This window comes from Rhea pennata, chromosome 1 (assembly GCF_028389875.1).
Source record: "Rhea pennata isolate bPtePen1 chromosome 1, bPtePen1.pri, whole genome shotgun sequence".
Taxonomy (NCBI): Eukaryota; Metazoa; Chordata; class Aves; order Rheiformes; family Rheidae; genus Rhea; species Rhea pennata.
In genome coordinates, this window is record NC_084663.1 from 16,932,474 (window position 1) to 17,144,957 (window position 212,484).

The window sequence follows — 212,484 nt, forward strand, 5'->3', positions numbered from 1 at the left end:
GTCATCCTCTCCCCATATGAGAGATGCTCTATTCATCTTTAAGGGTCTCTGCTGAACTCACTCCAGCAAAGACTGCTGGTCTCTCTTGTACTGGGTGGCCCAGAGCTGGAGACAGCGCTCCAGATGAGGCCTTACCAGTGCCGAGCAGAGGGGAAGGATCACCTCCCCTGGCCTGCTAAGTAACATTCTGCCTAAGGCCAACAGCCTCCAGGGCTGCCTCCTCTGCTGCAAGGGCACGTTGCTCTCTCATGTTCATCTTGTCCACAAGGACTCCCGAGGTCGTTCTCTGCAAAGCTGCTCTCTGGCTGGTCGTCCCTCAGGCTGTACTGGTGTATGGGGTTATTTCTGCCCGGGTGCAGGACACGGCACTTCCCTTTGTTGAATTTTGTGAGATTCCCATCCACCCGTTTCTGCAGCCTATTGAGGTGCCTCTGAATGACAGCACAACCATTTGGTGTATCAGCTACCTCTCCTGACTCCCTGAGAGTGCACTCTGTCCCATCATCCAGCCTTTTGAGTCTGAGCATGGCAGCCAAGCCAGTTTGTGTAAGTGCTATCCATTTATCTAGTCTGTACTTCGTCAGTCGGTGAATGAGGATATTATGGCAGATAGTGTGAAAAGCCTTATGAAAGAATAAAACAGCCGCTGCTCTCGCTTCGTCTGCTGAGCCAGTCCTTTCATCACAGAAGGCTATCAAGTTCGTCAGACATGATTTCCCCTTCATAAATGTGTGCTGATGACTTCCAGCCATTTTCTTGTCACTAATATGTTTGCAAATGATTTCCAGGATTAGTTGCCAGATCTGTTGCCAGAGATGCATTTGTCCTGCTCAGTCAGGTGGATGCCATCCCTTTGTAGCAGTCTTCAAGGTCTCGTAGTCATAAAAGCTGAATCCCTGTTGTCAGCATTACAACATCCTGGATCCAAGCTCCTGGCAAGCTTCACTAGACAGTAGGTCAGCTCAGCACATGGGGGCCTCCATCACCACAGCACAGATCTCCCACTATGACCACTCACCACTTGTTTCTGGTGCTGCTACCTGGCCCCAGCTGAGCTGGTGCGGGAGTTTCATTGGAGAGAGCTCCCAACTCCTCATTTGCTAGCACGCCACTGGCCTATTCTGCATCTGGAGGACTGCAGGAGAAACAGGAGCCGTCCTCCTCCTCTGTCATCAGCTTCCAGCCTTTATCATTAAGAGGTGAACACCTTTGCTCCATCTCTCCTACCTGATAGGCACAGACTCTGCTTGCCACTCCTTCACTACAGCGCTGGGTATGGGCTCTTGCAGCTGCGGGGTCTTGGAGAAAACTTGGTCAAGCCCTTCCTCATAAATCCCCGTTCCTAAAAGGCTAAATTCTTCCAATGCATTATTCTTGGGAAGGCTTAGCTGCTAGATTTCTGCAGTTCTAGGTCTACCTCAGGTCTAGGTAACACAGGAGGCCAGCTTGCCTAAGGCATGTCAGATGCAGAAGTTGTACGTGCATGATTGTAATCATGGCTTCAGTTCTCCTGGCAAAGAGATCCCAAGTTCACTCAGAGATGCTAAACCAGTGGCTCATACTAGGGAAGTTTAGCCAATGCTCCTTGTAGTTAGCTGGCACAATCAGTGTTTGCTATAGCTACAGTAGGAGAGAGGCTCTTGAACTAATTCTCTACGTCCCTATTTTTCTTTACATATTCTTAAAATGGGATACAGCAGCAATCCAGGTTGGCTGTTGTGGAAAATCTGTAAATTAATGTGTTGCTTGTATGCAGAAAATTCTCTAGCAATTCAATTTTGAGGCCCAGGGACTTGAAATTTATTGTCAGTGATGCACCATGGCTGAAGATCATGCCGATACTGAAGAAATGGACCTGACAAGCAGGTGAGTAGAAGAATGGGGAGTTCTTCTCAGCTTCAATGCAATGAGCATCTTCAATGATAGTGAACTGAGAGCTTCAACATGGTAAAGCAACTGCTGATATTGTTCGCTGTGAATCACACAGTACTGCTGAGAGCTAGGAATTGGTAGACATTTGTGAAATTAATATCCTGAATAGTTTTTTCCACAGGGTGTTTTAGAACAAATTGCATGTTTGTAGCAATGTGAGTGTGCATGTTAGAAGATAGCATTTCCAAATAGCTTGCACTTGTGCTGTTTAGAAATGGATGACGTGCTTCTCTTTCCATCCCACACATTTCTCCCAGGTAAGTATGTAGTAGCTCTGAACGACGGTGTTAGGCTCCTTGCTCCTCTTGCACATAGGGTCTCTGGCAGAGGGAATTTTATTCTGTTCGGTACAAGGACACAACTTGTAAGCAGAGTCTCCAGCAGATTACGCTAGAGAGGCATGTCCCTAAGTTATAGCAGAGGACGTTAAATCTGCTCCTTACCATTAGGGTATTGTATAAAAGGTGAGCAACACCATCATCGCTTCTGACTGTCCCTGAAGATACCAGTGGTTTTGTCAATACTTTGCGTGGAGCCCGTTCGGGCCAACGTGCCGGGCATTCGCCGGTGAGCTCTGAGAGCAGCTGCCTTCAGATGCGAGCTCCATCCCGCTCAGAGCTACGTCTCTCCCAGCTCTGCAGCCCAGCCAAGGCGGCTGTGAAAATGCAGAGAGGCACAGCTGTAATGTCTTGGAAACCTTAAGTGGAAGAGTGAGCTGACGGTGGCGTTCAGTGCCTCGGGTTAGGCAGCCAAGCTCCCGCTGAATGGGGCGTCTGTGGGGCTGGCAGTGTCTGTCAGTAACTCTATCGCTCACAGGAACGCTTTGTCGAGACTGGAATTTGGCCAAGATTTCACTTGAATTTGATAAGAGCAGGCTGATTGGCATGTGAATTTTCTTTCTTTCTTTCTTTTTCTTTTCTTTTTTTTTTTAACTACCAAAGTCCAAAAGCAGATTAGCATCTAAATGCTTTTCAAATTTGATTGGCTTTTCACTATTCATCACTTTTTCCTTCCACTTTGGGCAACAAATAGCAAGCAAGTGATTTCATTTTCAAGTTGTCATTAAGCTTTTTAAGTCTTGAAATATTTGGCTTCAAAGACTCTAATAAATAACTTTTATTTATTTATTTTTTTTAAAAAAGGCCCTTTCCCCCTCCAGAGTAGAGGACATGATAACAAGTTCTGGGTTACCTAACTGAAAAATCATGGCTTATTTCAGCTAAAAGCTGGAAACAAGCTGAACTCTCTTGAGTATCTCTAGTGTGAATATGTTTAAAATCTGTGTTACTGACTGTGTCTGAAAGGCTGTGCTCCAAGTGCAGGCTTATTTCTAAAGTGTTTGGGTAAAACCTGCCTAATTGCTCTCCTAGTTTTGATCCGTCTCGACTTAACCAAGGAACAGGCTGGTGGCATTCCCGACTGGGGCTGGTCCTGTAGGGCTGGAGGACAGAGCTGTTCCTTCATGCAGTGTGAGCAGGATTATCTTCTTTTTTTCACCTAAATAGCCTCTTTTGAATGGTGAGGCACTGTGCAGGTGTTGTGAAGGGCTGAATTCATACTGCAGAAGCTCTGTATTCGTGGCCCGGCAGTAAAAGCATCTGTAAAAGCAGGATGTGGCAAGCAAGCAGCACGGCTGTGATTGCTTTGCAGTGATGCCTTCTCCGTGCTGGATCTCTTTCAAAGGCTGGAGCAAAGCGGAGTGTGAGAGCACAGGGAAAGGCGACTGGAGATGCCCTGGCTGCTCTGCAGGAGCACGTGCCCTCCTCAGCAGTCCCGCTTACGGTGCTGCCCAAAAAGAAAGGCTGGGCTTGCACCGCAGCTGTAAGCCAGTCTCAGGGTGAACTGCGATGAAAAAGTGAAGCTTCTCAGTTTCCTGCTTACTTGTCCTGATCCTAATGAGCATTTAGTTGGCTCCTCTGGAGGGCTGGTGGGCTAGGACCCAGAGAAAAGCTTCAGAAAGCATGAGGGAGTTCAGGGGAGTGAGCAAGAGGGAAAAGCTGTTACGGACTGAGGCGATGGTCTGTGAGCTGGGGAGGTTTGGAGCCAACTCCTAAATCTGTCAGTAAATATGAGCACAGAAAGTGAGGTTGAAACTGCAGATTTCTCTGCATGTCTGTAGATACTATTTTCTTGAAGTAATTCCAGAGTGTTCAATTTCTCAAAGCAAAGCAAAAGAAAACAGGCAACCTGGGATGCTCCCAAGACCATAAAACAGCTATGCAAATGAAACAGGGTTGTTTCTCATGGGAAAAATGAAGTTTGCAAGGAGAAAAGTGAACGGGGGATAGTTACTGTCTTTCTGGCTGGGAAAATACAGGTATTTGGAGCACAGTAGTAACAGGCAAGGTTAGGAGATGATACAGATGATGTCCTGCTGGCTGGGAAGCATCCTTGCCCTCATACCCATTTCATGATCATTTTAAAGTCAGATTAGGATTTTAAATGTGTATATGTTTTATTTTTATATGCCTGATGCTTATTCTGTACTTACATGCTTTAATGAACTAAACACAGTGAAATCGTGCATAAATATCCCAACTACACAAAAGTGGTGCACTTTAATGGCAAGGCAAAGGAGGAAATAAGGTGGCCTGGTGGCCTGTCATTTCGAGCTTCAGCACCAGATGGCACCGGGATATCACATTTAGCCGTTTGAGCTGCGCAGGACTCGCCGTTCAGAAGCGATGGGTGCAGGAGTTTACGTGCCCGTGATGGTGAAGCTCTTCCTTTTGGCTGATTTTGCTGCCCCAGCACGGAGGAAGAAATGTGACTCCGTGTTTGCTTAAGGTCCTGATAACGCTGATACTATAATTTCCCTGTAAATATGAGCTGGCAGCACGAGTCAGGACAAAACTGCCCCAAGAGCAAGGCAAACAAGTGCTGGTACGAAAAATGCAGTTCCTGCCTGTTCTCACCCCCTGAGCCATGCTGCGTTGGGCAAAAAAGCTTTCACAGGCATCTCGGACGTCACCTAACACTTGAATGGCTGGTTGTAGAAGGGAGATTTTGTAAATGAGTCCCAGTTTCTTCACCCTTTTGGGGTGCGAGTGGTCTGATGAACTCTAATGTCTGGGTTTGGCTTACTGAATTTCCAGGACTTTTTTTTTTCCTCTTTCTGTTCTCAAAATCTTAAGTTTTACTAAGCATGAATTAGAGAAACTTGAAATGGGAAATGTTAATGGACTCTTCATTCTATGTAATTTTACAGCATATAGAGTAATTTCTTCAATACCAAAAAACTTCAAACTTGCTTTGAAAATTTAAGATCTAGCCTAGAAACTGAAAGACCTGGAGAGATTCCCATGGATCTTGCCGTGGATGGTAGGACTTAATTGCAACACTCCAAGAAGATGTCAGCATGAGAGACTGAGGAGTTAGAGCCAGCAATGTAAATTTTTTTTCTCGTTTGAAAGATTTCAGATAAATTAGAATCTAAAATAATGAGTAGTAACAAACATCTCTTTGGGAAACTATAAATATCAAACGATGGGTCAACAGTCCAGTTGCAGCTCCTGACTAATGGCAAACCAAACTCAACTAGTTTGGCATGGTTTCATTACCTGGGATGATAACTTGTGTAAAATTAGAGATGTGAAAGAATAAAAATGACTACTGTACAGCAACATGCCATCAATGGATCTGATGGATTTAATTTTCAGCGCTGGTTAAAGGCAGTTTTTATTGTAATCAAGGTACTTAACGTGGGAGTATTTCTACTGTTCACACAGTTTTATGTATTACTTCTGCTCCAAGAGTGTGTGAAGGACTCTACAAGCTGTATCATGACAATTTGCTCCGAGGAAGAGAAAACCTGTTAGTAAATTTGCTATGTGAAGTAAAACTGAAATAATTTTATTTAAAGTTGGAAAGGTCTCAGACATGGCTTTTAGTCTGAAATCACTCATGTGCTATTGTTATTGCAGATAACCGCAGAAACAAAGCAGAATAGCCTGCGCAGATTTTAAATGTCAGACCAGGTGTCTTTACGGTTTAAGATTTTCACGGGAACTAGTTTTACACCTCATTTTTAAAGTGAAGAACGAGATAACGGGAAAAAGGAAAAACCTCTGTGAACTGATTATTAACCAGGTGTTGAACTACATTTCTGTAACCTGGCCGTTTCATGGAGTCGAGACCATCTTTACTTGGCGAGTCTTGTCCACACTGTGGTGTAACACCGGTGCTGGAATCGCAGAGAAACCAAGAGAAATTGCTCCTTACCGGTGAGGGTTTGAGACTGAGGACTTTTAAGGTGGCTCCATGCAAATTAGCTGGTTGTTGAACCCAGAGGGTAAGTGTGAATCACAGAGTAGGAGGGAAGTATAAATACTTTCTAAACACAAAAGACTGATCCCGGGAATTGGAGCAAGCACCTCCATTTGCAGACTTTCAACAGCGATGGGCTCCAAAGGTTCATACTGCTTGCTGGACTCAGCAGCTGTCATTAACATGTAGCCACTCAGAGGCAAGATTTACCTCCGGTAAGGTTAGAGACAGAAAAGATGTGACACAGATGGCACATACTCATAGCACATCCTGTAGGAAGAGTTGTATGCATCTGTGCCCCTCGTGCTGGCAAATTGAGCACTTTCTGTTCTCTGCTGCTGGTCTCAGAAGCGATGCTGCCTGCCTTCGCCAAGGGAGGGAAATGACAGCAACAGGAAACTCTTCTTGCTCATCTGAACGTGCATGACTGGCGTTGCTGAAGTGTCTGCACTGAGGCCAAAAGCTCGAAGTGCAGCCGGCTACCGAGCGAGCATAGGGAGCTGCGTGTCCGTCATGTCACTTGACTGAGGTAGGAAAAAAACATGAGTCCGGTTTGCATAGGGTGCTGGAGATGAGCCCAGCGGGAAGAGGTCTCCTCCCCAGCACCCCGATGGATGAACCACGCGAGGCCGGCTTTGGCAGTGTGGTGGTTTTGCTCCTCCTTCCTCCCACAGTTTCACATCAGTGATGGCTTTTCATTGCCATTCTGCAGGGCTTTTTCCCGAGCCTTTGCGTTCCAGAAATGTGCTAATTTGTGCAACTGGAAATGTAGGAGTTAACCATTCCAGTGGTTCTTATTTGTTTTATCCACTCAATTGAAATATGTAATAAAATACAGTGATTTTTTTCTCAAAGCCAACTTGCATTTTTCAGGGGCGATTTACTGCTTCACCTGGAAACTTATTCCCTTCACTTGCTCTCCAGCACATCTGCTGCTATTTTGTACTGGATTCAGTCAGATGTTCTGAACCTGAAGGGCCTGGTGGAAGGGACCCAAGGGAAAAGGATATTTATTTCCCTTGAAACCAGCTCTGCTTTATCCACTCAAAATACGCTGTCCTTCTGGGAGCTGCTTTTATAACTAATGAAATTACTGTTGTAGGTTCTTTCTTTTTTTTCTTTAATCTGGTGAGCCTGTACCAGAAATGCAGCTGTTTTGATTGAAGAGCGCTCTTATCTCCTTGTACCTCCGGGGTACTTGCTCCGTCGGAATTATTTTATCATCGGTGGCTTAGCCTGTGCCACACACATTTTTCCCCTTTCTGAGTAATCGTGTCATCGCGGAACACGTCTGTTTGACTTTCTCCTGCAAACCTGCCGGCTGGATTTACAGGTTGCTCATTAGCGCTGGAAGATTTGCTGCTGCCGAGTGATTTGGCCGCAGCACGGAGGAGCTCGGCGGCGGGAGCCGTGGGTGTCCCGGCTCGCTTGGGACCGTGGCGTCCATGGGAACTTCCTGCAGAAGTCGCTGGGCGACCGCGATGCTGCTTCTCCGGCTGGTTCCGGCTAACGCGGCGGTGCATCGTGCGAACCTCGGCTGGTCTGATCCCCCCGCCTTTAACTTTTCCCCACGTCCGTAGGCATGGGTAGGGCGGCCCTCGGCCCGCTGCGGCAGAGCGGGAAGGGGGGTGGACGGAGGGGCAGCAGCCCCTTCCCCACCACGGCACCGCCACGGGTCTGCACCACATGGATTTCGGTTTTGCACCACGTGGATTTCGGTTTCACCCTTGGGAGGCCATGTGCGGTTGCCCACCTTGCTGATGTCTCCACAAAGTCCTGCTGGTGGGGTCCTGGAGGGCTCGAGGGGGGGTCTCTGTAAAAAGTACTTATAAAAACACCTTTCCCTGAGCTTTTTTGGCGCAGTAATTGGTCGGAGAGCAGCGCTTGGACCCCCTCCGCTAGACGTAGTGCTTGTTCCGAGGGCGCTGAGCTGTGGCTGCCGCCTCTCTCGGAGCAGCGCGGGACGCTCGACGAAGGGCCCCTCTGTGGCGCTGAGCCTTTCCGCGCTGTCTCTCCCCCTCCGAGGCCGGGCTGTCACAGCCGCCCGCAGCCCACGCTGAACGGGGGGAGCCGCACACGACGGGCGGACTGCGGGGAGCAAAGGCCTTCGGCGTCTCCCCGGGCCGCTGCCGAGTCCCTGGGGGAAGCGCCGCCGCTCGGCGTTCCTCGCCTCGGGACAGCTTTGCCGTGTCAACTTGCTCCTGCTTTGCCACTTCTTTCAGAAGAGGAAAACGTGGGAGCAGGTGAATTGGGGGAGCTCACTGCAGACGAGAGGTTTTTTGCACCGCTTGGGTGTGTAAATAGGGGTGAACCAGGTCCCCTCTGCACTGCCTGCGAGATGGAGCCCGGGGCTGGTGCTGGAGTCGACCGCTGCTCATAAGCGTTTCACCGTACTCGAAGAAACCCCATCAGCAGGGCCCCACTGCTGAAACTGCCCTGTTTATATGTGCACGGAGCTTCACATGCTCATTATTTTCTCGAGTGCATTAATAACCAGTAAAAATATTTTAAAAACCTACAGTCTTGCTTGCAAAATGGGATAGTGGTTAAATGCTAACAGGCTCGTTAAATACAGCCTTCCAAGGAGCGACTGTCAAATGGCCAAAGACGAGAGGTTTTCCTACATGTTAGCCAAAGATGTTGCTATTTCTACAAGCTATTACATTTGCAGCGGGGAAAAAAAAACTCATGAGAAGCGAACCATGGAAGGAGCCCAGCTGGACAGGTTGCAAGGAGATTGCCAGGGCTTTAACGAAAGACAGCGGCAGCGCTGGGAAGGGGTGTGCTGTGAGGACACTGCTCTTTCCCGAGTGGGTTTGATTTAAATCCTCAGCTGCGGCGAGGTCAGGCCAGGCTGCCGAAGCCCCGCGGTATTTTCACTTGAAGGAGTAGATGTCCTACTCCTGGTCATCTCTGAGAGCTCTGGGTGGAGGACAGTGCAGGCTCTTGGTCCCACCAGAGGAATTGCAAAACTGGGCAGACAACAGCCCAGCCCAGAGCCCTGGAAAGAGTCTTGAGAGAACCCTGAAATGTTTAGAAGATAATGAAGAGTTCACACAGTCTCTTTGCCATACACCAGACTAATCTAATTTTATTCCTTGATAAGATACCTGGCAGGGTGGATAAAAGAGCAGCAAAGGGTGGGGCACGTGGTCAGCACATCTTTCGACACCGTGCAAAGCTACATTCTCATAAACAGAATATGGTAGGTGCAGTCTGATAGGAATTGGTATGAGGTAGGTGTAAAACTCATTGAAAAAGCTCTCTCAGCATGAAGGGAAGTTTTACAAGATCTCTCATGGGATTATTTTTATATGATATTTTCACCCAATATTTGAATGATTAAAAATGAAATTAAAGTAGGCTGGTAAAAGCTGCAGGTGTGACCAAAGGACTCCAGGCATCCCGAAGGACAGGACTAAAAGTCAAAATGAGTCTGAGAAGCTGGAGAGCAAATCTGAAATCAGCAGGCAGAAATGGACAAGGAAACAGGTGCAGATTGCTGCTTTTAGGGAGGAAAAGTGAATTGCATAGAGGCAAAATGGAGCGCAGTGGTGAGATGGACACTCTGCTGAAGAGGCTGCGGGGACTGAGTGGCCTGACACGGACAGGACCTGACTGAAAAGCAAAGTTTTAACCAAGCTGCTGGAGAAATTCTTTTCTTTCTTTCCTTTTCTTTTCCTTTTCTTTTTTCTCTTCTCTTCTCTTCTCTTCTCTTCTCTTCTCTTCTCTTCTCTTCTCTTCTCTTCTCTTCTCTTCTCTTCTCTTCTCTTCTCTTTTTTTTTTTTTTTTTTTTTTTTTCTGATGGTAGGCCTGTATCTTGCATTTTGTGGGAGGCTCTAGTCTCTTTTCAACCATCTCCAGAAACATATGTGTTGTTAGACATGGGAGTGGAGAAGGACAGAAAGGAATATTACAAGTACAAAATATTGTGCAAGGACCTGTCACAGACATTTGAAGTTTGGAGGTGGAAAGAGAAAACTGAGGAGGTCCAGGGTGAGGCCTGGCTTCCCCTTTGGCCTAAATGGCCTGGGAAAAGTAACTGTGAGATGGTGTTCACTGCATCTTGCAACGCAGCCAGCAAGGGCACCCAGCCGATGGCGGTGGCAGGTGCCAGCTGAGAAACTGAACTAACGTAAGAAAGAGCCTTTTCTTGCTATTTGTAACCAAATCAGGCAACTCATTGCATACCAGAAGTTTACATGAGTTTGAAAAGCAAAAGGACAAACTAGTAGAGGAAAAAAATCCATCTCCAACAAGAGATGAACACAGCATATCCTGCTAGGGAGGTCCTGAGCTGCGGCTCGTGGGAGGCTGGGGGTGCACTGGGGCAGGCTCACGGTATAACGTGTCTGTGCTAATCCTCCTTTCCTAAATATCTGCTGTTGGCCATTATTGGAGGCAGGCCTGTGGGCTGGTCCGTTCTGTAACAACCCTGCCTATCTAGGAATTTGTGTCTTGTTTGTGTTTTTCCACAGTAAAGTGGACTTTGTATAAATGAGAACAAGACTCAAGCACTGAACTTGTACAATAAACTGAAAAGAACATTTCCCTTTGGGCTAAATGTTTGAGTTTGTTTAGTGGTGAGTTTTGGCAGAGTATTTTTGCAAATTGAGGATTGCCGCCTTTAATTTTTTCCCCTAAATCATTTTAATAACTGGGCTCTGTCTCCCTGACCTCCCGCCCTGCCATTATTTCCTGATATTTAGAAGAATTTATGGAAGAGCTGGCAAGATATTGAGAAATACTTTAATTCCACAATGTTGGCAGGCACTTGCAGATCGTTGCTATGCCTCATAAGACACGTGAAGGAGAAAAACTTGCACAACATCCTAGTAAACACAAAATGGACAAGATATGGCTTAGTGTTAATGGGCTTAAGGGTCAGAAATGTCCTTTCCCATTGCAGGCCTCCATGGTCATTTGCTCCCTTGCACTGACTATGCTCTGAGTCAGCAATAGTATGGTGTATTTGAAAGTAGATGCTGTCCTTCCTGGGAAAAGACTGAAAAGTTTGACTTGAATGGACATCAACTCCAAAGCACTTCATCTGGGCAAATCCTCCATTAACTAGGAATATGCTTTTTCACTCAGTTTGGATTGTTTATTCACATTTAGGCTAAAAATGTTTGGTGACCAAACCCTCAACTCTTTTCCCTTACATGGTTGCTTGGGTCGAAGTCCTCTTGGAACCGATGACCCCAGAGATCAGCCAAGCAAGGACAGGAAGAGCCAGAGTTATGTAACCATGTATATAACCGTACTTGGCTGCTGTATGATGCAGAATGGGTTGTCCAACACCGGAAGAGACTTGTGTGTCCTGGAAGTCCCAGGAATGTGCTCTTGGTGCTGAGACCCTCATCCTTCCTGCCACTGCCCTGTTATTTATTCCCCACACTGCCATGAGATAAGGAGTTGGGCTCCTCATCCCTATTAAGTTGCAAGTTCCTCTGTCACCAGACTGCAGCATGGCAGAAGCACGGATGGTGGGGAAGAGCTAGTGCTAAGAGTCCTGCCTCTGTGGCATCCTGCCTACAGGCAGGCACATGCCTTCCTGTACCCTCTGCTTCTGCGTGGTTTGTAAAGCCTAACTCCGAATGAATGTCTACGGTATCACAACTGGTACACTTTTCAAAATAGCTCGGCTCATGGCTCAAATTTCAAATTTCCAGGGTTTTTTCTTTGAAAGATTTTAATGAAGCTAAAATCCCCTTCCCTCTCCCTGCCCAGGTTTCTCCTAGTTCATATTAGTACTGACTTAAAAAAAAAAAAAAAAAAAAAAAACTCTAAAAAGGAAAATAAGCCCCAAACCCACCCCATCCTTCCTAGCTAACTTGGTCTTGTGGTAAAATTAAAGCTTCTGTAAAACATGAATAGGAGGCTTTTTTCCAGAACTGAAGGTGTTTGCCTGCTGTCTGAACCAGCGAATTTTCCAGTGCTGCAGGAAGCATGGTCCCAGCCTCTGCACCTCCTGGCCCGAGGTGAGCCCAGGTGAGAAGCCCGATGGCTAAGATAGCCCCTGAGGAGCTTGGTAAACACAGGCTGGTCTCAGGTGCATGAGGTGGGCTTTAGCTTCTGCTTCAGTGCTTTTCCAAGCCCATTTTCAAAACCCAGGGCTTCTTCTAGCACTTGGTTCAATCCAGTTTCCTGGAGTTGGGAGAGGGCTTATTCCACAGACAATTTCCTGTGGCTGAGAAACGCTGTGGGTTTGGACCAAAACGCAATGCAGAGTTTTCACAGTGATCAGCAACCAGTCTGGGTCTTCATCCACATTGCTGTAGCTGGCCGAAGAGCATGACAAAACTCTTGCCAGCTCCGCCGCGGTGGCCAGCCTGGCTGCAAGGGCCACGAGCCAGAGCGGTTTCACCACCGCTGAGCCGAAGGGGCCGGCGGGGCCGGCGAGCTCCCAGGGCGCGACGTGAGCTGGGCTTTCTCCTGCCAGCGAAACGCCCTCCACGATTTCCTAAGAGCTCAGCTGGTTCCCCCCAGCCAGTGGTCACGTGTCGTGTGTCCAAAAAGTAGGCGGTTGCAGGGACGTGCCCGTGTGTGCGCGTGTGCGCGTGTGCGTGTGTGTGTGTGTGTGTGTGCACGCCCACGCACATGTACATCAGCGTCTTACCACTTCCTTGTTTTATGATCTGGCATATTGCCCCTACCAGCAGCATCCAGAACCCTGGGAAAGGAGCTCCGGGCCACCCGCAACCTCAGCACCAGCACTCCACTGGAAATAAACTGCCAGAGCAGGGATACAAATTCAAAAATCTTAATTTATTGTAAATTCTCCTTTCATCTGTGCTGCAATTCCAGTGTTCTGCACATTAATAAATATACATTTGTTAAAAAAAAAAACCTCCAGTGTCTAATCTGCCATAAAGCTTTTAAAAAGTCATAAAAAATAGGTTTTAATTTCTTGTCATTAATACAACTGACCCTTATTTACTGCGACAATTCTGATCAAAATAAAAACTACCTACATCTCACTGGGACAAAATATACAAACACAGATGTAAAAACAGCTACCATGGTTATACACAATGCCTGAGCACACAGCCAAGTGTCAGACACTTAAACATTCAAAACTTTTTTTTTTCAGTCAGGCAATTTCACACACTATGTTGCAAGTTTTTAAATGAATGCTATCATTCTTCCTCCCTCCCCTTCCAAAGGCCTCCTAAATACATTTAAAAATGCATAGGAATATAACAAAGGCCAAGATTACTGTACACTTTATTTAATTTTTTGCTAAACTCCTGCATTTTATTTAGCCTGATTTTCTGTTTGTTCCCTTTCACATACACATTCATACAAAGAAAAGGTAGTATTTTTTCCAAAAGAGCTGCTATGAAGAATGCCTAGCCTGGAAAACCCTTAGCGGCACCAATACGGGCACCAACAGCGCCCTGAGGACTCACTTTGATCTGTATATTCACACTGAATGGAACCACTAGTAGAAGCTCTGCCCCACACATTCATCACGGAGGCAAATGTTTTTCATTTCTGTTTTTCCATTTTTTGTAAACACTGTGGAAAGATGAAGTTGGTGGAATGGACAGACTTCATTTTCCTATGCTTGTGAAGCCAGTGTGTTTGGTGGGAACCATGACGTTGCCTCCCTTTTGTGTGCCCAAAACCAGGATGGGCAGGGCTTTGCCAAAGAGCTCGGGAAATGAAACCCCAACATCTCAAAGACACACATTTCTGCTTTGATGAGTGAGATGCTGACTCCAGCAGGAAAGAAATTAAAAGTAAAGCAGTGAAAAAGTAAAACTGAGCCCCACGTAGAGCTTGTCAAATAGGAGAGGGGGAGGAGGACCTCTTCTTGGGACACACCATGGGCTGGTTTGCTGCTTAGTCAGGCCAACAAAGTCAAGGAGACCTACTATACAATTATACCACTTGTTTTGTTGTTTTTGGTAAGGGAAATATTGATTTGGCTTCTTCTGTACAAGGATTGTGTTGAAATCTTAGATTAAGATATGACTTCTTATTTTTAGTTCTGAAGTTCTGTTTCTGAACATGTCAGTGCACTTGAGAGAAAAGGCCAGAACATCACAAAATGAAGAAACAGAACACTTTTGTTGGTTTTAGAAGAGGTTATGAAAAAACATACTGTGTCCTTAAAGTGTTTCAAAATCTGGCAACAAAACTTTAAAATTATATTCATGGATTTAGATGTAATCTTCACTGTATTACTTTGAAAACTGCATTGCATCTTAAGGTGGCTTCCATGCAAACTTCAGTTACTTTATCAAATGCCAAATTCAAGTAAAATTGTGCAATGTTCATATAAAAAATATCAAAAGCTCTTTTAATCATTTTCCTATTATCAAATTAAGAAGATCGGTATAAATGTAAAATATACAAAGGAACTTTTTCTTTAGCATCACCATACAAAATATATAAAAGTATCTACACTTTTTATATATATATAAGGACTTTTTTTTAAGACGACGTGTCCATAAAAGGATGGATAGAGATGCTGGCATAGAAACTAAAGGACACTTGTTGGGATATTTCTCCCTGGAGTCCAGCAAGCTGAATGGTTCACACTGTAGCGGGACAAGACTTCACAAGAGACATCTCCTGGTGCTTGTCTTAAGGCTGATGAATTGACTTAACCTAGTTCCACTGCGATAATGTGTTTTCCCACATTTCTCCCTTGTGGAGAAGCAACCCCTGCAGCGTTGTTCTTGTCCGCACCGCAAACAGTTATTTTTCCCTCACGGTGCTGCCCTGCTACCATTTCCACGTGTTTTGGCACAGGTTCACATCCCTCTGAGCGCATCACGGAGTAGTTTTATCACACACATCGGGGCACGGTGTCTCTGTTTCAAGCAGTCAGGAGTCTCCCATAACATGAAACCACGCAGGAGTCAATCCCACCCTCGTCCTCCTCACTACGCAGCAACTCCTACGAATCCGAGGTACCCGGCAAGTGACACCACGGCAAGTAGTCCAGAACGCAATCGCGATCACAGTTTCCTGATGGTTCAAATTGAAGTTTCATTACTGCCTCTGTTCGTGAGAAGAAGTAATCATGCAGGCTTAGGGTTAAACAGACACAGGCAAACAACTTCACCCCAAACTACCTAGTACTTTTTAGTAAGGTCTCATGCTCCAGGAGGTTAGCATGTCTTGCTAATCAAATGCTTGCAATGAAGATGCTGCCCTTGTGAGCACGATCAGCTGGGAGAAGTACTCACAGGTAGCACAAAAGAGAGGCACTATTAAGAGGAAATCTGTGGCGTGTTTGTAATTAGCTAGAACTTAGGTGAAGACGTGAAGCTCACCAAAAAGTTGTACAAGCTGTTAGAAACCTGGTATTTCAGACAGATTCATGCATTCTGCTGTCGAACAGCAAAGTTTTGCTATACATGAAAGGTGCAGAGAATAAAGCAGTTTAGTACAGCGAGGTGGCTAGTTGTTCTCTAGTAATGAATATATTACCTAGTAGCAGCAAGTAGTTATTGCTTGTTAAAGACATCTATGTTTTCTTGCTAACCAGAAAATATTTCAACAAAAAATATTTCCAACAACCCAAAGATGAATTTTACAGGGATTTGGGTGCACCCATGGACAAAAGGGGTGTCTAAAATACGATGGGATGTCAGAATTAAGAGTCAAATGAGAACTTTTCTATTGGGTTGGAGAAAGAATTATTTGTGTTAATAAAAGGAAGGCTATAAAAATATTTAGGCAGATTTTACATAAAGACTTTTGACGCCATTTTCCTCTTTTTGAATGTAAGTATCATAAAGAGTAATGAGGTTTCTGAGAATATCCTTTGCCTGAAAGTTTGCTCAGCTTTTTGTTAATGTTTACTTGAGTTTATAATGGTAAATATGCACACTGATTGCAATGCAGTAGGTGGGAATTGTTCTGCTGGTAATTTTAGGGTCAGGAGTTGACATGGCACTTTTCTTATTGGCATCTCCTGCCCTGGCAACACTCTTCCTCTGCCTGGCTGGATGCCCACCTCACGCTTTCCTGGCCAGCTGCTTTGCCCCACAGTACCCCAGGCTGCTTCAGAGGAGCCTGTACATTCTTCTGGCTAAGGAAATCAGAGATTGGACAAGTATCAAGATGTACTGCTATGTATTTGCCCTGTTCTTATCCTCCTTTTCGGGTGACTGCTGTACCTAGTTGTACTCCATTAGTGATGGATCCCTAACAGCCTGAAACACTCTCACTGCTGCAAAAGATGAGAATGAGATCGAGGGAAAAACAAACATTCCTGAGGTCCAAAGGGGTGAAAGTCAATGGGTTGGGAGCTAAGAGTAAGGACTAGAGGGGGACCCAGAGCAGGGCTCCCTGAGGGCACACATGGCCCCCTAGTCTGGTGGGCCCTGCTAGGAGGTCATGGGCGACCAGCAGCAGGAGGAGGCAGAAAAACCTTGATGTGTGTTGCAATGGTGGGCTGGGGAGGCTGATGGCAAAGTCGTTGACTTGGTGGGGCCTTGGGTAGGGAGGGCATGGGTGAAAATGGGATTGGACCTCAGCAGGAGGGAGGGTTGCAGAGGGTGATCAGCGTCACTGTGGGAACCGTTCCTCAGTCTCTTCACTGCAGCACAAGCCCTGGTTGCCGTTACCAGTGTCACCAGGCCAAGCACTGCCATGCAAAGGGGACAAGGCAGAGTCTCTCCTGCACCGTTACTGGTGGGGGCTCTTGGCCACACAAGTGGATGGTGATGTGGGAATTCGTGTCAAAATCAAAAGAGCATGTGTTGCTCTTGTCCATGGCATGCCTTTAACACTCATTTTGCCAATTCAGAGCATGCCAGGCTGACCAGTGACATGTGCACCTTGCCTGTGATAACTGATTTTGGCCTTCTAATCTGCGCAATACTGTGGCTGGGGACACTCTATGGAAAAGCAGATCAGCACAGTCACTGGTGAGGGGCTCTAATCCAGTCACCAGCTCAAATCTTTGCATATGTGGGAGTTTGAGGCTGGAAAGTAAAGGGAGAAGCCAGAACTATGGCTCTAATCCAGTCACCAGCTTAAATCCTTGCATATGTGGGAGTTTGGGGTTGGAAAGTAAAGGGAGAAGCCAGAACTATGGGACGTCTGTCAGGGAATCCCTATGTGGCACTTACTCTGAGTCTGAGGTCTCAGCATGTCCTGTTCCCACATGGACGTTCATGGCCATGCCATTGAGCTGATCTCGAGACTGCTCCCTCCGAGGATTTTTTACTGTCACCCCTGAGTCTGAGGGAGAGCGGACCCCATCATTTGTCCCCAGGGAAGTAGTCCTGGAGGATAGTGTCGTCTGATTGTAATCTGATAGCTTTTCCCGTAGTCGATTCTTCATATTCTTATCCATCAGTGGTGGAGGGTATGTAACTCTATTTTTTAAGATGCCTGTTTCAGAAAAGGGAGGAATAATGAGAACTTTGACATATACTAGTAATTTCATTTATCAGACTTAACACATCTAAAAAGTGGTATTTTTTGTTTCTTGATCAGACTTCTGGTTAGTCACCTTAATTTAATGGATTAGACTTTGTCAGCCCCAGTACCTACTAGCTTCCTATGGGTTTATGTGGTTGCACAGGCTGGAGTCCATTTGGAGAGTGCTCTTCCCTGGCAGAGCTACTATATGCTCATTTAAAATCCTTAGTCTCTCAGTTTGGCTGTGAATTGGCTGAGAAGCAATTAGATTCAGGGCAACACAGCAAACTGCCCCCATTCTGCTTTGGGGGAGTGGGTGCTGCACTCACTGAAACGATGCCCATGCCACCACGGGAGCCCAGTGCAGAGCTGGGTCTCAAATACACTACATAATCCATCTCTAGCGGGGCCCAAGAGTTGAAGAACCCCAGTACATGTACAGGTGCTATGGAAACACTCCCAAAGCAACCACTGAACAACTTTCAGCTGGCCTCTCTCTGTCCCCAACTCATGTATTTCTCCCAAGTGCGACGGGCTGGCTGCATTACCTTTCCTCTGCTCTGGCTGCTGGTTATTCTGGTGGGGCAGAGGCCTGTTCTCCTTCTGCTGCCCTTCGTTCTCTTTGTCTTGAGGCACTTCATTGCTGTGGTTCAATTGGTTTTCTCTGTGAAGCTCTACGTTGACCTTGGTCTCAACTTTGAGTTTCTGTTTCCCGCCGGGGTCCTCCCCATCGCTGGCCGTCATGCACTCTGTGGGCCAATAGGGTTTCACATGATTGGCAAGGGTATCAACTGCAACGCAAAAAAACACTAGCTCGAAAAGTACTGTTCGATAGGTTTCCTCAGCCGCTGCCCGGCTGGTCTGATCCTCTGCAGCTGCGGGACGGGTGTGTGGGGTGCACTGCTCTAGGGCTGTGACAACAGCCAAAAAATACGGCTGGCAGGATGGCAGGTCCCTGCTCAAAGCAGGTTTGCTGGTACCATTACTGAGCAGTGTGAGTTGAAACTGCTCTCACAGGTGTCCAGGGCTGGTGATCCCACAGGCTCCCTGGGGACAGTGCATCTGAGGGGTGATGGTGCCCAAGGGAAAGGATGCACCTGGTGCTGTGTTTGTGCAGAGCACCAGCATGCAGCCTAGATGCTGCCAGCACAAGACTACCAGAAACCACTGAGGCCACAAATGGTGGTCCTGTTTCAGACATACCAACCTGAACCAAAGGGTCCCAAGGTGGCAGAAATACTGAAATAGTAACGCTTGCCACAGCAAGTTGGGGTTTGAAGGCTTGCTGGTAGAACCATCACTTTTCACTTGCCCAGAGACCCCAGCAGCTGTGCTAAAGAATGGACCTGTTGAAACCGTTTAAAGTTCAGGCTGGTCAGACAAAAGTCAGTGGAAACTGAGGTGCAAGTAATGGTAGGCTGGCTGAAGCTTGAACTGCCTCACACCAAAATTACAGAAGGTGAAGGAGGAGGTGGCCACCAGGAGCCCTCAAGAGCTAAACACACTGACTGGATTAGTCGCTCAGGGAGGGAGGGTAGATCCATGTCTCCATTCTTCAGACATGCATATTTTGCTAAGCTGACCTACCTTCAGGATAAGATGAACTGTGCCTAGAAGAGCCTGTGCCCTGCAGCACAGTGTGATATTGGTTGCCCATGATCTCAAACCCTATAGGCCATGACTTTTCCTAACCCCACTAAACCTCCATGTCTGTATTGCATATGAGGAGAGGTACGTGTTTCTTCCTCCTGTCCTCAAACAATCCTGCTCCTTCCTCCTCTTCCTCTCCTCTCTTGTGCTGGCTGAGCAGTGCCATTTCTGAGTGCTGCAGGGACCCCTCAGCAAAGCACCCTGACTACTGCCTGCCTCAGCACAGTAAGTTGCTGTTATAGATTTTCTTATGAATTCTTTGTTCTTACAATCATTCACCCTGGGGAAAAGCCCTTCGGAAGAAGAAAGGTCCTCTGAGCTTGAGAGAGAGCAAAGCTGGAACAAAGATCTCTTCACAGTAGCTAGGTACAGCAGTAGGGATGCAAAGCTGTCATTGTTGTATGGTAGTCTGGTAAATTTTCCATCACCTCTAAAGTCATTTTATAGAAGGGAATAAATTCAGTGCTATTAAATCTGATGCTTTCACCAGGAATACCTTTGGGAGTGCTGTGGAGAGGGCCACGTTCATTATTTTTGGAAGTGGTTGTGTTCCACTTTTTCTCCGTCTCAATCCCATCTTCCTCACTGTCTGATGAATGGGAGGAGGCGTAAGAGCTGCTGTGTTCATCGAGCGACAGCTCGCTGTCGGAGTCCGAATCGTGCTCTATACATGTGGGAGGTGGAAATACTGAGATGAGAGCGTGGAAAGGAGTCAGACAAATCTATCTGATGAGTGCACACGGAAAAGGAAAAGGCAGGTCTCTGGTTCAGGAAATACCAAGCATTTACACCCATAAGTGTACATAAGATTAGCTCACAAGGACTGGGGCATCCACCTAAGTGATTTTAGGAAGCAGATCTGCTTAGGTAACAGACAGCACCTTTAATCTACCTGGGGGTCCAGAACAGAATAGGGACTTTTTTCACTATTCAATACATAGAACAGTAACTCCATAGGATCTCAATCAACACACCACACATGCAAACCAAGGCACCTAGAGATAACAATCATCTCTTAGTTACACTTAGAAACACTCTTAGAAACTGCTAGAAGGCAACAAAATTTAACATCAAGACCCCAAATGAAAGGAAATCAGCCAAGAGACACTTCTCATTTTCTTGTACAAAATACATAGCAGTAAAAGAAGATATTGCCTCAAGGTCTCAAACATTAAAAGATCTCCAATTAAAAACCAAGAGAAACAGCATAATCTGTGAGAAAGAACACGGACGCCAGAAACTGCCAACAGCTGTGACAGCTGTCAAATTAAAATTGAACCATCACAAGAAGCAGATACATGATATTTTCAATCCATAGTTCCCTAGTAAGGCAACTACCGTGTATCTCATTATGCCAAAAGCATTATTTAAATTGAGAATGAGGTACAATAAGACAGACTATTCCTACTATTACAGAAGCCTTTGAAAAAAAAGTGCCAAAAGGTGCACAAGTGGGTCAAAGCATTTTAAAAAAAATCTTACCATTGGATTTTGATGGATCCCTATGAAAAATGGAGGAGTCTGCTTCAGTCTGACCAGCCCTTGCTTGACTTGAGGATCCACTGAGCTTATGAGCAGCCTCATCCCTAAGGGAATAAAAGCAAGGACTTTTTTGTTCAATATATTGTTCTTAACAAGGTAGACACACAGATAGGATTTATCCGGTCAAATGCATACAGCTACAGTGTAAGGTAGCCAGCCTGTGCTTCCTTCATCATCAGTGTAGTCACTTTTACAGCAAGACACAGCTTACCCTCATGTAGCTGTCTACCTTTGATCACACAAATCACGCTCCGAAACAGCCTAAATTTATGAGCTAAATTCCATCCCTTGAGACACTGCTGAATGTAACATTTTAGCAGGCAAGCAGCGTGGTCCAAATAATTAACTTAATAGTTACGTTAACCACTGCACTGTTTGGACAGCGCAGTGACGCAGGCATGCAAAGCTGTCATAGCTGCATGCACCATAGAAAATGACAGTCACATGAAACAGAACTGTTAAGACATAAACCACGCAGCATTTGAACCAAAGCATTTGTTTTGGTTTTTCTTTTCACGAGAGCAATTAAAAGGGAAAGGCAAGCACCTGAAAGCCATGCACCTGCCACCTGATTACCTGAGAATATAAGCAAGGTAGCTATTGTGGCTCTTGGCTGACCTGACGGTGCTTTCTAGGGAGACAGTGGATTCCCCAATAGCTGTGCGATACATATTTGGCTCCTCTATATATGTGTTGTTACAGTTCAGAGATCGCTGAGGGAGAAAAAGAGCAATAGTGAATGATAAGAGGCACTGTTTTAAGCAACTTGACATGCAGTTGGATTGCTGATCTGCCCAAATAAAGCCCTCTCCATTTGGCAGAATTTTATTTGCACAGAGGACAGATATCCCATCGGACAAAACCTGCCTCCCAGGACTGCAGGGAAAACTATGATGAACAATCTTATTTGGTAGGTTTAAGAATAGGAAACTTGTTACATAATATCCTAAAACAAATCTTTACATCAGCCCTAGATGGGGGATGTCTGAGACCTTTTATTTATATAATTATGAAATCTGGGAATGTTTTTGTTTGTGAGCTTATGTATTTGAGTGATTATCTCTCTCTATATATATACGCACACACAGACAATATTTTATATATATATATATATGTACACATATGCACACACACACACACTTTTCTCTATTAAAAAATAGATTTAGGCCATGTCTATTTTGGTAATGGGCAAGGGCCTAGTCTCTGCCCTAAGAGTAAAAGGGAATGGATGGCAAAGCTCAAGTCCATATGGCTGAACTCTCTTTCCTCCCCAAATAGAGTGGTTTTATCCAAGCTGCCTATCTGTGAACAGTCCTAGGCGCTTGCCATTCCTTCCCTTCCTCCAGCCATGCCCATACATGGACTGGGAAACTGCTAGGTGGCACAGCTAAAACCAGTTAAATACTACGCATGAGTGTGGGTCAGGACATAAGTCTATGATTTAGTCCATTTTAGTTTATTAGTGCAAATGCAATCACATAGATTGCAATATATCTGGAGGGGTAACCAGCTGTATCTACTTACAAGTTTCAACCTGCCAATTATGTAAGCCTTAATCAGAAAACTGCAGGTAACTAAGTAGTTTAGAACACTACACACACACTTTTGTGTAGCTTTCTTTGAAGTCTGCAAGAATAAAAAATAATGAGCCCCTACTAAAAGTCCACATCATTACTCATGAATGTATGAAGTCTTGAATGAATCAATGGTTTTGATGCTGAAGGAAAAAATTTAATTAGAACAGTAATCAAACTTTTGAGAGACACCATCAGTAACCTTTGTACAAGATACTGTAATCAATCAGAAAATGCATTTAATAATGGACAAGCCACCTATAAGCATATTTTAGATACCTTTTTTCTAATACAGGAAGATTTTTTTCATTTTTTTCCCTCACCGTTAATAATGTAGCTCTTGTTGCAGTAGAATCATCTGGAAGAGGTTTCTTTCCAGTTAAAGTATTCTTCAAGTGCTTCCTGACTTCTTTGTTAAATACACAGTGGAAGAAGAAAATGAACAGCCCCTGGATGATTTCAGAGAGAAGAAGGATAAATCAAAATGGTTCACTACTACCAAATTGGAAATACAGTCAGATCTTAGAGAACAGCCTTTCTAAAGTAACCAATCTCTGAATTCCAGTTCGCAGTCCATAATTTCACTAGCGATTATGACCACAGCAGCAATAACTTTTTTCTATCTTTGACTGAATTGGCATTGATTCATCACCCAGGACTTCTTCATAATTTATTTCCAAGTTTTAAGTGCATAAAAAAGACTTTAGAATATACATATATATAATGCTGTTTTCTTCCAGGATTTAGATAGCAAAGCTCAGAGTAGATGTCAGCCTCCCTAGCAGCTGGGGAAGGAATGTTCTTCCCAAAATACACAAAGGGGACTTCAATGCCCCACTGGAAGATATTTCAGAGAATTTCAGGTTTGTAATTGTATTAATATTTTAGAGTTTACACACTGACGATTAAACAAAATCATGAGGAGCACATCAAAGACATCATAGCCTTTAGTGAAAACCTCTAAAAGTGGGAAACTTCTGTAGTAGGTATCCTTAATAACTACTGCTGAGTTGAATTTAGAAAGCCGTGTGAGACATGATCGGTAGGGACACTTCCACATAATCACAGCATGGTTGAGGTTGGAAGAGACCTCTGGAGATCATCTAGTCCAACCCTCCTGCTCAAACATGGTTACCCAGAGCATGTTGCCTACTCAGGATTGTGTCAAACAGCTTTTGAATATCTCCAAGGAAGGAGACTTTTATAACCTTTTTGGGCAACCTGTTCCAGGGCTCAGTCACCTTTGCAGTAAAGAATTCTTTCCACAGGTTCAGATGGAATTTCCCATGTTTCAGTTTGTGCCTGTTGCCTCTCATCCTATCACTGAGCACCACTGTGAAGAGTCTGGCCCCATCATCTTTACATCCTCCCTTCAGATACTTATATAAGTATGATAAGATCCTCTCTCAGTCCTCTCTTCTCCAGGCTAAACAAGCCCAGCTCTCAGCCTTTCGTCATATGAGAGATGCTCCACTCTCTTCACCATCTTAGTAGCCCTCTGGTGGACTCACTCCAGGAGCTTTGTGTCTCTCTCATACTGGGGAGCCCAGAACTGGACACAGTACTCGAGATGAGGCCTCACCAGGGTTGAGTAGAGGGTGAGAATCACCTCCCTCGACCTGCTGGCAACACTTCCTAATGCACCTCAGGATACCACTGGCCTTCCTGACCACAAGGGCACGTTGCTGGCTCATAGTCAACTTGTTGTCCACCAGGACTCCAAGGTTCTTCTCCACAGAGCTGCTTTCCAGCAGGTCACCCCCTAGCCTGTATTGTTGCAAAAAAGCAAAGATATCCCAGCTTTTGCCCCATATGTTCCTTGATTCAGCAAAATCTCCTGGTGGGAACACTGAAATCCATCCAGCTAGGCAGTTACTGGCCTGCCAAGAACAAGTGTTCATAGCTTTCTTGGGGCTGTGTGTGTGACATAGGATGCACACATATGCATTCAGATGTGTCTGCTCTGATGGAATACACGCAGCTGCCAAACTGCTATCAATTTTGGTTGCAGATACAGCATATAGAAGTCAATCACTCATGAAGTTGCAGCTGTACCAACATCATAAGATGCTTGCATTTCATGATTTCAGCCACAGCAATTGACTTAGATAACTTTAAACTTCAAGCTCACTTTATAAACATTGAAACAAATGTAATTTTAGCTGGCATTAGCTGTCTGGAATTATGCATTAATAAAATTCACATAAATATCTCTTCAAAAATACAAGTTCAAAGAAGGCAATGACATGAAACACCACATACCACTGTGCCTCTCTGGGCAAGTTTGGAGAATTCCCACTGCAGACTTTCCTCCCTCTCTTCACATTTATGTTTAATTTAACTTTATTAGAGATTTGTAGAAGCCCAGATTTACAGTCTGAGTGGATGCATTTACTTCACAGCAGACTAGTTGCAGTGGCAAAATAACCTTGCCCCAGGTCGGCCTATTTGATGTACTTCCAAAGCATGCTGGGGAACCATCTCTGGAGGAGAACAAGTAAGCTTCTTTTCCTCTTTTACTGCAATTTGTGGTTGCTCTGCTGTGACTGACAGGACTGTTTTGCTGGTTGCCATTGTTTTAATATTATGGGCATCTGCCATGATGGTTTCTGCCATTCTAGGTCACATTTAATTAGTGAACAACATCAACCTTCATGACTTCCTTGCCACATCTCCCAGAAGTAACTGTACTCTGCATCATTAATTAGCAAGCATGCACACTAGGACAGTCAGTCCAGTAAGACTCCCTAGAGCAAACAAACCTATTTGAGAAATATGTTTGGCTTATTTCCTTAAACAGTAAATTGTTTTGTGAAAGCCCGAACTCTCCACTCTTGGTGAAATGAAATGCTGTTTCTTATTTTGTGGTAGCATAAGAACAACTATTAACACTGAGCATGTAGAAGACAGCAACAAAGACTCTGCCTCTAGAAAGGCAGTGGTATAACTGCCTACTGTTACTTACCTGTCACAGGTCACAGTGTTCAAGCATCTATCTTAAAATGAGAGACCCATTTACTCAAGGTTATGAAGAAAACTGGGTTTTTCTTTTTTTTTTCTTTTTTGGGTGAAAACAACCCTCTCCTTGAGAAAAGTGAGTGAAAACTGCACTTAGCACCTCTGCCCTTCTCAAGGTAGCCCCGTTCGGGCAGGCAGGAGGTTTAGGCTCAGCGCTGCATTTGCTGAGGGTGGCCTTTGCTCGGCTGTCTGCGTGCTGCAGATCTGCAGCGGCAGCGTGGCAATGCGGTCTAACGTACCTGCAGGCAGCTGAAAATGGCAAAGAGATAGTGAAATGTCATCACATCACTGTTCACCGCCATCAGCCCCAGCAGCCACGTGGCACTGATGAGCAGCAGCAGGATGAAGGCCGTTCGCAGCACAGACCTGTGAAGCAAATACATACACTCACTGGTATCACGACAGAAGAATAAATAAAATAGCACGGCTTCCCAACACCGGAGGTGCCAAGAAACGTTTCGAGCTCCCTTTCCTCCTCGAGCGTACGCGAACGGCACAGCACGCAGACCCGGCTGGGGGAGTGCCTAGCGATTAGGCAACTGCAAAGGCCCTTAGGGAAAATAAAGGCAGCGTTTGGCTGGGAGAGTGCCTAACGCCTAGGCACCTGGCAAGGCTCTTCGGGAAAATTAACGCAGCACTCACTAGTCCCCAGTTCCCATCTCTCCCATTACACTGCTCAACGCCTCTGAACATTCAGGTTAAAAAAAAAAAAAAAAAGATGTTTTTTCTCAAGTCTGTTTCTAAGATTTTTTCAAACAAACACGGCTGGTAGCCAAGCTCTACTGTTCGGTGTCGTTGACTCTGAGGAAGAGATCTGGGGAGTAAAGGGTCAAGTCTGCCTCGCTGCTGTTTGTTAAGTCCACTTTTGCAACACTGCGACCGGGGTCTTGGATGGAGAGCGCTCAGGGGAATGCCTGTTTGCTTAAAAAACGTTACTTCCACAGACACTTCAAAAAGATGGTCACAGAAGCAGTTCCACTGGCAAACGGTTATTTCTACAAAATGTAGATTATGAGTAAAATTGCTGCCATTAAGTAGCAATTATACTGCATTTGTTTAGCGAAGTTTAAAAAAGAAACTTAGAAAAGTAACCTGACAGCCAGTATTGAGTAATTAGCTAGAGGAAATCTTTTGAAATCTCATATAGCTACCTATTTTTTAAAAAAGGCCCGTCTTGCCACTAGCTAATCACATTTTAGTTCACAGGTAAATTATAAGCTTTGGGCAAAATACAAGCTAATGGGAACAGGCTGCCATAATAGCTAGGGAATATGGCAAGTTGCAGCTTGTGGGGCTTTCTGCTCATCCCATGTGGAGCAGAATGGGGTCAGAGGCTGGTCTTCAGAACAGCAAACACAGAAAGTCATTGTCAAAACAAATCCCGTAATTTCTGAATTTGTGAGGGGACACCTTTCTGTGCCAAGGGCTACCACAACAAGAGCATCTCCCAGAATTACATCTACCTTGAAATGGCCATGGCTATTTTGTAGTAGAGAATACTATAAAAGATCTGGAAGGACTGCAATGATCATATACAGAATGATCTGTCCTTTAACTCTTTTTTGTCTTCTCCTGTCTCAACCCCAGTATCAAGCACCATGCTGGACATTTATCAGAGCCTCCAAGAGGACCTTAGGAATAGATGATGGTAAAATGCCTCCCATTTCCTCTACCAGTATGGACTATCTCCTTCTCCAAATACCTTATTTGTTCCCAACCCTAACAGCTGCCTTAGGGCAATCTGTCCCTTTATTATTCCTGGGCAGAATTCTTCTACAGGTTTTTGAATCCTGGCTCCAAACTTACATGACTCCGTTTTTCTCAAATGAACGTTGCCTTCGTCTGCATGATGCTTTCATTGCTAGTATAAAGATGACAGTGTTTATCTGAAAGAGAAATTGAAGTAATTGCATGGATTTTTTTTCCCTACAAATTTGCTAGAGCTCAGTTTACATTGACAATGGAATTCTTATCCTAAAAAAGACTGCAGTGCCAAGAATATTTTTCCTTCGATTTACATGTCTCTTCAAGTTCTAAAATTCACCTTGTTTCAAGCCAATATTAGTTAAGAACGCCCTGGGACTCTATCCTGCTGAAACCCAGTAAGACTGCCCTATGACAGGAGGCTTGAGTGAAACGTAACTCAAGAATGGTTGTCCTTGACCACAGCAGATTCCACTTAGCCCAGCATCTTTTTTCGGCTGTGACTAAACAGGAATACAATATAAGAACAGAGAAAGCATATAGCCGTAATTCTTCTGGATGCTCCTCCGGCCTCCACTGATTCCCAGATCTGGCATACACTGGGTGTGTTTGTACTTATTCATCTATGGTGAATACTTATGCTGTGAGCTGGTCCAGACACTTCTTGAAACTATGTAGAGCTTTACCACTGCCTCTATCCTGCTTCAGGGAATTGCAGAACTGAACTCCATGCTTAATGATGAGGTAGTTTCTGTTTGTTTTGAACCTGCAACCTCCTTCCATTACTTGAGTTGGAAAAGACTGAACAGTTAGGACATCAGTGGGGGCTGTTCTGTGTCTCTGGTAACTCCTGTGACACCTCTCTACACCTTCTCCCGGTCTGCTTCATGCTTTTGGAGATGAGGGGACCAGAACTGCACTTGACGTTCAAGAAATGGTCACTCTATAGACATCCATCTTCTGGTCTTCTGTTACCAAGGGAAGTTTTAAGTGAGAAGTTAAATAACAGCCAATTCTTTAGAATTCCTGAAATTAGAATTATTCCTTCAGATCTTCTGAATGAATGAAGTCTGGCCCTAGTGACTTGTCATGGCTCATTTTGTTGATGTAAAGAATACAGTTGCTTCAAATTGTGCCTGCTGACTGACAAAACAAAAAAGAAAGGTAGCAGTAAGGCAGAGGTAGAGCAGGATGCCAACTCTACCATACTTACAACTACAACAATTACGATGGGCCCAGCAAAACTCCAGATGAGAGTGTCATGAACAGATAACCAGCAGAAATCAGGGTTCCCATAGCCTTGTGGGTCCAGACCAACAGCAAGTCCTGAGTCACAAAATGGAGAAAAAGGACATCAGAAAAGTGCTGGCAAGACCTTCTATATAATCAGGCATAGTAATAATGTTTGAAATCGCTGTTTGACAAACAAAAATGATAATGGTAAAATGTCATCAATAGGACAGTATAGAAAATAAAAATCAAAGCAAATATTGAAATAAAATTTTGGTAAATCAAAACATTCACTTTGGTCATTCCATATTAAATGGCACTATGAGTTTTGCCTACATTTGTCTACAAAAAACTATAATAAATCCATGTACCAAGTTAGTTGTGCTTCAACACAATTTTATAGTCAGATTCAGAGAGACTGATCAAGCCTTTAGGGTGAGTTACATGCTGAGGAATTTCAATAAGCTTATGCAGCAGAATGACATGAATCATAGCTGAAGAGATGTCTACACTACAAAAAAGGTGCATTCTTAACTGCTGTGAGCTTACTGTCATTAAAATAACAACAGAGACATAGGAACCTGGGAACTAATGTAAGTTAACTCCTTGAGTTCAAGTACAGCTGAAAGCTTGAGATTCAGTTCAAGCTTCTAACCCAGGGAAGTGCTTACCTCACCTTGCTTTCAATACCATTTTAGGTGAAGTGTGCTAATGTTCCCAAGGCAATTGAGTTAAGAACATGCCTTCTATTGTTTTAATTTTTGAAGTTCAGACATTAACACAGGAGTCTCTGAACATCTACTGGAATGCTGATTTTATGACCTAAACCTTTTTCATATGGAAATGGACTGGGATTGCTGCCTTGGTTCTGCAAAATACTGCAGAGTTCTTCCTTCTTGAAGACGCAGAATATGATCCTATAATGCCTGTGGCCAATGACATATGGTAAATGGCTGCAGAACGTTGTTTAGGTGTCAGAAGACACCTATGGCAGTGAATGCAAGTTCTGACTCAAGTAAACAGCCAAATTCATGGCAGTGCTTTTCTCCTCCATGAGAATTCATGTGTATTAATAAACACCTTCTTGAATTGAAGCCTGTGTGGTTTGATGAAAAGACACTGAAAAAAAGGAGAGGTAGCTAGCTACATTTCACTCTGTTTGTATGAAGTTTGGCCCACAGCCAATATTCACATCTGGTATAGGCCTACACTCCATGAAAACTAAACTGGCTCTTTGGCAAAGCAGTGGATATTGGATCTGCTTTCTCCGAAGTGTGGAATGAGATAGGATTGCTCTCTCTCTCTGTGCTCCTATTGGCCTTTTCATGACTGCCTTTAGCAGTTACCATCCAGAAAGAATTAGCCATAAATGATTAAGGGACCATAAAGTATTTTATACAGATGTAATTCTATAGACACAGTCTGTTTCCCAGGACTTGATTTCCCTATTAGTAGGACTTAAACTACAGTTTGACCAAACATCTGGCTCTAAATTTAACTGGCAGACAGCAACATTTTTTCACTCTCAAAATCCTACCCTAAAATTCTCTATTAAACCAATGGAGCAAATTGCAGTCTTTAGGTATGTGGCTCAAATTTTACTGCAGACAACAAGATGTGAACTGGCACGTTACCCAAAGGCAGAATTGAGTCAGTGCAATTTAATATAAAGAATTGTTTTGGCACATCAGTCAACTGCTGCACCCTCATCATCCTGGGCAGCGCGAGCTGAGTGCTGCCACGAGACGCATGCTCAGTGCACTGATGTTTCCAGGAATGGGCTGATGTGGCGGCCGAGCCGAGCGGCCGGTGGGGACCAGCATCCACCCGAGGAGCGTGCCAAGCACGGTTCACCCCTCCGAGCTCCCGCAGGTTCTGAAGCCGCGCGTGACTCGGGGCTGCTCCCCGGCCTCGTCGCTCCTCTGACTCATCCGCAAATCTGCAGATTCAGAAAGCGCCATTGTCCGGGGGCTATTGATTTTAGAGGAAAGAGTGGGCTAAGTAAGAACCTGTTTTAACAGGAGCACTGCTGTCTCCATGGCAAAGCAATCCCTGCATACATACAGCAACCGGGTAGCGTGTTTTCACAAAGACGCTCCGAACGGGAGGGGTCCTGTTGGGTGCCAAATCCAGCCTGTTGCTCCTGAGGCAAGGAAGTCTAAAATCCCCTTCCTAGATGGATCAGACTCCATCTTAAAATGAGCCAGCTTAAAGCAAATTTAAATTTCTCCACTATTGCTCCCCATGGGGAATATCCCACACCCTCACTCTTTGCATGGGTATAACCCTTCTCCCAACTTCCATCCTCCATTTCATCAGGGCAACTTGCTTTCGCACTGTGTGATTAAATGTGCTTCCTCTTGGAGTGTTCCCCACGTAAACATTTTGTTAAGGCTTTTTCCCCCTCTGAAGCTCAAGCCTTCCTTTAGCAAGTAGTCTGGTGTCACCCCCCTAACGATCACTATGCCCTAGGTTGAAATGAATGCGGTTTTGAGCATAGAAAATAACAAAGAATGAAATACAGTTGGGTAAATCCACTGCTGCTGTAGCTTCACTTCTCCAGGATAGCTATAACAGAGATGAATTGGTCTGGATATTCATCCTTTAAATTAGAAAAATGTCCTTTGGATGTCCAAGACTAAAATCCTTTCCCACACCTAGACTTTTCTATGATTCAAAAACATACACAATGCATCTATCATAAATGTAAAAGAAGCTGTATTTAAGATGCATGCTCTGAGGTTGGAACCTTCTTACTCTTTCAATATTAAAGTTTAAAACTTGTAAAAGAAGCTTACTTAAAATGCACAAAATAACAAAGTGATCCAGAGGCAAAAAATCCCATACTCTGCTATTTTCCTTATGACGAAATAATTTTCTCTTCAGATGATTTCTAAAATTGAGAGGGCAAACTAATAGCATATTTCACTTCTTTTAGCAAAATCCTCTGACTTCCTCAATAATAGGGACCTGAATTTTTTATTTAAGTGAACTGTAAATTTAGTAGATTCAGATCTTAAATGACAACAGACAGCCTGGAACCGTAATTCATAATATATGCATAATTGTAACAGGTAAAATAGTTCCATAATACAGAGACAATATCTATTCAGAAAATGAAAAAATGGTGTAACATATAACATTTAGATTGCATAACACTACTTTTGAGAAAGTTCAGGAGAAAAACACTTTAAACATGAAACAGAAACTCTGACAAAATTCTTCTGAGGAGTTATGTGCTCTGAAATAAAAATTGTTTATAGTTTACTGCTATTTAACAATTATTCTTCATTTCTAACAGAAATGATGATATCAATTCCCTGATGGTGCTTAAATGTTCTGGAACGTATTGCAGTAGATTTGTGTGTACTGATAAAAGCTACACAGAAATATTCTGAACAGTCTGAAATATTCTAGAAGTTCAAAGATAATTTCTATTTAAAATATCAGGAATATATCCAGAGTGGTGAGCCTTCCAGGCTGTACCTGCCTCCGTATAAATTGTAAGAAGCAGAAATTACTATTCACAAGATGAAATGGAAAAAATTACCAGTTCTCCAGAAATGATACCTGTATTATCCTCATGCTGCGCTTGTGTATTATACTTTTTAAGTCACATGGGAAAAACCCAGCATGTATTTGTAAGTATAATTTGTTCTGTAATATTTTTCCAAGAGTACATGGAGTGATAGCAATTTGATCTGACAGAGAGCTAAAGTTCTGTCACTACTAACAGTATTTTGTTATCTGCAAAAATATAAAAGTAATTGTGCAAAAGTTAACTGTCTGACTATGATTTGATTTCCCATATGCCAAGATGCATCCTGAAATAGCTGAACCGAAAAAGCCCACTCTAACTGTTCTGTGAAGTGCACTTCCCAAGGAGCTGTCTGCCTGAATTAATGCAGCACCATGCGCTTAAGGTAGCATCTGAAATGTCTGGCTGCAAAAATAGGCATGATGAAGGCAGAGGTAGGTGTGCTCCTGTGTGTCACACCGGAAGAGTTTAAAAGATCACTGCCTTCAGCTTTTCATTATTTTCCCTAGACTGGAAGTTATTGCCATTGTAATGAAGTAAAAGGCTGCTCAAATATTCCCAGTCTGCTTTCATGCCAAGAAAAGCAGAATTGCTGAAATCCCCTTCAGGGACCAGTTACTGCTGGCAGAGGGTGAGCAGTGGGAACGTCCAGCGAAAGGCAGGAATGCCCAGTGCGAAATGTCGCTTCTGAAGCTGCTGCTGCACCCACCCCCCCATGAGACAGCACGTCTACGTCCTGCAGCTACCAGCACAGGGGAGAAAAATTTCTGAGGGCTGAAAGCAAAGTCATTACCATAAAAATGTTATTCCCAAGCAACGTTAACAAGTCCTGTTTTAATCTGCATTCAATTATGTTTATGTTACTGTAAAACCCTCAGTATCACTTTAACTGGGACAATGGATATTTGGTGCACACAATTGCCAAATTCAGGCTGACTTCTGGTATTCATTATTTGGGGTTGCGCTCATTCAGGAAAGCATTTCAGTGCCAGCAGCACTTAAACACAGGCACAGCTTGTCTCTTGGACAAGGTAACTTTCCTGAATCTGGCCAGCAAAGATGGCAGGGAAAGCAAACAAAGCTGTTCTGGGGTTGGTGAAAGGTCTCCGTTGACTTTTGGTACCTGTTATAATAGCGGGAATGCCCCAGCCAACGACGTAGTAGAACCGCATGTGCCCAAAGTTGATGTTCCTCACTTCAGTCAGCATCCGGTAGATGTGGAGCTGCTCCACAAACATCCACGCAAAGGTGCTCATGTAGAAATAATGCAGGAGAATGGCAATCACCGTACATACAAACTGCGGAAGGAAAGGGCACTGAAATTAGAGGTGCTGTGCTGAATCACGCAACTTGGTGAGTCACTGGCTCCTGAGCACAGCTGAAGGAAAATTATAATAGAAAGGTTTGGCAGAAAGACTACATTGCCATTAATTTACATTTCTGACAGTTTTCAGAGTTTCAGAAAAGCTGTTCACATTGTAAAAACTACTTTTTTTTTTATCATTTGACGTATGTCAAGCCCAGTTGAGTTTTACACTATCAGTCCAAGGTGCTTTTAGTCAGTGTCCTGCAAGTTCTCTGGTTAATTCATGAGTATGTTTGCTTGGAGAGATGACAAGTTCAGTTTTTCTGACCTCCAACTCCTTCTGTGCACAAGACTGGCGGGATGGGCAGAGCTGGTATTCTCGCAGGACAGCTCGGAGCTGTGGCTGTTTTTCTCGGGGTGGAGAAGGGGAGTAGAAAGCTATAATGCTCCTGTAGATGCTGCAGACCCTCTACTCATGCGTGGGCCACATTCATGCATCGGCAGACCTGTGAACTCAGCAATGATGAGTCCAGCTGCCCCATGACAACTGCCTGAGGCAAACTGAACTCACTGTGCAGCCAACAGATGGCTCCTGAGACTGCCACCTTCATCCCTCTGCTAGTCCAGTGTCTCCCATTACCAAACTAAGCGTTGTCCTGTGGGGTTATCTTCACTCTCTCCTGAGAGAGCTGTCTCCTTGAGGAAGGCTCCATCCATACAATTTTGTTTTGTTTTACGCAGACACTGTTTTGTGCTCAGTATTAATAAATAGGAAGCACAAGGGAACTCCCCTTATGTTTGGCAGAGGGGAGGTGAAGTGTAAGATGGACCTTCAGCCTTCTGTTTAGGACCTAAGAAAATCCTCCTTCCTGCCCTGACAAACTTCACTTTGGGGACAGAAATCTGTGCAGCTTCAGTCTAGGAAGAGTGAACTTGCTGCACATAAGCAACAGATGATCTGTAGATTCAAAGAAATCCAGCCTTCCCTAGAGGTATTTTCTTGTCAGTTAAATGAAAGTTATGTTTCACAAACAGGGAAAATTTCATGTGAACTTATGATCTAGTGTAAGATTAGTGGACCATTTTGTGCCTATGTGACTGTATCATAAAGATCTTTGACGTTCAGGCTAGAATTCAGGTGCAGTAACAACCTGGAGTGAAGCACCTGAGAGTTCAGCTCCTGCAGAGCAGGCAAGTCTTACACGAGACAGTAACTTATGAGTGAGTGTTGACAGAAATGGTATGGAAAGGAGACAGTGAAGTTGCATTAATAGGAATAGAAACAGCTACGGATAAGACTGTTTGGCCATGCTACAATTTTGTTCAAAACTGAAAAAAGAAAAGAAAGGTTTTCTTTATTTAGAAAGCAATAATGAGGGAACGATCCACTCCATCTGCAACTCCTTTTCTGGGATTCTTTAAGACGAATCAAGGAGCAAATCATGGATATTTCCACGGGGAAAGGTGGTGAGTGTATCCTCCATCCTTGTGTCTCTGCCCTTCAATGATTAACCTTGCAGACCTTTGGACAGCTGTATCTCAACAAGGTACTGAGGACACCTTGCCATTATCATTGGACTAAAATGATACAGCCTGAAGTAGATTGCTGCTCACTCACTAGATAAATCCAAAAAATGGAACTAACATTTCGCTTGATATTAAAATCAGAATATTTGACTAAGACGTGGGAGAGCAGGTTCTAGGCCCCGCCCAGCCTGTGCAAGGAGGAGAAAATAAGGAGACAAGAAAGTGGGTATGGTTGGCCAGATGCTGGCCTGGTAGTTCATGCCTTCAGTTAGGAACAGCCTGAGACCAGTGTAAACAAAAGACCCGCTGAAACCAAAGAGACCACAACCGTAGTATGACTCAGAGAAACACCTATAGTGAATAAAAAATGGGGCTCAAAGCATCCCTGTGACCAAATGGATACCTTGAATCACGTGATCTTCACAGAGTTGCGTTTCTGTAATATTATTTGCTAACCAACTTTTGCTCCCACTGTCTGATACATGAAAATAGAAATGACCGTCAGTATCCAACAGCCGCATTAAGACCTAAAAATTAACCTTCTCCCCTCAGAAGGATTCTGGATTCCGGCAAAGTGTTCTGGCTAGAATCTGCTGGTAAGTTTGAACTAAGATCACTTTGTGTAAGCATTCAGTTTTTGTTTCAAGATGTTTTACATTGTGTTTTTGATCCTTTGTTACTGTGTAGCACTGTCCAAGCTTTCTGATCTTGGCATGACTTTTTAGTGTTTTTCCATGCTACAATGCTCAGAGCCATAAGCCATATTTCCTTGTTTAACTTGACGAAGTGCAAGAATCATATAAAAACCACCAGCTTTCTGGATTCACTTACTGCATCAGCTTTATTACAACACCAAACATTACTGAAAATGTAGCTCACCAAATAAAAGACCCTTCCTTCCTCTGTGTATACAGGGCTCTTTTTGTTCCTATCAGCACGAGTATATGTGTAGATTGCTGCCCTGAATATTACCTTTTTCAGGTAAGGAAAAAAAGAGAAAATAAATCACTTTCTATCAATAGTATGTGGAAAGATTAAAACCTCACCCAGAAATGTGACTGTTAATTTACAGAAACCCATAAAAGCCAGGCTCAGTGCCAAGCACTGCAGCATTATTTGTGCTCCAACATTCTTTTCCTCTTTATGTTCATCAGTGCATGACTCGTTAGACAACTCTCATTCCCCACAGACAGATGAATAATTGTCTCAAGCAGACAGAGCTTATAGCCCTCCTAACTTCTCAGACTCACTGGTTGGGCTGTAAGGAGCAGCCTTCTGTTGTACAAAATAAATTCTGTAACTTAAAGTTCCTAAGTAGGTTAAGAGTTTGGGATGTTTCATGGAGTCCAAGTAACTGAACTGTATAGGACATTATCACATCACGAACCCAAGAGTATGAAAAGAGAACAGTCTCATGAAGTATAACCACTGGTGCTTGTGGTACTGCTGAAGCGAGCTGTTTTAGTAGCTTGATATTTCATGATATTACAAAAGGAATTTGGAAATGAAGAATCTTTAGAATTTTTAGAAAGGTGTTTTTAGAAAGATCCTGCAGGGATCTGGGCTTGGCTCCTCAGTTTTCATGTCAGAGATCTGAAAAAGTATAAATTTCTGGCTAGTGGAATGTAGTGAAAAATGAGTGGTGTACTCCAGAAGGCACGGGAAAGGTCAACTGCACAGAGTTCTGGGGATCAATTGGTAAGGTGAATTCATCTGAGCAATAGTTATTTTAATACACAAACTCATAATATTATGAAACAAAGACCGCAGGTCACACAAGATGCGAGACCATATCCCATAGGGCAGGTCACTGCAAAAGACAGGAACAGCAGATAAGAGGCAGGAGGTCCTGGTGCGAAGGAATATCAGAATATAGGATAGGAAGTTGTACTACCTGCTGGAATGCTTTATCCAGTTTACCATTCAAAAATTTCCAAAAGATGAGAGGAAAAATCCCAGAAAAAAAAGTCAATAGAGTGATCTGAATCTTAGAAAGTGAAAATATTAAGTTCTACTTTGTTTTGTTTTCCAAAAGAAGTACTCTTGAATAGAGGCTTCTTGGGAAGAAAGATCTGATAATAAGTGTCTCTCAAATTTATTAGGAAAAAGTCTTAACAGGATCTACTGATTGGAAATTGAATTTAGACAAAATCTGACTGGAAACATAGCATGTTCAACTGAGATAAGACACTGTGACACCTTATTAATAGAGCTAAGGGACTCTGTCATCATATCAAATATCTAAATCAAGGTCAGATACTTTCTAAAATGCATGTTATAGCTCAGGCAGGAATTACAATCCAGGGTGAAACTTCTAGGCTTGTGTTATAGAGTAGTAGGTTAGGACAGATGGTAAGGCATAATGGTGTCATTACCATAATGGTGTCTTAATCCATTAAATATAGGCATTTTCTTCCATTTCTGTCTCTTGGACAGTGCTGAATCAGTGTGGTTCATTCATCTCAAGACTGCCTTTCTCTCACAAGATTAAAATTGAAACATGAACAAGTAAGGATTTTTAAAAGACATATTTTCTTTAGCATCTTCAGACAGACTAACATTGAATGTTCTTAATTCCTTTATGGACATATTTGTATGATATTATATGCTTTTTATTGCATATTCCTATATGCTTGCTGACTTGCAAAGGAGACTCCGAAGCTTTGCAGCGATGGAACAAGAGTTTGCTTGTTTTTCTTCTACCTGTTTTCACAGCAACCAGATTTTTTGAGATGGGTACTAGTAAGAATTAACAGAAACACTATGTATAATGCTACACAGTTAAGATAGCAATGACGTCCTGGGCACAGAAGATAGACACACATGCTGCATATTTCATGTTCAATTTCATTCATAGCTTGTGTTTCTTGACATGCACAATGCTGGAGGTGCCTGCACTAAGCTTGAGCAATAGATGTGATAGGCTGCAGCCAAAAATCACTGCAGCTGGAAAGCACAAAGCAGAGCGACAGGTTTCCTCTTGATTTTTGCATGTAGCAAGCTACCCTATGTCCAGCAAGCGGCTTCTCCAGAATGGCCTCGGTATGTGTGCCACAGGCATATTAGCACCTGCACAGCATCACAGTTGACAACCTACCAGACAACACCAGGAGCTGTTTGGGCTCGTAAGGTACCTGCTGCAGGAGAAGCAGGAGAGCCCTACTGAACAGACAAAGACAGAACACCTACTGATGGACAGAAAGGAAGAAATCAGTATTTGGAGTTCAGTTCCTGAGAGAAGCCCTCAACATGCTGCTGTGATTTGGTCTCCGAAAACAACATACAGTTGGATAGTCCCCTTTTCTGGCATTTCTGTTTATCACATAAAACACAAAAGAATAATAAAAGTTTGATGCTTTTCAAATGACTGTTTAAGCCAAACAGAGGTAAAAAGGAGAGAAAATGAAACAGATGGATGCAAGTAAAAGTTGCAATGTGAACCCAGTTTAAAGCTTGGTAACAACTTTAACAATCACCCAGAAAGTGGTATACCACAACCATCAAGTCTTACCGGGTTTTCAGTCTGGTTGATTCCAATAAGAAAGACAAGCTCAGAGAAGAAAAGGGCAGCCACCAGGTTTTTGTGGATACTGTGCAAGTTGGAACGCAGCGTACGGATGAGAACCAGCAACATGAAGGTGATCAGCAAAGCCACCAGCGAAATGGACACAGTTGTGTAAGTGACAATCTTCAGAGGAAGCACCTCCCCGTTCTGCAGAATGACAGATTGACAAGGCTTTAGAGTTTTTCCTTCCTTTCCCTACAACCAAAGCTACTACTTGCAAAGTCAGTGTTTTCATTACTGCTGAGCCAACATACAGACTTTCTTTAGGACCAGTGGGAGTGGGGACAATGGGAATGCCATCTCCTGAGTCACTCAATCTTTTGAGCATGTAGAGAAATACCCAAAAGGTGTTTCCTTCCCAAAGGGACAGATAGTTAAGCAAGAGTCCCAGATAACTAGAGGTCAGTCTGCCCTGTCGATGCTATTATTAAAGACTGAAAGACCTCTGGCATTTCTGTGTTTGCTCCTGCCTACTGTGATTCTTAATACCGTAATATCAAGTGATGCCATTTTTATCAGATGTCAATGGCATCATGATAACTGTAATCCTTCTCATTCCCTTCTCTGCATGGCCCGCTGCAGGGTAGCCTAGGAGGTTATGCATTGCTGGCTACACCATGTTTTGACTAGGTAAAAGGCTCCTTTTGGACAGAGAAGGCAGATGCAACATCGGGCACCGTCAGGTACAGGGCAACGCACTCCTGACACACTGCAAGAGACTGATCCACTGACGATGCTCTGAACCAAATTCAGCCCCCTCGAAAAATCACACTGATGTACCAGCTGGGGATCACCCACCTCTCGTTTCGAAATGTCCATTAGGACAGCAAAGCTGGTCAGATGATTGCACTGGCAGGAGATATGGCTCTGGTTTCTGGAAAACAGCTCACATCCTTTAGAGGACCAGGCACCTGTTCCACCAGCCCTGTGGGAAAAAAGGGCCATTTCTGAATGCTGTTCTGTGATTGCTCTCTTGCTTCCCACTGCTATTACTCTTTCAGGCAGCTCTGGCTTGGAAGCCAGAAAGGTAATTTAGTACCAACATAGAAAGAAATGTTCATAGCTGTCATCTGCCTTAAAGAGTATCATCAACTTGAAAGAAATCTTGAACTAGAAGTAGTGTCTGATACGACACTTGACTTTTACTGCTAAATTTTGTGGTTTTATAGAAATCTCCTTTGATTTAAAAAAATTAATCATCTTGTGTTTTGGTCCCTGACCATACTGGCAAGAAGGCAAAGCGATTACACAGTGCAGGCTGTGGAACTGGTCATAGCAAAGTGCTGTCCACTACGCAAGCTAAAAACACCAGAAGCAGAGACAGATAAATATTTTTCAGTCATCCTTATTACAGTCAATCTAGACAGTGTTTTTAACACTCTTGTGAAATATGTTTCAGCAGAAATATGATCTCTGTCATACAGTTCTGTTAAAAAGTAGACAAGAAAATGTTAAAAATAGTTAACAGTATTTTATATCAGCAGATCTCCTGTATTAACATTGTGGAGGAACTGCTCCCTTAAAAATTCTTCTCAGTTCACCTTGTTTAACTCCATGAACTTTAGAAATGATTTTTTTTTACCAACAGTAACTATTTTATTCTGAAGTGAATGAGTAATAAAAATCCTCTTGTAGTTACTGAGAGAGATTTTAATTAGACATTACGGTGATCTTTTTCATTCAACAATAAAACGTTTGTTAAAATGCTTTAATATCACTTTTATAATATTCTCATTTTTTAGAAACTCTTTTGTTACATGCTTTCTAACTGTGGTTAAAGGAAAACACCAATGCTAATGCACTTGCTAAACTGATGAATCAATTTAGAGCTAATGAATTATTCAAGCCTGTACTATGCTTAAAAATTTATGATAAAAGCACCTGCCATTCCCTCATGTTTGGTACAGACATCTGTACATAGAAGCAAAAAGAGTGTTATGAAATTGCTTATCTAACCTTTGTGTTGTTATCATCTCTGACTGCTTTACAAGCAGGCAAATGGAGTAGTTTATCATTGCTAACAGACTGCTGATAGATTTTTGTTGCCTCACTGATACTTCCAATGTTATAATCTCAGTAAGTCTTTCCGACCAGGAGGCAAACATTTGCTCTTCTATTTCCAGCACAGGCTATTCCCTTTTAATGGATTTTTCCATAGGTTTACTAGAGGCTTTGGGTCATTAGTGAAAGCAGTAATAGCTACCCCTCTTTTACCCTGGGCTGACAATATCATCCTCTCAGTATACATCTGGTTTTATGGTTGAAATTTGCATACATAATAGTTATAATATTGTGAAAATGTAACCTGCTGAGCATGTAGTTACCTCTCGGTAAATTTGCTTTTGCTTTGGCTGGATTCTTGAAATGCACAAAATGGGATTGTTGCGTTTTCACAATGCCATAAACTCAACAAAACCCTTATGAGGATATACAGTTTTTTGAAGCTCTTTTACAGTTCTTTAACTTCTCCAAATACGAAAGACCTAAATGAGCTATTTTCAGAATATTTCACCAACTCACTCACAGCTCCTCACACTTTGAGAGTCAAGCACTCTCTGCTTACGTTTGCCGCCTGTATTGGGAATGCTTCCTACCAACAATAACGGAGACGCTAAAGGTCCCAAAGAAGGTGTATTCTTCCCCTTCAATTTTTTACTAAAACAAATAAAAACAAATATACAGCAGCTGATGGAAAGAAAGTTGCTTTGTACAAGCAAAACTGTCTTTGGGTTGACTTGGGATTCCACAATGATCTTTGAGGTATAAAATCTCCAGTCTTACCATTTTATTTGCAAAATCTCAATCTTCCTTTTTACCAATATGAAGACTAGTTTTTGCATTTTTTTGCACTGGCTCTGGCTGAGGCATCTAGGTTAGCTGCCTGCCTGCCTGTCTATAGTTCTGTCTATAGTCACTGGAGTGTGACAGAAGATGTAGCCTCTATAAGATCGAATTACCCTTTGGAGATGACCTTCTAAAAAGAGCAAGAGGCAATGAGATTCCTGACTTAAGGACCTCAGGTGAGTGATAAACCCAGGCATTTAAGCTGGACTGTGCAAAGGGCAGTTGTGGGCAAAGAGCATGACCAAAACAAGGAGAATGTGAGATTTATTATTACTGGGTGAAAATAAACCATGTCAGAAGACAAGATGGCACTGCATGAATTTGCTAGAAAGCACACAGCTTGTCCTTCATTTGAGGAGTTACGATGATTTTATTTCCCTTGCTGATGGGAAGTGATTACATGGCTCCATTCCACCAGGAATTCCTTGTGTGTTGAATGAACTAAAGCAGAAGAGATCATGTTCTCCTCCTGAATCATCTTCCTAGCCTAGACTTCTCCGATAGAGACAGATCTCACAGACAGCCCTAGAAGAAACCAGGAGACATACGAGATGGAGTGATTCCAGAACACGCAGACGGGTTTTGTTCGCTCCTCCGTTTCCAGCATGGCATACTCCAAGATGATGGGTTTTTCTATCAGGTTGGGTGGAAGATCCCCATCACTGTGAATTGCTGTGCTCACTACGGGTGTGTTAATAATTGGGCGATTTGGCAATCTGCAAAAGGAGAAAAATTGCAAAATGATCTAAACATGGAAACGTAAAACACTGATTTGGTAAGAGCTGCAAATAAAAGATTTTGAGTTGCTTCCATTGGGAAACTGAAGCAGATGCGCTGTCAGATGTCCACACAGCTAGATTTCTAAAAGCAATTGGCACTACTGAAGTGGTTATTCTCCTACAATGTGCTGCAGGAGAACGGGAGGCAGGACTGCAGTGACAAGTGCATCACGCATGACATTTGATCGACACGAATGCAGCTCTGCCTCTGCCATGCACACAGAGAAAGCAGAAGCGCTTCTGCACAATTTACAAACAGTTCCCAAGTTTACCTCAGGCTCCTTCGGTCAGGATCATAGTTCTCAGGTAAAAGCTGTCCTAGCGATCGGTATATAATGACCATGGCAACAGAATATTGGGTTGAGTCATCTGGGTGTCGCTTCCGTCTCTTTGTAAATGCACTCTCAGGGCTTAGCCCATCACCATTCACCTTAGAGGATAATCTCTGATTTGAAGGCTTCATTGTAGGTACTGCTATGAAATTAATAGAAATATTAAATTTTTCCACATGGCATCAGAGCTACCATTTAATCTGGCATTTTTGCTTAGCAAAGAAACAGAAATGTTTCTGTTGTTATAACTCTAGGTTTGCAGGACTGGGCACACTCTTAATGTAATATTTTATATTCTTAGAAAAATTTTAACACATTCTACAGTTATACAACTGATAGTCTAATAATCATAGAAACATTTTTATTCTAGCTAGAACATAAGCCACTTCTAAGGTAGCAGATTCAAAAATATATAAGTAATCTGTGCAGGTTTTAAGAGGAATATGAAAACTATATGCATATTACTACTTTGCACATATCTTCATATATGGTAAAGCTAGTAAGAATTATAAACATGACAGTTGTTAACATGGGGTTTCTCAATGCAATGAGCTTTCATTTTTGGCGGTGTCTCCTAAAATTCACATTCTCTTTTTCCTTATAGAAAAAATATAGGTTGTATAAACAGATACACTATTTCTGAGAAAAAAGTCATGAAGATGTATTAGCTTATTTATTATTGTGTGTTATTTCCACAAGTTACTGTTTCCCCTATATGGAGGATATTCATCCATGATATTTGTATAATTATTCCATTTTGGATACTTCAGAGACACTGCAAAGTAGATAATTTTCTATGTATTCTCAAACACATCACCTATCTCCCTGCATGAATCAGACTTTTTATTTGCTTTTTCTCTCTGATAACGTGGCTCTGTACCCAAATTTTAACTCTCCACCTCCCACATCACGCTCTTGTTGCTTGCCTTACACAACTTAGAGCTTCACATCTGCTCACATTCCTGCTGTGCCTCCAGAAAGGAGCCTTGCTGCACCTGACTCCCTCTGTTTTCTATATACTGGATTGATTTCCTAAGAGGCTAAAGATATATATTTTGGGTATCTTCTGGGGTGGATAAAAAACTATGCCACAGAGTAGGTAACTCAATAGCAGCATTATTAGCAGTGAGGCCAGGAAGAATCCCAGTTATGAAGTTATGCCTTATCTTCCGTTGGGAATTCACTTAAAGCACGCGAGGACTTTGGGAGGTGGGAATGGCCGAGGCCTTCCGTGGTGGGAACCGAGGCAGAACACTTCTCTCGCACTGGCGCGGCAGTTGGGGGGCTGCGAGCGAGACCTGATAGACAGGTACAGCCAGTTACGCAGCCCCTCGTGCTCCTGTCCGTGGCCGGCAGGCAAAATGCCTTAGAAGTATGCACAGCTGCTCCATCCCTACATAGTGTTCGCTTGTCTGTACTCTCACCCTAGCACCACTCCACTCCACAGGGTCAATCACAGCTCTTCGCAGCCAGCCAAATCTGCCCTCCTAACATCAGCAGACGGGTTTTACCTTTCCTGTCTGAAGGTCTGAACAAGGTATCAGGGAAGAGAACAGATGATTCCAGATCTTTTGGATAATCTTCTTTAATCTCATGAAATCTTGGTATTTTAGCTCCCGTAAAATTAGATTTGTCAAAGATGTCAACTGCAATAACTACAAAAAAAGAATTCCCCATAAAATTAACTTCAATTCTTTTGAATACGATAGCAAAATGAAACGTAACTGAAAGGTTAAAATATCTGCAGAATACAGAGAAGTAATTTGAACCAAAAAATACAAAGTCTAATCTGATTTTTCTCAATATTTTAAATGACAACTAAAAGCTTATGTTCCAGTATTATGTTACATTTATAAAATTACAAATATATATACATTGCATAGGCAATAGAAAGGAATTCACAAGACAGTATTTCCTACTAAGATAACAGTAGTGCAAACACCAGAAATATAAAGATGGCATGTTCCAGTTCCAGACTTGCCCCTTGTATGCAAGGTGAGATTTGCTGTTTCAGAAATAGACTTTTTCTACATCTGTTAAATTGCAAAATCACCTAAGTAAAGAAAATAATCTGGATTTTACCTGGGAATATTTCTCAGTCCTTCTACAGTTCTCCTTCTTCTATACTAACAGTTACTTTCTGGCTCACCTCATCAACTCTGCCTGTTGCGTAACTGCCAAAATATTTAAAAGCAGCTGAGATGGCCTTAATTTGGCCATTTAAGAAAAAACACTGAGTGCCAATTTGTATGTTATAATAGAAGCAAGAAGCTGGAAGTCCTGAGGGTAACCCTACACTGAAAGCTGTGATCCACAGCAAGTTTCTATATGAAGAAATATCCAAGTTAAGATCTGCAAATTCTTATTCTTTCCCTAGTCTCTATAATAACTCCCAGATGAGCCATTAGGAAACTCCATTAACACCATGTTCACCTGGAAAAATAGTTCAAAAGCAAACAGAACCCATTCAGTGCAGAATTGCCTCATCCCTCTCAAGCTAGTTCCTTTTTACTTAGGAAAAGCTGGCTGAAAAATAAGGATTTACAACCTGCAAGAAATATAAGGGTTTGTTTTCATCTTAGTTCAGTTCAGTCAGGTTTTTCTCAACGTGAAGACGAAAACGTTTTGATTCTGATAGCCCTAAATCAAAAGCAAACACTTTGTTTTGGTTTACTAAACAGAATTTAAGTATTTCAGTTTGGCTCGTTTCAACAATAATAATTCCCCTCTGGAGTTGATGTAGGACTTTATAAACTTTGTAGTTTGAATGGCTCATGTGTTTTCTTTTGTCCAGAAACTAGGATATACTAATTTCCCACACTAAATTCTGTCCGCATGACTGTGATATGAAGCACTTTCAGGATAAGGTTTGTAGGGTTAAGGTTTGTAATTTCACTTATTATACCAACTAATGTAGCTGCGAACACTATTTAGATACCTTTGAAAGAGAGAAAAAAAAAAGAATTTTGAGAATCATAGAAGTGTTGGCTGGGAGAGTCCTCTGTAGGTCACCCAGTCCCACTTCCTGCTTGAAGCAGGATGATCACTAACTCTGGATCAGGTCAAATAATTGGTAATTGGTGAGAAAATGAAATAAGAGAGTGGGAGAAAAAGAGGAGAGAGGCAGAGTAGGCTGTCACGAGAGCTCGGCCCACAGGGAAACAAACGAGACACCAGAGTGCCGTCGTCACTGTGAGATACAGATCAACGCTCAGCTGACTTGAGATAAAAGTGCTGATTAGGTTGGAAAATATAAATATTTTGCTTTTCAATGGATGCTATTAAAAACAATATTTAGCACCTACCTACCACATTTTTAAAGCTCTTCTAATACAAAACAGCGGTTTTCAACACAGATACTCACTCATGTTGGAAGTAACGATGACAAAAGGTCTCATGTAGGTTTTCCTCATGTTCTGGGCCACGTTATTGAAATATTCCTCATAATGCCGTAGAAGGTGAGCTGTGCCACCCTCCATTCGCTGAATTTGTTCCCAGTGCTCCTTGTTACTGGGATCCAATAGAGCACTACCCACTTTGACAATATTCTGAGAAAAAAGTACAAGCTTTAATTATGTGGCAAACAAAGCCTAGGCAGTCAAGAGAAGCATTGGATTTCAAGTGAGGAACATTGCAAAGGGTTGGCATTACTGCCTCCGGTGAGCATGTAATGACATATTTTAATCCAGGCATGTTCTATTGCAGCCTTATGAAAATATGCACACCAGTTACTCACCCCGAGGTTGTTTTACATTAAGGAAATCCCTTCAAACCTTTTATAAGCAAAGTAAGCCAAAATTGGAGGCCATAAAGGAAAAAAGTAGAAAGTTCTCTTAAGACAGGAAACCTAACAATCACGGAAATGCAGAAGGAAAACCTAACCATATTTTCTTTATCCCAGAGAGATGAGAAACAGGAAAAGCAAAGTGCTTGCTGTGTACACTAAAGAACACACCTTGCTAAATCAAAACAATATGATATGTTAAAACCAAAAGAAATCCATTAACAGAAATACTACTTTCTGTCCTATTTTGATTTTTGTTTTATTTTGCTGATTCTTGGCTATTCCTGGAAACTTATATGCTGAAGAACGAAAAAAGCAAATATTAACTTGCATATGCAAACTTGGAGACTCATAAGAAATTATATTTTTTCCCCCCATTTTTATGTTGCTCACAAATACTGTTAAAAAAGAGGATCTAGATGAGGACCTAAGCCCCTTCCACTCTTTTCTACAAGATCAAACAGGGCATGCAACAGAACCCTTAGCCAAAATGGAAAAAGAAGACCCTCAATAAGAGCAGTAAATGGCTTAAATGAGAATGATGAAGATGCTGAGAAGTTTTAATCTTGGTGTACCTATGCACTAAATTGTTATGCCAAAATGAAATTCCTAACTGTGGTCAAATCTGAATAAATTATGGTAGGTCTTTCTTTGATAGTAACTGGGCCTTTCATGAATGCTCAGACTAGCAGAAACCCTCTGACCTGTATTTCCACGTATTTGTATGTGCATGAATCACTTTGAATTCTGTACAGTGTGGAATCGCTTTTGGTGCACCAGCTTTCTAACAGATGTGACTCAAATGTTTCAAAGTGCAATTGTAAAAAATCTTTGAGTCAGTAACTAGCTAAATACAATTTTGTTTGTTTTAAAACTGAAGATAGTTAGGGTTTCTAATTTCATGCATGTTTACTATAAGGAAATACTTAAGCTGCAAATTATAGGCCAGGTATGATACAGATACAAGGACTTACTAATTTTTCACATTTCCCACAAAGAATTTTGAAAGAGGTTGCAGGAAATCCAATGTGAAATCAAATAGAATAAACCATTCTCAGAGTTAGTTCACTATACACTCAAATGAGAGTGATCAAATTAGTCAGGTTTTCGAACACAAATGGAATATGGTAGATAAAGCTTTTTCATTCAGGAACAGCATGTCAATTTTACTTTTGGGTATGAGTATAATGATATTTATTATGACCATGCTTTCCATGATGTAGGTACTCTACACACTCACGTGCGCATACGCACATGTGCGCGTGAACCCACACATGCAGACATAACCAACTTCCCGTTCTAAATTGAGAAGACTGACTCATTTGTGAACAACATCAAGCAACCATGTCAAATTTACTCCATCTAGTTCAAAGACAAATTTAATTATCAATTCCCATATCAACATCTAAGCAGTACTGTAAAGCTTAACACAAGCTCAAGACAGACAGTTTCTCTCTTACTTCATTGAATTCCACGTCCCTGGTGGCAGACAGGTCAAACCCTTGCTGCCGGCTCTCATACTGCAGGACCCTGATCATCATCTGGTAAGCTGTCCTCACATCATTCCCGTACAGGCTGCTTGTGTATTTGGTGGCATTCTGCAGCACTTTCACAATCCGTACAGTTTTGTCTCCATCCAGTTTGGTCTCATTGTGATATAGCTTTTCATTCTGAAGTGGAGACAAGAACGAAGAAAAAACCCAGGGGTCTTACACACAGAAATAATGTATTTTTTTCCATTGTGGTTACAAAGCCATTCTTCATCATCCAGGGAATTCTGGCACAAAGAAGTCATTTGATACAGCGTAGTTTGTCTTGAAAAAGGGTGGATATGACAATGCAATGCAAAAACATAACTGAAAGCCAGGAAAGCACAGGATTGTGATGGTAAATGTAGTATTCAAAGATTTGATCAAGAGATGGAGTGCGGGGACATCAAACTACAGAATGAACTCATTATCATTTATAAACTGAAGTGAAAAGCTGTACAAGATGTTATGCAGATAAATATTAACATCATGTGCTTTAGTAGTGCTGAACCAAATTAAGCACTAGATGAACAATTAGTGATGGAGTAACATAAAAAAACAATAAGTTCTTTCTTAAAACCAAGGGAAAATTACAGTGAATCACCAGGAAAGAGCACTGTGCTACATTATCATCTATATAAATCAAACACCAGGAAAGAGCACTGTGCTAGATTATCATCTATATAAATCAACATGGTCTATATGAAGTCAATGAAAACATGACAAATCATACCAAATGCAGATTTGGAGTAAAGTGTCTGGACACTACAGCGCATACTTCAAAATCCGGTCACTGGATAAGCAGCTATAACTATATCCCTACCAGACTTCACTAGATCTGAGAAATTATACGTCTGTGGATTTTGCTGTTTCAAAGTGTCCATTCTATGCAAATAATAGTGGGTCCTGACAGGTTAATGAGACTCTAGGGTACTAAATACAAGAAAATAGAGCCTACCATAATTTTTAGATCCACAAAAGTGGTGGTGGTACAGTTAAAAAGGTCGGGAGGCAGCCAGCCCTTCTCATTGTTACAGTGTCGAACTGCATTCCCTGCAGGAAACAAAGCGTTAACAAAAAACACTCTCCCGAACTGTTCTGAACAAATTTGCACAGACTTTTACTTTCAAACTCCTTAGAGAACTGCACATATCTCACTTTCCAAACTGTTACTCCTGTCTGAGGAAACTTAGAGCTTACTGATACTCCTGAGTCATTTTCTCCAGGCTCTAGAGAAAAGGAGACAAGCTTTAGACCTGCCTGACCTCTTCTAGCCTCGCTGCCCTCACACCCTCTAATGAACCTGGCAATTTATTTATCCCAAATACGAGAAAGACTATGTACTTCCTAAATATTTATGAAAACATACCCTGGTCAGATTTGGGTATACTGTAAGAGGTTATGTAGGAAGACCTCCAGGATATACACTATCTTCATGTCAAAACCTTTACACACTTTAAGCACATCTTAGCACACAGCACGCTGCAATCAACATATAGAACGGCCTTTTGCTAATTGTGAATGAGTTGTAAGCAGCTGATTATTTAATTGAATCTATTACTTTGTACTATTGTCAAATCATTTTTATAAATGATTCTTGGCTGTGGATCCTTCACAGTGAATTATAAATAACAAATTCTAAGTTTGCACTAAGTTTAACTTCGATTGGACACATTACACATGTCTAAGCAATTTAATTACTAATATCTAAATAACTGAATTATAATTAATAGAATAATATCTAATTATATTATTTCTCTTCCCTGGCAATTAAGCCTCGAGTTCCTAGTTTGAATATTCATTATTATAAGCTTACTTTGAAAGCTTCAAGTGTGCAATTTCTGTAAGCATCTTTGCCTTCTAGGCTATTTGCTAGAAAAGATACTGGGATCAATCACAAAAACAGTGCAAATTTAGTGAGAAAAGTTACATTGATTCAACTTAACACCGTTCAACAAGGTAAATGTTCGTTTATTGAAAAAAAAAATCAATTCAACTCCCTAAAATCTTTAGAACTGGAGCTTGTTTGACTATGAACCTTCTGCACACCTACCGTCAGTGACATACCCCCTGGTAATATTTGCAAAAGTTGCATAATCAGTTATAATTCATTGAACCTGAACAGTGCTAACAGCAGACAAAAGTTACCAGGCCTAGAACTGAGACAGACGTTTCACTTCCCACAGCACAGTCTTTACAAAAGATTGTAAACACTGTTTGCAAATCTGCTTTGGTATTCTGTGAGATAAACATTATCAGACACACACAAAAAACTAGATTGGCATTCGCTCGCAGTACAAAATGACTCGCATGCTTGATAAAATATGTTTTCCAGCAGTCTGAATGATGGTGTAGAGAAAAAATGTTTGATGGAAAAATATGAGTTCTGTTGTAACTCTTAGCTTTATTAGCTGGTAATGCTAGTAAAGTAATCATCACATAAATGGTTTTCTTCATTTTATCTTTGCCCAGAGGAGTTATAGTGCCAAAGACCATGCATAGTCCATTAGAAACAAAAAGTTACATGTACAAGAATTGCTTGATGAACAGAAAAATTGACTATAAAAATATAGATTCAGACTTTCTGTTCTTTATGTGTTTATGTATATGCTGCTCTTTTGTATTTACTTTTTGCTACTATTCCAAATGTGTTTTAACAGTTCTTGAGTTTCACTAAGTAAACTTTCATCTTGTGACTCGCAAAAGCTATGCTGTAATCTCCAGACTTAATGAATTCATGCCTTAACCTAAGTACACAATTTTGTTGTTTCTTTTTTTTCCCTCCTCATAGGCATGTAGATAGAATTGTTAATGTTTTACCCAGGGAACTTACCCACTGATCCCTTAGGACATGGCACAGCAGCTGGCTGACCAAACTTGGTCTGTGGCCACCAAATACCAGCCTCGAAAGCTTTGGGACACCCATTATAAATTACTGAAAGCAGAAAAAGAAATGATGCAATTTTTCTGACGAGATAAAATCACAGAGCAACAAGGAAATATTTACACTTGCCAAAAGGACCTTCCAGTAGTTCCTAAGCCAACTCAGGACATTTGCTCTCTGCAAACTGCAGCCCATCAGCTTCTTCTTTTCAACTGCGCCATCAGACAGGTACAGGCAAAGGAAAGCTCGGGATGATTAAGGGACTCTGGATTTTATATCTGCTTATCTCTGTGTACTCCTTTACTGTGGGAAAGGGTTGCTCCTTCATGTCACCCACACACAGCTGGGAGATGCCTGCTGCTGAAGCTTTGTGCTTCTCAGAGGAGAAGGGTGATGGGAAGAAAGGCAGAACTGGTTTGTGGTGACTGGTGGCAGGACTGGCAGAGGACACTCAGCATTTGGCACGGCCTCCACGGGCAGAAGGCACCAGGGCTGTTACCAGTCCCTTCAGTAACGTGATACAGATGAACTCACGTTTCTAGCATAATCAGGATTAGTGCATTTTGCCCTCCGCCCAAATCCTTAGCTAACAGTATATCCATTTGATGGAAATTACATGAAATATTATCTCTTTAATCCCTGTGAGTCGTATTGGCACAAATTTAGGAAGAAGGGAGTAGGTTAAGGCTACTGCAGCTCCCATCAGAGCCACCCTGCCTGGCTCACATGTACCCCACGACGCATTTGCAAACCCATCGCGCTCCCCTGTCTCTGCATGGGCAACGGCTCCGGTCCCATAACTACACCCTGCTGAACAGCAGCAGTGCCGGACGGGTGGTACCTTCACAGCCCTTGGTGGTAACCTCAGCGAAAGGGTTGTCACAGCGGTTGCACTGCCGCCCTATCACTCCAGGTTTGCAAGGACACTGTCCTGTCTCCATGTCGCAGGTGCGCGTGTGGGAGCCAGAGGGGAAGCAGTCACACGGATAGCAGGTGTCACTGCTCTGGGGCTTGTAGTAATTTGCCTAGAAAAACAGAAAGGATAGGTACAAGGTAATTTGCTTCTGTTCCAGGTTTCCTGTGTTTCTGAAGTCCTACTTCAGCAGCATGTGCATCAGAAAAGATTTTCCAGTTACACAGATAGTATGCTGCTGGCTCCTTTAGCAGAGCAGAGCACCGGATAGTAATTACACTACTATTAAGAAAACTATCATTACTATTAAGAAACATAATGGTTATGAGAAGTGCGTTCTGCTACTTTGACTTGCAACAGCCCAGGCGATCAGGCAATGCAGAGGCAGGGACTGCACTGCTGCCCTGTGCCGTGGGCACCAGGGATTGAGACTGCCGTTCGCAGGTTGGCCGAGAGCCTGGCCCAGGTTATCCATCCTGTGCTCACCGCCGGTGCCCTGCAAAGGCATTCTTGGAGTATTTGTGGTTTTCTCTGCCTTGCAATTCTACTCTTCCAGGGCATGAACAAACTAATAAGAAAACTTCCTGCACTGTCCATTTACGCTTTATGTACAGGGTGGAGAAAAAAACAGTAATAATCACGTATTGAAATCATATCTTTAAATGCTTTTGATCGGAGGCCTTGTGTGATTCCACAAGACACAGGTGTTTGCACCCCTCTGAGTCAATGTTATGTAGCTGTTGCGTGTGTCCTGTTGTCATTTAGGAAAGGAGTACTGGGCCACATTCACTGCCACCAGTTTAAACAGGCACATTAGTCTATCATTCAAATCTATGGCAAAATCTATTTTAAAAACTCCATTGTAAAACTTAGAGGAGGAAGCCATCTCCTATCCTGGGCCTACCTTCTGTCCCTGCAAATGTCCCCTACATGTCTCCTGCAAATTCCTCTTAAACTCGACAGAGCTGACTCCGAGGAAAGCATTTTACCTCTCAGTCTCCTAAGCAGTTAGGTCTTCTGCTGGCTCCCAGTGGGACTGAGCCATTTCACTGTGATTACTCACTTGTGATATAACAAAATAATCACCAGCATTCCTCTGCTTGCAGGGCTGATCTCCCCCGATAAACTGGGCTGTACTTCAGAGAGATCAGATTCCAGGCTTTCTCAGTGTGTCAGTTTTCTCAATTTCACTTTTCAAACGCAAGTAAGATAAGAGCTGCACAGTATGATTTTGTGAAGGGTAGTGCCAGCAAAATGTTTTAGGTAAAGATTAACGATATCACAAACATACACGTTGCAAAGCACAACTGTATATACTTTGTTTCAGATATATTCAGTTGTAGAATTTATTAGTGATATAGTTATATTTTAATCTAAAGAAATTTTGACTTGACAGGTCTCTTTCTTGCTTACCTTGCAATGGCATTCTCCATTAGTCTTATTGCAATCAGGATCAAACCCCTTACTAGTCTCACAATTACAGGGACCACAGATGGGATTTCCCCACCAGCCTCTGGGACAAGGCAAGTCAATCCTATAAAATAAAACCACATCGAAATCACATTTTAAGATTATTCTTAAAAGATGGGGAAAAAACAGCTTAGGGCCAGATCTGAATCCCAGACCAATACCTGGGCATTGCCAGCACAGACTGCAGAGCCCATGCGGGAGCACGCTAGCAGTTAAACAGTACGGACAACTGCAGGTGCTGAGCTGTGCCTTGGGTCTGTTTACTTACTGTCATAGACATAACTGAGGGGAACGATTCCACAACATCTTATACCTAAAAGACAACTGCTGCAGCACTGCCGTCCCCCTCCCCACAGGTCCGCACGGTCCTGTCCTACCCCTGCCGTTGGCACAGGTGCTTGTCCAGCCTCAGGGTACACTAGCTTAGGGTGCGAAATTGGCTGCAAGCCGACACACCGAAGAAAAGTCACTATTTTTAGCCAGTCTGGCTCTCTGAACCAGTTCACCACAGGGTCAGAAAAGCATTGTCGCAAGGGAGGGGGAAGAAATGTGTAGCTGGAGATACGGAGGAGAAAACTGGCAGCTTTGATTCAGAGTAGTTGAAAATGTCACATGCCTCTGTAGGATGCAAAAAATACTCAGTGGGGCACAAGCTGGTACTGCCACTGAAAGCAGCAGTCTTACCTGCCTCCTGCCCTTGGCTGCTGTTCCTGCCCCTTGTAGCAGCAGCACAACTATTCATAAGCTGTGCATCAACCAAAAAGCCAATCCTAGTTTTTGCTGGGTTCTTTTTCTTCTGGGTGAGTTTCTGAGCAGGTTCAGCTCAGAGCTGCCCCAGACCCTGTGCTGGCAATGACAGCTCTGGAGAGAAGCCAAATTACACAGGCCTCTCTAGCTGGAAGTGTTCACCAAGCAAACGCCTGAAAGATGGCACTCCCAAGCCTGTGATTAGCAATAATGCGCAAAGAAACCCCTTCCCTGCTTAAGGAAACAAAGGCTGCTTGCTGTCCATCTCAAAGGTCACGAGGAATTCTGCTTATCGTAACTGCATGGTTTGTACTTCTATCCTTCATAATACAGAATATTGCTAATTCAGAGGAATGAAAGATGAATCTGGCAACATCAGGGCCAATATTTGTAGTCCAATACAACAAAAGGCAGAGAGAGAGGCTTGCGGTTTGCAACAGGAAAGAAACACCACACAAGCTATTCCTAAATGGACAGACAAATGTGCTTTATTTGCACATCATAAATGGCCAATATTTCAGTAAATCAAAACGCTGTCTCAGGAATACGAGGAGGCTGAATGCTGAGATTAGGAAGCTTGTGATGAGGAATCAGCAGGCTTCCACCATACAACAGGACTTAGACCTCCTAGGGTGCCCAGAACAGACTTTTTTTTTGCCAGCCCTGGAAGCGGACCCAACCTGCAAAGCCATTTTATCTCAGCAGGTGACCTAAATTGGTGCATTGCTCTGTGTGTGTGCTGGGGGAACTGAAAGAGCGGAGCAAAGTGAGCTCAGGCCAGGTCTGCCAAAATGCATGGATCAGATGCAATGCTATGTAAACAGAGCCTTGCTGGCTTAATCCCTGAACTACTGATGAGCATACAGAGTATACTGATATTCACCACTCCTGGTCTACAGTAAGAGTGCTCAGGAGTGCCCGAGGGCAGGAGGCCTGCAAATATCAACTATTATGAACACTCAAATAATACCAGGGAAGACAGAGCAGGAAAAGAAAGAGATGGGACTACTGCCTTCAGAGAAGAAGTACCTGGAAGGATCAAGAAACCAAAGAATAAAAAATATTCCCTTACTTGCTTTCACAGTACTGTCCGTAATAGCTTTGTCCACACTCACAGGTGTACCCATGGGATGAGCTAGGTTTGTGCACGCACGTGGAGACATGCTCACATGGGTTCAGGTTACACACATCAACACAGTCTCTCCCAAAGTACCCTAGGGAGACAAGGTCGTGAAATTACAGAAACCACTTTAATTTATGATTTGCATTTCTCCAAAAGACCATCTATTTTAAGCTTATGCACTAATAACACATCTTCAGTAATCAAGTAGACTTCCCTTGAGACACTGTCAAAAAGAAGGTACTCATTTTTCTCTCAGCAAAACGATAGTGAGCTGTTCTTTTTGACAGTCTGTTAACATGCTCGGGGCACCCTTGGGTCATTGGTTCCCAGTTTTATATTCAGGGCATGTGTTACAGAGAGTTTTGTATTCTTTCCCTGTGTGTACAGGAGGTGACTATACTGGGTGCTGACAGCATGTGCTGGGTACATGTGCTGAAACAGAGAAAACATTCAAAGCATCTCTAACAGAATGCAGGGTGTGAGACAGAAATTGAACAGCAGGAAAGACTGGGAAAAAAAGGAAAAAGAAAACAGGAAAAAAGACAGGGTAGTGTATAAAAAAAGTTCTTTGGAATAGAGACTGTTTTTCATTTTGAATGTTAAGTTGCCTAGAACCAATTTTTAGTCTACAATTGGGTGCTGCAGTGAGAGAGAAAGAAAACACCAACTGGCAGAGGAAGAAGAAGGATCAGAAGTGCAGCAGTCACATGCTTTGTAAAGTAATGCCAAGGAGATGCGATTCCAGCTCCTGGATTAAAGCATGTGGCGGTCACTGTGTTACCTGGGTCGCAGACACAGGAATAGCTGTCCCAGTCGTCACTGCAGTAGCTGTGCTGAGGACATGGGTTGGAGTCACAAGGATTATCCACTTCACAGCCCTCCTTTACATTGATCTTGATAGCCTGCTTCATGTTGAGTGTAGCTACGTTTGTAGATGTCTCTCCCATTCTTACACCCTGGTCACAAAAGACAATCTTTTTTTTTAATTTAGAGTATTATTGTATCTTTTAGGATACAGTATTACATCTCTCACTAACTCCATTAATCTATGAGGTCACACTTAAAGATATGAGCCAAAATCAGATTTTTTTCAAATGCCAATTTTGAGCAAACCAGAGAAACAGTAGAAAAAAGCTGCTACCCTGCAAGATTAGATTTGTACTTGGGAAAGCGCACAAACTTCACTATTTAGATTCTCAGAAATTTTGATAGAGGAAAAAAGAACTGTTTGGGAATGCATAAAAAGGGAAAAAACCCACATGTCTTCATATGGGTATTTTCTTGTAAGTTCAGAGTCAGCTACTACAGTTCTCACTTCATACCTGCATACAGCCATAAAATCCCTGCTGAACTGAGACCTGGTCTCCAGAGACACCTCCCACAATGATGCTTTTCATTTTCAGTCCTGGCAGTTGATTGCCTATCTGCACAGTGCTCTGTGGAAGAAAGGGACAGGAGGTAAGGGGCACGATCACCCTCTGCAACACACACAGCAACCTTCTGCAGTGATGGAGTCAAGCAGTAGCTGACAGTAGACTAAAGAAAAATGATCAAAGCTGTCAGGAGATAGATATCTCTTCAGAGGATGTCACCTTTTACAGACTTGTTCAGAAGATATTTTTCCATTGCACTTTATAAAATAATGGGGCTTCATTAGGCACAAGTCATGGTAGAACATGCCTCACAATATTTTTCCACAATTCTTTAATCTACTTTCTCCTGAAAATATTTCTGCAGTGCTAAATGGCAAAATTATGATGCTGCCTCACCTGATACATCCCGTAGTCCAAGGACATGACAGCTAGGTACTTGATGTCTTTACCATCTTTAGCACTCTTGAGCTCTATTAATAAATGATGCCATTCCCCGTCACTGACTCGCGACTGGGTCATCTTCAAACTAGCAACCTGGTTCAGGCCACTGTACACTTCAAATTGCACATAGTTGTTCAGTATCTGTTGAAAAAAAAAACACGTCTATTTGTTACTGCATATTTGTTTAGAGCCCTTCCCAAACTTAGCACTTCCCAAACAAATCTCTAAAGAAAAAAAAGACAATAAAAAGACAGTTTTCTCATCTATAGCAATGCATACTCATACCTTTGTTTAAAAAAATCACCTCACATCAGAACATCTGAATTTCAGAATGATCAAAAGTCAGATTCTGAAGAAATCATTTGTATGTATTGATACATGTTTTGCTGGGTGGACTAATCAGATATGTAGTTTGTATGGTCAAAGCCACTGATAGGTGGATCACACTGGTATGGTGTCGGGGAGGAGAGAGAATTTCTTTTCTAAACAAAGAAGGCCACATTTTTTACCTGAATGTTGATCTTCGATCCAGTTCCAGCGTTAGCTTGCATTAACATGCCATTGACTTTCCGGGTCCTAAACATAAGCCCAATGTACCATGGCACAGAGATGGTTATATCGAGGTCACTCCAAATGATGATGCTTTCCCCACTGAACCGCTGAGGGGAAGGCATCACTGTAAATCAAAAGACAAGACAGAAACACTTTATATCCCTTGAGGCCAAGGTTAAGAGTGGGAACTACGCTGCATTGGTGCATTAGCTACTTTTGCAGGATGCAAAGTAACTAATCCCTCTTCCACTGAGCTGTTTTTCATTTACTATAGGGTAAGACCTGGCCTAGGGGAGTTACTGGGAAGCAGCTGAAAATGCTATAAATTCACAATCTACCTTGGTTTGTGGTAGCTTGTCTCTGTGCTCACCTTCACTCTAAGGCAACCCTTCCACGGTGCTGCTGTATTACCCAAATGAGAGATGTTCCTAAAAAGCTAAATTCATTATCTCTACTGATACAATTTTGATGACGAGTGGGTGGACAGAGCAGGAAGAATGACGGTAATACTTGCTACAGACATTTTCAACATATCCTTGATTACCTGGTTCTAATTAACAGATTTAAAAGAGGAAATGGATCTGAGTCTACAGGAAATATTATTTAATTTCAAATACTCCAGGGCCAGGTTGTTCAGCTGCACGAGCTACACAGTCTTTTCACAGGGAGCAAGCTCTTGTGGGATTACCAAAATTCTCTCCGTTAAGCATCTAGAGCTGAGTGCTGCAATGGTGCTCTCGTCTCTCATCTTGCCTGAATTTGAACTCAATTTTCCCTTCTCTAAGGCTGCAGCCAGTCGATTCTGTTAACTGAAGCAAAATCAGCCACCAGCTTCCACATCATCGCACTGTCCCCCTTTTCTTCCCAAGCTCACCAGTAAGACTCCCTTCCTACATCCCCTCCTGGCCGCATCCTTCCCCAGGGACCAGGGGGGACCTTACGCTACGGGGGAAGCCGAAATTGCCCCCCAGCCCTCCCTGCCCTCTGCCTGCCCTTCCCATCGCCTGCCGGGAGCATTTAGTCATTACTGGCTTCACAGCAATGCCCAGAGCCTCCTCCCTCAAAGATGGGGACTATTATTGCAGAAGGTACTCTTTAAATGCATAGCATAAAATAAGCATAGTTTCTGAAGAGCTGGCAATCAAAAAAGTTGACTTCTTAACCCACCAAAGCCAGTGCTCTCTGAGAAACCGAAGTAGGTCCAGCACTGCTAAAGCAGTTTAAGAAATGCATTGGCCACTCACCCCTACACAATAATGCAAATATTTTAGCTACAACTTTTTCAAAATAGCTGCCTAATGATAGCTAATACTATTAGGGTCATTGGACACATCTCAGCACTCAAATGAATAGGCTGAATGTCAGGAGAACTGTGTGTCAGTGATCCCTCCTGACTTTAACTTCAGGCTTTTGAAATCTTTGGTTACATTTCAGAAAAAATCCTTAGTTTTTCAGGGCTTGTGATTTTTTCTTGGGGACAATTGGCCCACAAATATAATCAAAGAAACAAGTGGACTGCTGGCCACAAATCCTAAAAAAAGATCTTAATATACTGAGATCTTAGTAAGAATAAGTATTTACATAATAACAAAGAAAATGCTCAAGTCTCACTGCACTTAGGATATAGGAGAACTCTGAAGCTGGAGGACAGTAATGCTGTGATTGGTGTGAACTGTATTGCTCTAACCAAATTGAGCATCAAATGCTGCCTAAAAGACATTCCTGAAGTGACTTTTTAAATCCCCAAATGGATACTTTGGCACTTCAAAACTAAGAGAAAGATTAGGAAATAATATTCTTTATACATGACGTCACTACTCCCCATTTACCCCAGCACAGTTCTGGCATCCTGTCAGCATGGGCTTTGCCCAGTGAGGCCAACAGAGAGGTGCTACACAACTCATGAAGAAAACATAAGAACTTCATTGACAAAGATATTTGACATGAGGCACATGGAAAAAAGATTTTCACACAAACCTGGAGAGCTCAAAATACTTGAGGAATTGCTGCAGAAATCAGGTACCTTGCTAGTGGTAGTAATAGCAGCTCTGAGCTTTGTGAGAGGTGGAACACAGGAGGAGGCCTCCATCATCCTTTCTCCCTCAGCCTCCTACTACAGGCCATTATTTCCTAAATCAGAAACCTAACTGTGTGTTCTAGCTGTATCCCTCTCTTCTTAAGCTGCTTCTACAAAGGCAAGGTGGGAGCAATTGCTGCAACCTAAATCTCTCCCAGGCAGAGGCATACCATACTGAAGTGGTTTGCATACCAGCTATGGTATGTGCACCATGGTTTGGAAGCCTCAAGATTAGGACTGCCTTTCCAGGGTCCATATCCTGCTGAGGTAGTCAAGAATGTCTGGTTTGGGGGTAGAAATATCAAAAGAACAAAATCTTTGCTCATATTGCAAACTATTGTGGGCTAAGTGTCATGAAAGGATAATGGAAATGAAGACACACCACATCTGCATCAGAACAAGTGAGGCCAGAACTTGGACTTCTGCATCTTGGAAAGCTACATCTAGTTTAAGCAGGGTGTCCTTCTGGGAAACTTCCAGCAAAATGTGACTACAAATGAGCAACCCACAAGCAGACATGGTGAAGCCACCTTATGGTGGGCACTGGCAGCTGCAGCAGCACTGAACCCATGGATTTCCCCAATGCACACTCTTCCTTGCTTTCTTGGAAAGGAGCTAACTACAGGTCTTTCATTCCCTATAAGACACACCTGCTGCTCCTTCCTCATCCTTCATTAATGAGGTTTTACACATGTATGCACATTGTATTCAATCAAAGAAAAAACCAATAAAATTGAAAGTGCTCTTACTCAGCAGAGACTGCCTTCTTGCCAAGAAAAGTGGTGATTAAAAATGCACATTCATCCCCAGTTTGAGTCAAAGCCCAATAAAGTCAGCAGGATTCTTTCCACTGTTTTAAAGGGGCTTAGGACCAGGCATTTTTACTATAAACAAATTACTAAATACTGCCAAGCTCTGTAGAACAACTTCGCTAATGCAAGTAAATCAAAAAAGCTGTTACTATTAATCATAGTAAGTCAGATACCATATTTACTATATAGGTGATCTCACAATTACTTCAAATATATATGGGTGACTTCTAGTCTTAGTTGCAATCTTCCATTATCTATCCCCTAAGCATCAGAGTTTGGCATATATGTTAATGATTACAAATGATTACTAATGAAATGTGCACACATGACTACGCATGAAGAGGTTTGTGTATCCTACCTTGCTCACAGTTTTTCCCTCCGTACCGTATGGGACACTCACAGATGTAAGTATTCCACTTATTCACACATGTGCCTCCATTCTGGCACCAGTTAATTTCACAATAGTTCCTTTGCGCTGCACAGCCTAGAAGTCAGAAAAATAAATCAGAAAAACAGTTACTTGAAACCACTCGATACTTCTGCAGGTGAGCACAGCAGCTGCATCACACCATGGCACCCCAGACTATCGCATGGCTTTAACAAAAAAAAGGGCTCTGAATGACTATATCTGAGTTTCTGTCAAGACACAATACTTAATCATTATAGTTTTTTTTAATACCCTTGAAGCTGATCAAGTAAAAAGTGGATGGCAAGTTTCCATGAGCTCAGCAAATGTCAAATTCATAAAGAAAAATCTATCAAAGGCTATTGAACAGAGTCACTAGGCTGTAAATCTCTGGAGATTAAGAGAAAATTTGGGGGAAATACCCATGCTTGTCCTGTTTTCATACTCTTTCCTGGCTGGCCACAGCTGGCCACAGCAGGAGACAGCCATATGGACCAGTGCTGTGACTCAGGACTACTGTTCTTAAGTTAATGACATGTAACCAAGACACTGCCTAGGGAAAGCCAATAACATAGTGTCACAGACTAGTGTAACACTATAAGCTGTGGTGTGTCATGTTAAAACATATAGAATACCCTTCCAAATGAGGGAAAAAATCCATCCTGAAGAAAATGCTTCTTTTGCCATGCTTTTTGTGCTACCTATTTTCATAAAGTAAAACCTCGTGTTTAACTAATATTAGAGACACAACTGTTAATTATAAGCCTCAAGACAAAAGAGTATTTTGAAGTTAGTGTTGCAACTCCCTTCTTAATCCATGATCAATAGAACATATCTAAAAGAGCTGCAATTTAGGCATTACAGAAGGAAGGGACTTGCCATTCCTCCATTAAGTGCCAGTTTTATGATGATGAGAGCATTTTGTACATCAGAGCTAATCACGGTCAGGGATCCAGGCACTAGAAACCAGACTAGAAGCTCCTACAGGCTGCTTCATGAAGCAAGTTTCAGATTCAAACGACCGCAGAATTTGATTTAAAGGATAAATATAATTGATGGAAAGTCATTAAAATCATTTCCTTTCTCATAAACTAATCCTATCAGTTCTCAAAGCAAAGTGACATTTAACAGGTATTTTTTTTTCAAGAAGACAAAAAGCTTCTTTAGGGGTAAATTGTGCAAATTCCTGGGTGAAATCCGCAGGAAGGCAGAAGGTCTGAACGTGCCCTGAAGTGCCACTTTACGCTGTACGCGGCGCACCGGTCCTTGGCACCGGCACCGATCACACCTCGCTCAAATAAGCGAGGGGCGCGCAGCCGTCCCGTCCCCCCCGCCGTGTGGCCCGGAGCGAGCACCTCGCACCAAGGGGGCCACCGGGAGATGCCGGGGCCCTTTCAGACCACCTGGTCCCGCGGGGTTCCCCACCATGCCTTCCCCTCGCACACGCTCGTACGTGGCCGAGAGCTTTTTCTTGCCGACTTTTGAAGGCGTAGCAGCTCCCACCTGGCAGAGTGCCGTTGTTGGCTATGAAACTGGCCATGTCGATCGGCTTGCTGTCAACAGAGAGGTTCCTCATACAGCCTATAAACTGTCTGTTGTGCACAGGGAAATCTTCAGGCAGGTTCGGCACACCGCCGAGGAGGAGAGGGCCAGTCAGGTCCAAAGATCTAAAGAAACAAAGAAACGGTCACAGTTCTGGGGGTATAGTTTGTTTTGGTTTTTTTTCTTTTTACCTTGCGGTATCCCAGACGTACATTTGAGATGTCTGATTTACTGATACTGCCACACACCTCTTTACTACTAGATCTGCTTTTCAGGACTTTCCAGTAAAACAACTAATCTCAGTGACATTACCAAAAGATCATAACCTGTAACTTAGGAGTAGTCGTATACATACGGGAATTCAATGATCTGTCTCTGACAGTGATCAGTGTGAGAGAAAGAAAATGAAAATTATGAGACAATGTGCAGCTGTGGGACACTTCTGATTCCAGTTCCCAGGGGTTAGTCTACACTCTGCACCAGACGGGTTAAGATGCCATAGATTTTGATTTTGGTATAATGACCTTGTTATTATAAAATGTCCAACCTTTTTTTTAATGCTCTGAAGATCTTAGTCTTAATAATATTTGGTCAGCTTGAATTAGCCCTAATTTTTATGATGTCCCCCTTGTGATTTTAGAGCAGTATGTTCATCTCGACGGCCCTTCTGTCATCAGTCATTATTTTATCTGTACTGTGTTGCTTGCAATCCATCTCCTCTTTAAACGAAGTAGTACTAAACTTTCAGCCCTTCCTCACAGGAAAATCTTTTTCCCTAGGTAATGATTTTCACTCCATTATTTCTATGTCCTTTTAAGCAAGGAGTATTAATTCAAATGATGGCAGTAACAAGCTGTTCAGACATCCCCTCAATAAAGTCTAACATTTTATTTGCTCTTTTCCCTACATTTTCGTATTAAGTAGATAGTTTTTTGGAACCATCTACACTGATCTTCAGAACTTTTTCTTGCACTTTGCAAGTAATTTAGGCACATGTCTGTATAGAAGATCAATGCATTCCTCCCACTGTGCTAACTCTTGCAGTTGCCTCCACCAAATTTCATCTGCTAAATTAAAACTTGTCATTTTTTCTTGGTAAATTGTATCTCTTTTGCTAACGTAATCTGCCTAATGGTTAATCACATACTGTTGATTCTCCCCCGAAATAAGAGAATGAGTGGAAAAAGCACACAGGAAGTCCTTACTTTTTCGAGCCGGTCTGAGTCCCTTGGGCAGCGCACGTGTAGTTGCCAATAAGACTCCCGAAGCGCACAGCCACCGCCGTGTCACAGTCATCCACGGTTACAACGGCCACCTTCTCCCCCGAAGGTCCGTGGGGAATTCCTAATCGCCCAATGTTGGGCTTCAAGAAATAAATGACACATCGTGTAATGCTATATGCACACACTATTTGAATGCTGCTCCAGCCAGCTCAGCAACATCACCCCTGGAAAGGGACTAAAACAGGATGCGCAAACACGAAAGCATTAAGAAAGCATTAAGATAGTTACCAAATGGGTGACTGTAAAGGGTGTTCACACCCAATGCAATACATGGCATGGCCAGAAGCAACTGATGGTTCATTTCCACTGTTGAACCATTTTGGCCCAAATCACTTCAAACACGTGTTTTCCTATTTCTGCACAGTGAACTCTAATAAATTTTGTTCATCTTGTGACTCTTCATCTCAAGTGAGTGAACTTGCTTGAATTTTAACACTGTTTTTGTCCAAAGGCAAGAAAATGTAAAAATATGTAATGCCACAGCTGAGGCTAAAGGCCTAAATACAAGTTTTCCCTGAACAGGGTACTCTGTCCGAGCTCTGCTGCCATCCCTCTGAGGGCACAGGGATGCCTCACGGGAGAGAAGGGGCTGGGCTCTGACCCAGACACACAGCATAATTTCTTATGTACAAAGCTGTATCAAACCAGGAGACACTTTTACGATTCATCGATCAACAACAGTTGTAGCCATATGAAGAGGGAAGAAGACCGGGCGTTACACCGAAGTTTGCTGTATGCTCACTTTGAAACACGTATTGCTCAACTGCAAACTGCAATTCGTATGTGTAGAGCAAACAAGGAGGCAGCGTGGGGAAAAAGGCCTAGTCTCGCTGCTTCAGCTGTACACACAGAAATACGCAAAAATGCTTAAAGTTGGTTTCATCATCTGTACAGAGATACAGATTTATTCATCTAGGTAATTATCTCAATGTATAAAAAACAATTTAAAAAAGATGTTTCCTGGTGTCAGTTCCAGTTGGAAAGTACTTTCCATTTCCTCTACCAAAAACTAATGTGACCATATGCTTTGGCAGTTATGTAGTACAAGGTTTTGACCTCTGCTAAGTGATATTAATGAAGATTTTATTTTTCCTATGCTCCCTCGACTTTACAACTGCCTAGCTTGGAAAAGGCAGGAAAAATACGTAATTGCTATGCTGAAAATGGTGTTGTATGCAATGCCGAAAATGTTAGTAAGCAGCTTTTCAAAGTCCATAGAAAATCAATCAGCCAAGAGGCAGACCTTCCCTTCTAAAATTCAAATGTTTATATTGCAGGTGCTACTTCTATTCATTTGGGGGAGTGATTTGATTAACGTTTATGTTCTCTTGCTTCACTGAAATAACCTATTGTTTACTGCCTGGGACCGGTGACAAAGGAAGGGTATTTATCCTCTTAGCAGGGGGTATCTGCCCTGTGTTAGTCGAGCTTGCAGCCTGATGAGATTCATCAGTTTGCAGCTGCTCCTTCACAGTCAACTAACTGCAGAAGCAAAAGCTTCTCCTCCCTTCCATCCCTTTCTATTTAGCATAGAAATTGCAAAGTTTTCCTCTAGATATTGACTGGCCATTGCAACCCAGACCTCTGGCAGCTCTGTAGTTTAGGTGACCAGTTAGGATTCTCATAAGTGGATAAAGAAGAAATGAGATATTTATATGCATTAAAATATACCAGTTCAAACTACATTCAGTACAAACACATGATTTTCTGATAGTATCAGCAGGCTCATTTTGTATAACAGGCTTTTTCCCAAAATGGAAGGGTATGTCACTGGGAAAGGATAGGGCGATTCTCTGAGTTCATGTGACAAGCACCTTTTTTTTCTCTTATATGTGGCAAGTACTACTTCACTCATCTTCTCAGCACCCAGCTTAGGGAATATTTTATAACTGAAGTAATCTGAATAAAAATAAAAAATTGGAATGGAGGGAGCTTAAGTTAAGAGTTCCTTCAGAACTCAATAATGAAACTGATTTATTTAATATTTTCATTAATACTAAATACCATTTGCTTGTAAAACAGAGGGTATTTAGAGTATCATGCACCAAAAAGAAAAGAATCACTTTAGGTATGTGAGTCTCAGAAAGAGAATTAATTATATGTCATGAAACTTGCAGTGCAATGACAAAAACTTCTATTGCAGGTCATCAGCTATAAATGATGCAAAAGCAGGAAGAATTAACTGGATTAATTGACTACAAGAGAATTATGAACCATGGTGTGATTAAAGTACAAGAAAAGCAATACAACAGTATACAATAGTGGGTTTTGGGGAAGATGGGTATGAGCAAATTTTTATGTATTAAATAGGATATTGGCATTTGAAGTATTGTGGACAATTTTGATTTCATTTATTAAAGATGAATTCCAATTACAGGAGACGCACAGAACTGCAGCCAGGGCAATGGAAAGCTCACCTGATCAAACACACAAAAAGGACTTGGTATATTTAGCCAGTCAAAGTAAAGGCTGAAGAAAAGTCTGCAAATGAGAGGATGCTATCATTGCAATGGACACCTTAGTATCAGAACAAAGGGGTATAAAATTCCTTGGCTTCTGTGGAATAACACTGGAGCAAGACTGATCTGTAACAGAAGGAACGGCTAATACACAACAGCATTAATTCACACCATTATTTTCTGGAAATATGTTCAAGAAGTTAGAGCCAGACTTTCAGCTGGGTACTTAGCAATCCTTTCTGCCTGTCAGACTCATCTCCTGACACACCATGCTACCTGAAAGCCAAGTTTTGTTAGCTGTGCCAGTTCTGCATTCACAAGTAAAAGTTCAATGTGGTGTACAGGAATTTACCAGCATGACCCCCATTAATGGCAGTGCGAGTCACGTAACTGAGTTCCTGCTCATGGAGCTGAAAATTTACCTTGCCTGCCCAGTCCTAAAGACTGCCTTTTTACTTAGTGCCCGTCCAGAAAAAGGTTGAGATTCAAACTTAAAGACCACATGCTGTAAAAGTGAGTAATAAGAAGAGGTACAAACAGGGCAAGAAAGAGAGCTTGGTCTTCCTTAAGCAAACTAGGAATAAAGTGTCTTCATTCTGGACTCAAGAAAAAAAAATGAGTCATGCAGAGTATTGCCACCATCATACAATGTTTTCTTCAAATATTTTCTTTATCCTATATCCAAGTAGCTTGCATGGACATTTATGTTTGCTTGCTGTAGTTGACTACAGACTTGCCCGGAAAAGAAAAAGAATGTGACTTGCGAACTGTATGTTAAATAGCAGAAGCCAGAGCAATGGCATTTCTTGTTCCCTTTGCACATTGACACATCCTGTTTCGTGGGGCATAGCACTCCCTTTCGCCTACCTTTCTCCCCATCTGTAATATGAGATGAACCATATTTATGTTCCTCAAATAATGGCAATTAGTACATGCATCTGTACAGAACGTCACAGAACTTGACTTTGTCTCTCCAAGCTTTCATGGAGGAGAGTAGTGATTCTGTTTTATGAGTGGGCAGTCTCAAATTTTGTGTCTAAACCTTGGCACTCCCCACTGCACAGACAGAAGCACAGGCAGGTGAAAGGTGATTACAGGAATGACAGTCTCCCAGGATGTCTTTTGAAAACTGCATCTTTCTTCCAGATCACAGCCAAATTGACAGTGAGATGTCCCACACTCATCCAGTGTTCTCAGCTGTGACCTGGAAGAACTACCTTTTCAAGCTGTAAAGGTGAATTTACCTTCTTTTGCTGCTGACATGGTTACAGGCCACCTATCGTGATTTTCTCTGGTTGCAGTTGATACTGGAGTGAAAGAACAGCACCAGAAAGGTGCTTCCCTGCACACGCCCAATCTGATTCTATGAAACGAAAGTATGGAGCAATGAACTGTTCTGATCTCTTCTCACAATTTCAACAGAAATGAACACACATATATTCTCACAGGTGCCTATAAAATGCTAAGAAGTTCATCTGTTAACATGCATTTTATAAATGGAGACCAGACAGAGGACAGAAGGTCATCAAAACACATCTGTTTATAGTTTGCAATCTAACATGCAAATCTACTGTTTGCAGATCAACTGTTCCTATTCCACTTAAAACATCAGAAACAGCTATTCGGAGGCTTCTCAGCTTCATTTGGATCCTCTGTTTTCTTACAGCAAACATTTAAACTGCTGGTGCCCACATAGTTAGTTATTAAAGATACAGATGGTCTAATGATGCATCGTGAAAGGAAAAGACATACAGATGAGTGGATAAGTTTTCTCTAATATACTTAACGTGTCTTTGTGTCTTTTGAAGCAGCTGACCATATGGGAGATGACGTAGCAGCAAACTGTAAATAAGGCCAACAGTTGAGAACGCAAAATGGGAACCCTTGAAAATGAGACATAACAGATCAAGTTATGCTTGGCGTGAGGTGACCTGGTTTTTCCAGGGGACAGATAACGTTGCCTACTATAAACACAGTCCGTGCTTAGCTCACCACACACATTAAAAAATTCTATTTTAGAAAGTTGGTCTTTCATCAAAATGCTTTGTGTGGCACGGATTAACATGCACAGCTTGGCTTGTTTGTCTTCAAAAGTGCAACTCTGTAAAAAGAAAAGCCATCCTGAACCCAGCGCCAGCCTTTTTCAACCTTTCCAAGAGTTTGCTTACCGGACAATAAGTTGCCCTTCTGTTTTTGTTAATCAGTAGCTAATGATTTATTGACTGTTACGTGTGGTTAAAGGTTAAAAAGAATCTGTTTCCTAGTTATTTTTAAAGCGAAACAGCATTCTTCTGCATTCGTTGGCTCAACCCCCCAAAGTCAGGGCGGCCGGTGCAAAACGCAGCGTGTTCGAGTCCTCCCGGACTCGCGGCTTCCCAACGCTCGCAGCTCCAGCACGAGGAGGGCCGAAGGGAGCGAGGGGCGACGCGGCGCGCCCCGCCGGGGTGCCGTGGGGTGCCGCGGGTGCCCCCCGCGCGCCCGCGCGGCCTCCCCTCATTAGGCAGCCCGCCAGCCTTCTGGGCTTCCTTCGTTAACCCGCTGGCCTCGGCGCAACTAGCTAACGCACAGAAAGGGAAGAAAAGCCTCTGATTCCCAGGCAATACTTCACTGCTTCAGTGGTCAAAAAAACCTCATTAACTCCCAGCCGGGGCCGCCCGCTCGTCGGACGCGGCAGCCGGAGCCCGAGCCTGGCGGGGGAAGCAAATAAATAAGCAGGAAGCAACAAGGGCGGCCGGGAGAAAGCGCGGCGCTTGCAATCCAGGGGGAAGAAATTAGTAAATGCCAGGGAAGCTTAATGCCGTGATACGAATTTGTAGACTGTTTTGATCAATCGGGAAGCTGGAAATTGGGTCAGATTAAGACAACCATTACAGTTGATCTCTGCTTTGTAAAACTTTCCCCTCCCTATTTCCAGAACACCTTTAAAATAATATAGAGTGAAGAACGGAGACTCCTTCCACCGGATCCCTGACGATTAGTCAGCGGGAAAGCAGGACAGATATTTCGCATGAAATCCTCAGCCCTTCGATGTAGGTACCCCCTCTACTCCCCGAATACGCTAACGACATTTCTTTACACAAACTTGGCTGGAGTCACCAAGAAGCACGAGAGCCTGTGACAGCGAAAAGGAAAACGAAAAGCTTCCCACCACTGAGTCAAAAACGCAAATCCAGAAAAGCCATCGGACCCGCTCCTTTTCCTGGACAAACTCGTTGAAATGCGGATAGTCTCAGGCTCATCAGCCAGACACCAGGCTGGGCCAGGACGCTGAGCAGGTTCTACCAGATGGATTTGTTATCTCCTTCACAGCAGCATCTGGAGGCTGAACTCTGATATTCAAGGCGGGAGGCCTGGGCACAGCGGGGCGACAGGGCGGCGTGGATGCCGCCAGGTCCACCCCACGGCGTTGCGGCCAGCCCTGAGCACCCACGCATGGCACCCAGGAGCGCACCTTCCTCCCGCACTGCCTAGCCAGGTGTCTTCACAGCTATCACGCAGCTCCTGCAAAGGGCATATGCTTGGATTTGACTAATGGGGCAAAGCCAGCCACAGTACTGACAGGAAGAACGGGATTTTCTTGCCTGCAATGGAAATTGTACTCTCGGGTTTGTATTACCAGGTGCCTCTCTGCTCTTTGCTGATGAGTCAGCGACACAGCCCGAAGCGCCCGTTTTTGCTAGGAGACCATGCCCACTCCTCTTGGAGAACGTGCAGCTTTCTGTGTCCGAGACACCAAGCACCACACGTGCTTTTCTGCTGCAGGTTTCCTCGTCTGCCTTCCCCAGCTCCTTCCCTGCCCGCTGGACTGCTCTGCAGCTGGCCCTCCTGCTGCTGCCCCTCTCCCGCTCGCTGGCCCTGCTCTTCTGCCCCTGTGCTGCCTCCCTTCCCTCCTCCTCCTCCTCCTCCATGCACTCTCCTCGCATAGTTCAGCAATACCTTCTCCCTTCACCTTTTTTTCCCTAGGTACCCGCCAAAAATACCGCTCCCAAATACTTTCAGCCTTCTATAAATAGCATATGTTTTACAGCTTAATTTTGCACACAGAAATTGAACATTATTGCTATCAGAGTCCATGTAATAGCCAGAAAAGTGTAGAATGAGACACACTTGTCCACACCAAGCGGCTCCCTCCCCTTCGACTAGTGCTGTTTTCTTCTCTGGTGACACCTTGGCAAGTGACCTGCTGCCCAGTGTGACTGAAGGGAGACAACGGCGGGGTCTCTAAAAGCCAGGGAAACCTCCCTTCCTCCGCTCCATGGGCTGCTCCTCAGGCTGTGGCTGAGTCTTTGCTCAGGTCTCCCCATCACACAAATATTCCTGCGAGATCAGGTGCAGCTGAGGTAGCTGCAAAGTGCTGCTTCTCCTCACTCCACGGACAGATGTAAAATACCTGAAAAGCTCCCTGTGAATCGGTGAGTTACTGTAGATTTACTGGGTGATTAAATTGAGATAACAGTGCACTTCAAAGTGCTTGTACCGAATTCCTGAGGTGCCATTTCAATGACTCTGCTAGAAACAGCATGCCACGCTCAATCAGTGTTTCACCCCGTCTAAAATAGAATAGAGAGGGGAAATATTCTCTTGCAACCAAGAAAAGGACAAGGGCATTTTTTTGGAAAAAGAACATACCTTCTCCAAAACAAAGGCACACAAAAATAGTGAGAGTCAAATGTGAGAAATGGTTGTTATTATAGATATAGCTCTGTAGCAACAGAGACCCAAATCTGTAGCTACTTAGACCTTTCTCATGTTTATAAGAACAAATGTTCACCTGCCATTAATGTGGGGAAAAGAACAGTGTCAAGAATCACAGCAAGAAAATAATGCAATGCCATAGCCTCAGTGAAACCAGAACTGAGCATATGTCACTAACTGCCAATGCCACCGGATGTCACTTGTTACCTATTGCCCCATGTCCTCCATCTACCCAAGCGCTGTCTTTGCAAGCCACCACGTCACCCTATACCGGGCACCACCTTGAAGCACGATCTTCAAGGCCTCGCTATGACAAAATGACCGTTCAGGCTCTGCCAACTCTGTTGTAACTCCCTTGAATCTTTTTAGCCTTCAAAGACAGAAGAACCGATAAACACCACTTTGGGAACAGCCATGATGCTCCACTAAACTTCAGAGGAATTTTGTAGTGTGAAGGTGCTAAACAGCTGGAGTCAACCTGGGCTCAGGGGGCATCACCTTGTGCCAGCTCCCCTGAGAGCTGTAGCAGCGGCCATCTGCAGACCAGGAAACCAAAAGCTGCAAGCTGCCAACACGGCTTGAAATGCCAATGGTGTAAGAGAGAAGCACAGGAACACAAGCTAAATATTTAAATTCTGGCCCATTTCCTGAAATGACAACAGTGAGTGCTGAGTACCTTTTACAACGATGAGGTTTCCAGCCCTCTCCTGAAGAGAAGAGTAGGAGCCCAGCTTGGTTTTAACTTCAAACCATGGTCCGTAACACCATTTGCTAAGAGAAAACCCTGGGAATTATTTCTGAATTATTGTTATTGTTCTCATTTGCATATGAAATGAACATCCTAACATTAATCATTTTCAGATGTTGTTTGCAAATTCTGCAACAGTAATACTACAAAAAGCACACAGAGGAGAGAAAGATATTAAACCATTCTCTACCTTCTTGGCCAACTTCTTCCCTAGCAGTGTAACAGATTTCTTAAAGCTGTTAAAGGTAGCTGAGCAATTCAGGGCTTTGGAGCAGGATACACTTTGCATTTCAATGACCTCTAAATGACTTTCACTGCTTTACACTTTCATTTCCTGACACACAGATTTAGAGGCGAGTTATTTGTTATTCTGTGTCAAGCCAATGGAATGTCACTCTACAGCCAGATCCTGATTTCCTTTCTCTGATATCAATCACTTTTCACTTACCCCTTACCAGAAAAAAAAACCAAAACAAAACAATCAACCAACCTACTAATTGAAATCTGCACGAATAAATATTGGTGAAATTGGAGGGAACTGTGTTTTTAAGTCCAGGTTTGTATGTGCCTGTTCTGCAAGGAAAGACCAGCTGCCTCCACTGCACCCATTAAATCCTGCAGGTCTCTATAACCATGTCAGAGCAGGACCCAATAAATAAATAAATAAATATTAGCCAGCCTCCCCTCAGAGGGTTTTCAGTTCTTAGGAGTGCAGGGATGGATGTCACAGGCCAGACCAAAGACCCCCCCAAGGGAGCAATAGTTGTGTAGTGTGAAAGGACAAGGCAGACATAGAGCAGTACTGCCTCCTGTCCTCCTTGCTCCCGGCCTTCCTTCTTGTTACGGTGCAGGCTGCAGCTCTATATGGGTTTTCACAAGATACTTTTTGCTGCCCATTATGGCTGAAAGGGACTGATACTATCACTTAGCCAGCCTTTTGCCTTATACAATCACAGGACTTCACCCTGGAGGCCTCAAGACCATGGCTTCCTGCTGAGCCTTTAAGAAAGGAAATACAGACTTGGTTTTAAGACTTCAAAGAATGGTGAAACCACCAGAACCTTGTGCAAATTATCCTGCTGATTATATACCATCACTGTTAATAATATTGCATGCTATTTCTAAACAGAATTTGTCAAGCTTCGGTTTCCATATACCAAATCCATGATCTTATCTAGAAAAGAAATTTCAGTGATGAGCCTAAGGATTTGAGTGCAAGAGGATGAATTGGGCCTGACTAAGGACTGGAATCTCTGAATCTTGGGCTGGAACACCAGGAAATGACTCATAAACCAAACTAGTTTTGCACAGATTGACTTTTATGATGGCAATTTAAAAATTTAGTTTTGAGCTTGTAGGAAATGACATGTTTTGCATTCAGACACAAGGAACATTTTATGTGTTTGACTAGAACAACATTTTGAACTTTAAATGTAAAGTCCTGGCATCCATTCAGCAGTGGAAAATCTAATTTCTTTCCCTTCCTTTAGATGCTTGTAATTTTAATTGCTACATTTTTTAAAAAGGCCATGCCCACTACCACCGCAAAATACACAGTACAGATAGATAAACAATATCAAATGCATAGATAAAACTTTCTCTGATTCAAGGTCATGCACATATATTGTAGATGTGCCTCAAGAACTAGCTACCGTCATGCTTAATACACACATGAGTCTGTTCACCAAAAAACACAATAGTCTGTAGACACAGTGACACAGTAACTTTGTTCTTTTAAGAAAGCTATCAAAAACTATCATAACTTTATCTGGCTAACAATATTGGCAACCCAGTAAAAACTTGACCTCTTCAGTTGGAGGGTAAGTTAAATATGCATGCCCCCAGGACAGTGGTCATATTTTGGTCATGATTAGAAAATAAAATGAAGTTTTAACTGTATCATTTAAATTGCTTTTCTTCTTCTGGTAACTGAAGAGTTCCCTGCAATTTTCTCTGTGAAAAGGGGGCCTCACATTTCTGCAGATTTACAGAACTAAAATTAAAGATTTGACCGCCGTCACACTCTGTTTTTGATGTCTTGTGATTTTTTTCATGTTCAAGCTATGACAAAATTTTTGATCCCATGAAAATTCGGCAGAAGAAAAGGCATCCAGTACAAATTGATGATCTTGCAAAGAATAAAGTCAGTGCTCAGCTGGAAGTTAGTATTGTCTACTGCCTGACTGTTTGCTGTGTCACCACTGACTGAAACAACCTTTCAGTTATTAAATACTAAATATTTGCCATAGTGTGAGTGATAAGGAAGTGATAAAATTAGAAATACAGCCAAATCTTAAGTAAGAATATCTGATTTGCTTTAAAATGAAGCACTACATTTTGATATGCTTTCTGTCTTGCACACTTGAGAGAACATATAAAAGCTTTATTGGCATTTCTTAATACATTATGAATTTAAGTTTGGAAATGTGAATTCACAAAAGCAGGGATTTTTTAATGTTTTCTTTATTTTTTTTTAATTGGAAAAATATGCCACGTAGAAGTATATTGTTCCTAAAGGAATGATATTTCCCATCTTTACAGCGCTGCTTCTCCCTCGGTACTTTGCTTAACATTGCTATTAATGTCCTGCATGTTTATGGCACGAGTTCTTCACCACACAATGCCCAGCAACGCCAGAGCAGGTCTGTGTTGATTACAGATGCTGTAAACACAGCAAGCCTGAATGTGATCTCATTCTGAGCCAATAAAATTCATACTGTAGTGGGGCCCGCATCTGACCAACAGTGGCATTATCATAATCTTCAACAACTGCATTGTTTGTTTAGAAAATCCCTCTCAATCCTTTAATAAATTAGTTTGGAAGCCACTGGGAGGATTAATTTCAGGAATTCTCTCTCAGACTGCAACTATGTCTGTTCTGATGTCACAAGTGATAGACATTTATGTAAGTCATATCAAATCTTTATTATGTTTCCAGTGAGTTGACTTCTATTAGGCTTTGTCTTTTCCAACGGAGCTCTAAAAATTAACATTCGAAACAGTTACTTAGAAACGAAATCTCTCCCCTGGATGGGAGGTGTTCCCAGGTACAGATAGCTTTATCTATTACCTGAAACTGGAATTGTCAATCACTTTTTCTGACTCTTCAGACTGAGAAGTAAGTGATATTGGATGGTATACTGGATATGCAGGACAAAATCTTTCACCTTGGATCCAATGACTAGAAGTTATGCCTAGCTGGTGGCAGCTATGTGGCTTTTGTCCAAGGAACAAATCTCTATTCAGCTGCAGGCAAGTGCCTGCATCATAAATCACCAGCACCACTGGCAGCCTTGTTGGCAGGCTCAGCAAGGAACCAAGGGGCTGAGCAGATCCACGGAGCAAACAAGTCTTTCACCGCGAAATGGGAACCTCGCGCCCAAAGGATGAGGGCAATGCTGGGGTGGCATGGGGAACCCACAATGAACCTCTGTGCAATGCTCCTGCTTGCCTGTCAGTCCTGGGGGAACATACAGCACTTCTAACCCAGCACTACTAGTCAGAGTTAATCTCCCTTTACAAGACAGCAAACAGTAACCAACATCATCAGTGTCTTTTGATGCAGTTGTCACAATCTGAGTTTCACTCAAATGTTATTTGATATCTGGCTTTGTTTTTCTTCCAAAGGCAGCAGGGGAACAGCAAGCGGTGAGACTGATTATCAGTCCTAAATAAAGAATAATTTTTTTTCCATAACAGGTGAATTTGCTGTCATCAGAGAGGGTCTGTATTTTCAGCAGGAAATGAGATAACCTATCTGCCAGCTCCACAGGCACCCAGCACCAGAGCATGTGTGCTGTAGTCAACAGGGCTTGCGCTTGTCTCTCTCTGCAGCAGGGTGCCAGAGGTTGCTATATTTTATTCCACCCTGTTCAAAACAAAGTGCTACATTAATCTCCCTGATGCAGATTAGTATGGCTCTCAGTGTCTGTGACTGCCCATGCTGCTTGCCTTATTACGATGTGGTCAGATTAAGTGGGAGATCCTACCTGCCTGAGCTGGGGAATGAAAGTGGCGCTGAGCTTTCAGGTGTCCAAGGGTGCACCTGCACAGAGGCCAACAGTACTTGAATTTTAGAGCACAGCTATGACACAGCCCCAGTGACTGGTGGCTGGATGAAACTGGGATCTAGCCAAATCTAATGTTTGGGAACAGAGGTGGACCTGAGTTTTTAAGAGGGAACCTTTGCATATGCTTCCTCGAGTCCTTTGGCAGTATCCTGTCTCTGGCTGTTGCTATGTAGTAGCACAACATACGGTCCAAGAGCCAATATAGAGGCTCTGGTATGACAAAAGCAGCAATGAACATTAGAGATTTGCTATAAAGATAATCCTAAAGATAATCCTGCTAATGAGATGCAGTCATAACATTTGCAGCAGTATGAGAAAATGAAGGGTTGTTCAGAATAGAAACCAAGAGCTTCTGCTTGCCATGCTGTCTGCGCAGGTAACTCACAAAGACACTCCACATCAGCAAGGCATGCTCCAGCAAGGCTCACCGCATCTCTAAGGCAAACCCATGTCATCTCTTTGCTGCACGGTGCAACTGTCTCTTACACCTCTGCTGCTGGTCCTTGCTGGCCACTACGTTCTCACCACTCCCAGCACCTTCGCAGCTGCAGTCCAAGGTTGCTGCTTCTCCTTTCACATCTCCCTTGGCAGTTCATCAGACATTCTGGTCAAGTCCGTATTATACATCCTCTTCCTTTTGCTAGACCAGAAACCTGCCATAGGAATGGACATCTGGGATTCATCTGTGCAAGGGACCCTTTTAAGCAACTGGCTTGATTTTTCTGCTCCATTTTGAAAATGAGAAAAGCAACTCCCATTGTATCTCCAAGACAGCCAGGTAAAGGTTGCCTATTTTATCTCAAGGTTGTTGCTCCTGTCCACTGTGAAAACTTTTTTACCTTGAAGATGCTAAACATCAGGGCTGTTGAAAAGTGCATCATATTTATTACATAGACATGATAAAAATTACATATGAAGATGGAGAGTGTGCGTGGATTGAAGGTTGGTAGACTGCAACAGACCTACAAATGCTTTTAATTTTATTTTAACTGTAATGACATTTAAAGATGTTATCTCTCAACAGGTAAACCTTTAAATTATGCCTCTTTAGACATCTCTGAATAATGGGCAAATAAATGACTGTTGTGGAATGGCCAACTCTAGCAAGCAGGAAGAAAAGCTGGGGTTGCCAGAAAACACAAAAGGCCTTCAGCGAATTGTGCTGATGAGAAGCTACTTGAATCCTTCTATAAGACTACAGTAAAATGCATGCCAAAATAAACAATCTGGGGTAAATGGTAGAGCATCTCAAGATATACTTATTTTTTCCTGCAACTGTAATGGCCTCTGATATGTTCTAGACTATGCCAAAATAAGTTGTTCTTCTGCTTCCCTCCCACCCCTTGGGATGCTGATATTTACAGTTTTGAGGACCACTTCCTTGAACAATGGAATGCTAGAGGCAATGGCAGGGAGAGCAGACTCTTTTGCAGGTAACCAGAACCACTGGTGCCCAGTCGGGTCCTTCATTCCCAACTGCCTGCAAGTTTGTTTGGTGACACTGTCTTTTACAATGAATCTCCATTGAAGGTTCTCATTTTTTCACCCTACTTGAGCCCATTTTGAATTCTCCTTGTGGACTGATGGAAGCTGAGGCTGATGAAGCCAGTAGTGATGGATACAGCATGTGAGGTGTGCAGAAACAGAAGGTGGTGGCAAGCAGCACAAGCCAATAGCTTCCCCAAGACAGTAGACATTGTGATTGCTGTAGTCTGCTCTCTGTGCTCAGGCAAAGGAGGGATCAGGATTGCACCAGGGAATGGTGATGTTGAGGGAAACAGCGATGGCGCAGACCTGCTCCTTGGTGTTGAGGGTGAAGGGAAATGCAGGCTTTCCCACATGCAGCTGCCAGCCCCAGTCCCACAGAGCTCCTTTATGACCCTGCTTCTCTTGACCAATATGTCATTTTCCCATGTGACAGGACAAGAGGAAATGGGTAAAAACTGAACCACAGGAAATTCCACCTGAATGTGAGGGGGAATTTCTTCCCTGTGAGAGTGACGGAGCACTGGCACAGGTTGCCCAGAGAGGTTGTGGAGTCTCCTTCTCTGGAGACCTTCAAGGCCTGCGTGTATGCAACCCTGTCTAACATGCTCTAGGTGACCCTGCTTGAGCAGGGGCATTGGACTAGATGATCTCCAGAGGTCCCTTCCAACCTTACCAATTCTATGATTCTATGATTTCCTGAACAGTGAGAGGAACTGAGCAAATGAAGCCCTTAGCTGGCTTGGGGATGCTTTTTTCTTCCTGCCTTTTTCTTTCTGACCCTGTTGCTTCTTTCACTTCGTCCCTAGAGTTTCAAGCAAGCACAATAGGGATCTGTTGCTCTGCTGTGAGGCACTTCATCCCAAGACTACTGGGGCTGGTAGCAGTCTCAACACCACCTCTTCCTCATTATCTTCTGCTCTCAGTTGCCCTCGGTTTTGCTCTGGAGTTTTGAGGCCATGCGGCACAGACCAGTTCTGTACAGCAGCTCTGGAGAGCTGTCAGTCAAACCGTGTGAGCAAATGGGGTTTGCCGGGCTCTCCCTAGATGCTGAGTTGGGTTTCTTTGACAAGAGGCATGCCAACTTCCAGCCAGTTCATAGTTGGGCACTATGAACAATATGGATGGTTTGTGGAGGCAGACTCAAAATCATCACTGTATCACAACTATATAACCAGAGTTAAATAACCATCTGGGATCAGCTTCAGCTGAGGAACTTGCATGCTAGGGCAAATGCTCCCTTCCCTGCCCACTCACAATCTGGCTGATCAAGTACAACAGGAGAGCTGCAACACGTACCTGAAGTATGGAAAATCAATTACAGCATCAGTCTTGGCACTGAAATGGGGGTATTTTGGCACACAGAAACAGCTGTCAGTCTGTAGGTGAGGGATAGACACAAGCTCTCCAGGAAGGAAAGGTTCTGGCAAATGCTAGTGCTCAAGTGGGCTGAGAGTTAAATCTGTACAGCATTAGCTCTGAGTTCAGTGATAGTCATGCTCCAACTTGCCCCAGATGAAGGCCAGTTAGCTCAAGAGAAACCATCACTTACCACAGGCAGGAGATTTTTGAAAGCATAGGTGAGTCTGATTTAGAGCAAGTCACGTACTGCATTTTGAATTTGCAATGCGCTGAGGATCAGCCCTAAGCAGCAGTTGTTTAATTGAAGAGTGTGCCTGTTTAGTTTGGAGTCTCTCTTCCAGCTAACCACAGATAACCACAGCTCTGCCTGATGGGAACAGGGATCAAAAGCAGCACATCTCCTGCTAACTCTAACTGCTGTGAAAGGATGAAGGAGCTGTACAGAAAATGTCTTTCACATGGGCTACCATCAAGACGGTCAAGCAATTGAAATAAGAACAAAGTACATTTTTAGGAGCCTAAAGAAATGACATGGTAGAGTAAAAGAATACCAACTTACTGTCAAATATGACAAGACACCTTAGCCCAGTTCTGAAAAAAGTCTAATGTTTGTCTTAGGTATCTCCTTCTTAGGAGCCTCGAGGCTCCAGTGACCAAGGCAGCCCAGATGATTTCTGAACCACCCGTTGTTTTTGCACCTTTTGACCTGTGGAAGAGGATCTCAAGCACACACAATGCTCGATCTTACAGTCCTTACTTCTGTGAGTCATTCGATGAGTCATTTAGGGATTTGTTCATCCCAGCCTCCAGTGAATTACTGTAATATACATCAGACACTCATATCATGTTTCTCTCTGCTCTTTTCAGGTTTTCTGTCCTTTTAGGTAAAATCACCTTCCCTTAAACAGATGTAGGAGGAAGTTCTGTCTTTAGCATGTAATGCCCTCAAGCAAATTTATTTCATATCTGTATAAGTAACATATGAGGTACACAGTACAGAAATACACATGTATGTGCCCTCTACAATTAAAGGAACATGTCCATATGTAAAACACTTTTATCTTATGCCAAATGACGCATTCTACCTTGAGGTAAAGAGTCAGGTAAAACATTAACATAAACTTGACGATATATCTTAAACTCTGAACAAAATTGAATCTCTACCAGAAGTTTGAGAGAATGAAATTTTCACTTAAGAAAAGCAGGCTCTCTAAAATGTCCCCAACCAAGCATGGCCTGCAAACATGTATGATCCTGTATATGCAACGAATGCCAGATACTTTATGTGACATTATTGGTACTGAGCATTGTGACCATCAAATGGCCTGGTGGTTTTGGTCTCATTCCAAACAGACAAATATTAGCGTGACTAAATCTGTTCACTCTTACCAAGGTTGCCAGGCTCAGCAGAGCCAGAGGACTGAACGAGGACCAAACTCCTGCCACGGGCCGACTGTGCCCTCATCACAGGGAAGGAAGCACAGCAGTACGGCGAGGAAGGCAGCTCACACCACTGCTGCCCCTCACTCCAGCTCCTCCGTGAATCAGCAGCAGGCTGCTACTTTTACCTTATATCAATGTTCGGTTTGCCAGGCTGAAATTCTCCTTCTCTCAGCCTTCCTTTCAAAAAACTCCACCTCAAAATGTGTCTTATAAATATATATACATCTTCAGAAAGCAGGTCACGCAGGTTGCCTTTAATTTAATAGCTCTCATTGATTTTAATGGCTGTGGGATCAGGATCCCAGAAGATAACATGTTTTAGCTAACAGCAGAAGCAGTGAACAGCTTTCCTCCCATCCTTTCCCCAGCTGTCAGCAAACATCTGTAACTGCAAGAAACTCTGCTAACAGGTAAACTGATACCTTGCTACTGTGTAGCTGACAAGACTTTTAATACGTAACTGACACTAGAGAATGGCTATAAAATACCCCTAGTTCACTTTTGCTTTCTTACAGCTGCTACTTCTTTCCCCTTGGTGTTCTTCCTTCAAGGAACCCCATACAGAGCCAACAAGGCCTTGCTAAGACATCTATTTGCTTCCCTGCTGAAACCCTGCTGAAACCAAGTGTGTCAACTGGTAGCAGGAGGGGAAGCATCCATTTTCATCGGTACATGTTCAATGAAACAACATTGCTTCCTTTCCTCTTCTGGTGCAGCCTGCTTTGTTGTGGCAGTGTTTCACAGTGCCTGTCCATGATAGCATTTATAAGAAAGCACCAAATATTTTACCCAGTAGAGAACTGCTTTGCTGCTCCTCTGCAAATGTCAAGGTAAATGGCTGGTGTTGGAAGAGGAATTGCAGTGTGCATGGCTTAGGAGATAGAGGAGTCAATAAATATCACAGTGATATCTGAGCACAGCTCATCTCTTGTACCTACACAGGGTTGGGCGAAGGGATGTCAACTCCATCTGCAGTGTCCCTCTGCCACTGGAGGGGAGCGCACCTGATAGACACCGGCACCCAGTCCCAAATCACAAGCTGACATGCCAGATGATGGGAAGCTTAGCTAGGGCTGGGTAAGACCATCGCAGATCGCAGAGCTGGCTTGGCACACGGAGGCGACCGTGTCGTTCAGAGCTGTGCCCGTGCGAGCACAACACAGAATGCTGGCTGGGGACTGACCTCCTGCTAATGACCTTAAATGCTTCTTAGCTTTAAATGCTGCTAAGGGCAGCTAATCTGATGAGGAGTTAATTACAAAACAACATTCTTTTGACAATAATTAAAGGTACTTGCACTCTGCACAACTTCTGAGCTGAATATTGAATATAGTCTTCAGGAGTCACTTCTGCACTTACTTCATATTTATAATTATTATTCTCAAAATGACTTTGCAGCAACCTACTCTAAGGAGCCAAGCTCCAAGGTTAGCAGCATCTCTAGCATTTCTCCAAACAGCCTGGTGTTAAGGAATTAGCTGCTGTCGATGTTTCCTAACAGAGACCCTACACATCCATGTCAGATACTCTTTAGTGCAAATGTCAGCGATGCTTAGCAAGATGCCATCTACAAAGCTGCAGATGCCAAAAACTGCTCAAACTCTGCCATATCTAACTATTATCAATTCGGATTTCATGTGCAGCTTACAAAAGTGTGAAAACTCATCTATAAAAATTCGCTTTGGACAGAAGTCAATTTGATTATGTATCAAAGTCTGTCAGTCTTTCTCAAAAACTAAAGAGGAAAAATTAATCTCAACCGTGATGAAATCTAATATTACTTATTTGAATTATAGCAGTATCCAAAAGCTCCAAAGAGAACTAACCTCCTTGTTTTGCTTCATGCTGTACAAATACAGAAAGGGAGAAATAACCCAAATAGCTTCCAATTTAGTTTTAAAAATAACAGGGACAAAAAACAAAAAGGGACAAAATCTAGGAGTTCTCCAGACAAATACTTGAACTGAAGCAAAGAGGCGATCACAGTGGCAGAGTAACCAGGAAAAGGGCATTTTGGCAAAATGTGAGAGCAAGGAGTGGCTGAGGGGTGAGAGGGGGATGCTGTGAAGAGGGTTGAACCTGGGGATTGGGTGCGTGGGCCTGGGGAGGGAAGAGGGAGACGGGAAGTGGTGGGAGGGGGAACATGTCCAGAAGGAGGGTTGGGGCAGCCACCTGAGCGGCAATGGTGCCAAGGGCTTGGCGAGGCTGTGCACACGTGCCACGGTGGAGACAGGAGGCAGAAGCAGTGATGAGATGAGATGAGAACCTGGAGTTGTGTGGCAGGATTTTGCAAACAGTAGTAGGATGAAGTACATGCAAACTCACGCAAGTGCACGACATGGTGTTACCCCTGTCCTGCCCCGCCAACCTTAAGCAAAAAATCATGAGTTTTGGGTACTCTGTTATTCAAATGTCTTAGTTACATCAAGTTTAGACATAACATCCCATTTAGCTTGGCACAACTCTTGGCACAACCCAAATCCCTGAATTATCTCTGTATTCACAACCCCTTCACAAGGATTTTTCTTCCAACTTTGCTAAAACACAAACTAGCCAAGGAACCGCTCTGCAAGCAGACGTCAGCAGAAGCGAATCCCTAAGCCTGCTGCCAGGCACGGAGAGCGGTGCGCGGCGGGCAGGCGCTGCACGGCTCCCTTCGGATGCCCCTGCCTGCAGCTGTCCCTGCCCCGAGAGCCGCTGCAACACACACGCTTGGCCGACATGAGAGCTTTCTAAGTACGTACGTACTAGTATTTACTGCTCGTGTTATTTACTGAATATTTCCACGTGCTTCCAACCAGACAGCGGTGTGTGAGCTCCCTTCTGCCAGCCCAAATCTAACCTTTCTGGAATAAATAAACAATAAAAAAAGAAATGTGGTGACGTCAGTCTCTAACACACGCAGAAAAGGGCAAAGCGTTGCTTTCCACGCAGTGACCATACTCTGCTCCTTGCTTTGCTGTTCCACACAAGTGCAAAGGCATTCAATCAGCGGAGTTTTCTGGCATAAAACTGGCCCGAGAGGCAGAAAGCCTCTCCGCTCCCTCTTTCTTCTGCCAGTTTCCTCCAGCCTGCAGGGACTGGCTCCTTCTCCTCCAGAGAAGAAAATGATGGCAGGGCTGATGCTTCAATGGTAGGAGAACATCACTCACTAACGCAGATCACCTATCAATCCATTTAAACAGCCGCAAACCCTGAAAATGAGACAGCAGTTTATTTTTAACTCGTGTGTCCGAGCTCTTTGCCTTTTAAAGAGTGTCCTGGCGCTGCCTCAAGTCCTTATCTGCCTGGCGGCACCTCCACGGGCTGCGCCGGTGGCCAGTCCCTGCTGCCTGCCCGGACCTCTTCGCCCACCAAGCAGTGCCGCTCAGCACGAGCGATGCCAAGAGTCTCTCGGTCATCCCATCTCAGCAACGGCCACTGATTCTAAAAAAGCAATTCACTGAAAAGCTACGTAGAACATGGAAAAAATACCTTTTTACAGTACATAAGGAAGACCCTTATTGCGTCCACAGATGCACACAGAGATACACCAAGTTTTACTTTTCTTTGTGCTTCACATAAAAGAGAGCTAAAAGTAGAGTCAGTAGAAGTATGAAAATAAGAAAGGTTTTTTATTTCCTCAATATAGTATCCTTAGGTGAGGAGACCCAGCCGAGGAGTCCGATGAAACTGTTAATCCACTCATTCAAACCAACACACAAACTGTGATGAAAAGATGTAGCACCAGGGAAAAAAAGAACTTGCTGATCATATTAATCCTTCGTCTTCCATTCAGCTTCCTACATTAGTATCCTCTTTCCTTTTTACAGCCAACAATACTCCTCTATTTCCTTATTTAATCCTTCATAATGCTACTATGCCAGACTTAAAAGCAACGCTTCTCAGTAACCAGATGAATTCTTTAATTTCTGTTATAAATAGAAGAGCTCTGAAATCTATCTGTGAACAGTGACACTGTACACCCTAAAAGCGTTTTGTTTCTGCACGGAAACGGCTGCTTGACACAAAGCCCTCTCCTAGCCAAACGGGACTTACTCTGGGAGCCCACTGGGAGCACAGCCGGGCGACAGGGGATCCCACAGTGGCAACAACTGAGCATAAAGATTTTTGCATTTCCCTTTTATATCTTTTTGCATAGCAGACAATTACTAATAGGATAGCCTGTGATGTCCGAGAAGTGTCAAAAATGTTATAAACTAATTTTCCAACCCAGAGAAGCTTGCACTAACTATATTGTTTGATCATTTTACAGAAGAAAAGGCAGTTAAATAGAAAAATTTTGTTTCGGTAAAACCTCTATTGGTGGTTTGTCGTTACTACGCTGAAAGCTACCACGTTGCACGATTCTTCAAAAAGATCCAAATCAGCAAATCGGCAGCCTTAGATACCCTGACGCTTGAGACACCTCGAAGAACTAAAATCTGAAAGCATATCTGGCCACCTCTGTGGTGGTATTTTCAGAAATACCGCTGTTTCTGAAAAGTACATACTAGGTCTGGTTTTGCGTTCTTGAGACAAAAGTCAAAAGCCTTCAGTGGGATTTCTTGACCCAGCAAGACTAGTGCCATTTGTGCAGAGCTGTAGCTGTGTGCCTGGGTAAATAAATAAAATTCAGGTCCCCTGCACACACCGGGTCACAGCTAGATGACCCATCGACTCTGTTGCTTTACAAACAATACAAGCAGCACCAACATGGTTAGTCTTACCTTATTGTAGTACTGCACCTGGACGGAGTGCCACTGCCCGTCGCTGACCCCCCCCGGAACGAACGGTGCCACCGTAGTCGTCGTCTCCCCTGGAAGGGCAGCGAGAGCCACAGAGGGGAAAATCACGCTCTGCTTTGCACAAAACCGAACCGCGGAGAGACCCGCTTCGGGCGCGGGGTGCCGCTGCACCCCTTCGCCCAGGAGGAACGGGGATCGAGTGTCCTCAATTTCACTGAGTTGCTTTGGAGCACGGATACAAAAACGGCCTCTGGCACGTTCCAGTGAACTAGGTTATTTCCTACTACGCTTCTGCAGAGAGCAGTAGCAGGTGTATTTGGCAGGCACAGCCACTGCTGAAGCGGTCAGCTGAGGGAAACGAGTACAGGAATTTTGCTGCTTCTCTGTCAAAAGCTGCACTTTGAGGATTTTTTTGCTCTGAAGAGTATGATGTGGGGGTATTTGGTTAGGGAAAGGAAGCCTATTTCTGCTCAAAGGAGAGAAACTGAAACGGGACAGCACTCCTGGTTAGACTGCTCTAAGTAAAGAGCGATGGACGGTAACACTTTTCTCAGCAAATTCTTACCTGTGATTAACAAAATTATTGGCAGCCTTTCAGTACTTCAATTTTAAAGAGGGTTCTTTAAACTGCAGTTTTAAAGTAGAAGCTTTTAAATTAACCTGAGTCAGCAGCTAGGCATAACTGTTCTGATGTATCAAGAAAATCAATATTTGGTCAACAGTACATAAAGGCCTGGCACAGAGAACAGATTGCTAGGTTTTGCCTTTTTTTCCTTTCTCTCTCTCTCTTTTTTTTTAATACTGGGCAAAAGTTCCTGTTACTGAGGAAGAAGAGGAGAAATGGTTGGAAAATTCTATGATTCTACGATTCTATATTTGGATGAAAATTCTACACAATAAACCACAGGAAAAATAACGTCCTCCCATAAGCTAACAAAGTTCACATTATTGTTGAACTTAAAATGTACATTCTCCTCCTTATTTGCAACTAGCATTTTACCCTGCATCCTTCACTCTTCTTTAACTTCCTATATACTTCTGTTATTTAAATAATACAGATTTTAGTTTAGATTTTAGTTTAGTACATGATTGACATCTTGTTTTGAAATGGGCCTCATTTGCTGATAAAAGGAATGTGGTAAAAATTATTTTTTTTATTCAGCTAGGAAGCTTCTGCAGAAGTAAGATCATTGGCCTCCAATCATTTTGCTTTGCTTGCTGCAAAAAAATTGTTGTGACAGGTAAAACAATCAGATCAAATGTCCAAAACTTATTATTCCTTACATGCTACTTAAAACCATAAAACATAAACCATTCTTCTTCCAAATGAAATACTATTTGCAACATACAGGACCAGACCTGCTCTCAGGTGCAGTAGTGCAAATCTAAATTTAGTTTCATGTATTTTAAAGGAGTTTCTCCACATTTAAATGCACGTAAGTGCAAGTGGAATTTATTCTCATTCATCCTCAGGGTGCCTTCCTAGCAATTTGATTCAAGTTTAGACAGGCGGAGGACAAACACAGAATAAAAGCAAATCTCTCCAACTGTAGCATGTTATTTTATTGTACTAATCCAGTCAAAAGCCTGCCTTAAAATCTGTTTTGGACATCTTTTAGGTACTACAGAAGTGAAATGGGAGTATCTTTAAGGGACCAGACGTGCACTTCAGCCCACGGGGTAAATCCGTGGGGTCACTTAGGATTCACAGTGAGGTCTCACTGCCATGACTGCCACTGGTGGAGAGTGGGCAATCCCGGAGTGGGCTAGGCCTCCACATCTACTCTTTAACCATTTGCAGTGTCTCACTTCCAAGAGAAATCATTTGGAATTGCTCAGGGCTTGCAGGTCCACCTTGAGTTTGGAAGACAGTAAGTAACGATGTTATTATACTGAGTTACATGCCCACTGGAGAGGTCTCACCTAACCTAAGCAAAAGTCTGGCCATCGATGCCTGCTGCTGAAGGTCTCGAGCATGCTGTGAAGCTACGTGCTGAGAGCTTCACGTAGGAAATTAGTACGCGTGAGAAAGTGCTGGCAGCGTTCTCATACAGAATGAAAGCAAGAGTGGAAGCCCCCGTGCCTTGTTGCCTGGCCCACCTCTGCAAAGAACGGTCAGTACGGGTCTCCTAAATTCTTTGTGGTTCACTGCTTCTTCCAGTAGGAGATGCTTTAATATGCAGCCACAGACTCCAGGTGATGGTACTGTTTATCAAAAATGAATAGAGTGGCAGGCAGTTTTTGTTTGCTTGATACTTTTTCCTTTGGCTCATGTATGATTTTTGGATAAGATTTATGTACCTAGTTTTCCTGATGGTGTAGTGTAAAAAAGAATAAATACACAAAATGAATCACAGCATGATTAAAGGAAGTCCCTTTTAAGCAAACATTGGCTAGGAGGCAAACTTTCAGACTAGTGCCAATCTTGTAGAGTAGTCATAAACTCTCGGTTTTATGACTGATGTGTTGAAAAGCTCTGCCTACAACAGTGACTGTTACCACTACTAACTGCTACAGTCTGGAGTATTTTGCAACTCTCTGCACCAGTTGCTAACTGTACAATGTCAATCAGTTACTCAATAGCTATATAAAATCATTAAAGTATATTTCCAAATGCACTGAGCAGATCTAGTCACTGAAAGTAAAAACGCTTGACTTGGGCAACATCTCACCTGCAGAGAATGTTAGCTGTATCTGCTCTTCAATGATCTCCAGTGCAATAAAGTCATGCTTCTCGTTAAAGCGCCCGTTGTAGAGAAGGAGAGCGTTCCTCTCTCGGGTTGCAAACCTAGAACATGGAAACGAGGAATCATTTCATTTTTAAGGGCTTACAGAGTTCAGACTGACAGCTGTGTCACATTGAAGAAAGACAGCATTACAACTGCCAGAAAAGCAAGCCTTACATCTTTAGGCATAAAATTATAAAATAAAGTAAGTAGCAGGATAAATACATTAGCTCACAAGCTAAGGAGACAAGCAAGATAGAAACTACAGAAACCTCTCTGCATATTTGTAGAGTTCTGCTGTGGATACTGACCCTAAAAAAAGATAAAATTATGCACATACATGCTCCAGAGAAAGTACCTGAGATTATTCAAACAGTAGCAGCTACTACACTTTGCAAACAATCCAAAAGCTAGTGTGTATTTCACATCAAAGGGGCAGGACTTGCTGCCTGCTTACTGTCTGAATGCTATATGCTACAGAGAGAGTCATAAACAGATTAGAAAGAGCTGTTGGGGAGGGAAGGGGAAAAGAAAAGATAAGAGTTACTTTAATAATGTTGTGCAGATAATCAGGGTTCATCAATCAACAGTTAAGGCAACTGGAGGAAGGAAAATAAACACTTTAATGATTCCACTATATCAGCTCCAGTGGGTATTTTTTGGTTTTATTTTTCTTGTGCTTCTAATATGGGAGGCATCACACCTTTCCACTCCTAGAAAAGCCTGCTTTTTGTCTGCACTGAACTTCTTTTGAAGATTCCTGCACGTTCGGTGTATTTTAGAAGGTTTAATTAGGTTAATATCTTTGGGGATTTACATGCACTTCTTCTCTGCTTAGTAATGCAAAACTTTAACACACTTTACATAAACATTTTTACAAAAATTAATATTACATAAAAGAGGGAAGAAGAGCAAAACCATGGGAATCTCTTACGTTTCCAAATGGTAGTGTAGCTTGATTTTGCATCTTGAACTTCAGGAATTAGCCTTATTTAAGTTAACCCACTTCTACAAATCACTCAAAAGCTGAATGCAGCTAATGTAAAACTCCCTGCCGTGAGTGAAAAAATGATTCTTGTGTGTCTCAAGTCACATCTACTAGCAAGGCCCTATGCAGTGTAACAAAAACATCCAGGTCTGGTATTTGAAATAAAAAATTCAACGCCAAAGAATATTTTTTAAAAAAAGTTGATTATCAGACTCATGTATGCTGTGAATCACACATAGTAGAGACCCTTTAGAACCAGAGGCCTGAATTTGAGCTATACAGATATGAGAACTTCTGTTCCATAAAAATGCTATTATTTTTGAAGGAGGAGAATAAATTATTCTGGTTCAAGATACAAAAGTCAAAATTTTGAAATTTCTCATAAAGAAAATACCAAAAGATATCCATTACAGTCAATCAAAATGATATATTACCATTTTGATTACTTCAAATTAGATTTTGAAACATACCTTTATTTCCAAATATATTTAAACATAATATAAAATTATATTTAAAGAAGTAAATGTCAAATCAAATTAAGACACTACAGTTGAAATATTTCAGTTATATTCATATATTCAATAATATTCAGAACATAGTTCAACTATAAAAATATTAATTTATTTTCAATTTTCACTGTCAAAATTTCATCTACAGCAATAAAGTTCCTATAAAACATTTTGGAAAACTGCATTTTTCTGTGAGCTACTACATCATCAAAACTTTTTTGATCAAATCTGTCCAGAACATATATGACAGAAAGAAATGAGAAATATATGAATAATGTGCATTTTTAGTGGAAAGAAACTCTTAGTTTGAGCAGCAGCAACAGGAACATTAATTCTGTTTGAAAATATTTTTCTGACACAGTTCAGTTACAATCCTCCACCATGATTTTAATTAAAAAAAAGCAAAGTATTTTTTCTATTTTTTACACCAGTTTACTCTGTGTGCGTTCAGTTTCATTCTTTGCCACTAGCCAAATGCATCTTTTGTATCATATTATCAGTTCAGAATAATTGCTTTTGGACTTGCTTGGTTATCACTGGTGGTGGTGGGGAAAAACTTCTGTTTTTAATAAAAGGAGCCTTTTTAAATTTAGGATATAGAAAATAAAAGGCATACTTTCTTTGAGGCTGGAAATTTTGAATGAATAACTAGAAAACATTTCCACTGACAGTGTCTTTTGGAGTGAAGACTGAAGAGCAATTGCTGGGAAGAAGTCAGGAAACCATAAAAATACATAAAGTTGGGAGCAGAAATCAGTAAGCTGAATAATAAGAGTATGGTGTAGCACACAGCAGAAATGTTGGGCAGCAATATACAGTATCTATATGCCCCAAACCATTTTGGTATGGAAATATTCATAGTTTTCAAAACTCATAATGAACATACGGACTACTTTTTAAGTCTCATTTTAGTTTTGAGAATGGACTATACAAAAATCCTGTGCTTTGTCACACAAGGGGAATTATAGGCTAACAGGATCTAGACACCCTGGGATTTTAGGAATGCTTCTGAATCACAAAATATGTAATGGCAAATCCTCTGTTCAGTCAAACTGTTAGCTCTTGCTCACCTCCACATGATGTTTTCTACCTATGCTGAAACAAAAAGCTAAACACAGCCATTTTGGGATGAGTCCCATGATGACCTAGACCTTTTACAATCACACTGAAGGAATGCAATAAATAGGCCATCTAGGTTATGAAGATTGTGAAGAAATCATGGTATAAGCACCATGGCACGATATTTTGCCAATTCTCAGGAATGCCTACCAGGAGAATTTGAGTCATTTTAACTTGAAGTACCCTACACATCAAAGATCTCTTCCTGAAAGCCTGAAAAATGATACCACGTGGCTGCTGGGACAATCCAAGGGCAGTATTGGTAATTTATGCTGGCAGGAAGCCTAGAACACTCCTTTGTTTGCACTTAATGCAGATCTGACAAGTCCAACAGAGCCTTTTGCTTCTCAGCTTTTCTGTGTATTTAGATCTGATGCTCTAAAACAGTCTTTGCAGGCACAACTGTTCTCTACCTCGGCTCACTTGCAAATTGTATCTGCATTTTCTGATTTAACCAAAATTTCAAGATGCCTTGAATTTTGGTCTCAGGATTAAGGCAGATGAAGAATAAAATGGAAAGAATTTGCCTGGCCCCAGGGAGATGTAAAACACAAAGTAACAGCTGAGTGCTGGCGAGGTAGGAAACGTGGCTGGTTTTGTCAGTCCTGCCTTTCTCCAGAAATACACACACGTGTCTATTGTCGCTACTGTGCTTTTACCTGTCCGTAAATCCTGATCTGCACTCAAAGATTATTTGTGTGTGCATCTAGAGTGCTTTTTCTACTGCAGATAAGCACTACATTAAGCGGTAGGACCGACAGAAGTCTTCTCCAGAGAAGAGATTTTCACTACAGGGCCCAATGTGGCTGTCATCTCTGTGCCATCGCTCCCCATCCTGACTTCCCTAAGAGCCCCACGTAAAAGGTGAGGGCCAGGGTGGAAGCAGACTGGCCGGTGCCAGGCAGAGGGTCTGCTGAGGCAGGCCAGGAACATCGCCAGTAGTGGGATGGCACCCAGACCAGGAGCTAGGTGCGAAGGCCAGGAGGAGTGGAGGTGAGGAGCAGGGCAGTGGGGCTGTACCAGCCCCACGCTGGGATGTGAAGCATGTCCAGGAGCCCAACTGGAAGCACCTGCCGAGCACAGGGTGTGAATGGCCAAGGCCGTACACAGTCAGGTCCTCTCACAAGCTGGGACACAGAAGAAGGGAAGGGTGTGCTCAAATCACAGAATCAGTAAGGTTGGAAGGGACCTCTGGAGATCTTCTAGTCCAACCCCCCTGCTCACCAGGGTCACCTAGAGCATGTTAGACAGGGTTGCATACACGCAGGCCTTGAAGGTCTCCAGAGAAGGAGACTCCACAACCTCTCTGGGCAACCTGTGCCAGTGCTCTGTCACTCTCCCAGGGAAGAAATTCCCCCTCACGTTCAGGCGGAACTTCCTGTGCTTTAATTTCTGCCCATCGCCTCTTGTCCTGTCACATGGGACAACTGAAAAGAGTTTGTCCCCATCCCCCTGACACCCTCCCTTCAGGTACTTGTACACATTGATCAGATCACCCCCCTCAGTCTTCTCTTCCCCAGGCTGAAGCCCAGCTCTCGCAGCCGTTCCTCATAGGGCAGGTGCTCCAGCCCTCTGATCATCTTTGTAGCCCTGCGCTGGACTCTCTCCAGTAGCTCCATGTCTCTCTTGTAGTGAGAAGTCCAGGACTGGACCCAGGACTCAAGATGAGGCCTCCCCAGGGCTGAGTAGAGGAGCAGGATCACCTCCCTCGACCTGCTGGCAACACTCTTCCTAATGCACCCCAGGACCATTGGCCTTCTTGGCCACAAGGGCACATTGCTGGCTCATGGTCAATCTGTCATCCACCAGCACTCCCAGGTCCTTCTCTGCAGAGTTGCTCTCCAGAAGGAAAGGCACCCTACTGGTGCCTAGGGTTATTTTTCCCTAGGTGTAAGACCCTGCACTCGCCCTTGTTGAACCTCAGAAGGTTCCTCCCTGCCCAACTCTCCAGCCTGTCCAGGTCTCTCTGAATGGCAGCACAGCCCTCAGGTGTGTCAGCCACTCCTCCCAGCTTGGTATCATCAGCAAACTTGCTGAGGATGCACTAAGCAGCAAGAACTGGCTTGCTCTGAAGCTACTCTGAAAGTCAGGACACCACAAATACAACCAGAAAAAAGCCTTACATACTTGAGAGGTGGGCAAACCTGTTTGGGTAAGCCCATCCAACTGTCCCTCAAGCCTGTCTGGTGACTGCTGCTGAGATTTGGCCAGCAGTCATAGTCAGACACCACTTTGCTGCCTGGGAAGGCCCAGATGGGAAACCTCTGCCCAGCACAAAAAATTGGCCCTCAAGCTAATGCAGCTCCCACTGACTTTTATGCATGGCCCCGTCTCTCTGCTCCTTTTCCTTGTGTTGCACAACCCCGGCTGCAGGCACGCTGGAGCAGAGAAAGGTGTCAAGGGCACGGGCAGCCCGGCCTCGCCAGCTCCCCTGCCTCGAGGGCAGCGTAGTGGCAGAAACGGGCAGCATTCCCTGGCCAGACCTGGGAGCGGACCCTCGGTGGGACGCGCTGCTCCAGCCGGGGCAGCTCCGAGCACCTTCCTTTGGCAAACGGCTGTTTCCTGGATGCTCCTAGCACCTCTGCTCCCTCCTACGTGCGAAGGTTGCAATGAGCCTCCTCTTCTACCTGCCAACAGGATCGCACAACTCCTCGCTGAGAAAGGACTCCTGGTACCAAGACACTGATCTCCACAGCAGAGCAGGTGAATAAACTGCTTGTCAAAAAGTGACTTTTTTAGTAAATAAAAAAAAAAAGGTTTTAGTAAAAGCTTCCAGGAAAAGAAACACAGCCAGCACTTCAACAGCCTCAGCAGCTAGGCAGAAGCTAAGTGCTTTCAAACAACACGATCCTTCCCCGCTCTCACAGGAGCCGATGGCAGAACCTCCCCAGCAGCTACCTCCACACCGTTAATTCGGTGGGTTATGGTATTTAACAAACACACTCCGAAACCCAAACGGAGAAGCAATCAGACACAGACCTGAGCTCGGATCCTTCCACGCCGGGATAAACAAGGAAAAGGAGGGACTTACATGAGGGAGACTGTGAAGTGGAAGCGCTGCCGTAGCCCCTTGAAGGTGATGAACGACTGCGGGGGGAAGCTCCTGGTGGTCATCTCGCAGTAGGGCCTTTCGTATTCTCCGGGAGGACACTCGCATTTGAATCCCCCTATCAGCAGGTTAATGCAGGTTCCTCCGTTCTTACACACCCCGGGAGCGCAGCGGCCGGAGCGGGCGTTCACCTCGCAGGACTCTCCTAGAAGGGGAGACGCAAACACCGAGTAATGAGATATTTCACCCAGAGCAGCCGGCTGCCGGAGATGGCGTGGGCTAGAGAACCGTCTCTGCTCGACGGCAAGCTGTTTCTGCCCCCGATTCCTCCCGTACTTGAAGGACAGATCTGTAACTGGAAGGGAATAAGGACACTGCGTTGTCGTTCAAGTCTCAATTCTCAGGCCTTTCAGGGCTCAATACTATTTGCTGAGTGAGCCTCCTCCAAATATTTGACCATGTTGGCTCCAGTGCTGGGATCTCTTGGCTGCTCCCAGAACTGCTGATAAACATGCAGCTGGAGAGATCTGCACGGGAGGAGGTAACACCACCATTTAAAAACTTGTACGCTCCCTGTCAACCAAAACATGCGTAAATAGCTCCAATATTGCACTCTGGGTTGGAAACTGGGTAAACAGGTAAGTGTTTGCACTTCACCTTAAGCAGAATTTGGCTTTATTGCCCATGTCACCCAGGCAGGGCACGCTCAAGCTTCGAATGCAACACTCTGAGAGCTTTTAAAGAATGAATGAGCAGAAGGCAGATGATATATACATTGCTTCGGCTTTTCCTCTGCATCCTGCAGGTGACAGCCATTCAGTGAATCCTTCAGAGATGGGCACAGTGACACAGTAACTTCATTCACTAGTTAAGGATTTCGTGTATCGCTTACTGAAGTTTTCTCTATGTGCTTCATCTTTATCCTGCTCAGAAGCCTGTATTAAGGTACTCACTAAATATAAATACTGAAAAATTAGGTGTCTTTTCCTTGTGCATTTGCCATAATACTCCCCATGTTTTCCTAGATTTTGACAGTGGATCATAGTTTTAAAAAAATAATCTGTGATTTTGTGGTTTGTGCAGAGGCTACTCACTTAAAAAAAAAATCTGCTGTGGCTGGGACAAAAGCAATTGCTGAATTAATCATTACACAGAAACGTGACCCTCTGTGTGAGCTAATTAGTTAACATTTATGTTTTGGAATGTGTCTTTCTAAGGTAACTGTAATTGTGAGACTTTACTGGATCTTCAGATCCTGCACATTAAACTGCTCACAGAAGTCAAAGGTGGCTTATATAGCTGAATTTTACCCCGTAGCATCTGACAACCAAATGTAAAGTAAAACTGCCCAATGTAAGCAAGTGAAGGAACGCATTTCCAACCATCCAGTATTTGCATGATTACTTGCTACAAGATTATACAATTACATTAATTCAAACACAGTTAAATCGTGCAAATGCATTCCTAAAGGACAGTAAAAGCAGCAGGAACTGTGGGCAGTGACTCACAAACGAAGGCAAATGAAAACGGAAAGCTCTGCTCTGCCAGCCGCCCCCGCGGCCCCGCTCCCACAGGTTCCCACGCCGAAGCCGGGACGGCTGAGCAGAGCGGAAGCCAACGGTGGATGCAAAATGCTAAAGTAATAAACCATAGAGCTGATAGTCTGACTTCAAGTCCATGCTTAGAGCTTTTTTGATTTAGTACTGACATTCCTAGATTCTCATTTTATCATATTAAGATAAAATTCTGTGAAAACCACTTGATAAGTAAGTACCTTCCTTTTTCCCCTTATTGAATGTATCAGGTTAGGCAAGACTATGTAAATACACCATCCTTAATACTTTGTAGAGGAATTCAGGTAGATTAAAATGCTCTTCGATGTGTTTCTTCTGCAAGAAATCTTATAAATCACCAAGACAGAAAAATTTCTCAATGTATTGACTATGTTAAGGAAAAGCACATACACACATCAAATGCATTAGAGAATCGATGGTCCACTGCATAACCAGAGTCAATCCCCCTCAACCCAGTAATTGCACAAAGCTTGTGCACCAGAACTCTCCAAAAACTGAAAAAATACAGTTGATACATAAGAGACTAAACACAGGTTTGTTCCATTTAAAAAAAGTACTGCAATATTCTGAGAAATAAATCTCCAACTCACAGTGGAATGTAATCTTCAAGGCTTTCTGAAAGCAGAACGATATATTTGGCAAAAGCAAACAAAGCACAAACCTGAATACACAGGGGAAAAAAGACAAGACCCAAGCTAAATGGAGAGATTCTTGTCATTCTAACGCGCTGTGCAAATGCCATGGCAATACAGAGGCATAATATAAAAGCCTAAGCTTGAAGTCATTTATGATTTTGTATTAATTCTATGATACGGTAAGAATTTATAGACCCTTTGTTTACAGATATAAAACTATTTAAGAGAAAATTTATTGAAAGTATAGGTATATTGAAAAGCATTGAAAGTATATTGAAAATGCATTGAAAGTATACTGGATTTTTTTTATTACTGTTTTTCATTAAAGCAGCTTTAAAAAGTAGTTTTAAAAAACTGTGATTCAATCCTATGATCCTTTGTCCTATATTCATTCAATGGTAGCATAACTAATGTCCCAGTTACTAAAATTATTCTGAACTCTCATTATGCATGTAAATGAGAACTGAAATTGAAGTATATCCTTTGATGTTCAATTTTCATATTTTATGTATGTTGACCAAAATATATTAAAATATCTTTTTTGAAATCTCTGCAAGAACTCCAAGTCGTCATTATGCTTCAAGGCACAAAGCTCTACGAAGAAACTTGAAAAATCCTTATTTACCATTTTTCTGAAAGGAAAAACCGTATCTGGAATTATTTGCAAACACCTCATTGTTGGCTTTATTAAGTAGCCACCTGAGCAAATATTCCAAGCACAGTTCTGCTCGGAGCACCTCCTCCACTCAGGCAACGCAATCAGCCTTCGTGTGGCTCTTCAGTTGGTCATCTCCCAGGGTGGCCACCTCCTCCTGGACGCAGTCGTCTCACAGCACTGCCTGACGTGAGCGGGCAGTCACAGCCTGGAAAGTGCTATCAAACGCTGAATTTAAGCCCACATGCACTAGCACTGGAAGAGCTGGGTGCTGGCCGACAGACCGAGGCTCAAGTCGGAAGCCCCTAAGGGAACAGCTATTTTGGGAACTGGAAAGGAAGGGCATCGCCAAGAGCCACAACACCAGCAGTCAGGATGAAAACCGAAGGGGCCATGTGTCTGCTTGCAGCTGAAGGTCAGGGGGCTGAGATGGCAGAGGAATTTGCACTGCTGCAGGGGACGTGCCCCAGTGCAGCCAGAAAAAAACAGTACAACCCCGCGGGCGAGCTCTTCTGGACTCCGGGTCCGAAACGGGCTTGGCGAGAAGAGCCGCGCGAGAACTGCAGCCCACGGCCGGGACAGTGCCCACGGCTCATCCCTGCAGCACGGCCCCTGGGGACCCGTCACACTCCTCTCTGCCCATCGCTGCACCTTCTTTGTGAACATAATTTCATCTTGTACACTGGCCAGTATTTTGGGAATAACTTTAAACACTCCCTTTATATCACAATTCTGTGAAATCTAAGCAGGAAATGTAAAGCTTCATCCCTCTGGCTGCTAAATCTAAAGCATGCACTGTCAGATAACACCACGCTGCGTCTGCCTGTTATCTGCTGGGCAGACTCTTGCGCTTTGAAAAGCTGCTGGACCAAGCCAGTAAATGGTTTACAGTTACAGGATGGCAGCTAATCTTGTAGTCTCACAATTAATATTAATGACTCTTACAGCCATAAAAGGCTGTAGCGTTTCTACAGCCCTTTACGTGGTGTTTCCTGGTTTTAAAACCCTTGAGATCATAATGTGATACTTGCTTTTGACCCTCCTTCCTACTTGAATTGACTATATCCCTTCTACAGTTTTAAGATTAGCTTTACAAAGGTGTTAATCATAAAATTTCTAGTATTAATTTTATGAAAGGCATGATATCAAGCACGACACTACAAGAACAGGCAAAGAAAAAATTGGCTAGAAAATAGTTTAATTTGGTTTTCCTTTGACGCATTCCAAAGGAAGCAGTAAAAGAGTTTAAACAAAGAATAATCGATGATAAAAAGCGAAAAGAGTTAAAAAAGGAAGAAGTTATTTTAAAAGTGAAAGAATAATCCCCTAATTGCAAATATGTTGCGAGTGGATCATCATCTGAGTATCAAACAGCACACCCACTTGCATCAATGAGCCCCTCTCTGCAGAAGTACTGCCGTGGGTTGGCTGGCGAGCTGCCTGACCTTACTACGATAGACAACGTACAATATTGGAAAGCTTGCTAGAAACAACGTGGCACTGAAATAAATACAGAACTGCTCTGTACCTCAGTTTACTGTAGTATGTTTTTGCAACATTCCCATTCAAGGATTAGTCCTCAAAAACTTGTACTATTCTCTGATAAATTTCAACTGAAACACCACATTAAATATACATTAACATGAAGCAGCAGATCTGCACTGATGTTCTTGCTTCTTTCCTTCCAGTTTCCCTGGACACACATTAATTTTTCACTCAGTGTCTGTAATTGTTTAATTTGAATTGATTCTTCTCTCCTTTCCTCCCCCCGTCATTTGCTCTAGATACATATTAATCCCGTTCTCCATGTTTGTAGCTGCTTCACAAGAATGGAAACTTTGGGAAGCTGATTTAAGCAGCCAGCCTAAAACGAGGTACTTCAAAGTGGAAAACAGGGACAGCAAGAAATAGGGCAACTAAATTCTTGAAGAATCCCCATTGCTCTAAAAAAGAACTAACTATCATTACAAATTTGTTTGATGTGTTACCCATCACGGGAAAATCAACCCTCCTCTTCCTCTGGTAACTAGAAAGTGAATAACCGGGAATGACGATTAGTACTGAAGCCATCAACGCAGTAAGCAACAGTAAGGTTGTTAATGCCATCAAATGGAAAAAGGGGGGAAAAATCCTCCCCCCAAGTCTGGTAGATATCTGGTGTTAAAATCTCCTGCACCAGCGTGCAGGCCACCCACCCCATGACAGACGTATCGGGTGGCAGAGACCCAAAGTGACAGGCACCCTCGGAGGGGAGATAACCCCGCCGCAGCACTGCTCCCGCCAGAGCCGAGGCTTTCGGTGCCTAAAACCGGCTAAAAAAAGACGCGGATTCCCCGAAGGCTCCGCACGCCTCCGAGCCGCACGCCGAGAGCCTGCGCGAAGAGCGCGTCGGCTGCGCCACGCGCCCCGCTCCCGCTCCCGCTCCCCTCATCCGGCCGGTACCCGCTCAGCACCGACCGCGAGCTTTGGCAGGGAAGCCTAAGACCACGTCCCGCAAAACGAACGGAGAAGGCGGGAGGCAGCGGGAGCTCGTCCGCCTCGTCCCGCTCCGCGGGGCTCCGATTTCTGCTCCCACGGCACGGGCGAGTTAGCTGCAGGTTCGCTCCTGCACGAGTCCCGGGAGAATTTAGCCTTATTTCCCTTTACAAGTGAAACATTAAAAAAAAAGAAAAAAAAAACCTTCTGCTTATTTTAATAGAGAAGTCAGAGAGCTGAGAAAAAATAATCAGCCATTTTTAACGAAGAAATCAGATCAAACAGGCTATAGACGTCATCAGCGTACTGAAGACCGCGACACAGCGAAGGGAGGAGTATGTTCATGTATCATTATACAGGCAACTGAGAAGGTGCTACTTGAGGAACAGAGGTAAAATCTCGGTCCCCTAGAAACCAACAGCCAAAGTCCTACTGACATTCGGAGAGGCCACAGCAGACACAGTCGTCAGACTTAACACCGACATCGGCGTTCTTCACTTCGGGAGGGATCTGAACCTCCACTGTCCTGATACCTCACATGCAAATTAGAAAATACCATTTGATTTTTCCTTTAACTTATTAATTTATGTATTAGGAAAATACATTCTAGGAAATGCAGAATTTCCTAGAAAATTCTAGGAAAATTAAAATCAGCTGCAACCTTCTTACATTCAGCTTTATGTCCAATTTGGGGTCTCTTCTTCCCCTTGATTTCTGCTCTCCTTGCTGTTTCCTGCTCTTAAAGGTGGATTTTGAGAAAAACGGTAACCAAAATAATACCTAGAGGCATACAGACACACAAACACACACACCACACGCCCTCCCCACCCCGCCAACTCCCACTCTTTAGGACTAAATCCCAGTGCCTCTTAGTGACAGCTGTGTGATTTAAGTAGCTAACTGTTCCAGATTTTACAAGATATTGTTAAATATCTTGTTATTCAGTAACATAATTTAAAACACTAAGCAAAATAACAACAAAAACAGTTCCATATAATTCCTCTCACACTATGAGTGTATACATATATATATATATATATATATATGTATACACACATGCACACGCACACACACACATACATATAGATATGTATTTTCACCAGTCAAGCAGCTCTCTGAGGGGATAGACAGCAAACGATCCTATATAAAGATACTCAACAAATCATTGCTTTACCTCTAGATCTGATTTAATTTTTCTTGTGGGCATTAAACCCTGAGGTGGTGGGAAGAGACAGTGCAAAACTGCTGATGTTCTTACAGCTATGTATCATTACTTTCCTTTACCATCACCCGGCTGCCACCTCTGTGCTGTTTTTTGTGAAGTTCCTCTGGGCATTTCTGATAACTCACAAATCAGATTTCCAAAAATCATGGGAGAGGATGAAGGTCATGAGATCTTTAATCATGAGATGCTCCAAAATAATGAACATTATAGGAAGCTTTTTATTTTATTAGTTTCTCAAGCTGTGGGTAGCATCTGCTGGCCTCAAGGCATGTGAGAGCTTTTGATGGTCAAATTCCAGTCCAAAATGCCCAACTCAAACTGACTGCTCAGAAGGAGCTCCTGTTCCCAATCCTTCCCCAGTGAGAAGGTGCTGGTGACTCCTTCCCTGCTCTTCTTCCCAGTGGGGTCCTCAGTGACGGTATCTGCTCCCCAACTGCCCTGGGGGCCATGGCTGCCAGGATCTCCAGAGGAAGACGACTGCTTTCCTTCATTCCTCACCTCACCTCCTTCCCTGATCTCACAAAACAAAACAGGACACCCTGCAGGGCTGGATGATTTAGGATTTGGGTAATTTTTTTTCTTTTTCACATTTAAATGAGAAGGAATAATAGAAAAAAGAAACAATGCAGAGGAGGATTAGTGATATTTGGGGCACATCTGTTGGAGAATTGAATTAGTCTGTAGACGCCAGAAATTATGAGCATGTTCTCAAGATGATGTATGCTCAGTCTGAACGGTCACTGGATCATACGCGCCCATTCAACTTCTACCAATGCTGACTGTGCACAGGAACTATGCGCAGACAGAAGCCATGACAAAAAGTCTTTAATGTCTGCGCTCTCTTCCTCATGTATTTGCTGAGGATTAAAAACTCTCAGTCAAAAAGCTTACATTTTGTTTACACTAGATAGCTCTCCATTTATGTTCCAGCAATGAGACCAAGAGTGGTACAAACCTCAGGAATATTACCAACAATTTAAAACTTAACACAAATTATGGCAATGGTTCTTTTCCCCTTTAGTACCAGCATACCCTTGATATGCAAGGAACCAGGAGTCACAGTAAAATATTCTTCATTTACAAAAACGTTCAATTTTTGAAGTCCCTCGTGGCTTTGGAAAGAGAAGGTACTAACTCAGGATTTTGCAGCTCATGGTTTAGTGTTAATTCTCTGTCAACAGCACATGCCGCACCACCTTTGGCAGGCGCCTGCGTGAAGTCACCAGGCTCCAGGAAAAGGGGCTTGAGCACGCTGGGCAGGGACACACTGGGCTGCAGCAGGGGCCTCCTCACCACTGCTCCTCTGCCATCCTGGCACCACCTCACCCAAAGGCTTCCCAGGAAATGCTGAGAAAAAGCACTTTTTGCATGGTTTAGATGCAGTGGTGGAGAATGAGAAAGAAAACACATGCCCTTTTAGCCTGCCACAGCAACCTAACAGCAGTTTTTTTCTAAGGGATCCTATGGCTAATTTCTTTTATTTGACTCTTTTGCTGATGTTAAAACTATCTCCAACCTATGCAAGTTACCAAACCACTGGTTCAAGTGTACAGTACCCTGAAAAGCTCTCATCTCCTTCTGCATCTGACCTGTTAAGTTAAAGCTTTAGAGATCTTTTCAGGGTATGTCTATCACACAGGACTACATCAAGCACAAATGTACACAAGAGAGAAAAGAAACATGTAGACATTTCCAGTAATTGGTAAGTTCTGTGGTAGGTAGCAAGATATATATGTACATATAAACTGTGTATATACATATGTAAGACAATCTATCATAACACAAAACACTGATTTGGGGTAAGATATGGTCATGTAACACTGCCTTTCAAAAGCTTAAGCTTTATCTTTTTATGTATTTAGTAGGGAAAATATTACTGTAGATGCAAAGATTAAATCAAATTGCATACTGTCATTGTGTCTGCAATTTGCACTATATCTTACCTGTAATAAAACTCTTGGTACAGGCCCTTCTAAAAATCCCACCTTCTTGCCATTCTCTGCTAAAAACTGATGAGAAATCTAGAGGTATAAGAACAAAACACACCTCTGCATCACGTGCTAAATTCCTTTAGAGAGGAATATCTCCCACTCTATCTAATTTTAAGAGAAAGCGCTTTCCTCTACCTTAACCATCATGTATGCCTTCCATAATTTTTTCATTCTGTTCTCATGTCCTTTTCCCAGTGTGTCATTACGCAGCACGAACTGAAGGCTGCCGCAGCCACAGTGACTTTCAGGACATGTCCCCTTAGGGACAAATTTTGCAGTCTGGTCTTTATTTGCACCCCTGTGCACATACATGCTCTTCAGCATGGGAACCGGTTGCCTTATTTAACCCTCACGTGTTTCCAAGGACAGCAGTAAAGAAAAAGGTCACTTGTGAACACAGCATGCCTACATTCAGATGCCAAAAATGAGCTATTTCATAATGCAAATTGCAATTTTTACTGGGTACTGAATAGCACCACCAGGCACTGTAATTCCACAAGGATGTGGTTTCAAGGCAATTTCAGTCCCTCCAGATATTAAACTATTTATCCAAAGGAAGAAAGCAAGCAAGCCAAGGTGGCTATGTTGGCAAGGAGGGAGAGCGCAATAATGTCTTTTATCAACAGGAACTCAGGGTTGAAAAGTCAGACATGCTTTCAGGCACAAACAGATATCCTGCTCCTTTTTAGCCTGATTTTTTTCCCTAAACTGCTTTCCATAGAGGAGGACATCGAAGGGGGGCAGTTCCCAATTTCTAAAATTTTAGGGAAGGAGAAAGTTTTAGCACTTATTTTTGAATAATCTGGCAACTTCAAGCAATTGGAAAAGGACACTTCCTTGCAAGTAAGACAATTATCTGGCAGCAGAAAGAGGGGAAGATTAAAAAAAGGTCTCTGGAATATGGGAAAAGCAGATCAGGTCCTCCCCTTCAGTGGCAAACACCACTGTTTTCTTTAGGAGAGTCCAGCCCCTTTTCCACTAAGCTCCCATTTCATTTGCTCCATGTAGCTGTTACAAGCTTGATGTTCAGACTCAGAATAAGAGTTAAAAGAGGGAAGAAATGGCCTGTCCCGGTCCCCACCAGCCCTCTGGGATTAACTGCATGAGCCCTCCTCTGCACACAGACATTAAAGGAAAACTGGTGACAGCCTGCATTTTGTGTTTTCCAGGATTTTAACTTTTCACAGGGAAATCACACTCTCCCATCTTCCATGTAATCCAATAAAGCGGTAAAAATGATAGCACTGGGAAATAGGCAGACCTCAGTCAAAACCATACCTCTCAATGCTCAACGTGATCACAGCAGCTTTCTTGGAAAGAGGAAAAACGGCCAGTTAGTGAGAATACTTGAAAAGGAGCCATAAAATATTTTAAAAAGTAACTGAGAACAAAAAGCAACTAAATCTGAGAAGTCTGCTTTTCTTAATGAATCTTAGAAAAGATATTGCAATGTCACACACCTTGCTCAGAAAACCTTGAAATAAATGTACTTTATAATCTACAGAATAGTAGAAATTCAAGTTACACAGAAACACCCCCCCCAAACACATATATATATTTGTTTCAGACTGACCAAAAATGAATCCATTCAAGTTCCACAGCTAGTAACTACCTCTTGTTAAGACACTTAACTAGATCAAAATTCAGCTATTTTGTGAAATACGGACACATTTTACAGTAAACTTATATGACTGCCAATTCTTGTTAGAGTTAGTATACTTTACTGTATCATCTGGATTGTGTTTAATCATTAATATAAGGCACTCATCTTCATAATAATGTTTCTTACAGTACACACAACAGTGTGCTGACCTCTTGAGTGTGGGTGGCCCTTTCTACCTAAATAATGTTTTTTAATTATTGTACTGGAGAACACAATATATTAGCTCTACTATGCTTAGCTAAAATGAACGTGAAAGATGCTGCGAAGCAAAATATATTCATCTTAAAACTTAAGATGAACTTAAAAACTCTGGATGATAAGCGCTCTTAATGTTTTGATCCTGCTGAGCAGGGGCACAGTACAGTAGGAGCCTCGGAGACCAAAGCCCAGCCCCGACGAGTCGCAGGGGATTTGGATGCAGGCAGCGAACCGTGATGCTCTGAACAAAAGAGCATTTGCAACCACAATGAAATTGCTGTTCCCACAATGCTGCGCATAACTGTACTGCAGAACTCTAATTATCTTGATGTTCAAGGCCAAGTGCCTCAGTGTGCTGCTCAGCTGTCGAAACTTTCAATCATCGCAACACAAAGAAGAGACGCACAAAAAACTACTTTAAACATTTTCTTCCCTAACGGGACATCACTCTAACATCCTCGTCTCTGAATCCAACAGTCCATCCTGCTGTCTCCGTGATCACAACTATACGCAGAAGCAGCACATGTTCTTCACAGTTTTGTGCTACTTTCCTTGATACGTGGTTTCCCAGTTTTGCGTTAGTAGGCAGGAGAAAAGGAGTCCTGTGTACTTTGTCTTTTGGAAGTTAAACTTCTCTTTGTTTTGGAATGTCTGCAGTATTTATTTCCAGCCTACTTGGAATTTCTTTTTTTAGCCATAACCTACGATCTGCTGTGAGAATCGTGAGGTGGTTTCCAGAACATGAGGTATATTGAAGAAAATAATGCCACAAATAACTTAAAGGCAGGTTGTTGGGTTTTTCTCCTCCTTTTCTTCTCCTTTTTCCTTATTTGATTTGTCTTCAGTGAGAAACAATGAATCAAGACACCTTACCACTGGCAAAAGAAACACTTAAAGGGTAGTCAAATATATGGGCTATTTTGACACTCACTAATTGTACGTGTTGATGTTTTAAAATGCACTTATGTGGCTTACATGCCTTTTAAAATTTTATCCAAATAACCTTTTCCAACATTAAAAACAACTATAAGAAAAAAACCTAAGTCATACGTTACACAAGGTTTAACATAGCTAAATTAACAAAAGCACAATAGTAAACCATGGTCACAGGGTAATTTGCAGTAATTTAATAAGCTACTATTTAAAATATTTAAATTAAAATAACTCTTATTTAGTGTGTGTAGTTTCTCTCAGGTGAATGTTCTTCAATGCATATATATGTTCAAAATTATGACAGTGTACCTCAGTTAGGTACCTCAGTAAGGAGGGGTCCTACATGTACCTATAAAATTATACTATCAAATAGCTCTACTTTGTATAATTACTCTCCACCTTCTACTTTTTTTTGGTTAGTAATACCAACAGAGATAAGCAAATACACCATTACTAAGGATGTTAAAAAGCCTGGGAGAGTTAAGACTCCCCTTTAGATGTGGTACAAGAAATCCCATCAGTATGAAACCAGAAGAACACGTTGAGAGCAAGTAAGAGCCTGAGAACTGCCGCAAACTGATAAAGCAAAATCAGTCAAAAAGGAACAGAAGGAGAAGTCAGGTACCACAGGTACCTAAGCAGGTACCAACACTAAACACTTGTTAATCAGCCGCTCCAAGTAGTTCCCACGCAGGAAAGCTGGACGAGTGGCTCAGAGCATCACTGCATTAATTCTGCTTTCCAAACCTCTCTTCCAGGCTCAGAAAGGAGTTTCCAGAGAACCGGAGGGAAATCAGCATTATTCCAGTTGTTCCAAAATGGGAGGACTTCAGTAATCGCACACTGTCACCGGCAGACTGTAGGCTACCAGAACGCCTGACAAGAGTAGGCTAATCAAATACAATGCACGTGCATGTCCTTTGCTTTTGCAGAGCACCTTGACTTGATACCATAGAGCATTTGGTTCAGAACCTACCCTCTCCCTCACTTACAATGTAAGCAGGCATGCATCAAGGGAATGAAAAACTAACAGGTCCAAAAGTGTACAAGAATAATCTTCAAGTCGGTTATTTTCCAAGTTCTTTGGACATCGATTTTCAGCTTTATGTTACTTAACATTATCAGCAACGGGAAACACAGCATAAAATCATCAGTGATAAACTCTGTAGGTGACGGAACAGCGGAGGAGGGTAAATAAAGAGAAGAACAGGCCAACTACACAGCTGTCTGAAGAAAAAGCAAAACAACACATTGGAAAAACCAGAACATGAGCTTTAAGCAGGAGGTCAGATTTCCTAGACACTGAACTGCTTGGAAGAGCTGAATTCAGAAGTGTTCGTACTATCCAGCTGCCTTCCAAAGTGAGGGTTAAGTGACTGCATTGGTGTCTGATCTGTTGCTTTCTTTTACAAACTACCCTTAATGCATCCACTATTAAAATACCCTGTAAGAGCTGGAGTCTTGTCGAGTCGATCTAAAACTAATTAAAAAGAACAAACAAAACATTAGGTCTGTAGCTCGGTTTTCGAATGACAGGCATGGACTTTGATCTGTGCAAGTGTTTCCACAGGCAGGAAGGATAAGCCACGGGGCTCCAGAAGAGGAGTCTCAACCGCAGGCGTTTTAACCGTTCGGCCGAATCAAAGACGATCATGCGAGCAGCGTTTTGGGGCAGGGGGCAAGGAGGCTTAGTGCACGGCTGGGAATGCTTTCAAGCTTTAAACAGTAGCTAGTTAATATACACTGGGATGAGGGTAATACAATAAAACTCTTTGCCTAGGTTTAGGGAAAAAAATGCAGATCGATGTGAAAGCTGCAGGCATTTTACACTGCGAATATTGAGAATGAAACTGTCAACAAATGCACCACAGTAATTCAGTCGGAAAAGACCTCTTGCATCCCGACAAGTGAGCTTAGGCTGAAGATTAGCTGAAGGAAATACCCTTCAGACCCAAATCCCTCTGCGGAAACGGCATACCTCTTCAGCAGCACCTGTGAATCTGATATAAACTCCAGACTTCCAATGTTAATCTCTTGCAATTAAGGAATGTGGACAGAAATATAGTCAATAGAAGTACGACATGATTTACAAGTAGAGAGATTTCAGCTTTTGACTGTATTTTTTAAAAAGTGCAACTTCACTCTGCTTTTATTGGGCTATTATTCCAGTTACTCTATTGGGCAAGCAGCAAGGTAGTCCCGGTAGCTGGGCCAGCTCCTCCGGTCGAACGCAGAAGCGCTTTGCTCTAGCCCAGCCACGTGCTCGCCTGCCCCCTGCACGCGCTAGCACTTGGTGCTACTGCAACCACCACCGAGGGCCCATCTTAACATACAGGGCACAATAAATCTCCAAGTTTAACACAGTGGGTACGTGGACCCACAGGCTGGGAAAGAAATATCTTTCACAGCGAGATCCTCCAGGTTTCCGGCCATCTGTAGCCCAGAAATAGCACTGAGCAGCTGCAGCTGCTCCTGACTCTGCCACCGACCGCTTTTATGTGACCTGGAAGAGTTCAGGACCTTGTGCCTCAGCCTCCCCAGCCCTTTGGGGAGGAAGGCAGCACCCCTCTCACTCAAAGTGGTGCCTCAGAGGCTTCATTTATCAATAGCAACTTTTGCAGAGTCCACAGCAATCCTTAGGTGGAAAGTGCTTTGTATCTGATTTGCTTGTAATGATCAGCAGTCATCATTCCCTGACATTACACATACCTCAAAAAAGAGAATTTTGCCAAGTGATACCTCTTTTTCTGAATATCCAGACTTATAATTTTTTTCATGATTTCATGACAAAAAATGGACGTAATGCTAAAAGGAGAGAAAGTGAATTAAGTATCATAATTGACTATTGTGTTCTTGAAATGCAGCATGTACTATATAAAAGCCAATGGAAGACAACTTATCCATGGCTAATTGCAAAGACAAGGTTTTAAGAGTTCCTTATATGTTTAGATATTAAGTCAGCTCACAAGACAACATCTGGGGTTTATTGGTCATATGGGGAAACTTCAAAGCACTGAGAAGATTTATGAGATGCTATGTCTAAAAGCATATAGCTGAGCGATGAAGATCAGAAAAGAAGAAAAAGAGCCTTCTCAAGCTTTTGCACCAAATCATGCTCTGAAAAATGTTGGGAGAAGGTAATCTCTGCTTCGGGCAGCCCACTGCACTGCATGCAGGGCCCTTGCCAGCACCGAGCGCGTGAGCCCCTCTGCTTTCAAGGAGCCACAGGTTGGGAACAGCAGAGAGGTACCAACCACCTGAGCTCCCTCTGCGCATCATTGCTGCCAACCGCAGGGACCGAGCTTGCAAAGTCTAGACCAACTGAGCTGTCTGTTTATTTCAGTAAGGAAGAAGAGGGTTTCCCTCACAAAAATCTCATGCTGATGACGTAAAGAAAAATGAGAAAAGGAGATGGAAAAGACTGTGTTGGGACAACTGTGAAAACAAGAACTGAGAACAAGGTAAGAAGTACTAATCCCAAGGAAGGACCTGAGAAGGATATATTCATTTGCACCTCCATCAGATGTGAAAAAGCTACCTCAGCTGTGGAGAGGGGCAGGTTCACAGAAATAAAAGAAAAATTATGTTTCAGTTATAAACACCTAGTTTCAACCACAAACATCAGAACAACAACATGGCATAGCACTTCTGAAAAAAAAAAGAAAATTTTCTAATGTTGCACAGATTTCCCTACGTCACAGGAGCGGAGGCATTCAAAATGAGATTTCTTCTGCTATTGCCATACAGAAATAGCAAGTAAAGACAATCAAATATTCCTCTGAGGTTTCCAGAGACAACGCAAGTGATTAAGAAGTCAGTAGTCAGCACTCGTCCTCAACTTCTGCAGTCAGAGTCACCAGAATAACTTTATAAAGAGCTGCTAAGATTTGGTACAAGTGGGAAAAGATAAAGCCTTCAAATTCTGGAAAGGGCATAAATCACCTGTTGTAAATCACCCAGTGCCCTAATAGCTGTAGTTATATTTAAACTCTTGAAAATGAATACACTATTTTTTACAGCATTATGTCCTGCCACTTTTTTTCATATTTTTATAATATAGATGCACCTGGAATCCGCTATCACAACTTTGCAGATAAGGACTAAAAGACACTCTTAAGGCAGCAACTGTACAAAGTATTGCCTTACTATTTGAATGAGGTATCACAGAGAGACGCTCCACAAAGTTGTCCAGCTGTAACAGTATTTCTTATTTGGTGCTTTGTGTCAAACTTTTGACACAAACCTGGTCAAAAATGTTTGAAAGTGTTGGCAAAGCCCCACAACCCAGAGATGGTAAACCTTGTTCGGCCTGGCCATTATAAAATTATGACCTTTTATAAACTGAACAAGTAGCTAAAGATGCAGTAAGAAGTCTAAAGGAATCATATTAAGATACCCTGTACAAGATTTTGCTGCTACAAACCTATGATCCCAGTGGCTTAGTGGAGCTGCAAAAGTATAACTGAGGCTGGAATTTCAGACACTCCAGTGTAAGATAAAATACTCATTACAGCTACCCTGGCTGCCAGATTTCTGTACTTGAAAGCTGAAATTCTTCCAAATAAATCTCTCTGGCCTGAAAAATGAGAATCTAGTATCGCACCAAGTAGTGAAATTACTGTCTAAAGAATGGATGTAAGTAAAGATACCAGAGAACCAAATCTTCACATTTGCTATTACTGCTAGTACACTGTTGGAAAGAGGCAAACACTGCAAACTTAAATATGAATAGTGACTTCTGGCACGATTCTGCAAAAACAGCTATAATTGCCTTCTCACAGCGCAAAGTGAGAATTCACAGAGGTAAACTTAGATGCCATGATTTCTCATGTCAATATGGTATCACAAAAATAAATTAGGAGAAAAAAAGTATAACATGTAAAAGATCTCTAATTGCTGTATTTGATTACTAGAAGATTTATAACCACTTAAGATTTCCCCCTCTACTTGAAATGAAATCCAAGGAGAGATACAGAGAATATGGGAACTTCTCTGACAATCTTTTCCCTCAAAATCACTCCTGGCTACGGCTTGGGTAGCAGAGGAGGCAGAGAGAATGCCCTGTGCTGAAGAGAACAGTGGGAACATTAAATCTCTCCGTTGTTTTAGGTTTTTTTTCCCCCCCTTGAGTGCTTTTGTCCTGTGTAAATAAAATTTTACTTTATGGAAACGTTGAGAGCTGCTGTGAGGATCCAGTCATGGCAGCAGACACCAGCTCGCGCAGGACTCGCAGCCGGCCGGAATCACGGGAATCTGGTATGCAGAAAGGTGGCAACTAACGGCCTCAGTGATGTGTCCCAGAGCCGGCACCAGCACGGGGCTGGACGTACAGCTCGCTCAGGAACCGTGGCAGCAACCACACCTCCTAAAACCGCGTGGCTCACATTATGTTTTGCCCTTCAGGGGTTCGCCCCTGTGAGGTACGTTTTTACCTCTGTCCACACCTTCACCTACGGCTCACTTCAGCTGCTTCTGCTGCACTCGAAGACACATGAAATAGAGCTGAAAAAATAAAATGTGCTTTCCACAGCGTTCATTGTATTTGTTGCTTAACTAAATTACATCCTTCAACTTTCTGGTCATGCACATAGCTCCCTGCAATCAATGGCACTATGGTGACCGTGTGCTGCTCTTCACTTACATGCACACATTTGGATAAAACAAAAGAATCTAATGCGGTTCTTATTCTGAAAAAAGAGATTAAAAATATACGTCCTTGTTCACTCACCTCCTTACATCACAGGAACTGAAGCTAATTTCAAGTATCCAAGAACTAGTGAGTATTCAAATTTCAAAAATATCTTCTAAAAGCTCAGTTTACCTTTGTGCTAGTAACAGAAGACTCCTGAAGAAAGGGAAACTTTCATCGTGTATAAATGACTAACAATTACAACCAAACAAGTGGAGAGCTTCAAAGCAGGGTGGAAAAATGGGGGGAAATTCCATCCCATTAAGATAGGACATAATTATCTCCTACAGGAAATAAATGTTATATTTTTAACAGGTGACCAGTCAGATATATTTGGTACAAGGATACGATTGTGTAGTGATTTATCATCGACTTTCAGCATATCTTACCAAAGAGATGACAGCTATTAGTATTTTCTTACAATTATTTTTCCTCATAGGCTCTTAATTGGGAAACTGGAATTTCAGCGCTTCTAGTGCTGCAGGCTGCACTGCAGTGGCTATTATCATTCATATTTCATCTTTTACAGTTAACTCAAAGATTCCTAAATATCTCATACTGATATGTTACTACACTGAGTTAATACCACTGCAACATTTTTGTGATGCTGGAATTTCTCAACTGTCAGCCAAAGCCATTCTCTATTCATACCCTCAGCCAAACACGGTTCTACTCATTCTCATTTACTACCACTACATTATATAATTCAACATGCACTGCTGTTATTAAAAAATCTACACTAATTAAATATTAAATAGATATAAAATCTGTACCATGTATGTAATATATACTTTTATATAACCGGAAAACACAACATTATATGATTCTATGATTAACAGATATAAATTGAACTTGTAAATGCACATTAAATTATCTTTAAAAGGACAAAAATCATGGGTAAAATAACACAGTTCATAAAGGGGACTGGGGCAAGATTCAATAATGGATCAAGTACTTTGTAAAATATTTCTGGTAATGTATTATTTGTTGACAACATTTTCCACCTAGTTCGGTAAAGGGGATGAAAAACAACTGCCACCTAATGACCACCACATGTGGGTAAGTGTGTCAGGCTTAATGAAAAAAAACGTTGTCACATGATGTCAAGCCTAAAGGCACTAATATAACATCAACTAACCATGGAGTAGATATTCATCTTGAATAGGGCTGCTGTGATTTCTCCTGGTCGCCCTAACTCAAGGGTCCGTGGGGAGAAACAGGCCAGCGCCGGCCCCGCGAAGCCGCCCCGGCTGAAGGAGCTCTGGCATGCTGCCGCGTGGGACATGGTGCATCTCCTCTGAATGTGTACCATGTCAGCTCTGCTCCTCAAAACATGCACCATGGCTGCTCTGAGTACCGTGTTAACTATTAAATCTGTTCATGAATTATATATTTGAATAAGACCACCCTCTTCATTGTTTTTTAGTATATTCAGTCTTTTTTCCAGAGACTTCTATCTCGAGATCCTCAAAACCTGATAGACAGGAAAGCATATTATTCCAAAACCTAAGTCATGGAGGAGTAAATTTATAAACATAGTTTTGTTTAATGAGACTTGCTACTCAAAACCATTCCTATTTATACTATTTATTACACGAACATGTTAAAGGAAATGAACTGGTCATAAAATCTATTTTGTGATGCCTAGTCCTGCATATAGTTTGCATCAGTTACTCACAAGGGAAAACGGACTTTACAGTGTATTCCGTTGTATAAGTCCCTCATGAGAAGTTGGGTAGGAAAACTAGCAAAGAAAGACTGAAAATCCCAGCCATGTCACAACCAGATTCAGGATTTCACCAGCTAAACAAAAAGATTTTTCTTATGAGGGTCTTGCTGTCCTGAGGCCCCCTCTGATCTGGGGGAAGCTCTCCTCCTGCTCCTCTCGCAGGAAAAAGCCCTCGTTTACTTGCTGCTGCCATGTCCCTGCTCACTGGCAGCTGTCTCCTCTCACTACTGCATTTTTAACTATAGTCTTGAGCCAAAGCCATGGGAAGGGAAGGAAAATCCTTCCATTTAGAGGGTTTGATTCATCCCAGTAGGCAAGAGCATCATGTAGCTTTTTCTTTATATGAAGGCCTGAATAATTTATCTTCTCGATTTTTTATAACTTCAGTGGCTAAAACAGACATTCCTTCAATGTTAGCATAAATTAGAGCTAGGCAGTACATAGGTGCAGGACGCTTAAACATGTGCACAATTTCAAACATAAATAATCCCTCTGACTTTACTGAAGTACCAGAAAACATTCAGTTAATATTCCTCCATAACTTTTCAAGAGTATTTAAGAAGCAGCGCTTTGATCTTTATTAGTTGCCAAGTGAACTACGAGGCCAAGTAACTTCATCACCAGACTGCTAGAGACAGGTTTAGAACAGACCTGCAAGACCCTATGTCTTTCTGGACTTTATCTGGATATTTGCAAGCTGAAGCTGACCTGAAGTATTTCCCATAAACGTATATTATTGCAAGGGCTTGGGAACACGAACCATCCTTACGTTCTGTGCTTGCACAGAGGGCTGGTGAGCTGAGGCCACACAACATCTCTATTAACAGGTAACAGCTGCTTCAGCTGAGGTGCAGCACCCTCAATGGACACACTGCTTGTGGTCTGCTGTCTGTCTGTGGTATGGCTGAGGGGCCAGAAAGTCATTAAAATGTAGAATCATGAATCAAGGCATGCGTTCAAGGGATGTTTGCACAAACATTTGTATTGAGCAAAAATCCATGCAACTAGAATCATTTCAGCAGTTATAGGACCCCTGTAAAGGCCTGGTGCAACACATGCTTCTTATAATCATGTGTGCAAAGAGATACAAGACTTATCCTAAGTGACATGTGACATGTAAAGGCCTTCTCTCCACCAGAAGTTAGTGTCAGGAGTTTTTCTCCCTTTGAGTAAGAATGTCAGCAATTTCAGCTTGATATAGAGCTGGCTCAGTTGATGGTCTAACATATAAATCATGGGTAATAGATAAGATAAACACATACCAGTGTAGTCCTCGTAGCATTCACAAGTGTAGCCCCCTTCTCGGCTCCGACACAGCCCGTTGTTACCGCACGGGTTGGAGTAGCACAGGTCGATCTCTGTTTCGCAGTAGTCACCAGTGAACCCCGGGGGACACCGGCACCTCAGCCCGTTGATGGGGTGGATGGGGCGGAACAAGACAGTGTTTGAACTGATGAACGGAGCGGAGCTGTCGAACTTCAGCACGGACACACACTTCATGTAGTTCTCACAGGGCTCCCGCAAGCAGATGTTGTCGTCAAAGGGCAGCACCCTCTGCGTGGAGATCATGGTCAGCAGGGTCCTGTTGAGGTAGATCTGCTCCTGGAGGTCCTCAGAGGGGAAGAACTTGTTTCGAATGCCACCCGGGAGCAATGCTGAGAATGTTACGTTGAGGATATTGGAGCTGACGTCTGTGTCATTTTGGATGTTGAAAACGAAAATGCTGTCCTTGGCAGTGGACAGCACTGTTGCCACCCCTTCCACAAACAGAGAAAGGAGGGGAGAAAGAAACTTCTCCTGGGACATGTTTTCCAGGCGCACCGTGATGCTGTTGGTGAGCATGTCGTCCGTGATGATGGTGACGCGCAGAGTGCAGATCGCCGTGACGCTGTGGACACCATCTGAAGGGAAGAGAGAGAGAACAGTGACTTGAGAGAACAGGTTTCAGCCCATGGACATGGAGGCTCAGCACTCTCCTGTAAGAGAGACCTGCATGGCCTTTTACTGCACCGGGATGTGAGAAGGAAATGTATCTATCTTCTGCAACGTAAATCAATGCCGTATTTTATGCGTCAGGAAAACAAAACAGAAAAGGATTGCAACTCGAAAGACTAGAAGCAGCTAGGAAAGCCCCATGTACCTGAAGAACATCCCAGGCAAGCATCTGGAAATGGCGAGCAAGCAAAGGACCGTCTGACGGCTGTGACACGGCTCACGGGAAAGGGAGCTCTTTTGATAGGAACTACATATATCTAAATACAAGTCACTGCTAGTCAACAACTGGTGCTGGGAAGCTGTCACTTTTCACAGCACAACACCAAAATTATCTTCTCCAAGAGTGGTCTCAGGCTTAAGGAGGCAAAAATATGCAGAGGCAGAGAATTGTTACTAGAGCTTTAGATAAAAGTCATCTAAGGAAACAATTCTTCACATTTGAACATTTGAATTTCTTCATTCTTCACCTTTGAACTTCTTCAAAAATCTTTATGAAATTAGAGAAAGTTACCCAAGTTGAATAAGCCCATAATGTCCACAAGCATTTAGAAACAGTTCCATTTATTTTTCCTTTAAAGTGTTGTTGATATTGGTTTGGATGTTTTGCAATGGAAAACTGAAATATATACATAGTACTAATACCCGATACTGACTGAGAGATGCCACTGTAAAATCTTGGTACACTCTTAGGATTACAATGAACATACAAACTATAGAGTGTTCTTTCATTATGAGACATAATTATTAAACAGAGGTAGTGCCGTAATTAACACAAATTTGACATGAGCATGGAATTAGAAATTGCATCATCACTGGAATCAAAACACTTAGTTCAGTTCTGTCTCCTTGCTACCACTAAGGACTTATTTTATTGCTGATCCACCATATTTCATTAAAAATACAGATCACATTACACAAAGTATGGTTAGTAGCATCTAGAAATCCCAACAGAGATTAAAACTGCATTCTGATAGGGAGTATACAGCTAATAAGAAAAATTCCTTCTCAAAAACCTTATGGTGTAAGCAAAGGACAAGAAGTAGTGGTTCAGGCAGAGAAATGAACTGATTTAAATGGCAAATATCTGGCCCACAGAGGTAGGCCAGGATTCAGTCCTTCCAGGTCTCTGCTCAGTGCCATATTATTAGCCCAAAGTACCCCTGAAATAATATAACTTTCACAAATGACTGGCTATTGCATTTATTTTTACTAACTTTACATGTGATCTGCTATTATATTTATTTTAAGATAGGTATGGAAAATTATTCTGTGTCACCTTAACATAAAATCACAGCAGTAACTGCATTTAAATCAATCTAAAACCCACATAAGATCAAAATTCTAATAGCACTGATTTCTAAAGGTCATTTTCTTAGGGGTTATTACCAAAATTGTGAGTAAGTTTATGACCCGTTTTGAGCTGTTACCAAAAGATCTTTCAAGAACAGAAAAATCATAGTGGCTTATTTTCTATTCACTATCATTGGTGCACCTAAAGTGCTGTTTATTTTAAAAACAAATGCATTGCTAAAAGATTTTTCTTCCAGTAGTACACTAGCAAGAGAGGAATTTAGAATAGCACAATAAACCAAATGGCTTTCGACTCCTGGTCAGGGTGTCTGTAAAAGCTTAGCTGTTGACCGTTTTCCTTTCACGCTGAAGCAGCTTTTCAGCAAATAGGAAAATCTTCCCTCCTGTGTGCCGCTTTACTGCTGCCTTGTTAAAAGTAAATAGCAAAAGAAGTCACTGTTTGGGGTGATCTTTTTGATGTATCCATCGGACCAGCTCACTCGCCAGCTTTCACTTTCTCTCAAGTTTGCGCAGATCCTTTTCTTCAAACCTATTCTAGAAATACGTCCATGTAGACACAAAGATGCTGAATGCTTTAAAAATTATCAGAAACGAAGTCCTCATTGTAAGCCTGGATTTCTGGTCAATTAATAATACAGGACGCGTCTTATTTTCTTAACTGACAGACTCAGACTAGTTTACCCACTTCTGTCAACTGCAGGGCTCATTCCACTGAAAGAACAGAAGCAGAACAAACTACTTACTTTTTTTTTTTTTTTTTTTCCAGAAAGCAATCAGCATTTGCTTGGCTGTTCCAGAGGATGCCTGAACTATTCTGCTATTTGTTGCACAATACGCTACACAACTCCTCTCATATCAGCAAGGAACAAGAATACTGGACAATGGGCCCTTTTCTTAAGAAAACACTATGATCTATAGTCCCTGGTATGTATAGTAAGGGGACAAAATACTATCCACTGTCTGACAACACATTAGAGTCTACAAACTGTCATAATCAATATCAACTGTCACAATATACAAGAGCTTCCCAGCATTCACAACAGCTATTCTGACACAGTTAATAAATCACTGGAAAAAGCCCAGCGTCAGATACCACATAGACTTGTTGTTCTGAAGACAGCACAAAAGAAAATCAGGCACAGGCTGTGCAATCTCCAAAATTAAGTCATGTTTTAAGAGCAAATTCATCTTGGTGCAGCCCGGTTGCAAAGCATTAAAATAAAGTGGGAATAAAAAGGCGCTGAGCGTGTCTCCTGTGTGAGGGTGTTCTGACAAAAAGCGATTGGCACAACTTTCCAGTTTGCTGGACAACTGTCTATTTTGTATCACCAGTGAGTTTGAAAGCAAAATTACTGGGTTTGTTAATTTTATTAATTCAGAAATCCATAAAATGCTAAAAAAGACCCGTATGCTTTTATGTGACCAGATTAGTATCAATTCTGCTTTCAACAGACAAAATTTGCTTTGAAGACCTCAAACAAGTACAATAAAGACTGAGGAAATTTGTCCTTGCCTTTAGTGTGAGTTGTATGAAGCCCTAAATACAATAATATATGTGTTTTGAGATTCAAAAGCTGGAGCTCCATTCAAAAGATGGAGCTGAAATGCTCCATGAAAGTTTCAAATGTTTACTGCCGGAAATGCAAGAAAAATGATATTAGAAAGTAGCATTTTAGGGAGTAGTAACACTACATAGTTTCACTGTCTGACATGCTGACTGTACACAGCTATTCAATATAAATGCACAACCAATCTGTTATTCTGCTAAAAGACTCTAACATAATCTGTTTTTACACAGATCTTAAAGATACAGCTACAAAAAAAAATCTATATCAGATGCAAGAGGGATTCAGTCAGAGTTGTGAAACAAGTTTCAAATAATATTACGCAGGAGAAACTCACGATACACTCTTCTCTTCAGAGTAGACCTATGCTTACACAAATGCATGCATGGACAGATGGCCTGTTGTCACCAGGGCCATCACCTGGTTGGCTTCCACAAACAGGTTGGACGCAAGGGTCTTCCTGAGAGAGCTCTAAAAACACAAGCCACGTTGGCAGATGGGATGTGTAGGCACCCTACTGAGAGTGGCCTGAGCAGGCAGCATGGATCCTAGCAGCCTAAGCCACAGGCATCCCCATGCCCTGAGAAAATGCAAATGCGGAATTGTTCAAGAAGCACGACAGCATTTGACCCATCTTTTTGTAGGGTTGACTCCTAAAATCCCTGTGACAATGGCTTCCATCACTCTCCCCTACAACTGCTCTTCTGTAAAGCGGGGATAATGGCCCCTATAGGTAAACTGTAAGGTGGAAGCGTGCCGATGTTGAAATGTGAGATACTGGTGTAATGAAGACAATGTAACTATCCTAAACAGCTCATAAAATACTATTTCAAAAAATGTTGAAGCCAGGTTTACCAAAAACAAGGAGGAAAGATGGGGAAAAAAAATCATCTCTAGCATCTTACACTTCTGTGACTGGACAAATATCAGCATTCTGGACAGCTGGGCGGCCATACAAGAAAAGTGGCGTTTGTCACAAATGCAATCCATGCCCACCAAATTTGTATCCTGGCAATATTTTTCTTCATATGATTTCTAAAAAATAAATACCCAGAAGGTAGAAATCTAAGCAGTGGGTGGTAATTCGTGCCATTGTCATTGATGAACAGGCTCCCTAAAGACAGAACGACTAATCTTAATCCTCCATCAAACTAATGAAAATATTTAATAGCAACCGCACACTCTGATGCATTACAAAGAAAAGAGAAGCCAGTAAGGTTGACAAAAGCTCAAACTTCTCTAAAACACACTAACAGATGAAAATTTATTAAATAGGCATTGTTTTATGATTACTTTTACTTTACGACAAATCCAATCAAATCTGAGACTTTAATCTCCACTTTCTACCTTCTGGCAGTCTGTAAACCAAAGAATTTTATTATCTAGAAATGTAAACATAGCAATGTTTAACTGAAATGTGTATTTGGCAAAGGCAGTACCTGGCCAGAAAGAATCTTTTTGTTTGTTTTTTAAGTTGGCAGAAATAAAATAATTAACACTTTTTTGGCTTAATATATACAAAGCTATTAGAGCTAATTATCAAAGATAAATGTTTCATATAAATGCTGCATCATCAGAAGTTTCTTTCACAAATACCCTAGCCTACATTTACTTTAATTCTGCTTTATAATGCAGCTGGAAATAACAGATGTTAGAGTTTAAAAAAGAGCCACGCAAACTTCTTGGCTAGCATTATACAAAGTAAGGACACTCTACAGGTTCAAATAACCTTCTGTTTTTCCTAGCTCCTAAGAAGTAAGCGTATCCATGGGTAGCAGATATCATCTGGTAACATGCCTTCAGATGATCAAACCTCCACCCCTCACTGCATGCAACCATGTCTTTCCCTACTATGGGAGTTAAGATACATGAGGAACAAGGCTACGCTGAGCAGAGCAGCAATTCCTTCCCTACAAATCTGGACCAGAGAAGAAACAGATGGGTTGAAGTGGTTGCCAAAGGGCAAAGAAATAGTGGCAAAAGACCTCAAGGTTTTCAGCTGTCTGCTGAACACTGTCTGCTAGCCCAGTACTAAGCCTTTTATGATGATGAGGAGGAGAATACTTCCAGCATCTACCTCTTAGGAAGCAGTAGCACGTAAGTAGCAGCAGCTCCTGCAGTGAGGACAACAGGCAACATCTAGCTGGATCAGCAGCGCTGGAACCCAAAATATGCTTCTTGCTGAGTAGACATCAGTAAAAACCAGCAGACATCCATAAAAGTGATATAAGTAGTCCGGCATTAAATTTTGGTTTGCCTCACAAAAACTGAACATTTTGCAATGCAATCCCTTCCTTGCATTTCAACTACCATTGAAACAGTTTTTAAATGCATAAAATATCAGCATATTAATGTCATCCCTTCCAAACTGCTGTTGTAGGCATTACAAAGCTGTTCTATGATCAGAAATGAGAAGACTATGAACATCCATGAGTCAAACTCTTCAAAATACCGTCCACTTTATGGAAGTTCGAGGACCTACAGCACAGAGAAAATAGCTTAAAAGAAAGTAAACTACACAGAAAATGGAGGGTGGAAACCTAAGTAAGACCATGTTAGCAAAATAGCAGAAAATATATGTTTAGCAGAAAGGAAAATAGGCATAACTGAATTTACAGAGAGATCCCACCTCGGGGTCTAGACACGTAAGTTCAATAAGGCTGCCTGCAAACAGGAAGCTGCTTCCCAGTCTGCAAACAGTCACACTGGAGAAGCGGTTCAGGACAGAAAGTGTGTATGAAACTTCAGTTTGGACGCTTCTTCAGGGCACCTTCACAGAGCATCTGTGGGCTAGGGTTTGCGCTAGTTCTCAGACAGGTCTGAAAGAAGAGCCAGTCGCCAAAACTTCCACCGTGCAGCCCAAAGGTACGCAGCTGCCCACGAAAAGTCCCTGTTTTGCGATGGGAACAGGTGAAAGTACAAATTTGTCTTTTGCTAGAGAAAAGTGACATTGAATAATGCAGTAAAAGAAAAGGGGACAAAGCAATGCCTTTAAGAAATACACTCGGTCATCTCCTTTTGGAAGAATGTAAACGCATTTTGTATAACATCCTACCATTTCTCAGAGTGACAATGACGGATGCTGTCAAAGCCTCCCAGCTCTGGGATCAGAAACACTGCTGAAGGGCAATTCCATCCTTATAGAAAGTTAGATGAAATGACAAGGGACTGGTTCCCTTCAGCCACATGAAACTAATGCTGACGTTTTGTCCCTTCCTTTGTTTCAAACTACCAGTCTCCGCTTTGCACATTTAGAAGGAGCACTGACTGCCAACACCGTTTGTGGGCTTTGGAAAGGATATATGGTAATAATTATCTATTATTCACACAGTGCCAAATGTTTACATTAGAAACACTGCTCTGAAGAACATACAAGCCAAGGTCTGCTCCAAGGGCCACTGAGTCAGCGGGAGGATTCCCACCAACTTCAGCGGGCTCTGAACTTGGCCTGGGCTGGGCATAGAGCAGAAAACTGCTCTGGTGAGAGCAGAAAACAAAAGAGGAGAGATGAGCAGGGCAAATATGAAGACAACTAGAGCCTACAGTTGCTTGGGAGGCAATGTGCACTGCACAGTGTTACTTGCTAAAGCTGCTCTGAAGTTGTAAGGGTTTTCTAAAATCAGAGGTTTGCTAAAATCAAGTGTCTGAATCCATATTCAGACATTTCTAATTTTCCAAAAAGAACGAGCAACTGCAGTCCCTCTTCTGCGGAGGCTCATTTTTGAAAACACTGGCCAATGCTGCCTGGCTTCCTTTGCAGAAAAGGGGGTTGAGGATGGAAACAGAAAAGAAGAAGAGCATGAAAGACATGTGACATGGTGCGGGGGAATATTAGCTCACAGCAACATAAAACAGAAGGCAAGGCACTGCCAGGACCCCAAACAGTGGTGCATTCGGGCAAGCGAGCTGTGCTGTGCTGCGCAGGGAAGCGCACTGGCCACAGATGTTCCACGGCAGAAATGAGCAAAGTGGCTGGTGGTCAGGAAAGGAAGCTTGAACTGAAGTCTGGAGGCAGCATATTATCTAGGAATATGCTACACAGTTTATCACGGGTACCACATCATGGACTTTAGCAAGAGCTGGCAACCCTAAATAAGCAATTGCAGTCCTGGGCAGGTTTTCAAAGACCTCTCCAAGCTCCTTTAATGGGGGCTATATTGGATTTGTATGGTTCAAGATGACTAAAGGATCTAGACTACTATGTTACGCAGCAAACCACATTTGTTTTCCCATATATTGCTATTACAACATACATTAGTGTTTCACCAAAACAGTGGAAGCAGAAACTGTATGCAAGCAGCTTATTTCTGCTGATATGCCACAACAAAAAGTTTAACAGCAACAATTGTACATATTTTCCAGACAAAGTTGAGTGCATTTTAACTGACATGGGAGTCAATTTAAAGAAACTGCAAGATTTGCCCAGAAAACCCAAGTTCATTCAGAGATTTTGTTAAAATACGAGAGAGCCTGCATTCAGCAAAAGCCTTCCCAGACAACCATGGACAGTATACAAAGCTGCTTTTTAATACCAGTAATGATTATGGTAGATACGTTCAAATATCGGTCAATATATTTAACGTTCCGACAATTTGTAAAGAAAAGAACGTGGATAAAATCCCAGGTCTGCTTCTGTCTAACAAAGCCACTTGACCGTCAAGCCATAACAGAAGCAGTTAAGTATTCCGGTAAGTGGGATAATCACTTGTTCCTGGAGTCTGAATAGCAGGCCGAGGCAATGTTTTGTCGTTTTAATGAAGACCCCTAGCCCCTGAGAATCTGAGCTGATGAGATGTGACAGGCTGATATCTCCAAAAAGGAGAATAAACTCTTTATGGGAACTTTCTGGACTGCAGTAACAATAACGCGTTACTAAGCCAAACAGTTACCAAATTTGCAGCCATGTTATCGTAAGGCCTTTCACAGCCCATCATTGTTTTAGGAAAAAAAAAAAGTTCTTTTTTGTTCTTTAGCTGCTTGTATCTCCTTTGTTTTCTTAAACACGCTGGAAGACGTACCCACCACAGATTGAAACGTGTAAAAAGGATGGAAGGGTGCAGACAGAGGGTCCTAAAAATGCATGTTCTGACTTGGCAAAAAAAAATTCAGTCATATAGAAGCTGATGACAGCTCTTTGGAAACCTTAATGTTGTTTACATGTCATGCATGGAAGGGAAGTTTGTCTCAGAGGTAAAGCTGTAGCAGACAATGCACATTTCGGGCAGAGTCCAATGGCTCACACACATTCCCAGGGATGCTCACGCAGCAGCAGAGGCCACCTCAGGGTGCTGGGCAGGGCACCCCATGCAGAGGTCTGAACCCTGGGATTTCTATATAGTGCTGACTGAGGCAGGAATGTGGAGACTGTCCGAGGGAAAATGTCTCTTTGGGGAAGAGAAAATATCTGGAATGAACTGGTCCAAGGCTGAAGGTTGGGTGAAGGTTGCCTGATGAAGACAGTCTGGTACATGTCAGGACAGTTAGTGCATATACAGGACTACAGTCTGGGTCAATTCTCCCTAAGCCGGGTTTAACCAAACTGCCTCTACCAGCAGTCCCGGTGCAACTGAAGTAGCTCAGAGTATCAGAGGGGTCTGTATGGGCGCATCCAGGACCCAGGGTTTTTATTGGGATTGGTCCAGCTTGTGCCAGTGACTGCCCTGCTACAGCAGCCACCGTAACCAGATCCACACTTGCGAATGATGCAGGAGTAGATGCAAGCAAAGGACCAGACAAGTCTGTCCAGAGACAGAAAGTAGCTCATTTCTTTTATGTAAGCTGTGGCAGAACTTCTACACAAGGCCAATTCTAATGTGCACAGCATGCAGACACTCTTAAGAACATTTAAAGTCAAGCTTTCATATACTTATTCTTGCCAATGAGTCATCTCTTCACCCTGTCAAAGATGGGTATCTGTGAAGCCTGGTGGAAGGCAGGCAGTGAGACCTGAGACCTGGCACTCGTGGGAATTTTCACTCTGAGGTCCCCTCAGCAGCAGCAATAGCAGCACGAGCTAAATCGGAAAGCTTAAAAAAGAAAACTGTGGGAGGAGACACTGTGCATAATGCAACTGTGAATTCCTAAAGTGTGTAAGAGAAAAAAAATTTTTTTTGACACACCAGTCTTTAATGTAGCCTCAGCTGTTCAGGACTATTTACTTTGCACTCCATACTGAAGAAAACATTTCAATTTGCAGGTAGTGCAATCACATAGGGGATTAAGAACAAATTGATGCCAACTGGATTGCTCAATATTGTACAAGATTGTGATTAGCTTTTATGAAACCAGCACCTGCAAGCTGAGAATTCTGAAATGCTAATTGGGTTGGTAACACTAGTCTTGGGGAATATTTCCAGAGGGTGGGAAGTGAGACAAGCTGGATCTGCTGACAAGAACCAGCACTGTTGAGTTCTGACTGCAGCAAGGCTGAAAATACGCCTAACTTTCCAAATTCTCTCTTGCAGCCCCTCCTGCTTGCTCTTCAGATACTTGGCACGTATGGGCTAAAAGTACTGCAGGGGAAGAGATCCAGTTAGGGGAAGCTAGTGAGGGTGCAGCAGCAAGAAAGCAACAAATATCTGTACTGAGGAGAGAGCAAGACATCAGAAGTAGAAAGGATAAGGTTATTTAAAGAGGGAAACGTAAGATACCAGTGTGAGCTTTCCCTCTGCCTGGTTCATGGCTGGACAGGCTATTCTGGGGGATGCGAGGAGACAAGCATATCGCCTGGCCCCACAACAGCCCACCCTACTGCTGCTCTGAGACTGCCCTGCAACCTACTACGGGCAAGCTTTTCAACTGCAGCTGAAGAAACTTTTCCATTTCATGCTAATGTCCATGGAGACGCCCCATTTTATGGCACTAATCAGACCTGTTTAGGTTAAAAATCCCACTTCAGATCACTACATCAGATACACTCAAGGACCAACCTGCTGCAGGCATAGACACCTCCCAGCAAGCTTGATCTTCTTTCATATATAATCAAAGCTATTGCCTAATGGCTGTGATACTTTTTAAGCCTCTCTGAACTTTAAAGGGAGTGGCTTTTAATATCATTTACACTTTCATTTTAATCTTATGCATAGTTAAATGTCTGTAGCTAAAAGACAAAATTGTGTTTCCCAGCAGGCTTACATTTCTGTATTTTACACCTCAGGGTACAGGAGGCCAGGCTGGCTGGCACCCACTGCAAGGACCTGCCCCAGTTTCCTAGCCCCCTTGCATGTCATGCAGCTGGGGCACAAGGGGAGAGGGAAATGCTGGGTAGTGTCACGGCAAAGGAGACAGTGGTGCTAGCAGCACCTAAGTGCTGGAAGCACTGTCCTTCTTGCTCGCAGCCCAGCCTTGCTCCGGCTCCGAGAGCTCACATGTTAGACGCACCTGGCCAGCCAGTCGCACACCATGGCCAGTGGCTGCCCCCTGGCTGGTGGACTGTGGCCCAGGCATGCCTGGAGCATCCTGCAGGCGTTTCTGAGCTCCAGCACAAGCTGAGATGGCTGGTCCTGCTCTGCACCTGGAGTGCGCAGAGGTGCCTGCCCACATGGCCAACGCTCACAGGGAGGGAGCTTCTGCGGTTGGGAACAGGGGTGGAGGGGGCACCAAACGGCAGAGCAGGGCCAGGGCCTGGCCAGGGAGCCAGGCATCCAGGACCTGGAGGTTGAATGCCTCTTGGACATTAAGAGATCAGAACAGGCTTGGGAAGTGAAGAGAGGAGGCATATGGAGGCAAGGAGAGTTGGGAAGACAAAAGCATGGGGTCAGGGTCCTGTCTGATGAGGCAGAGACACAGGGCAGGAGGGCTGGAGAAGGCATAGCTCCTGTCTGCAGTTCGGCATGCAGAAGTCATCCGTCCACCATGCTCGCTTTGCTGTTCTGCCCTAATTAATCCTTCACAGCACCTGAAACAGTTTCCTTGAAGAAACAAGGAAGCATCAGAGCAACTGTACACTGCAGTCATGGGATGCTCAAGTGTTTGTCTACATTCAGGGCATGGTCTTCAAGTAATTACCTATTTTGTATAGAGTAAGATGACACCAGCATGTTTACCCTAAGACATGTTTTTATGGCACTAGCTCCACTTCAAAGGAGAGCACTCACACTCAGAGTGCCTGGATGCATTGCCGGGGAGCAATCGGACGGCGTCGCCGCAAAAGACGTTATTCTCTTCTCAGCTGAACAGTCCCTATAAACATTTTTACTCATATGGTCTGACTACAATAAGAATTTCCCCAGACAAGCCAGAGCTTACCTCAAAACTCTCTCTTTTCAGTTTCAAAGCAGGAATGGATTAAAATTATTTTGCAGATGGAAAGAAGGATGGGAAGAGCTGGGTTTTTCTGGCCAGGGAGTTTCAAAAGCAGTAGCAGCAAATAAGCAAGTAGCTTCTCTGCCTTATAGTGTTTGCACACAAACCGCATATTAGTAACCTCAAAGGGATCCTTTCAAAACGACGTTGGCAAAACAAAGCCCATCACATTTATTTTTCTCAATGTCTCTGCCATCTTCCATTCGCCTTGAGACACACTCTAGTCTTTACTCCTGCGGGCTCTGTTCCAATTCACAACGAAATCGCGGGGCCGCTTCTGCCTGGGCTGAGTCTGGATTTGCTACCCCGACTCAAAAACAAAGGAGGGAACAACGGCAACGGACAACGGTCCTTTTTGATGTCATTTCTGCTTACAACTAACCTTTCAAAAACATTTATAGATCACTTGAAAGAGTTATTGACATACTGGGCCATACATAAACCTGCCCAGTCTCCCAGAGACACAAAAATACAGAAAAAATGATCAGGTTTCCGTGAGAGCTGAACAGGCTCCTCACTGTGCTAACAGTGCTGAAGAACAGCTTGGGAAATTAAGAGTATTCTTAGACGTAGGTGATTTTTTTTCAGTTTTCTGCAATTCCAGTCATCTTAAGACCATTTTAAACTGTTTGGGGGGAAAAATAGACAGCTAGCCATCAAGGGAAGAACAAGGAGAGATTTTTTTTTTCAGCACTATCAGTTGTGTGTCAACTTCCGCATATGTCTGACACAGGAAATGTGGGTTCAGTTACTCCTTTTCCCTCATTGAATTTGAAAGTGCTTCTCCCAAAGGGGGACCCCCAAAAAGAAGAGTAATCCTCCCTTCCCTTCGCCCGTGCTGCTTCAGTTCATATCAAATTCCAAAATACCAATGGCAGCAAAGGCTGGAACACAACGTCCTACCTGTAACACGCACGCCCTAAGGGAAAGGTGTGAGAGCCTTTATCACTCTCTCACTCTAGCTCTACTAATGTTTTTAATAAGTAGATCAAAATGAGGAGGAGTGATGGGGAGCCTTCCACCTAGCAGATGAGTGGGTGAGCGGTGTATTCAAGGTTCATCCCTTAGGCTCAGAAAGAAACATAACCATCTCCTGCAGTCTGAAGAACTTAAGACTTTCAGTTACCTTGACTCCATTAGAAATGCTCAGAATGAAAATATTTTCTTCATCAAAAAAAACTGTTATCCCCATTTTCGGTTTCAAAAGGAATACATCTGCTTTCTTTCTTCTAACCAGATTTTCAGTTGAATAGGTATGCTGATCTTTTTTCTTAATTGGGGCCTTAAATGCAATAAGAAATATTTGCTTGCATCGTATGATCAAAAATAAAAGAAGAAAAATTAAAATAATAAGTAAAAACACCTTTAGAAAATTTCTGTGGCTTTGGGAAAGACCCATCAGGCACAGACAATATTTATAGAAAAGAATTGTACATGTTTTGTCCTGATGCTCTGTTTATAGGCAACCTGCACATTTATTTATTTTTTTAAAAGCATGACAGAAATAAAAAAATAAAGACAAACTTTGAATGGTTAACAACCTATATGTCACTAGCCAGTGGCAATGAGATCATCATGTTATTGGCTGTCTGGTCAACTGAAAAGATTATTCTTGGACCCTTGCCTTTAAAACTAGTACGCTGAACACTAATCAAAAGGGACAAAGCACTTGTTTCCTGTTTCTATAGACTTGAACCTAGAGTGGGTATTTTTCTCCTGTGACTTGCTCTCCAAAACTTTCACAAAGAGAAAAGCAGACCCACAGACGAGGGCGGAAGAATGCAAGAGCTTTATCTAATTTCTGTGCGCAGTCTTGGAGTGCTGATGCAAAGAAATGTTGTGTCAAGTTGTGACAGATTCAAATGTGTAACATCAATCGTTCTGAGCCATGGGTGCAATGCAGAAACTACACTCTTCTCCAGAAATAATACTGTAATCTCAAATGCCTATCTAATTATTTCTATTCAATTGGGTTTTAGAAATGGATTCATAACTATATGATTCATTTTTTTGAAATCTAGATAAAACTTCCTGCCAGACATTTTATAAGGCACAGATTTGGAGTTAAATAAATAGTTCTTATTCTAAAATTAATATAAGACTATCCATCAGTTTCTAAAAGTAAAAGATAAACATTAAAAGAATTTACTGCACTGGGTAACACAGAAAGACACTGATGGGCTCAGTAAACACCTGACCTCAGCAGCATATGATCAGACCACCCTAGCCTGTTTTGGGCTAGATGCTGCGTGATGTTCTCGGGCTTTTGGCTGAAGAGCAGAATGGCTTTGTCTTCTCTTCTAGGTGATGTTTCTTTCCTTCCTACCTTGCCAAGGCTGTGGACGATCCAGATGGCTGGTGAGCCGTGAGCTGAGGATATCCAGCGGGCAAGGGGAGAGGCTGGTTGCTCACGAGGTTGCGAGGTTCACTACGGGCAAGTACAAACTCAGGGTGGGCATGAGCCCGGCACAAAGCTGCACCGGCATGGTGACAACTTACTCATCATTTCCAGACAACCCCTGGAAACCAGACTGCTGGATGTCCTGACATCCAGCAGCATAGCTCTCTTTTCTGACCCAGGAAAAATTTCACCATGGAGGAAGGGGCCACATCCAGACACACAGTAGCCTTAACGGTGCCATGGAAGAAGCACTTGTTGCTTCCCACGGAATAAATCACTGGGGAAAGCTGTAATGCACACTGAGTTTTCTCGAGGCTTTTTTTTCTTTTCTACAGAATCTAATGTTCATACATCTTTCCTTAGTTATAATTGCACTAAATTGCTATTAATAACACCTACTCAGGCATTTTTCTTTACTCTTTTAGTTGTACTTTATGGAAAAATACAGAATTCAGAGCTCAGACAAAATATTGTCAAAATGAAACAGAAAGTCACCAAAACAATGCTGAACCTTAAAATGTAAATCGTTCAGGAAAACAGGAAAACTCTCATTTTAGTTGCCCTTAGCCATATGGTCCCATCAACAATAACAGGATCTCCCTGCTGGGGCAGCCTGGATCGGAGGAGGTTCCTGGGGCTGCCCAGGTACATGGCCACCGCGGGCACCGTGCTGGGCAGCGTCAGCGCGGGCGGCACCAAAATCCCCGCAAACACGTGCTGGGGAAAACGCTGCCACCGGCCTCGCTGCAATGCTGCATCACCGGGACCAGCGCAGCAAGAGAACGTACCCAAATTCAGTGAGACTTATATCATTTCTTCTCAAGGCAAGAGGAAGACAGATTCACCTCGCTCCGTATGTATATTGACATAGACATATATACATACATACTTACATGTATATATATTTATGTACACACACCCCAAAATACTTCATGGGCAAGGATGGTCACCTCGAGTCCAGGATGTTTCTCCGTTACAGCTGACTCCTGTGACCGCTACCGAGAGGCCAAAGAGATGCTTCCCGCAGTGGCCCCACAACAGGGGGGACCGACCTGAGAGAAGCCATCTTTTTCTCTTTCCTTAATTTTCTCTTTTCTTCTCTTTTTCCTGCCCTCCCATCCAAAACAAACTGATACATTTATAATTACAGTGAGGTAGGAGGAGGACCAGGACACAAGGTGCAGGTCAGTCTGCACCAGTGACATATGCTGAGCAGCGACGGGGAAGCAAACTTTTGTGCATTAAAACTGATATGAATGAAGCCTGAAGGCTTGGGATGTATTTAGCTGAATGCTAGCTTTGACAACCTCTACCTTACTTTTATTTCACTGCAGTAAAACTTACAAAATATAAAAGGGATTCCTCAACTGCAAAATGCATCTTCTGCTTCAATTTCATTTAAAAAAACAAAAGAAACCTTTCTAATTAAGATTGATCTTTACATAATTATTTTTTTTTAATTTCATTGCAGTAAAACTTCAAAACATTTCCAAGTTCAAAATAAATTATTCTAGTCCAGAAAAAAATAAGCAATTTGTCTTTGCCTCTTTTTCAGGGATGTGCGTGGGGAAGAAGACATTTCACAGTTTCCTCTTTTGGAATGAGACTCCATGTGCACTCTCCAGGACTGCTGCTCGCTTTGTGTTTAATGGCCAAATCCTTTTGCATTTGCCTTTGAAACTGATTCTTGTGAACAGGAAGCTTTGCTGTGACACCAGGCTCTCATGCTGGGCAAGTACCCTTTAAAAATCTCAAGCTCTGTAAAATGACCTCCCTAAACTCTGTTTTTCAGTTGGCTGAAATAATCTCCTGCACTGTTATTTCTACAACCGTAACGTTGGGCTTCCGAAATGCTGTAACAGATGGTTAAAGTTAATTCAGTAACCAAGAAGAGGAAACATTTTAATATTGCCTTTCTAACATAGAGAACTGTTTTTGCTTCACATCCACACTGGTAACTAGCATGACTCAAACTCAGACATTACCACAGGCAAGCAGATAGGATACTGCAATTAGTTAGCATACAATATCATTTAACATCTGCTGCATCTTTGACTGAGTTGTCTGGGAAGTGCAGGGTACTTTGGAAACATGGAAATACAGGGGCTTATCAAGGCTGAGAGTGCATCTTATATTTGTTGCGTAAATGCTTTAACTTTCCAATTAAGTAATGATGCTTGTACAATTAATTCAAGAGTACTGATCATACTTAGTATGTGCTGCAGTGATTTGAAATCACTTTACAAATGTTGGTATTTGAACAATTATACCATCCTAGAAAATACAGAAACAGTAATCCCAAGTTACCAGCAGAAACTCCCTAATAATAAATAATGTGACAACAATGAGGTTACACAAGCATGAAACACAGATCTGTTAAGACTTACCACTACAAAATAAACATGTTGCTTCCTTCTCTCCTTTCTCAATACAGAGTAATGCACTAAACAACACCCTAGAGCAACCTTTATCCAAAGATGGAAGTATTGAAATGATAGGTTTATTGAATCTCCACCTCACAAAATAACTTGTCTGCTTTGTAACATCTTTCATTTACTAGAACTATTCTAGATTTACACACATGTAACAGAAGTGAGAAGCTGGCCAAATCACCTTAGAAAGACTGAACTGCTTGAGATATTAAGATCTGAGAACCCACCTCTTAATACGCCATTACTCTAATTTCTCAAAGCATTTGCACCAGTAATCAGAGGTGATCACTGAGCTCCATCCTGCACCTTTAATTAAAGTCTGTTTCTCAAAGCCCTGTTGTCTAGTTGCTAATCCCCCTCTACTCAGCTGCTGCATTTTCAAAGCAGAGCAACGAGACAGATGCATGTTTGGGGAGAAGAATCAGGGCGCTGTTTGGCATCCCAAACTGTGACAAAACATCTACTAATACTGAAGCCAACTAATTCAAATGCAAATTATCAACATTCAGTAAAGAAGTGGGTCAGAGAAGCACAAGCAGGGAAAAAACATGAATGCAGATGTGAAAATTAATCACTCAAGGATAACTACACATTATTTGTGTTCACTACTACTGATGTGGGTTTACGTCCTGTCCAGGCCTTGTCTGGAGCAGATGCTTCTGTTGGAGCAGATGCAAAGAAACCTGCACAGCTTGTAAAGATGTCAGGCTGACCTGGGGACTGTAGGAAGTTCTCCCCAGAAGAGCTCAAAAGAAATGGGAAAGAAAGGAGGACCGGCACACCAACAAAAGCAAGCTCAGTCCCCAAAGCAGTTGTGCGGTGGCTCGTACTATCCTCATAAGCCAGGGAACTGTGTCAGAGAGCTCAGGTTTCACTGCGGGCAAGGTGCATCAAGATCTCTGCTCCACCGTGCTGCACTCTGCTGCTTTTACTCTTGGTCCGTTTCCTCTTTCCCTCCACTCTTACAATGCTGGGCTCAGTCTCCCAATATCAATTTGCCCTTTGTTTCATGTTCTCTCACATATCTGCCTACTTCCGTCTCACTCCATGCGTCTTTCTTTAGAAACACCTATGGGAAGCTGTCTTCCTGTAAAGCAAAGTGAAAGCAAACTTTTTGTCTACTCCACTGACATTCTTTTCGTATATTAACGCAAATACGTGTCCCAGCTCTCCAGTAAATGTACACGTCTGCCTTGGCCTTCCACCACCCTTCATCCTCAGTGAGTCTGATGAACATCTACCATGTCTTTTCTCAGCTCCAGGAGCTTAATTTCTATTCTGTGTTTGTCCATCCTGCTTCAGGTCTTCCCAGGCTGCTCTCATACAATAGTAAAGTAAGAGTAACAGATGACTAGCTGCAGAAGAGGGTTCATCATCCCAGTATGCATGCTTGTGGTGAAATTATTGCGTGGACTTAAGTATTGTTCAGGTGGACTAAGCTGTAGCTTTCACATGAACCATGGCATGGAAAAGGACGTGTATAAGAAAATTCTTCAAATTTATAATCAAGAAACAAACAAAAGACAAAGCCAGTAGATAGAAAGATGAAATAAGTGACCATGATGCAGCTTCATGGTGAGGAACCAGACCTGTGATACCAGGTCTGTAACAAAGAAAACACAATATTTTACTGCCTACTGGGAGCTCAGACATATCTAAGACAACAAACATATGGAAGGAAAATAATCTCAGCAATACCAGGGAATTTTCTCAGTTATTGCTCACAAGTGAAAACTAATGAGACGAGCAGAAGGGAAGTCAACACCATGTAGGATCATGTTAGAAATCTAAGACTATGAATGAAAAGGGGAAGCCCTCTCTGAAATTGCTCTGGTACCAACTAAAGGTCAGCTGAGACAAGGCAGAGTGGCCGAAGGATGTAGGAGCAGTGCAGAAAATGACTTGCATTGGCAGAGCTCACGGGTGCTTTCTGTGATGAAAGGTTAGTACTAAGATTAGATGGTCTTAAGCAAAGAGGGTGCTAACCTCCCTGTGTTCACAGTTGACAATTCAGAAGAGCTTGCAGATAAGTGGAAAAAACAAGAGAGGCAGCTCTCACTTGGCTCATAGGTCTCATCACTGGCCCCAATACAAAGTATAAAACAAAAGATGAATTAATTATTTTTCTTATTTCCTAAGTATATTTCACACTTCTCAATTGTACACTGCAATACACATTAAAAGAAGCTAAGTTGCACGTTGCATGCTGATAGCTGGTGTTCGCCTCTTTCGCTGACAGCCCCGGAGTATGTAATCATGTCTTCCCTAACCACACATACCTCTCAGGTCTATGTAATTTGTTTTTTCAACAAACCTAGGGAAATGTGTGACTGTGTAAATCTACTCTTTTTGGCATGTTTTATGATTTTAAAAACCCTTAAACATTAAAAATCATAATCAAAACAGTTAAATAGAAGCACTCAGAGACAACTATATTGATGTACGCAAACACAATGTTGAGGGTATGGGAAACAAGTAAGCTATGGCAAAAACGTTGATAAATTATGCAATTTGTGACCTAGGCAACACCACTGAAACAGAGAACAATGATTCTGGGACCTGCCACGGAGAGAGAGAATAGAAAAAGAGGTGGAGGGGTGATGTAATGTTAGAAACACAGACACTGTTAACAGACAGTATAACACAGAAGAGCGAGGAAGTGCAATGTTATGAGAGAGAATAAGTGGGATGAAAATCAAAGCAGCTGTAAGAGACAACTTAAGCCAGATATCAGGTATGATACCAGGTATCAGTTATCATAATACAATGTAAATGTGCTTACCTTTCCAAACTATGCACAGAGATAAGGAATTTTAACACACTAGCTAACACACAGTAACAAAAATATCTTTATTTTCCTTTAGCAAAGTTACAGTTTTATGATATAGAAATGGTAGATTCTAATGACAAGAGAAGAAATTTTAGAATTATTTAGAAATGAAAAAAAGAATTAGCTGATGATGCAACAGCACATTAGGTTAGTACTAGTAAGCATGACCTACTAATGAATCCCACATTCAGCACGTTTAAAAAAGACTTGCAAAATAGAACAGAAAAATCTTTTTCTAGTGATACTACTATCTGCATGATTCAAACACTACACAAGCTAAGAGAAACTCCACTGATTGCCCATTTCTTACATATATATAGACTATTTACTGATCTTAAAGACACATTATGAAAGCTGAAGACTGTAGAAGAGTTTTCATTTGAACGTAAAGCAGCAACTTTCAGTCCACACGAGCCTGAGAGGCGGCCACGATACGCTGAGTTCGCAAGTGCCCTAAGCGGGCACTCGGAGAGCAGCAAACTTCCCCCTCCCCTACGGAGTATTCTCACGGCTGCTTTCAGGGACATGCGTGCCCGCCTTTAGCAATATTGCAAAACTAATTTCAGGCACCAAATCATGGCTTAGGGATTTCAGAGGCAGGAAATAGCTGTTTTCACTGTTTGAGATTTTTACTGCAAAAAGGTACTAAGTTCTTCAGGTGAGTGAATAAATACAGAAATACCTAAATTTCTAGTTCATCTACTTGCATGTTGATAAAACTGAAAAAATAGAGAGATGATTTTTGAAAGAACAACAAACGTTTGCTGTATTACTGATTCCTCCCTTCTCATGAAGTCACTTCTGGAGTCACCTGACCCACCCTCAAATTCTAAGCTGCGTTTTACCTGGAAAGAGTCTTTTTTAAATTAGGGCCGGTTCACAGTGCAAAGGCACGATCATTTGCCTTAAAACAAAACCCAAGCAGCCAAGCAAACACCACGAGGTCTCACTAAAACAAGGCTACAAAGCACACCTAGTGAAAGCTGCCGTTAGCATGCAAACCTCCATCACTGCCTCCTCAACAGGCAGCGGCGCCGGCACGGCACCGGCGATCCTGGGCGCGACGCTGCGCTGCGAAGCACGCGGGCGCCCCGCCGCCGCGCTCGCGCCGCGCCGCGGCAGCTCTGAACGCATCCCGGCAGCCTCCACGAGCACAGGTCTTCTGCTTTGCAAGCTCGGTAGCCTTTTTCGCTTGACACTTTCCTGAAGAAAAAAACCCGACGAATGCCGGCCTACTAGGTAGGAATCGTTTAAGGGCGCTCATCATTCTCGAAGAGCGGAAAGGTGTGGCGAAGGAGAGTCCGTTTGACGAGAGGCCAAGGACTGACACTAACAAGACGATCAGAGCCCTCAAACCCGTCCGGCGCGCCGAGCACTGCTATCTCCAGCCTCCATCTGACAAGGGAATAACCCGGTTAATATGAAACTTCAACACCAAGCCGAGTGCTGTGGCAAAAGACAAAGACTGAATGAGTTTAACTTTGACTCTGTCTGGCTTTTCTTGGAGCCCTGAACACCGGCTCATGAAGCAGAGCGGGGATTCCGCACTCAGCCTTTTTCTCACAGATAGTCAGAGTTTTCATCTCAGCTCTGTTGCCCCTTTCTCCTACAAAACCTGTATAGAAGTCCTGGAAGAAAAAAGCAGCCTCTCAGACACAACCATAGGACTTCTTATTAACCACCCCAAAAGCAAAACGCCCCCTTGCTGTCTCCTGGCTGGCTGTAGGGCGGAGCAGGGGGCTGGGGACCTGCCCCCGCAGTGCCCTCCCAGGGTATGCGGGAGAGCGCTGCCCTCCAAACCCGGCTGGCACAAAGTTAGCGGCACACGCAGCACAAACATGATGCCAAGGGCAGGATGCAACGCCTCTTGCTGACGAGCCCTCACATCGCCGCCGCTGGGGCAGCCCAAGCCCTTGCCAGAGGGCAGCGCCCACGGCCTGCAGAGCGCTTCGACCACCCTCTGTCCGGTGGCCGTCTTGGACACCTCAGTGTTATTTTCAGCAACAGAAACATTCACTCAGGCAGAAATCGCAAATCTCGGCATTGTTTCTGTGTCCGTGTCCAAGTCTGCCTGGCCTGGCCACAGGAAGGTGGCAGATGTTGGGAAGCTAACGCGGCCGTGCTGATCCCCAGCCCCGGGCCCACCGCGGCGGTGCGCTGGGCTCTGCAGGAGCAGCGGGCCCTCTCACCTAACAAAAAAGCGTATGATAAAGCCCTACCCATCTCTTAACAGCAGGGAGGAAGGGAGACCATTTCCGGAGCACAGACTCAGTCAGGAAATGTGTTAACATCAAAAGAATGAGGCTGAGCTCCCAAAGCTGATGTCAACCGTTCCTGACGTCTCCTGCCTTAGGTGAGCTGATTCATGGCTTTTATAGCTGTAAAGTACGAAAGATACTATTGTTCCTAGAAGATCTCCATCGGATGCAGCTTCCATCTTGTTTTGCTGTTTTCTTGACTCTTTTATCGAGGGGTCTGAGCCAAAACTTTGTATTCCAACACTTCAAGCTTTAGAGATGCGTAAATCCAAATTGTTTCTGGGTGAACTCTTTTCCCCCTCTCATGAAGCCAGCTAACCATAAATCTGAACACACAAGATAAAAATGAATTCAGCTCAGCCCTAGATCTTTCAACTATTTTCCTGGTCTGGTTTTCCCTGTCTCCCCCACCTTCATTTTTTCTCACCAGTCTGGTGCAGGTAATGAAGGGAGAATATGCATTTTACCTCTGGCAGGAGTTTTTTTAGTTCAGATCAGCTGCCTCTAACTAGAGTAGATGACATGTGGTTCAAGAACAGGATACAACCACAGTAGGCCAAAATAAAAGAAAAAAAAAAAAGAAAAAAAATCACAGGCCACTTCAGGCTCACTGCGGGCTACACTGACCACTTGTTGCCTGCAACAACTACATCACTTTCATGTACTGTTTCTTTCCCGTAAAGAGCAACACCGTACGTGCACCTACAGCAGTTCGAGAGATTGATTCAGGGCCGAGGTGCGCAAACATCCATGGCGCTGGAGACAACTACCAGAGACCTCCACGCCACCTTGGCAAAGGTGATGGGAGGCGACAGGACACGCGAGCCCTTCTGGAGGCAGCGTGGCAGCGTACCCTATGGCACTGCGCCTGCCCCGAGACACCCACAAGCGGGCTACTCGGACGAGTCCATATTGACTGCTGAAGGCGCTGGAGAAGGACGCTGCAGCCTCCTGAGAAAAAAAAGAGTGTTCAAACGAAAGCAAGCTCCATTTTTTTTAAAAAAAAGAGCAATTAACATCCCATAGCTGTCAGTACAAGAAAATCAAGTGCTGCACCACTTGAAATGAAGCGCATGTACATACATGAAAACAGTAAAACCGAGCTTCAAAAGATGCGTTCAGGAGGAAAGGAGGAGCTTGGGAGGAATTGCGTGTTGCCCAGAAGAGAAGCCTACAGCAGTTTTTGCCTCAATGTCTTTGCCAAATGTCTTTCATAAACAATGTTGGAGAGAAAAAACCTCCGTAAATGTCAACAATTGCAGTTTACTATATGATCCATGACCTATTTGAAAACTGACTCAATTTCTTAATTATATTTATCTGGAGATGGTAAGAATCATATAAAAAATTGGTATCTTTTGTGGAGCTTTAAGTGAGCAAATTGCTTGCTTCCTGATCCTTGCTAACATCTCAGTGCCTTTTGGCATATGTTCATTCAGGAAGAGTATGGAAAAATAATACATTTGTGAGAAAGAATGTATATAATCTGTTACTCTTATATTGGTTCAAATCAGAGCAAATGGCCGGGCTCAGGTAAAGCTCATACACACAAAACGTGCCTTTCCACAGCACCAGAGAGGCAGAAAATGCAGACAGATAACTTGTATAGACTAGTATGTGGAAGGTTATAGTTATATTTTAAAAACATGCTGTGAGAAGCACATTGATCTGTCTCCACTAGACAAACATGAGCTCAGGGGTCGGCAGCCATTCAAGGCTAGCATGCCAGGTGATATTTTTCTTCCACAGATTAAATTTGCCAAGAGAAAATAAGAAAGTTCCTAGAGAGGTTACTTCTGAAAGGGGTAGGGTGCAACACACCTGATATTTAAGTCTGGAAAAGACAGTGGCACCCCAATTCCAGTAAATTTTTTTGATCTTTTTGCTACATCCTTTCTTCCCCATTTTATTTAGTGGATTTCAACTGTTATTTTACAGGACACAGAGTATTAACACAGTAAAACTGCAAAGATTGGTCACTGAAGGACTTCTTAAAAGCAAAGTCAAGTAAAAAAGATTTTTATGAGTTGATTTTTTGCCATTAAATTCAAGTTTAGCTTACAAACTAAAGAAGAATAAATTGAATAAAGTAATACCTTAATAGAATACATCACTCAGGCAATTTAAACACACCAAACATATTTCAACTGAAGACCGGAATAACAGTGTAACATCCTCTCTTCCTGCTTAACTGTCATTTCATTTTCCACCACAATTTATTTGGCTGATGATCATAATTCTGCCACTTATTCTAGCACACAATAAAGGATTAAAAAACCCCAGAAAATGAAATAGCTTGCAGACTTTTTATCTAATTTGGAGTATGCAGTTAATTATTATTAGGACACTCAGTCCATTCCTAAACTGTGCATCGTACCTTACACTCCACATTTTGGCTCCTTAGCTCCTTTACACTCAAGCACTAAACTTTTTCTAAAATGTCCCATCTGCAGAAGGCAGCTGGAGGAAGGAGCGGGGAGCTGGAACCGCACAGCTCCAGCGCCTTCCCCGCGGGCACGTCACTCACACTCTGTCCACATAAGGCTTTTGGCAGGCTGCAGGTTGCTGAACACGGTCTCAGTTAACACCTTTTAAATCCCACCCTACATAAGACTTACAGAAGCAATGCCTGTGCACCTGACTTCTTGAGCACCAATATGCAACCTCAATAGCAAACTTTAAAGTGAAATCAGTGTAAAATTTTCCAAAGCGTGCTGAAGGGTCTCTCTGTGCTATTTTGCAGATCACTTTTTCAGAAACACTAGCCTGATAGACTTCAAACAACCTTATGTCCTGTAAATAAAGCCTCTATTGCAGATCTTTTTCTTTGCAAAGTAAGAGAAGAAAACTAAGTGTTCATCTGCTCTGCAGGAATACAGAGAGAAAAATGCTTCTTTCTGGGATTTTTTGCTTTGCGGAGGAAGACCTGCAAATGAGCTCGGTGTAGAGCTCAGACCTCCTACTTTCTACGGTCTTGATATCTCCTAGTTCACACATACAAAGTTCTAATTTTTTTGAAGATAAGATGCAGACAGGAAAATTAACCGTATTTTAAAAAATCAAAGCAAACAACGGGAAAAATTACAATGCCTTGTATCCTACTAAATAATTTCAAAATTGCAGGAGAGTACCGTTTTCATCTCATCTCATCCTCCCAATTCAATCTGCAGCTGAATTTTTACTTTCAGGTTTCCTCAAGTAGGTTATTTCAGAAGCATACCCATCATTTAAAATGACCATTAAAAACATGGGATGGAAGTTTTACAGGACTTTTTAATGCAATGGAAATCCTATTTCCTACATAAAATCTCTAAACTTTCAATATTTTAAAGAGCTTTGTTGTGACCTGTTTTGTGGCACATATCCAGCTGCTTGAGAAGCAGGAGCTAAGACATACAAGACTGGCAATGAAATAACACAAGAACGGGTATCTCCAAGGGCACTACTGAGATAAAGCAAGCATAAATCTGCAAGAAGTAAGTTGGTTACTGGAAATCTGCAGTGAGGACCTCTTAGGGGAGCCAAAAGGCATTAGTTTCTCCTAAAATTTCTCTTGAAGAAGTTGACTGGTCCTGAGAAGATGAGGATCGGCAGGCAGACCATTCTCCCCATGCTTTACACTGTTTCCTCCTGTGTCCCTCAGCTCTGCAGAGCTTGCGGACTCACACCAGATCTCCTTGCAAACACCTAAGGAAAAACAATCAGGATTCTCATTTCCAAAAGGAACAGGGTATTTTTACCCATTTGTGTTCTCTCTCTCCCTCTCTCTCTCTCTTTTTTTTTTTTTTTTTTTTTTTTTTTTGTTCTATACAGGGCAAACAGCCTTTCCAGTAAAGCCTTTATTTGGGAAGGGTGGAGACATTTGACTATACAGTCCTTAGCAAGACTGTTTCAAAAACCTAGATTTTTTGTGTTGTGTAAATAGAGAGAAAAGATTAGCCTATCACTACTTAATTTGAGCTGTTAACAAGTAACCCACCTTGATTCAGCCTATTGTGAAGGAGAGGATAAAAAATATTACTATCCAAACAGCCACCTGGTTAGTATTTGAGCTGTTCTGAACTACCTAAGGTTCAGCTCATGCATTTCAGAGGCCTAGCAAAAGTGCATAAAGGACCAGGTGATTTTATATTCATTATAGCCACAGAGTAACTGCTTCTCCTTTGAAAGGAGAAATCTCCATGAGATAGCCTTTTCTACTACAATCCCCCCTTCTGAAAAAGATGGTTTTTTTTCAGAAGGTTGGTCTCAAACTGTGAAATTACATCAGATGCAAAACACTTGCGTCACAGCAATTAAATAAAAATACAAAAGATTTATATCTCCTACATAAAACAGACTTTCTCTGAAGCAGATGCTTGGCAAACATCTGACCCCGTGAAGATCTGCCCTGCACCTCCTGCAAGCAGCAGCTTCCCGGGGGGGCTGTGCTAGGACATGGTGCTGGCCTCTCAGTTTAAGCTGGCACCTGGAATGGACACAACAAAGGGCAACTATGAACATATAAAATTTGCCTCCTGCTGCCTAGAGAATAACAGTAAACACAGCCAGCAAACGAAAGCATGAATGAAAGCCTCTTGTTGACCAAAGGAGGTAGCTCCACAGCTGCATTTGAAGGCCCCCCACATGGTATGTCCCACCTGCGTGCGCAAAGTTCCCTTCAGCTTCATCCCTAGCAAAGAGCAGGAGCTCTGGGCAGGGTAAGAAGCTCTTGCAAATTCCTTTGGGGATGCAGCATGGGACACGCATGGCAGGACACTGCTAGAGAACCCCTGTTCAGGCATGGCTCCTGCCTCCTGTGCAGCGGTGCCGAGGAGCGTCCGTGACCTCCAGCATCCTGCGCACATGTACAAAATCCCATCTAATGAACGAGTGGTCTGGGGAGACCCATGGGCAGCTCCTAGCAGATGGTGCTCCCATCTCATCCCCGGGAGCCCCTCGGGCAAGCGATGCTGCTTCAAAGTATGGCCACCAGCAGTACCTCCTCAGGTCCTTATAGCTACATCAGAGCAGATCGGGGCTTCCCCATAGATTTCCCCTTTGATGAAATACCCCATAAACCTTCTCCAGTCATAACAGAAACAAATTTTTACATAGATATGTGCATAACAGTAAAATATTAATGAAACTAAGTTGGACAAATTCAGTGATATCGTATGGGCCTCTCTACATAATACCTGCAGCTGGATCATTTGCTAATCGGCAAATGCTAACAGCTAATCGGCAGGAAATTGCCCCTCCAGGCACAGGTGAAAAAGTCACTTCAGCATTACACAATGTATAAGATTTGTCACCACACACCTTTAAAGACTGTAAATTTATTTAATCCAGAGCTAAGAGACTTCTCTAAGTATGCAGAAAAAGGACAGTCAAGTCGTCAAGGAGAAAAGTTGCATAGTTTGTGACAGGAAAAAAAGAAACCAATCCCCTTTTATTTATATGTGCATTAGAATTCTGGTGGGAAGCCAAAACATCATTGTTCTCACATCCAAAGATGCCAACATGAAGCAATTCCAGTGCCTTGGATGGGGTTTACGCTGCAGTTTCTGAAAATAGAACTTGGCATCACCAATTTCAATAGTAAAGCTAACTTGGCCCTGTGAGTTTCAGCCAAATGCTGAAACTGTAAAATATATGCCTTGGGAATATAAGAATGGTCTGGAAAACCTGGCAAATCTCATCTCTAAAGTGTTTTTTCCACACTTTAAATATTATTTGCATTTCTGCTAGTCTACCTAGTCTAGCATCTTGAGGCAAACTGTACAGCTCTGATCCTCAGCCGTTCACAGACTGCAGACTGCTCTAATTCAGATTATCTTGTCTATGCAGTGCTCATTCCCCTTGGCAGTTCTCATTCTCTTTAAAATACATGTAGCACACATGAAAAGAAGGTATAGGTATAAAATGTCATTAATATTTTCATTAGCCTGTTTAATCTAATCTCGTCCTTTTCCTGGTTTTACAGTTCCTAGTCCAACCACACATGGAAAATGCATGAAAGATCTGCTACTCCGTAACAGCAGCTACAGAGCCAGCACTTGGACATCACTTTGAGCTCAAAACACTCTTCATCAACACATTATTCTTATAGGTCTGATTTGGGGGGGGGGGAGGCGGAAAGTAATCAGTGACTACTGAAACTTTCTGGGACCATAACAGTCAACATACAGTACTGGCCAGAGCATCATATGGAGCAACAGGCTCACGGGACTGACCCAGGATTGTGTATCTAATGCTTGTGTGCCCTAAAGACAGACGAGGCAGTGATGCTTCTTTCATCAATACTATGTGCTTCATGTCTCCATATACTACCAAAAGACCCTGCTGATATACATAAGCTGTGCAAGTGCTCCAAAACAGATTCAGCTCCTGACAGTTCCTCATGAGTCTGCAGTTTAAGAATTCTTCCTGTCTGCATTGGGCCAGGCCTTCTCCACATGTAAGCTGTACTTCATCTGGTCTGCGGACAAGAGGCCAGTCTACTTACAAAAGCTCTTTCAAATCCAAAAAATACTGTCAGTGTCAAACCGTCTTGAATTGTCTAATATTTGCCACAGTAAGTGGCTAAACAGTACAACAGTACAGTAATGTTCCTGCATTTATCCTCTGAAAAGCTAGAGGTAAATGAATTGATGTCATGTTGGCGCAAATCTAAAATAAGAGAAAAAGCTTTGGTTCTTCATCACAAACCTTTTAGACACAGTATATTAATTTTGTTCAAATGAACTACTCTTTTCAGTTCTTTATCACAATCTCTTTCTTTCTCCAGTTAGAAAATGCCATTGCCTTCTTTCTACTATCCAGTCAGGTTTTTTAAAAAATGATTCTATGAATTAAAGCTAGATTAAAAATTAACAAAAAATAGATCATGATCAGTTGAATGACAGCAAAACTGCACATTAAAAGCCAACACTATCTCCAGCTGATACCCATTTATTTCTACAAGTAAATTCAGAGCCAGCAGCCTTATAACATTTAATTCCAGTTTACAACACTTCAGAATTACAAAAATATATCATACTGAAGACACTACCTATATCTAAGGCCCCCCACGACTATGTTGATGTAGACTGTCGAAGGAGTATTTAATCAGACCTATATACGGTCCCAAATATGTACACTTACTTCAACCTCAGAAAAAAATGCCAAAGCAAATGAACAAGAGATTTAACTAACCCAGCATCTGCTGACACCTGTAGCCTCAACACTGCTGGGGCTCCCCAAACCTCAGCTGCAGGACCTTCTCCCAGGGGAAAAAAAGGATAATTCTGTCTTTTTATTTTTGCTTCCTTTTTGAGACTTGATAATAGAGATTTCAGTTGCTGCCAAATACGGAGGCCATTTCTGTCATCTAGGTTTGTCTCCACTGATTAGATGAACACTTCCAAGTATACTTCATTGAGGCCACTGAATAATGAATAACTGTTTTATTAAAATAGATTGTGCAGAGTCTGTTTCATTTTTAATTATCCAAGTACAAACTATAAAATAGCCAAAAGATCAATTATTTTCAGTTATTTTGATGCTCCAGAAATCCCTGAAAAAAGACAGTGAACTAAAAACATGTTATCAGTTGAAAAAAATAAAGTTTGGATACTATGTTTTGGCATAAAGAGAGAACAGAGTGATGTGAATAGATTTGAATTTGCATCCCTCTGCATAACAACTTAGGTGCATTCAGTTATTTCTTCACTAGGTTTTATTATACTGTGCTTTAAATCTGTAATGGAGTTGTAATGGAAAAAGTGATTGTCAAGATCGAGATCAGAACACGGGAAGGAATTCAAACTGGCATGATATCAATAAAAGTTTTAATCCAGCTCCCAACGAAAACAATGACCGTTTTGGCACTGCTATAATGGAAGCAGATCTGAGCCTAAGTATCTCTATTTTTAGGATTCTACAGATTTTTTCTTTAGCATCCAACTTTAATAACAATGATATCATTCCACATATTTATTTTTTCTTTAAATTCACACTTTTAAAGGAAAATATCAGAATGTTTTATTGTGGATTTGAGTTCTGGTAAGAAGCTAAGACATCAAGATTACAAGCCAAATACTCTTCCCAGTTCATACATGCTAACATGAAGAAATTGCATTAATTTTGAGGGCGTTTATATTACTGTGATTGAAAATAGATACACATATATATGTATATGGCAAACAGACAAATACTTTTACCTTTCTTAGACTATTTGAACTCAAAGTTCTAAAATATAATATACATTTCTGTTTTATGCTTTTTTTTCTTTTTTACTAATTCTTTCACGTCAAGGAGTTTTCACTTTCAGGTTTGGAAGTGCACAATTTCCACCTGCAGATTTTGAATTTGCTAATTTTTCATTTACAGGAATGCATTTTTTTTAACACAAAAGAAACATTTTTACTCACCATTTCCCACTGAGTCCAAATGCTACAAAGTAATTATGCAACAATATCTGTCAACTTCTGACAAACAGAAAACACTCAAAGCTCCCTCCACAGAGCTGGAAGTCGAGTCTCAACCTAAGCCAATATTTGATTATATACTACACACATGCATATGCATGCACACACACACACACGCGCTTTCAAGACAGATAGCGAGATACTCCTGAGTATATTTTCCAAATTGTGAGTTTAACTCTCATGTCCTTAACACGCTAGGAAGCCTAAGAACTTCTCACCCGTTATGTCTTCTTCGCAACCTGCTCTCCTCTTTCAAGTATGAAATCTCTTATTAAAAACTGCCAGCACTGTAAGCAGAAATCTCTGTGCTTTCACAGAGACGGACGTTTTGCCAGGTTCGAGTACAAGGTATCTCACACAGAGCAGAGCTGGGAGGGAACTGGGGTGTTAGAAAAGGAAAGCTGTTTGGATTAAGTAAGCATATCCAACGTGAGCGGTTTCCTACAGCTGATATCTTTTCCTTTCCCTCCCACTTCCCTCAATTCTCACTCTTCCCTCCTTCCACCTTAGCGGGACTTCTTTTCTTCACGACCTGTTCCCAGCTCTTCCTGTGCTTCCTGACCAACACCGGCTCAAGAGAAGTCAGAACGGGGCTGTCTTTTTTCTAAAGGAAAACTCTTTATTGCTTCCGGACCGCAAGCGGGAAGGCGCTGGACCACCCCACCTCGCAGCCCCGTACGTGACAGCTCCGTCCCCTCGGAGCCGGATCGCCGGGTCTCTCCCGACTCACTAAGCAACAAAGGTTTTTACTACGTTATTCAACACCGCTTTTGTGAACCAGAACAAAATACACTGCTCGATTTCTTTTACAGGGGCTTTATCATGACCCAGAGCTGGCAAACACTGCGTGCATGTGTTCGTACAAAGTAGTCCATCACAGACTTCAAAAGACTATCACCCGGGAAACTCTGCATGTAAAAACAGACAAGTCTTCACAGCAGTGCTGTCTTTAAAGACGAAGCAGAAGCTCTGCTCGTTACTGCTGCGCTTCGGGCCTGAAGGACACGAAACACAACTTTCCTCCTTTTAAGCAGTTCTTCTAACGTGGTAGTCAAACAAAAGGGGAAGTTAGGTTGTGCGATTTTAAATCACTGCTGTATGCAAACGTCCACTGGCTGCTTAGAAGCAAGAGGAAAAACCTCAGGACTAGTAACAGCATCCCAGGGACAACAAATCTGAGAGTCATAAATAACACTGAGGTTCACCTTTTATAATTATTTCTGTATTTTTTCATGTTCATCTTTCTGTTTATACAAAGAAGCAACTTCCATAACTATGTTTAGTGAATGTGTCTTAGCGCTTGTCTTAAATTAGTCTAATTATCAAGTATGTCCTTAGGCAAAATTTTCACACTGTTAGAGTGCATATCTAAGGGTTGAAAATATGTGCTTATGGCTTTCCAATAGCCAAAGCCTGGCTTGCCTGCCTGGACAAAATTGCTGGAAGGAAAAAAGAGATTTGTCCAGGAAAATCTGGAAGTTTGATGGTTTTATAAATAATTCCTACTGCATTCATAAGCAAAGTCAGGTGCCTATCTCATTTTTAATGCTTTCTGAAATAAACTTAAGTTCAAAAAGCATTTGACATATTAGGTTTGCAACTATTGTACTTAAATCAGCTAATTTCTACCACACAGTAGATACAGTGGAAGAAAAAAAAGCATCTGGAATGTGAGCTCTTTGCTATGAATAACTCAAGAAAGTTAGACTAGATGTCCAGTAGCTAATTTTGGATCTAATAAAATGGGAATCTCAGTAAAATGAATTGTTTTCTTTCTCACAGTATCACAGAAAGAGTTTTTCATTCATCCAGACAGCACATCAATGAACTTAAATCATAGGCTGGCGAAGGCTGTTGTTAGGAACACAAAGATAAAGACCTCCCGGACTGAACAAAGTAGCCAGCATTTTGAGATATTAAGCCTTCACAGTTTTTAGCATGGTTCCTGAATGCAAACAACATTTTTTTGCACTTTCTTCCCTATTACTGCATTGCATAAATTAACATGTAAGTATATAATGCTTTTGATTTTAAACAAAAATGCACCTCTAATATGCAATGCTCTCACTATCCTTAAACAAGGCTTAAACAACACTATGTAAAATAACTTTCTGGGCTTACGCAGACAGTAGCTGTTTAAGGTCTTGTGTTTCTTTTCTGGTGGAACAATGATAAATCATTCTACGTTAGATCACGCCTTTCTGCCCGATCACTTTCTAAAGCTAAGAATGCGTGGAATTGCTTTCCCCAAAAACATCTGACAAAGCCAGGAATGTGCTCCTGCCTAAAGGTTTATAAAAGCAGGACAAAAAGAAAAAGAACAAGAGCTAAAATTTTGAATTGAAGACAATGAGAAGTGACCAAAAGGGACAGCTACTTTGCCCTCACACCACAGCTCTGAGAATGACATGTGGTTTCAAAACTGTTATTTTTACAGTTTCTAAAAAAGTGTCCGTTCTTTCCTGAGAAGATAGGGAGCTGGATGATTTTAAACCTAGAAAAGATCACACTAATGGCCTGGTACAGCGATGCTGATTTTACCCTTTCCGTTCTGGGTCACAGTCTCCAGGTGAGGCCTGGACCTGGTCTGCACCTATGCGGCAGGTGACACAGGGGACTTCAGCATCTCCTGCGCCCATGTTGGCCTCCAGCTCTTCTGTCCAGATCAAACCAACCTCCTGACTCAAGGCCCAGAACAACACGCTGTGTTACCAGGACAATCTCGAGTGTTAGGAACTGCACATCAGAAGCTATGAACAGTGTACAGGAAAGTTGTCTTCCTGGGAAGGGTCTGCAGTTGCCCAGCTGCAATGGACCAGGAGTAGAAAGCACCAGCTGCAGGGCTCTGGCACTGCACAGCCACTCCAAGCCGTGCCCGCCTCACAAGCAATGCCTGCCAGCTATTTCTGCACATAAGTTCAAGGATAGCCCATAAAGTTCAACATAACCACAATTCCTTTATCCCGAAACTACCATTATAATGTCCAATATTCAGCTCAGACATCATTGATCTGAAGCATCAGGATACTACTGATAATGTGACACCACAGCAATATTGCTATTTCCTCTGCTAGTTAGAAATTTGACATTTACTGGAAGGAAGAACTGAAAACGATGATGTAGCTCTCTTCCTCAAAGCTTTGCTCAGGAAGGTGGAGGACCTAGGGCTAAACAGGGAATCATCTTCTAAAAAGCTGGATCTCTTCTTTAGAGCTTCGAGGGTGGACAAGACGGTTTGTTCTTTCAGGACCTCATTTTCAGACGCTGTATAATGCAAGTCATTTGTGCTCACTTTCTTTTTTAAATATCTATCTCAACACACAATAAAGCAATGTTTATAAATGTCCAGATGAAATACAAAATAAATGCTCTTGCATTAATCCACTCTTTCCTTAGCAATCTTCACACATCTGAGGATCTGAGGTCGTTCACTGAAGTGAACGACCTAAATTATGAAGCACCAAGGCTCACTCTAGATGGAGTCAACTGAAGTTCACCTTTGTAAGAATTATTTCTCAGAGAAATGCTAAGCAAAGACCTCTGGTCTTGGTCTAATAAGACAAATCACATGATGAAGAAAGGCTTGTATGATCAAGCTCATATTCTTAGTGGCATAAAATGAGCTCTTTTATTGCAGTATTCATCAAAGTAGTATGGCTGCCATCTGGATTAGAAGTCAAGTATTGTTTTCCCTCAAACCAGATCTCACTGAAATCTCAGTGGAAATGTGTGCTTATTTTACATGTAGACATTCAGTAGGCCCGAGGGCCATCTGCCAGAGCAACATGCTCAGCCAAAACTTTCATAGCTTTCAATCATCATCTTCAGGCAAAAACACTTACTCATCAAAACAACAAAATATAATTCATGAAAGAGATCTCTATTAATAATTGAAAGGAGCACATTACACATAATTAAAATCTTTATATAACTCACTGTATTATGTTGCTTGAATAGTTCTATTTTAACAGACCTAGGTTTTAAAGGGGAATTTACAGATTAATTCTCTCTTTTGGTCTAGTAGCCAGAGGGATTTCTGCTATAAAGTGGGACATACTTTTCTCTTTTTATTATCCTCTGCTTGTCAATATTTTAACACTAGCTGACATGGATTCCTCACTCAATACTTTGGACAGTGCAACGGTAATAAAATAAAGAATCTATTTCACTTGCCTGGAAACAAGAATCATGAGTCATTTCTACAGCATTGGGAATGAATCTTCTACATGACAGTCACACTATACAGAAGATACAGCCAATTTTGTGTCTGTTGTATTACAGCAACCTTACATATTAACTTGGTTGCACTTATGCTTGCAGACCTTAAAAAATTTGGGGGGTTGCATCCCTTAGTTCTCTGTATGGTGGTAAGCTCAATTGTTAAAGGAACTGCAGGAAATCTTGTGTCCTTCTGAGTACAGAGGAGAAACTGTTGGAAAACACTGGAAGATTACCAGTGATCTAGCTGGCATCCCCATTACCATAGCTGGTTAGTCCCACTGACCTGGTTTCCAGCCTAGACCCCCATCTGGAGGTCTGAAACTACCACCCCAGGTTAGATGAGAAATTCTTGTCTGGAGAAAGGAAAGACAATATGGGAAATGTTCAGCTGAAAGCACTGCCTAACTAAGCACATGAATTCAACTGCATTTGCAATCAGGCAGTACGTCATCTGAATAGATGTTATGTAGTTAATTGCATTTCTTTTCCCTGCATTTCATTGAAGGCCAAGCTAAGACCCTGATAAAAATCTTATCCAAAACAGCATAGTATCTATGGATTATGAATTATGGTACTACAGATTATTTGCCAAGATAAAGTCATAGAAGTTAAACAAAATTAACAGCAAGTATTCTATAAATAAACAGACCTTGGATTATGCACTTCCCTGGTCGCACAAAAATTTCAGACAATGAACAAAATGACACACTGTTTAACCCTTGGGATTTGTGATCTGGGAAGCAAAGGGGAGTCTAATGCTGGCCAGCTAATGGGTATCTCTCTTCTTCAGGTACTCAGATCTTTCTATTTGACTTCCAGTCACCCTTTCATGGCCACAGTACAATGCTGGCTGCAGTACAGTCACGTGGAAAAGAGAAAACAGCGATGACAGGCAATTCAGCTCCTCCGCAAACCCGAAAGGACTCGGCAAGGAAGCAGGGAAAGGAGGCAGTTCCTCACTCCACATCTCCTGAAACCAACTATTAGAAGAGAAATTGCTGAATGTCGTTGACTAATATTGTTGCATTAAATCCCTCCAGTGCTCCAAATGAGATACATTAACAGAAGCAAACTACATGTAATTTGCTTTCTTAAGGAGAATGCACTCTTCCCTCTCAGGTAAAAACCTCCACAGCTGTCTTGTCAGTCCCAAGTTTGCTTTCAGTGGCTCTCTCGACTTGCCATACCAAGGCTATACCCAGTGCACTGACCAGCCACCCTCTTAAGAGCCAGTGTAGGTCTGTATGGACATGTACCAAGACTTTCTACTCCACCGGCTTCCAAATTCAAAGTCAGCATCTGAGACAATTCATCTCCAGAGTCAGAAGAGAATTTTACTTGACAGCTTTATAACAATAAACCACAGGCAGAGAGAGATCCGCAGGGTAGCAAAACATTGTGCAAATAAAAACACTAAGCCACTCATCATACAATCAGAAAAATTAAGAAAACCACATGAGCAATGAGTGGATTAATCTCTAAGTCAGACTGACAAGAATAAACTCTATGGCATGTAATTCCTTCTTTTGAGTTACCTGCAAACAAGATAAAGAGAGACAAGTTTTATCTTCGGAGACACTTGCCACTCCCTCCAAAGGAAAATCTGACGAAAGGCGATTACTATGTTGCGTGGACCTGAGAAGAAAATTTTGCTAATAAAATATGTACTGATTAATGCCCTTAGAAGTAAAGTGTATATAAGGTGTGCTTACAGATTCAGTTGCTCCCGCTCATAGGAGTGCCCCTAACATTCTTCACTCTTCTGTTATAAACCTCTTCAGATCCCAACATGCCAAAACATGGCACATACAACAGACATTACTTACAGTAAAAGATTAGGTTAATTGATTTATCAGTGTTTATTCAGAGCTGGCATTAGCGCCTTTTATTCATACTCATAGGCATTTATTTGTTGAAGCAGCTCCACTGACGTCCACAGGCTTAGCATGAGAACGCAGCCAACACAGGAGCTGCTAACTGCTCCATCAGAGTTCAGCAAACAGATCTTTATCTTACTCTCAACTAAATCAAAGGAAAAATTCCCATCACTGTGACTGGTGCAGGCTCCAGCTCGGATGGCACGTCTTCCAGAGTTGCGTCTGGCTTGTTCCATTGCTTTTTTACAAGTAGTTCACTATGTTCAACAAATAGTCTTGTCTTTTTGATAGAAAACAGCTTTGTGTATGTTTTGCTAAACTTTAGATAGTACACTTTGGAAAGGTCAATATTTCAGTCACACTGAAGACAATCTTCTAGCAGGTAATTAAACCACACATTTGCACATGATGTGCAATAACATATTCCTGGTAATTGCCATATGACTACTCCTGGAATAAAATGTTGTTTAATACAAGCATGGCCACATTAGGTCCTAGGTCTCTATTAAAAGGTGGCACAACTGACAGAGTATGGCTTTTTCCTAATAGTATGTGATCTTAGCATGAAATTTCATCAGGTTAAGAAATCTTGTATTAAAGTTATTAAGCACCTGTTCACTATTTTTTTTTCATCCAAGCCCCCAATCTCACACAGGTTGGAGTCTTTCTTATGAGGGATCACAACCACAGTAATACTCAAGAATAACAGGCAGAGATAATGATGCCAAATCCTCCTGGTTTTGAGAATTTAAGTTAGATCCTTAGCATTAGCTTAATACTGTTTTTTCTCTCTTTCTCTCTTTTAAATTTAGTCTAAGATGTTCAAAGATGGCCCTTTAAGTGTAGCAGTAGTACTTCAAATTGTCACAGGAGCTTTAAGATGAGGGTTAACGCAAGTCTCACTATATGCACATAAGATGTGCTACATTATAGCATAGTAATGCTCCAGCAATGATTAAAGCATTATCAAAAAGTAAAGTACTCATTCCTCGCCACACCATCCCCAGAAGAAAATCACATATAAAGCAAAGATGCAAAGGTCGTAAGAGACACTGAAGCACCCAGGGACTCCAGCACTTATAGGAATTGGTCCTCATAGAGTTAGTTCAACTTTTATATTTGTCACTGTCAAACTGGTGTGACAAAACGTTGGATGCAAAGGAGCAGATGGCCAGGGAAACGGACGGTCAAAACAGAAAAGCTTTGTAGCATCCCTGCTGCTGTTCTCCTCATGTATTGTTAGTTATCACCCACTACGTCATGCTGTAACCTGATAAAGTCCCTTGACCTTGTTAAACAGTGCTTGTAGTTATACCCACTTAAAACAGTAATTCTACTGATTTCAGTGAAGAGAGCTGTCAGCTGTACTGATATAAATGTAGTGTGATGGCTAAGTAGCAATGTCTCACCAGTATAAATTCAGTCTTAATGAATATAGAACCTGACTCTAAAGATGCTTCTGATGGTATCAGTCATGGAGAAGGTAGAAAGGCCTGAGGCACTACCATGCTAATATAAGAATATTGGCTCTCCCTGCTTACGGTCCAGGAGCCTTCATTTACAAAAAAATTATAATATTTTTTCCAAACCTAAGCATGCAAAAATCAGGAGCTAAACCTCAGAAAGAATGAGGAGCTCTGCTCAAACAATAAATATTGGTATATTACTATATGCATTATAAAATTAAACCATTAAATTACATTGGTGAACTTCTGAAGCTTCTCTGCAAAACCACATTTCTTAAAAAGGGAAGGAGATTCTTGTGAAATAGCCAAGCCCCAGGTGCTAGGGCATTAGGAAAAGCAGTAAGTGTGATTACTTGCAAGTTTCCTGCCAGAGAAAATGGATTCTGTTGTCTTGTGTATTCTCCCAGGGTTAGGGAATCTATTTTGCTATCCTGACTACATTGTCAGGAGTCATGAACAAAGAGCAAGTCAGAGAAAGTAAGAGTTGTACAACTGGGTATGCCGGGAGCATCCATAGCCCTGGATGGACAGTGATTTGTCCCAATTCTAATCTTTCAGACACCAGACCTTTAATTTTACCAAAAATAGGAAAATGTTAACTATGAGTTTACTGTTCTCAGAATGATTTAATATGACATGCCCATACCTACAATGAAGAAAACTTTTTAATTACTAGGAAATTTGACACTTTAAAAGAAGAGAAAAAAAGTTACTGAAAGGTCAATAATTCAAGTACTTCACAAGAATTTGCTGGCTCTGTAAAATCCAGCAGACGAGCTCAGCAAGTCAATAGTCCTTGTGCACGAGTCAAGAATTTGATTCACAAACTGATTTTTTAAGAGTATTAATGCATTTATTATATCCAAAAAGCCCTACCAAATCAGCTTCTGTTCACTCTAGTTTGGGCAGAACGTAAGAATGAAGCCTCATGATTGTTTCTCCTGATAACATCATCGTTTATATCAGCTTCTTAGAAATTTTTATGGCGCTTTAAACTTTTTATAGTAGTGATATACTTAGATATTGATACATTTACATATATACACAGGGAGATGATTTACACAAAAAATACCCAGAAATGCAAGTCTATAGTATTTATAACCTGGCAAGTAGGCTACGTCACGCAGAACAGCATGATCTGAAGCTACAGGGAAACAACAAACACATAAGCAACTCCACAGTGATCTGGAGCTACAGTCCTTTCTCTTCTGTATTTCAGTACAGATTTAGGCAGGGAATGAATACTTAATGACATCCACATCCATTGGGAAAGAGAAAAGTCACATTAGGTTTACAGGTAATTCAGTGAGCTCATTTAGTTCATTATCACAATATCAGCAGGAGGAAAGGAACGGATTTTTGGAGACCGTCTGAACATTCTTTTTCAATAAGGCAATCATTTTAAATGACACCTGAAGGGCAGGCACCAAGAGCAAATCCTGCTCCTGATGTTCTCAACAACCCATGACACAGGAATAAATTAAGAGCAAAACAAAAATTCTTTTGAAGAACTCACTGACTCCCTCTACTCACCACAAAAAAAATCTGAAAAAACAAATAAAATTATCAGGACCTCAAATACCTTTCCAGCAGTAAACCACAATGCCAAATAGAAGTTGGGAACTTCTGGTGATAACTGAAACCAGCAAGTTTGGCCTTTTTTTTAAGTAAAAGGGCATTCTGGAGACTAAAAGCTTGAGATGGGAAAGGCTGAGGGCTCCCTACATGAGCAACGTTTGTGGGAGAGCCCAGTTCCCTGAACCTTCCAAAACTGCATAAAGAATTATCTGCTTTTTATGAGTCCTTAAATAGTAGTTCTGTGTTATTATTACCTATAACTGTAACTTTTTAAGGGAAGATGCACTGTGTTGATCACGGAAAAAGTTAAGAGATGGCCCAGCCACAAGGTGTTTATATGCATTTGAGCTCCTTAATGAAGCAGCCAGACAATGTAGAAAAGATTAACAGATTTTCCTGATGGCCTAACAAGAACGGTTAATCCTACAGAGAGACAAATAAATGAGACTTGGTAACTAATAGAATCAGTGTACAAGGGAGCTTAGCATTTTAGGTATACAAATAACTGTGACGGGACGACTTTTGTCACAGTAACAATTCCAACAATAACAGATCTCAACAAGAGAAGAATGTTCCAAATTGCCTAGACAGGCAAAATCAATACGAAAAGGGGACAAACTACAAAGACTGCTTGGACTGCTTACCAAAATAATCCGTCCCCTTCAAAATTAATCAAAAACGGCAAAAACAGGTTGTTACAATAAACTCGAGCACCCTGCAGGAAAAGGAAGTCAGACAGCAGATCAGATCTCACAAAACTGCACCTGACATTGCTCAGGTAAGAGAGGATGGCTCACACCGGTAAGAATTTGCAGTGTCAGTTCCCGGAGAGATGTCTACCAGGCACTGACAAGATTTTTACATTTGGAAATTATTATAATAAGCCTTCTCAGTCTAAATACCCTACAGCAAGTTGACACTTGCAACCGAACTCTGCACGCTCCAGTACTTCAGGCTCAAACAGTGGAGGCCATCGTCACCAGCTACATTGACTCATGCTGAGTATCCCTACAAATTTACCCTCATTAGCACTGTTCTAAATAGTCTAATTGCAACAGAGTCCATTTGCTGGCACAGTTTCCAGAAGCATTTTTTTCTGAGAATCAGCACCGTAGAGTCCACTTTCAGCTATGACGTGCAATGGCAGGACTAGTTATAAGAGGTTGGCATTGACATGGGAAAGAAAATAGTTCCATCTCAAAGTGAAATTAAACCAGTATTTACCTCTGACAGTAGAAGAACCAGTCAAACAGAATTCAGCAAGTTTATAAATAGCTTTAAGATATTTTTCTACATAGAAGCAAGACTCTTGATATGAGATATTTTCTAATACAAAGCTATTAACATAACAGTGATATTGTACAATATGTACCATTTTAATTTCTGTGATACAAAATCTGGGTATATTGGGTTCTCTTTCAACTAAGTTAGCGCACAATTGTACTAAGTTAAAATTCCATACACCATGGTTAACATTTACAAGTCAACTTTTCTCAAACTCCTAGTACAGCCTGATGTGACATTACAGGAACTAGGAAATACATGCAGCCAGTGCTATAATAATTATGTCATAATAAAAGAGTTACTTTTTCAGTATATTCAAGAGGAAAGAGGGATATTTTTGTCTTAAAACTGACATAAATATTCAAAAATCAAAGGAAAGGAGCAAAATATTTCCTGTAAAGTCAAACACCTAACAAAAATTTCATCACTTCAAATGCTGCAATTTTGCAGGCTCTAATGTATCATGCCCCAGACCATTCTAATCTCTTCAATATGTTTAATGCCCAGAGTAACATAGATTGTGTTCAGCAGGCTATGATCACATTAGCGGTCAAATCCTGTTCACCTCTCCTTTGTGAATAGACCCATTGACTCGGGCAGGACAGCTTGCGTGACTAAGGCAAGTAGGATTTGGTCTTAGTGAAGCGACAGACTCCACTGTAATGTGAGCAAATGTAAAGCAATGCATTTTATAGCTAAAATACAGAAGACAAACTATATGATGTCGGGTAATGAAGACGTAGGGCCAACGGATAGGAGACAGACTGTTCAGAAAAGGAAAAGGCTAATGGGATTCTTGGCTGCAGGAAAAAGAGTCCATTATGTCAAAGTATGGGCCCGACTGAAACTGTATCTGAACTGCTGTCCTCTTTTTGGGGTGGTTATCCCATGGCGACGCGCAGCACCAGACGGCTAGGTGATTCTCTTTACCCACACTTTGGCTCAGGACATCTTTCACCACAGCACCCGTATCACCTCTTAGGCCCACATCCAGTTTGGGAACTTCACTCTGAAGCGAAGAGGGAACTGAGAAAAAGTGGGATAAAGGTTTAATTGCATTCTCTCGATTTAGTCCCTGATATGTCTTCTGCGGAGAAGAACCTGGGAGTCTTGGTGGACAACAAGTTAGCCATAAGGCAGCAATGTGCTCTTGTGGCCAAGAAAGCCAATCGTCTCCTGGGGTGCATCAGGAAGAGTGTTGCCAGCAGGTCGAGGGAGGTGATCCTGCCCCTCTACTCAGCCCTGGGGAGGCCTCATCTCGAGTACTGTGTCCAGTTCTGGGCTCCCCACTACAGCTACTGGAGAGAGTCCAGCGTAGGGCTACAAAGATGATCAGAGGGCTGGAGCACCTGCCCTGTGAGGAACGGCTGCGAGAGCTGGGTCTGTTTAGCCTGGGGAGGAGAAGACTGAGGGGGGATCTTATCAATGTGTACAAGTACCTGAAGGGAGGGTGTCAAGGGGACGGGGACAAACTCTTTTCAATGGTGCCCAGCAATAGGAGAGAGGCAATGGGCAGAAATTGAAGCACAGGAAGCTCCGCCTGACCGTGAGGGGGAATTTCTTCCCTGTGAGATTGACAGAGCACTGGCACAGGTTGCCCAGAGAGGTTGTGGAGTCTCCTTCTCTGGAGATACTCAAAACCTGCCTGGACACAATGCTGTGCAATGTGCTCCAGGTTACCCCGTTTGAACAAGGGGTTGGACTAGGTGATGTCCAGAGGTCCCTTCCAACCTCAACCTTTCTGTGATTCTGTGAGTCTGTTAGCATCTTCCTAGGGGCCAGGAGCCAGCCTGGCGCTCCCCGACTCAGGAGCAGGAGCTGCACTGTTGGCAGGGAGCCGCTATCTTCCTCTAGGGACTGAGGAGCTGCTCAGAGACATCTCACAGATTTTAAATTCATCAAGTAGGCAACAACTTCTTAGGTGTTTTCATTAACTGCATGGGTACCTGCCTGTTTTCTGGGCACGCTTTGAAAGATTAAGCAATGATGGCCTGCTGCTGACCTGCACATAAAGGGTTTCTTCAGGAAAAAAAAAATTAAAATGGTGGGAGGAAGTTCTCAACTGAGAAATTACCCCTGAAAACTTCCAGTGAATGGTAACAGCAGAGTTTCTCTAAATCACTGGCAACCCTGGCAGATTAAATACACACACCGGTGGCAGTGGAGTAACGAGAGATCTCATCTCAAGGAATGCTAGGGACTGAAGGGTTCCCATCCCCTCCCAATCTCCTTAAACCATAGTCAGGAACCAAGCATTTTCAGTTATTTAAGGAAATATGTGTGACATGGAAAAGCTACGTATGGGCAATATACGAACAAACTCCTGGGAAAAAGAAAGTCACTGCAGCAACCTAACAGTGAATGTGAGACAAACCAGAGCAGTAAATGAAGCAGTATTATCATGTCTCCAGTACTCACTGATTTCTGTTATCCAATTGCATATCTTTTTTCAGATAACAGAAGGGAAGGGAAGGGAAGAGAAGGGAAAGGAAGGGAAGGGCATAAATAAATAATAATAATAATAATAAAAGATAAGATAAAATAAACCCTGACTGAGAACATCTTTCCGTAAGCAGGTAAGCACAACCTTTTAGACTAGAGCACTTCTATTGTGAAAGCATGAAGAAACTTGTATTTTTCTCCTTAGTTTTGCTACTGTGACTACAGAGACTTTAACTCCTTTTTTTGTAAGTTCACTCCATAGCTCAGGGTATTCAATATGTTAATTACACTGGGGCCTTGATAAATGATATCCTTGAACAGGGATGACCTAGCTATTACTGATGAAAGAGTCACCAAAATTTTCTCATCGAGAAGACGATGATTTTGCATGACTTTAAACCGATGGAAACGACCAACAACAAAATCAGTATCAGTGTTCCCAAACTGTGCTTTAGAGCTGAAGGAAACAAATTTAACAAGGCTAGAAATGCAAGCAAAAAAAAAAAAAAAAAAAAAAAAAGTGTATTCCTGAAACTGAAAAGAAAGACCTTCCAAGATTTCTGCTATTGCAAAGCGGAGAGATTGGCTTTCCAGCAGAACAAGCCCCCGCTTCATCCGCCTTGTATCAGATAACCTTTTACACCCCAACTACCAGAGTTTTGTCTTCTCCGCGAGCTGTGAAAATTCCTCCGGAGCGGCCGGCGCGGTCCAGGACCACGTTTAGGAGGGCGGCGTGGCGCTGCCGGTAACCGGAGTCCCGCGGGAGCCCCGCAAAGCCGCGGCACCGTGCGCCGGTGCCTCCGGGACGCAGCCCCTCCGGGCTGCCGGGCGCCCCGGGACGTCGCTGCAGCACGGGGCCCGGCCTGGCGCAGGTGGGCTCGGAAAGGGGCTGCTTCGAACGGCAGCTGCAGGGACGCCCGCGCGAAGGGAATATTAAAGCTGATATCTCCGAATGCTTTTATTGCTCTCTCGGGAGGATTCGCTCGTGAGCGTCCGTGGCGATTGCTTGTGTAGACAATAAACTGGAAGTGGAACTTAACTTGCTAAATTCCAAATCAGATCCAGACTTTACTCCCCCCTAACTTTGGGAGTTTCAAGAAGAAATGGCAGACAATAGATTTGTTTGTAATATTAAATTTTAACTGCTCTTAATCAGTAGCAACTGCTTTGCAAAGTGCATCTCTAAGCGCTACCACGCTGTGCTGCTTAAAAAGCTATTGCCACATGTATCTGAATCAGCCCAGGAACATTTCTGAAGCATTTAAAATCAGCAGCTTATCTGAAAGGAAGAACTTTTCCTACGAAAACACTAATCCAGTGAATGCTACAATATTCAAACAATAATAGTAAATGGAATTGGGGTGAGCTGCACCCAAGTGCCCACACCTGCCCCATGCTACACCCGCGAGGGCATTCAGTGCCAGGACATCCTCCTCCCCACGCTAACGGCAGCACAGACCTATAACGGAGACGTGGCCGAGCAGGAGGGACAGATCCAGTGGGCCAGACAGCAGGTGCTGAGAACTGGACATCCTCATTATAGGCATTTCATGGGTTTCAAGCCCAGTTTACCCTGATCTTGAGGCCTGAGCACCCGAAAGTGGTTAGAGCACGTCCTCCGGACACATTTCGCCTGGCAGGAAGCCATCATGTGCTCCAAGACTGGTCCACGAGGCATATTAGAGAGCAGGGAGTGGGAATGATCAGGAGATGTGCTTCCAAAGCACGCCGATTGTGAGCCATGAGTCACACCAGTGAGCAGAACTGATGTGGATGCACCCGCCGTGAGGCACGTTAAACCTACACTGCGCCTCTGCCCAGTTCCCAGGCACCTGGAGGCAATATAAAACAGTCCCTGTTGCTCACGCGGATGGATTTTCCCATGCCCGCAAATGCTGAAGTCCCTATTTTAGGACTGCTGAACTTTCACGTAGGGGATGAAAGTAAAATAAATGGCTCACAGGTCCTGCTCCTTTCAAGCCAATTGCCGACGTCCCTTTGACTTCAGGGAGGACAATAAGAACAATAATAGGTTCTTATTAGGCCCCTTCCCAGCAGGGCTTTGGGTACTTGCAGGAATAACAAGATCTTCCCAAAGGCCTATTCCTTTGTCTCTTCCTTTAATCCCCAAAGACTGGAATTTGGGGTTAGTTTTGCAGCAGGAGTAGGCATGGAAATCCAGTGCAACTTTCATCAGCACCTCACGTGCTGCCATCATCTCCAGAGGCCTCAGGATTAGACCTTCCTTCTTGGGCAGTCAGGTTAAAAAAGCAGGTTTCTAACAGATGGCTCTGGGCTAGCCACGACGTTTAGTTTTGAACTAATTAATATTCTTTGCATGTGCATGTGTCATGAAAGAATTTAAGGTAAGTGTATGCAATGAGCCACATCCACAGGCATCCAAATACTGAGGACTATATTTACCAGGAGACTTTTATAACCTCTGTACCATCCCTTAGTCATGTTTTATTCCTAGCTTAATACTCTCCCTATCTTTCCCCACATTATATAGCATATGGATATATTTCACCACGCTTTATCCTAGCCCCTGTCCTGAAAACATGCACTCCCTAGGCTCATTTTAGTAAAAAGAAATATAACTTAGAAATAACAGAGACTTAAATGAATAATTATATCTTTATACGCTAACACATTGATTAAATGCTATATTTCTGTATTTAATATTAAAATGATTTGTTCCTTTTGTCAGCTCTCCCTCTTTTTTATCCACACACAATTCTATCTGGAAACAAATACAACAGCTGTGTAAGTCAGTCAGCATGCTTGGGAGATAACAGTAAAGTCCAAACTTTTCTTAGGTTTTGCCAGTTCAAAAGACCAAACACCTACAAGGAATGATTTCCCAAGCTGTGCTTTTCAAGCCTGCTCAGAGTTAGTCTCTCAGGGCTAAATTTGAGTGTCTGCCTGGAATCTTTTCCTATTAATCTAGGGAACCAAGCTGTCATCCTGGTTTAGATCTAAAAAATCCTGAGCCTTGCAATAAATTGCAATAAATTGGAACTTAATTCCCATTGAGACATTTCTTGTTGAAAGTAATTAAAATAAGCATTGATACACAAACAGCACTCCAGAGTACTATTGTTTTACAAGTGACAGAAATCTGCATTTAGACAATGAAATAGGCTCTTCAATTTAAAGGGTCCCTTACTTAAAAAAGGGACTACAAAGGTGCAACTTGCAGCCTACTTTTCCTGAGGAATGTCTATGAGGAGGTTTCAATCACTATGACAACCTCTTTTTAATGCCAATGCTTTTCTAGCCCAGACAACTCTTTCTTGAGAAAGGGCATGTTGCAAGGCTCTGCCAAAACTGTGGTCAAAAACATTACTGACAAGAAGATAATCTATGAGGTTACCGTTTTGGCAAACATCAGCTTTCTAAAAGAACTGGGAATTTTGCGTTATTGCTGGCCGAAAGACTGCTGCTGTCAAGAGAAAAACAATAGAGTGAATAAGGAAAGAAAAACAATATCTGCCATAAGCATCGTTTGCTTAAAGAACAGGTATCCGAGGCTCTAACGGTTTTGGCATTTGGGGCGTCTGGAACACTACAAAGACGTTTTGCATAGGGACAGACAGGGAGGCCAACGGGCTCCCTCGCCAGATCTGCACTTTATTTCAATCTGCAGTAAAGACCACCTACTCTCCGTCAGAATCGTTATCTGCTCAGGGAACACGTAGGTCTCCATCAGAGAAAACAAAAGCAGGAAGAGCTAGAACTTTCCTCGTGACTTATTTTTAGAGAAGATTTCTTGTACGACTGCCATCTAGAACAAGCATATGAAGTTTTTCCTCCTTTTCAGTGATTCTATGCTATTTCATGACAACAACCTCACAGAGAATATGATAAAAGAGACTCCTCAATATTCAGAGCACAGTTAAAGCCAAAGAACCCCTAACAACAGGACACACATGCGCAGAGTAATATGAGAAGGACGAGATAACGGGAAGAGGAAAAAGAATAAAAAGGGGAACTGAAGCCTGTCTAGGTGCGGCAGTTGGCAGAGCAGAGACCCCCCTGTCGCCCAGCGCTGATATTTGCCTATATCTTGCTTGCTGTAATTAATAAAATTTTTATATTGGCTACACTGACTGAGTGAAATTTATCACAAACAACCTCACAGAGAATATGATAAAAGAGACTCCTCAATATTCAGAGCACAGTTAAAGCCAGCCCCAGTTCAGAGGCAGTTTAGCACGGCCACGATGGGCTGTGCATTCCCATGGGACAGTTGTAGCTATGTGGCCGTGCAGGTTTCCCATTCAGTAAGGATTTGCACCCACTCAGGTTCTAATGGGCAAATATGCTCATCTTCTACTCCGATTTCTGATCTGTAACTACCTTCACAGACAAATAACAGTGGGAGGATTTACTGCACACAGTAAATCAGCAGTGTTCTCAGAAGTACAAAATGGGAATTTCTGAATCTTTTTGCTACCCAGAGTTCAAAAAGCTGCTGCAGGGACTGATGATCAGTACTGGAAGAAACAGGCAGGGAATGTTTTTGCAATCTTACCCAGCGCAAAAGCCCTAGCAGCTGTTGCTATCAAATCTGAGGTATGGGAAAGGCTATCCGCATATTCAAACAACTGCTTGAATCCGAGGCGGACGGGAACAACAGAGTGCTCCTGGAACTGTTTGCTTTCACTGCAGTGATGTTCTTTACACATGTAGCTATGCATAAAATAAGAGGATTTCAATATTGTAAAATAACAATAGTGTTTTATACAATATCAACTAGTTAAAAAATAAAAAAGGAGGTAACGTAAGTGCCTGAGTAGAATACACTGCTGCATTAAAAGCCTGGATAGCCTCTGTCTTTCTAAGGCTACAATACTGTATTGAGTCTTCTGCTATAGAAGCAGCACATAGGTTATCAGGAAAACAGTGTTGCTATAAAAAGAACAAAAAAGGAGCAAGAGAAAAGCTTTTGGTTCTGGGAGATTCCTCACAAAAGTGAATAACTGTGTCTGTGATTCTCACTAGCATCTGTTGCTTCAGAAAACCATTGAAAGGGTCAGACTAATGTGAGATCCTGTCTCATGTTACTTCCACTGTTCAGGAGTGTGGGTTGCTCAGTATTCTGACCTCAAAAGTAGTTGCAGTGATATACGCAACTAAGCATGGACAATGTAATTAATATAAGGATATTTATACACCTCTCAGAGTACATAACGCACCAAAAAAACAGCATCAGTTTTGTTTCTATTATGCTATCAGCAGCAAAAAAGGAAGTAAGTTCCTAAATATTCAGCCAAGAGATCTAAGGAATTTTTCTACAAACCATTTATGAATGCCTGGATATAGGGCTAATGAAAATGAGCTTTGTCAGAAAAAAGCAAAACAGATCTATAAATGGAAAGGCAGTCAGATCCCACTTGAAGACAAGACACCCAATTAAGGCTGTGTGCCCCCAGCCCTCCAGCTCAAGCAAAAAGGCTCTTTAGAAAAGATCTTAAAGAGTGGGCAGGATGGTGGTGGTGCTCTGGGCTTCATTGCAGAGCTTGAATTCCTTCCCTGAAATGCAGCCTCTTGCCCTGAGGGCAGCAGAGCTATGCAGGCATGCATTTATCCATGGGCTATGTATAGTTTCTGTACATAGATGATATTGTGTGCCAACAAAGAAAAAAACTGCTCCTTGTCCGTTACTCCAGGATGGATGCCAGTCAGGCTGGGCAGTAGCAGATAAAAGGAGGATTCTGAAGTACCTATATAGTGATAAACTGGAGATATATAGTGATAAACTGGAGACTCCACCAAAGTCAGCTGAAGCTCATGTGCAGAGACTCCAACACAGCCCCACTGATTTGCTGAAAACGATGAAAAAAAAAATCAGCCCAGAAGGGCTTCTAAGCTAAAGTGGAAGATACGTGGGGCAGTTGCTGCCAATTTATAGCTTCTTTACATGTGAGCAGATTGGGGAACTGAGACTAGTGACCCCATATCTCACAATTCTCACTGCTCTACCCTGCAACCAGCCTCTTGCAGGCATCACTTTCATATTTCTCATTGCAAGTATAGGTGCACTTTGGCAGGTTTCAACATTCCCTGGTTTCCGGGAGGGTGATCTTGGCCTCTCCGAGGGCTGACAAAGTGAGCAACAGCTGCTGGTGTTCTGTGGATATTATCACTTCCTCTGTCTCCAGGATTTTGACAATATCAACAAAGTCCTCCTGAAACGATCTAAAATCTAGTGTAGATACGGGCATCAAGAACATCATTTCAACAGTGGATGATGGTGAACATGCTTTAAGTGGCAATAAGAGAAACCAGGTCCCCAATTGCCCAGATCCCCAATTCCACTTCAGTTTGATAAGAAAATTTGGCCACATTCACTGAAGGGGAGAAAAACCTCATTCCTCAGTGCAGCAGATGCCATTTCAGGATGTCCTGCTCTACTAGACCATGAGATCACCTACACCAAGGTGGTATTCAGTGGATGTTGCCAGATTCTGCACTGTTCTTCTAGGCAGGTTTCTAACTGCGGCAGCAGGTCTCTCAGTGCCTGCTGCCAATCCAAGCATGGAGAACATGCTTTGCAGCAGCAGTGAGGAGGGAACTGCCGGCCACAGAGTGCTGGTCTGTTCCTCCAGACCTCAATCATATGAGGAGCCTGGCAGATGCCTCCACAAAAGCTTTGCATTGTTTGTCCTTAAGAAAAGGTGCGGAGCTTCATGTGGACTCTGCAGAGTCCAGGATATTGGTCCATTTCAATGACATATCAACCTGGCAGTGCTCAGTCAACATTAGAGGTGTCCAGCTGCGGACCCAGGAGCCAGCTCTATGGAGGAGTCAGCCAGTAGTATTTGACTAAAGGTAAGTTTCGTGAAATCGAACTTCTGTCAGGTTCCCTTTTAGTGGGAAGAAGGAATCAAGGGAGCTTCGTGGTTACTTTGCCCTCTCACCCAGCAAAGGAAAGAGAGATGTAAAGCACACACGTGGCCCTGACAGAAAACGACTGAAGAAAAGCTCAGCCGCCCATGCACGCAGCACTTGCCAAGGGGAGTCCCTCACAAGGCGCACTTGAGGGACTGTAATGCCCCTGGCAGTTCACCTGTTTCTCCTTCCTTCACAGAGCCTTCCCTCCACCCTTTTCTTTTTCCTGATTTCTTTACATATGAGCTTCCTGTGTCCTGAACAGTTTATTTTAACAAGGAGACCATTTAAGCTATAAAGGTATTTCTAGGTCACACAAATAATTATACTAACAGCTAACGTATTCCTACAGATGATCTGAGTGTGTGCACGCCGTGCAAGTTTCATCTCAAAGTCAGTGGAAGATTTATCATTTTTTTCAGCAGAAGCAGGTGCAAATCCAACAGAAAGTATTTGCTTGGAAATCGTGTCTTTGAGGGAGCACCGCATGGGAGATCATGCTATTGGAGAGACAACGATGATCAGTTTTAATATGCAAGATACCTATCTACAGGAAGGTAGGTATGCTATAACTCGAGCACACAACTAGTATAGGTCTTTTTTAATAAAATAGATTCTCTTTGTGAGGCCTGTTTGAGGTGGGCAATTCCTAGCAAAAGACCACTGACAGTCCTTCAGCATGATCTCAGGCAATCTGAACTCTCCACAGTTTTTGCACTAACATAGTTCACTTAAAGCTGACACAGTCAGGAACTTTCCAGTAATCCTCATGTTAACTTTTATGCTGGGTTAATAATTCCCTGCTCAATCATCTGTGACTGAGACACCACCAGTAAGATTTTCCAAAGACTCACCTATTAAAAGTAAAGCAGAATCAAAACAACACTGAGAAAAATATTTAAAAAATAAATAAAACAAATGCTCTATCAACACTCCATAAAAGGCAATGCAGAATTGCTAGGTTTTTTATTACAATGATTTATAACCCAAAATGGGACCAAGACCAAGACACTATGCTCTACAACATAAGCACAACAGAAAGAGCAAATATTTTATACTTGATACGCTTTGAACAAAGTTATTGAGGATACTTTTTTTGTCTTTTTTTAAACCAGCGAATGGATATAAACTCAAACCTAACACCTAAGAATAATATGCCTCCAATGCTGTTAACTTTGAGACAAGCTCTGAGGTGCCCCTTTGGGTGAAGCTGTTGTTCTCGGAAGGGCTGGTGACAGCCCCTGCGCGAAGCCTCTCCCCAAGCGCAGTCAGGCTCCTGAAGCTCCAAACACCTTATTCTCTCTAGATAATATTCTTAATGTTTTGATTTGGGTTTTTTAAGTCTGTGGAAATCCTTTGTCCTGAACTGATTGAGGCTTAGCAAAGAAATTCAGCGTGTTCTGATTTTGGTGCAAAGAACTTTTGTAAAAAATCTGGACTGGATATACTAACCTTGGTCTTTCTGCTATGAAAGGTTCAATAAGAAGTCTCAGAAATAGGCCAGCTATACCGGCATGCTCCCCAAAGCAGAATCTCAATCAGGAAAACAGCATTAATTCTTAAAGTACAGAGATTTTCCTTAGTGATTCAAAGGTGACTTCATACGGCAGCTGAAGTTTCGGGCTCAGATATGCTTACAATTAATTTAGTTATAACAGTAAAAGTTTCCAGATACATAAACAAATAAACCGACAAAAAGGGCTGAAATGTACAGCTTGAGTCAAACTCTTCTCCTAAGGATGAAGTAACCTGTGACCCTCTTTGCGTGCAGCTCAGCAGCCACAGCAGTGGGTTGGCTCAGGAGATGTGTGCTGTGCACCCCATGACATCACCTGATGAGCTGATCCCCCCAAAGTCAAGGGGATTTCCTGCCTTCTCGTTCTCTTTTTTTATTTTTTATTTTATCTTTTTTAAACTAGGAATTACCAGGAGATGGGCCCAAAGGGACTCAAAAGGAACATGGGGATAAAAGCAGGAGAAGCAAACAACACAACTGCGACAAGAAACTCAACCAAAGTCTTGGCTACCCTGTATCACCTATAGCAAGAGTTGGAGCCAGCAGCCACACAGAGTAAAGCCTGCTGGGCACAGTTCTCCTGCGCACTGTTTTGTTTTGGCAATCCACAAGCTAAAAGGCTGCCAACAGACACAAACAAAAAATGCAAAAATACATTCACTTACCTGGTTCTTTATTCTTCTCTGAGATACATGACTAAGCTCTGCTCTAACATGAGAGGGGAGGGGATAGTTAGTGTTTGTGTATTGAAATGGGTATTAACTGTATCCAAAACACCCCAACAAGAGGGATGAGCAAAGAATAACAACATACAAGCCAGGACACCCTGTCACCTCTCAGACAGAAGCCTGCAGACATCCAGGGATGGGTGCTTCTTTGGTGGAAGCTTTGCAGCGTTTGGAAGGGATTTTTAAAGAATGATGTAAACATTATAAAAATCTTACATAAAGAATGAAGCTCAAAGCATTTGAGAACAATGCAAACAGTTAACACCTCTGTAACTTGCTCCTTTCCTGGAAATCGTTTAGACATAAATGCACTAATTCACAGCGGGATGCTTTCATTTGCACCCTCCTGGGCAAGTTAGGCACATCTGGAAAACCAGTCTTTACAGTGTGTTACAAAATGGAGAGCATCCACTGCAGAATGGACAGATGGACAGGATGATAAGGACATGAAAAATCATGGCAACAAGAAGGGGAACACAGAACAATTAATCCCTGTTTCTCACAATACCAAAGGTATGGATCATCCAGTGAAATTATCAGGGGACACATTTTAACAGAAGTAAAGGAAACACTTCTTAAAAGTGTATGCATCTAAACTATGACAGGACACTGGGGAACACACAAGTCTCCGAAAATGGTAAAACAAATTCAGAAATGATAAGGCCATAGATAGCTATTCAACTCCATAGTCTGGGTGAGACCTGTAGCTCTGTAAAGCCTTAAACATCAAACAGCCAGGAGCTGGCACAGCACAATATGGGAAGGACCAGTCAATACTTGTTCTGCTTCTCATACTCTTTTCCTAATACTTGCTAGAAGGCAGAACTAGAGTAGGGATATTAGGTTTGGCCTCAACCAATTCAGCAGGGCTCACAGGCAATGCTTACAGCAGCTAATAGGCAAGGCCAGGGCACGCTCCCAGGCATGCCAGATCGCCTGCACGTGTTGGCATCAGACCTGGCACAGTTTTGGCCAGGGCCAGCAGCACCCTTGGAGGTGGCTTTTGTACCAGATATGGTCCTCAGAGGTGGCACAGCTGGACCATGGGCACTGGGATGGGGACAGCGGCTGGGCCACATGTGGAGCACTGGACAGAGGACAGGAAGCAGGGCTGGCCTGGGCCAGCCAGTGCCACCTAGCCTCCAAGGCAGGCCACCACCCCTGCCTCCTTAAGGAGCTTCTGTAAACATTAGCAAGGCAGGTCCTTTATAACTTAAAACCACTTAAACATGCAAAACAGTAGTTAAAATCATCTAAACTAGTTTCTGCTATCTGTATTGCAACTGGGCTCATTGATCTCATACATCTGTTAAATGGCCACTTAGGCTAATTGGAGGGTATTCCTTAATTAAGCGTACCTTCCTTAAGCACAGGTACGCACGGGTGCTGACTCAGAAAGGCAGCCTGGCTAAACCCTTGTCCCCGCACTGCCTTGTATCCCTAAAATTAGCTGTACCAGCAGATCCTCTTTCACCGTTTACTGCCTCTCCTTCAGACTCATTTCTCCTAAAAGAGAAGGAAGTAATTTTATTTTTTGACAAACAAATGCATCCAAAAAGGGTGTGTTGTAATGCACAGATTTACAAAGCAGAATACACCCAAAAGCTTCTTTGGGGAGAACCAGCTTTTCCAAGAAGCTGATTCTTTGTTCCTTGTTTTCAAAAAAATCATTTTATATGGATGGCCAGACCATTCCTGCCTAGGAGAAACCCTTGGGCAGTAACTGGTGCAAGGAAAGTCCTGGGGTGCTCGCCTCACTGAACATGGCCCTGGAGCTCTGTGAATCCTAGCCTAGCCATGCAAGACAGGTTTTCCTTGAAACTCCCTGCCTCCCAACTGGCTCTTGCCTCCTAACTGGCTCTCAAGACACATTTTCTGAAAATCAAATGAGGTTTCCCTAAGAAGGCTTCTCAGCTGGGTCTACCTTCCAGTTTATGCCCTAAGGAGGGTTTCTCATACAGAAGAAAGAGCGTCTCTGACTGGATCTCTTTTATCTGCTAAATGCCACAGAGTCTTTGGAAGGATAATGCCAGTGCCCATCTGGCCATCCCTACTTCCACTAGGCTCCTCTCAGTCCATTACAATGAAGACCCATGACTTTATGCAACAAGAGAGGTGGAGATCTCTGCATGCAATGAGTATCTTTAACACAGAGATGCCAGAGAGAAGAGTAAAAGGGAAGATGATTTAAAATCAAAACATACTTCAACAGACATGAAAGCAACTTGCTTCTTTATGCTACACAAACCTGTCTTACAGTAAAAGATTACCACATTTTCTAAACAAAACTGGTTTATTATTACGGACCGCTTAACTGAGTGCTATCATTGTGCAAAGTCTTTGTATATGTTTAAAAAACAAGAGTGGTTTAAGCCTTTTTGTCATCTTTGAGGATGGATAAAGCACAATGAGAATTAATTCTAGGTGCAAGGACATTAGTTTCAGTGGTCGCCTCACAGTAACCTGAATTCCCCAGCCTGCAACCCCTTGGGAGTGAGATATTAAGACAGTCAACTTCTCTCTGACTGTAGTAGACTCCGCAAGTTTTCTCCCACAGCTCCGAGAGGAGAAAACCAAAAGAAGATATTGATTTCATGACCGTGACGGGCCATTTCCCAACTCTGAGCATTTTTACACACATAAACCAATTAGCATGAGCCTGATTCTGATGACTCACCCTGCTTAGTTTGCTTCATCTCCTTTGCTGCTCACCAAATGCAAGCTAGTACAGGCCAAATCCTACCCAGTTGATACTGTCTCATGAAAGCAATTATAGCAAGTCGGTTCTCAGATAGCCTGTCTACTATCTCACACAGCTTACAGACACACTGAGGAAACACATTTGGGCACATTCTGCATACTAGATGTGTCCTACATTCAGCTTTTCACCCTCTCTCTTTTCTAAAAGCACTGAATTGCAGCCCCTGGGTTCTGAGGAAACAAAGTAGGACTGGGGGGAAAGAAAAAAGGGAACAAGTGTGGAAAAAGCTCAAGTTAGCAGTAGATAAGATGACGCCTGAAATACCAGCAACCTCCCTGGAGCCGCCTCTCTTGTGCCTACCGGTGAAGCTGCACCAGTCTTTGCAGAGATAGAAACTTTTTTTTTTTTTTTTGAAGTGTAGCCAGAGTTATGAGTACAATCCTCTGAAGCCATAAAGGTTTTCTAAAGTGTGAGAGAGGCCAGAGCGCAGCCTTTTATATTCTCCCTCTTTGTTCAGATCAGGAATTTGCAATCCAAATCCCAGCCACACCAGGGTAGGCAATGAGCCCAACCACTGTGAGTAAGAAGCATCTGAAAGAGTTCACGAGGCTGCTTGCCAAGGAGCTGCCGTGAGACGAGGTGAATAGAGCTTGAAAAACTGTACGTATATAAAACCAGTAAGATAGCAAATAAGAAACCTGTCCTGCAGTGTGAAGGAATGTGATAGCTACCCACTGCTCCCCAATACTTGCACAGAGTCCTTAAAATATTAACAGGGTTATCAGCATTTGCTTATCAGTTACAGTAGTGCCTAGATAATTCAAAAGGACTTTGCCAGAGCACATAAGCACATCCTCCTTTTCAATACTTTTACCATACAGAAATTCCTATTACCATCAAATTTCTTACCTTTTTAAATCAGGATTTGCTAGAACTTTTTCTAAGAAATTTAAAAAGGCAGTAACCTACAGGCAATGAAGGACTAAAAATATTCAGTTATTTATTTTTGCATTCATTTATTACAGTATTTCCTTCTACTCTGCATGTTTCCAAGATACCGGCTTTTAAACATGTTCACCATTTAAGAATCTTATACGGTTTTGCTGTGGGCAATACAGATGCATCTTGCAGCACAGAACTTGTGGCAGTTTCAAGTTGCAGGGGTGGCAGAATTTCATACGTATATGGGCACGGAGTTTTGTACTCACAAAAGACAGTTGTGAGTTAGGATACAGTTACCTACACGGGTTAGGTGCTCACTATTGCGCAAACAGCACTGGAACAGATTCTCCCCTGAGTGTGAGTCAACATGGTTGCACAAGTCTAAGGGAGGGACAGCATAACCTTTTGAGATCTGTATGTTGAAAGGACTTTCTAGAGACTTTCTGCCTTCCAGAGGGGACAAAACACGAGTATGGGCAAATACACATAATGTCTTCTAATATCAACTAGCAGAGGCAAGGCAAGGCAAGGGCACCCACCTAGGCAAGCGCAGAGTCTAAACCAATCTAATTACTGCCTCCTCCCTTATGCCATTTCTGGTACCTGTCCAACCACATACAAAATTTTTCAGCACAAAGTAATAAAAACCCAACTCAAAAAAAAAAAAAAACAACAAAAATTAATACTTTTTTTCAGAGTTTGGCTGCAAATGCACAGCTGACCTAAGTCAATATAACTGCTAGCTGTCATGGCGCCATCTCCTCCTCTGCACTGGTACTCATCTGATACTATACTGAGCTGTTCCTTTGCCCCATCAGAATCTTTTTGTTTAGCTGGTTTGTCTTTTCTGCTAGTAGTTTGGCTTTTAATCAGTTTTCATCCTCTCTTGCACTGTAGCAACCAGAAGCTAGACTGGCTTAGATTTGGGGTGACTCACAGTCTATGATATTTCTGTGCATCTTCCAGCCCCGCTAATTTATCTACCTTGTGGATTCTTAATCTTATTTTGACACCATGTTTAAGAGAAAATGGCAATGCTGTTATCAACATATAACAACTTACACAAGCTTAGGCAGTTCAAAAGGCTAATGCATTTGCAATTTGTTAATATGTGTATTTAATTTCTGCAGGAGAAAGAGAATTGGAAAGAATTTTCCCATCAACAGGTTCAATTTTCTATTGAAGGGAGCTCCTCAAGGAACTATGTCGCATATACATAATACTACTCATAAACTATCAAGCATTCATTAATTCACCAAGCTGCATCTCAAAGCCAGCTGTGCTTCTGTGAATCCCTTTACAGAGGAGTTTTTCGATAACTTTGCTTCTCTAATGCTTTCCAATTACGATCTAACATCCCACCTACGTTTATTCATAGTCAGTTCACCTACAGATATTTTTCTTTTCTTTTCTTTTTTAAGTGACCTATGGTTACCTTTGTTTTCCTTAAATAACTTCAGGGAGGTCAAAGACATTCATAATCCTTGCTTTTTCTTTTGCTGAATTAAAGATGCAATCTTCTACCATACACGATACCTCTAGTGAAGCAAACTCTCTGTTCCCAACTTGTCCCCTGAACACCTTTGCACGATAAACTAACTTTTCTTAAGTGAGAGCTATAACAGTATTACAGACAAGAGGTATTAGCAGTGCCTTGTACAGCAACATGTAATACTTCACTTTATTTAATAAAATCATTCCACTTAACACATCCCTAAACTTGAAGACCCATATTCCAATGCATTTTTCAGACATTACATTGCTTCTTTCTTTCTGTACCAATTTAAACACAAAGATGGTGACTGGATAGGAATAATAAATTACTGTAATTTCAGAAACAGAATAATTTTCCATTCTGATATTTGATAATCCCTGATTACTTCCCCTTTCCTCCTTTTCAATCATACCATAGAAGGGAAGATCATACTTTTATCAGCTCCATCAATATGTCTGACTGTGCCCAGAAGCACAGCTAAAAGGATCCTTCAGACCATCATTTATTTTAAACCTGCTCTCTCATTTCCTCTTGAGATGAGCAGACTCACGCTGCAGATCATCAGCCCCTACCCTGAAACACAGTTTCACAATGTATTTCTGCCCCACCACAGGCATTTCACATACAAGTCTAACCCTGAAAGGCTACTAACAGTCCTTTTCACAGGTCATTTTCAGGGAGTTAAATGTGCCCAGAAATCTCAGAAACGTTCCTTTTCCAAATTCTCCTCGCCTCTTCAAAACAAAAGAGCAAAAGTGCCCACAGTGCAAACCTTCTTTGCTGAAGCAGTCATAATTCTCTTTGGGACCTTGTGTATCTGTATCACCACTGATACTATAAGGGAGAAGGACTTCAAAGGAGGATTATGCATCTGCTGGAGAGGAACCCTAGGGAAGAAATCTTGTAAATACTACCTAAGAGGTGGGATAGTCTCCAAAGAGAGGTCAGCATAGTCCTGACACATCACATCACAGTCCTGACACTAAATATTAACAACATATTACTTTCCTAAGGAAAGGGACTGTATTGCCTCTAAACAAGCAGTAGTACACAGCCCAACAGAAGCAAACATGAGAAATGTGCTGAAATGCCATCACAGGTAGGCTAATATGTTCCATGAGATTTTTGTGACTCAAATTATCAAAGAGAAAATTAAATGCTACAAAATATCTATGAACAAAAATGGAAAAGAAATTAATTTAGAAGTCTAATAAGGAACAGAAGCAGTGGCAGCTTGTTTGTGTGGGATTACTAACCACTGTGCTTTCCAAAAGCGATTAAATTACCCTGCAGCTCGAATGGATCAGCATCTCATGTTAGTGTAGCAGCAGCTCGCAGAGTCTAGCTCGTGGCATCGACCTGCTCCTCTACGCAATGTGTCTGCACCCACGAGCAGCCAGGGAGGCTGAGCCAGGACTGGGAGGATGCAAAAACCTGCCCCAGAACGGACTTCCAGGAAATTAGCTGCTGACCGCCAGGCATGGGAAGCAGGGAGGGATCACACTCGTCTCAGAACGAGTCCAAGCCGTGCTTTCAGTAACCACTGTACTGTAAAATGCAAAAATAGTGCAAGACAGAAAACGCCCTGCAAATGTGAAGACAGACATGTGGCACTAAAATTATCAGGCCGAGCTCTTTGCTGATTAAATGGAGGAATTCAGTGACCTTGACGGAGCCTTGCCTATTGACTGAGCGAAGCATACACCTTACACAATACTGTGTAACAAGATTTAAGCAGTAGGTATAAAGAATCCAAAAAGCAAAAACTGTGAATTTCACAACCGCAGAAATCTCAGAGATTCATTTCTCTAAAATTCAGTTTCATCACCCTAATAGAATTTCATTAGTCTTTTCTTATTATTATTCATTTATATATGTTTAAGTACCTTAAAATGCTCAATATACTGACTTTATACAATACTAATGCAATAAAATGTCATCCCATAGAATTTATATGCGATGCACTGAATATGAGTAAAGCATGTAAAGTTTACCCCATGGGACACTTCAGTCTAAGCAGACACCAGTAATCAGGCCTGATGGAAAGCTTTCAACTCAACTATGAAAGTTGTCACTTCACTTTCCCTTTAGTCTTTGAAAAGAGCAATGGGATCTTTTAACAGTTCAAGTCAGATTAAGAAGGCAAACAGCAAAACCAGGGCACCACTGACAGCACCGCAGAGCAGGTGAAGCCACCTCTCCCAAAGGACTTCCCACGGAAAACAAGGAATCTATGTGAAAATGCTCCTGACACAAGGAATCTGGGTTATTTTATCTGATCATCTCAGCACCTTGGCTTCAGAGAAGCTGATACACATTCACTGAGCCAAGGAGTGAATTAGTCATCTCAGCTTAAGAAATTCCCTCAAATTTGGCAAGGGACATATTTTAGAAGCAATTGTACAAAAGTCTGTAAAACTCATTCATACAAAACAGACAGGTTCATTGCATACCATATAAAAAATGTCCTCACCTCTCAGTTCTCACCTGAGTTTATTGCTGTTAATCATTCACATCCATCAGTGCTGTTAGTAATAATTAGGAATTTCTTTATTTAAAGACTCTTAAGCCTGAATAAAGTTACAGACACTACTACTATCTAAACAGTAAGGGAATAGATGCACAGAGAAGTAACAGCGCATATTTGTTTGAGCTAGACAGCAACGACAGCTGCAGCTGGTCAAAAAAGAAAATCAAGAACCAGAGTGAGTATCTAGATAAAAAGTGGGCCAAATTCCCCACTCATCAGCACGAGCGTTGCTCCCACGGACTGTAAAGATGCCAAGCACTGAGACCAGCGTGCAGACATGTCCTGGGATGTTGGTCGGCTGCAATGGGCGCTCGGCTGTACATGCCATGCAGCAAAGCTTCCCTGAGTCACTAATTCACACCGTTCAGCTCCAAGGTCTCCAGGGAGCCCTGGGCAGAGCCTGCAGTTATGGATGACTTTTGGCATTTACAAGAAGGATCCAGACACATTTCCCAGGGGAACACGCTGGCCGTGCGCTGGTCTTAACGTGACCTAGGTATGTACCACACCTCGTCCCCACACTCCTGTGCTCTCAAGAGGGAAACGTGGTCCAAAGAGAAGCCCCAGCATGTTCAGGATCTGCCCTGCTCTGGACTTGCAGATCTTCAGGACAAAGAAGAGCCTAGGAGCAGGCACATCCCTGACTACAGCCAGCTGCTCTGCCTGTTCACCCTTCCATATCACAGCACCAAGCTGGCCAAGCAGCCAGTCCCAGGATGGCCGCCAGCACCTCCCTGAGCAGACCCTGTCTCCTTGTTTCTTCCAAGCTGGGCATCCAGATCACCCCTGCTCCCAGAACACAGTGTCAAGGATGCAAGAGATAACCCCAGCAGGAGTGATGGAGACCAAGCCACGTTGACATCGGTGGTGAAAGGCTGGATACTCCATAACAAGCACCGGCTTCGCTACTTCCACACTCCTCCAACTTTAACATCCACAGTGCAACAACAGACAGAAAGGACTGCAGCAGCACAAACTCTGGAAGTGTATAGGTCACCCCTGATTCCACCTCCTGCACAGCACAGTCTTGCTCCCTGCATGTTATAGGGGTCCCCTAACAGCCCTGTATATATAGGAACCCTCTCTCAGGGCATCTCTAGAAGAAATGGACCCTGTCCATCACCATGGAGCAAATGCACCCATGAAACAGAGAGAGTCGGGAAACAGTTTAAAGGTCAAAACAAGGTAAGGGATAAAACAGAACCTGCCTTGCCGCCCAGCAGGAAAGAGGAAAGGGAATGAGGAAGGATATTTGCCCTTGACTACCAAAATGTTGGCAAGCACCGCATTTAGCAGGCAACTTAGAAGCATCTGCTCCAGTATCAGAAGCGCAATGAACAGGGCCCAGGGGCAGCCCAGAGCGCCGCCATCCTATCTAGCTATCTCCCAGGGCTTTCGGTCAGTAGATGTCTGGTGGTTATTACAATTATTTACTACACATATTACAAAAACAGCCCCCACCAGGTCTCCACTGTGCAAGGCCCTGTACAAACTTGCAGGAGTCAAACTCTGCTCACCCAGGAGTGGTGACCACAGTCCAGCAGCAACCTGTGGGCTGGGGTCCCCGCCAGCCGCACATCCTGCCAACACGGCGCCTCTCTTAAACACAATACAGAGCAAATGCATAGAACAAACACAAAGAGACGGGGGAAAGAGGATAACAAGAAGGAAAAAAGAAAGACCAGCATGTTTTGGCATAATAAGCTTTCAGCCCAGTTAGACATCCACCAAGTCCTAAAATGTATCCTGGGTTTACACTTTGCATAACCAGTGCAAACAACTCCAAGCGTGCTGTCAGCAGCTTAGAGGAGCCACTGCCCGACCTATAAACAGTGATAGCAATCCCCAGGACAGAAGATTACAGATGAAAGGATCTATGTCTAAACATCAATTCCTCAAATACAAGATTGAGATTTCCAAACTCAGCGTAGAATAATGTTAAGTAACTTAGTAAGTAAAAGCTAGAAGTTAACAAAATCTATCTTACCTATCATTTCAGAAAAATACATTTTTTCCCACATCACATTAACTATGTTTTATTTTTTTTACAGGTAGGGGATGTTCTAAGTGGCTCCCAATTGCCCATCTGGGAAATGCAGCCTGGGGTTTTCTCTGCGTCTCTGTTTATTGTTCAGTTATTTCTATTTCTATCTGAGTCTTCCTTAAGACACAGCATAAGCTATTACTTTCTGAAATTTTCACACTGGATTTTTTCAATTATTATGCAGAATTGTTACTCAAACCTTTATAAAGTTCCTTTAGCTCTTTCCCTGTAACCCTGGAAAAACTATTGAAATGAACTATTAGTAAACTCTTCCTAAACCAATTATTTCAGCTTTAAGTAGTAAGCCAAAAAAAATTAAATGTACTTCAAACTTCAAATTTGAACTTCAGGCTGAAAAACCAACTGGCATGAACCAGCAGGTTTTGTGAACCCTAGAAACTGAAGTTAAGAGGGGATTTAAACTTGCAGACAATTGTCTGCCAGATGGAGAGCTCATCGGGTAGAGCACACATTGCTAAATTACAGTGTCAATAAAAACAGGGCAACATCAGAAACACACGCCACGGGAAGCGGGAGAATCGGCTGATGGGGGAGCTTGCCGAGAGCCTGTGCCGCGTGTGTCCTGACAACGCCGACCAGCTCTAGCGTCAGCGAGCGCATTGCGGGAGAAGCCGCGGGACCCGAGCAGCAAGCAGTAACATGTTGATAATTACTAGCGAGTCAATCATCGTGACAAACTGCAGTGAGAAAGAGGATTAAACAGTAGGTGAAGATGTGCTGAACTCGAGATATTTAGTGGTGTAATAGGCTGATCCCACAAACCCTTCCACAACCGACCCTTTAGTCCGTCTGGGGGCTTCTCCACATGAATGCATGTCAGAGAAGGCTTTTTCAAAAATACATTTACAAACAGTTAAAGCCAGAAGACAAACAAATCAGATCTAATAAATAGGAAAGCAGTCTTAGAAAAGCCCTGGGGTTCTTTGTAGTTTATTTTACCTTTGAGTTCCTGAACACAAAGATATGAGTCCCTGGCTACAGCCAGAATTGACCTAGTCTTGATGTGGACTGAACAGTTTATGATCCAGCTCTTATTACAGCCTAAAGAAAATCCAGCAACACTGAGTCAGAGCCAGACTATCTAAACTGGTGCTCCAGTGAAACGGAGGTGCCTGGATACAAGACAGTGAGCCAGAAAGCTGACGCTCGGCACATTGCAAGTGTGAGCATGACTCTGGAGCTTATGGCACTTACCTAAGAGATGGGAATCGTGAGTCCCAAACTGTTTTATGTATCACATTCGGCTGCTCTTTAATGTGTAGCACAGCAAGAGCTTTCAGATCAAGGACTGGAGCCCAGCCCATCTCTGCCCGAGATAAGTGTCCCCATTGCTATGCTGAGTGAAGTGCCTAAGCGGTAGCAGGGTGGTATTTCAAGTGCTCCCACTTTATGGGACACTTAATTGCCTAAATCAGGATACCACTCCAGAGAACAGACACCTGAAAAGCGAAGCTCTGCAGCCTGTAATGTTTAGTTAGACATGCAAGTCCCATACTGGATCCAAGTCTTGAGAGATGCCAAACGCCTCTTCCTAGCTATGTCAAGAGTGAGGTACCATAAGTAACAAGAGCTCTCCCTGGTAGTGTCCAAAGGCTGGCAAACACACATTGCTAAAACATGTAATGCATTGGTTAGTATGTGACAACTTCTACATGATTTAAACTAAATTCAGATAACTACACAGAAAAAAAGTACCGTTAGGGACTTAAAGGGTCTCCTTCAGAGCTAGACCTAGTACGATGAATGCTGAAAGCAAAGGAATAAACTAGGGACTGCTCTGGACTGGCTCCCTAGAAAATCCAAAAGTGCTATAGCATGAATTCAGCTGAATTAGCTAAGTGAGCTGCTAACATCAGTTTCAAACAGGGTCAAGGAATCTGATCTGGAGCTAATGAAATGAAAGAGCAAAGCCAACAGATCTAGCAGTTCTTCCTACCCACAAAACGTATTCAGAGGCAGAGCAGCTACACAGAAACATCCTGATCAAGTTTGCTTCATTATCTCTATTAATTCTCACGAGGACTTCCAAACCTATTAGATCCCTTGGGATGCTGGCCCTCACGTCCGTGAAACTCAAATTTGATAGCACAGATGTGCTCTGCCCCTTTTGGCAGGTCCAGATGGCTGGGCTTCTCCCTGAAACTAGACATAAACTACAGACTCCACACCAGGAGAGAGCCGGTGTTGACAATGGCTGTTAACAACGGGCTCTCCCTGGTCTCCCTTCTTCGGAAAGCGCTGAAATATTTTGACCAGATGTGTCATTTCCAAAAGTGCTACAGACCTGCTGGAATGTAGCATCTATCACGCTTTCCGCAATGGTGTTGAAAACACGTTGGCCGCGTATGCCTCTCTTTGTATATGATAAGCATAATGTGTCCGTGCTTATTACGTGGCCCGTATAGGATTTACTACAGCTTCACCATGTCATTCATTTGCTTTTTTTGTGCTTGGCAAGTGTAAATACTGGAATAAATATGAAAGTAGTTACAGATTAGCAGCTGTAACTGCTTGTTGAAACAAAGTCCAAAAGCTTTCATTTCTCAAATGTTAGCAAATCCTACTTTCTGTCCAAAATTTTTTTCCCAAGTGCAAAGATTGCCTTTATGGAGTAGTTTTGAAGTTTATTTTTCCGTTGTATGCCAAATTCCCATAAAAGCATGCCTTTCCCCTTCCTATACTCAAACTCTTGAAAACCTTTAAAATACACCCCAAAGTTATTAATGGCAAAACATTTTCTCAGGTACAAGCTGTAGTCCCCCCCCAAACCCTTCTAGTCCGCAAAGCTTGTAAATGCAGCTAGTTTTCTGTACAGAAGTAAGCACATTCATCTCTACAGAGGAAAACTAATGCTTCCTTCCTGGCGTATATTTAGGGCAGGTTCATCTCACTGAACTTCAGCTATCTAACAACACAGCAATTAGCCCAAGTCAGTCATTCCTGTTCCCTCTTTAATCAGTGGAGTGAGATGGGCATCTTCACCCTGCAGCCCTCCCACCCATCAGCTCAGTGTGAGTGGGACCTGCATAACTAACTTTAGCAGATAACTTATTTCTCCTATGGAAAATGTCAGATGATACAAATCTGGAGACAGGAACCAACTGTATCTTTGGTTACAGTATTCAACAAAATGAACAAGTTTATAGGAAATCTAAGCCAGTTTACACACCTGTGCCTTATTAAAAAATGCATTAGACAAACAAGAAATCTCTGAATCACAGATCATAAAATTTTCCAAGAAGATTTCATCCTGCTTCCTTTGGAAACTTTTGTTACACCTATAAATAGTTCAGTGCTTTTAACGCTGGAAAGGGAGCTGCACTAAGGGAAAAAAAAACAGTAAAACTTCTGTCACTTGTCACAGAAACACAAAGTGGCAAAAATGAATTTAATCAGAAGTTCTTTCTTTCAAGTGGACTACTACTGTGAACAAGGCTTTGAAGAACTGAGCCCCTTGTCAACTTGTTCTGCACTCTGCTCTATGCAATCTTTTGGCAAAATAATCCCAAAAAGGGGAACAGACAACAAAAAAGCCAGCTAATCATAAAAGACAGCACTGGCATTTGTTTCTGAAATGTCAAAGTAGATGTCAGAGTAGTTTAAGTACTATTTTGTCTAAAAACATCATCATTCCCACACAAACCAGGATAGAATGATTATAACATGGAAAACTGCCAAAAAGGGTTATTAGATCTGATTTGAATATCTTCAACCCTCTTAACCCTATTACATTTCCTAGTAAGCTACCATAGAAATTTTCGGAAATACAAGTCAGAATGCCAAAGAAAGCTAAGAGAGCTGGTTGCCCAAATCCTCTAAATTAGGCAATACTGACTTAAGCACATAAATTGTGTTGTTATCTCAAGCACTCAAATGTGGCAAATCCGTGGCTTATAAAAGAGAGGGAGAGGGGATGGAGAGAGCAGGAGGTAGCGTGCCATTTCTGCCATTTGATCCTCCCCTTACTCATCCTCAGTGCATGAGCGTTACAGCTAGAGTCACCCACTCTCTGAATATTGAAAAGGCGTTCGTAGCAGTTAGCTTTTAAGGGGTTTCTGCTTCACTTTTGCTTCTTCTCCGCCCAAAAAACAATTGTGCTCCCAATTCAGAGATCAGTCCCGCACCTTTGCCTCAGTCCCACCTGACCCAGGACGCTGCGGACGCTTCGACTTGCCCGCCCCGAAACCCTGCCGCTCTCCCGGCGGCGGCACGCAGCCTCCATCGGCCTCGGCGGGTGCCGGCAGCCGTCGGAGCCGGGCTCCCGCGCGGGCTGGCCGCCCGCGTGGCAGCCCAGGGTCCTCCCCGGGGAAACCGCTTTGCTTGCGCCAAAACTACGCTATGGTGCAGAGCTGTTCACTCGCTAAATAACTAGGTTAAAGCTAGCTCAGATGTGCGTACGTATGCAGCAGCTACGCAGCTGGTCGCACTGCAAACACACGCCTCCGCGGCCGCGGACCCCGAGCATCCTCCCGGCCGCAGCGCCGGGGAGCGCCCGGCAGCCTCACCAGCCCCTCTCTGAGGATATCCGGAGGCACCTGGGCTCCGCTGGGACCGGCCCCTGAGAAACGCGAGAGCGCGCCAGCGCCCGTGTAACAGCCTGCAGAGGGTCCGGCCGGAAAAGCCCTACTGAACCGTAGCACGCACGCGAGGCACCTCCACGTAACATCGTGCTTGAAATCCAGCATTATGCTCCTCGGTCTTGACTTGTCTGATGTGTAATTTTGAATAGAAATGTCTGAGAAAATCCATTAATTCCAAAGTCGGGAGTTGACAACAGAAGAGAGTTTTAAGATACTGGTTCTATGCGCTCAAGAGAAATGGGCCATTCAATGAGCAAATGTAAAATTATACACTTTACAACAGCCTGGTACTTCCTCAAGTAGCGCTTCCGATGTTGGATATAATAAAGCAAAAAATCCCACTGCTTCACATCATCTACTTCTACTGTAGGTAGAAGTACTTCTACTGTAGGTGGCTACTTCTATGATGGGTTTACTATCAGCCTAACATCCAAGCTAGAAAGCTGTTCCTTTTCTCTAACAAAAAGGCTCTTTTGTACTTATTTTTGACAGCAACTCAATGCTTATTCTGGAATTGCCAGTTTTCAGTAGGCTCCACAACCTCATCCCAAAACAATTCTAAACAGCAAAGAATTGCATGGCCAGAAGAGCAAAACAAAAGAAAAAGCAGATTCTTCCTACTTTTCAAGTGTAAGTTTGAAATAAGATTTAACTTCAGTGACTTCTAAGAGAAGAGTAAATTACAAAAAGGGATACACTAAGCAGACCAACACATGAGTACACCCTGAAGCTTAAAAAGGAGTCCAGAAACATAAAACAATTACCAATCCAATTAAACGTTGATTATTATAACGATCTCCCCATTTGCAAATAATTTGGCAGTAGGGCAAAACCATTCTTCAGACAAACCCTTCAATGCATTTCTCTGAATCTAACTTCTATCCCTTGGGACTTATATCAAAAAAAGCTTACTTCTTCTCTTTAATATCTAACATAGAATCATAGAATCACAGAATCAGTAAGGTTGGAAGGGGCCTCTGGAGATCATCTAGTCCAACCTCCCTGCTCAGCAGGGTCACCTGGAGCATGTTAGACAGGGTTGCATCCAGGTGGGCCTTGAAGATCTCCAGAGAAGGAGACTCCATCTCGTTTTTCTTATTCATTCTTATTGTAACCCTAAGGTTTGCCTCTTTTCTGCACAGCACCAAGAGAAGCATCAATGTTTAGGCAATAAAAAATAAAATGAACTGTCACTGCACTGAGTGAAGTGTGCACAAAGCCAGCCATAAAAAAGCCGAAACCCTGTGGCAACCCAGTAACTCGCAGAGGAATCTCAACGGGTAGACCGTGACCTGACTCTGCAAATACAAACACACACTTAATTTGGGGTTTTAAGCAGCATTGCTGAGGTCAGGGTTACCTAGGGTTTCGCTATGCATTATCGTATCAAACAGCTGAAGCTGTAATCGGCCTCCGCACCCCCAGCAGCGGCTGCCCCGCCGCAGCTCCTCGGGCGGCCGCGGGTCGGCTCCGCGATGCCGCCGGGACCGCGGCACCCGGACCCAGCCACGCTGGCAGTTCCAGCTACTAGAGAAAGTATCTCTTTTATCTACCTACTCCACGGGCAAGCGTTCTGCGTGTTTATTCAGGGAAAAGCGGAAGCTGCGACACGCCAAATTCTCCCTCTTGCCATCTGACACGGCCGTTTCGTAGACTGCTTTGGCCGCGACAGCTTCTGGAGGAGGAACGGGAGCTCTCTTCCCCAGGTACCCGTTGTGAGAGACCCCCAGTATTTATGCTTCCGGGCTTCATTTTGTAGGATGAGGTTAAGCAAAACCATGTGTATATGCTTCAACCGCTGAGGTATACTAGGGCACAAAAATTGTTTATTTACAGGAGCTTGAGCTGCAGATAACACGCTGATTTATTTATTTGCTTACAGCGGGTATCTTTTTTATCTCACTAAAAAGTTATTTTGTTAGTCAGCCTTCCATTACATATTTTGCTCTCATAGCCCTGGATGTTTTCCTGTCTTCTGAAATAAAAATACACCACCCCTATGAAATCCAGGAATTAAGTGGAAGGAAGCGCATAAGAAAGCAACAAGTTACCAAAAGCTTTTTATCAGGCTGCAGCAGATTACAGAGGAGGGAAACTAGCTCTCCTGCTAGTTATAACTTCTTGCAAAAGGCTAGTAGATTCCAGGATGGAGGAGCAAATACCTGAAATCTAATTTATATAGAACCAGGAAGGAATGTAGACAGCCACAGAAGATCTGGGAGCTGTTCTGACTTGGAAAAGATCATCACTAATATCAAGTCACCATTTAAGCAAAACAAACGTAAGCTTTCACAAACACTGTATGAAGGCTACTAAAACTGGTGGCGACCTTCCACTTCAGCTCCACTTGATACACAAAGCACCGGCCACAGGCTGCCGTGCTGCAGCCCTCCGTAGCGCGTGGACGTGCTGTTGCCAAGGAGGTCACCCTGCTCTTCGTAGTCTGCAAGTTGCTGCTTCTTCCTCCCTTGGTGCTGGATGCACGCGAAATGCAAGTGCAGACAGGGCTATACAAGATCGCCAGCCACATCAGAGCTCCAAGCGGTGGTTCTGGGCTCTCGCTGCGACCCAACACGCACTGCCGGCACAGGAGCGCTCTCCGAGAAGCACGCGTCTGCCCAACACCTCCACCTGAGGAGCGAGCAGAGGGAGCACCCCTTCATTCCTATAATCTTGTAATTGCCTCACCTGCAGGCATCGCGCCGCAGCCGCGTTTAACCCTCCTGCAATTTATTTCCCTGGCGGCTCCGGGGAGGCCGCAGAGAGCGGCTCGTGCGTGAATCCCTCCTGGCTGACACCTGACACCGGCCGGCCGCTCCAGCCGCGCGGCGCACAGGGAAGCCCGTCCGGGCGCGGAGACGGACACGGACGTCGCCCGTACAGGAACGGGTTTCTCCACGAAGCTGCCCCAAACCGGGCGAGACCTCGGCAATGTCCACGACGCGGCCGCGGCTCAGGCGACGCTTCGCCCACCCGTGGGCCAGCAGGCATCGCGGTGGGACCAGGCACTCGGGCAGCACCACCCCAGCCCCGTGCACCACCCTCTGCGCCCACCTAGAGCTGGCCTTCAGCCTGCCAAGGTTGCTTTCCCCCCCCCCCCCCCCTTTTTTTTTCCCTTTAATCCCAAATTTTCTTCGCACTGACAAAGCCCCCAAAGCCTTGTGTTTATGGCACAATTGCGGCCTCGAATTTACCGTAAGAGCTAAAACAAAGTATAATATCTTCTGTTATATTTGCATGGAGAGCAAACTGAGCGGGAGAGCCAGGATCATTAACGTAACGACTGTCAAATTACAATCTTAACGAAGATCCTTTAACAAGCTTTGAGTCAGAAAAACAGGAGTTTATGGCAGCACAAATGAGCTCTATCTCGACTTGTATTGGTTGATAGTCAATAATGTCACTAAACGCCACTAGAGATTAAAAGTCAAAGAAATGTAAAAGGAAATCATTACCTTGCACACACTCAAAAATACTGGGGTGTCTACCTCTCGCTAAGGACAACGGCTCTTAAAGGCTGTATCCAAAATTTATATTTATTTGGGCCATTTGAAAGCTGCAGCATATAGTCAGATTGGCTATTTTATCTACATCCTCTAATTGGAGTCTAATCCCAGAAGAGTTTACACACAGATCCATTGTATTCGAGTGAACTGTCACTCATGATAAGTGGGACTACTTGTGGCACTAAAACGAAGCAGGTGCACGCACAGCTTGCAACGCGATCCCGGAGCAAACTCGGGCCGCGGCCGGGCAAAGCTGAGGCTGGCAGCAGCTCCCCTCCGCTCCGCAAGAGGAGGCGGAGGCGTAAGGTCTAACGCAGGCAAAAGCAATGTTACTTGAGCAATACGTAAACCATTTTTTGACTAGATAAATTCCAAACTAACCAGTATCAATTTGACAATTTCCCTTTCAGTACTGTAAATCTTGTGGGCAAAAAATAAGTCTGCAGCAAACCTGCTTATTTAATTGTATGCTTATTAATAACAGTAAGAAATCACAGACTGATTTAATATCAACTGCTCGTTTTAGAAGCCCTGAGTATAGTCCTTACCCCATCGGGGAAAGCAAGAGGGGGCAGGGGGCAAATTTCAGCAGGGGGCAAATTTCATCCCCGCTGTTAAGAAAGTGTAACGAGGCTACACGCAGGAATGGGGATACGAGGCCAAGCTCTGCCTTCCGGCAGCAAAGCCTCGAGGGCGCGAAGGCAAAGGCGCCCGTTCCCCGCGGGCGACCCAGCACCCGCGCTGTGAGCCTGGCCGGCGGCGCCGAGCCGCCGGCTCTCCGGGCAAAAAAGCCCGGAGGATGGAAGGGAGCGGACGAGGCCGGCGCGGGCACGCAGAGATCCGCTTCGGAAGCGCCCTCCCCTTCCAACGCTGAACACCGGCGGGCAGACGCCCGCAGGAGCGCGACCGTCCCCGCTCCTCCCCCGGACCGGCAGCAGCCCCGGGCCCGGGGAGGCTCCGCGCGGACGGACCCTGCCCGCCGCCGGCCCACGCGGCTCCCGAAGGCGTTCGCGTTACCAGCTCAATTTTTAAAAACAAAGTGCATCATTAGCGAGTTTTGCTACACCAATCGTTACGGTTTCCTTGTTTTTCATGATTCTTAACATTTTGTTTATAGGCGGCGGGCCAAAATCACCACATGCATCCAGCTCATTTTCACGTCAGATGAAAGAATACCGGGCTGAGCTGTATCTCAGAGTCTCACGGTAGTTTATTTGAGTAGGACATCTCCTCACTAGCCCCACACACACTCACACGCCTTCAGAGCAGACCACAGCACCGGGTGAAAATAGCATTTTTAAACAGCGGTGTCACTTCCGACTCATATATAGATCAAATTCCCGGAGTTCATAAAAGCTCAAATTCTTCACTGACCTGAACGGCAGCTGTGACTAGGGCAGGACTTTCTGTCTGGGTTGAGAGGTTAATGGCTACTCGATAGACACGTTTTTCAGTTAACTGGCAGGTCATTTTAGCAGATGATTTACAAGTATTTTGCAACACTTGGAGATAACCACGGGGAGTATTTCAGTCCGAACTTCTTCTCTGCCTACATTAGATAAACTGGAGAAAGCAGGCAGGTGAGAGTTTCCTGGATATAATCCCAAACTCTGCAAAACTCTGCCCTTCCAATATCCAAACAGCAAACTTGTCAAAGTCAACATCAAATGGAGTTCACTGCTTGTCAAAATGATTTTAAAATCCTATTGGTAGAAAGCTCTCTTCTTTCTAATATCTAAGTGCAGGCAGCAGACAGACAGTTTTGATCAAAATCAGGAAGACTTTCAAAGTTCACATCCCCACCAAATATGAAAATGATGCACTTAACGCTCAACCTCCTGCTACTTAACAAAGCGGAGGTTTTAATTCCTTCATTCTTCTGTCTTAGACTTCACCCATTTAAACTGTAAAAAGACGCTCAACACCATTACAGTGAAACTGGGATACTTTGTATAATCTGTTTTTCTGTCCTGAGCACTCTCTTCACGTAGTCTGATAAAACGACTTTTCTAAGCTTCTTGTGCTATGCCAAGTCCTTATCTCTTGCTGCTAGATAAAGCGCTACTGGTTCAGACAGACGACGACCACGCAGTCACCTGTATGTTAATCCAAATGTTTTTTTTTAAGGTCACAAGCCAACTGTCTGCTTTTCTGCAAGTCCTCACAGGACACGGAAACAGTATTTGTGAGTTAACTTACCACATTAGCTGCCCCCTAGCATTTTGCAAGAAATTGGAGGCCCTGTCAGACGATACACCACAATAATTTCAATGAGTTCAGTTAATATCACTTTCATTTTCCCGAAGCAAAAAGGAGCTCAGGCCTGCAAACACAACAGAGAGGATTGCTCACTACCCCGAGGCCCCATCGCTCTCCAAATGATTACTTACAGTAGCAAGCGCTGCCAGGATTGTGCCATTGTTAGGTATTTTTTTTAAATACAATCACCCAAAGAGAAGCATCTCCTAAAGTGTCATTATATATACCTAGTACTCCCAGCTATTTTATGCAAAAAGAATACAAATATTAGCTTTAGCTTGCACAGAGTTGGGGAGAAGAATGTATCTGGTTATAACCTCTGAAAGTCAACAGAAGTATGGGATCAGGTCCACAGTAAACTTTAAAGAGTGGCACCTGCAAAGGAAATTACTCACTGCATGATTGATGCCACAGTAAGAGACATAAAAAGTAATTCCATGATAAGCAAACAACGCAGCAGAAAAAGAATAATCTCCTAAGAGTATGTGTAAGAATACATATCGAGCAATACTGAACAGTCAACCTAACGGCAGAGACAGTCCTCGCACACACACGCAATTTTTCCGAGTAATTTAATCATATGGTACCCCCTTGCCAGTTCTCTCGCCCACCCCCAACAGCAGATTTTTCAGGGCTGTTTTTGGTGCTGCACTTGAGTAGAATCTGCCTTTAATTCTAATACAGCAACCCCAGTGCCGTTAGCTATGCTCCAGAGCTATTATACCACTATAGCTCACTGCTTTAAGAGTAGGCATTTCCCGCAGAAACACACACCAGCTATGCAAACCAGAGGCCAAATGCTCAGCCTGTCAGACAAGTTCAGCTCCACCAGGTTCACATTTACCAAGTCCACACCAACGGAGCAGGCTAAAGACTTATCAGCCAGACCTCTCAGTACACAGACTGGAATAAACAAATGAGCTGTATCTTGCTGTTAAAAAGCCAACTAATACAAAATCCCAACATTTTTTCTTTTTTTCTTTTTTTAACAAAAGAGAAAATAAAAGCGGGGAAAGCTCCCCAAAGCTGTGGTGTCAATAGAAAGTTTAAACATTAAAGATATGTCAACCAGAAGTGTGGATTCCCTACATCTTTCCAAGTTAGGTTATTTATTAGCTTTATGCATCACATGAGAAATGTTTCAGCCAAAGTACCACCTAAACTGAGGGAATATGTTCTCTTCCTCACACACTTGTGATCCACATTTACTAAACAGCTTCAATACACCACCCACAGCACATAGGCTTGATACATTCTTGTGGTTTTTCTCCAAGAATTTCACAGATAAATTACTTCATCAAGAAACTGAAGGTTGCACACTAAACTGCATGTAAGGTATTTCTGCCCATACCAGCACGTTGGTCCAACAAGCAGATTTACACAATTTATTACCATGGGTATGCTTGCTTACCTGAGACTGACACTTTCATGAGGGCTTCCAGGGGTCTGTTGTTGTCCAGATCCCGACTGAGTTTGAGTTCCCCAGTGGCAGAGTCCAAAAGGAGCAAATTTAATTCATTGCCTTGCACAAAGGTGTAGGCCAGGCTGTCAGACACATCGGGATCATGAGCTGGGATCTTGCCAATCACACCAGAGGGGAAGCTATTAGACTTGTTGGTCACGTAGTTGTTGAAGAGGATCTGGAAGTCCTGCAGTACAGGTGGGTTATCATTCTGATCCAGGAGGCGGATGTGCACCGTTGCTCGGCTGACAAGAGGGGCAGAAGTGGCCTGCACTACAATCACATACTCCGTCCGCGCCTCATAATCCAGGTCCATCAGGGCTGTAAGGTCACCATTGAGCAAGTCTAGCTGGAAGACCTCAGGGATGTTGCCCTCCACAATCTGGTACATGATCTGTGCATTGGTTCCCTCGTCAGGGTCAGCTGCACTGATCCGTGCCACAATAGAGCCCACAGGGCTGTTCTCCTCCACAAAGATGTCAAATTCATCCTTCTCGAAGACAGGAGGGTTGTCGTTGATGTCCAGCACAGTCACCTGGATATCCACAGAGGCCTTCAAGGGTGGGCTGCCCCGGTCAACAGCAAAGGCTCGCAGGCTGTAGACAGCCACATTCTCACGGTCAAGCTTGCGCAGTGTACGTATCACCCCAGAAGTGGGCTCGATGTAGAAGTCTCCATCTCCATCATCCCCACCTTGGAATGTGTAGAGAAGACGGCCATTGAGGCCTGAGTCACGGTCTGTAGCAGAGAGCTGCAGGACACTGGTGGAGAGAGGCACATCCTCAAAAACCGAGCCCTGGTAGCGGTCACGCAGGAAGCGGGGTGCATTGTCATTGGCATCCAGGATGAGGATCTCGACATAGGTGGTGTCGGACTTCTGGGGAATGCCATTGTCATGGGCTGTAATGGCCAATGTGTAGGAGGCTTGGTCCTCATAGTCCAGCTCCATCAGGGTGGTGATGGTGCCTGTGTCGGGGTCGATGCGGAACTGGGGGATGTTATCATCCAAAATGTAAGTGATCCTCGCGTTCTCCCCAGTGTCTTCATCAGTGGCACTGATGGTGACAATAGAGGTGCCAATGGGCTTGTCTTCACTGACGCTCACAGTGTAGTGGGAGCTCTGGAAGACTGGGCGGTGTGTGTTGGCATCTGTGACATTAATGAAGACCTGGACGGTGTCAAAGCGAGTGCCATCCGAGGCAGTGACTGTGAGCACATACTGCCTTTCCTGCTTGTAATCCAGGGGCAAGGCCAGGGTGATCAGGCCCCCTCCACTCTGACTGGTGATAGCAAAACGGTTCCTGGTGTTGCCACTGGTGATCTGATAGGTCACGACACTGTTGACATCCCTGTCCACTGCTGTCAGGGTCAGGACACTGCTGCCCACAGCCGCGTCCTCGTTCAGTCTGAGGTGATACACCTTCTCAGTGAAGGTAGGGTTGTTGTCATTCACGTCCAGGACCGCGATGGACACACTGGCTGAGGAGGTCATGACCGGCACACCATGGTCCCTGGCCTCCACCCCAAAGTGGTAGTTCTCTACAGTCTCTCGGTCCAGCTCTGCTGACACCGTTATCCACCCTGTGCTGTTGTTGATCTGGAAAGGGAACCCAGAGTCACCCGCAACGGGAGCGCTTCCAGCTGGTGGTGTCATCTCTATGAGTTTGTACTCCAGGCGCGCGTTCTCCCCAGAGTCAGCATCCACAGCCTGGATGTGCAGCACCGAGTAGCCCAAAGGAACGTTCTCCAGCACCGTGGCCTGGAAGGGAGTGCTGACAAAGATGGGGGCGTTATCATTCACATCCACGACCTGCACTGACACCATGCCACTGGAGTTGATTAAGGGAGGCCTTCCCCCATCCTGGGCTTTAATCCGCAGTGTGTACTCCCGAATAGTCTCATAATCCAGAGGGTTGATCAGGTCGATGGCACCAGAGAAAGAGTGGATATAGAACTGACCTTTCAGATTGCCACTCACAATGCTGTAGTGCACCTGGGCATTGCTGCCCCGGTCCCGATCAGTGGCCTGCACCTGCAGTATCTGACTATTCACTGGGGCATCCTCTGGCACCTGGACCAGGTAGCGCTTCTCGCTGAACTGAGGGTAGTTGTCATTCTCATCCTCCACAGTGATGTGCACCATAGCTGTGGCACTGCGAGGTCCTGGGTCTTTGCCCTGGTCATTAGCTTCCACCACCAGGTGGTACTCAGAAACCTCCTCGCGGTCCACCGCAGCTCGAGTCCTCACGACCCCAGAGCGCGGATCAATCTCAAAGACGCCTTCGCCAGCTCCCGGCTCCAGCAGGCGGTAAAGCATATTGGCGTTGGCTGGGGCATCGCCATCGGTAGCACGGATAGTGAGCACCTCGTAACCCACCTCCAGGTTCTCCCGGATGCTCTCCCGGTACTCGGGCTGCTCAAACACCGGCTCGTGGTCATTGGTGTCGCTCACGGTCACCGTCAGATAGGTGGTGGCCGAGCGGCGGCGGGGGGAGCCGTGGTCGGACGCGGTCACTTTGAGCACGTGGGTGTCCTTCGTCTCCCGGTCCAAGCTGCGAGTGGTGACCACGCTGCCCGTCTCGGGGTCGATGGAGAAGTAGTCGTTGGAGCGCTCGTCGAAGAGCGCCTCCATGGAGTACGCCAGGCGGCCGGCTTCGCCCTCGTCGGGGTCCTGCGCCCGCAGCGCGATCACCGCCGTGCCCGCCGGCTCGTTCTCGGCGATGGAGACCTGGTAGCTGGGCAGCTGGAACTGCGGGGGGCTGTTGAGGCTCCGGGGCCGCCGGGCGCCCCGCCGCTCGCCGCTGCCGCCCCGGCCCCGCGCCGGCCCCCGGCCCTGCGGCGGCGGCGCGCTGCGGGCGGCCGGCGCGGGCCCGCGGGGGTCGGCGGGCGGCCGCCGCCGGGCGCGCCGCGGGCAGGGCAGCGGCCCGCCGTGGCCCCGCGGCGGGCGGAGCGGGGCGGCCGCCGCCCTCAGGCGCCCCGCGGGCGGCAGCGGCGGCGGCGCGGCGGCGGCGCAGCGCCCGGCGGCGCCCGGGGGCAGGTGGAGGAGCGGGGCGGCGCGGGGCGGCCGCGGCTCCCCGCCGCCCGCCCGCCCCAGCGCGCAGAGCAGCGCGGCCCAGGACACGCAGGCGGCGGCCGCCGACAGCCGCGGCATCTCCGCGGCTCACGAGGCAGCGATCCCGGGCAGAGGGCTCCCGCACAATCCATCCACCCCGCCGGGCTGCTCACCCGCCCTCGTCCATGGGCAGCTGCGCCGGGGCCCCCGCTGCGCTGCCCGGCCCGGCCCCCGACGCCGGCGCCGCTCCGCTCTCCGGGCGTCGCTGCCGGCGCGGCTCAGGGCCGCGCTGCGGGCACCGTCCCCGGGCGCCGCGCTGGAGAGCTCCAACTTTTCCACCTTAAACTTTGAAGTGAGTTCAAAATGGCTCCTCTCCTCCTCCTCCTCCTCCTCCTCCTCCCACTGCTGCTCCCGAGAGGGTGATTAGCATAAACCTGCTGCTCGTCTCTTTCTCAAAAAAAAAAAAAAAAAAAAAAAAAAAGAAAAAGAAAAAAAAAAAAAAAAAGGAAAAGAAAAGGAAAGAGAAGAAGAAATTCAATAAATACAGGAGAAAGTCACCCTCCGCCGCACGGCACATCCCCCACGGCGCGCCGCGCCCCTCACCGGGGACCGGCACCCGGGCGGCGCGGTCCCGCGTGGCTCGTCCCCGCGCGCGGCGCGTCCCCGGCCGGCGGCGACACGGCGCGGCCGCCCCGTCGCTGCGGCTCCGCTCGGCGCTCGGCGGCTGCCGGCGCGGGGGCGCTGCCCGGGGCGGGATCTGCGCCGGCCCCGCCCGGGCGGCGGCGGGGCCGGGCCGCCCCCGCCCGCAGCGGCCCGCGCGGCGGCCCCGGCCCCGGCCCCGGCCCCGGCCCCGGCCCCGGCCCCGGCCCCGGCCGCGGCGGCAGCACCGCGGGCGCGGGGCAGGTGCCGCGCAGCGGCGCCGCCGGCTCCGCAGCGGGAGCGCGGCCAGAAGGCGCCGCCGGCAGCTTCCGTCCGCTTTCCCAAGCGGTGCGCACCCGGCTTTAGCTGCCTTCTCGGGTTTGTCGTCCAAAACAAAGCTAAAGTGGATTTAAAACAATTTTTATCATTGTTTCTGTGAGAAAGAAAAAAAAAATCCTTTTCAGAATAAGGTGGTTACAGTTCCCCCCCAGAACTGGGTTTCCCCACTGGTCACGGCTAGGCTGTGCTAGTATTCTGCCTCACGTTAGCAGTGCAGCGTGTCCCAGCGTTTAGTTTTTGCTGACATGCTCCCGCTTTGCTCTGCTCTATGCAAAATATCAGGTAAAGTTTGGAGCCTTGAATAACAGATTTCTTTGAGGCACTTGCAAACAATTGTATACAAAATGCGAACTTTGGTATTTTTGTGGGACGAAGCAAAGCTAAACCCCTCACTTAACTATTTCCCTGGTGGTTACGGTGTCAATGGTGTGAGTTGATGATAAACGCTTTATATCGTTTTGCACTTTTCTTTCTTTCTTTTACTTCTGCGCTGCGGTGCTGTTCATCCCCGCGGCTGCAGTGTCCTCTTGCGGGTGAGGCGAGAAGTGGGGCCGCCGCGCTGGGACCTGCGGCGAGCGCAGCAAAGCCACGGCGCTTGCAAAGCGAGAAAGGCTTGGGTTGCCTGCCCTTGGCGTGCATCGTACACTGCAAAGCATCACTGCTGAACTGTACCGATCTTTTCTGCAAATATTAAGAAGACCAGCAGATAATGAGCAATAAGCCACAAAATGTTCCAAACCAAGATTTTGTAATACGCCGTGCCTTATATAAGCTGGAAGGCAACTTTAAGAGAAAGCTGGTTTTCTCATTTATCTCTATATTTTCTGGTCACAATGCTTAATGTCCATGTTTTTAAGAAGGAATCTTGTTACAAAATAATTTTCCCATATGCCTTTTTTTAAACTGAGATCCAAGCACTTGTTTCAGAAGTTTTAAATAGCTTAACCAGGTGCACAAGAAAAGACAGTTTAAACTTGTTTTCTTTCCACTTTATGACATCAAGAGGAAGGGGAAGATCTTGTAAAAGCATTTGTATGAAACCAGCTTTGTGCATGGTTACACAGACCCCTGCACTCTGCTCTTGTTTGCATGACTCTGCTGTTTGATCAGCGCCACGTGCTCAGCTGTTAATTTGGTCTTGTTTCTCTGACGTGTTTTACTGTATTCTCATTAATAACAGTCTCTATCATTCCTCAGTCCTGTCATGTTTTATATCGCCTGCCATATTATTTTACCATAAAAATATATTTCAAAAGCGTAATTGTAAATACCTCGCTTGTATTCAAATACAGGATGACTCGCTGCCCAAGTGAAAAGAGTAGATTGTTTAGAAAACACATTGGCTGCTCAAGTCATTTTTCAGATGCAGCCCCTGGTAAAATGTCTTGCACCTATTTCTATATTGCACTTATTGTTTCTATGGAGTCTCTCTGTAGAAATTCAAGTCTCAGCCTGGCTGGAAATAGGGTCTAGACTGATCAGTTTTTGCTGCTGCTCCAGTGAGTCTTTTTTTACCAAAATATAAAAAATAAAAAGAAAATAAAAAAAGATATTGGCAAAACCACACAGTTGGTGAAGGAAATTCAGAGTGGGGGTGAAGGCCAGAATTGCATTTGTCATATGTTTTTAACTGGCAAGTTTTCAATTAAAGATGATCTTTCAGAGCAAATTAGATACTCACTTAGACTTTCTGCTATATACTGCCCTTCTTTACACAAGAAATCACACTGAAGTCAAGAAGATGGTGATTTCCATAAAAATACATAAATGGGTGAGGTTTTGTCCAATCCTTTGTTTTCTTCGTACCAATCAATGACATATTCATTTCACAGTTCAAAAAATCCTGTTTCTGCTTGTCTAGAAGTGAAGCATTTCAAGTTTCTTTCCAAAGTGTATTCAAAATAAAAGCAAGAAGTTTTTTTTTTTTTAAAAAAAGGGATTATATTACTATTCAGGTCCATTCAGAGCTCTGCTGTACAGAAAAAACTGAACTTTGAGAGAATTTCTTAAAACACTAAGTTTGCAAGGGTAGGGAGAGACCCTCTGAACAGTGCAAAGGATCATACAGAACTCATTTTCTCACTTTAAATTCTACCATAACATCTCTAGCCCGTGGAAAAAGCAATACAGAGTTAGCCTGTGTCTAGATCTGATAATATTTTTCAGTGTGGGAATGAAGTGATTCAGCGTAATGTCCATTTTTGCGAAACAAGGTTTGGAGGGAACCTGAGTTTCTCTCCTTTCAGCCATCAGACCTTTAACAAAAAACTTAAAAACTGGTGTTCAGTAAGACACTGTGGCGAATACTTCACTTCTTCACAGAATAAAAATGACAAAAGTCCTTTTGTCATAGGTTTTTTTGAATTATATTTAGAAAGGTAATGAGCAAGTTTTTCTTTCTCCATAAAAAACAGTGGCTTTATCTTCTAAATGCTTGTTCTGTTTGTTTTTGCAGATGAGAAGAAAAATTATGCTCAAATTTAGACATCCATGCAACACAAATTTCATGCATATACATATCACATACATATCACACACACACATACATATCATATATGCAATATATGCAATATTGCACAGGACGTGTAAATGTTAGTGTTAAATGTAATTTATATTTGTAATATATTCATAAATACATTTATTGACTTCACAAATGTGCCGGTGATCTATTCCTGCTAAAGTAACACTTTAAGAAAACAATCTCAGAAACCACAACAGCCAACAATAAAGCTGCCTTTAACCACATTTTATTTCTCTTCCATTTTTCCAATACCTGGAAAGAAAAAATAGGAGTTTAGTACTGTATGTTAGAATTGAACAAAAGTAGGTTCTGGAGGGGAGCATTATTTATTATCCATGATTTCAAATAAACTAACAACACATTAGAGCTGAGAAAATCTGAATAACAGATAACTTGCTGGTAGTTTAGGCTCCCTGTGCTGGGTCTGGTTGCTTCAAACCCTCTGGGCCTTGTCTCCTCGTTGCATGGCGCTGCCACCCACCTCTGCTGGGATCAGTCTCCGGTGATCTCAAAGTTTAATAAAAAAGAGAGAGACAAACTAAGAGGATTTCCTGGATGTGCTAGACGAGGCATGGGCTTCACGGCTGATGCTCCATGGCTCATGTCTAGGTGAGTGAACAAAACGCTGGGGTAGATGTTGGTCCAGGCCGCGGTGGGACTCGAGACCTGCAGCACCTCCTGATGCCCACAGCAGCCCGGACCAGCCCCGGGGAGAAAAGCTGCCATGCTGCATGGCCCGGCCAGTCTCTGACACTCCTTATGCCCCAAACTTTGGCCCCCACCACGGGCGTCCCACGTCTCGCCCTGCCCAGTGCACCGCAGCGTGGGACCTGGTACAGTGCTCAGGGGCCTCAGCGGGCTCCCAGGCACAGCGGCTAACCCAGGAGCACTCTAGCAAATTTGAGTCAGACAAAAGCAAAGTTTTAAGTGATCATCCTAACCACTACAAAGAAGCACGATAAAAAATTGCTATGTGAACAGGAACCTAGACTTCTGATTTACATATGAATCTGTCTGATTTGCAATCCAAGAAAGCTTGAATGAGCCGAAGTCATGATATTCTTTTTTCACACTTGCATTGGAGTTTGTTTTAAGAATGGAAGAAAGCTTGAGCTCCATAAGATGCAATCTGAACCTTTACCTATCACAGGAACTACACAGGTTTGGAAAGGTTTCAGAAAGTACTTTTATTGCTAACATTAAGTATTCATAAAGCCAAGAGCAGATTCCAAACTGCTGGAATTCTTCCAGCCAGGATCGTGTTCAAGGCTCTTTGGCTGTAGGAAGCTGCTATTAGGTGGTAAGAGAAGAAACAATTTAGAGTTCTTAAACAGTAAGTTTGTTTTAACCAATCATGGTATTGCTTCTTTTAAAATCTTTTGTGGATATAGGAGCCATTTGGTGTTGTAACTTGTTTATTTCCTTAGACTTAATACTATCCACTTATGGTTTACCCTGAGGAGCTCAGCCCCACCCTTCTCAAACACTGCCTGTGAATTTGCTCACTCTAAATACGGCTGGTGGTTTTTCTCCTCACTTTTATATTAGCTAAAAATTCAACAGGTTAAAACATGCAACAGACAAATAAACCAATAGAAGAGCAATCTTCATGCACAGAAAGTGCACAGTGGCTAAGAACAAATCAAATCTGAGTACGGCTCAACTTTTATTTATGGGAAAAGTGAAACACTGCAGATGCTGATGCATCATGAATGTAATCTTACAAGAACTCTGTAATGAAATAGTCTATCAAAACTGAGACTAATGCTCAAATTCCAATAAGTAGTGTAGAAAGCCCAGATCTATAAATTTGTGAGATTTTTCTCATATATTTTAACTGAGGAAATAACCGAAAAGAATCCCTTGGAAATTACCCTTCATCATTTCAAAGCAACAACGGTGAGTTTTGCAGGATTCACCTGTTCTCTCTCTCACACAGACTCTTGCCATGAAATCCTTCATTACAGAGACAAACGTTGCACAAACAGAAAAAAATCAACTTTCTTGTCTTTGTCTGAGAGATTCAGGTGAATTTTCTGAAAAGAATGGTCCCTTCTGCCAGCCCGCCAAAATAAAGGTGCAGCATGGCAGTTTTGCTTGCTTTGCTGGCCTCTGTCATTTAACCAGAGGACTAAGAGGAGACTAAGGGGTTAATTAATAAGAAAAGGGTGCTAGAGAGAGACTAGCTGGGCTAAGAGGCAGTTTAGGGACTGGACTGGAGCGAGGTCCAGCACCGCAGCAGCGCTAGAGGCAAAGGGATGAAGCGTAAGAGGGGAGGTGTAGACTGAACGTTAGGGTCCAAGCAGTGGCATGGAGATGCTCCTGCCTGTGAGGCAGTGTCCCGGAGGGAAGAGCGGAAGCGATGTGCGGGGCCGCACATTGCAATCGTGGTGTAGGCACGCTCTGCATTTCTATGGGAGGATGCATTTTGTTTTCTGTTGCTCCCTGTTTCTCCCCTAATAATTCCTACTGCTCTATTTATCCTTCTAGCACCTCTTTGGTACTAAAATATTGCCTCTGAGGGATTATAATGATTCCAAGTTCTTTTTGCCTGAGTGAACTGATCTTTTCTGCACGTGTTAGATGTATATAAAGGTAGGGTTAGGGCTCTCCTCCCACTCTGCCCTTGACATTACTACGTGCCTATCAGCCCAGAGTGCCATCTGACACTATATTGCCCCATTTCCTCAGCAGCAGGAGATTCTTCTTCAAGACTCTCAAAACAGTGTTAGATTCAACTATCCTGACTATTTTGATAACTTAGACACATTTTGCCACCTTTCTGTTCAGGGAGCAGCTGCTTCATACCCAAGGCCCTGCTACATGAGCTCCCCATGCCCGGACCGGGCTCCTCCAGCACAGCAGCCTTCGCACAACGGGACAGGAAGGTCTGCAGTGAACAGGAGCATGGCCAAAGGCTGTGCAAAAATTTCAGGTTGCAGCTCTGCAGCTCTGAAAGCAGAAAGTCAGGGTGTCCCACTGCTGGTAGCTGGAAAATTGTTCGTAATTTTGCAGCTGCAGTGTGAAATCCAAAGAATAACAGTCTGATACCAGACTTCTTGGTCAGTGCAACGATCACTCAGCAGACTCACATTTTAGAAAAAAAGGAAAAACAGCTAGGGAGTTTCTAACAACTGTTTATAAAAGAATACCTAAATAACGTGGATATGCAAGACAGAGTGAAAGCAAGAACACTATTAGATTTGTCCGAACTGTTATTTTTTTTTCCAGAAGCTCAATTACATTCAAAGATTTGAATGTACATTTCAGTCTGTTATGGGAGGAAGCACATAGCAATAATGAAACAATTTCAGGCAGAACATTAGTTGAACTATTGGAAAATAATAATAAAATAAACTGAAATACTTAGCACAGGAATATGACATCAGCATAACAGGTTGGAAACAACACTCCTTGAGACTGTGAACCAACCAGCAAAGAGTCTGGGAATGTGTGACATGGAGGTGTTCAGCACCTCTCTTAATGACTATATTTTTTGCACATGATGTGTTATGGCCATCACCATTTCCTCCTCTTTCTTAGTGCTATTTCCTACCAAGAACTTTATGGGAAGATCCTGCCTTGGTTTCCAGTTTGGGTCTGGAAGCATGCTTTGCACCACAATCACTTTTCTTTCTTTTCCAGGAAGCCTAAAAAGAGTCTTTTTTTTTTTTTTTTTTTTTTTTTTTCACATAGATGCATTTGGTCACATGTTGCTGAGCATCCATCATCATCTCTAAGGCTTGCCACCTCCAAATGTGAAAAAACAAAACATGCCTGAAAAGCCAGTGTACAAAATTCTTTTGAAAACCATCAATAAAAGTGATGGGTTTTCGGTAACAACTTCAGGCATCTCTCCAGGATGGGTACACACAGGCTGCAGTTGCCCCAGGGCTGCCAGTGCCAGATGGGACTTTGTGGGACCCGGCGGTAGTCAGCGTGTGCTGGAGGTGCCCTGGTGCCTGCTGAGCTGCCTGGGCGGACTGGGTGGCTGCGGCTGCCTCTTACACCGGGCGGGCACAGGGTTCAGGCCGCGGTGCTGGTGTTTGACCAGCACCGCACGCTCTGAGGCTGAGCTTTGCCCCGTGCCTCTGCCAGACCAGCCAGGCACGCGGGGTTGGCATCTCCTGGGGTCCAGCCCCTGGCAACCATTTGGATGTGTGTGTGTCAGGAAAGGTAAAAGAGCGGGTGCTTTCTCTCTGGTGCAAGCCATGCTGTGCCAGCTGTCTCCCATGTCAAAAAACAGCCCCTGCTCTGACTTACTTACTACTATAGATGAAGCAGTAAGTTATTTTTCACTTCCAGTGGATGAAACATATTGCATTTTCAAAGCCCAGTGTTTTATCTGTCCACTTTTCTGCTCCTCTATTAGCTATATACCACCAAAGCTGTTTCTGCAGAGGGTCAGTTGTCCTGCCTTACCCAACACTTCACCTGTCTCAGGCTCAGCCCGTATTTGCGAGTGCCGTCTCTCGTTGCTGGATTTCTTGAGGGATCACTCAATACTGCTTCATAAAAGAGAGGAAGAACCTCTGCACCGTTAATGAATTTAGCTGTCATCGCTTGTCAGCTCTGTGCTCTGAGGTCTCCGTTACGTAGTATAATTATCATTATATTTATATATAGGTAATTATAATCTGGGAAGCTTTCCAAATTCTTCTTTTAAGCAAAATTGGTCAGCCTTATTTGCAGAGCCTAGAGCCCCTCTGCAAGTAGCACTAGCAGCTCTGCAGTGACTGCAGGAGGATGTGCAGTGTGAGAATGAGGAGGTAAGAGTCCTTGTTCAGGTGTGGCCACGGGTCATTTCTTATACTCGCTGATATTCCCAGAAACATCCTGATTTTGAGACTTTCTAGCCTGGAAGCCACAGTGAGGAAAGAGGCAAGAATAATCATAGGGTATGCAGGCTGGGGAGTGGGGTCAGGCTTGTTCTCCATCCCCATCACTGCTGATGGAGCTATTTCTCCATGCCCTGACTGACTGCAGGTGAGGGTCTGGTCCCACAGGCCTCAGGAAGAAGAGAGTCACACCAGACATTTTCTCAGAGTGGTTTTGTTTCCAAATCCCATCGTTGTTCTTGTCAGAGCAGCAGTTCTCCAATAAACAACACCATTAATGCACTGCCCAGCAAGGCAGAGCCAAAAAAGCACCATATCCATCCTGCCTACTACTCCAGATCTGATCCCACCAAGCTAAACTCTTGGCTTGGATGGCTTGTTTGTCCTCAGGGGCACAAAATACATTTTCAGGTACTGTAAAAATTCCGACTGGGGTCTGCAACATCATCGCTAGCTGCTATTTCTACAGTTATCTGCAACTTCTGTCATTGTCACTTCAGGAAAACGCAAAGTGCCCTTTGCTTTTGCATGCCGTGGGTGACATGTCAGGACTCCCACCATCATCTCTGCTACTCGTCCAGGGAGGATTGCTGTAACATTAGGAAGCACTAATCTCCATTTCCACCCACTGTGCAAAAAGTGAAATATTTTCTGAACTATGAAGAGGCTGAAAGACTCAGAACTAAAAATATTCCTGCAGCTGCCACTGTCACTGATGAAGTAGGTTGTCAAAACTAACTTATTCTGAAACTTGTAACAAGCAAACCATGCTGTCAGACCAGGTAGGGGTTTCATATAAGGAAGAGAAGGGTCCTGGGTCATTCATGGAGAGTAGTGCTGGGATGCTGGATTTCTTACAGGTGGAAATTGTTGGATAATATTGGGTTGTTTCCTGGGAAAGGAGACAAAGGGAAGTCTCCAATTTCTTTGCTTGGGAGAGGGAATTCTCTTATCCTCCTTTTGCTTTACTACCCAGCTGCACATTGCACATTTCCTGCTGAAGCCAGGGCATTTGACATGCTATGGCTGGTGTTACTCTATACCTATGCCCTGTCCTAAAACAACCAAAATTGCCCTCTGTACTACTCCACAGTCCCCTCTCTTGTACTGCCATATGGCTCTTTTCAAAAGATCTTACTTTTCTCATACACTGTGACTTTTGAGAACACTTGTTCACCTCCTAGACAGCTTTTTCTGAAATACAGGAGGGGTCAGCCTTGCTAATACATTAGTGGGAACTTGGTGGCCATTAGAGTACATTAAATGTAACCTCTATTCCCACATCAGTTCTGCAGCATTTTTCTTCTAATGCTGTGCCACAGCGGGAGCTGGTGTTTGTCACATTTTCTACTTGTTACTTTGTGGAGAGTTTCCTTGCCCTGTGTTCATTGCCCCTTCTGGTGAGAAACATCATGGTTTTGATGGGGTCACACAAATCTCAGTCAGAACACAGCACAGACTGTGTCTGATGTGATGAGCTCAGAGGAAAATCTCTGCTTCTCTGTCCACTCTGTTACACTGATCTGGCTAATGGAGCCAAATTCATCCTGATTGAGCAAATCCTCCTAATTTGTATGAATAAATGAAAGCAGAATTTGGCCTACTGTGTACAGGGTCTGTGTCAGGGCCAGGACTCATAGCACTTAGAAAAGACAAGGCAGTGAACAAGGGAAAGGGGGCAGGACAAAACCAGGGCAAGAAAGATAGTGCAGGGTGAATTATTGATGTGGAGAAAAGAAGGAAAGTGAATACCACAAGGGATCACTGGTTAGCATCGCCTCTTGTCTGGCCTTGTCTGAAACAAATCTCTTAGGACTCATTGAGATATAACATTGCACTATGAACTGGCTGCAAACTGGAAAATGGCAATAATCTGAGGGCTTGGCAGGCTTCCTATCTGGTACAGAGCTTCTGGGGATGGCACTCAGCGTTTTGAAGGCAATCTGTGCCAAGCCAGTCCTGCCTCCTGTGATACCGATCCAGCGAAACCTGGACGTGCAGAAAAGCTGTCCCTGCTTTTCTTCACCACTGATCTGACCATTCTGGGCACAAATACAGAGGTTTTGTGTGGATGTCACAAGGGATGGCAAGGTAATCAAGAGATGTGGCTCCTAATGAAACTTTCTTCTGTGATTTTTCCATTTCCACTGAGTCCAGATTCCTGCACCTGGCCTGGCTTTGGGGTGGGATCTTGCAGCCTTGCACCACCACAGCTGGCACCTCTATCCATGCTTGGGCACTGTGTGGGTCTCTCCCGTAGTCCTCACTGCTCTATTTCTTTAGATTACTGAACTATCTGTTGACAGTTCTGTGAAGTGAGATGCATAAGGCTGCAATAATCTGATGTGTTCTCTGCTGGAGAGTCTGATCCTGCTCTCCCTGCTTTGGCTAGATATCCGATGTAGAACTGTTGTCCAAAATCTGGGTTCTGTTACCCGGGACAACAGTGCTGTTATTATTGCTGTCATGGCAAAAGTTTATCTGGCACCCATCAGTCTATCTTCTTGATATTGAAGCCATCAGAGGTGGGCTATGCATTTAGGGCTGCGAGGGCTCCCCACCTCGCTGCGTGCCCTCAGGCCAAGGTGCTCAGCATCCCTCAGGCTGAGCGAGCTGAACTCCAGCGTACAGCCTGGACCCTGCTCAGGGTTTCACTGCCATGGGAGTGCTGAACACACTGCAACTGCAAGGGTCCAGGCGGACCTGTCCCTCTGAAGGGTTAGGCCCTGGGTATGATGTTGTCTTCTCCTCTCCTTGCAGCAACAGAGCAGGCAATTTGCATTACACAAAGTCTGATAAAGGAAAGCCATCTCAAAATGAGAACAAATGTAAAGTGCTATTGATTTTGGAAATATTTCCTACTAATTACTCACACATAAACAAATATGTAAAGCAAATTAAATGAATACTTGTCATTGTAAAGTTAAGCACTCAAGGGTTAAGGAATGTCAGAATTAAGAATTAATTGATGTCAGAATGCCATCACTATATGGCATGCTATATGGCTTCCTTAAGTACAGATGTTATGATACAAAAGTTTTCACTCTCAGAGCAACTGCAATTTGTTTAAAAAATAAAAGCCAGCATAACCAAGGATTACAAGCACAGCGAAGAGGAGTTTCAAACCATATGTTCTGAAATGGAGTAAAGAAGCAGCCTTAATCCTGGCGTTTCACTGCTTCCCGGTATTCACTTACACAGCTGCCCATACTACACTTCTGCTGAAGGGCATGGGAACATGTTGCAATTTGTCAGTCAGCGACTTATTGTACACTGTTGACTCAGTCATGGAAATGATTTTAGCTTCCTGTCACATCTAGTTGAGGCTTTTCTGGCTTTCTTTTCTTTTCTATAGTGAGTTATGTGCTCCTGCATATGCTTAGTAGACTTTGGGTCTTTGTCAAATGTGGCAAGTGCTGGATTTGAGTAATACACAAAAATTAAGAAGAAGCAGACCAAAGGGCCACCTGCCTCAGGCAGCAGGCAGTGACAGGTCCTGCAGAAAGAGCCTAAGAAGAGGACACGTAGGCAGTGATGCTTCCCCAAAGTGCTCTCAGACTGCAAAAAGACTTGTGGTTCAAAGTTTTCCTGACTAGAAATGATGTCTTGGTTTTTAGTAGTGCCGGATGGACCTGTCCCCCTCAAATCTGTCTGGCTGCAGACTCCTGCAAGTGGTCCTGGGGCAGCAGTTCCGGGTGGGAAGAAGCTGCTCCTTCTGCTCACCAGCGCCCACCACCAGCTCCGCTGGTTAGGCTTCGCTAGCTCTTCCTCTGCCTAGGAAGGCACAGCACCTTCTGCTCGCTTCCTCCACACCAGCGAGGACTTCACAGGCATCCCTCCTATCCTCCCTCAGTAATTTGCTTTCCAGGTTAATAACCGTGTTTTTTTCCCTACCTGTTTCAGTTGGATATGTGCAGCTCTAGCACACATCACTGCAGGACTTCAGCTGCTACTCCTGTCTGCTGAGAATATTGCCTGGGTCTTTGTGGGTTTGGTTCCTGCTTTTTGCCAGTTGCTGGCTCATACGAGGCAGTTCCTCTTAATCCACAGCAGCTTCGTTACAAGCTGTTGTTTAAAGACTTACCAAATCCCTTTAGAAAATCAAGTCGACTGTAGCTACTGGGTTTTTCTTGTCCATATGCTTGTTGATGCTTTCAAAGTGTTCTCATAGATATGTGAGTCACCACTGCCCTGTACAGAATCTGTGGATGACTCTAACAGTGATGAATATATCATATTTATTCATACATCCACAACATCTGTTCTTTCCAATAGCTTCTTCACAGAATGTGGAATACGAAAAAAACCAGAGTTCTGAGGAAGTATTCCTCAGAGTATTCAGAGTATTCCTAAGTTTCTGTATACTTATCGAAAAAGACTACCAAAAAAAAAAAAAAAAAAGAATCATGGAATCATGCAGTTCACCTTCCAACCACTAGGTAGAGGCAAAAGCCGTTACAAAATAAGTACACTGGCGTCAATATATTTTCAAAAATACGAGTCTAATTGACATCAAATGGAAGTTTCTGGCCAATCTATCCTCATGATTCTTAAAATAGATCTGGCCAAATTCAGATACAAAAATTACTTTTGAATCTAATTAGCTCTGTAGTCAATTAGTTAATTAGAAAGCAGTTGCAGACAATCTGCACAAAGCTCTTCCTGCTCAAGACATAAAATATTAATCATGGCAGAGTTGCTCTGTCTTTTAAGACAATGATCAAAACAGTGCAATAAGTGTTACATATCTCAGAGCATTCAGTGCAGCATTTCAGAGGGAAATTTTCCCTTTTAATAGAAAAATTTAATTGTTTGCTTATTAAGAATTTTCTAAATCATCTTCCGAAATCTGGCCTTATGACAAAGAGTCATAAAAATGTCCAAATTTTAGCACTGAAAGTCAAAGGTACTAAGTACTAAAAAAATGCAAAGGTATTTATAATCTATTCATAGGCTTCCCATAAGTTTTCAGGGGCTTTTAAGGAGGAGAAAATAAAAAAATACATTTTTTTACTGAGGAAAAATATATTTGTGTAGTTCATTCTCCATATGGCAACAGCATCAGTCCCGATTCTTCAGACTTGGATGGATGCTCGATTTTATGTACCAGCTGCGCCTACCATTTGTAATGCTGTAGCCCCATAGAGCTCTTGATGTGGAATCAGGACCCCACTAGACTGCAGACTCTGCATGTAGAAGCTTGAATCAATCTGCTCATAACACATGAATCAAACCTACCTGTCAGTCTGGGAAAGAGCAGGATTGTAGATGTTCAGCTAATAACTCTCCCCAACAATTACAGTATTCAGAACCGCTCATTCCCTGGCAAAACATACCTTTGGGTGCACATTTGAGTAAAAGTGTTTGAAAGCATTGAGAGGGTCTACTAGAACTGTAGTTAAAGTACACCAATATTTCAACTGGGGAAATTGAAGGACACTTTAAAGGTTTTATACATATATATATATCTCGTAGGATTTTGACCTTAAAAGTACTGCTTGAAGAGGAGTGAAGTGTTATGCCTGCTGGTTTCCTAAATCAATTGGAGGAGTAGAATTTGCTCTATGCAAGCTGAAGTCTCCAAAAGGGAATTTTAGATGAATGTAAGTGATTACAAATGAACGCAATCTTATCACAAACTAGTAGTATAACATTACAAATCATGGGTAGTCTCAATGGTCATGGACAGAGGGTTGGGGCAGTGGAAAGCACTGGCACACAGTGGCCCAGGGACACTGGTGAGGTGAATTTCCCTGTGTCCTTTGCAGCACCTCTGGGGCTCAGGAACAGAGGAAACCATTCAGCCAGCTGCCGACGATGCGGGCGGTTTGGGATTTCTCCCAACTGGCAGCTTTTTGCTTAACCCTGCACACTGATAAGAGGGGAGCCCATGATGCTGGGATGTGACGTGGGTGCGCCCACAGAGGCTTAGGGAGCTGCTCATCCCCCATGGAAGTGAGGAGCTGGCCTGCTGGTCACCTAAGCATGCTGAGAACTTGCCTGATGAAAGGGCTGAAGGCCATAGGGCTCTGCTAGGGAGATTTCTTCCTGTCTGAAGAATTTGTTGGGCTCACCGTGTGAAAACTCAAAAGACCAGTCAAAATCAGGATGGATTTGGGCATTAGGTGCCAGGAAACCTCTCCTAGGAAACCAACGTTCAAAGCCTAGCAGCTCTTTTGGTCACTTGTTCCCTTTCACAGGACAATTCCAGAGGGAATAGTCAGCATTTGGCAAGCTTTTGCCTGAAAATGTCATTTCTGAGCAGCAGGGGCAGCCCTGCAGAGCAGAGTGGATAAATGACAAGCCTGTTCCCACATTTCGGAGGTGTTGTAGGAAGCTCGAGGGACGTGGGCATGGGTCTTCTCCCAGTCCTACTCCAGCCACGTGGGCATTTCCCAGAGACCCTGCTCAAGTCTGGGAAAAAGGCAGAAATAATCATCGTTATTTCTGCCTCATCAAGGTTCAACATGGGCCTGCTCTGACTTGTTTCCCTGCCTCCTTTTCACAGAGGAAGAGGAGGTGAACGGGCCTTTGTCATAGGCAATAAAATGAAACGATTTTCAGTCAGGAAACTCCCCTGAAAATGCGTGGCATCTGCTGCCTGATCCGTGTGGCTGGCCAGGGCAGTCTTCTCACCCGTTGGCAGCCACGGTGCGGGGCTGGCTCTCTGAGGATGCATCTCAGAGCCAGCGTGGCCATGTGCCAGCGCTGTCCGACCTCCTGCCCTTCTGCTTTTTCCACCGAGCAGGAGATGGCCGTGCTGGCCTCCCCAGGAAAGGGCCCCGCTTTCGGAGCATGGTGAGAAGGGACCTTCACCCGCCTGCACCGGGACCCTCTCCCCCAGGACACCACGGTTGGGCGCTTCTGTGCGGGCGATTCCACCGCCTGCTTGCACTGGGTCCAGAGCCTCTTGGACAACAGGAGGGTTTCACCCACGCTTTGGCTTTTTGTTTTATATCTTTTAATTGTTAAATTAAAGTTGCAAATGTTGCAAATACGCTGGGGTTTTCCTTGCCAGCTGCGCAGAGCAGGAAGGGCTGGTTTCGTCAGCCTGCCGGCACTGAGATGCAGCTGCCTCCAGCGAGAGGGAGCAGCTCCGGGAGCCTCGGCTTGGCCCCACCACTGGCGCGTGCCCGCCACGGCACTGCGGGAGCTGCCGGGTGACGCCGGGTGACACCGAGCACCACGCAGCCCCGCACCCACGTGGAAAAGCAGCCGCTGCGTTTCTTCCAGGCTTCTCTGCTGCTGTCACAGGTCCCTGCAAACCTCCTCCGATGAAGAGCTGCTACGCGCTCCTGACCTGCAGTTGCATTTCTTTTTGAAGAAAACCATAGAAACACTGCCGATTTCCAAGTAAAATTGGAAGCGGGTAAAGAAAGAGTAGGTTAGCTTTATAGTATTCCCACCATCGGAGCAGAAAGGTGGTCACTGAAACAACAGCAATTCGGCCACAGACAGAGAAATGTTACCTGGGGTCTGGCATTTATTAAAATATTGTCACCTCTCAATCTGAAGCTCCACGATGGCCTTTAATTGCATTTTATTCCTTTCGCTGGTGATTATCCTGGAACCTGACCCTGTCTCATGGGTCAATTCAGGATTAAACACGTCTACAACGTCAGCCATTCCAGTCATCTTAGTGCTATGTTTTTGCAATTTAATTTAATACGTTGTCCTGATCGTTTCATCATGTGACAGCTACACGAGGAGATAAGGAATGTCTTTTTCATCCAATCGCTGAACAGGGAGAAAACAGAAAGTAACTCGATGAGACAGCAGTGAGTCAGCAAATGTCACAGGGCGTCCGGGAGGAACGTGGGGACTGGGTTTCAGCCAGCGCGTAAGGTAAGGCCAGCAGCACCTTGGCCTTTCCAGCTCAATCCAAAGAATGTGCTTTTTCAATTTTAGCTTTTGTTGAATAATTAATTACACAAAAATAATAACCTGTATCTAATAGTATCCCCACGATGAGGATACCATTTCAGATACAACACTGTGGTGCAGACTAAGATCTAGATACCAAAGGTCGATACCTGGGGCTCCAGCCCCTGGAGTGATGTGATTATATCAATTTATGAGCTTTCATCAATAAAGGCTTCATTAAATTTCAAAGGACTCCCTCTTCCTTCTTCAAAAGGAAGGGCGACCATCAGTACTTGCTTCTCCTGACATGAGAGGGAAACTCAGTTTTTCCATCTCCTGATGGTAATTTGACCATCTTGCTGATAGGCAAAGATGAGATACATGGTTTATCACTGATAGCTGAAATTTGTCAAATCTCAAGAGTCAGTTGCGTGGCAGGATGATCCTGCACTTTCAGGGTTCAGTCAAAGCAGAGAGAGAGGCATAATCTGTGTTCCCAGATGAAGGTGAGTGATAAACACATGACGAGCAGGAGGAAGAGGAGTAGGAGGAAGAGAAGGGCTGCTGTGGTGCAGGAGATCATTTTGGGGAAGCTTGGGAGGTGGCGGAGAGTGCTCCAGAGCTTTGTGGCGTAATGCAGCAAGGAGCAAGGTGAACATTCGGAGACATCCAAGGGGCTCCTGGGACCCCTGAGGAGTTTCAGCAATGAGGCTCATGAACTTGGGGGTCTGGGGGAAGGGCTGTAAAAGGAGAATGGCACAGAGGTGCCAGAGATGGCTGCCATCTCCTCCTTGCAGAGACCTCTTCTGTCAGGCTAAGCAGTTGGGTGGGTTACACCACAGTGGCTTGCTTCAGAAATGAGGCTGTCATCCAGCTGCCCACTGCTCTTCACCCTTTTGTCACATGTAGCTCACCTTGAACCTCACCTTGCAGATGCCCAAACCTGACTGGTGTTGATCTGTGCTAAGTCTGGATAGATGGATGGGGCTATCAAACATGGCTTTCCCTTTGCTTAGCAGAGTATTTCAGAGCTGACAGCAGCTTCCAGCCCCTCCTTCCTATCTGACTTCTGAAGAACAGAAGTGTCTCATCCAAGCTCTACAACATCTAGAAATGTTCCAGTGACCAGAAATAATGCATTACTTCACTGCTTCACCTGAGTCACAGAGCATTAGCTAGCAGTGAACCTTCTAAATACAAGCAAGCAGGAAGGTCAGCAATGCCTTAGGTGTATCCATGTTCCTTACTGGTATTCATAAATAAAGTACATGTTCTCAGATTACAAGGCTGTGACAGTCCAAAAATCAGTGTGGATTTTATTCATATGTCTACTTTCAATTGTTCCAAGAGCAGGTGATATCAAAGCTGTCGGACTGCTGGAGGAGGAAAGCTGGAGGAATCTGTGCTGTCCACTTGCTACACATAATTAAAGAGAACAAATATTTGTCATTAGCTTGTGACTGTGCTGAACTGCATAAGAAGATTCATACTACTCAAAGAACAATGTAATTAAGGGCTACCAGTGCCCAAAGCTCCCACTATACTTGCATCGTGTCAGCTTAGGGAGAGCTGCAGCATGTCATATGTTGTACATTATGAAACAAGTTGCAACATATGAAATATGACTTGGAATAAAAATCAGAGGAGAAAATTCTGTCTCGGGGGTCTAAAGATAGAAGAAGAAATACAGCTTGCCACACAGAGAAAGCTCCCTGTTCTCCTATGCTAAGGGAAGTCAAACCCAGAGTCATGTTCTGCACTGTCACATTGGTGCAATGAGAGTAAACCCTGTAACATCAGGAGAAGTGCTTGAAATAATGGTCCCTACTCTTCCAGCTGCCTCTGTACAAGTGCACAGATTTGTCTGCCTCAAGGCATTTCCAAGACATATGTAAAAGAGAGAATCAGAACTCCAGCATTTAAAATAACTAAGGTGAGTAAAACCAACACCCACCTTGCAATTGCATGTATTTTGCAGAATATGCCCATGGAACTACACCATGATTAGTATTGTTTTTTAATTGCTGTTGTTAGATAGAAGAAATACTGGAGGAAGAGTGGGAATATCTAGATACAATTGCTCAACAGATGATGACTTTCAATGGCTCTCCATGAACTCTCCATGAGTTTCATGGCTTTGTACTTTCCTTATCCCATTTCTTATGGGCAGGATAGTGAGAAAAAGCATGATTTTCCAGTTTTATTTCTAACCAGAAGATGCAAAGATGTGTTTAGGCCAGTCCATGAGCACTGATGTTGAGAATGCACTTGGTGCCTGAGCAGCTCTTGGCTGAATCCCCTTGACTTCATGCTTCTTCTGCAATTGCTCAGTGCAAGAGAAGTACAGCCTCGTGGCTGAGTGATTTCCTGTTGGTTTCAACACTATGCCATAGACTGCTAAAGCTAATGCTCCCAAAGCCCAAGGTTACTCTCAGGCTGCCATCTGTCCACACCCTCTCTGAACAGTCGAGAGATGATCTCTTCCAGAATGGATTAGGAAATGGCACAAAACCTCTGTTCTGACTGAGACTTGCTAGCAGGGCAGAGATGGGACTGATGTCAGGTGTCTGTGAAAGCTGGCTGGAAAATTTTCACATTTTATTTCATTTCCTCCCCCAAAATAGATTTGCCTTGCTCTCTGTGGGATTTAATAAAAGTACTGTGTTCTTCCTTTAAATGAAAAGGCTACATGCAGAGAAGGCAGGACAGCCTCTCCAGTTGTGAAGATGATGAAGAGCTGAACCACAGCATAATCCTCTCAAAGGGCATGCCACTATCTGAGAGGGCTCAGGCTGTGTCTCTTGGCATGCTGCTTTCAGATAACCAACTGCTGAGAGATGATTCTGGCAGAGCTTGTGCCTTAAAATACATAAAGACCAATCTTACAACATCCATAAAGGGTAGCACAGAACCGTTGTAGCCTTGCAGTAGCTTGTGATCAAGGTTTAAGGGCAAATACACCCTTCTTGTATCCTTGCAATCCTCCTCTCCCTCCTGTTTGTATTCCTGGTGGCTATCTACACACATGGAAATGCTACCCTCTCCTGGGGCTGTCCCTCATGGTGATTGCAAGCCTGACCTCATACTCTTGATATAAGAAGTGCATGATCCATACACAGGGTCATGTGTATGCAGCCTGGACCCAGTGGCACACTGCTAACGAACTGGGAGTGGCTGGGGCTTACATTCAGCCTCTGCCAGGCTCATGCCTATAAGGTCCTTGCTGTGTTGGTGGTGAGGGAAAAAGTGTGCATGTCCTCTTTGTGAGTCAGGGCATTTCTGGTAGTGCTTGCTGCTGGTCTTCTCCAGAACAGCCTGGAAGCTGGTTTAACTGCTGTGCTCACATGTACTAGCACAGGCTGGGGTAATTCCTATGTTGGGAGTTATGAACTCTAGGTGTTGCACTGACATAACTGTTGTCTACAGCTTTTCGAGTGCAAGAGGCTGCAAGAACTGAACAAGCAATTTTGACTGAGGTATGTCTCAGGCTCTCCTCAATGTATGATCTGTGGAGAGGATGAGTCTTGCATGGTCCTTTGGTTATGACTGCTCAACTTCGACTGTACCTCTGGAAAGCCCTGGCTATCTATGACTAAGGGCCCTCGCCTACTCACATACATTTCCAAAGAAGGGGATCCTGTTCATACAGGAGGTGCATGTGGGAAGAGGGACTGCCTACAAGGAACTGAATTACTGCGGTTGAAGAAGAGCTTGGCAATCTGACTGCGTGTTTCCAGCACTCAGGACTTGAAATCTGCCACTGGTGCTGTGAGCAGGGTCATCTGCAGGCCTTTCTAGTCTGGATTTGGTTCAGTATCTTCAAGCACAACAGCCTGCTGTGGTGAGGATGGTGGGGATGACTGGTGGTGGAAAGGTGGTGCAAAGCTGCCTAGCTCTGCCACACATACTGGTTGTGGTCTGTGATCCTCCTCCGCTGCCTGCTCCTCCTTCACTGGGAAGTGACTATTGCACAAAGAGCTCCCTGGAAAGACCTAAAACACCACTGAGCTACTGCTGGAGCAAACCACTTTTTTCCTTCCCTTGGTGTTCAGCAAAAGGGGAGTGGGACAAGAAAATAAATTATACGCACAGGTTACAGCTCTGTGACATCAAATTCCTATATTGAAGCAGTCCTGAAAGGAAAGCCTGTACTGTGGAGGAGGAAACAGACTGCAGATGGACCTGAAATAAGTGAAACTACCTTGTTTAACTTTAGATATTAATCTCCAAGGTATTTTTTTTAGAATCTCTCTATTGTAAAATGAGTCAAAAGCGTACTTTCAGGGTGTTGTTCATATCATCCTAGTGTAGGCCAGCTGGATCACACCCTTGAAATTCCTCTTCACTCCAGTGATTGTGAATGTTGGCATCTGCACTAGTCACCCAGGCACTTGTAAAGCAAAGTGAAGTTTATCTACCAGTGCTAGGTAGCTGCTAGCATGTGTGGCCTGCAATTCCCTTGTTAAATGCACCATAAGCACTCAGACTTGTCCAGCTCAGTGTCAAAATGAGTCACCCTTTGAGGCTTTTTCACCTATGCTTTGTGGTTAGGGGCTTTAAGACAGAGGAAAATCTCTTTTCTTCATAGTGCTTCTGAAGGTGAAGGCTCGGACAGAGCGGGAAATGAGCTGACTGAAGCCATCTGTGGTGATGAGCAGAAGAGGAGATGATGTGAGGAAATGTCATGAAAAGGAGTTTGAGCATGAGAGAGACCTGACGAGACTAGCCACTGGCTGGAGGAGCTAGCAAGAAGTGGGGATGTGGTAACCTGTAAACAGATGTTCGTACTGTGCATTTATGTTTACTAAGCTGGCGGTAACAAGAGGTGCCATGTGCATGTCTAGAAAACACTGGGAACTTCCAGAAAGCAGAATAGTCATTGGGATCTTTTGGGGTCCAATGGGTTACTGGGATCCAAAAATGTCACAGGGATCCTTTCTGGAAACTTCCTGAACGTGCAGGGAGTGTCAGTGCTAAATCAGAGAGCAACATCTCTCAAGTCTAACACAGATGTGCCTGGGGTTAGCTTCACCCTTCCTTTGGCTTTAGTGGTAAACTCAAGCAACCATAACCCTCTGCCTGCTGGGTTCTGCTTGCACTCTGCTGCTTTTACAGAAAAAGAAATACAGAAGCAAAGGTCAGGGACAACACTCAACAGGCTTAGTTTTGCCTAGAAAACAGCCATTTTTCTGATGTCTGGCAGATCAACTTCTCAGGCATAAATCTTCATTATCTAAAGTCACCTACAGATGGCTACATAAGGTGATGTTGCAGCAGCATTTCACTATGAGCCTCGTGCTGAACTACACTGACACAGCACCACTGGGACCTGCTGAAGACTGAGCAGATTGCAAAGTGTCCATAAAAGGCAGGGCAGATTGGGCAGAGTCTGGGACAGGCATTCTCGTCTGCTTTCCTCGTGTCTGAGTGTCCCTTTCAGTACTTCTCCTCCCTGTGTCCTTGCTGTTCTGCCAGTCTGTCTCCTTATGTGTGCAAGAGGATCTCTGAAACAGAATCTGTTTTGTGTGCTGTGAGAGCACAGAAATGCGAGCCCTTCTCACATTTGAATTATTTTAGCACTGCTGAAATACAAATAAAATAATTGAGATGGATGACTTATTCTTTTCAGTTTTATTTCAGTGCTGACACAAATTGGCTGAGTTTCAAAGAACTGATTTATACTGAATACTGCTCTACTATACCCACAGCTTATCATTATCTATAAGAATGAAAACCACTGTCAGCAGTAGGTTTAAGTCTGCTCCTATAGGAAGGGTTGGAAGTAGCTGGGCATGTGCTCTCCTTCTGGGTTAGGGCTTTGGCCTGTATATTTAGTGTGCCCAAGGCACAAAAGTTTCCGTGGCTGTCTTAGTGATTCAGCTTGTCTGTGTGTCATGTTCACCATCTTCAACTCAGAGTTCAAAACTGACATGATATAACAGGCATTTCTGTAAGGACAAGGTACTACCAGCTGAAGTTTTGTGACTTAGCACCCATGTGGAAGTATCTTAGCTGGCTGACTTGAAGAAGAGAACTGACTCTAAGAGGATGAAAAATGACTTTTTCAACCTAACTAAAATTTAGTTAAATTACTAGTGAAATCCAACTCAAATATAACCTGAGAATCTAAGTGAGATTTTATACTGAAGCTTACTGACACAGCTATCAGGCCTGTAGGAACACACACAGGATACACAGCATCCTATGGTTTGGACAACACACATCCACATCAGTGTCTGCAAAAGCTAGGAAGATAATAAAGAACAGCAGCCCCTCACAGTGAAACACAATTTGACGTGTGAGAAGAAATCCCACAAGTAATCAGAGATGTCAGTTCAACCACATGTCTTCCGATAAATCATTTACAATACCCAGTCAAACCCTATATCTGACTGACCGTAGGGGACTGAAAATACTGTCTGATATTGCAGCTACCTCATCTGGGTCAGTCTGCATCTGACAAGTGCAGGAATGCTATGTAACCAAGATACAGAGAGGAGACTGTTCTCAGGGCTAAAATAATCCCAAGGCATTCACTGTCAAACTGTCTCCAGGGGCAGACAAAGGTCTTAGCTGAGAGAATAATCACCTCAGAACAATAAATAGTGTTTTATAAAGGTCAATAATAATAATAGTGATCATAGATGTTGCTGGTATCAGTGTTTGGGTTTTGGGGTTCTGCTAAGAAGAAGGCTTCTGTTTTCATTCTAGAAAAAGAAGTGAAGGCTGGATTTCTCCCAGTGTAGAGGCACACAGCAGTGTTAAAGAGAGGCAGAGGAGGTTAAACAGTGCTGTTATGCCTAATTTCAAAGGACTTTTCACCCTTATCCCTCCCTCCCCCCAAAAAACTGGCCCT

At 43.4% G+C, this 212,484-nt stretch overlaps 1 protein-coding gene across 1 annotated transcript; it reads right to left on the reverse strand.

Moving 5' to 3' along the window:
• Positions 1-12,945: 12,945 nt before the first annotated feature.
• CELSR1 (cadherin EGF LAG seven-pass G-type receptor 1) lies at positions 12,946-189,167 on the reverse strand. Its single transcript, XM_062582642.1, has 35 exons — positions 186,326-189,167; positions 112,544-113,182; positions 92,497-92,719; positions 86,796-86,911; positions 84,106-84,194; positions 63,057-63,214; positions 61,813-61,976; positions 60,262-60,387; positions 56,972-57,138; positions 56,418-56,603; positions 55,971-56,084; positions 55,430-55,604; positions 54,598-54,739; positions 52,722-52,842; positions 51,237-51,420; positions 50,345-50,446; positions 48,470-48,564; positions 47,443-47,652; positions 45,563-45,746; positions 43,710-43,853; positions 42,139-42,340; positions 41,636-41,803; positions 39,042-39,168; positions 38,190-38,390; positions 32,969-33,143; positions 28,291-28,403; positions 27,180-27,259; positions 25,613-25,739; positions 22,679-22,804; positions 21,358-21,494; positions 20,722-20,825; positions 19,736-19,903; positions 18,138-18,380; positions 17,295-17,559; positions 12,946-15,213 (listed from the first exon to the last, which is right to left on the reverse strand). Exons 1-35 carry the CDS (start codon positions 189,006-189,008, stop codon positions 15,189-15,191), a joined length of 8,283 nt encoding a protein of 2,760 aa, XP_062438626.1. The 5' UTR covers positions 189,009-189,167; the 3' UTR covers positions 12,946-15,188.
• Positions 189,168-212,484: the final 23,317 nt, after the last annotated feature.

Bases quoted from the DNA above. Each gene is read 5' to 3' on its own strand.
- CELSR1 (XM_062582642.1), bottom strand. From the start codon at position 189,008: ATGGAGGCGCTCTTCGACGAGCGCTCCAACGACTACTTCTCCATCGAC. The intron at 84,195-86,795 runs GTGAGATGTTGC...CTGCCCTTCCAG, and splicing joins ACAGCTAACATTCTCTGCAG to GGGAGACGACGACTACGGTG. The intron at 63,215-84,105 runs GTAAGACTAACC...TATTTCTTGAAG, and splicing joins AGGTGCAGTACTACAATAAG to CCCAACATTGGGCGATTAGG.